At 29.2% G+C, this 288,358-nt stretch overlaps 5 protein-coding genes across 10 annotated transcripts in view; 3 read left to right on the forward strand and 2 right to left on the reverse strand.

Annotated features, from left to right (window-relative positions):
* Window positions 1–6,158: 6,158 nt before the first annotated feature.
* Window positions 6,159–7,955, reverse strand: LOC122859889 (uncharacterized protein DDB_G0290685-like). Its single transcript, XM_044163572.1, has 3 exons — window positions 7,899–7,955; window positions 7,442–7,841; window positions 6,159–7,162 (listed from the first exon to the last, which is right to left on the reverse strand). Exons 1-3 carry the CDS (start codon window positions 7,953–7,955, stop codon window positions 6,159–6,161), a joined length of 1,461 nt encoding a protein of 486 aa, XP_044019507.1.
* A 23,898-nt stretch (window positions 7,956–31,853) lies between these two features.
* On the forward strand, window positions 31,854–34,999 carry LOC122859890. The gene is made up of 4 exons (XM_044163573.1): window positions 31,854–32,076; window positions 32,407–32,901; window positions 32,995–34,471; window positions 34,894–34,999. Exons 1-4 carry the CDS (start codon window positions 31,854–31,856, stop codon window positions 34,997–34,999), a joined length of 2,301 nt encoding a protein of 766 aa, XP_044019508.1.
* Window positions 35,000–46,947: 11,948 nt separating this feature from the next.
* Window positions 46,948–176,437, forward strand: LOC122859575 (Bardet-Biedl syndrome 7 protein homolog). Of its 3 annotated transcripts, XM_044163244.1 has the most exons (7): window positions 46,987–47,190; window positions 106,019–106,339; window positions 106,502–106,719; window positions 107,807–108,072; window positions 117,532–117,718; window positions 133,230–133,972; window positions 175,979–176,295. In XM_044163244.1, exons 1-7 carry the CDS (start codon window positions 47,049–47,051, stop codon window positions 176,118–176,120), a joined length of 2,019 nt encoding a protein of 672 aa, XP_044019179.1. In that variant the 5' UTR covers window positions 46,987–47,048; the 3' UTR covers window positions 176,121–176,295. The 3 variants fall into 3 exon arrangements, with proteins under 3 accessions (XP_044019177.1, XP_044019179.1, XP_044019178.1); XM_044163242.1 differs by having other exon boundaries at window positions 46,948–47,190; window positions 106,019–106,719; XM_044163243.1 differs by having other exon boundaries at window positions 106,019–106,719; window positions 133,233–133,972; window positions 175,979–176,437.
* A 42,388-nt stretch (window positions 176,438–218,825) lies between these two features.
* Window positions 218,826–232,985, reverse strand: LOC122859576 (BTB/POZ domain-containing adapter for CUL3-mediated RhoA degradation protein 3). Of its 2 annotated transcripts, none has more exons than XM_044163246.1 (5): window positions 232,529–232,876; window positions 232,107–232,454; window positions 225,643–225,955; window positions 225,399–225,549; window positions 218,826–225,262 (listed from the first exon to the last, which is right to left on the reverse strand). In XM_044163246.1, exons 2-5 carry the CDS (start codon window positions 232,381–232,383, stop codon window positions 225,059–225,061), a joined length of 945 nt encoding a protein of 314 aa, XP_044019181.1. In that variant the 5' UTR covers window positions 232,384–232,454; window positions 232,529–232,876; the 3' UTR covers window positions 218,826–225,058. The 2 variants fall into 2 exon arrangements, with proteins under 2 accessions (XP_044019181.1, XP_044019180.1); XM_044163245.1 differs by having other exon boundaries at window positions 218,827–225,262; window positions 225,351–225,549; window positions 232,529–232,985.
* Window positions 232,986–284,805: 51,820 nt separating this feature from the next.
* Window positions 284,806–288,358, forward strand: part of LOC122859577 (alpha-tubulin N-acetyltransferase-like) — a 103,076-nt gene continuing 99,523 nt past the window's right edge. The window contains exons 1-2 of one of the 3 annotated variants that reach the window (XM_044163247.1): window positions 284,811–285,015; window positions 285,162–285,271. In XM_044163247.1, coding sequence (XP_044019182.1) covers window positions 285,168–285,271 — 104 coding nt within the window. In that variant the 5' untranslated portion in view covers window positions 284,811–285,015; window positions 285,162–285,167. Of the gene's footprint in view, window positions 285,272–288,358 lie in introns of all 3 variants that reach the window. The other 2 variants (XM_044163248.1, XM_044163250.1) reach the window with 2 other exon arrangements.

The following is a 288,358-nucleotide window of genomic DNA, read 5'->3' on the forward strand; positions in this document are numbered from 1 at the left end:
CAAATAAAGACCAATTAGAAGAAAATAAAAGACACAACAAGATGATGGAAACAATTTCAATGGGTAAAGGGCTGCGTTTGGCACCTTATAAAAGTGGTTTTGGGCTCTACTTGTCTCTAAAGAACTTGAATTGATGTTGCCTCAACGAGCACTAACTGACCGAGATATATTAAAATTTGCTAAACAATTAAATATTCAAAATTTTAGACGAGTTTTTATGCGTAATGATATGCCAAAAAGCGGCTCTTGGAAAAAGGAATCAGGAATTGTTAATTTGGATGATAAAAAAAATGCAGGAACTCATTGGGTTGCATATAAAAAATTGAACAAAAGTTTAGCAATGTATTTTGACAGCTTTGGTAACCTGCAACCACCAAAAGAACTCGTCAGATATCTCGATGTTGGCAACATTAATTATAATTATGAGCGTTATTAAGATTGGGATACTTTTAATTGTGGTCATTTATGTTTAAAATTTTTAACTGAAAAGGTATAAAAGTAGAATGAAAAATAAATTTAGCGTTAGTCTTTTATAAACTTTGGAGATGTTAACGTTGACCTTAACTGGCATATCATCCGTTCTCGAAGCTCAATACTTTCCACCAATACAATTATCAAGTGAAAAAAATTATTCATTAGCTCTTATTTCGTTTCTGTCATCCAACTCAATACCGAATATTGATGAAAATAATTACACAATCGAATTTGCAAGTTTGAATAAGGGTGAAAAAGAGAAAATTATAATTCCTACTGGAAGTTATGAGATTAAAGATCTTGCTGTGATTTTGAAACCGCACGGGATTGAATTAAGTTCTAATAATAATACACTTCATTCACAAATCAAAACAAGTAAACACATTGATTTCACACATCCAAAATCACCAGCACAGTTACTTGGTTTTCAACCACAAATATTTACCCCTAATATAATCATAGGATTATAAATATTGATTGTTTAGCTATAATTACAGCTATAGTAAAACATCTAACGGCCAAGTAAATCGTATACATGTTTTGAAAAAATGACGATAATTCAAAAACTATTCGAGATATCGAAATTGTTTTAGGACATTTTTTTCTCTTTGACGAGTTTTATCGATCGCCATTATTGGTTTTCAGAATTAATCGTTATCTTCATAGCTGTACGATATATAACCGATAAATAGCCGTTTTTTCGATAATTCAACTTGATTTTTAACCACTTTGCGCATGAGTGGGAATTTTTTTCGTATTTTCCCCGTAATCGTGAGGAAATTTCCTATAAGAAACAAGAAAAAACCCGTTGTTTGGGCATATGATCTTGCCTGATTTTAGTAACTTTGTCATGGAAAAAAAATTTTTGTTTAATGAACCCATCGTTATCCCATGATGAAATTTGGAAATTAAGCTATTCTTGTGCTCTAATACTCACAGTAAAAAAATCAGAATTAAAAAAAATGGCGAAATCGTAGTTTACTCTTGTGAAGGAGATGTTTTTTGATTCTGGCTCGGCGGTTAATGATGGTAAAAATATAAAAAAAAATCAGAGGTGCATCTGAGTCTCAAATCTGAGAGGGTGAGGGAAAAAACCCTGTGAGTTGACATGGAATGCCCCATATATATATATATATATATATATATTATGAAGCTCAATCTAAATCTAAACAATTAAAATATGATATATTAATAATAAACAAAAACAATAAGATCATATATATACAATTATATTATATATATATATATATTATTATATGATATTTATATTTTCTATTCTTTCTATATATTTCATTTATCTACTATTCATATGTATCATTTTAATCTTTGTTGCATTTTGAATCTATTACATGATTCGATATTTGAACTTTCTTCTCTACATTTTGAACAATCTTTCCTTGCTACGTGTAAGAAAAGTCCAAAGTCATCTGTTGAATCCAAATCATTTTGTAGAGGATGTTGAGTGCATTTTCTTAATCCTAAAATTGTTGGATTTTTCTTTTGTTTTTCAGATAATTTATCCCAGATTTCATCTATTTGGTGAGAACCAAATTTGATAATTGCCATTATCGGAAGTTCTCTAATTTCAGCTTGAGCTAAATCCGCAATATTATCCATACCACAAAAATGTATTATTGATTTTTTCATATTGGCTTTTGTTGTAAAAGTCTTAATATACCATGACTTTATCCGCTCAACGTTTTCTAGAGAGCATTCATAAGACTCACAGTGTAAATGCATCTGTGAATGTCGTATAGCTGGATGTTCTTCTTCTAATATTTTTATATCTGGGCATCCTAGCTCATTTAAGTTGAAAATTGTTTTTGGATTATTGCGTATAACAAAAGCTAATCACTTTTTTTTATCTTCACCTTGTACGAATAAGTATGAAAATTTTTCAATTTCTTGATTAATAATATTTGCGATTTTGCTATATTCTTCACTACCAAATTCCCAACACATACCATGATAGGTTGATTCACATTTAGAAATAATTTTATTGAATTTATCACTTAATTGAGTTCTTTCACAAGGTGGTTTGAATATTTTAACTATTCGTTTAAGTTTAGAGCTCAATGGTTGAATAGCTAGCTCTTTTAACACGAATAAACCTTGATCTTCCTGAAAACCTTGGAAACCGATAAATGCAGACATTTTTATTTTTTTTTTGAAAAATGATGTACACTCTAAGATGTAGAAAATCGTTTACTACCGCCTCTCACTCGCTGAGAACACCATTTGACTTCATTAGACGTCAATGACGACCAATGACGACAAATGAGTAATCTCAATCTCCGCCGACCTTCATTTCGGCAATTGAAAAATCGTTTACTACCGCCTCTCATGAGAACACCATTTGACTTCATTAGACGTCAATGACGACCAATGACGACAAATGAGTAATCTCAATCTCCGCCGACCTTCATTTCGGCAATTGAAAAATCGTTTACTACCGCCTCTCACTCGCTGAGAACACCATTTGACTTCATTAGACGTCAATGACGACCAATGACGACAAATGAGTAATCTCAATCTCCGCCGACCTTCATTTCGGCAATTGAAAAATCGTTTACTACCGCCTCTCACTCGCTGAGAACACCATTTGACTTCATTAGACGTCAATGACGACCAATGACGACAAATGAGTAATCTCAATCTCCGCCGACCTTCATTTCGGCAATTTTATAATATTTTTCTACAATATTAATTTTAAAGCAAGTTCTTCCTCTTTTTAAATTACTCCCACTATTGAGAAAATCTCTCCCTCTCTACTTGGTTTTAAAATAATTTTTATTTAGAAATAATATAATAAAATAATATTATAAACAATAAATTAAAAAAAATTAATTCCATTTTCCAACAAACGATTTTTTAGAACAAAGTATCACTCACCTCACCCATTTCCATCACAAGTTGCTGCCGTGGTCCTGGGAATAGCGTGCTGGACTTTCACTTTGAACGTCCACCCTTCAAATCTCCCTCTAAACACTTTTTTTATTTTTCAAAAAAAAAAATGGCGGCGCGTCTTCGGCCTTTCACTACCTTCTCCCTCAACCACCCTCACACGCCACCCACCCATGAATATTAGGTGTGCCAGAACTCTTATAACTCCTCTACTCGCAACTCACGGTCTTCAAAAAATTTTGGTGTTACACGTATACAGTTGATATTAAACTGTAAAGGTTCATACCGTTTACGGTCTCGTGGGAGTCGTAGACATTTGCGGGAAAATTGGAAATTAAATCGTGCCTGTGATTCGTAATTTCTTTTTTTTTTTTGTAAAATAATGATTAAAACTAACGTTCGTCCAAAATTTCTATTGTCAATATATTTATAGTCTAAAAAGAAAAAATAGGAAAGTACCTTCTACAATAAATGTGTTTAGTGGAATGTTATGTTCCTCACAGACTTGCTCATATCTCTCCAAAAGTGGTCTTACTCTCGGGGGCATTATAAAATGATTATAATTAACACTTACACTACTAAAAAATAATATTATAAATCCACGAATATTTATTTAATAACTAGTTATCGTTAACTAAGTTAATAAAATCATTATTATTAATTAAACTTATTAAAATTGAATCATAACTGATCTTAGTATACAACAAGCTTTGTATCAGATGAACAGGGTATTATAGTTAGTTGCCATAGAATTTAAAAAAATGAATAAAATAAATAATAAAACGAATAATGATTCTTTATAAATTATAATAAAACAAAGAAAAATTTATTTTGTAAAACATACACAGCATTAAAAAAATAAATGAATAGACCCAAAAGTTTTTGTAGGTAATGGCAACCAGAAAATCACTCAAATACATTAAAACATCTGCAGGTCAACATTTAGATTCATTTACACATAAATATTTTAAATAGCAAAAAACAACAACAATTTTAATGATAATTTCATTGCTGTTGTTATTTATAAATATAAATGAAAAAAAATATTCATAAATAAAAAATAAATAAATTTTTTTTGAGGTTCATCAATACCGCATGAGATATAAACTTTTATGCAGTATGTATCTTTCAGTTGAAGAATAATGTATGAGTATGAACATCAATGTACTTCAAATTATCAATATTTATCAATCGACGACCTTAGGTTAGAAATTGTAATCAGACCATACACGGTCTACTGAAATTGTAGATACAAATTTTTAAAAGTTTAAATATTTAACTGCATACAAATCACAACGTGTACGGTGTATGTCATTGGAGGTTAAACCGTGTGCGGTGTATGTCATTTGATAATAAACCGTGTGCGGTATGAACTGTATACGGTTTACGTGTAATACAAATACGAATTTTTTTATTTTAAATTTTTAACTGCATACGGATCGTACCGTGTTCGGTATGAACTGTATACAAATATTTAACTATGAATTATACCGTGTGTGGTGTATGTCGTCGAAAATTTAATCAGGTCAAAATGCATGGACAAAACCACTTGGATATTTTTATAATTATCCTAGAATATATTAAGGAAAACGTCCTAGACAGTGAAAATAATTTATATACCGCATGTGTGTACGTGTAATACAAATACGAATTTTTTTATTTCAAATTTTTAACTGCATACAAGTCGTGTACACCATTGGAGATTGAACCGTGTGCTGTATGAACTCTATACAGATATTTAAGTATTAATTATACTGTGTGTGGTACAGATGCAAATTTAAATATTCAACTGTATCCGGTTTATTGATTATTCTATCTTATTATTTCAGTGAAGACCATATACTTCAAATTATCAGTATTTATCTGCCTATCAACATTTAGAGATGCACATAAAAAATGTAAATAGTAAAAAACAACATTTTTAAAACATTATCAACATTGAAAAAAAAACGTTTACATCCAACATACGGCAGTGATTCTCGTGCGGTATGATTTTTTCAAAATATGAAATTGATTTAGAATCAATCTTGTTTTAATGATAAAATTCAATTAATATTAATGATCAAATTGACATTGTGAGTCACATCATCAATTTGAATCGAAAAAAATATGCACAATCAAACGAATAAAAAAGTCATATTACTTCGATAGCAAAAAACTTTATTTAACCTTGTCTTTTTATTAAACAGTTGTGTATAGACATGTAATGTAGTTACTACATACTATGCATCTACATGAATTATTACGTAATAATATACTATGTAAATAAAAAAGAAATAATTCTGATATTGCAATAAGTTTTCAGCCTTGCGTTATGTTTATTAATAAATATTAATAAATATTAATATCAATAAATATTATCAATAAATAATATATGTATATTATTTATTATATATTATATTATATATTATATTCATTATTATCATTATTTATTATTATATATTATTATATTTATTATATATTCTATTATATATTATAATTTATTGAATATTAATAAATAATAAATATTAATGTATATGATATATACCGGAAGTATGGAATATTTCAATGATAATTATATGTTTTTTTTCGACAATATATCATTTTAATTATAAAATATAAGTTGAAATTATTGCATGAAATTAATAAACTATAGATAGATTTTATAATTTAAAAAGTGACGATACTCTATTGTTGTGTACAGGTGTTGCAGCTCCAAGTTACTATTTTTCTGAATTGACTTACAGACAGTTTTGTACATTTTCGATGATACTTATGGTGACACTTTTCACATTCAATCGTTAGCAACTCAAGAGGTTTTTATTACATTTATGACAATTATTTGTTTCATTTTCATCTTGTTGATTAGTTTTGAGTATACTGACAATATTTTCAGCACCAGAATTATCTTGCTCTGCTATTTTGTGATTAACAATATAATTTGTACCTGCATCACCATGGTCTTTATGATTTAAACCAGTTACAATACTTTTATTGTTATTATCAGCAGTACTTTCACCACTTTGTTTATCAATTATATCAGTTTGATTTGGTTGATAAGTGTTATTATTTTGTACATCAGTTTCAAGTACAATATTGTCAGTACCAGAATTATCTTGCTCGGACATGATTTGATCAATAAAATAAATTGGATCTGCATCAGCATGATCTGGACAATTTAAATCATTATTGATAATTTCTTCATCGCCAATGCCAATAAATATATCATTTGCATCACCATCGTCATTGTTTAAATCATTCTCAAAATTCTTATTTGTATCAACATAAGCAATTTCATTAGTACGTCCAACTGTCATATCAGTTTTATCTTGTTGAGTTGTATCATCATTTTGTTGATTATTTTTAACTACAATGTCAATATTTTCAGCACCAGAATTATCTTTCTTTTGTATTTTTTCATCTACTCTTTGGTGATTTGTATCTACTCCGACATGATCTTCACGATTTGGACCAGTCTCAGTATTTTGATTTGTATTACTAATAGTATTATTATTTTCATTGGATTCCATGACAGCTTTATTCTTTCTTCTTTTATCTCTATTTTGTTGAATAATATTAAGTATAAAATCTGGTAGTTTTTCAACACTGCTTTGATAATCTATATCTGTATCATTATGGTCCTTATGATTTAAAGCAGTCTTATTATTTTTATTTGTATCAGCAGAAGTACTTATATCGATTTCTTCAGCTTCTATATTGAATTGATTTGATTTATTTTTATCATTGGTTTGTTTATCAATTCCAAATACATCGCTGTTATTTTCAACCACAGAATTATGTGGCTCTGGTATTATTTGATTAACACTTTTACAGTTTGTATCATTATTTTTTTGATTAGTTTCAAGAACATTATCAATATTTTGACCAGATTAATCTTGCTGTTGTACAATTATCTCTTTTTTACCACTTTGTTTGTTTTTTCTTTTTGGTAAATCTAAACCAATCTCCACTGACTCATTTTTTCTCTTTCGTGAATTGATTAGCTCTTGATCTTTTCATGGCCTCAATTAGTTTTTCACAATCCCATTTTCCAATGTATCTAATGAATTCTTCATGATTTCACCAATATTTCTAGTACCAGATGAATTTTCCTCTGTTATCTCATTATCAACACCTTGAAAACTTGGTAGTTTTTCAACACTGCTTTGATAATCCATACCTGTATCTGATTCTGATATTGTTTGATCAGCACTTTGATAATTTGTATTTACATGAACTTGATCTTGACGATTTGAATCAGTCTCGATGACTTGTACAATTTTTTCTGTTTTACCACTTGGTCTGTTTTTTCTATTTGGCAAATCTATATCAATCTCTTCCAAGTTGTTTTTTCTCTTTCGAGTATTGACTTTCTTTTGATCTTTTAATGGCGTCAATGGCTCTTCTACATTTTCACCTCTCCATTGTTCTAACAAAAGCTGTATGCTTGCTAATTTTACATCTACATCAATGTAGATAAAGTACTACATCAAAGTAGTACTTTCAAAATGGTAGTTTAATAAATTCATCATATTTTTTACACATTTGACAGCTTCTTCTACATCTTCTTTATTTTTCGTTCCTAAGAAATTCCACATAATCAATTAATGATATTTTTCAATTATTAGTTTAATTTTTTTTTTTATTGAATAATTTACTTACTTTTTATTGGTTGAAGTATTGAAATACCATGATCATGTAACCCTCTTATAGTCTTGACCTTCAATACATCATTATTGTTGTTTTTTTTATCTTTTTTGATGGCTTTTATATAAATCATAAATGGACAATGACTCCCATTGCTGAAATTTTTATTAATTATTATTAGATAAAAAAAACTAAAAAACATAATTGACTGTAATACGATAAGAAATTGTATTTGAAATTATTGTTTTAATTTTATTATTTAAAATACAATTTGAAATTGCAAGATTTTTCATTGACATATTCAATAAATTTATATATTTAAATTGTAGTTTAATAAATTGAACATTCAACATTTTACTTACTCTACATTTATTTCCTGGCACGTAATCCTAATTTCAGAATAAATCAATGATTCTTTGAATTGTTGATCATTAATTTTATCGACTACCTTGTTATTTTGATGGCATTTTTTCAAGGTTTTTGTTGACTGATAAAACTTATACTGATTATTGTTTTCAGAATTTTCGAACTTTTCAAATTTTTGTTTGTAGTCATCATAAGTTTTAAATTCTTCATCAGCTTCAAACGTATCCATCATAATTTGATTGTGTTAACAAAAACACTAAGACAAACGACGTAGTTTCAATTGTTCTTTTTTTTTTTTTTTTTTCACATGTATTTACATTAGACCGTTTCAAAAAAAAAAAAAAAAATTTTTTCTTCTCTCCCACCCCCTAAAATCTTAGTATTCAACAAGACAAACAATCTACTATTTTCAATTTTTTTTTTTTTTTTTTTAATGTCGCTCATCGACTTTAAATATTTTCCATTTAAAATACATGTAAGCAAAGTGTTTATTTTATACTTTTGTTCATAACTTTATCAATTTTTGAGCTAAAAACTTGGTAATACAACCATTCGAAAGCTTAAAAAAAAAGCTTTGAAATACATATTGAAAAACATTTTTAATCATCTGTTTCGCGGCTAGAAAACTACGTAAACGTTTATTTCTAAACAAACGATAATTTATTTATTCGAAGACCTCTGGGCATTCATATAAAATTAAAAATTCGGCATATAAGATATCGTGTCTAAAGCTTTTTAGTTAAGCTTTTTAAATAATCATCTTGAATTGAAATATATTGATTATTTCGAAAGTTATGATTTTTTGGAACACCCAACCGAAAACAGCATTCATTCGTCCATGAAAAAATTGCACAAATAACATTGTTTTTTTTCAGTGTTTCAAAAAATCATAACTTTTATAATAATCAATATATTTCAATTCAAGATGATTATTTAAAAAGCTTAATGAAAAAGCTTTAGACACTATATTTTATAGGCCGAATTTTTAATTTTATATGAATGCCCAGAGGTCTTCGAATAAATAAATTATCGTTTTTTTAGGAATAAACGTTTATAAAGTTCTCTAGCCACGAAACAGTTGATCAAAAATTTTTTTCAATATGTATTTCAAAGCTTTGAGCTTTCGAATAGTCGCCAAGTCTCTAGCTCAAAAATTGATAAAGTTATGAACAAAAGTATAAAATAAACACTTTGCTTACATGTATAAATGGAAAAATTCAAAGTCGATGAGCGACATTGAAAATAGTAGATGGTTTGTCTTGTTAAATACTAAGATTCTAGGGGGTGGGAGAAAAAAAAAAAGAATTTTTTTTTTTTTTTAAACGGTCTAATTTACATGTATTATGCATATTATTAATTATATGATATTATACTTCAAGTAATATATTGAAACATATGTAGTAAACGAAATATAGTAATTAATGAATACAATATATTTATAATTATATTATTATATATTCATCAAAATTATAACTGAAAGTGTCTGGTAGCAGAATCACAAATATACACAATGTCGTTTCACTTGTTTTGTTTTTTTTTTTTTTCACATGTACTCACAAGTTGGTCCGTTAGCAAAAAAGGCTGATACACAACGTTCGACGTGAAACTAACCAACCTTTTGCAATATCAAAATATGCGATGATTTTGTAAGATATGGGTCATTCAGAGCAGGTTATGTCGACACCATTTGGGGATAACTTGAATCATCAGTTATCATAGTTTTAAAAAACAGCTCAGACATTTTATATTACTCAAGTTGATAAATATAATCAATATAATAATTTCCTTTTTTTTATTTACAAATTTTAATATAAAATAAAATAATTATGTTTTCATTGGTTTTATTGTTAAATGAAACGTTGAGTGTGGTATTCATTGCAATTTAAGTTTTTTCTCCATCTTACAATCTATACAATCAATGTATAATTCATGAAGAAGTATGCGGTATATAATCCAAAGAACGTATGCAGTATATACAGATTATGTGGTTGCCAATAGCTACAAATACTTTAGCATTTGTTTATTTCTTCGATTGTCAATTTCTTTGAGTCTCCACTTTTATAGCATTTATAAATCGTCATCAGTTGCCAACTAGTCATAATAAAGGTTGCAAAAAAAAAAAAGTCGCAAAATGAAAAATTTCTTTTATGTTAAAAAAAATATGGTGAGTAAAATAAACATCAGAGTTTTTAATTTTTTTTTGAATAATGAATAATAAAAGTAAAATAATCGTTTCATTAAAAAAGCTAGTTCGAGCTGATGCCTCCATCTGGGCCAAAAGGAGGTAAATTGAGACTGCCAAAGGCATTTGAAGGTAAATTATTTTTGTTCTATTACTATGAATATTATTCAAGAAAAGCATAAAAAAAAGAAAATTTATGAGTTAATAAAAAATAATGTAAGAGTAATAAAATAATTGATAAGAAAAATGTAGAGAAAAAAATTTTTAGGAGCTTGGTTGATGGAAAAAGTATTGGATACGTTAATCGAGGAAATTACTGAGCCTGATCCTCCTTTCAAGATATTTTGAAAATAAAAGCTGGTAAAATTATAGAATCTAATTTTTTTTCAATTATTTCATTATTATTTTCCTGTTTGAGAAAATTTATATGTATTTTTTTGTTTTTTTTTCAAGACAAAAATGTAGCTATTGAGACGATCAAACTATTGAGACACTGGTGCATAAGCCAACAATATGACGAAATTGGTGATTACCCGGAATATCATCGGCTGAATATAACCAGCAAATAATTCATTTTCATTCATCCAAGACAATATTCCGCATACACTGTCAGTTATAATTTTCTGGTTCTTATACACCGTATGCGTCATGTATGCAGCGATTAAATCAACATTTATATTTTAATCAACGTTTTAATCAGCATACGGCTGTCATTGAAATTCTGAAAACCACCTACGTTGTCATTACACGAATTATATCTATTTGTTCATCTGTATTTCGACATAAATGATTTTATTGTAATTTGTAATAATAAAAAGAATGAAAAATAAAATAAAAAAAAATAATATCGTAATTAACAAACCCCACATATTTTATTATGTATTTTTTTTTTTTCATTATTGAGGTTCAATACACCATACATGTATGACAGTCGTATGCGGTATATAAATTATTTTCAATGTCTAGGACGTTTTCCTTAATAATTTTGAGGATAATTATAAAAATATCCAAGTAGTTTTGTCCATGCATTTTAACCTAATTGAATTTTCGACGACATACACCGCACATGGTACGATTCATATGCAGTCAAAAATTTAAAATAAAAAAATTTATATTTGTATTACACGTAAACCGTATACAGTTTATACCGCACACGGTACAATTCGTATGCAGTTAAAAATGTAAATAAAAAAATTTGTATTTGTATTACACGTAAACTGTATACAGTTCATACCGCACACGGTTTAACCTCCAATGACATACACCGTACACGATGTGATTTGTATGCGGTTCAATATTTAAACTTTCAAAAATTTGTATCTACAATTTTAGTAGACCGTGTACGGTCTGATTACAATTTCTAACCTAAGGTCGTCGATAAAAAAAAAAAAAAAACCGCTCATCTCTGTCCGAATATTCGTATAAAAAATATTGCTGCTCAAAAAATAATAAAAAAAAAAAAAACAATTTCTCCATAGGTACCGTAATTCATTTTATTTATTTTTTAATTTATAAATTATTTCAATTGAAGATTTAGCAATACTTAACTTTTTACAGGACACACAACGACATCTTTCATATTTTCAAGATAAACAAACGAGTAGTTAGAATACGTATGAACGTACCCATCTGACATACCGGCACTATTACACCAGTACACTCACAAATTGAAAGCGCCTCGAAAATTGACCGAACTTTGCGACCCTGGTCATAACCGACCACAGTAGTTTGCGTTGGCTCAACAACCTCCGGAATCCAACTGGTCGTCTTGCACGTTGGTCATTAAAACTCATGCAATATAATTTTGTGATTGTCCATCGTAAAGGTGCTCATCATCATGTACCAGATGCTCTGTCACGTTTACCCGATAGAATTAATTTGGCTCAGGATCCAACAGTCAAAAGACCGTTGGTACAGTAAGAAATTTAGTAAAGTATTGCATTTTCTTCATAACTATCCTGACTGGAAAATTGTGGAGGACCGGTTATATTTTCACAGGCCACAGTCTTTCATCTTGACGGAATGCCAAAACCTCTCCGCTTGGAAATTGGTCTTACCAAAGGAATTGCGGGAAGAAGCAATATCTGAATGTCATTCACCACCTCATCAAGGTCATCTTGGTATAGATAAAACGTATAAGCGTGTTGCTATGCAATATTTTTTGCGAAATATGTTTAGGAAAATTTCTACTTTTATATCACGTTGTGAAACTTGTCAACGAACCAAGTCTGATTTAGCTAAACCTCGTAGTTTCATGGGTAGACGTATTGTGCAAGAAACATGGTCAGTAATAGCTGCTGATATCATAGGACCTCTACCTAGATCAATAGCTAGTTGATCATATCTTCTAGTTATTCAAGACCAGATGACGAAATACGTTGAGCTAGCTGCGTTGCGAGTAGCAACTGGACGTGTTATCCGGGAAAGACTAGAAGATCTGATAATATTCAGACATGGAGTTCGTTAATGAAGAAATTAAGTCCTTGGCTGTGTGGGCAGGAATCAACCTGCAAACGACACCTCCGTATCATCCACAGGCTGATCTAGTGGAACGGGTAAAACGGAGTTTGAAAAATATGCTCCGAGCCTATCTTGATGGTAACCATCGAGACTGGGGTCACTTTTTGCCAGAATTTCGATTCGCATTCAATACTGCTTATCATGATTCGTTGTTAACATCGCCTTCTGCCAAACCTTCTGCTACTTGCTATGAACTATCAGACTTTTCGAGAAGGTCTTAGACCAATCCTCAGTTACAGATCTCAAGCCTTGAATAGCTCCGAATTATTATTTAATCAAACAGAAAAACTACCCGTTATTTTATTTGTTACAGATGAGGGAATTAAGATCGGCAAGGAGGACTAGCAGTGATCCCTCTGTATCACACAGACGCACCAGGTCATCTGGCAGAGACTCAAGCAGACTACTTTTCAAATCAAATAATTTGATAGATTCTGACAGTGATGATTCAGATGTTGGAGAACCACCAAGAAAAATACCTGGTTGGATATAGTAACAGCATCAGTTGACACCGACAGGACTATTGAGTCAATCCTCTTAGATGCATTGAAGCCCTATCAGCAAGAACTTGGTAAAGTTGCCCGTATTAATCCAGACTTGTCAACGGCTTTTTCTTCAGTCTATCAACAGTTGATGACATCTCAGGGTGCAGCAAATACACCACCTGTTGTAACCGTAAATCCAACAACTGTTACAACTGTAAATCTAACAACTACTGTAGCTGTGAATCCAACAATTGTTGATGAGACTATGTTGGATGAATCCGATACGGGCAGTCTGTTAACTGATACTGACTATACTTCAGAAATCTTGGAAAGATGGAGACCAATTTAGCTGCACACACGTTAGATTTCACAGCTGGTAAGGATTCAGACTTCGGGGCGTCATCACTTAAGTCTGTTCCTACTAGGATTGTATCACTCAGTCATAAAACTTTTGACGTTCGGTTGGAAAGGATTGATTCACCATCAAGACCAAAACAAGTTGAGCTGAAAAAGACAGTTATTTAAGTAGCTGAGGTGCCACCACAACGAACGAGAGAAGTAATGCTTGAACCAGTTACACAGCCAGAGGTAATTGAATTGGTTAACCTGGAAGAGTTAGTTATCCAAACAAGTGAGGTATTATCACAACAGTTTGAAGCAAAAACACCTGAACCATTCTCACAGACTGGAAACATTGAATTAACAGACCTGGAAGAACCAGTCACTCGTCCAGCTGCCACCAAACCAAACTTGGGGTCAATTAGTTTGGATGAACCAATTATACAATTGGATATTCCAACTGGAAAAACTGGTGATGACTTATATAATCCAGTTTTTACAGCAGTGGATCCACCACCTGATCTAGCTGGAGGAATTAAGATTAAACCAAGCCTGAAATCGTTCACTCCAATTCCAAGCTCGGATAACAGCTAAAGATCTAAACCAAGCATAAGAAATATTAAGAAGGTAGACTATTAGATTGAATTTGGTATGCCGGAAACAGCTACACAATGCCTACACAAAAAAAGCTTGAGAAAAAAAACTTGAACCAGTACAGGTTTCAAATGAAGAAACAATTGTACCACTAGTAGTTAGAAGACCACAGTCTTCAACACCTGTACCAGAGGCCGATATTAATTATGTCTTAAAGACTGATGTATCAGGAAGTAAGGAAAGTGATGAACAAGTATGAATTAGCTTCATAAAGAAATGAACCTGAAATTACTGATCCTTTGCTTGCTGGTACCTTCATGAGGTGTTTACCACTCTTTAATTCCAGAAGTGAATATCCCTTTTCAGCAACAACTGTATCATCTGCTGAACTAAGGTAAACAACTTATTGGTCGCCTGAAGCCAGCAGACCACCAACAAACAACACGTCTGCTGGGGATGCAAGATCAACAGCTTATTGGTCACCTGAATCCAGTAAACAATCATCAAACAACACCTCTACTGGAAATACCTCATCATTGACTAAGAATAAGCCTAACAGGAGGAAGCTTCACTGTAAGACTTGTAGTTCCTACAGACATGCTACTTTTCAACTCACTAAAGAGAACAAGAAGAACAGCTACTTCTTCAAAAGGTTCAACTGATGAAAGATCTGTTGAGCTTGAAGTTGATCGTCCATAGATAAGATCAACAGCTGTTCAAATTGAAGCCAAGCCAGCAACTGCAACTGCTGGGCGTATATTGCTACGGGTTATGTACCGAGGCAATGGCGAAAAACTAAGGTAGTTTTTATTCCTGAGCCTGGCAGGGCTGACAAAGGGGGGGGGGTATATTCATGGACATAAAGAGGGCGTTTAACAAGAGGGGAGACGCTGGGGGCCATCGTCAATCGAGGAGTGCTATTCTCGCTGCTATGGTGTCTAGTGGTGGATGACCTCTTAGTAGCTCTGAACCACGAGGGTTTTCATGCTCAGGGATATGCGGACGATATAACTATCGTAATACAGACAGGGGATGCAAATACCGCCTGTAGCAGATCTCGAATTGCACTAGGTATAGTGAAAAGGTGGTGTGAAAGGCACAGGGCTACTTGTCAATCCGGAAAAGACGGAACTGGTGATTATCACGAATAAAAGAAAGCTAGAAGGGTGGAAAAATCTAAAGTTCTATGGCAAGGAGATTGTATCCTCAAACTCGGTCAAACATCTGGGTGTTATACTAGATAAAAGACTGAATTGGGGACTGCAAGTAGAAAGAGTTCGAAACAGGGCCGTTATGATGCTATATACGCTCAGAAGGATCTGTGGTAGAAACTGGGGTATCAACCCAAGCATCATGGCCTGAATGTACCAAGTGGTAGTTATACCTGCAGTGGTGCATGGGGCTATTGTTTGGTGGAAGAGAATCAGGCAGGTAGGAGCCAGGAGTCTTCTAGAACAGATCAGAGGCTTAGCGCTGAGAGAAATGACAGGGGCTAGTAAGTCGACCCCCATTTGTGCTATAGGAGCACTATTGGATATGCCTCCGCTAAATCTGATAGTGAGGATAGCAGCACTGAGGGTCGCGAGCAGACTTATGAGAAATAGGCAGTGGGTGAGACGCTTAGGTAATACTGGACACTCATTATTGCTTTCGAGCAGAAAAAGTTAAATTCTGCGGTATTAGCTAGGCAGGACTTTTTGGAAGAAAGATACTGCTTCGAAAAGAAATACAGAGTAAATTATCCGGAACGGGAGAAGTGGATGAAAGAACCGGGTCCGACCTCGGAATGCGATCTCACCTGGTTCACAGATGGATCCAAGACCAAGGAGGGCACTGGGGCAGGAATCTGGCTCCGAGGATCGACCAAGGGCACTAATTTTACTCTGGGCAAAATCTGTACGGTCTTTCAAGCGGAGGTATTCGCGGTGTTAGTATGTGCAGAGATAAACTTAGAACGTGGCTATAGGAACAAGAGGATCTGTATCTGTTCAAATAGTCAAGCAGCGCTGTTGGCAATTTACGCACCAGCAGACAAATCAGCCTTGGTGAGGGATTGCCGGGAAAAATTGAATTTACTGGCATCACGAAACAAGGTCAAACTTTTATGGACATTCGGGAATCCAGGGTCTGAACTGGCTCGTGGAGGTTCAGCATTGAGACTCTATGGGCCGGGACCAGTCGTAGGGATTGCGGATTGCTTTGTTAAGACAGAAATTCGCGACTATCAATACAGGGTACATAATAAATTATAAAGACAGGAGTCCAAGGCGAGGCAAACTCACGATTTTCTAGGTTAACCTGAGCGGAAAGTAGCTAGGCAGCCAGTAAACATGACTAGGTGTCAGCTGAGGCTAGTAGTAGGGCTGGTAACGGGACACTGTAGACTCAGGGCACATCTGAAAAGGATAGGACTAGTACGGGATAACACTTGTCGCAAGTGCGACGAAGGAGTGAAGGAAACAGCGAGTCATGTGCTATGCTATTGCATTGGACTGGTCGAGCTTAGATGTCAATGCTTTAGGAAGCACTTTTGTGAACCCGGAGAGATCATGAAGCTACCAAAGGGCGCGATCGCGGCGTTTGCTGCAAGATCGGGGTTATTGGTGGCTTAAGGGAAATTAGGGTACGGCAAAATAGCGGGTGGTTGAATTGCCTATGCGGGCGCAGCGGTGACCGCACCCTAGTTACATGAAATGATCATACTCAATTATTATAGCCACCAACTTGTCATCATAAAAAATATAAAAAAGAAAATACACAATTTATTACTATTATTTTAATTGTTTCATTGATATCAGGTGAATTATAATTATTGCTAATTAAGAACAATTATTTTAGTATTTAAATAAATTATCTTGTGAATACAATTGTGATCTAATTATCATTTCTTTTTATATTTTCACTTGGATCATGTTCAGTTGAATTGGAGTACGTCGTTGTCCTTTTGGGCAAGATGCTGTATTTGTATTTACACTGTGTGATAATAACTCGAAGATAACAGGTTATTTTTACCAGTTCGATTGTAAAGCAACCAATGGAAATGAATGCAGTTGTTATTTCAACTCGACTTATATAGCCAAACAAACTTTAACTCCCCACAATTCAAATTAAAAATGTGTTATCATTCAGTCTGAAATAAAATGATAATATTTATTATTATTAACAAATCATCTTATAAATAAATTTCGATTCGATAACTTGTTTACTTGTACTTACTATGTTGTTTATTTATTGCTGTTACTTGTTGTTATGACAGTTGCAGATAAGTGGCTACAGTCATGAAGCCAAAATGTCGTGAGAATAACAAAAATTAAATGCACAAAACTTACTGCGTATTTAGGTGATTAATCTTGCGATTATTCATCGAAAATAATTGATTAACATTATTTATACCATTAAAGAAACTCCAATATGAATTGACTGAACTTAATTGAGCAATTATATTCAGTCCTATATGATGTATCAGTATTACAATTTATAAAATAAAAAAGCAATTAGTTATTAATTACTTATTCATTAATTCATAAAAAAATTATTTATTATCAGGGGAATGAATATCCCCTACTCCATGATTTAATTATATCACTCAATATTATTTGAAAGTATCACATAGTTTCAAAAAACACCTGGAATCCAAAACTTGATTCTCCTAATAGGGGCGATATTTTTTACCTCTGACTTTTTTTATATTACCTAATATTATTTGAATGTCTGGCAGGATACTTTACGTTTTTGAAAAAATAAAATTCAATAATACGTGGAACTTAGCAAGATACTTCTTTCGTCCCCTCGGTTGTCTCCTTAATTTCGAGTGAGGCTTAAAAGAATTTCTATTCAACAAAAAAATTAACAATTGTAAAATTATGACGTATGAACACATATTAACCACTGGCATTTGTTTAGTGCATTACTAGACCTGTTGCGGCTTGTCCGAATTCTCCATCGTACTCTGGGCATTGTCATAAGTGTTAGGAAACTCAATAATTATTATATAAACGTCATTTACACTTTTATATATTTCGTTCAAGATTTTTATTACCCATTCATGAAACACATTATTTATTTCAAATTATCTTTTAACGATATTTTATTTATTACATCAAATTTATAATCGAAACATTTTATCTTTAAGATTTAGTCTAACATTCAATAACATTATTGTTGAGAAAAGAAAAATGTATATATGGCTATGTCTACCAATTATGATCAACGGTTCGTGCGTCACTATCTGCAATCACTTTGAATTTTATATATTTTGTAGCTAATATATATCGAGATATATGTCTCTGAATTATTTCAGATTTTTCCTAGCTTTATTTTAGCCACTATTATATAGGGTAGTTCACGATTTTGGAAAAAAATTTTTTTTTTAATTGATTTTATTCAATATTTTTTGCAATAAAAAAATTCAATGATGAATCATTTTTTATGTAAAAAAAAAGGTCAGCTTTTCGAAAAAAATATTTTTTTTTTTTTTTAAACTATTCACTTTTTCTTCTAAAAATCGATTTTTATGGAAGTGCTCATACAGTGATAATTTCGAAAATATTATTTTTGACAAGCTTAGCAAATTTCACGTAATATATGTCTTAATGTCAGTGGGATCTCCATAAAAACTCTCGCAATCATGTAAGAACCAAAAAAAAATCCAAGAAACAATCATTTGAAATCATGATTGTCATGATAAGTTTAATTCAAATATTGCTCATGATAACGAGGCTTAGAATCATGTTCACAGATGTTGTTTTATTGCTGATTCTGACACGCAGAAGCTGATTCGAGCTAACAAAATTCTACTTTTTCTAATAAACGTTAATTTACCGGTTTTTCTACATAAATAAACTGCTTATAAATCATAGTCTACCAATGAGATATCTTATTCTTCCACTAGTTTTCCATACCTTTTAATAAAATATACATAGAAAAAAAAAATTTCACAACCAAGAACAAAACTTTTATAAAATAGAAGTTTTCTCCTTGCAAATAATTTTCTCGAATCATGAACAAAATGTTCTTGACTCGTGAAGAGCACTTGTTATTTTGAAAAAAAAAAAATTTCCTCAATCAAGGCGACTCTGTCATAATCCATGACATGTCCGTCTTGTTCCATAAAACAATTGCTCAAATTTGAGAAGTTATCTTCTTGGATTATGACAAAAACATTCTTGCTTCAAGACAACATTGTCATATTCCAAGACTATTTATCCCATGATTAGAAGTATGCTTCTTGGATTATGACAGAAAGTTTATTGCTTTATGACACTATTCTTTTTTTCATTGTGACAACTGCTCAGACTCAAACCCTTGAACTCTAAGTCTACCTATTCTAAAATAAAAAAAAATAATTTAAGGGAAAATGGCCCACATTGAAGGAAATTATAAACTTCTTTTTTTATTGTTTTTTCAGATAGTTGAAATTATGATGAATCTATTAAAACAAACTCTTAAGTCTCTTACAGATTTAGTTTAAAAGTTATAATGTTTATAAAAAAAAAAAATTTAACGTGGGCTCTTATGAGTAATGAAAATCTTATGAGTAACGAGTAATAAAAAAATGACCCTCCAAAACAGTAGTTATTGCGAAAAAAAAGTGTAGACCGGAATTATATTCTATAGTGTTTTTTTTGAGAACCTAAGTAACTGAAGTTATTGAGAACAGATTGACAGTTTTAGTTTTATCAGTTACTATTTTCTTATTAATAAAAAATAGCAATTAAAAAAAAAACGCTGTTTTTATCATTTTTTTTTTTCTTGTCAACAAAAATATTGCAACTACGCATTGGATAAATTTGATGGTATATTATCGACTGCGTTTTTCAAACGTATGTTCACTCAGACCAAACGTTGCCAAATCGCTATTGTTGTGTGGGTGTGAATTTTTTTGTAATTGTGTGGGTAGAATAAATCAAAAGTTTTCACGTCAGCGACTGCTTTTGAGACAGGCAAAAAATAGACCTTAGGAACGAAACTTTTGGTTGATATGATACGTACCGTTCTCCCTTAATCTTTTATTATGGCGCTTTGAATTTTTATCAAATATTTTTTTCATAACACCATGCAGAGAAAGAAAATATTTTTGCTGATAAATCTTGTGTTCATGGTTAAGTGGGTTGTGGCAGAGAATTAAAATGAGACTATGATTTTCTCAGCAGTTTATTTATGTAGAAAAACTGGTAAATTAACGTTTTTTCAAAAATAGTAGAATGTTATTAGCTTGTATAATAAGCTTCTGCGCATAAGGATCAGCAATAAAGCAACATCTGTGAACATGATTCTAAGCCTCGTTATCATGAGCAATATTTAAATTAAACTTATCATGACAACAATGATTTTGGATGATTTTTTTTTGGTTCTTAGATGATTGCGAGAGTTTCTATTGAGATCCGACTGACATTAAGACATACATATATTACGTAAAATTTGCTAAGCTTTTCGAAAAAAATATTTTTGAAATGATCAATGTATGCGCACTTCCATAAAAATCGATTTTTAGAAAAAAAAGTGAACTCTAAATGGTTTAAAAATGTTTTGAAAAAAAAAAATATTTTTTTTGAAAAGCTGACTTTTTTTCACATAGGAAATGATTTATCATTAAATTTTTTTATTGCAAGAAATATCAATCAAAATTAACTATAAAAAAAATTTTTTTGCAAAATCGTAAATCACCCCATATAATAGTAAGCTACAAAATATATGAAATTCAAAGAGATTGCAGATAGTGACGCACGAACCGTTGATCATAATTGGTACACAAAGCCATATACATATGTATATATGGGGCATTCTTAGTCAAATCACGGGGTCATCTGTCTGATCCATTGCGATTTTATAAAAATGAGATATTTTCGGTTGATTTTGGGCTGAAATTAAGCCTCGAATTTTTTTAGATTTTTTCATCATATTTTCTAGACTCCATCATCTTAAATATCACTAATTTTGGAATTTCTCAAAAGAGACCCTTTTTTTTCCTGAATTTTTTTTTACAGAATATAGTACAATACACGCATTTTGAGCATAGCAAAAATCTGGGCCCAGAAATATAAATATTTTTTTTTTATTTAAAAAATTTTTTTTTTCAGCAAAAAAAGTTTTTGTTTCCCGAAAAAATTAATTTTTTTTCTCAAAATTAATATGATTTTCGAAATATAAGTTTTGAATTTTAAAAAAATTAAATAAAACTAAATTTTTCCTTGGTAACCTTCCAATTTCTGCGTTGTTAGAAATTTTTTTGGCTAAAAAAAAAAAATTTTTTAAATCAAAAAAAAATATTTATATTTCTAGGCTCAGATTTTGATTACACGACATAATAAATTTGACATAATATATCCGACATAGTAAATCCGCTCAAAATAAATCACGGAAAAATAAATCGCGAAAAAATAAATTGAAAAAAAATAAATCTAGACAAAATAAATTTAAATAATATTGAATGCAAAAATAAATAAAATTAAAAAATCTATTAAGAATTCATTAAAATTGTCTTTTAAAATTATAAATCAGTAGATATTTTCGCAATTGGGAGGGCTTCGCCCCCCCCCCAACCCCCCCTGGTGACCTGAAAATCACCTCCTCATTCATGTAACAATTTGTTTTTTTTAAATTCATTTTGTCTAGATTTATTTTTTTTTGATTTATTTTGTCGCAATATGTTTTTTCGTTATTTATTTTATCGCGATTTATTTTTTCCAAATTTGTTTTGTCCGGATTTATTTTGTAAAATTTATTTTGTCATGTTACCCAGATTTTCGCTAGGCTCGAAATGCGTGTATTGTGTACTTTATACTGTAAAAAAAAATTCAAGAAAAAAAAAAGGGTCCCTTTTGAGAATTTCAAAAATTAGTGATATTCAAGATGATGGAGTTTAGAAAAATTGATGAAAAAATCTAAAAAAATTAGAGGCTTAATTTCAACCCAAAATCAACTGAAAATAGCTCATTTTATTGAAATCGCAAGGGGTCAGGCAGATGACCCCGTAATTTGACTAAGAATGCCTCATATATATTTATACCTGAGAACGAAAAAATTTATTCTACTACAATTTGAATTATTTTTTATTTCTACGCTTCAAAGACACTTACATAAAATTTAACTGCTTATGTATTCATTTATGCTGTTCCAAAATATATTTTCAAAAATAATTAAAATAGAGTAAAATTGGATATTATTTCCGAAATTATAATCATGCAAAAAATTCATTCACTTATAAATTCTATATATATCTGTATTTAATTGGATTCTAATTTAATTCCTCCTGGAATGTTGATGCTTTTCTAATAGGTAACGGTGAGGGGCAGAGCTTTGGTACTTTACCTAATTTTTTAATTCTTCTTATTGCCAGATCTGCGGCCTTCCTTTTTGCCGCAATTTTTGTTCAACCTGAACAGCTAGAGCTATATTTCTGCATGTTCACTTGATTAAGTGGAAATATGACGGGATAAGTTACTTTTATTGTGAATATTGGCCTATGATTCGGACCTTCAGATTTTTCTAATTCATATTTTGAAATTGAATTTTTTTTATGACAGTACTTGTTTAAAACTGAAACTGGATTGTATTCTAAATTATTAAAATTTTCATTGTTTTCAGAATATTGTTTTTCATCGCCATTTTTGCTCATCATCTTTATTTTATTCCTTATTACTATACTGGCTTTTTTAATTGCTTTTTCCGTTGTCTTGCCAAGCTTTGTGACTTCAATATTACCCATTATTAATAGACATGCAACTTTTTTGTAACCATCACGCATTGTTCAACCAGTCACCTTCCGTAATCTGATGTTGTTAAATGAGCAGAAATTTTTCAATAATTCCCATCTTGTGTTCTTGTTGTTGTTGTTGTGGTTATTGTTATTCATCTATAATCGAATATTGTTAAATTTTATACGTTTTAGTTTTTGATGTATAATTATATATATTGTAACTGATTTTTCCACCGATAAAGTAGAAGCCTCAGTTACTATGGGATCAACGAGGATTTCTCACCATCCTCCTCTCTTACCGCCAGGAGGGAGCCAGCTGGTGTATAACGGCAACCAACGGACCGTGGGGTAGGTTTCGGGAGCAATGGCCGCCGACGGCCATTTCGGTAGCGACTAGTTCAGTAAGAAAATGGTAGAGGGGCGCGGTCCACCATATTAGTTCCAAAACGTCACTCTGGCACCATTACTAAAATGTATATCGTTTTTAGTATTGACCGGGAGCGTAATAACCTCACCCCGCGGCGGCGGTTATTACCGTGATCATTAACTTTGGTTTAACTTACTCGCACAACCTAAGTCAATACGAGAACGAGGATATTCGTACCTCACAGGCTTTACCAAATATCCTCCTATTGCCTACTCACTCTAGTGCACCAAGTAGCCGAACATAAAGTCCATCCGCAGCCACGCTGGTCTTACGCCGGACCACTCTATGCATCTGACTACTCGATTATAGGTTACCCTGACAGTAAGTAACCACACTAGAGCGAGAGAGCGAGTGATATACAACGTCCTACCTATACAGCATAGCGACATCGTAAATCACCCCCGAGAGCATGCACCACGCATCGGGAGCTTGGTTGGACTCATCAGTGACATCAACTAGTTCCAACCTAGGACCCAGTTGACGTCATCGTCTAAGTCGGCTAACTCCACCAAGGAGTCATGCCAGCTTCACCAATGATATCAACTAGCTCTTCCATAGGAGCATGTCGACATCACCAAGTCACCAGCCAACTCCACCAAGGAGTCAGCTAGCTTCATCGGAGGCCAACCACGGACTGTCACCAGCGATCACCAGTTTTATGGACTCTCTATCCCCACTCCCGTTTGACCCACTCCATACGACCATCTGTGCGCACACCTCGATGCGACTCTCCGGTGGGGGTGTCGAAGTAGGGGATACGAATCTGTCGTAGCCAGGGTAGGAATCCGGATTATCCACTCATGGTGGATGTCTACCAAGTCAACACTGACATTCAGGCGAAAATGGATGTCACTACCGAGGCCACTCACAAACCGGTGGTATTAATTAGCGTCTTAGTCGATAAAACCCCTCAGACCAGACCTCTAATTATTTTCGGGAGCGCGAGATCTGCCAAATCTCGTTACAATATATATACAGTGGTGTTTTCGGGGACTACTTCATATATACAATGGTGGTTTCAAGGACATTTGGTGGTTTTGAGGACGGTCCCCAAAACACCATCTCAGGTAAAGGTGGTTTTGAGGACGGTCCTCAAAACCCCATTTGAAAAATATGCTTTAGTGGTTTTGAGGACTTTTTATTTTACCGGGTATAATTTTTATAAATTGAAATGTGAAGTAGGTAATACGGCCGATTTATCTTCAATTGATTCCATCTTAAACTATAAATAGTAATGATTCGATGAAAAAATTCAATTATTGACCAAAATAAGAATTTTTTCGTGTGTCCCTGAAACCTTCATTCCAAGAACATCATTTATCTATCTAATGGAGGTTTCAAGGACTTTTGGTAAAAAAGCACCATTACTGCGCTAAATGCATTTTTACGATTCAATTCAAACGGCAAACATGTGCTTAGTAAATTTTCAGTATAAAAAAAATATCACTATGCTTTATAATAATATTTAACATAATTATATCTGTTTTAATATTGCACGTTCCTGAAACCACCAAAAACTACCTTTTTTTCAGACAGAGGCAGTTTCGAGGACTTAATTTTTTGAACCCAATTCGATGGTACAGTCGAATTTATGAATTTCGATATGAATTTTCTGGCAATTCTCAATAAGATTTTTTCCTTTTCATGAAATTTATCGTTGGAATTGCAGTCGACTGGATAGAAACTGTTGATTCTACTTCAAACTAAATGTCCCCAAAACCACCATTTTAAGGATTTCATGTCTCCAGTTATTGGCAGTTTTGAAGACATTCTGTAAAAATAGAAAATGCACAGAAATATGCAGAAATAGTGTACTTGTTTTTAAGAATCGAAGTTTTGAGGACATATGCTAAAATTTGAATAATAAAAAGATATTATATTTGTTACGAGTTCTACTAAAGCTTTCTTTGTGTCCACGGAACGTAAAGATTTAGAAATTTCATTGAACCTTTCTGATAATCTCAAACCATACTCAAATCTAAACGGAATTAACGACGTAATTTCAAAACCTCCTCAAAACCACCATACTACGAAATTTTTTTAGTCGTAGAACAGTGGTTTTAAGGACTTGCAGCTTATACCGGAAATTACAAAATAAATCTTTCAAACTTAAAATAAGGGTATTCTTCTACTCTGTAATTTGTTATAGTTTTAATAATTTATTGGACGAATCGAATCATAAGGACGATCACGTAAAATCAAAATATAAGGAAATTCTCCGATGAAAACCACGTTGACTGGAAAGTCAGCCGTTCTGTATTGTTTTAACATGGAAAGTTGAGACAATCTTTTCCGGTTTTCCGGAACCTCAGAAATGATTGATCACCTTGAACCAGTAGCCTGAACCACGGGATATCCCCTTAATTTAGTAGCATTAGAAATTCTTAGATACCTTCGAAAAAAACGGAAAATGAATTCGTTCCGATAGCCATGACGAAAACAATGATTACCAAAATAGGTAATCAAAGAAAGATTGTTTCCTTTCTTACAAGTATTACTGAAACTTTCTTGGTGTCCACGCAACGTGCAGGTTTGGAAATTTCATAGAACCTTTCTGATAATCTCAAACCATACTTGAGTCAAAACGGAATCAACGACGTAATTATAAGACGTCTTCAAAACCACCATACTACGTAAGTTTTTTATTCGTAGAACGGTGGTTTTAAGGACTTGCAGTATAGTAGTTATATAGGGCCGATTTAAGGCCATGGTGAGGGGGTAAAGCTTGGTCAAGGGGGCAGGGGTCGGGGATCAGGGGCTAGGTCGGAGGTAGGGGGGCAGAAATCTCGAAGTTTCTAGAACTTTCGGGATGCATCTAGAAGTTTCTAGAAATTTCTAGAACCTTCAAGAAAATTCTAGAACATTCGAGATTTTCTGCGTAATTCCATATGATAATAATGATAATAAATGTTAGAAAAATAAAAAAATAATAAAAAAATAATAATTTATAAATAATAATGATAAAATAAATGATAATATTCAAATAATAATAATAAAATTAATGATAATTAAATAATAATAAAATAAAGTCAATGATATTTTATAAACGATGATAAAATAATTGATACTTTATAAATAATAGTGAGAGAAAAAATAAAATAACTCATAATATTAATTAAATACGCGCGTTACTATATATTGATAACGCGTGACCTTGCTTCTATAATTCACCTAACGCATTTCCCTCTCTACACTCTAAAGTTTACCCGCGACTATGTAACCCCTCTTTAATACCTTTACACGATCTTCCTCACGGCTGCAGCGCGATTCCCCCGATATATACTATGCGTGACCTTCCCCACAATCAAGCTATACGCGGCCGCTCCCTCCCATGTAACCCCGCGTCAAGAATAGTGTATGGATATGAAAAAAAAAAAAATATATATATAAATAATTTGTGTGATATTAATTCAAAATGTTTTTCTGGATAAATAAATTAAGAGATTGATCTAGAAAACTTTTAAATATATACTGCTGAACAAACTGTTTACTTGATTTTAATTTCGTTAAAAAAAGTCATCAAGTGAAAAGACTATACCCATATTCATTTTAAATATTCTGGACTGAACAATATTTATATGATAAGGTTATTCTGTCAGAAAATAATCAGCCTTCTTACATAACAATTGCGTACTCCAGAATATTTGAAATGAGTATGGCTATAATCTATTTACTTGATGGTTTTTTTCCAATGAAATATGAATCGAGTAAACAGTTTCGTCGCAGCAGTATTTATTTTGTTAGTTTTATCGGATTGATTTTTTTATTTCAGGTGTTATGTGAGACGGCTTTCCTGTTGAAACTTATCAAAAAACCTCCTCACATAACAATCAGAAAAAATCAGTCCAGGGACTTTGAAGTAAATATTATTCAAATTATTGACGCGATGACTTTTTTTCCTAGGAATCCCCTTTCTTTCATGAATATATGTAGGCCTTATAAAAGGTCTACATATATGTCACGCATCATTATAATTTCGACATCAGTGGTTGCCTCGTTATAACTCATAAACTATTAAATAAAAAAAAGAAACATGTCAGGGTAAGTATCAATATATTATATCTTATAAGACAGTGTCATCTTAAAGTAGTATCAGTTATATATTTTTTTAATTATTTTTTGTGGTTGATTAAATATTAGTTATAAGTTTATTATCCATTTTTTTTTTTTTTGAATTTTCAGTGATTGTTTGTAGTTTTATTTATTTTTGTAAACGAAAAAGTGTAACTGTTTTTTTATTTTTTGTGATTGATTATGATATATATCACGATGTTATCGATTGAATAGATACGAGTTATAAGTTTATTTATTTTTTTAATTTTTTTAATGAAAAAGTGTAACTTTTTATTTTGTTTTGTTTTTTTTTTTTTTCATGAAAGAATTGGATAAAAAAAGTGTTAATACTAGTATTTTAATAAAAGAGTGTGAATGGTATCTGGTTTTTATTATCGAAATTATTGAAAAGTGTATTGTCTTAAATTAGCTTCAGTTTTTGAAATATTTTTTTTGTGATTGAATGATTTTAGAAGGAACGGAACTAAATTAAGACTTTGGATAACAAAATTTTTTATTGAAAAATCGTGTTTATTTCAGAGTAATTGTTTTTATAGTTTTTTTTATTTTTTTATTTTTAATGAAAAAGTGTAACTTTTTTTTTTTTTTTTTTTTGCTTTTTTATGAAAAAATTTGATAAAAATGATGTCCATAATCGTATTTTAATAAAATAGCATATATTCATTTATTTATTTTTTTGTGTTTGAATGATATTGATCATTATTAATGTTTTTTTGTTTTTTTTTTCAATAGAATTTTTGATATTTTTAGAAGTACAATTGAATGATTTTATTGTGAATGTATAATTGAATTGTTGTAATATATGATTGAGGTGGGATCAGTTTCACTTTGTTTAAAGTATTTATATATTTATATATTTATATATATATATTTTTTTTTTTTTCAGACTTCAAGTTTCCTATGTGAATGATGAAGATCCAACCGTTAGCGCTTCGATTCCCTCACAATGGTTACATGAAGTCGAGCAATCGACTTTGGTTTTTATTATCAAAATCGCAAAAATAATTACAAAACCAGACAATGGAGTACAAGTTTTATTCGATAATAAAAATGTTCAATGCACAATGGAAAACAACGACATCTGTTTCACTTTGATTGAATAAATATGAAAATTAACAACAATCGATAATAATAATAATAATAATCCATATACAATATTTTTTTTTCGAAAAAAATTTTATCCATTCATGTAATTCATATATATAATCATACTTTTTTAGGGAATTTTAATTTCCTATTGTTTTCGCTTTTCTTCTGGCCCCCCCCCCCCCCACCCACGGTAGACACCCCCCCAAAAAAATTTCTAAGTCCTTTAATCTCAACCATGGTAGACACCCCCTCAAAAAATTTTCTAAGTCCCTTAATCTTAACCAATACGATATATATGGAAAATATAGAAAAGTCACTGAATATAAAGAAAAAAAAAGATAAATATGGGAAAATATCAGTAAATATAAAGGAGAATATAGGAAAATATCAAAGAAAAATCGGTAAATATAAAGGAAAATATAGAAAAGTGACTGAATATAAAGAAAAAAAAGATAAATATGGGAAAATATTAGTAAATATAAAGAAAAATATAGGAAAGTGACTGAAAATAAAGAAAAAAACGATAAATATGGGAAAATATCGGTAAATATAAAGGAAAATATAGAAAAGTGACTGAATATAAAGAAAAAAACGATAAATAAGAGAACATATCAATTATGCCCCCCCCCCCCATAAAAAATTTTCTAAGTCCCTTAATTAATCTAAACAAGATGAATATGGAAAATGAAGGAAAATATAGAAAAATAAAGAATATATAAACGAAAATATAGAAAAATCACTGAATATAAAGAAAAATACGATAATTATAGGAAAATATTAGGAAAATATGAGTAAACAAAAAAGAAAAGTATAGCAAAATATCATAGAAAAATCATATTTAGCAACAAGATTTTTCAACAAAAAGATTTAAAAAAAAATTATTAACATGATAAATTATTAAATATTCAAGTTAAACAAATTATATACGATCACTGGAGGATTAGTGAGAAAAATTGATGAACAATACCCATCAATAAATAATAAAGAAATAATGATACCAGTAGAAGCTAATATAAAATTCGATGACGATGAGGAAAATGAAAATATACCAAAAATTAATTTCGAGATTAAAAAAATACAAGGAATTGTACATCTACCAATTAATTCATTTGCAGGCAAAATAATTTTAGCAAAAAAAAAAAAGAAAACTATTCAATAATAATAATGACATTATTTAGATATCATCGCAATCATAATAGCAATAAATAAAGTGGAATTTATATATGCAATGTCAGGACGGTTATTGAAATGAAGAACAATAACATTAGTAGACGACAGTGATTATGAAGTAAAATAAAATTTGAATAAAAAAAAGTTTGATTAAACTAAACAAAGTTAATAAATTTACCAAAGGAAATATATTTTAGATTGAACTAACTTTATGGAATGAAGAGGCAGAAAATTTCTAGGGAAAAAAGGGTGATGTGATAGCATTAAAGGAATTAAAAATAAATGAATATAAAAAAATTAAAAATATAACGACGACTTCAGCAACAACTAAAACGTTAAATCCTGATTCAACCGAGAGAAAAAAGTAAATAAAATAAATACAATCGAACTCGACAATTTTGTAATAAATATTTAACATTGACAGGCTAAAATCATAGTACAACAAAATGAACAAAAACGGAGAGTTTATAAGGTTAGAAGAAAGCGATTCTGGACATGGAGATGACCCATTAGAAGGAACAAGCAAAATGAATGAAAATTAAATAAATTTTAGTTGTAACAATAATCATTGTAACGATAGAGAATGAAATAAATTTGTAGTTACGAATTTCAATATATATTAAAGAAGAAATTAAAATTCCCCCCGCAGGGAAGGCACAGTTGCTTCAGCAACTGTATGATCATTTTTTAGAAAAGTTTTTCGAATAAACATGCATATATAAAAAAAATAATTCTTTTCGATGATTTATTCAAATCTTTTATTTATGAAAAATATTGTTTTGTTTTCTTTTTTTAGGATGTATAAGTAAGTAAAAATAGAAATCTTTAAATTTTGTTTACTTAATTGTAGATTTATTTTTACTTTTTATAATATAATTTTTTAATATCAATCGCATCAAATATTACTGAATAATTATTTTCTAATTTTTTCAATTTTTCTAATTTCATCTTGAAAAAAAAATATTAATAATTTCTAAAAAAAATTACATTAATGTTTAATTATTTATTTTATTTATATCTTTTTATAACATATTACAGGAGTTTATATTTGATTGTATTTTCATATATATGTTTTTTAAATAGGAATGAACTCATATGTATTATTGAGTGATCCAGTTAGAACACGTAGTGCAAGGTGATTTCCATCTACCAAGTTTTTTAAGCTGCTGAATTCTGATTCGTTTTCGAGAAATACCGGAATCCGGTTTGGTAGAAAAACATCAAATTCTCGATTAATGGTTGCGATGACTTTTACTCCGAATTTTGTATTAGCTTTTCTCAAATTGGTGATTTTGTATTCAGCCCCTGGTGTTAAATCAACCATCTTCTTTAATCGTACATTACCAGGCAGTGATTTGGTTAAGTTTTGATAAATCCATCTTCTATAAGAAAAAAAAATTACGAAATGATAATATAAAGGAAATAATAATAATCAAAAAAGTTTATATTTAATAAATTGATCAAAAAAATATATATATACCTTTGATTTGTTTATCTTAATGAATTCTGTTCGAATGCTTGAATTGATCTGATGCTCCGGTTCTTGATTTCACTCCTTTTATATTGAAAAAAAAGTTCTCGAATGTTTTTGAATATTCTGGAATGTTCTAGTATGTCTTTGAATGTTCTTAAGAGTTTTAGAGATCGCATCAGATTTTTTCATAGTCTGGAATATTCTCAATCTATCGATAAATATCGATCAATCGAACATTCTTGATTTATTTTCCGAATATTTTCGATCTTCCCTGAACATACTCGATTTTTTTTTCCAGAACATTTTCGATCCTTCAAGAAAATTCTTGATCTGTTCGGAACAGTTTTCATTCGAATGGAATATTCTTGTTTTTTCCAGAAGAAAACTTAGTATATATAAAGCTTGAGAAGTGTCTTAGATTGACTAAAATTATGGAGGAAGCATATAAAACTATTCGAACACCAGAACAAATAGAAAGTTGGTTCAAATTTGAAAAAAAAAATATTCGGCTTTTGAATAAAGCATTGAAAATTGGAAAGACAATTGGTGATAAATTAAGAATTCAAACCACGATTTCTCAACTTAGATCATCGAGTGAAAGATTTAAAAGTCAACAAAAACATGGTGCTGGTGTTGGATATATTAAAAAACTAAGTAACAGGGTGAAGTGGCTGGAAGGTGATTCAGCATTTTAGGGACGAATACGATCAGGAGCTATCGTCAATCTTCAACATACTGATATACATTCATTTTTAGAGGATGCTAAAAAGATGACAATTAACCGTTCAAAGAATATTATCAAAAATCATGAAAATTTGAAAGTGAATGGTGATTTAGCTTGTAAATTTAGAATTGTAAAAAATGGTGAATCTATCGATGAGACAAAATATTTCATTACGAAAAATTAAGTGATTCTACCAACTACTGATTTGAGTAATTGGTTCAATGATAAATTGACGAATAAATTTCTCACAAAAATTGAAGATTTTCAAGAAAAAGATTCTGGTTGGACACTTAGAGCAATTATTAATCTAATGGTTAATATTAATCGTTATGAGCCACTGAGAGGTGGTTTATCAACATTTATCGAATTACCAAAGAAAATCCAAGCAAAAAGAGCAGTTGTGAATATAAAAAATAATGATGAGTACTGTTTTTTATATGCAGTCACAGCAGCTCTGTATCCAACTCAATCACACAGTTATCGTATGACGTCATACCCAGATTTTAAGACAATTTTAAAATATGATGGTATTGATTTCCCGATAATATTACGTGACATTCCAAAATTTGAGATTATGAATGATTTATCTATCAATGTTTATGATATTTATGATAAATGTGAAATAGCACCAGTATATTTGAGTAAACATAAATCATCAAAACCCACAATTCATTTACTTATTATGAATAGTGGATTGTCAACTGATGAACCAATATTTCATTTTGCTTGTATACAAAATTTATCACGACTTGTCAGTACACAAATTTCAAAAAATAATCATAAAAAGTGGTTGTGTGATCGTTGTCTCTGTCATTTCAAAATTGAAAATTCGTAGAAAAAACATTTAGCAGATTGTGAAAATAACAATAAAGTGAGAATGATTTTACCAGAAGAAGGTGAAAATATATTAAAATGTAAAAATCATCGATTTGAAGAACCAGCACCATTTGTCATCTATGCAGATCTTGAATGTATTTTAGAACCTGGAAAAAATGATTCAGACAATCATGTACCGCACAGTGCTGCATATTATTTTCATTGTACATATAACAAATCTCTGTCAGAATTTATGATACGACGTGGTCCTGATTGTATAAAGTGGTTTGTCAAAGAACTTAAAAAAAGAACTCAACAAGTAAATGACATTTTGAATAATCCAACGCCGATGAAGCCTCTTACTCGAGAACAAATCATGGATTTTCAAACAGCTCAAATATGTCATATTTGTGAAAAAGAATTTTTACCGACAGACATCAGACACCATGATCACTGCCATTACCGAGGCCATTATCGTGGAGCAGCTCATCCTGGATGTAATGTCAACTATACAGATTCACATACACTACCAGTAGTATTTCATAATCTCTCAGGTTATGACTCACATTTTTTTTTGAAATCTCTAGCAAAGATGTTTGAAGGCTCAATTAGAATTTTACCAATCAACAAAGAAAAATATATATCTTTCACAAAAGAAGTCAAGTATCCATGTTCAAATGAAAGAGGTAACCGACTAGTGAATTTAAGATTTATCGACTCTTATAGATTCATGGCAACTAGTCTTGATAAACTGGCTTCAAACTTGTCTGATGATGATAAAAAAATTACTAAACAATACTGTGAAGACTTTGAAAAATTTCAGCTATTAAAAAGAAAAGAAATATTTCCATATGAATACATTAATAGCTGGAGAAGACTAGAAGATATAAAGTTACCATCAATTAACGAATTCTATTCAAGATTAAGCAAGAGTATCATTTCACATGACGACTATCAACATGCTGAAACAGTTTGGAATAAATTTGAAATTAAAACGCTTGGTGATTATTCAGATTTATATTTACGTACAGATGTTTTGTTATTAGCTGATATTTTTCAAAATTTCCGAAAAAACTGTTTGTCATCATACAACTTGGATCCTCTCTATTGCTATACAATACCAGGATTCTCATGGGATTGTATGCTGAAATGTACTGGTGTAGAATTGGAATTACTAACAGATGCTGAACAACTTTTATTTATCGAGAAAGGAATACGAGGTGGAGTAGCTGTATGTCCGAATCGTTATGCAAAAGCCAACAATCCATACATGGGTAATGAGTATGATACAATCAAAGATGACTCATACCTCATGTACTTTGATGTTGATAATTTATATGGAATGGCAATGTCACAACATTTTCCATACGGTGGCTTTGAATGGGACAATAATCATTGGTCTTTAGAAGACATTTTATCAACACCTGTCGACTCTACTACAGGCTTTATTTATGAAGTCGATCTTGAATATCCTGAAAAATTACATGAACTCCATCAAGATCTTCCATTGTGCTCAGAGCACAAAACACTATCTAATTCTAAACAATGCAAACTGATGACAACTTTTTATTCAAAAGAAAAATATCACGATTCTGTTGAAATTTTTTATAAACATTTCTCAATAATTGTTGTTTATTTTCTTCCGTAACATCTATTGGTTTCATCTTTATTGTTCTGTGTTTTGAATTATTATAATTTTCAAGCAGATGTGGTAAAATTTCTAACCATTTGTAGGATCCTTGATAAGTAAATTTTTCCCACATTCTATTCTTCAGTGTTCTATTGAAGCGTTTAACAATTGATGCTTTGAGATTGCTGTATGTTGAGTACATATGTATCTTATGTTTCTGCATAAGAGCTTCAAATTCCTTGTTGTAAAATTCTTTTCCTTGATCAACATGTAAATTTTTTGGAATACGTCCTTCATCAAGTACAGATTTCATCGCTGCTGTAACATCTTTTCCAGTTTTTGATTTTATTGGTATAGCCCATGCAAATTTTGAAAATATGTCAATAATTGTGAGCAAATATTTATAGTTTCGGTTAACAGACGTATAAGCTTGCATATCAACAAGATCTGCTTGCCAAGTTTCATTCAATCTTTTAATGTCAACACGACGACGAATATAATTCCTTCGAGCAGGTCTGTGTAGTTCATAAGCAACGACTGCTTTTTTATGATCCATTAGAACGATTTTCAAGTATCCTCAGACGATTATCCAAGATTGTCAGTTTTTTTATTATTTTAATCTCCAAATTTCCAATTACAGAGCTCAATGTGTTGAGTGATTTTTCAAAATTTAGTTTGAAATTATCAAAAGCTCTATTCGATGAACTTAATCTGGACTCCAATGTCTGAATGGATTCTATATTTTGAAGTGAAAGACTTTGTGCTGTCTCAAATTCAAGACGATAATTCTTACTGGACTCTTGAAATTGAGACTGAAAAGAATTTCCTATTATATTATTATTATCAACATCATCTCGTAGAGATTTATTTACTTGATATAAAATTCGTGTTTCTTCTTTTATGATTGTCTTAGTAATTTTAACAGATGTTGCATCATTCGATTCTACCGGATCAGTAACATTACACAATCGTTTATTATCTATATTATAATGTCCATCTGATGTTCGTTTGAAACCATCACCTGGAGGACCTCGAACACTTTGTAATGAATTTTTATTCTTCGATTGTCGTCCGAAAATATCAATACTCATCTTGACAGCTTATGAGCAACTGAGCTCAAGCCTCATATGCATATAAATTAATATACAATCCCAGCTTCCCTCAATTCTTCAATTATAGAAATGATTTCATTCGTATGACTGGGATTACCAGCTGCCTGCGAAGCCAATATCAATCGGAGACGATCTACAAGTTCGTTAGGATCATCCCAATGAACGTAGTCAAATTTGTTACTTTTTTTTGTAATCTTATAACGAGGTAACGATGCACCATTTTTTGTTGAGGATTTCATGAATGGTGAAATATATTTTTCATACTTGGTATTTGTTTCTTTTCTCAGTCCACCATTAGGTTTAAAATATCTATACTAAGCATTTGGCAATTTAATAATTTCAATAAAATTTTTTTTATCATCATTATTTATTAATGAGTCATCAACTTTATAATTGAAAAGGAGTTCCAATAAACCCGGCTTTTTTTGATAAGTTTCATCTTCAATGAAGATTTTGTTATTTTCAAATTTAATATTTGAGTTTCCAAACATAAGATTATTATCAAGTTTCCGTACTAGAAATTCTGTTGCTCGATTTTTACTGGCATCGACTTTTTTCATATATTTTTCGCTATTTTTCGAAAAAGAAGTATCTAGTGTAGAAGATGTTTGATCAAGTGACTTTCTTACAGAATCCTCATCAAACTTATCAAACGATTCATAAAAAACATCATTATCATCATCATCTTCCTCTTTTGCTCGTTCTTTTTTCACAACATTATTTTCAAGTTCATTCTTTCCTTCATTTTTTATATCACTTGTTGTTTGATTCACCAATTTTTCTAAAGGTGTAACAATAGGCTTAAATATATCACTTGCATATTTTTCTGAAACGTATTGATTCATTTTTAACATTTTATGTTTACGTCGTATTGCATCGCTAGCTTTTGTAATCTGATACCGATTATTTTTTTCTTTATCGAACATTTCACTCGTCATGTTGATGCTCTCACACTTACTGCATAACTATTTTCATTTTCAAAGTTCTTTTCAATTTATAGTGATAAAACAATCATATCCTTTACGATACCGGCCGTTATTAATTTCACTGTCCTTATCGAATCACTGTCTTATTGAATGTTAAAATTTCGTCTGAAAAGAAAGACAAGGAAAACAGGGAAAAAAACATCATTTGAAAAAATTATAAACCTATCAAAAGAATTTATTAAACCAGGAAAAAATCCTATCAAGTGTGCACTTGAAGGTGCACGTAATGCTATAAAAAAAGCAGGAGGGCGAGAAAGAATTCAAATGCCAAGTATTCTACCATTACCATCAAAAATAGGTGGTTTTTTTACCGTTCATAATGCCACTTTTCGCTGGTTTAAGTGCTGTTGGAGCATTGAGTGGGGATGCTGCTAGTATAAAAAAAGCAATAAATGATGCTAGTGCTGCCAAACGACAATTCGAAGAAAATAAACGTCACAACACAAAAATGGAAACAATTGCATTGGGTAAAGGTTTATATCTTCAACCACATAAAAAAGGAATGGGTTTATTCTTAAAACCAGCAGAAAACATGTAAAGCTACCACATCGAGCACTCACAAATATTGATCTTATAAAATATGCTAAAGCTATGAATATTCCATACTTTAGAGGAGTTTTCATGAGAAATAATTTACCAACTACTAAACCATGGAAATATGAATCAGCCATTATAAATCTTGATGATAAAGATGGCTCTGGTACTCATTGGGTAGCATATAAAAAAAGAAATAATAAAGTCATTTATTTTGATAGCTTTGGAGATTTACAACCACCTAAAGATCTCGTGAAATATCTCGATGTTGGTAGCATTCAATATAATTATCAGCAATTTTAAAATTATGATACAGTAATTTGCGGGCATTTATGTCTAAAATTTTTGACTGGAGAGCTATAAATACGATTACAAACAAAATTTGTTTATCAGTCATGGATGACTCATTTACGTTGACGTTGTCTGGAACATCATCAGTGCTAGAAGCACAGTATTATCCACCAATTGAATTATCATCTGAGAAAAATTATGTTGTCGGACTTGTCGAGTTACTTACTTTTCATTCGATACCTAATATTGATTTACATAACAATAAATTTTATATTGGTTATGAAAGTGAAATTATTTTATATATACCGACAGGAAGTTATGAAATCGAAGACATTGAGAAATACCTTCTGCAAATGGTCTTCATAAGTCTCAAACCAAATAATAGTGAACTGTGTTGTGAAATTAAATGTGATCGTCCGATAAATTTTATTCCTGAAGATTCTATTGGAAGATTATTAGGATTTTCACCTCAAATCTTAGAACCTAATGTAACTCATAAATCTGATTTACCAGTGACAATATTGAAAGTGAATGCTTTACGTGTTGAATGTAATATAACAACAGGTGCATATTTAAATAATCAACAAGTTCATACTATACATGAATTTTTCCCTGGTGTTCCACCAGGATATAAGATCATAGAAGTACCTTCACATGTCATTTATCTACCAGTTGCTGTCCGAGCAATACATCATCTTCAGCTAAAAATTGGAGATCAAGACGGAGATTTAGTAAATTTCCGAGGAGAAGTCATAACAATAAGACTAAAAATGTAGGACTCACAACTCTCATGAAAGGTTATGTATCACTCACACCTAATCAGAAAGCACTATTGGAAAATTCAGGCTGGACTGATTCTGCTATCAGTAATAATGCCCAAATTCTTTGATATATCAATACCATTGAGCTTACTACTTGGATTTGCTGAAGATTATCGTAAAGTGAATACTAATGCAAGACATGAACTCATTCTTACAAGATCAAATACTGATACCAATGCATACCTAAAAACAGCAGCAGCAACGGCAAAAATTGCTATCCAAAAAATAGAATGGGTTGTACCATATATTCAAGTCTCAGATAAAGTAAAAATTCAACTATTAAACTACATATCAAAAGATCCAGCTATTTCACTGAGTTTTCGAGCCTGGGAGCTGTATGATTACCCTCTACTTCCTGCAACTTCAAAACATATATGGAGTGTCAAAACATCAACACAACTCGAGAAACCAAGATATGTGATTGTAGGATTTCAAACTGCACGTAAAAATCAAGCTGATAAAAATGCTGATAAGTCATTTTGATCATTGCAATTTGCTAGATGTGAAATAATTTTCAAATTCACAATCCTATCCATATGGAAATTTGAGTCTTGATATGAGCAAGAATCAATTTGCTCTGCTCTATGATATGTTTACAAATTTTCAATTATCATACTTTGGGAAAGAGAGAGAACCATTATTAACAAAAACGGAATTTTTAAATCAAGCACCACTTGCTGTTATAGACTGTTCTAAACAAAATGAATTTCTTAAAAGTGGACCTGTGGATATACGTTTGGAAATCCAATCAGTCGAACAGTTTCCTGATGATACACCAGCTTACTGTTTAATTTTACATGATCAAATTGTAGAGTACAAACCTATCAGTGGTTCAGTACGAAAATTGGTATAAATAAGAGAGAAAAACGTGAAAATCTCTCATTGATCAATCGTCTTTTGGTGAAACAACACGAAAAATATTTAAAAGCAAAGATAAATCTGCTAAGGAAAATTCAGATAAAACTTGTTGGTTGAATGAAGTACGAAAATTGGTGTAAATAGGAAAGAAAAACGTTAAAATCTCTCTTTAATCAATTGTCTTTTGATAATACAATTTGTTTAAAAGCAAAGATAAATCTGCTAAGGAAAATTCAGATAAAACTTGTTTGTTGAATGAAGAAAAAGAAAAAAAATTCAATGAACCAAAGTCATATAATTGGGGAGAGAAGAAGCCAAATCAATATGAAAATATCAAATATGGAAGACTCAAGCATAATTAAGAATCAAGTTTCTTTCAATTCAACACCTAAAATTCATATGATGTATACATGGTTGTATGCATACAAGGCTGCACGACGTGGAGAATGGGAACAACTTGCTCGTGATCATGAACGTTTCAACTTGAGAATTCAACGATTGAGTGAAATTATCGATCCAATATTGATTAAAAAATGTGAAAAATTTTAAACAATATAAAAATTGAAATTAAAAATTAAAAAAAATTGATGTTTTTATTTAACCTTTATCAAATATATGAATGAGATAGAAAAAAATTTACAACAAAAAAATTATTTGAAAAAAAAGATATATTTATTTTTTCTGTTAAAAAAAATTATTCTTATATTTCATCTTCTATATTTATCTCTTCTTTTTCTTGAATGCGATTTTCTAATTTTTCAGTTTTATCCCACAGCTTGAATAACTCGCTTATAAGTTGTTCAAAGTCAGTACATGGTGATTTATTGAAATATTTTTCAACGAGTTGATGAAGATCTGTGACCCATGGTCGTTGTGTAGACAAAAAAATCAAAGGTGCTTGATTATTGTGACATTTCCCAAAAGCAACGTAAATCTTCATGAAAAGTCTTTAATTCACTGAATTTATCAATGTATGATGCATTTAATGATAAAAATTGTGAAAAAATTGTAGATTCACCCCAGCAATGTACTTCCAATAACCTTAAAAAAAAAAAAAAAATGAATTTTTGAAACCGGATGAAACATATCAATTCAAGATTATCAATTATGGATTTATAAAATATACTTACATCGATGTGTACCAGTGTTTCAAATTCAAAACGTTTTTTACAGCACAGTTTATATGTTTGATTTTTTCATATTCACATTTATGATTTTCATAAATAGGTATTCGTACTGTCTTCAAAGATGGACAACCGTAATCATGAAGATCAATCACTGGTTTTGAATAATCAAGAATATTTTCTAACCACTTTTTCTTTTCTAATCCTTTGACACATATAAACTCAGCCGGTTTTAAAATTTCAGTCATTTTTTTTCATGTTTTTTTAAATGATACATCACCGTCCCCCCACTTCAGACCATGCCAATTTCGTGTCAACTAATTGTTCATCAATTGATATTTCTGTGGTACATCTTTCCATGATCCAGGTGGTTTGAATAGTATATGATTGATTCGTTCATCATGCAAACTTATGCTTGCAAATTCTTTCACAACAAACTGATCAGGTAATTGAAATCCTCGAATGTCAACGATCATTGCCATTTTGATAAAATGTTATGGACAAAAGCGGTTGATCACTGAATTTTTGTTTTTTTAAATGTTTCAAGCACGATAAGTGTCGTAAGACTAATTTTTCAAACGAAAAAACTTGCATATTTATAAGACTCACCCCACCAAAGTAAGTAATCGAGACTATTCTAGAATTTTATTCAAAAATATTCGATATAAAACATTCTAGAATTTTCTCATAAATATTTCTGGTTGTAAATAAATTATTTTGTATGTTAATAAATGACGTTACATTTTAATATATGACATCATATTTTAATAAACTGATACTTCCATGAAACAAAATATTCAATATCACAATTTAATAATCCCATATGAAAAATATTTCCTGGAATATTTCTTATTATTGCCAACTATTTTAAGAAATATGACGTTATAAATAAATAAACATGGCGTCATTGAAGAACATTCTAGAATGCTCGATGACGTCATTTTGGAAGTTTCTAGAAACTTCTAGATGCATCTCGAAAGTTCTAGAAACTTCGAGATTTCTGCCCCCCTACCCCCGACCTAGCCCCTGATCCCCAACCCCTGCCCCCTTGACCAAGCTTCACCCCTTCACCATGGCCTTAAACCGGCCCTATATAACTACTCAGTATACACCGGAAATTATAAAGTAAATCTTTTTCAACTTGAAATAAGGCCAGTCTTCTACACTGTAATTTGTTATAGTTTTAATAATTCATTGGACGAGAGAAATGATTCATACAAATCAACAAAACTAAAGATGTGTGAAACTATGTTTTAGAGATTATGTTTTATACACGCCTATCCCTGGTTATCATTAAAAGATTCAGTTGTCGATGAATGGACTATGGGCAGTGCTGGGTAGATGGTCGATTTTTTAATTTAGTCGTGTAAATTACATGTAACAAACGCAAGAATTGTAAATAATGTAAATAACCTATACTTAACCTTCCCCAAAGCCAAGTAGCATTTCTAATTGTAAACAACATGTAAGTGTCATTGTTTGATATATTGCCCGTTAAGGGATTTATATCTGGTAATGATTTTAGGATAAGTAATTTAAATAATCAACACAATAATAATTTTTGTTTGTTATTGTTTAATTTTGTTAATTGTCGTGTCAATTATTATTTAAATTTTATATTATTATTTAATTTTCTTATCAAATTAATCTAATTTTATTTATTTAACTTGAGAATTTATTAAAGTTGATTTTTTTTGTATGAGCAAGTGACAAGAGAGAGATCCGTAGGCTGCGGGATTGCGAATGCAACTAATACTGAAAAAAGGTCCAGGACGCTAACCAGCTTCTGGGCCTTAGTATATGAAAATTCTGGAAAATTCTAGAAGGCCAAACGACGCTTGTATCACCAAGCGTTGCTTGGACACGACAAAACTTCCAAAATGTTTTTACATGTATTTTATTTTATTCCTCGAAAGACTGGGTCTTTGAGGTCAGCGGCCTAATCCTCATTGTCCTCAAACTGCAACAATTTTCTGATTACAAACGTTGTCAATTTTAGGGATTAGTCGGCATCGACTCGTGCCGTCAGAGGATTAGACACGCTGGCTCAATGTTTGTTGTATTTTAAATTTTATTTTTTATTTTATTTTGCATTTTATTTTATTTTCTCAAAAATGAATTTTACTTTTTTTCTCTCTCTCTCTTCTCACTTACCTCTCTTTCCGACGGAACATACTCCCCCCGTTGAGAGAGTACATGATCAACTCAAATATTGTATTAAAATTTAACTTATTTAATAGTTGATACATGATGATAAAAATATTTTTATTTAATAATTCGATATAATAATTGTTCCGTCGGAAAGAGAGGTAAGCGAGAAGAGAGAGAGAAAGAAAAAGATAAATTTTATTTGAGAAAAAATAAGTTTGAAAATGTAAAGTAAAATAAAAAGTAAAACACACAACACATTGAGCCAGCGGGTCTAATCTTCTGACGGCACGAGCCGATGCCGACTAATCCCTCAAACTGACAACGTTTGCCATTAGAAAAATGTTGCAGTTTGAGGACAATGAGGATTAGTTCGAATCTTTCGAGAAATTAAATAAATATATGTGCATTTTGAAGTTTTGTTAAGCGACGCTTATACAAGCGTCGTTTGGCCTTCTAGAATTTTCCAGATTTTTCATTACTAAGGCCCAGAAGCTGGTTAGCGTCCTGGACCTTTTTTCTAGCATCAGTTGCATTCACAATCCCGTAGCTTACGGAACTCTCTCTTGTCACTTGCTCTTACAAAAAATCTTTGATAAACAAATTAAATAATAATATAAATTTAAATAATAATTTAAAATAATGAAAATTAAAATTAAACGATAAAAAATATAAAAATTATTATTGTGTTAATTATTTAAATTGCATATCCTATATTTCATGACCAGATATAAATCCCTTAACGGGCAATATATCCAACAATAATTATCAGTATAAGTGCGATGTGCTTGTGCACCCATGGCATTCTTTTTAAGTGTACCCGGTTCTGTAAAAAGCTCCGGGAAACCATGGTAAAACCTGGCCAGTACACTATCCTATATTACTAATATATTAATTAAAAACATATAATAATAAATTGAACGTGATTAGATTAATTATGACAATTGACATTGCAAAAAAAAAATAGAAAATACAATTAAATTAAATTTTAGAAAACTGGTAATTTAGAAAAATTGAAAATATAATCATTCTAATTATTAATTAAAATTCAGAAAATTCGAGAATCTCATTGACTGAATTATTGACCTGTGATGTTAGTTTAGAATGTCATGACTCTAGATTAAAATAATTACATAGTAATATGATCAACTGAATTTAGCATATTATACAGAAACATATCCTAATAATTATTATTATTATCATTATATTTATATATATATATATTTTTTTTTTAATTTAATATCTACTGGTTCCAATTCCTCCTGTTACAGATTACATAATAAGAAAGACAAAAATATTGGTAATTATTGGTTTGGAACTGGTGTGACGTCATTGAATGGCAGCGGGCACAGCAATGTGACTGATCTGGTGTAGGTCCCATTGGCCGTCTTCACGACTGCGGTTCTGACCCCTTGGTCAGCTCCTGGATATACCTCGATCACCCGTCCGAGTGGCCAACTAGTACACGGAGCATTTTTCTCCACCAGGAGGACTATTTCGCCAACCTTAATGCTAGCGATGTCCTTAGCCCATTTATGACGTTTCTGTAACTCGTATAAATATTCAATAAGCCATCGAGCCCAGAAATGTTATTTCATCTTGGTAATATGTTCCCAAAATGTCAGTTTATTATTCGGTGTATCAGTGCAATCTTGTTCCGGCAAGTTTCGAATAGGTTCACTGATTAGAATATGTGCGGGTGTAAGGACATTAAGGTCGTTCGGATCAGAGGACATCTGTGTGAGAGGTCTTAAATTTAAAATACTTTCAACCTCAGTGGTGAAGGTGGTGAATACTTCATATGTGAAAAGTGATTCACCTACTACCCGTTTGAGATGATGTTTAAATAATTTGACTGTGGATTCTTACAGTCCCCCTTGATGGGGTGATAATGGTGGAATAAAATTCCATGATATTCTTGGTATGTGTGACGCTCTAAAGTTATACACCAGATGTTGATGCTCATCAGAATTTAGTAAATTATATAATTCTTTAATTGATTTTTCGCACCGATAAAATTAGTACCGTTATCTCAATAAATTTTTAAAGGGGTATCCCCCACGGAAATATTTTATAAAAATTTTGCAAAAATTATATAAAAGTCATTTTATAAAATCACTTTGTAAAATATGTGCAAAAAAATTAAGAAAATTATGTAAAATATTTATAAAATTTTTATAAAAATTTCAATTTTTTTTTTATAAATATTATATAGATAATATATAAAAAATTTGTAAATATTTTATAAATTTTTTGTAAAAATTTCTAAGTTTATTTCGAATATTTTGACTTCCCCTCCCCTTCCCCCCCCCCTCTTTTTTTGTCAAATTTTTATAAAAGAATTTTTCAAAATTTCAGAAAATAATTTAAAAAAAAAAACTTTTCAACTAAGAATCGAACCCAGTCAATCTTGGTGATAAACGAGTGCTTCACCACGATGCCACATATCTTTTGAAAATCTGCAATAAAAATGTACATAAGAATAATACTTTTTCAATTTCAATTACTTTTCAGTTTTGTCCGTACTTTTCCATCGATTTCCATACAAATCTTTATAAGAGTAATCAGAATTTATTTTCCAACATATAAATATATAAGAATCGATGGAAAAGTACGGTTTAAACTGACAAGTAATTGAAATTGAAAAAAGAGTATTCTTATGTACATTTTTATTGCAGATTTCCAAAAGATATGTGGCATCGTGGTAAAGCACTCGCTTATCACCAAGATGGTCTGGGTTCGATTCTTAGTTGAAAAGTTTTTTTTTTTAATTATTTTCTGAAATTTCGAAAAATTCTTTTATAAAAATTTGACAAAAAAAGAGGGGGGGAAGTCAAAATATTCGAAATGAACTTAGAAATTTTTACAAAAAATTTATAAAATATTTACAAATTTTTTATATAATAATGAATTGTTTAACGTGCTATACTTTTTATTAGAAAGTTTCTTGCACGGTGCCTCTCCTTCTTTAAACATTTTCCAACCGTCAATTCCTACAACTCATTTTTGCGACAGGCATGGATGTCGACTTTGTAATGCGTTCAAACTGTACCCGATTCCTATTATAGCCCAGGGAAACCATGAAAAACCTGGGCAGTACAGCCGGCTTGCGCCTACCACTCGATACATGGCGTCGGTGGTTGGGATCGAACTCGAGACTCCTGTCTGAAAGCCCGAACCGTTACCGCAGTGCCATATCGTTGGTCTTACAAATTTTTTATATATTATCTATATAATATTTATAAAAAAAAAATTGAAATTTTTATAAAAATTTTATAAATATTTTACATAATTTTCTTAATTTTTTTGCCCATATTTTACAAAGTGATTTTATAAAATGACTTTTATATAATTTTTGCAAAATTTTTATAAAATATTTCCGTGGGGGATAGAGAAGTATTTTCAAGGCCACGTGAAACTATTAAAACGACCAAAAAAAGCCACACGGCTTATCTTTGAGACTGGAAACCACAGAAAAACGTCTAAAATAAAGCCTCTGATTGTCACAGGTTTTTCATGTGTGCTGGTTATGGCAAATCGGCTGGGTAAGAACTCGTGGTTTGAATAATGTATCTCTTAAAAAACAAGATAAAATAATCGTAATGACTGTAAATGCAATATTAAACTTTAACGATTTAAAGTAGAAAAGTGTGTTTATTTAATCAAATAAATCTTATTGATTATTCCAAAATCCTTAGGGTATGCAAATGAGTTAACGATTTATTAAGTAAATAAAACTTGAGGTGACAATGTTCAACTGGGAAATTCCATCATTCAGAACGACCAGCATTATTTATTGGCAAAAAAAGGGCTCTGAGCCAGACTTGTAACACGAGAGTGGTCTTCTCGTTCCTTCTAAATCTGGCATTACAAGCTCGAAATAAGACTCCTGAAAATGTCGGCTGCCTGGCTCCAACTATTTTCAGCCAACTCTCTCCCATGTTGGGACTTGAAAATCTTCCTCACTCGGGCTGTTGCCTTAAAAAACACGAAATATGAGGCACGTTAAAAATAATAATAATTCGTGTTTTTTTCAATTTTCAAAAATTAATATCTCGGCCGTATGACAATTACTTTGCTTTAGAGTTTAAAATTAACTCAATATAAGAAAAATAAAAGTATTAAACAAACACCAATCAATTATGAGTTGTTTTAATTATCGATATTTTACCTGTCTTACCTGTGGACGGACGACAAAGAAACGGCTTGACAATAGGTGTAACGTGCTTTGGGTATAAAAAACTATCATTTAACGGGTGTTTGTACAAGGCCGTTCTGTGGTGGTTTTTTTCCGACAGCTTACCGTCTATTATGAATAATAATTTTAGAAACTTCATATTGTCTTCTGGTTTTGTTTACAATAAATTTTGTTGTCGGTAATGACGCATATCCAACTATCACACATCCCTACCCTTTCGTACACTCATGTACTGGTTGCTATGGTTTGATTGATCGGCTTTTCGAAATCCAGAACCACAACAAACGTAGTAAATCTTTAGAATACAATACTATCAGAATAAAAAAAATTCACAGTATACGTGGTATTTGGGAAAGAACAATAGCAAGCTTGTATTGTGGAGAAATGTCTCTTGTACTATCTAGGGTTGATTACCTGAGTGTTGGAATAACATCTCGAGGAACAACAAAAGTTTTGCCATCTTTCGATCCCAAAATTTCACAAAAATTTGCTGTTGGAGATCACGATGGAGTTCTACAAGTGTACGGTGCGTAAATAACTTTATAGCAGCTTTAAAGTATCATCTATTAGAGTACAATAAAGAAAAAATTTTTTTATGCTTATTCATTCATTTATTTTTACAATTGTTAAGGCCTGTACCGAATAGCATAGTTTTTTAATCAAGTTCTATGGCATACACTTTGGTCAATGGACATAAAGGTAGGAAATTTGGCAGCATATTTAACATTTTCCGAATAGTTCTGCTAACTTTACAATAGTCTTTTTCAATATAGTTAACATTAAGAAAATACAATAATTCTGCTTGGCGTTGTTGATAAAGTTGTTTATTCATCATGTACACATATAACTGGTACATATATATATATCGATCGGCTGTCAATTATCGAATTGTCAACGAATAAGAAAAGTTATATTTTTATTTATTTTTCCTGTTTCTACTGGTTACTACAGAGGTTATTGAGCTGAAACCTTTCAAAAAAACGATTATAACGCTGCCCTATACACGGAAAGAATTTTCCCCAAAAAAAAAAGTTAAAAATTTTTATAAAATCTGAGGGTAACCCCGAAGTGACGGAACGGGTTACCATCACTCAGATTTTTTGAGTGTATCTTTAAGAAAATCTCGGGGTTACCACTTGAAATCGTTCGGCTCAATCGCATAATATAAGCACTTATTTTTTCTCAGTGGACCCACGGCAGTATCTTGGGGTAATCCTTAGTATTTTTACACTCAGAGAAGGATAAGTTAACAGTTAACATACCAATATGTTTACATTAAACATACAAAAGTTTAATGTTAAGATATATATATTAACAATAAACATAGATATCTTAACTGTTAACATACGTATGTTTATAGTTAACATACGTATCTTTACGCGGCTAAATATTTTGATGCGCCAGTCTACTTCTTGTAATCTTTTTTTTCTGACATTATATTGTGATACTATTCTAATTGTAATATAATATAATATGTACTCGTGTTGTCATAAATTTATTTAAATTTAGTTTTTTTGTAAATTCATTCTTAATTTTACATTCAATTTTCATATTTACATACGTAAATGTCTTCAACTATCAGCCTAACCTTCAAATTGTGTCAATTACAGATATCTTAATAGTTAACATACGCATATTAACTATTAAGATACGTATGTTTAATGTTAATATATATATTAGACCTGTCCAAAAAAAAAGAATTTTTTTTTTTTGTACCCTCCTGAGGTCTAAATTTGTTCTTTATGATGACACAAAAAAAAAAATAAAAAAATTTTTTTTTAGAATTTTTTTTGAGCCTGCTCATCGGGTTTTTGTATTTCCCGTTTGATTAACACGCGCGCGTATGGCTGTATATCTTTGACTTTACATAACTCAGTCAGTTTTAATCCTAGAGAGTTGATGTTAGTCTCATTGTTTAGCTCATGAAAATACCTTCAAATTGTCACTGTACATTTTTTTTGTACTGTTAATAGTTTTGTTTCAAGAAAACCTCAAAAACCATGACTTTATAGGTATATGCAATTTAACTTGTAAACGTATTTTATTATTATTATTAGTAGGATAAGTATTATTATTCGAAAGTATAAAATTGTTGAGCTTGATAAAGAAAAAAATTTTTATGTTAAATAAAATATGTTTAGTAGTTAAATTGCAAATCATGATTTTCAAGCTTTTTTTGAGACGAAAAAAAAAAAACAGTACAAAAAAAATGTACAGTGACAATTTGAAGGTATTTTCATAAGCTACAAAATGAGACTAATATCAACTTTCTAGGATTAAAACTGACTGAGTTATGCAAAGTCAAAGATATACAGCCATACGCGCGCGTGTTAATCAAATGGGAAATACAAAAACCCGATGAGCAGGCTCAAAAAAAATCCTAAAAAAAAAATTTTTTTATTTTTTTTTTGTGTCATCATAAAGAACAAATTTAGACCTTAGGAAGGTACAAAAAAAAAAATTCTTTTTTTTTGGACAGGTCTAATATACAGACTGTCCCATTTTAATTAGATAATGGATTTTTCTTGAAAAATATAGCTCAAATTGAAAAATGATTCAAGTAGAAGTTGTAGGGTTTGGAGGGGGACCCATAAAAAAAAAAAAAAAAAATTCAAAAAATTCAAAATGGCGGAGTTTCAGGTATTAACATAGTTTTTTTAAATGGATACTGTATTTTTTTTTTGCACCAAAATGTTTCTTACTCCAAAACTAACAATTTTTATTTGAAAAATTTTTCGATAAAATCACTTTTTTTTCGGCCCGATTTTATCTGTTGATGGATTTTCCTAAAAAAAAAATGGCTTTGATTTGAAAATGATATTTGGAAAAGTTGTAGCGTTTAAGAAGACAAACACGAAAAAAAAAAAAAATTTGGTAAAAAATTCAAAATGGCGGAGTGAGAAGCATGGATAAAAAAAATGGACTTAGCCAAAAAATTTTATTTAGAAAAAGTGTTCATCTTGATGCGAACAATTTTTTAGTAAAAAAAAATTACACCTAACCTCAAAAAAAAAGATGTTTATCAATGTTTATACTTTAAACTCCGCCATTTTGAACTTTTGAAATTTTTTTTCGTGTTTGTCTTCCTGAACGCTACAACTTTAAATATCATTTTAAATTTGAGCCATATTTTTGAGGAAAATCCATCAACAGACAGGGCCGAAAAAGTGATTTTATCGAAAAACTTTTCGAATAAAAAGTGTTAGTTTTGATGTAAGAAACATTTTGGTGCAAAAAAAAATACAGTTTCCATTAAAAAAAACTATGTTCATACCTAAAACTCCACTTTTTAAAGGTTTGAATTTTTTTGGTTTTTTTTTATGGGTCCCCCTCCAAACCCTACAACTTTTACTTGAATCATTTTTCAATTTGAGCTATAATTTTCAAGAAAAATCCATTATCCAATTAAAATGGGACAGTCTGTATATCTTTGATGTAAACTTATCAGCCACCACCCATTTTAACATGGCATATGTTAACATTAAACAGGATATGTTAACTGTTAACATATCCTTTTCTGTGTATATGTTTTGTCGTTAATCGTAAACAATGACTTTTTCTCAGTAGCCCAAAGGAAATATCTCGGGGTAATCCTTATATTTTTGTGTTTTGTTGTCAATCATGAACAATTACTTTTTCTCAGTGGCCCAACGGAAATATCTCCGTCATCACTGGTGAACAATTACTTTTTCTCAGTGGCCTGGAGTCAAAATCTCGGGGTAATCTTTATATAAACTCAGTTTCAAAGCATTTCTTTGCATGAAAATTAAGGTATGTTAAGGTTGTCTTGTATCGTGATTTAAAAAGATTAAGAAATCAGTATTTTGGTAGAGAAATTAAGGTATATTAGGGTTGTTATGCAATAAATTGTTAGCTGGGGTAATCTTAAGGTAGGTCTAGAAAATCAATTCCACAGCAGTATTTTTGCGAGGAAATTAAGGTATGTTTAGTTTATATCACAACATGATAATTCAATCATTACGAAAATATCATGTAAGCTAAGAAGTTCAGGTATATTAAAGAAGACGCTAAAGCTAGCATCAAAACATTTAAAGACCAGGGATGCATTGAGTGGTTGAAGGGCCCCGTGAACTCAATAAATAAAAAGTCATATAAAAAGAAAAGAAGCAATAAATACAGCAGAGAAAATTAATGAAGGTCTAAAAAACAGCTGAGCCAAGCATTTCAACCCCCTATGTCATGTTCTAGGGGGTAAAATTAAGGTACACAATATATTTATACAAAAAAAATTAATTTCTCCGAAACTACTAGTGGCTATCTCAAAATTTTTTTGCCGTAATTATTATCGATGTAATTCTAACCCCCAAGAAAAATTTCAACTCCCTAGCTCGTGTTTTAGGGGGTGAAATCAAGGTACACAATATATTTATACAAAAAAAATTAATTTCTCCGAAACTACTAGTGGCTACCTCGAAATTTTTGGCTGTACTCATAGATTCGACAAATTGCTTGGTCAGGATAGCATCAGGTTATCTCTATTTTATCCTTAATATGGATAGCCTGATCCAGTCTGGATCAAGACTGAATCAAGAAAAAATTATTTGCATTGCTAGCAATAAGTAAAAAAAAAATGGCGTCTTAGCATTTATTTTACATATTTTATTTTATTAAGGTACCCCTTGGTTTTTTTTAGTTGGCGTTTTCCGTTACAAAAAATAGAAAATTTTTGACACGTTTTGAAATTATGATCATTTTATGGCTTACATACAACAGCATTTAACAAGTTCAATATTACGAAAAAATTCTTGTTATAATTTTTTTTTAAATAAAATTAATTGGAAAAAACTCATTGAGAATGGTGAGTACACTGTAGGGATCTTCGATTCTCGGCGATTTTTTAAGTACTCGAGTAGTGGATCGATTCATATTGAGTACGAGTATCTGATTCTTTTCAGAGCCGAATAATCGATCCACGATTCTTTTTCACCGGATATCGCGAAAAGAATCGGTCTTGTTATTCGCCGTTTTAAAGCGCATTATTCTAGGTTTTATAAACCTAGGCCATCTTTTTTCATTTATTTTGACTCTTTTTTAATATTAAAATTGAAAAAAAAAAAAAAAAATTAAAACGAAACAACGAAGTTATAACCTCAAAATTTAGTTTGTATTTGTATATCGTAATGTTTAATGTTTAACAAGATGTTTAATGACTTTTTTAATTTTTCTGATTTGTCAATTATAAAATATTGGATAATAAATATAAATATAAATTTCAATATAAATATTAATATTATTTAATGAAATTTCATGTTTAATAAATAATAATATTTAACTAATTAATATTAATATTTATAATATTTTCTTTTTTTAACATTATATTTTTCATTCAATTTGATTGGTTTTTTTTTTCTATTAAAATATTGTTTTTATATAAAAAATATTGTATAAAAAAGAAAATAATAAAAAAATAATTATAATAAGACGATTTTTTAATCGATTCTTTATGAATCGAGTACTTTTCTTGACAATATATCGGCTACCCGATTCATACAAAAAAAAAAATCGATTCTTGAAGATCGACTCTTTTTTTAAGAATCGAAGACCCCTAGTACACTGAACCAAAAAAGTCTTTCATAATTCCAAACTTGTGAACAGTATGTCCAATAATTATCTAAGCTATTTATTGAAGATAATTTCAAAACGTGCCACTGATAATTTCCATTTTTTATAACAGAAAGCGCAAATTAATGAAAAACTGAAGGTACCTTAATAAAACAAAAATTTTCATTAAATAGGAAGACGTCGTTTTTTATTTTCACTTATTACTAACAATGCAAATAATCACCCGAGTGGAAATTGAATCCGGCTTGGCCGGATCCTGATCCGAATCGGATCGAGTATGGCTAAGGTAATCCAGATCCGGGTTTCCTGACCCTTTTCGAATCCGTTATGGCTAAGGCTAACCGGATCCGGCTTTCCTTATTCTTTCTTGATCCGAATCGGATCCAGATTGCCAGACTTTAATTGGACTTTATTTTTTTTTTCAAAGTTATCTCCGGGTTCAGTCAGGTTTGGCTAAGACTAACCGGATCCGGTTTACCTGATTTGAAACGGATCCAACTTAGAAGTTTTCGAAAAAAAAAAAAAATTAATTTCAGAATGTCATTTTATTTTTTGATAATATTAAATACATTGTTGCATATATATAGTATTAATCATATCAAGTTTTTCTATTGTAATTTTTAAATAACTTTCTACGCTTGTAAAGGACTTTTGATTTTATCGATTCCATGTACGCCGCCGTGGTCAATAGGATAGAGTTGCCGACTTTGAACAGAATAGCCCAGAGATCGATCCCCGCATTATCCGGAATTTTAGTTTAGTTCAGGTTGAATTGTCTAAGATAGAATTATATTTAATAATGATTGTTGAAAAAAATAATTAAAAAAAGCATATATTTTTTTTTTTAATTCAACATTTTTTTAAAACGAAATTCGGATCCAGTTTATGCATAGAATCGGATCCGGTTTAAATGTATTTTTGGATACATAATTTGGTATCCGATTTAGCTACGGTGTTCTTCTTGTAACTGGTTCCGGTTTGCCGGATCTGATCTGGAGCCTAGCCGGCGTTACATTTTCAGGCTAGCCGGATCCGATTCGGATATGTAATTAGGTAAACCGGATCCGACCTGGATCCGAATCGGACTGAAATTTCCATACGGGCGCATTTAATAATAATTTTCACGTGAGTTGATGTTTCTAGGCACTATAGCCTATTAGTACTAATTTTCGTCGGCTAGTTTCAGCCGCATTATAACCGATTTACAAATTTGAACAAAAAATATAAAAATTCGATCAAATTGCGAAAGAAAGTCCACTACCTTTGCGTGTACGATAATAATCGCAATCAATACAGCTCGTCAAAGAGAAAAAAATGTCTTAAGAAAATTTTCGATATCTCGAATATTTTTCGAATTATGATAATTTAAAAATTTCGATATGTTGATTTTTTATTTTTTAATTTTAATAACGACAATCGATGAAACTCGCCAAGTTGAAAAAAAACCCGAATAGAAATTTCCATGTCTCGAATGGTTATCGAATTATCCATACATATTTCTAAAAATGTATCCGGTTTCAGAAGGGATTGTGAAGGAAAAGATGTAGCTAAGTAAAAAATCTAGCTGAGTAAAAAATATAGCTGGTAAAATTATGTAGATATTGTGTGTTTGTCTAAAAATCTAGCTAAGTAAAAATATAGCTAAGTTAGAAATATAGTCAAGTAAAAAATGATATAACTCGAAAACTATTTAAAATATTGAAATTTTTATGGAGACTTTTTTTTTTTTCTTGACGAGTCTTATCGATTGCACTTATTATTAAAAAAAAAAAAAGAAAATTTTTAGTAACGGATTCGTTCTATTGAAAATTGAGAATTTTCAAAACTCCGGCGAAAGCCCGTGTGGTTCCTCTTGATTATTCCAAATTCATTTTAGTTTCTTTTTTTATTGATAATTTTAAATTATATGATTAAATATTTTTTGTTTTTTTCGCGCTGTTTTTCACCAGTCAAATTATGTACATAAATCAAAATACAGATGAAAAAAATTTGAGGTTATACCACTTGTAATTAATAATTTTATTAGATTCGTTCAAAAAAGAAATCAATACAAATATAAAAAAAAATAAATTGTTCAATTTACTTTTTTTTCAACTAAACAAATCTTTTTTAGAACCATTTTGTTTATTACTTTTATTTATAAAAATTTGTCCATGGTAGTTTTTTTTTTATTTTCAATAACATGATAATTTAAATAACTATTTTATCGATCAAGCAAATTATAAACACAGCAAAGAAAGTTTTACGCATGCGCTTTAAACTCTTTTTTGAAAAAAAAATGTTTAAAATAAAAATCGGTAATTGTTTATATTTTGGATAACTTTTGAACAAATTAACATAAAAAAGTTTTATTGAGCTCAAAAAATTTGATATGAAATTCCTGAGAGCCACCCTGTCTTGATAAAAATCGCTAAAATCACTCCTTCGTTACTATTTTTCAACTGTAACATAGAGGATGATAGTGATTGTTATAAACAATTGCTGATATCTAATTAACAAATGATCAGAGCAAATTTTATCAAGAGAGGGTGGCTCTCGGTATCGAAAAGGCAATTAATTTGAGCTATAAACAAAGCTTGTAAGTTAAAATTTTAAAGAGTTCTGCAAAATATAAAAAAACAGCAATTTTGTGTTTTTGTTTATTAACAATCTTCCAACGACATTAAAAACAATTTTCAACTCGATTATTATAAACTCCGTCATTCTTAATATCCTGGCAAAAAATCGCATCCATGATTTGTTCTTAGTTTTCTTATTATTTGACTTTGAAAATTATACGGTGATCGTTTTTTGTTAATAACAAATTAACTAACAATTGAAATTACTTTTAGTGAGTCCCCGGTTTTAGTATTTTCATAGACAAATAATTTGGTCTTAATACGATTCTTCTAACTTTATTACTTTACAAGATATGATCATTTTAAAAAAAACGTGTATGAATTCAATACTATTATAGGCTTCGCCTACGTAAAAATCAATACATCGAAATTTTTAAATTATCATAATTCGAAAATATTCAAGATATCGAAAATTTTCTTAAGACATTTTTTTCTCTTCGACGAGCTTTATTGATTGCGATTATTAAATTTTGGAATTAATCGTTATTTTAATAACTATACGATATATAACCGATAAATAGCCGTTTTTTGATATTTTAACTCGATTTGTAACCACTTTGCGCACTCGTAGGAATTTTTTCCGTATTTTTCCCGTAATCCTGAGAAAATTTCCTATGAAAAATCAACAAAAAAACATGTTGTCTCGGATATGATAATATCCCCCCAAAAAATATCTTTTAAAAAGCGTGGCAAAAACATAACACGTATGGAATGAGCTCCGCATAGAATAATTTTTATAAAAATATGTTAACAGTTTCAATATGTTAAGAGCTTTCCAACGGCGCGATTCCATTCCGGTTTTTTATTGGTTTTAGGAGAAAGATACACAAAATACTTTGTATTAGTAAAATTAAAAGTTGTAGTTTTATGATAGGAAAAAAAGAAAATTTTTCAACTTTCTCCTCGCTGTTTAATTTTAGGGGAACAAATCAAAGTAATTAGTGTACAAAGCAAAACAAATCAAAAGACTTGTAATGAGTATTTTGTAATTTTTTTACACGACATACGGGAGATACAATCTGGATTCACATGACTCGCAATTTTCGTATATTTTAATGAACAATAAAGTACTACTAACTGCCAATGAGTTTATTTATATGAAAATATAATTTTCACTTACTTGTGCGTGGATGAACAAAGAACTTCTTCTTTCCAGAAGAGAAGTCAGATATTTACCATTACTTGATCCAGCAATTTCTTCACCTGTTTCTTCAGAATTGTCAGATTCCTTATTTATTTTTCTTTTACGTATACGATCTGCAGCAATTATATATGGAAGGAGTGACAAAATAATGGCATCCTTATCATCTGCAAAAATTCAAAAATAACCTTACTGGTGATTTATTTTTGCACAGTTAAAACCGTGCGAAGATTTCATAGTATATAGAAATTTTGACTGTTAAATATTACTACTTGAAACAGATAAAAGTATAAAATGGAATCAAATTATCTTATGGTGTGCTAGTCCTGAAAGATGTTCCAAATTCACGAAATCTTTTTTATCTTTTATTTTATGAGATATTTTTTTCAAAAGATCTTCGAGATAACTTCTTATGATTTCCCATCTTTCGAAAAAAAGCTCACTTTTTCCAGGAAATTCACGTTCAAAATCACTTTGTAACTAAAATAAAAGGAAATCAAATTAAATTGAAAAAAATGCATTAACGGACGACCTTTGGTCTTTTATCAATTGGAAATTGAAAATTTCCAAAACTCCGGTGGGATAGCGCGTTTGGTTACATCATTTTTGGTCCAATATTATTCACCATTATTAGATATGTAATATGTATAAAAATGTATAAAATTGAATAATTAAATTCTTAACCTTACAATTGTTTATAATAAAAAAGATAATGCTTTTATTGTCAATAAAGGTGCCGCCATCTGTCATTCAGTTTTTACACTGATTTGCCTTTGTAATTTGTATGGGGAAAAATAAGGAATTATAGGAAAATCACTAAAATTCCGTACCGCTATCTGCCGCTGAATTTCGACAACTATCAAAAAAATTATCAAATAACCACTATCGCAATTGTTTAGATCTTTATTAATTGATTAACTAATCAATGAAAAGAGCTCGTACTACCGTCAAAAAATTCATTGAAACATTTTCTACAAGTTACCTAGATAAAAATGGTCAAGAAATAACTCTTTTGTGGTTTATTTCATTGTATAAAGCACTTACTCGGTTTTTTTTTGTAAACAATTGCTGATTATAACTAAACTAATTGTTGAAAAAATTCCGAGTTTAGCCTTGATTGTAGATTTTGGCATGTATAATCTATTAAAACTAAAAAAAACATGTAAGATGATTTTTAAAAAAGTTCTGTAATTTCTAAAAAAAAACAGATATTGGTTTTTGTTGAATAATTAAATGAATTCAACAAATAAAAATAAAAACGACCTTTAAAAATATCAATTTCGTTTCGTACTTTATTCTGTCAAATTTTCGCATCCATGATTTTTGCTTAGTTTTCTTAATATTTCCCTTTGAATATTTTTTTAAAATTTTGTTTTGTAATTTATAGTCTTATTATTCATCTCAACAATTTTATTTTTATCAGAGGCTGTGGCTTTTGCTAAAATCTTTCATTTGAGCCTAATATGAACAGTCTATCTTAATTATTATAGAAACTATGAGTGGTCTTTCGTAAAAATAAATAGGAATTTGTTGGTTAATCTTTAAATTCTTCGCCAAAATAGCAACTGGGTCAATAATACTGTGAGATAAGAGCCTTTGACTGGGCACACACTTTTTACGTAGGCAAAGCCGATAGTGTTAAATTCACTTGCGTTTTTTCATCATTACTTTTTGTCTTTGTCGCTGTCATCAAGCATAAAGTAAAATATAAAAGAAAGTAATTTCTAGTTCAATATACACCAACTTAGTTAACTTCAAGATATCAGTTTGTTCTGGCAGTATATAGCTATGAAAATTTTCATATTTGTGACATCTAATGATTTATCCATGTGTAAATTTCATTAGATATAATATGAGAATTAAATTCAAATACTTTGATAACTGAGATTTCAAATCAAGGGTAATAATCAGAATTTCTATAATTTCAGAATTCTGTTGTTTCCGGATTTCATAATTTTCAAGATTTTCATATTAAATAATAAAAAATGCATTAACGGATGACCTTTAGTCTTTTACCAATTGGAAATTGAAAATTTCCTAAACTCCGGTGGGATGGCACGTTTGGGTAAATCATTTTTGGTCCGATACACACAATATGTATAAAATTAAATAATTAAATTCTTAACATTCTTAACCTTACAATTATTTATGATAAAAAAGATAATGCTTTTATTGTCAATAAACAGTGTCTCCATCTGTCATTCATTTTTTACACTCATATATGCTTTTGTATAGGGAACATTAGGGAATTATAGTAAAATCACTAAAATTTCGTGCTGCTATCTGCCGCTGAATTTCGACAACTTTTAAAAGAATTACTAAATAACGACTATCGTAATTGTTTACATCTTTATTAATTAATTAACTAATCAATTGAAAAAGCTCGTACTATCGTCAAAAAATTCATTGAAACATTTTCTACAAGTCACATGGTTAAAAATGCTCAAGAAATGACTCTTTCGTGGTTTATTTCATTGTGTAAAGCACTTACTCAGGTTTTTTTTATAAACAATTGCTGATTATAAGTAAACTAATTGTTAAAAAAATTCCAAGTATAGCCTTGGTTGTAGATTTTGGCATGTATAATCCATTAAAACAAAAAAAAACGTGTAAAATGATTTTTAAAGAAGTTGTGTAAGTTATAAAAAAAACAGATATTGGTTTTTGTTGAATAAATAAATGAATTTAACAAATAAAAATAAAAACGACCTTTAAAAATATCAATTTCGTTCCGTACTTTATTCTGTCAAATTTTCGCATCCATGAATTTTGCTTAGTTTTCTTAATATCTCGCTTTGAATATTTTTGGCAAATTTTCTTTTGTAATTTATAGTTTCATTTTTCATCTCAACAATTTTATTTTTATCAGAGGCTGTGGCTTTTGCTAAAATCTTTCATTTGAGCCTGATATGAACAGTCTATCTTAATTATTATGGAAACTATGAGTTGTCTTCTTAAAAAGTGTACAGAAAGCAATACTAGGTGGGGGCGCTTAGCGCTTATCCCACCTCCGTAAAATAAATACAAAAGCAACAAATAAATAAGTTAATTAATTAATCATTACCAAATCAGCACCAATGACAGAATCTAACACCAAGAACTGTTGGCAATAATCATCTACTGAAATACAATTTGTTTTTGATTTCAACAAATTTTTACGAAAATGAAATGTTGAGTCCCACTTAGCTACAATGTCGATATCAACTGCATCGGGATGTGTCTTGAGCCATTTAATTGCGAACAAGTCATTTTCTGAATAAATTAAAACCAATACTATCCTTGGGAAATCATCGTCTGCTTATCAATGCCTATATATAAGTTTAGTTAAGTTAAGTTACATACCAGTTGGTGTAAAATCGACTACTTCACGAGGACCAATTTTTTTAGCAATCCAGATTTTCGAAAATTAAATTTGATTCCTCCAAAAGCACTGTACAGTGTTCCACCAGGATTTTTGCTTTTTACTGAAGGCCGATAATATAATTTTTGGTCTTCAGTAGCAAATGTTTCAGCTATTTCTGCTGCAAGATTTATAAAACGATCTCTTTTAAACCTGTAAAATTCTAAAAGTAGGTCATACAATATTTCAAGAATTTATTTTCAAAAAAAACTAGTATGTAGAAGTTTTGTTCTCGCAAAAAAAAAAAAAAACATTTAAACAGAGAACAAGTTGCTTTTCATTTACCGAAGTATTTTTATGAGTGACTATATCCCTTTAGTTGAATATAAATGAATATTTCAAAAAATTCAAGATAGAAAATTCAAACTCAATATCTATGAAGTAGCCTTTTAAAGTTGTAACTGGTCTGAAAGGTCTGAAAACTGGGTCTACGACCTTATTTTATTCAAAGAATAAAAATTAAAGAAATAAAAATAAAAAGTTTTCAACTGAATAAAAATTATTTTACAATTTGAAAATTTCTTTCTCAATGAAAAGCACTTATTTATAACTCAAAGCAATTTTTGCTTAAACTCATGACACAATGACTTATATGTTCTTTGTTTAAATAGTTTTTTTTTTTTTTTTTAAAAACAATATTTCTATTAAAAAATTTTTTTTCTGTTAATACGGTCTTCTATTTGAAATTTTATAATCGTAGTTATAAATAACTTGATACTAAGTACTTTAAACTATTTGAACTTTCTAAAAACAAGCTTGATTTCAACTATCCAACTCTCAAGGAAATTCATAAAGTTATTGCAACCTGTATACAAAATCACCGGTGAGCTCATGAATCATCTGCACAGTTTTCGTGCGTTCAAACTTTTATTCATATCTACGACAAAAATTTCAAAATGGCTCTTCATGTATCTGCTGAAAATCACGCAGACATATATAAAAACGCAATTTTTGTCATGTATATCTGTATAATTTCCACTGGACTAACCAAACCTTTGGAAAAAAACTATTCTTTCCCGGGTTCGTTTTCGGTTTATTTTGGTTCAATTAGGGATAACAGTTCTATTTGGGTTTGTTTTGCGCAATTTTCAACTTCAAATAATCTTTATTTTCGGTTATTATAAATAATGAAATATTTACTCTAATTTCTCAAGAAGAACTGGGTTTGGATGATCCTATTCAATTTCGTGTTTCATAATGATACGACTCAATTTTTGTTTTTCTGTATCAATAAAACCTTCTTTGTTTTGGCAATATGATATGATGAGTAACCGACTTTCCATTGTATTTACCAAATATTTGAACAGTCTCTATATAAAAAAAAAATAAATGATAAATAAAATTCTATTAAATAAAAATTTGAATATCATAACGCTATTTGTTGGTTCATAAAGCTACTTCAATAATTTCGAACAACAATGATTATGCGCTTTATGAAATAACGTTGTTCATCGGTATTCTTTATGAAATCTACACATAAGCAAGAAATTTTGTAATAGAACTTTAAATCAGATTACAAAAAATATTCTCGTTGTAATTAACCGATAAAAATTGAATAAAAATCATCGAATCCAATGCAACTGAAACTAGGCACTGTGTGGTAGCTGCCGAAGATAGCAAGAAGCGGCTATAGATGCGCCAATGCTTGCTTTTACAATTAAAATTTCATTTTCTAAACCTCCATGAAAATTTCGACCCCCTAAGCCGTGTTTAGAATGTGAAAATTAAGGTACGCGTTTTTTTTAATACAAAATAATTTTTATCTATACCTATTAGAAAGCATACCTTAATTGTTTCTCCTAGAACACGGCCTATAATGTTGAAATTTCAATGGATGTTTAGAAGAAGATTCAATATAAATATGGATAAAAAATGTCGAGGTAGCTACGTATAGTTTAGAAAATAAAAACTATTCTGTTAAAAGTGCTTAATGAAAGTGCAAAAGGGTCGCGTCGTTCCTCCTTTGCCACCCATTACGACGTAACGTTTAAATTGGAAAAAATAATAAATAAGTGAAAGTTACCGAATACGTGAATAAAAATTCATTTTGACTAGAGTTTTTTAACAAACAGTTCACTGAAAACAAATCATTGAAATAAAAATAATTAAAAATATCAAACAAATGAATAATAATAAGAGTAATAATTGAAGAATTTATTATGAATGGAAAATAATAATATTGTTCAATAAAAATTATTAGTGAAATCGAAATGTTAATTGTAATGTTACTCAGTTGAAAAATTACAAAACGAAAAAACATGAAAAATAATGATAAATAATTACATAGATAAATAAAAGTTGGTGTGAAAATAACATTCTTAGAAAAAATGTTTGTCACATACAAAATAATAGTGATAATAATTAAACTAAAAATGTTGAATGAAAAATATTAATTATACTGTTAGACAACTAAAAAAAATAGCTACAATAGTCAATCGAAAAATAATATCATTAACTATGATATCAAGTGAATGAAATAAAAGTAGAAAGAAATAATGATAATAACGATAGACAAAAAAAATAAAAGTTTATAAATTTTATATATATATATTATATATAATATTTTCTTTTTTTTTTACGGAGGCTAGGAGCCGAAAGGCTCAGCCACAGTATTGGATTTATCCCCCAAAAAAAAAAAACGTTCATAACTTCTAAACTAATTGTCGTAAAGACTTCGGATTTGGCTCAAAACAAGCGGCTCTGGAAATTCTATCGCCCCTAATGAAAAAAAACATTATCTATTCGGCCATTTTTTTTTTTTTTTTCCCAAAAAACGAAAAAAAAAAAAATAGTGTTTTTTTTTTTTTTTTTGCACGAAAAATACTATTCGTACGATAAAAATTCATTTGAAAAAGTTCTAGAATTTTGAAAAACGATTATTTTAAGCCTAATATGAACCCTCTGCGACTACTCTATTTTGAGTTATAGCTTTTGCCGTTTTCATTTTTTAGGCAAACGATAACTCATGATGAATTTTTCAAAAAAATTATAGTTTTCATAAAATAGTGAAAAATAGAATTTTTGAAATATTTTTGTCTCTTTTGTTTTAAAAATAGAAAAAAATTGACTATTGGAATCAGGATAAACTCCTGAAGGGGCGATAGAGTTTTAAAAACCACGTTTTTTGAGCTTGATATGAAGTCATTCTGTTGATTCTAACAGAAGTTATAGCTTGCCTTAACTTGAACGAAAAAAAAAAAAAAAAAATCGATTTTCAGAAAAATAAAAAAAAATGTACTATTATTGTATTGTTACTTTTAAAAACCATTTAAGAGATAAAATTTAACACGGCCCTAGCCGGAGTATTAAAAATTTTTAATTTTCAACGGTAACGCGGGCCACACGCCCCAACAAACGCTACCAGATCTTTTTTTATGTTTGAAAAAGTATTTTATTCGAAAACATATGTTTTTTTTTTTAATAGAAGTAAACTACTGAGCCTACATTTAAAAGCGCAGTAAACTTATCTTACTAAAATCAATGAAATTATATTACAAACATTATCTCAAATTTTTTTTAATTGAAACTTTCGTTAGGTAAATTTTTATCATAAATCGACATGATAATACGTGAAATATATTCGATAAATTTTGATATTCTTGCTCGGAATGAAGTAAGTTGATGCTCAGTAAAATTTTTACGACAATATATTATTTATATTTTTACATATGAAAATTATTCGTTGTTTTTAAACGTTTATAACGTGTACCACATAAAAAGCCGTCCAGTCAAAGATATCTACCCGAGGTAATGTTGTGTATTATTTTAAAATAACATGAGTCGCTTTTATAAAAACGAAAAAAAAACGATATTTCGTAGTAAAACCATTGAAATTTTTTTTTTTTTCTTTAAAGTAACCCTCTATATCGTTTCTTTGGGAGCTCAGAAACACCCGAAAAAAATTTGAGCTCAAAAAACTTTTTTTGGAACTTGCTAATCGCACATTCAGTTTTCCCATTTGAATAACATAGGAAAAGGTTGTGAATATATTTTTCTGAAGGATTATGAAAAAATACAAAAGACGAGGTTGAGATTAAGTGGAAATTCGCCAAAAAAAATTATACGATGAAATCCATAAAAATGAAGTTGTTTCGACTTTGGTTTTCTTATTAAAATGAATAACTCACTCTTTTTTCGACCTAAAATTTTCAAATATGGCTTATTTTTTTGCTTTCAAGCGATCTTCATATTCGTTATTGGCTATAAATACGATTCATATACTACATTAATTTTTAAGTTCATAATTAAAAAAGAAATCTGAATAATGACGAAAAAAAAAAAACAAAATCCATTTAAATAACGAATAAGTTGATTATATTCGTGTTGAAGTAACTATAAAAATAATAACGAAATCAACAACAATGATGGTTTGTAAAAAAAAATTTATTTATTCATTTTTAGTCATTGCTTTTTATTCCAACTGCACGGAGAGAAATCCACAGCAAAAAATGCTGTAGACACTAGAGCAAATTTTGCTGTAGTTTACTGTGGAATTTAGTAGTTGCGATGTGAAGCCACCACGATCGACTTAAATTTCCTACTACACTACAGTAGTAATCAAAACAAAATAAAAATTAAATGAGAACTTATTCGTCTTAGACATCAAAATTAAAATGTAACGTATTTATTTATTTTTCAAAGAATGAACCATTTTATAATTGTCGTTTGTTTCACCGTATTTTCATACATATTCATGAATGAAATAGAAATAGATAAACTACAGTAATATTAAGCATAAAGTATACTATTAACTTAAGACTTCAAATATTCCTGTAAAAATACAGTAAAAATTTAGATAAAATATAGTAATAATTATTATAATAAGTGGGAAATAGTTGCTGAAATGACGTCGGCTATGAAATTTAGTATACTACTACAGTAATTTTTGCTGTGGGTCAAATAATAAGCCCAGGCAGAAATTAGTCTCGGAATTCGACACTAAGCCTCGTTTCGACGTCGAAGACCGAGCTCGATTCTATATACAAATGTTACACGTTTCGACGTCGAAACGAGGTTAAAACGAGGTCGAAAATAAAAATCACCCAAAAAGACTTAAATAATGGATATTATACTAGAAAATCAATATTATTAGTTATATTATACAAAAACATGAAAATAAAAATTATAATAATAATGAATTTATAAGGTTTTCATGATTTTAATTTTTAACCCGATTCGACTTCGATTCGAGCTCGTTTCGACGTCGAAAAGTAACGTTATTCGACGTAGAAACGAGGTTGAATCGAGCTAGAAAATAAAATTCATAAAAAATTATTAAATTTATAATAAAAATAATATTAATAAGATTAATAATAATAATAATGATAATATTATTATGTTATTAATAAATATATAATAATATATTATATTATTAATATATTATCATTATTATTATTATTATTTGCTTAAGAGCTCCTCCTACAATAATAAAATGATATATCAAAACGCTCTTGACTTGCCATTTTTTTTACAATAAATAAGATTTAATATGATTTTTTATTATAGTAGAGGGCGCCTTTATGCTTCTATCTAAAAAATAAATTGTCAGTGGCAAATGAGCGCCTGCAGGGCGCGACAAACGCGACAGATCACCGCATTGATCGTTAATTTTTTATTTTTGTGTTTAAATGTTTTTTTTTTTTTTTTCTTTCGCTGAAATAAGAAACAAATTGAATGTGCCAGATAAGCGCCTAAAGGGTGCGACTAAATCACCATGTAATACTGAGTTTATATTGACCTGCCAATTTTTTTTTCTTTTATAAAGACTCGAGGAAGCCCCTTACAATGATAAAAAAATATATTCAGACGCTCATGACCTACTTATATTTTATATCAATAAAAAAAGCTCGAGAGCGCCCTTTAAAATTAAAAAAAACATATATTAAGACGCTCTTGACTTGCCAATATTTTATATTCATAAATAGAGGCTCAAGAGCGCTCTCTACAGTAATAAAAAAATATATTTAGACCGTCTTGACCTGCCATTTTTTTTTTACATCAAATGAAGGTTTAATATGAATGGTTATTATCGTAGGAGGCGCTCTTGAGCCTCTATTTACGAATTTAAAATATTAGCAGGTCAAGAGCGTCTCAATCTATATTTTTTTTATTGTAGACGGCGAAAAAAAAAGAAAATTTTACGTTTTCCAAGATAAAACTGGTGACAAATTATAAAATGGTTAAAAAACGCCGTTTTCAGAGATACAAATTTCAAAATTGAGTCTTCGAAAAGGGAGTACATATTAGGTTTTTTTAAGCTGATCTTTGCCCCGCTCGGTAGGCATACATTATCGTGCAAGCATGCTCACCAACGAGTTACTAATAAAAACTGTAAAATTTACGTTTTTTGAAGTTTTTTTTACGTTTTAAAAATTCCAAAGAAAAATAGTAGCTAAGGAAAAGATGAAGCTAAGAAAATGAAGGTGCCAAAGGAATTATGTTTTGAGCAACATTAATTTCTTAAGTAGATCTTTTTCTTAGCTACTGCTTTTTCTTGGACATTTTGATTTATTTTAAGCTAAGATATTGAGGTTGCCAAAAAATTATGTTTAGAGGAAAGAATGTTGCTTCAATTATAATTTTTTGGCAACCTCAATTCCTTAGCTACTGCTTTTCCTTGGACATTTTCATTTATTTGAAAAATAAGAATGTCCAAGGAAAAACAGTATCTGAGGAAAGAATGTAGTTGAAAAATTGAGGCTGCCAAAAAATTATGTTTAGAGGAAATAATGTTGCTTAAAATATAATTTTTTGGAAACCTCAATTCCTTAGCTACATCTTTTCCTTAGCTACTGCTTTTCCTTGGACATTTTTATTTTTAAAAAATAAAAAACTATATGTATTTTATTTGTTGAACAAATTAGAAAAACTCTAAAGAAATGCAGTACTTAAGGAAAAGTTATAAAGTCCTCACAAATCTCTATGAATTTTTTAGATATAATTGCCTAAATAAATTGAAATAGTTGCATGAGATGGCTTGGGATTTATTATGAAATTCATGAATCGATTTTTCTGATTTTATCGTCTACTCATTTTAGCTAAATCAACTGAAATAAATTTCAAAATTTCGAATAATCGGTTAGATTTCTATTTTCGAACAATTCAAATCGTTCTATCTTTTTTATATACATTCATGTCTCGATTTATATACCTTAGTACTCAAAAAATCCATTTCCTGGTATTCATCGAAAGTCATTATTAATAAGGACAAAAATTTTCAACCTTTTATAGTAACGGGCGATGGCTTAGAGGGATAGCGCACAAGGTTCAAAACCATAGATATAATATAGGTTTAGGTAGAGTCGTAGGTTCGAATCCTGGTCGAAACAGTTAGGAACAAAAAAAAAATATTAAAAAGAAGGTAACATCCTATATTAGGTCTGTGGTAAACCTAAAATACTTTTTTACTTTTTTAGAAAAGATTTTTTTACCGTTTCAAAAAGATTTTTTTTATCTTTTCAAAAAGTTTTTATTCATCTCTCTACAGCCTTTTTTTCACGTTTCAACATGGTCAATGTCAAAGTTTTTATTTACTATGAAAACTTTAATTTTTATCTTTCTCTATTGTAAATGGTAGCTTATTGGTTTTTAGCTTCCAAAAAGATAATTTCTGCGTTTTCTCATAGTTAATTGCAAAAAACGTAATATTTATCTTTTTTTACGGAGGCTAGAAGCCATAGGCTCAGCCGGAGTATTGTATTTAATAACGAAAAAAAAAAAAACGTTCATAACTTACAAACTAATTGAAGGGAAATCATCGTATTAGGCTTAAATGATGCGTCTTCGAAAACTATATCGCCCGCAATGTCGGTTTTTTCCTCTATCTGCAATAGTTTTTAAACGAAAAATAAAAAACTCTGAAATAAGAAAAAAAATAATTACATATTTAATTTTTTATCTCAGAAACTATTCAAGGCCGAAAAAAAAGCCAAATATCTCATAATGAAGCTTCGTGAGGCCTTTCATTTAAGCCTAGTATGATGTATCCATCTTCATTATCCCGAAAGTTATAACGGTTTTTAACAAATTTAAAAAAATTAGAAATCGAATAACTTGACCAAAAAAAAGAATAAAGACTTCGTATTAGGCTCATTTTTTGCGTCTCAAAAAACTCTATCGCCCGCGTTGTCTGTTTTTTTCTATCTTCAATAGTTTTTGAACAAAAAAAAAAACAATCACATATTTAAATTTTTTTCTCAGAAACTATTCAAGGCCGAAAAAAAGCCAAATATCCCATAATGAAGCTTCGTGAGGCCTTTCATTTAAGCCTAGTATGATGTATCCATCTTCATTATCCCGAAAGTTATAACGGATTTTAACAAATTAAAAAAAATTAGATATTAAATTACTTGACTAAAAATTATAATAAAGACTTCGTATTAGGCTCATATTTTGCGTCTCAAAAAACTTTATCGCCTACATTGTGGGTTTTTCCCTACATCTCCAATAGTTTTTGAAGAAAAAAAAAAAAAAACTTTAAAATAAATGAAAAAAATCAAATATTTGATTTCTTTTCTCAAAAACCATTTAAGGCCAAAAAATAAGCCACATTTCCTACAACAGAGCTTTTTAAGAACTTTCAATTGAGCCTAATACAATGTTTCTATCTTCAGTATCCTGAGAGTTATATTATTTTTAATCAATTTTTCAACAATTCAGAAAAATTAGGCAATGCATAAATCAACGTAAAATTGAAATAGAGAATTCAATTTCACGACAAAAAAAATTTTCAAAAAAAAAATTGACAAAAAAAATCACGACAAAACAAATTTTGACAAAAAAAATCACGATACAAACAATCACAACAAAAAGTAAAAAAAAAAAAATTTAGACAAAAAATATCTAGTGACTGAGTCAAAGATTTGAATGGTTGAATAAAATTGTTTGGCTACAATTACAGCTGAGTAAAAAATCTAGCTGAGAAAAATAATGCAGATATTGATTGTTTGCCTACAATCACAGCTAAGTAGAAAATCTAGCTTTATAAAAATATAGCTAAGTGCAAAATCTAGCTAAGTAAAATGATGTAGATATTGATTGTTTGGCTATTATTGAGGTTAAGTAAAAAATCTACTAGGTGAGTGAAAAATCTAAGGGCTACACATATGAGAAAAATAATTTATATGAAATATTAAATTTATTATTTAGAAAAAAAAAAATTTATTATGACGTAATTTTGTTAAAAAATTTTTTCTGTCATGATTTTTCTTATCGTGTTTTTTTTCGAGTTTTTTTTGGAAATTTTTTTTTGACATGTAACCAAGAATTCGTAACGGGATTTTATTTTGCGTCGCAAAAAACTCTATCGCCCGCATAATCGGTTTTTTTTTGCTATCTCCAATATTTTTTGAGAAAAAAAAACAATAAACATGGAAATTTTCTTTTGAATAATGTTATTATTAATAAACCGTAAAATTTCGTAAAAAACCATAATGTCATTATATCTGAGGAATTAAGACACCCATGGCCCTAGCCGGAGTATGGGAAAATTTTAAATTTCCAACGGGTAACGCGGGCAACACTAATAATAATAATAATAATAATAATAATAATAATAATAATAATAATAATAATAATAATAATAATAATAATAATAATAATAATAATAATAATAATAATAATAATAATAATAATAATAATAATAATAATAATAATAATAATAATAATAATAATAATAATAATAATAATAATAATAATAATAATAATAATAATAATAATAATAATAATAATAATAATAATAATAATAATAATAATAATAATAATAATAATAATAATAATAATAATAATAATAATAATAATAATAATAATAATAATAATAATAATAATAATAATAATAATAATAATAATAATAATAATAATATGTAATAATAATAATAATAATAATAATAATAATAATATAATAATAATAATAACTAATAACTATTCATTAATATAACATATTGGCAGGTCGAGAGCGTCTGAATTTTTTTAAAATTATTGTAGGGGGTGCACTTAAGCCTCTATGAAAGAAAAAAAAAATTGGTAGGTTAGTATAAACTCAGTATCATATGGTATTTCAGTCGCGCCCTTCAGGCGCTCATTTGCCACTGACAATTCATTTTTTAGATAAAAGCATAAAGGCGCCCCCTACTATATTAAAAATCCATATTAAACCTTCATTTATTATAAAAAAAAAAAAATAGCAGGTCCCTTCCTTCGAAGATTCAATTTTGAAATTTGTATCTCTGAAAACGGCGTTTTTTAACCATTTTATAATTTGTCACCAGTTTTATCTTGGAAAACGTAAAATTTACTTTTTTTTTTTCGCCGTCTACAATAAAAAAAATATAGATTGAGACGCTCTTGACCTGCCAATATTTTATATTCGTAAATAGAGGCTCAAGAGTGCCCCCTACAATAATAAATATTTATATTAAACCTTTATTTATTGTAAAAAAAAAATGGCAGGTCAAGACGGTCTAAATATATTTTTTTATTATTGTAGAGGGCGCTCTTGAGCCTCTATTTATGAATATAAAATATTGGCAGGTCAAGAGCGTTTGAATATATTTTTTTATCATTGTAGGGGGCTTCCTCTTCGATAGGCTTTTTGGATTTCCTCCATAACCAATGAAATTTGCCATATCATCAAATGATTTTTTAACTTTGATTTTTTTACCCCATTTAATACGCATTACACGCAATTGACTATAAACTGGTTGTAATTTATCAAAGCATAAAACACGAAATTTCATTATATTTTTATAATTGATTGGATCTTTAGTGTTGATATTTTTAAATTTATCTTTTAATAATAAATTTTTAACATACTTATCTACTTCAGCTGTTATTTTTTTCCTTTTTTCTTGACGTTTAAATTCAGCTGATCTATAACGATGAGTTTTAGATTGATAAGTATAACGTTCTTCAAGTTCTTTATTACCAAGTTGATTACCCAGGTAGAAAACTTCCGTCGGCCCGACTGTCGGCCGACTGAGTGTCCCGACTTATTAAGTCGGAGGAAAGTCGGGATTTCAGTCGGGCCGACGTCGGATATTCTGTTGAATTCCGTTAAAGTAAAAAATTTAGAATATCGGTTGCATTTTCCAAAAGAAACTAAATTGTTGATAGATAGAATATTTATGTTTGTAATTTGTTTCTAATCATTCTAATCATAAATATTTTTCAATAGATTAAGCATAATTTTTTGTTTTACTCGAATTAACATTAAAATGACAGCTTGAGGTTATAGTCGGGATTTTAGACGACATTTATGAGAAAACGGTTCTCATCCAATTACTGTATATCGAAAATACTAAGCCTGCTGTTGTACCGGCAGGCTAGCGACGAGTAATTTTGAATATGCAACTTTAACAATCATGTTCATGTTTGGATCGGTTTGGATTAAAAACAACAAGTTTAATAAATAAAAAAATCGTCTTGAATATTGTATTAGAATATAATTACCGATTGTTTTAACATCTGTATATTGTATTGTTGACTCAGGTATATTACTATTATGATTATTATCATTATCATGTAGGAAATAAGGTAGCTAACCATACTGCTTTTCCTTGGACATTTTTTATTTATTTTATAAATAAAATACATGTAAATCTATTTAACAAAAATAGAAAAGTCCAAGGAAAAGCAGTAGCTAAGGTAAAGATGTGGCTAAGGAATTAATGTTGCCAAAAAATTATGTCTCAAGGAAATAATTCCTTAGTCACATTAATTCCTTAGCTACATCTTTTCCTTAGCTACTGCTTTTCCTTGGACATTTTTATTTTCAAAAAATAAATTTACATGTATTTTATTTATAAAATAAATAAAAAAGGTCAAAGGAAAAGCAGTAGCTAAGGAAAAGATGTGGCTAAGGAATTAATGTTGCCAAAAAATTATGTCTCAAGGAAATAATTCCTTAGTCACATTAATTCCTTAGCTACATCTTTTCCTTAGCTACTGCTTTTCCTTGGACATTTTTATTTATTTTATAAATAAAATACATGTAAATTTATTTTTTAAAAATAAAAATGTCCAGGAAAAGTAAAAAAGCTAAGGAAAATGAATTATGATTCAAGGAAATAATTCCTTAGTCACATTAATTCCTTAGCTACATCTTTTCCTTGGCTACTGCTTTTCCTTGGACATTTTTATTTTCAAAAAATAAATTTACATGTATTTTATTTATAAAATAAATAAAAAAGGTCAAAGGAAAAGCAGTAGCTAAGGAAAAATGTGGCTAAGGAATTAATGTTGCCAATTAATGTTTTAAGGTAATTCAAATATTCCTTAGCTACATCTTTTTTCTTAGCCTGCTTTTCCTGGACATTTTATTTATAAAAATAAATTTACATATTTTATTTATAAAATAAATAAAAATGTCCAAGGAAAAGCAGTAGCTAAGAAAAAGACTAAATTATTATGTTATAAAAATCATGTCTCAAGGAAATAATTCCTTAGTCACATTAATTCCTTAGCTACATCTTTTCCTTAGCTACTGCTTTTCCTTGGACATTTTTATTTATTTTATAAATAAAATACATGTAAATTTATTTTTTAAAAATAGAAAGAAAAAATGAAATGATGTGGCTAAGGAATTAATGTTGCCAAAAAATTATGTCTCAAGGAAATAATTCCTTAGTCACATTAATTCCTTAGCTACATCTTTTCCTTAGCTACTGCTTTTCCTTGGACATTTTTATTTATTTTATAAATAAAATACATGTAAATTTATTTTTTAAAAATAAAAATGTCCAAGGAAAAGCAGTGGCTAAGGAAAAGATGAAGCTAAGGAATTAATGTTGCCAAAAAATTATGTCTCAAGGAAATAATTCCTTAGTCACATTAATTCCTTAGCTACATCTTTTCCTTGGCTACTGCTTTTCCTTGGACATTTTTATTTTCAAAAAATAAATTTACATGTATTTTATTTATAAAATAAATAAAAAAGGTCCAAGGAAAAGCAGTAGCTAAGGAATTAATGTGACTAAGGAATTAATGTTGCCAAAGAATTATGTTTTAAGGAAATAATTCCTTAGTCACATTAATTCCTTAGCTACATCTTTCTCTTAGCCACTGCTTTTCCTTGGACATTTTTATTTTTAAAAAATAAATTTACATGTATTTTATTTATAAAATAAATAAAAATGTCCAAGGAAAAGCAGTAGCTAAGGAAAAGATGTGGCTAAGGAATTAATGTTGCCAAAAAATTATGTCTCAAGGAAATAATTCCTTAGTCACATTAATTCCTTAGCTACATCTTTTCCTTAGCTACTGCTTTTCCTTGGACATTTTTATTTATTTTATAAATAAAATACATGTAAATTTATTTTTTAAAAATAAAAATGTCCAAGGAAAAGCAGTGGCTAAGGAAAAGATGAAGCTAAGGAATTAATGTTGCCAAAAAATTATGTCTCAAGGAAATAATTCCTTAGTCACATTAATTCCTTAGCTACATCTTTTCCTTAGCTACTGCTTTTCCTTGGACATTTTTATTTATTTTATAAATAAAATACATGTGAATTTATTTTTTAAAAACAAAAATGTCCAAGGAAAAGCAGTGGCTAAGGAATTAATGTGGCTAAGGGATTAATGTTGCCAAAAAATTATGTTTCAAGGAAATAATTCCTGAGTCACATTAATTCCTTAGCTACATCTTTTTTTCAGCTACTGCTTTTCCTTGGACTTTTCTATTTTTGTTAAATAAATTTACATGTACTTTATTTATTAAATGAATAAAAATGTTCAAGGAAAAGCAGTATGGTTAGCTACCTTATTTCCTATATGATAATGATAATAATCATAATAGTAATATACCTGAGTCAACAATACAATATACAGATGTTAAAACAATCGGTAATTATATTCTAATACAATATTCAAGACGATTTTTTTATTTATTAAACTTGTTGTTTTTAATCCAAACCGATCCAAACATGAAGATGATTGTTAAAGTTGCATATTCAAAATTACTCGTCGCTTGCCTGCCGGTAAAACAGCAGGCGTAGTATTTCTAGATGCTCTGTATAGCAAAATGTCTCAAGCTGTCGATAAAATTCAGTAAAATTCGGTATGCTTATTTGAAAAATATTCATGATTAGAATGATTAAAACAAATTACAAACATAAATAGTCTCTATCAACAATTTAGTTTCTTTTGTAAAATAAATTGATATTTTTTTAAGGGAATTTAACAGAATATCCGACGTCAGCCCGACTGAAATCCCGACTTTCCTCCGACTTTATTAAGTCGGACGCGACACATATTTTTCTACCTGGGTAATTGAATTTAATATTACACCACCAAATAATAATCTTAAACTAATATCACCAAAAAATAAACGATTATAATTATCAATATTTTTATCAATTGATATTGGATTGTTTGTCAATTTTTTTTTACGTTTACAAAATAATGATACACTTACACCATCAGTTGTCATTGACAAGTTGAAATCACGATTTAATCTGCTATCATTTTTAATTGTAAAGTATTGTTTCCACAATGATTCATCAGTTCTGCTTTTTATCGTTTTTTGTGTTATTTTTTGTTCTGTTTTTTTACCTGCTTGTTTCTCTTATTCTTTTATTGTTTCTTTCTCAAGTGTCAATGCAAATTGTCGTAGTGCTGTTGTTGAATATATGACATGTCTCAAACCAGATTTTAAAACAGGAATTAAAACAAAACTTTTCATTTGTTTTTGTAATTCCAGATAAAATTTTAAAAATTTCAACCAATTTTGTTGAAATTTTGAAAATTTTAAGTTTTTAAATTCATCACGTTTAAATATTTCAACATCTGGTAATATATCTTTTGTAAACAAATTTTTTAACACTTTATAGATTGATATTTCTTTTCTTTTTTCATTGAAAAATTGTGTTTTCTGGTTTTTCAATAATTTTCTTAATCTTTTCGATGAGTCAAAAGATTATTTTTAAAATTAGTAAAAAATGTTACACATTGACCTTCTACAAGACTACTTGAATTACTGGTGTTGTATGTAGGTCCCAATCGTATATTTTGTGGTCTTTCTTTTTTATATTCATCAAATAATTTATTTAATTCTTTAAATTTTTCAGAGTCTTTAGTTGCTTTAAATGGTTTCCAATCACTACGAAGTATATGAAAAACAATATCTAAATGATTAAATTTATCCTTCGATGATATCCAATTAATGAACCATGAATTTGGATGATTAATTGCAAATTCAAAAAATATTGATGATTCTTTTGCCCATTCTGCTATTATACGTACATCATTAATGATTTTATTATAAATTTTTAATTTATTATCATTATCATTTGTTTGACTATCAATACCACAAAATTTTTTCAATGAAAATTGAACTGTATATTCTTCAAGATTTTCTTGACCTATAGATTGAAAGTTTTTTGCACGAGCTGACATATTTGTTCTGTATGATGAAACACATGAAGATGATAATGATGGTGATCTTGAACGTATTGTTGAAGTTACTGGACGTTCAAATGTTTGTGTTTTGGTTGTTGTTGTGGTAATTGTGGTGATGTTGGTGTATTATTTTCCAAAGCTTCAAGATTTTTTTGTTTTTTTTCCATTAATTTTTAATCAAAAGATTCTGGTGAAGATGCCTCTGATACCCATGAAGGAATTGATAGCTGACTAAGTTGTACCGTATCTGGTGCATCTTCAAGATAATACTCCATATTATTATCATTATTTGTATTATCATCAACGTTATCAACAAGAACTTTTATAAAAGAAAAAAAAATTGGCAGGTCAATATAAACTCAGTATTACATGGTGATTTAGTCGTGCCCTTCAGGCGCTCATCTTGCACATTCAATTTGTTTCTTATTTCAGCGAAAGAAAAAGAAAAAAACATTTAAATACAAAAATAAAAAATTAACTTAATTATTAAAATTAATCTTATTTATTGTAAAAAAAAATGGCAGGTCAAAAGCGTTTTAATATATCATTTTTTTATTGTAGGGGCCACTCTTAAGCCAATAATAATAATAATAATAATAATAATAATAATAATAATAATAATAATAATAATAATAATAATAATAATAATAATAATGATAATAATAATAATAATAATAATTTATTAATAATATAATAATTTATTAATAATATAATAATATTATCATTATTATTATTATTAATCTTATTGATATTATCATCATTATAAATTTAATAATTTTCTATGCATTTTATTTTCTAGCTCGATTTAACCTCGTTTCTACGTCGAATAACGTTACTTTCCGACGTCAAAACAAGCTCGAATCGAGGTTGAATCGGGTTAGAAATTAAAATACATAAAAACTTTATAACCTCATCATTATTATGATTTTTATTTTCATTTTCTTGTATAATATAACTAATAATATTGATTTTCTAGTATAATATCCATTATTTAAGTCTTTTTGGGTGATTTTTATTTTCTACCTCGTTTTAACCTCGTTTCGACGTCGAAACGTGTAACATTTCTACATAGAATCGAGCTTGATGCCGACATCGATTCGAGCGTCAAGCTCGGAAAATACACTCGTTTCGACGTCGAAACAAGGTTGGATTTCTACCTGGGAGTAATATCTCCGTGTAGATGGTTTTTTGATTATGGTTCAGTAGATTAAGTACTGCTATTGATGCTGTTCTTTATCTCGTGTGAGACAGTTACTGAACTCTTGCACAAGTTTCACCTTTCTCTCCGCAAAATTATTGACACCTTTCATATTTTGAAATATGTTCGATCATTCGTTGTAATTCGCATCTTGCTCCCAGTCATTAGCGTTTTTCAACAAAAAAAATTTATTCAGACGGATTTTGTTTTTTTTTTCATCATTATTCAGATTTATTTTTTAATTACGATCTGCAAAATTATTGTATTATATGAATTGTATTTATAGCCAATGACAAACAGAAAGATCTCTTGAAAACCTATAAAATAAGCTCTATTTAAAAATTTCAAGTCGAAAAACGAGTGAGTTATTCATCTTAATAGTAAAACCAAAGTCGAAAGAACTTCATTTTTATGGATTTCATCGTATATTTTTTTTTTTTTTTTCGGTGAATTTTTACTTAATCTCAACTTAATCTTATGTAATTTCTTATAATCTTTTAGAAAAGTATATTTACAACCTCGTAGCTATAAAATTCGACAAGTCAATGAGATTTGATTGGACATGATCTTATTTTCCTATGTTATTCAAATGGGAAAACTAAATGTGAGAATATCAAGTTCTAGAAAATTTTTTACGAACTTAAATTTTTCTTGATAGAGTTTTTAATTTAATTTTATTTATTTATTCAATTTTATTTAAATTTATTTTGTCTAGATTTATTTTTTTTCAATTCATTTTTTCGCGATTAATTTTGTCCCGATTTATCTTGTTGCGATTTATTTTTCCGCGATTTATTTGGGCAGATTTATTATGTCGGATATATTATGTCAAATTTATTATGTCATGTAATTTATATAGAAGGTTACTAAAACAAACTAATATACATATGATTAGAGCAAGTAACTTGCCGTACATGGGAAAGTGGTATTGTTTAAAAATTTCAAATTTAAAAGATTATTTGAATTAAAATTGAATGCAATTGATGTGTTCATGTATGTATATCGATATTAGTCGATACTAGAAAGTATGAAATTCTTTTTAATATGTAGAGGTTATATAGTCAAACAAGATGCAATTTTAATATATATTCTTTTTAGAATATAAAAAAGTATTGAGAAGAAAAAAACCTGCATAATATCTGTACAATATTTAAGGATATCAAGAGACTCGGTAGAGTCTCACCTCAATTTTTTAAAAACGCGAGTGAGCTCACAGGGTATAGGTATTTTAAGTCAGTGGTTCGTGACATCATTTTTAATTGGTTTAATATCTTTTTAATTATTTGTTTTGAAAAAATTGATATTATTAGAATTATTGTTATTTATAAGTAGTTATATAGGGCTGGTTTAAGGCCATGGTGAGGGGGTGAAGCTTGGTCAAGGGGGCAGGGGTCGGGGATCGGGGGCTACGTCAGGAGCAGGGGGTAAAAATCTTGAAGTTTCTAGAACTTCCAAAATGACGTCATCGACCATTCTAGAAAGTTCTTCAATGTTTATTTATTTATAACGTCATATTTCTTATAATAACTGGAAATGATAAGAAAGATTCCAGGAAATATTTTTTTATTGAAAGTATGGGATTATTAAATTGTGATGTCATTGAATATTTTGTTTCATGCAAGTATCGGTTTATTAATATAACGTCATATATCAAAATCTAACGTCATTTATTAACGTACAAAATAATTTATTTACAACCAGGAATATTTATAAGAAAATTCCAGAATGTTTTATGTCGGATATTTTTGAATAAAATTCTAGAATAGTCTCGATTACTTACTTTGGTGGGGTGAGTCCTATAAAAATGCAAGTTTTTTCATCTCAAAAATAAGTCTTACGACACTCATCGTGCTTGTAACATTTAAGAAAACTCAGTGATCAACCGCTTGTGTTTATACCATTTTATCAAAATGGCAATGATCGTTGGCCTTCAAGGATTTCAATTACCTGATTAGTTGCTTCTGAAAGAAATCGCAAGCATAAGTTTGCATGATAAACAAATTAATCATATACTCTTCAAACCACCTGGATCATGGAAAGATAGACCACATAAATATCAATTGATAAACAATTGGTTGACAAGAAATTGGCATGGTCTGAAGTCAAAAAAATGACTGAAATTTTAAAACCGGCTGAGTTTTTATGTGTCAAAGGATTGGAAAAGAAAAAGTGGTTAGAAAATATTGATTATTTAAAATCAGTGAGTGATCTTCATGATTACGGTTGTCTGGCTTTGAAGAAAATAGAGATACCTTTTTATGAAAATCAGAAATGTAGATATAAAAAGATTGAACATATAAACTGTGCTGTAAAAAACGTTTTGAATTTGTAACACTGGTACATATCGATGTAAGTATATTTTATAAACCTAAAATATCCTTGAATTAAAATTTTTCATCTGTTTTCAAAATTTGATGTTTTTTTTTAGGTTATTGGAAGTACATTGCTGGGGTGAATCTACAATTTTTTCACGATTTTTTTCATCAAATGCATCATACATTGATAAATTCAGTGAAATAAAGAGTTTTCATGAAGATTTACGTTGCTTTTGAGAAAGTATGGAACTTCTGAAAAAAGATTTTAGTGTTGAAAAACATGAAAAAGTGTTTTTATATAACAATAATCAAGCACCTTTGATTTTTTTGTCTACACAACGACCATGGGTCACAGATCTTCATCAACTCGTCGAAAAATATTTCAATAAATCACCTCATACTGACTTTGAACAACTCATAAGCGAGTTATTCAAGCTCTGGGATAAAACTGAAAAATTAGAACATCGTATTCAAAGGAAAAAAGAGATGAATATAGAAGATGAAATGAAGGAATAATTTTTTTGTAACAAAAAAAGGAAAAAAATAAATATATCTTTTTTCAGTTTATTTTTATTGTAAATTTTTTTTTTTTCACTCCTATTCTTGTTTGGTAGAGGTTAAATAAAAACAGTGTTGCGTACCAAGCTAGTGTTCGTAAAAAAAATTTATTTTATATTGTTAAAAAATTTTCTCACATTTTTTAATCAATATTGGATTGATAATTTTACTCAATCGTTGAATTCTCAAGTTAAAACGTTTATGATCACGAGCAAGCTGGTCCCATTCTCCACGTCGTGCAGCTTTGTATGCATACAACCATGTATACATCATATGAATTTGAGGTGTTGAATTGAAAAAATTTTGATTCTTTATTATCCTTGAGTCTTTCATATTTGTTATTTTCATATTGATTGGGCTTCTTTTTCTCTCCCCAATCATAAGATTTTGGTTCATTATAAACATATACCTATATTCTTTTTTTCCATTCAACAAACAAGTTTTATCTGATTTCTCCTTAGGAGATTTATTTTTGCTTTTCTCTCCTATTTATACTAATTTTCGTACTGAACCACTTATAGGTTCGTACTCTACAATTCGATCATGTAAAATGAAACAGTAAGCTGATGTATCATCAGGAAGCTGTCTGACTGATCCGATTTCCAAACGTATATCCACAGGTCCACTTTTAAGGAATTCATTTTGTTTAGAACAGTCTATAACAGCAAGTGGTGCTCGATTTAAAAATTCTTTTTTTGTTAATAATGGTTCTGGCTTTTTACCAAAGTATAATAATTGGAAATTTGTAAACATATCATAGAGCAGAGCAAATTGATTCTTGCTCATATCAAGACTCAAATTTCCATATGGATAGGATTGTGAATTTGAAAATTATTTCACATCTAGCAAATTGCAATGATCAAAATGACTTATCAGCATTTTTATCAGCTTGATTTTTACGTGCAGTTTGAAATCCTACAATCACATATCTTGGTTTCTCGAGTTGTGTTGATGTTTTGACACTCCATATATGTTTTGAAGTTGCAGGAAGTAGAGGGTAATCATACAGCTCCCAGGCTCGAAAACTCAGTGAAATAGCTGGATCTTTTGATATGTAGTTTAATAGTTGAATTTTTACTTTATCTGAGACTTGAATATATGGTACAACCCATTCTATTTTTTGGATAGCAATTTTTGCCGTTGCTGCTGCTGTTTTTAGGTATGCATTGGTATCAGTATTTGATCTTGTAAGAATGAGTTCATGTCTTGCAATAGTAGTCACTTTACGATAATCTTCAGCAAATCCAAGTCATAAGCTCACTGGTATTGATATATCAAAGTATCCATTGACATTATTGATAGCAGAATCTGTCCAGCCTGAATTTTTCAATAGTGCTTTCTGATTAGGTGTGAGTGTATAGTGTATATACCTTTCATGAAAGTTGTGATTCCTACATTTTTACTACGATCTTCTTCAACAGCATTTATTTCATAGCGGATTTCTTCAAATAAATGAGCAATAGCCATTTTTACTAGACTTGTAGTATTTGCATGTGTAGAGTACTTTTAGATGGTCGTATGCACAGATCTTGATGTTGAATTCCAATTTTTATTTCATCATTATTATTGAAAGATGGCGCTCCATAGGGTTGATGAGCATGGAGTTCATAATGAGCTATAGACTCATCAAAAACAATCGAATTTTGAATATTTAAGATTTCTTCCATGGTATAAATTAAAAAAACAGCACAATTTTACTTCCACTTTATTTGACGTAGTTTGAGATTGAGACAGTCAGAAACTGAACGTTTTGACGTGTTAGCTTTCTGACTGTCTGATGATGGCTGATGGGTTTTTGACATATTGGTTCATTTAGATAACTGTTTCTAACTCTTCTCTTTTGAAAGACAATAACTATTATTTTATACTCTTCACACGTAGTCTTATTGTTATGACTTCTCCTCGAAAATTCACTAAATCTCCGTCTTGATCAACCATTTTTCAGCTGGAGATGTCGTATTGCTCGGATAGCGACTGGTAGATAAATGACATGTGAAGTTACTTCTACGATCTTATATCCTGGTGGAACAGCAGGAAAAAATTCATGTATAGTATGAACTTGTTGGTTATCCAAATATTTACCTGTTGTTATATTACATTCAACACGTATTAACTTTCAATATTGTCACTGGTAAATCTGATTCGTGAATTACGTCAGGTTCCAAAATTTGTGGTGAAAATCCTAGAAGTCTTCCAATAGAATCTTCAGGAATAAAATTTATGAGACGATCACTTTTAATTTCACAACACATCTCACTATTATTCGGCTTGATACTTATGGAAACGATTTGTAGAAGGTATTTTTCGATATCTTCGATATCATAATTTCCTGTCAGTAGAATAACAATTTCATCACCAATATAAAATTGATTGTTATGTAAATCAATATTAGGTATTGAATTAAAAGTAAGTAACTCGACAAGTCCGACAACATAATTTTTCTCATATAATAATTCAATTGGTGGATAATACTGTGCTTCTAGCACGGACGCTGTTCCAAACAACGTCAACGTACACGAGTCATCCATGACTGATGGATGATTAATGTTTATTATCGTATTTATAACTGCCCAGTGAAAAATTGCAAACATAAATGTCCGCATATGACTTGTTACGAGACAGGTTTATTTTTATTAATATGAAATAATTTAATTGAACTTACGGAAACAAAACTAAAAAATTAAATTATGAATGTTATTTTAAATAAACAAGTCAGTGAACAAATGTTTGATTTTACCTAATTTTGTTATTCCCTACAGGGTAACGGGTTAGGAGAGGAAAATGTGTTAGAATTTATAATAATACCTTGATGTTGAATTTGTGTAAATCCAGTATGTATGAGGCGTGTCAATGTGGATGATCGACCTGTAGATGTTGTAGTAATCTGAACTTAACACAACGATATTTCGATAATTCAATGATAATGGAATTTTAGTATAGTGATTGGTTTTAAAATAATTAACATAATTTTTATTTAATTTTGAATATTTAATTAATGATTAAAAAGTATACGTTGAGATTAAAAACAAGAGTGAGTGTTGTGACATTGTTACAGTTTTTATAATCTTGGTTTTGAAAATAATTTGTGGTAGGAATATTGCTTTGACCAATCCTAAAACATTGTTCCCATGATAGTCAGCAAATTCTTTTATATGAAATCTTACAGAATTATATTTTATTTAACTAATTTTTAAAATTAAAAATGAATAAATCGGCAAAAAAATATTCCCGTTGACTGTTGTTGCTATATGATCTTAAATGTTGGTATAAATGATTGTGTTACATCCGGTGAATTTAATTCTAATATTGTAGACTATGCAAATACGTCACAGACTGTATCATAATTTTGAAATTGTTGATAATTATATTCAATGCTACCAACATCGAGATAACTTATAAGATCTGCAGGTAATTGTAAATCTCCAAGGCTATCGAAATAAATGACTTTATTATTCCTTTTTCATATGCTACCCAATGCGTACCAGAGCCATCTTTGTCATCAAGATTCATAATGGCTGATTCATATTTCTATGGTTTGGTAGTTGGTAAATCATTTCTTATGAAAACTCCTCTAAAATATAGAATATTCATAGCTTTAGCATACTTTATAAGATCAATATTTGCTCAATGTGGTAGCTTTACATGTTTTTTGCTGGTTTTAAAAATGAACCCCTTCCTTTTTGATGTGGCTAGAGATATAAACCTGTACTCAATGCAATTGTTTCCATTTTTGTATTTTGATGTTTATTTTCTTCGAATTGTCGTTTGGCAGCATTTATTGCTTTTTTTATACTCGCAGCACCCCCACTCAAGGCTTCAACAGCACTCAAACCAGCGAAAAGTGGCATTATGAATGGTAAAAAACCACCTATTTTTAATGGTAATGGTAGAATACGTGGCATTTGAATTTTTTCTCGCCCTCCTGCTTTTTTTATATTGATGGGATTATTTCCTGGTTTAATAAATTCTTTTGATAGGTTTATAATTTTGATCCAGTATTCATTGGATTAGCTACACCCCAAGCAGCTGTTTTTTCACTCATGGAAGAATCTTTTGCAAGTACACATTTCCAAGCTCTCTCAGCGAAGTCTCTATCAGCTTGATTTCTGACACTGATATCTCGATTTTCAGAATAAGCAATATCGTGCTGTTTACAAGAGGCGTCTAATGAATTTATACCAGGGTTACCTCTAGCTAATCTTTTTGATAATTTAGTACCTGGTCCACAGTATTGATATTCCGGAACGTGAAGTTTAAAAAGAAATTTGTTACTTACAATACTGATGAGACCTTTACCACTTTTTTTAGAACATCTGTGCACAATCATTGTGTTTTCAAGACTAAAACCAAATCTATAAAAACTCGGTATTGATCGGAAAATAGTAAGTTGTGAACCTGAGTTTGCTGAGGAGATCGTAAAATTACCAGTAGTTAATTTTGACGGTGTTGTTCAACAAAGTTCAAGTAAAAAAAATCAAAAACGACATGGTAAACTTTTACCTAATAGTGTGGGAGGAATCTTTTGTGGTCCCTCATATTGTGCTAAAACAAATGCTCTTCTAGCTATTACCTATCCAAATGGGCTACGATTCGAAAATGTAAATGTTTATTCGAAATCTTTGAATCAACCAAAACACCAGTTCTCAGAAAAATTGCTTGAATCTACGAAATGTATTGGGTATTATCTATTCAATGAAAATAAAAGTGTAAGTAAACCTCAATCTGCTCATCCAAATTCAATAATGATTTTTGATGATGTTATGTGTGAAAAACAAAACAATATCTAGGCTTTTTTTGTATGGGACGTCATCAAAATAATGATTGTTTTTATCTTTCTCAAACTTATGTATACGAAAACATTTAGTACGAGATAATGGAAACTTTCTCGTCATTTTCCGACAAGATGAAATAAATTTAAAACATATTTATAATGATCATGTGAATACTGACATATGACGTATTCAATTCCGAAATTTATGTTCAAATTGTTGGGATAGTGATAAGCATGGATTCGTTGTTATCGATAAAGACAGCGAGATAAACAATGGTCGTTACCGTAAAGGATATGACTGTTTTGTTACTATAAATACAAAAACTTCTAAAATAAAAATAGTTATAGAACAAGTCTGAATGCATCAACATGGCAAATCAAATGTTTGATAAAGGAAAAAATAATCTGTATCAGATTACAAAATCTAGCGATGCAATTCGACAGAACCATAAAATGTTAAAAATGGGACAAGACGCTTCTGATAAATATGCAAGTGATATATTCAAGCCCATTATAACACCCTTGGAAAAATTATTAAATCAAACAACAACAACAAGTGATATCAAAAAACAAATTAAAAATGAACTTGAAAATGAGAATGAGAAAAAAGAGCAAACAAAAGAAGAAGAAGATGATTTTAATGAAACGTTTGAAAACTTGGCTAAGAATTCTGCAAGAAAATCACTATCTGATAAAACATCTTCTCCACTCAACACTTCTTTTTTGTTGAATAATGGAAAATATCTAAAAAAAATCAATGATAATAAGGGCCGATCAACAGAATTCCAAGTACAATAGTCTCATGTTTGGAGATTCGAATATTAAATTTAAAAATAACCAAATCTCTGTCGGAGATGAAACTTACCGAGAGACACCAGGCTTATCAGAATTTCTTTTTAATTATGAAGTTAATGATATATTAATAAATAATGATGATGTAGAAAATTTTATAAAAATTATTAAATCAACGAATGCTCAGTATAGATATTTTAAACCTGATTGTGGATTCAGAAAAGACCCAACTGTCAAGTATAAAAAATATATTTCACCATTCATGAAATCCGCAACGAAAACTGGTACATCGTAACCTCGTTACAAAAGGTAACAAAAGTAACAAATTCGACTACGTTCACTGAGGTGATTCCAATGAACTTGTAGATCGTCTCCGATTAATATTGGCATCGCAGGCAGCTGGTAATCCCAGTCATACGAATGAAATCATTTTTATAATTGAAGAATTAAGGAAAGCTGGAATTATCTATCAATTTATATGCATGTGAAGCTTGAGCTCAGTTGCTCAAGATTAGTATTGATATTTTTGGATGACAATCGGAGAATAAAAATTCATAACAAAGTGTTGAAGTTTATAAAAATCTTTTTCAAATTGAGTTGTAGCCTCTTGTCTTTTCTTCGTATTTATATCTATGTATATTTTCAAGCAAGATGACTGTTCAAATTTAAGAACTTGATGAGTTTTTAATAGTTTCATACCGAGTTTTAAATATTGTTTGAGATTTTTATAATGAATAATATATTTTTCTTTTGAATAAAAAGTTGTCATCAGTTTGCATTGTTTAGAATTAGATAGTGTTTTGTGCTCTGAGCACAATGGAAGATCTTGATGGAGTTCATGTAATTCTTCAGGATATTCAAGATCGACTTCATAAATAAAGCCTGTAGTAGAGTCGACAGGTGTTGATAAAATGTCTTCTAAAGACCAATGATTATTGTCCCATTCAAAGCCACCATATGGAAGATGTTGTGACATTGCCATTCCATATAAATTATTGACATCAAAGTACATGAGGTATGAGTCATCTTTGATTGTATCATAGTCATTAACCATGTATGGATTGTTGGCTTTTGCATAACGGTTTGGACATACAGCTACTGCACCTCGTATTCCTTTCTCGAGAGATAAGAGTTGTTCATACAATCCTATGAGAATCCTGGTGTTGTATAGTAATGGAGAGGATCCAAGTTGTATGATGACAAACAGTTTTTTTGGGAATTTTGGAAAATATCAGCTAATAACAAAACATCTGGACGTAAATATAAATCTGAATCATCACCAAGCGTTTTAATTTCAAATTTATTCCAAACTGTTTCAGCATGTTGATAGTAATCATATGAAACGTTACTGTTGCTTAATCTTGAATGAAATTCGTTAATTAATGGTAACTTTATATCCTCCAGTCTTCCCCAGCTATTAATGTATTCATATGGAAATACTCCTTTTCTTTTTAATAGCTGAAATTTTTCAAAGTCTTCACAGTATTGTTTAGTAAAATGAATTGTTTAACGTGCTATACTTCTTATTAGGAAGTTTCTTGCACGGTGCCTCTCCTTCTTTAAACATTTCCCAACCGTCAATTCCTACAACTCATTTTTCGACAGACATGGATGTCGACTTTGTAATGCGTTCAAACTGTACCCGATTTCTATTATAGCCCAGGGAAACCATGAAAAACCTGGGCAGTACAGCCGGCTTGCGCCTACCACTCGTTACATGGCGTCGGTGGTCGGGATCGAACTCGAGAACTCCTGTCTCAAAGTCCGAACCGTTACCGCAGTGCCATATCGTCGGTTTCACAGTATTGTTTAGTAGTTTTTTTATCATCATCAGACAAGTTTGAAGCCAGTTTATCAAGACCAGTTGCCATGAATCTACAGGAGTCGATAAATCTTAAATTCACTAGTCGGCTGCCTCTTTCATTTATACATGGATATTTGACTTCTTTTGTGGAAGATATATATCTTTCTTTGTTGATTGGTAAAATTCTAATTGAGCTCTCAAACATGTTTGCTAGAGGTTTCAAAGAAAAATGTGAGTTATAACCTAAGAGATTATAAAATACTACTGGTAGTGTATGTGAATCTGTATAGTTGACATTATATCCAGGATGATCTGCTCCACGACAATGGCCATTATAATGGCAGTGATCATAATGTTTGATGTCTATCAGTAAAAATTCTTTTTCACACATATGACATATTTGAGCTGTTTGAAAATCCATGATTTGCTTTTGAGTAAGAGGCTCTATCGGCATTGGATTATTCAAAATGTCAACTACTTTATACCAACTTTCTATTTGTTCTGGTGTTCGAATGGATTTATCTGCTTCCTTCATAATTTTAATCAATCTACGACACTGTTCAGAACTCATTTTGTTTCTTTATATTGATACTCACGTTATGAAAAGTAATATGAAACTGAACGTATATACCTCTCAGGCTTCATAATTACTGAGTTTTCTTCTGGAAAAAACGATAATATTCTATTCGAATGAAAACTGTTTCGAACAGATTAAGAATGTTTTTGAAGGATTGAAAATGTTCTGGAAAGAAAATCAAGTATGTTCAAGGACGATCAAAAATATTCAAGAAATAAATCAAGAATGCTCGATTGATCGATATTTATCAATAGATTGAAAATGTTTCTGAAAAAATCTGGAGCCGAAAAAATACGATGTTGCCTATTTCATTTAGGACAGAGTGTATACCGACACATCCAACAAGAAGGTCTGCAACGGAATTATTGTGATCAAGAAGACTCTAGCATTAGAGACGCGAGTCGATTGTTAGTGGCTTTATCGTTTGTGCCACCGAATGATATTGTTAAAGTCTTTCGATCTTTAAAGGAAGAAATGCCAGAAGATTTCTTAGATAGATATCAATATTTTGGGAATACTTATGCCACTGGTGTAGTTCGAAAAGGGCGAGGCAGACCGCGAGATGTACCTCCTCGTTTTAATCCAATTTTGTGGAGCCACTATTATTCAGTGTTACAAGGTACCGCTCGAACAAATAACATTTCTGAAGGATGGCACAATAGATTGCAAGTTGTGATCGGGAAAGATCACCCCAGTTTTTATGCGTTTATAGCAGAATTAAAAAAAGAACAAGCGGATTCCGAAATTATGCTGCGACAACTCCAATTAGGACAGAAAATTAGAAAAGGTCAAGATCCGAAAAGGAAGAAGTTAGAAATACAAATTCGTAACATCGTGTCTAAATATCAAGATTATGTTGATAATGACGATATTTTAACATATATCAAATCTTTAAGTTACAACAATCATATATAAAATAAGAATATAGAGAATAAACGTGATTAGAAATAATTGATTATTTAGAAAATATATTTTAGAAAAAATTGATTTCTTAGGAAACATAATTTCGAAAAAGGAACTTTTAGAAAATATATTTTTTAGAAAAAGATTTTTAGCAAAAATGTACCCCTACCTCGGCGTGTTGTTGTAAATGGACAAAATAATGGTAAGTACACATTTAAACAAATTTTTTTCATTCATTGATGAAAATATTGTTTGTTTTTATTTTATTTTTTTCTATTTTCATACAATTATTGTTGTTCCATTTTCAATAATCAATGATTTTAAAATTTCGATATATCGATTTTTTTTTCCTGATTTTATATTAACGATTGATAAAACTCATCAAGTGGAAAAAAAAGTTCAAAAAAAAATTTTTGATATTCCGAATATTTTTCGGGCTATCGATATTTTTCTGGTATTGGTGGTAATTTGTTTCGTAATTGATAATATAATAGAGCTTAGGAAAAGATGTAGCTAAGTAAAATACTCGACTGGTAAAAATATGTAGGTAATGTTTGTTTGGCTATAATTGAGACTAAGTAAAAAATATAGCTAAGGGAACATTTAGCTAATGAAAAGATGTAGCTGAGGGAAAAATTAAGCTGGTAAAATTATGTAGATATTGTGTGTTTAGCTATCATTGAGACTAAGTAAAAGATCAAGCGGCTAAGTAAAGAAATGAAGCCAAGTAAAAAATCTAGCTAAGGAAAAAATTTAGCTAGGGAAAAGATGTAGCTGAAGGAAAAATTGAGCTGATAAAAATATGTTTGGCTATAACGGAGACTAAGTAAAAAGTCCAGCAGCTAAGTCAAAAATCTATTGGCTTAGTTAAACATCTAGCGGTTAAAAAAAAAAAAAAAAATTGAATATATCGAAATTTTTATTTTGACCTTCTTTTTTACTCGAAGAGTTTTATTAATAGCCATTATTATATTTGCAAAAAAAATATATACAGACTGTCCCATTTTAATTAGATAATGAATTTTTCTCGAAAAATATGGCTCGAATTAAAAAATGATTCGAGTAAAAGTTGTAGGGTTTGGCGGGGGACTTGGAAAAAAAAAAATCAAAAAATTCAAAAAGGCGGAGTTTCAGGTATGAACAAAGTTTTTTCAAATGAATACTATATTTTTTTTATTGTACCAAAATGTTTCTTACATTAAAACTAACACTGTTTACTTGAAAAGTTTTTCGATAAAATCACTTTTTTTCTGCCCAATTTTGTCTGTTGACGGCTTTTTCTCAAAATATATGGCTTAATATTAAAAATGATATTGAGAAAAGTTGTAGCGTTCAGGAAGACAAACACGAGTAAAAAAAAATTTTTTTTAAAAAGTTCAAAATGGCGGAGTTTAAAGTATGAACATCTTTTTTTTGAGGTTAGGTGTAATTTTTTTAAATTGTTTGCATCAAGATTAACACTCTTTCTGAATAAGAATTTTTGGCTAAGTCCATTTTCTTTATCCATGCTTCTCAATCCGCCATTTTTTGAATTTTTTATAAAATTTTTTCAAATCAAAGCCATTTCTTTTTAAGGAAAGTCCACCAACAGATACAATCGGGCTAAAAATAACAGTGATTTTGATAAATATTTTTCAAATAAAAAGTGTTAGTTTTGATGTAAGAAACATTTTGATGCAAAAAAAAAATACAGTATCCATTTAAAAAAACTATGTTTATACCTGAAACTCCGCCATTTTGAATTTTTTGAATATTTTTTTTTTTTTTTTAGGTCACCCTCCAAACCCTACAACTTTTACTTGAATCATTTTTCAATTTGAGCTATATTTTTCAAGAAAAATCCATTATCCAATTAAAATGGGACAGTCTGTATATTGAAATTTATAAATTATTATCTAAATTTTTATCGAAACATTTTTTTCTCCTTGACGAGCTTCATTGATTGATATTAATAAATTTTAGAATTAATCCTTAGATTAGATAATATCCTCTGAACGTGTCGATGTAATAGATTTGTAATTGTTTTATTAATATTTTTTTATTTTTATTTATATTAATACGTCTTCACTCTTATACGCCGTGTAGCATACATTACAGCACCTCGATAGTTCAGTTTCCAAACTATATTCTACAAACACTATCTCGCAATGAGGCAGCCACTGAGGTCGAAATTATAATGATGCGTGACATATATGTAGACCTTTTATAAGGCCTACATATATTCATGAAAGAAACGGGATTCCTAGGAAAAAAAGTCATCACAACAATAATTTGAATAATATTTACTCCAAAGTCCCTGGACTGATTTTTTCTGATTGTTATGTGAGGAGGTTTTTTGATAAGTTTTAACCGGAAAGCCGTCTCACATAACACCTGAAATAAAAAAAATCAATCCGATGAAACTTCAAAATAAATAATGCAGACGAAGATGTTTACTTGATTAATATTTCATTGAAAAAAAACCATCATGTAAATAGATTATAGTCATACTTATTTCAAAAATTCTGGAGTACGCAATTGTTATGTGAGAAGGCTGATTATTATTTTCTGATAAAATAACCTTCTCACATGAATCCCAGGTAGGAGTTCTCGGGCTTGACGACCGTGTCAGGCTTGTGCAAGGGCTGTGTATCAAGCCTTGGTAGCCAAGGCTTGTCTCAGGCCTGGGCCGGTTGATTTTACCCGGCTTTAAACGAGCCTTGGTAACTCAGTCTTGTGTCAAGCCTGTATTTTTTGTTTTTATCCGGTCTTACACGGGCCTTGGTAACTCAGTCTTGTGTCAAGCCTGTGTTTTTTGCTTTTACCCGGTCTTACACGAGCCTTGAAACACAGCCTTGTGTCAAGCTGGTGCCCATTGTTTCACCAAGCCTCACACGAGACTTGACTTGTGCATATATTCAATAAAATAAAAAATAATAGTAATTAGTTGTATAAATGTTATATAAATTTTAAAGAGAAATTATCAGGCTTTGACTATTGTGCCAGGCTTTTGCGAGGACTGTGTATTGAGTCTCAGTAGAGTTTATTCATATAAAAAAGTTTCACTACATCTTACATCAATACCCCGACGGTTAACTTGATAGCGCGTTCGACTTCTTCGTGAGAGACCCTGAATCGATCCCACGTCACCTTCATTTGTTTTCGTTTAATTAATGTCGTTTATTCAAATTGTTCAAATAAAAAAAAAAATAATGTTATAAACATAAACTAACAATAATAGTTTATTTATATTATTTTTTAGTTTTTTTTGTAAGTCTGTGTCAAGCCTGAGACACAGGCTTGTGCCAGGCTTGGAAAACAAGCCTGACACCGGCAAAAACTTAGTGAACATTCCAGGGCTCACCCAGGCTTGACACAAGCCGGGTAGTGAAGCTTGACACGAGCCTCAGAGCCCGACAAACAGGCTTGTCCCAGGCTTGTCCCCGTCGTCACTTCCTACCTGGGATATTGTTTAGTTCAGAATATTTGAAATGAATATGTTTTAATAATTTATATTTAAATTGGTTTATATTTTTTCTAAAATACTTTAAACAACGATTTAATTTATGTACTTTTTAATAGCTTTTTCAACAAACTAGAATATTCCCACACATGGTCAACTAATGCATAGATTTTTTGAGTTAAAATCACGTAACAAATAAAACCATAAACTCAAGTTTCTCTTTGATAATATTATAACATATTTTTTAAAACATTATTTGTCAAGAATTAGAGAAAATCTTACATCTGTCAAACAACTGCACTAACGTATTTTCGATACACAGAATGACCGTAAAATCGACAATAAAAAAGTAAATTTATGAAAACGTCTTGGAATTTCCGGTCGTAAAATCTATATTTTTTGTTTACACATGGTACTTTTATGCCACCCTTTGGACCACACAAGGCCCAATTTTATGTCCAAAAATCCCACCACCTACACATATTTTTTTTAACCTCTCTTGAACTAATTTTTGACCAATTAAAACTAATTTTTTTTAACTAAGTACACACCCATTCTTTGGACTTAACAATTCTCAACAAACTGAGAAATCAGTTGCTCTTCAACACTCGTTTACGTTCCGTCTCTAATTAATATTGATTCGTGTACAACGGGATTTCTTTATACTTACAATATAAAATAGTAGTGTCTGTCCATGACAACACTTTTTAGAGTCAACTCAATACACAATATACCATACAATTAATTATAATTTTAGTGAAATAATAAAGTGAATATATTAATAGAATTTAAGCCACAGTGTTTGGATTTATTTAAAGTGTTATTTCTATTATTTCAATTAACAATCTATCCTCTACATCCTTTGATAGCCCTGTATCAAACATAAGGCTTTACAACCCTTGTGAAATTATCGTGGTATATTTGGATACGTGGTGTGAAACAAAACTTCATTTAAATGTTTATAGAATTGTTTTAAAAGTTTATTGAATTTTAATTTGAAAATTGTCTAAAGTTTATTTAGGGTTGTTCAGAATTGTTCGAATTTTTGTTTGAAAATTGTTTAGAATTGTTTGGGAATTATTTTGAGGTTATTTGATAATTGTTTTTAATTAAAAAGGTTGTTTAAATATTCTGTTTAAAATTGCTTAGGGTTTCTCCAGAATTTGTTTAAATAATATATTTAAGTTATTCTTCGATCGTTTGAATATTTTGCTGAAATTGTATAAAATCTTTTGGGGATTTTATTTTTTAAATTTTAAGATTTCTCCTCATATTTGTTTAGAATTTATTTCAAAATTCGTTTGTAGGTAGACTGTGAATCGTTAAAAATATTGTTTAAAAATTTATTTGAAATTGTTCAAAATTTGGTCGGATATATTTAGTGTTTGTTCTATAATTATTTACTAGTTGTTGAAACATTGTTTGAGTATTGTTCATAAATTGTTTAAAAATTGTTTAAAATTATTCGGTGATTGTTTAAAATCTTCTTTTAAATTATTCTATATCTGCGCAGTCGTCGCACTCAGACGTGCATATTTTGCCTCTCGATTAATCAACAAAATAAATATTAATAAACACCAATAAAATATTATCTCACATAGTAGTGCTTAAATATCGTCCTGGTGTGTCGCTATAATTAATAATTATCAAATATTAAATCTCAACTTATGGAGTGAATGAACCTAGTGCAAATCAAAAAGTGATAACCTAAAAAGTGCAGTTTATGCTAATCTCATGCAATACTATCAGTTTCAAAAACATTCAAATACCACGCAAGTGTAATTGCCAACTTAGTGCAACTTAGTGTCCCGTCAATACATAGCGCTGTAATCTACTTATTACTACCAGGCCTAAAAACATCGTCACCATGCCAACCCCTGATAAACACAGTCAGGATGATGTTGTGACAGATCATATAGCAATTAATGATGACACAATTATTTCAAATGAATCCACTAACGTTGATAACAAAATTGTTGAGAACGATAACCAGACTGGTGAGGATACCTGTCAAAATGACACGTGCAATAAACCAATACTGGAGAACCAAAACATAATTAATTGTATACTATGTCATGCAACATATCATGCCTCCTGCACGAAATACTTCAGGAAGAATACAAAAGGTGGTTTCAAAAACTGCTGTGGGTCTGATGAAATGATATGCAAAACCAGCCAAAAACGTAAACGTCAAAAATCTCCAGATAATGAAATTGATAAAAAACGTAAATTAACAATTGAAGAAGAACTTGATAAAATAAGGGATGAATATGAACAATCATTAGGTATTATATCAAATAAATTTAACACTCAACTTGATGAAATATCAATGAAATTTGACAATACAATAACTGAAATCGACAATAAATTCACTGTAAATAACACAATTGTAAACAACAAATTCTAATCATCACTTGATGCAATCTCACATCGTTTTGACAATACAATCAAATCAATTATCACAGACGTAAATACACGTACAAATGAATTAGATAACAAAATCACCAAAAACAACACAACAATTATTAACAAAATTGAAAAGCTGAGGGCCAACATGAATGATTGTATGAAAACGTTAAATACAAATATGAATACTAATAACATTGACACCAACACTCAAAATAAAGACTGCATAAAAGAAATTCTTGATCGTCAGTCGAGACAAAATAACTTCATCATATTTGGAATGGAGGAAAACAATGAACAAGGTGAGAATAATGACAAGAACATTATCACAGATCTATTATCGACTTTTAAATTAGACACTACTCGTTTCACTACTACTCGTATCAACTCTTCAATAAATGGGTCACCTAGACCACTGAAACTAATATTTTTTGATAAACAACTAAGAGATAAATTTCTCCAGATATTCTTGAAGAATCAACGCCTACCTGGTCTAACAGGATTGTCAATTACACCAGACCGAACATTAATGCAAAGACAAGAGTACAGAGAAGCGAAATTGAAACTAATAAAATTAAGAGAGGAGGAAGCAAAAACAAATGGTACAAAACAATACACAATCAGGGAACATCAAGGGACATTTGTTGTAAAAACAAAAATTACAGCACAGTCAACCCAGCAATACCACGACAGACAATAACACTCATAATATACTACCAAAATGTACGCAGCATCAAATCTAAAATAAACAACATCTACACGTCAACATTATTAAATATACATGATATATATGCACTCACAGAAACTTGGCTTGATACATCTAGACATTCAACTGGATATTTCTGTAATGACACATTCAACGTTTATCGTACTGATCGCAAGGACAACACAAAAAAAACTGGAGGTGGTTGTATGTTGTCTATTAATAAACGTATCATCTCACATGACATTATATTGCCGGACTGGGTAACAGATGGTTGTTCAATGATTGACATAGCTTGTGCTTGGGCAAAATTAAATGGTAATAATTTAATTATATTGATTATATATATACCTCCCTCTTGTCCAAATATTATTTATAATAAACTTCTTGTAAACATATCAGTTTACCTCTCTACTCTAACTGCTGATGAGATAATCATTCTTGGGATTTTAATATACCTCAGTTAATTAACATTAACGTATCTAATTCTTACTGTATCAAATCTCAAATAGTGTCCAACATTATGTCAAGACTTAAATTGACTCAATATAACCACACATACAACATGAAAGGTCACTTGTTGGACTTGGTCCTGGCATCAATGAGCCTGACGAGCATACGCTCCCTGGATCCATTGGTACCAGAGGATTTCTATCATCCTGCACTGGAAATTGAGATGGAGTTGCTTGCGACTGCCTCATCTGCACTGCCTGGTGATATAACATGCTCTAATAAACCTACTAATAACTACGGCACAAATAGTATGGATACTATTGATATTAATGATCCATTGAACAATAATATTAACAAAGAATATAATTTCACAGTATACAACTTTAACAAAGCCAATTACAGTACCAAGTATGTTTATCCTTGATGACCTGATGAAGGCAAACTGGGAGAAGTTGTTCGGTGGACTTGAGGTGGATGATATGATGGAGGTATTTTATAACCAACTGGTGTTGATATTTGACAGACATGTTACCAGATATACTCCAAAGAATACTTCGAGCTCAATTGAAACTCGTTTTCCAAGTTGGTTTTCACGTGAACTTATTAACATGATAAAACATAAAAAAAACTTGAGAAATAGGATAAAAAAGTCAACTTATAAATCATCAAAAACAGCAAATAATATCAAGCTAGTTGACACTAACAAGAAAATAAAGAAAATACTATCATCATGTTATACTGTCAATATTAAAAAAATAGAAAATGAATTAATAACTGAGCCAAAAAAATTCTGGCAACATATTAATAAAAAAAGAAAATTAGACAGGATACCAACTACGTTTAAAATAAACGACATGCTCACAAATGATCCAAACATAATCGTCAATGAATTTAAAAAAACATTTGAACAAGCATATACATCAAATAACAACACCAAACTCTTGACAGATTTAGACTGAATAAATAACAATGTAAATAATCTAACTAAAAATACAACAAATCTAGCAAAAGTAATATTTTCAAGTAACAACATTAACAAGGCATTTAATAAGCAGACATTCAAACACACAGCTGGTACTGATGGTATACCGAGCTTATTCTTGAAGTTGTGCAAACCAGCACTTATTGAGCCAGTTCGTTTGCTGGCACACCAAGCATTATGCACTGGAATCTTTTCAAAGTTAGGTAAACAAGTCAAAGTAATACCAGTCTATAAAAATGGCACCAAATCTAATATCTCTAATTATAGACCAATCTCTATTTTAAATAATTTTTCTAAAATCATTGAAATCTGCTTGCACAATTACATCATGAACCACATTAGACATGAAATAATTGATGAACAGCATGGATTTATCAACAACAAATCCACAGTAACCAACTTGATTACACTGACAAATTTTATTAATGAAGCATTTGACGAACACTGCCAAGCGGACGTTATATATACTGACTTTTCGAAAGCTTTTGATAAACTGGATATTCACTTGTTACTGAACAAGCTGATTGAGCTATGCCTCCCACTGGAAGTGATATTGTTGATTAATTCATACCTGAAAAATAGGGAAAATAAAATACTAATAGGTAACACCTGGTCCAAAGGATATTCACCTGGCTCAGGTGTGCCGCAAGGCTCAAATCTCGGGCCTCTCTTGTTTTTAATATACATCAACAATATCACTCAGCACTTGTCCTGTCGTGTTCTACTATTTGCAGATGATACAAAATTATACGCAAAAATAAAAAAAAACGTTGATGCCATCGAACTACAACGTAACATAGACTTGTTTAGTACTTGGTGTATAAACAATGGTCTGATTTTAAATAAAGGTAAATGTCAAGTAATAACTTACCACAGACTCAAAGTACCAATTATACATAAATACGTAATTAATGATACAGAACTGGCTAGAGTAACGACTATCAAGGATCTGGGTGTTAATTTTGATGCTTCTCTATCATTTAATAATCACGTTAATATTATCTCACACAAAGCTAAAAGCGTACTGGGTTTTATTATGAGAGTGGGTAGGGTTTTTAACAACATGACCACACTGACAACACTTTTTAAAACACTAGTTAGACCAATAATGGAATATGCGTCAATCATATGGGGTCCCATTACACAGAAATACATTGACAAATTGGAAAAAGTTGTTAGACGTTTTATCAGGTGGTTGGAGTGGCTTCTGACTGGTTGTTCACCTCCAAAAGGTTCAATTAACAATATTGTCTATAAAAAATACTCAATACATAAATTGGCAGCATGTGCCATCCTGGGTATAAAAATTTTGAAAGGCATCATACACTGCCCTGATTTGCTTGCTAAGCTTCCAATCCTATTATCCAGTGCAACCAGGCAAAGCACACTGCTGTACTAAGTGACACTAAGATCTACACACTATTTCAAGGCTCCAGTATACATACTTATCGAGACCATCAATGTAATTACATCAAAGCAAAATAGCTATATTGATGTACTCGATAATAATAATAATAATAATTTCAATATAAAAATAAAAGACTTGCTTGAATGAGATGGTGGTCTGGGTGTCATTTGATATTGTTTGTTATCTTTTGTTACATGTAGTAATGAAATTGTAAATAAATAAACAAACTAAATTAAATGAATATAATAATTAAGGGATATCCAGCACAAATCAAAAATACGGATAGAGTCTTGAAATTTTCCAAGTAGCTTAATGAAATAGTAATACACACGCTCAAATTTTATGATAATTTTCTTGTAGCTAATTACTTAGTAATTAATTAATAAAGTAGGCTACTTTTTTGGAGGTTATACATAGGTTCTTATGGAGAGCCCGGTTGAGTTTTTAGAAACCTGGTTAGCCATTTCACGAAAAATACGGCTAGCTTTATCAAAAACTAAGTATAGATAGAGGAAACAATAAGGAAACTTTTGATATAAAAATTAATAGGGCTTTGAGACCTTTTTATTTTACAATAAATAAAAATAAATTTTTGTCTTTGTCTAAATACTTAAGTGGAAGTGAGAAACAAGATTTTCTCCTTTTTTTTTTATCTCGTTCGCACTCATAGAAATATTATGTTTCTAAATTTCATACGCAAGAGGTCTCTAGATATGCGCGGGTAAAACCTTAAAGGGATGGCAAGTTGAATAACAAACATATTTAAGTATGATGGTGTGTGTTGGTGGGTTATGTAAATAAAAGTAAACAGTCTTAAGCATTAATGAGACTAAAATATAGCTTAAAATAAATTAAAAACATGTAAAAATAATCTAAATAAATTGTAAAAAAATTGTACATTATTAAGGCCCCCCTGACTACCATGCTGTGGGCTTACTGAAATGAAATAAATAAATAAATCAATAAATTCATTAATTATTTGTAAACTTTAAACGGGATTGTTTAAAAATTTATTTAAATATTGTTTATAAATTGTTTATAAATTGTTTATAAGTTGTTCTAAAATTTGACTAAATATTGTTTATTAATTGTTTACAAATTTTTTTAAATATTATTTGAAATTAATTAAGAGTTTATTCAGAATTGGTTCAAAAATTGTTAAAAGCTTGTTCGAAAATTTATTGTTATATTATAATTATATGTTTAAAATGTTTAAATATCGTTTATTATTATTTGTAATTGTTTATTTATTAAATTGAATAATTATTTGTAATGTTTTCGTTTAATATTGGTATGTAGGGTTTTATTTCCTAGTCTAGGATTCCTTTCGTATCGACGTCGGTAATGTCGAATACTATAGATCGGATCTGTGATCTACGTCTATATCTAGGATTTTAGGGTATTCAATTTTATTTTTCCTCGTCTAGTCTTGTTGTATTTTTATTTTTCGTGTTTTACTTCTCTGTCTTTACCTGTCAATTATAATTTTTTTACTGTGAATAGTAGAGCACAATATTAGCGCAATTTTTAAATTTCGTCATGGGATAACGATGAGTTCATTATGAAAAAATTTTTTTTCCATGTGAAAATTACTGAAATCAGGCAAGATCATATCCGAGACAACATGTTTTTTTTCTTGTTTCTTATAGGAAATTTTCCCACGATTGCGGGAAAATACGGAAAAAATTCCCACGCATTCGCAAAGTTGTTAAAAATTGAGTTGAAATATCGAAAAAACGACTATTTATCGGTTGAATATCGTGCAGTTATTAAAATAATTATTCATTCTAAAATTCAATAATGGCAATCGATGAAACTCGTCAAGGAGAAAAAAATGTCGTATTGAAAATTTTGATATACCGAATATATTTCGAATTATCGATATTTTTCAAAAACATGTACACGATTTACTCAGCCCCTAGATATTTGACTAGCCTTAGTTATAGCTAAGCAATCAATGTCTATTCGATATATCGAAATTTTTATTACGACATTTTTTTCTCCTTAACGATTTTCATCCATTTTCAGCCATTATTGAATTTAAAAATATTAATTAAAATTATTAATTAAAATATTAATTGAAATTATTTTAATAACTGTACGATATATAACTGATAAATAGTCGTTTTTTCGATATTTCAACTCGATTTTCAACATCTTTGCGCATGCGTGGGAATTTTTTCCGTATTTTCCCGTAATTGTGAAAAAATTTCCTATGAAAAACAAGAAAAAAAACATGTTGTCTGTGATATGATCTTGCCCGATTTTAGTAATTTTCACATGGGAAAAAGAATTTTTCATAATGAACCCATGATGAAATTCGAAAATTGTGCTCATATTGTGCTCTACTATTCACAGTAAAAAAATTATAATATTAAAAAATGGGAAATTCGTAGTTTATTCTTGAGATAAGGGTGTTTTTTGATTATAACGCGGGGGTGTTTGATGGTAAAAATAAGAAAAATATCAGAGGTACAACTGAGTCGATGATGGGCCCAAAAAAAAATATTAGTTTTCAAATCTGAGAGGGTGTGGGAAAAAACCCTGTGAGTTGACATGGAATGCCCCATATGGATATTATATGGATAATTTATATTATTATTTTTCTGTACACACAAGTTGATTGATTTTTTCTTCTGTTATAATAATATTATATATTAATTAATATGGTGAATCATCAATAGAAATGATAATTATAATATAAATACTTATCTTCACCAAATAATCTGTCAAGTCTTGAACTAAAAAATCTGGATTTTGAAGTATGTAAACAAAGCATCTTATTGATTTCCTTAACGACAGAAAATGAAAAAAAAAATGTGGAAGAAAAACTGAGAAAGGAAATTTGTTATTTATTTCATTAAGAAAAGACAAAGAAAGGATAATAAATGACATAAGAGTGACAGAAAAAACAAACAGACCAATCAAATATTCGAATTATCGATGACAAATGTTTATTTTGTATAAGGACTTAAACTGTTCTTTTGTTCTTGATTCCGAGCGCTTCCGTTTAAATTGCATATTTATTCGGTGTCTTGTCAAAACTTGTCTTTTTTTTTTATTTCAAGTCTGCTTTTGATTGTTCTTATTTCCAGTTGCTCTTGTTTATATCGAATTTTTATTCGGTGCCTTGTCAAAACTTGTTTTTTTTTTTTTCATTTCTTTTATTCCTATTAATTTTTTATTTTTGTCATAACTAATATGTGTTTCGATAACTTCTGGGTCTCTTCATTTATTTAGTGATATATGTTCTTGGAAAAATTGTTTCAGAACTTTTTCCGTTCTATGTCATGTATTTTTGTAAATATTTATATTTTTTCTGACATTATTTACTTGAACCTTTTTTCTAAATAATAAACAAGCGTGCAAAAAGACCGAAATCGAAGACAAAATTTTTTTTATCTTTTATTACGCTAGTGGTAGGGAAGTACCCTGCTGGTCACGGGTGTCTTCTGTTCGCTATCCGCATTAGCTAGTTCCACACTCATGTATTACGATAACATTTTGAAATTATTGTAAAACGATTCGATAATTGATATGTTCGAATATAATATTGCTATTATCAATTTATATTTTAATAAATTATAATTTTAATAAAATAATAACAACCACATCCCTGGTAAGAAAAAAAAAAAAAATTCAATCAGTCCGACTTAACGTGTATGAGCATATGTGCTTATATATGTAACGTTGAGCGGCATTAAAAATTTCTACCAGGGATAAGTAAAGCATAAAAATTTAAAAAAAAAATGTCAAATCTACTAATTAATTTTTTTTCACGTTAAATTTTTGAAGTGAAACTTCTTTACGGAGGGTAGCAAAAAAATTCGAGGCCCTGCTAGCGTTACGCGCTCGCGTATACTCTGGCGTTTATTCTGGCGTTTATTCTCGCGTTTACTCCCCCGTATACTTTCTACTATACTCTCTGCTATACATGCACTATATATAGCGTATAAACTCGGAGCGTCAGCTGCTATGTGTGTATGCGTGTGCGACTTTTTGTTTGTTTATTTATTTAAATATTATTAAACAGTTCAACTGAGTTTAATACTTAAATAATTGATTTTTAAAAAAAATTCATTTGAACGTATCAAGCAATAGTTATCTCGCGGGTTTAAAGAATCATTATTATAATAACAATAAAATTATTATAAATATATATAAATGATAATTATAACAACAATAATTTTGATAATATTACCAATTATTCACAATAGTATTGATATTAATAATAATATCTATAATAATAATATTTTGAATATAAATACTAATAATTATCAATATTTATATATGAATGTTATTGTCAATGTTATTATTTATATTATTAATATCACTGATATTATTATAAATCGATAATATTATTGTTATTATTACTAATATTATATTGATATTATTATTATCGATGATATTTTTGAAATTATTATTTTATTTATACTATGGTTATATATGAATAATATTATTATAAATAATAATAATACTCCAATAATATTATGTTAACAATAATATCAATATAATATTAGTAATAATATCGATGGTATCAATTATATTGTCGCATTAAAGAATGAAGTGCCAAAAACGTCAATTTTAAAGGAAAAAGGGCGTAAGTGCAAATTTATAAATTTTCGGGTTATTCATCTAATTTTAATACTTAAAAAAAAGAAAAAATGAGCGTAACAACCTTTGATAAAGGATAAAAGGCGTATGTCCAAGGATTTACGCTTTTTTTCCCGTTATCAAAATAATTTTTGATAAAAGATGAAAGGCATATTTTCAATTTTATTTGAAATTTATTTAATGGCAGGATTTTTTAAATTATTGATTGTATACTGATAATTATACATAATTTATTATCAATACGAAAAACATAAAAATAATTACAAATTTTCATCTTTTATTAAAAATGATTTTGAGAATGGAAAAAAGGCGTAAGTCCCTGAACATACGCACTTTTTTTTTTTCTTTAAGCCTTAAAATTAGATGCAAAACCCGAAAATTTATAAATTTGCACTCACGCCCTTTTTCTTTTAGAAAAAAAAAATTCCTAAAAATGGCACTTACGCCCTTTTTCCATTAATGTGACGATATAAATAATAAAATTTATAATAATAATATTCGAAATATAAATACTAATAATTATTATTAACTAATAATATTTATATTCGAATATTATTGTCAGGATTAATATTATTATTATTATTATTATTATTATTAATATTCAGCGTGACATAAAACTACTCTGAAAGAAGTTTCACTTCCCCCGCGCGTACTTGCAACACGCTAATTTTTTTTTTTTTTTTACTGAGTAGGTTATAAAGTAAGATGCTCCAATTTTATTTGTGATTTTCTTATTGAAATGCATTATTCGATCCAAGCAATTTTGGTTAACTTTCATATTTTTATATATATATTTTTTATAACTATTGTACATGTATATGCATATAACAGTTGAAGATATAGAATAAATAAAATACAGTGAAAGTGTTCGGGTAAGCCATGATTGAATTTTTCAGTATAGTTCAATCGTGATAAATATGATACGCTGAGGCCGCTCTTAGTCCAACGGTCATACAAACATCTTTTTTTTCATCATCACGACCATATTACTTCTTAAAGAAGTCCATGCTAGAGATTCCACAGATGTAAATTTTTTTTATTAGCTGAACCACTACTGGAACGTGAATATGCAAACTAGCTTAATCTTTTCAGGTCAAAAGCATGTAGGGACTTTTTTTTCTATTGTTGGTTTTTTCATCAGTATTTTGTTTTATTTTGATTTTTATTGTAAATGAAATACAAGAAAAACTTAAAAATATATATTGTTTCTTTAAATATAACATAGAGTGTATCGGGTTAGTTCAAAGTTTTTTTCTTCAAATTTGTTTATCTCACAACAATGTTAGTCGTGAGCCGAAGATGTAACAATAATTCGACAGTACGATAAAATTTAGACAGTTCCTTTCTCAAGAATGAAAATAACGATACATGACAAGTTTTTTCTTTCCGAAGCTATATTCAAGATATAAGTAAAAATATGACAAATTTACCAACAGTTTTATGCTACATCATCTATAGTTGACACTCAAAAAAAAAAAAATCTTATAATATAAAAATCTCCTAACCTCAGAAAAAACTATCTTTATACTTTAAACCCCGCCATATTGAACTTTTTTGAATTTTTTTTTTTTTGTATCTTTATTTCTGGACCTTAAAAGAGCAGATTGAGAAGTGAAGTGATAAGTTCACGTACACGTGCTAGATCTGTATAAGTAGCCTGATTATCAGTTCTGGTGGTATCTGCCATATTGTACATCATAATTTTATTTCTTCTTCTATGGCTATCTCCCCATTTAGTCAAATTAAGTTTATTATTATTATTGTTGTCAGATTGATTTAGCTCTAGCTTGTTTACTCTGGTTTTAATTTTAGTAATATCTTTAGTTGTGTTTGTAACTTGCTCATTGCTGAACTATGTTGATCAAAAATACCCACAAGATCAAAATCTAGCTAAACACAAGATGCTTTAAGATCAGTGCCGGAAGTGTTAAACACATCTCTGATATGTTCAAGAGAAGTTTCAAGATGCGATTGTAGCGTCACGACCGTGAGATCGAACTTATTTTTAAAATCAGTAAAAGCAGCAGCAAAAAATTCAAATTTACAAGGATTATATAGATATATATATCCCGAGTAGAAATTCAGTTCAGGATATGATCAAAACTGGATCTGAGATCAAGTTGCCTGATCAAGTTTTGATCAGACTACTTGATCAAGAATTGATCAAAACGTAACGCAAAAATGGATCAAGACTTGATCAAGCTACCTGTTCAAGAATTTATCAAAACGTAAGGCGAAAATGGATCAAGACTTGATCAAGGTAACTGGTCAAGTCTTGATCAAGCTACCTGTTCAAGAATTGATCAAAACGTAACGCAAAAATGGATCAAGGCTTGATTAAGATTTTTGATCAAAAAGTGATCAAGAAACATTATCAAAAAATGATTAAAAACAATTATTTAACAAATCACTTTTTTTTTCTTTTTTTTTTTTTGAATCAGCTATCTACTTATTATTCCTGGGATAGAGATAGATGTGCTGAAATGAAAGACAAAGAATATAATTAAGTAAATTTGCGCAACTAGACGGGATCGAACCTACGAACAACGGATTACTATTCTGAACGCACGCTTTAGCCCGCTCGGCTACCGGACGATCGATGCAATCGATAGTTTTTTAATCCTCATATTCTACATTCACTCACAAGAGGTAAAAAGAAAATGATAGATTCAGAGAAAGATTAATAATTGGAAAAAAAATAATTGTGCAATATAATAAACATTCCTGAATAATTATTTTTGAATATATATTTTAATTAATAAAATACGAAATAATTTTTTTGTATTTATTCGTTAATTCGTAATAAAAAATTATGGATAGGTATTGAAATAAATTATTTAATAGAAGAAATATTATACAGAGCTGTCATCAGCTCTACATTTTAAATATGATGAAACTAAGAAAATGTTGATAATAATTTGACCAGGTTTACTTGTTCAAAATGTGATCAGGATACTTGATGTTGTCTTGAACAGGGAAAATTGTTTTAAAAAAATATTTATCTTAAATCATCTAACTTGATGATTTTACGGACAAGATTTGACCAGACTTACTTGATCAGGATGTGATCAAGGCACTTGATCCTATCTTGAACAGGGAAACTTGTTTTAAAAAAATATTTATTTGAAATCATCCAACTTGATGATTTATTGATCAAGATTTGACCAGACTCACTTGATCAGGATGTGATCAAGACACTTGATCCTATCTTGAACAAGTTAACTTGAAATTGAACGCAAAAAAATATCTTTATCAAATCCTGATCAGGATTCAATCAAGCTTCCTGAAATAAGGTAACTTGATCAATTTTTGATCAGGATCGGATGTCAAATCCGTCGAGCCTGGCTCGATTTCTACTAGGGATTATATCACTTCAAGATTGTGACGAAAGAAATCGTGGAAATGTCAGGGTATTTGAGTATTCAGAAAATTAAAACACATAAAGTCTCGTTGAAGAATTATTACGAAAAATTATTTATTTTTATTTTATTGATTCTAGGCTGCGGTCGCCGCCGGGCCCGCATAGGCACCTAGATCGCCGGTCCATTTTCCCTTCTCCTACTTTTTCTTTTGAGCCTCCATGATGGTCTAACCATCACATACACATTATGTAGCGAGAATATAATGATTATTATTATTATAATAAGAGAACCATATAGCGTGATCATTAGTTTTAGTCCGTCATTGGAAATTCGGGAAGAGTTTCACCAGGACTTAACGTCTGATACCTAGAGAGCCTTTACGAGAGATCCAAACGATGTCAAGAGAACCAGTAGTGAACCAAGAGAGCCATAAAAAAAAAAATTATATCGGTTTAATTTTACATGGTAACACTGTAAAAATAAAAATGTTATTCATCAAATTTCATATAAACAAGTAAACACACAAAATTTACATGGTTCCTTGTAGAAATATACGGGTCCTACGGATATAAATTGTCAATTACCTGCTGAAAATAAGTACGCTCAATATTTACTATCCATAGTATAGAGAAATTACTATAATTTAGATAAATATTCCTAATGACCATGTGATTATCTCAATTTACCAGAGATTTATATTTAGATACACTGTAAATAAATAAGGAAACCCCTGTAAAAATTACGATATTGTTTTTTTTTACATTGTGCCAACGTAAATAAAACCAAAGGCTTTGTATTTTATATACAAAAACCATATAATAATTACCAGGCATGTCACGTCGATCCCAGCTGTCGTGGTTACCCTGTAAATTTCACAAAAAAATTCTCTCCGTGCGGATTCAATGTATTTCAATTATGATTATTTTTCATACAGGTTTCAGAAAAGGAGAGCTCCAACTATCGTTCAAATCTCTTCCTGGTCCGAAAATTGAAAAAGTAATGTTGGGTGGATCGTTGAATTCTTCAAAAGACAAGATTTTCATAGCATATAATAACTCCGTGAAAGGGTTTTCAAGAAAAGGAAAAATGTTTCTTGAATTTGACACGAGTCTGATTGATTCAATCACAGCAATGTATGTTTTGGGACCGAATTTAGCAGCATGTGCACGTGATTTATATCATCGCTATGAAAATTGTAAAGATAGCGATTCTTATTTAGCTGGAGAAATTCTTCATGATGTTGCTTTGATACCAGGTGATAATCAAACGGTATTAGCGATTCTAGCGTGTGGTGATAACGCTATTCGCGTTCTCACTGGCACTAAAAGACCCACAATTCTTCGACTTCCTAGTGTACCTACTGTTCTTAAAGTTTGGACAGAAAGTAATACAGATTCATGTAACCGTATTTTGGTAGGCACAGTAGACGGAAGGATTGGTTTATTGATACTACAAGGGTTGAAAACAATTCGTATTACGTGGATAATAAACTCGCCTGGTTCGGAAATTTCATCGTTGGATACATTTGAGCTTGAAGATGGAATCGATATTTTAGTTGGTCGACAAGACGGTATGGTTGAAGTTTATAATTTTACTGACGATGAAGATACAACACCAATTGTCAGATATTGTTACGTAAGTATATAAAGATTTACTTGACTAATATATATGAAATCCAAATTTCAGCTTATTTCATTTTATATATATACACTAAGAGAATTTTTACGTTAATTTCACGGAATAATACTACTAAACAACGCTCTAAGGTCATTCTGGTGGCTATTCAGTAATTTTGATATAAGCTATATTGATGACTTTCGTGGACTTTACATTGGAACCCCATGACTATTTTTAAGTCCTGCTATATACGACATTGACCTTATGTATAATTAATGTCATTTTCATGGATAATTCCGGTCGAAAGTATATATTCACGCTTTAGCCCAGAAAAAGTCAATATTAAATAGCAATATTGACGGTTGCACGTGAAATCTAATCATTATCACGCATAATATTTTTTTCTACAATGACCGACTATATCTTTCACGGGAAAACTACGTGAAAATAAATAAGAAACTTGAAAACTACGTGATTACCCTGTGAAAATTGATCGCAACATCATAACTCTACAGGGTAAAATAGTATATTATGTATCGAGGGCGAACAGTAGGTGATTAAAGAGATGAACGAAGTACAGGAAAATGAACAGCGAGTGGATTTCTCAGCATATCGGAAGACGACCTGTCAGGCGAGTCTGAGATTCCCTTGAGCTAAGAAAACCACGATCTCTCTTCTCCTGTACTGAGTGAAATCTCTTCATGCAAGTGAAGATTCACCTACTTCGCACGAAACGAATACGCTATTTTTTGTTACATAAATTAAGAAAAATACCTGGAAATAAATTAGCATCGTGAAATACGTACGGCCGTAATGCAGGTCGTCCTTTTTTGTTATTCCTTAGTGCCATTATTCTAGAATGCCGATTCGGCGCCAGCTATCTGAATATAAGTTTCCGCAGTGATGTGAAAAGATTTTACTCATCGATTGTGATAGATGGCAAGCAGTGTTCAAATGTATTGGCTACCCCAAGCGATGTGAAAACATTTCTGCATTTCGTTGGCTATCTCGTTTTCATTATATTGCGTATCGTGGGCAGTAGGATTCCAAGTGTTTTGCATGCTCGTGTTAATAAGAATCGTATTTTATATTTTTATATTTACAGAATGCTGAAGAAAGTATCAGTTCAGTTGTTGGAGGTATAATTGGAGCAGTGGGTTATCCAGAAATTTTGGTGACAACTTATTCCGGTAAAATTTTCGGATTAACAACACGACCACCTGGCTCTTTAGAAATCATGACAAGTATGAAAGTTCTTGATCGCATAAAAATGGAGATTCTAGAGTTGGAGCAAATACTCGCTGAAGAAAGCGAAATCACAGAATTTTCTGGTGATAATTTACTACCTTTGGTCTTGTCTGCTAACTACAGGTATTGAATGATTAATTTAGCCAGTATATTTAGTTTTCAGAAATAAATTAATTTTCAAATCGTCCTGAACTTTACTCAAAAAAACACAAAGTTGAAACGAATAGAGAAGACGGAATCAATTCAGCTTACATTTCAAAAAAATGTTGAGTTCTTGATGGGTTCATGAGTTTTCTGAAAAAAATGTACGAAAAAGAACGATGAATTGGCCAGCCCCATATACGCCTAGAGTCGATCAATATCAGACATTGATTGTAAGAGTGATGAATGTTTAGGCTTCCCGCTTTGACGTCTGATCACCCTAAAGTCTGTTGCACTATGTTACGTACCAGGCTAATTAATTTATATTATCTATGAAATAACAAAAAAAGAAGAATGTTAAACTAGAAAAATACTAATATAATAACTTGAAAATAATATAACTTAATGAGCCTGAAATTTAACTTATTTTTTCAAAATCCTCTTGTTTTGTTATTCCCTACAGGGTAACGGGTTAGGAGAGAATGTGTAATTCTGTAGATTGTACCTTGTTGTTGTGGTTTATCCAAAATCAAATTGTAGAAAGCGTGTCAATCCGGATGGTCGCCTAATGATGTTCATAATTTAGAATAATCCAACCCCGGAGAAAACTCACAGTCAATATTTATGATTTAGGAAGGGTAAAATTTGTAGGAATAATAATTTGTCACAGTTATTTATTGATATTTGAATTCACTGATTATATTATTTATTTATTATGACATTTGAAAATTTAAATGTAATTTTATTTATTTTTAATTTGATTAAAATGATCAATAATTTTTTATTTAAATTCATTAACTTATTATATTGTATTTGATTCCGAAAAAATAAAAAATGATTTCAATTTAGTGAGACGTTAATCAAACAAAAGTTTTCACGAGAGTGACGCTCCTTACAAATTAAAAATTGAAAATTCCCATAAAATTATAAACTAAGGTAGAGATGATAAAAAGTGGGACCATAGTTGAACCAATCATATTTAAGGGTTCCCATGGTAGTCAGCATTTATCATTTGTTTAAACATTTTATTATTAATAATTTATTAAACTCAACGGATACAAAATATCAATTTGCGAAGGTGACTTTAAACTATGGTTTGCAAAAATGATTTTAAATAAAAAAAATATAATATATGAGAAAAAGTAAAATGTTAATTTTGCTAAAAGAATTAAAAATAATTATAAAAAATAAGAAGGAAAACTTTTAATTGCTTACTCGGTATTTCATATCTCTTGAATTTAATAACTTGTTAATTTATTTATTCAATAAATAATTATTTTAATACTAATACGTAACAAATATTCCAAGAATCTTGATCGAATCTTAATCTAGATTGGATCAATTGACCCTCGCTCAAGACCCCTTGCTGTGATCCATGGTTGATTTCACGGAATGTGTGGATAGATTAATGTGCGTGGATAGATCAATCGCGGTTCGATTCGAAGTTTGATAACGGCAGGGGGTCGTGGGTTAATCTAATAGAGGGAGGGGGAGGATGTTTTCATATAATTACTCAGCCCACTCGAATTCCAATTACCGCCATTTTGGATTTTTATAATCACTACTGCATAGTGCCTTTATTATTCCTTTTTTCAAAAAAATTTTGCAGTTCTTAAAACTTCTAATTTTAACGATAAAAGTACGGCAGAAAAGTTTTCTTTTTACATTATTTTAAAAGTTTTAACATGCAATTATTCCATCCTAAAATAAACAAAAATGAAGAAAAGATTGGATTTATACAATGTTCAATCGCTGGAAAAATTTACCAGTCGAAAACTATACTCGAGTGAAGGTGTTCCCTCATTTCACGTCTCATCTTGATTCGAAACGAGTCAGGTCTTCCTATTTCAGGAATTCCAATTTGATTCTGATTGAGATTAAATCAGGATACCTCAACTTATCTTGGATAGGGTCTCCTTAATCCGATTTAAACAAGATGTCATCAGGATCCCTTTACTTATCTTGGATACGGTTGCCTAAACCAATCCTGACCATGCCCCATCAGGATGAGGTATTTCAAAAATTTTATATGGTTTATTAAAGTTTTCTTTTCAGGATATCATCAGGCAAATCTTAATATATCCCGAACACCGTAACCTGATCTAATTCTGACCACAAAAACATCAGGATAAATTGGTCAAATGAATGTATGTTTTTGTTCGTTTACTAAGTTTTTACTTTTATTAAATCATATCAAGAGGCACGGTAGTGCCTCGAGTCAAGTATGAGAGAGAAATATATATGTGTTGATGAGAATATGTGTGAGATGAAATTAACTACTACTATCGTGCTTTATTATACATCAAATATTTTGTCCCCTTCCGTCCCAAATCTTTTAGAAATTTAATTAAAATATGATAGAGTTAAATGAGGATGCTGAGATTTGGTAATGATCCCATAAATCGATGTCAAACTTTTTTTTTAAAAAAAACAGATTTTTTCGTTGCGATTAGATATTCTTAAAGCATAATTGATATTTACGGTCTTTGCGTTTTTATCAAACCGACCAGATATCTTCCGTTCAGTTGGTAAAACTTTACAATTACTTCTCTTCTCTTTCTTACGACCTCTCCTTTTTTTAGTGTTTATATTTTGGCTGCACTGGAGTATGTTATTATTTGTTTGTATTCACGACATAACCTCCAAACTACTTTGACAGCATAAATGAATAAATTGTTTACTTTACAAAAAGATGTGATATCTCAACAAAAAAAAAAAAAAGTGTCAAGTATTCGAAATTGTCACTAATTGTGAGTATATTAATTAAGAGGTGATACCAAAAAGACAAGAAGAAAATATATTTTTGACGAATGTAATTAAGTCTTAACTATTGAAAAAAAAAATTTCAAACTTGACCCCACCTGGTTTTTCTCAAATAAAATTTCAGTATTCAAGACATATATTTTACATCAGGTGGGGTCAAGTTTAAAAACTCTTTTTTCAATAGTTAAGACTTAATTACATTCGTCAAAAATCTATTTTCTTTTTGTCTTTCTGGTATCATCTTAAAAACCATATACTCACCAGTGTTTAATTTCAAAACTCTCGGCTACTTTATAAACTTTGTTTTTTTTTGTTGAGATCATTGTTACTTCAAAAAATTATTCAGGTTGATTTCAAAATGATGTTTACTTTTTATATTTTTTCTCGTCTTTTTTTTCAGATCCATACCTAATTTTGATTTAGCTTTCATTGTATCAGCTATACCACAAATAGCTATTTTTTACCTATGGAAGAGTCTTTTGCAACTAACTGTTTTGAAGCTCTCTTCGTAAGACCTCGATTAGCTTGATTTTTCACATTGATATTATCTTAATTTTTGGAGCACTTTGGTGAATAAAACTAGGCGGGTTATATCATAATGTGACATCATATGCTATCAACTGACAAAAATTACTGTGAATCTTCTGACATATCTGTTTCCCAGAATTCGTCGGAAAACGCCGGAATTTCTAAGGTTATTTGGACTTCGAACAAACTCCGACAAATTTTTTGTAGTAGATTAGTCATAATATGGCATAACTTTTTATGTTATTTTATGGCATTTTATGTCACTTTTTAAAAGATTATATTGTAATCTAGAAAATTTCTGATATTCGTTGGACATAATTATTTACTTTTTTCTCGTTTTCACTTTTTTTAATCAATGACTCAAGAATTAATTATTTGGATGTTTTTATTGTTATAGTTGGTGACGATTTCTTTATAGATAAGATGAATCCGTATCTTATATATAGGAACTAGTTGTGAAATGAGCGCATGCAAATAATTCTGAATAATAACGTACAAGAAGAACTGTAAGAAAAATCCTATCCCTCTGAAAATTTCTCACGTAATAATTAAATGACAATGTCACGTAATTGGAACAGTAACGTGAATCAAAAAAAAAAAAATTTTTCCTAAAAAAGTCGGTATGAAAACGATTTCGCAAAACTTGACAGAATTTGTCATATTTTTTTATATTCTGATATAATTTTTGAATGTTAGAATATGCCATTTTCTAGTAAATGAATTTTTTCGAAATATATCATGTTCTGTCAGACTTTGTTAGATTATGTCATATTATGTCATGTTACGCCATAATCCGTCGAATTATTTTCACCAGAACAATATCATACTATTTACAAGCAGCGTTTGGTAAATTTACGAATGATTGTATTACCAAAAAAAGAAAAAAGAAAAAAATAATTTTGAAAATATAAGTGAAATAAAAAAATAAGAAATCCATTAAAAATTTATATAGTTCAGAGTGATACCGATTTTAGTGGCAAGGTCGTTAATTTACCATTACGAAGGCATCTTTTTAAAAAATTTATCAACAAACGGCGCACGCAGGTGTCTTACGCCATCTATCAATAGTCACTTTACTGCGATCTAAAATACTGTCTGAAGCTAGGTTTTTCGGTATATACACCAATTATTTTCTTGCTGCGGTCTTTAATTTTGTATCAATTAGAGGCACTAGAAGCTCTATATATGGTTATCATCAATGAATATTATTATATTATGAATATTATTCCAACAATAGCTACAAATTTAATATAACTAGTTGATTGGTAAATAATTTTTGTCACACTATGATCTAAAATACTGACTTGGAGTTCGTGGAAGTATTTCAGATCGCATCGAGATTTAACTTTGTATAAATTAGAGGCACTAAAAGCTCTATATATTACTATCATCAATAAATATTATTATTTTATAATTATTTTATAAATATTATTCCAACAATAGCTACAAATTCAATAACTAGTTGATTGATGAATAATTTTTGTCACACTATGATCTGAAATACCGACTGGAGATTCTTGGAAGTATTTCAGATCGCATCGGGAACCAACTTGGTATAAATTAGGGTCACTAAAAGCTCTATATATTACTATTATCAATAAACATTATCATTTCTCAATTATTTTATCAATGTTATTCCAACAATAGCTAGAACTTTATCAACTAGTTGATTGGTGAATAATTTTTGTCACACTATGATCTGAAATACCGACTGGGGATTCGTAGAAGTATTTCAGATCGCATCGAGATTTAACTTTGTATAAATTAGGGGCACTAAAAGCAAACAATAGCTACAAATTCAATAACTAGTTGATTGGTGAATAATATCTGTCACTATGATCTGAAATACTGACTGGGAATTATTGGATTATTTCAGATTATCGAATTACTTTGTATAAATTAGGGGCACTAAAAGCTTTATATATTACTATCATCAATAAATATTATTATTTTATAATTAACTTGGTAAAAAGTACAGACACTAAAAGCTAATACACTATGTATCAATAATATTCTTATAAAATACTGTTATTTATGTATTATGTATTATTATTATTGTATATGTATTATTTCAACAATGATTACAAATACTGACAATTGAATAGTTCAAAATTCGTTGATTGTTTTTTTTCTTTCATAAAATATGGCAACTTCGTAGTAGCACACACACAACAATAAAATATAAAGCAAATCCAAACGTTTTACCGCAATATTTTGAGGCAGTGTTCAGCGTTGGATAGTTTGACGATAATGTCTGACAATGTCATACGTTTAATACTGCCTTGCAGTATCGCAGATCGCAGCAAAGATTCAAAAATATTGGCAAAACAATCCTGCGCAATAACCAGCGTACGCAACTACAGTTATGCCAATGTTAATTTGTTAACTAATGTACTTACAATCTTTAACATGAGTCGTTTCATACAACTATTATTTTGATTAGTAATAATAATGAGAGGCCCTAGAAATCACAGGAAATGATAAAAAACAAGGTATGGTGCAACTAGCATCGCTACGCCATTTTTAAACTTTCGCTGCCATATGACATACTGCTAATCCGATAGAGCAGGTTGACCAATCAATATTCTGGGGCGAATTTATCAGATACAAGACGCCAACTTGGTAAAAACTTCAAATATCGACAAAATCGACAGAAATTTATTTTTTACAAAAAAACGGGGGGCCGGTTTATCATATATTTATATCTTTTTGAATAAGGCACCAAAAAATCCGATAATAGGCTCATTTGAAAGAGGAACCTCGATTTATATACTCAAACTGTTGTTATTTTTTTTTTTCGATTGCTCAATCAAAAGATATAGACTTGACTATGAATCAATGACGTCACACACACGAACTTAAAAGACATATATTCCCGGCAGTCTCTCGTTTTTAAACAACTTTAACGAGAGACCCTACCGGGTTATTTATTTATTTACAATTATTTATTATTATTATTATTATTATTATTATTATTATTATTATTATTATTATGTGTGTTATTAGCGTTTACTATTATTATTATTATTATTAATATTAATATTAGGGCTATGTTATTAAATCTCTTAAATCGTTTTCAAAAGTAACAATACAATAATAGTACATTTTTCTTTATTTTTCTGAAAATCGGTTTTTTTTTTTTCTTTTGTTCAAGTTAAGGCAAGCTATAACTGTTAGAATCAACAGAATGACTTCATATTAGGCTCAAAAAACGTGGTTTTTAAAACTCTATCGCCCTTTAAGGAGTTTATCCTGATTCCAATAGTCAATTTTTTTCTATTTTTAAAACAAAAGAGACAAAAATATTTCAAAAATTCTATTTTTTACTATTTTATGAAAACTATAATTTTTTTTGAAAAAAGTTTCGAGTAAAAGTTGTAGGATTTTACCACACATGCTTTTTAAGTCTTATACAAAATATTCAGGACGATTTTGTCGAAAGTTAGAGCGTTTTTCAGAAATTACTCGAAAACTAGGAATGCAATAACTTTTGATAAAATTGTAGTAGAGACTTCGTATTAGGCTCAAACAACGCGTCTTCTGAAACCCCATCGCCCTTCATGAGAAAGGGCATTATCTGTTTAGTCACTTTTTTTTTTTTTAAAAAAACTAAATTAAAAAACAAAAAAACGGTTTTTTTTTAATTTTTATGAAAAATATGATTCATAGATCAAAATTTTTTTGGAGAGGCGATAGAATTTTCGAATACGCATGTTTTAAGCCTGAAGTCTCTAACACCATTTCATCATGGGTTATCGTTTGCCTAAAAAAAGAAAACGGCACAAGCTATAACTCAAAATAGAGTAGTCACAGAGGTTTCATATTAGGCTTAAAATAATCGTTTTTTAAAATTCTATAACTTATTCAAATGAATTTTTATCGTACGAATAGTATTTTTCGTGCAAAAAAAAAAAAAAAAAACACAATTTTTTTTTTTTTCGTTTTTTGGGAAAAAAAAAATGGCTAAATAGATAATGTTTTTTTTTATTAGGGGCGATAGAATTTCCAGAGCCGCTTCTTTTGAGCCAAATCCGAAGTCTTTACGACAATTAGTTTAGAAGTTATGAACGTTTTTTTTTTTGGGGGGATAAATCCAATACTGCGGCTGAGCCTTTCGCTCCTAGCCTCCGTAAAAGTACCTTTTTCAATACACTATAATGAACATAAAAATTCTAAACATAAATATTTATCAAGAATACTATTTTTCTTTTACTTCATTTAAAAAAGTATAAATAAATTGTATTGTAAAATTATCGTACAATTACAATAATAATTTTCTCTTCCAAACTAACACATCAATGTCTATTTCTCTTTTTTTAAAACATAAAATTAGTCAATATTATAAATAAATTATTATTGTATAATAATTCAATATTATGTTTTGAATTTAGAAAATATTATTTTATATAAACAATAATAATGGGTATATTCATCTTATAAATGAAAAATACTTGCATATACAAGTATATATATGTACAATATGAACTTTACTTCGCCTAACAAATGCAAGTATAACTAATAAATACAAATAAAATACTTGTATATTAATATATACAACGGCACATATATATATAATAATAAATAAATTAAATATATAAATACTCGCATTTAAATTCATCTATACTACAGAACGCCTGATGGTAACGGTTACCAGAAAATGGATTCCTGCCCAGTTCCGTTACCGGATATGACGTCTGTTTTTTCCTTTTATTCCATACCTAACCCGCGCCTAAAGATGTTTACACATCAATAACAGAAAATATTCTATAAGTATTCGAAAAAGACAGTCAGTTGGTAATGTCATTAATTTTTCGGTCATTGTTGAGTCACTTATATAGTTGTGAAATTGACCGTCAAAAAACACACAGTCATAGTTTTCTTAGAAATCGGACGGTCACAATCGTTTACGAATTTCCAGCCCGTCATTTTTTTCTGAAGGACTAAGTGACGTGACCGTCCAATGACAGTCACAAAATCTTTTTTACATCTCTATTTGAGGCTTCTTCTTCTTTGTCAGTCTACAACAAGAAAAAATATTAAGTTGACTCGTTTTCTATCGTATTGCAGAAGTTAACAATAAAAGTCTTCAAAAATTTTCATTTTCAAAAGAAAACTCGGATTATTCACACAAGATCTTAGTAACTTTATTTCTCAAAAATCATTGATTTTTTTCAAACAGTTTTATTTGTCACATGATTCTTCAAAACGTGATCCATAGTCCAGTCGAAAGTTGTCTGAGTTTGCGCACTTGTGGGTAAACTTTAGAAAAAAGTCATAGTTATAGACTAGAAGGTGGGAATTCAATAAGAATAGAGAAAAAATCATTTATTGAATATCTCTAGGTTTTCTTTTTTTCTCCGAGTTTAAGTGACTGTACGCGGAAAAAAAAGAGTTGAATCGCAGAAATGACCTTAAAGTAAATAATCCAAATAGAAAAAGGAATTGACAGCTATCATAAATTTTTTTTACAACAATTATTCTTCAATTTATTAATTTTTCAAAATAAAATCGTAATTTTTTCTCCATTTTCTTCGCGTTTAAGTGACTGTACGCGGAAAAAAAAGAGTTAAATCGCGAGTTAAAAAAAATTTATGATAGGCTGTCAATTCCTTTTTTTATTTGAATTATTTACTTTTAGGTCATTTCCGCGATTTAACTCTTTTTTTTTAATTCTTACACAGATCCCAACTTGATTTTGACGTATTCTATGTGGAATTTCCTCAGCTTTTCAAAAAACATAGTTTCAAAATTTTGAAAAATGGCGCACTTGCCAAAAATTGCATTTTTATAATCAAAATTGAATTTTCAAATACTTTTAGCAGTCCATTGCTAAAAATTTTTTTTCGAAAAGATAAACTTTCACTACATTAAAAACATAGTTGACAATTATTCTATTACACGGAGAGAAATCCGCTGCATAAATTACTGTAGTGGTATCGTAAAAATCATAGCTGACGTCATTAAAGTGACTAATTCCCACTTAATATAATGATTATTATTATTTACACAATGCTTCGACACTTTCTATTCCCAGTACGGCAACTTATTGTTTTAAAAAATCGACGGTAAAATATTAACAGAACAATTGAAAAAATCGAAAAAGTCTTATAGTTAAAGATTCGTCGAACTGAATTTATTAAACTTTTTCAGAATGAACCTTGATAGAGAATCTGCTTCTTACGGACTATCGATTGAACTTGATTCTCCAATTGATAACATTTTAATTCAATCTGATATACCAGTCGAGTTATTGGATGAAAGTAAAAGCTCAGTAATGAGTTTATCAACTTGTGATGCTCACAAGGGGAACTTCGTTTTAGCTACATATCGTTGTCAGGTAATTTTAAATTATTAAATTTTTACATATTTTCTATACACGGAAAGAGATTCCCCTTAATATTCATGTAAAATTTCTAAACGGATTACAAAACATCATTCATGGAGTTCTTAAAGAGATTGCTTCCAATATCTCACGTATATTTTGGAAAAGATACTTTAAAAATTTTACTTTTCTTTTGAGTATGGGATCATCAACTTTATCCACGTAATTTTTACCATAAAGCGACAAGATATTTCTGAAAGATCCCTCGACTGTTTCAATTGCTCCTATAATGTCCTTTATATTAAAAAAAGATCTGGTAACGTTTGTTGGGGCGTGTTGCCCGCGTTACCGTTGAAAATTAAAAATTTTCAATACTCCGGCTAGGGCCGTGATAAATTTTATCTTTTAAATGGTTTTTAAAAGTAACCATACAATAATAGTACATTTTTTTTTATTTTTCTGAAAATCGATTTTTTTTTTTTTTTTTTCGTTCAAGTTAAGGCAAGCTATAACTTCTGTTAGAATCAACGGAATGACTTCATATTAAGCTCAAAAAACGTGGTTTTTGAAACTCTATCGCCCCTTAAGAAGTTTATCCTGATTCCAATAGTCAATTTTTTTCTATTTTTGAAACAAAAGAGACAAAAATATTTCAAAAATTCTATTTTTTACTATTTTATGAAAACTATAATTTTTTTTGAAAAAAGTATCGACTAAAAGTTGTAGGATTTTACCACACATGCTTTTTAAGACTTATGCAAAGTATCTAAGACGATTTTGTCGAAAGTTAGAGCGTTTTTCAGAAATTACTCGAAAACTAGGAATGCAATAACTTTTGATAAAATTGTAGTAGAGACTTCGTATTAAGCTCAAACAACGCGTCTTCTGAAACTCCATCGCCCTTTATAAGAAAGAGCATTATCTGTTCAGTCACTTTTTTTTTTTTTTTTAAAAACTAAATTTAAAAAAAAAAAAAAAACGTTTTTTTTTTAATTTTTATGAAAAATATGATTCATAGATCAAAATTTCTTCGGAGAGGCGATAGAATTTTCGAATACGCATGTTTTAAGCCTAATATGAAGTCTCTCACACCATTTCATCATGAGTTATCGTTTGCCTAAAAATTGAAAACGGCACAAGCTATAACTCAAAATAGAGTAGTCGCAGAGGTTTCATATTAGGCTTAAAATAATCTTTTTTCGAAATTCTATAACTTTTTCAAATGAATTTTTATCGTACGAATAGTATTTTTCGTGCAAAAAAAAAAAAAAAAAACACAATTTTTTTTTTTTTCGTTTTTTGGGGAAAAAAAAAAATGGCCAAATAGATAATGTTTTTTTTTATTAGGGGCGATAGAATTTCCAGAGCTGCTTCTTTTGAGCCAAATCCGAAGTCTTTACGACAATTAGTTTAGCAGTTATGAACGTTTTTTTTTTTTGGGGGATAAATCCAATACTGCGGCTGAGCCTTTCGGCTCCTAGCCTCCGTAATATAAAACAAAACTTTACTGATATTTTTATATTTGCTGGAGAATACAAGGATTTTCGTAAGATTCTCCTGTGAAATTTGAGCTTTTTCCTAGACCAAAATTTCTACCTAACAGAATCCGACAATAAATGTTTACAATGTCTGCATAAACGGATTTTCATTTTAGGTTTTTTTTCTACTTTATTTAATTAATTAATTTGTTTATTTATTGATGTGTAAACATCTTTAGGCACCGGTAGTAGGGTGAGAGTGAAATAAATAAAAATAAAAATGAGCGTCATATCCGGTAATGGAGGCAACACTAACTCCATTATTATACAATCGGGAGTCCATTAATAGAACAGCCAACCGTCAGTAAAGTAGAAGAATTATGGAATGTCGTTTCTATATTTTGACATGGTAAAGATTATATATTGAATATTTGTATCAGCTGATTGTTCTAGCAATTTGATCACGTTGATTTGTACCGTATTAATACTCTTGAAAAATTCGTAATTCATAGTACCTCGAAAAATGAATATTTTTGATCATCTTTTCTTTTATCTTGAAAGAAAAAACGTGAGCTAAATTATACTGATAAAATTGAGTTTCTGAGTGCAAGAAAGACACGAGCGCTTGGAGATCCAAGAAACGTGACGTCTAACTCGTCATAACTTTGTTAATAATTAATGAATCGATTTAAAACTTGTTATATGGTTTTGTTATAGTCTAGCAATACTAAAAGTAACACCAAAATTATTATTTACTAGCCGGTCAGAAAATATGTTTTTGAAGTGAAACTCTTTTTTGGAGGTTTGAGTTTGGAGTTGAAAAAAAAATTCGTCACGAAAATCGGGGACGGAAATCAGGGACGGAAATAGCATGAGCAACGCTATATGAAACGTTGCATGCAACACAGTATAGTGTAGTTTGAGAAAAAGAACAAAAAAAAGGCATGCGCATAATTGAAAAAAAAACTCCAAAAAGAAATTTGAAATAAATAAATTTAATATGACTCAAATAAAATAAGAATTGAATGGTCAAAATTAGTAAAAAAAAAATGAGACAGTTGCTGAAATTCGTGACTACAAATTTATTTCATTCTCTATCGTTACAATGATTACTGTTACAACTAAAATTTATTTAATTTTTTGACACTTTGTTTGTAAAAGACGCCATTACGCACCAATTATAGTGCGTAAAGAAATACTTTTACGCACGATTTTTTAAAAAGAAATCGTGCGTAAAAGTATCTCCTTACGCACTATATTGGCGCAAAATAGCGTCTATATTACAAACCTCGTGTCAAAAAGTATTGTATATGACTCGTACGTGAAGAAGGTGCACAGTAAAAAATAGTTGGTAAAATTAACAAATTCAGTTTGTTAATTTAGGTCCACCAACAAAACGTTTGTTAATTTAACAAACATTTTATTTGTTAAATTAGGTCTACAAATAACTGTTTGTTAATTTTACAAATTTTTGTTTGTAAAATGAAATTTACAAACAGCTGTTTGTTAATTTTACAAATTTTTGTTTGTAAAATGAAATTCACAAACAGCTGTTCGTTAATTTTACAAATTTTTGTTTGTAACATGAAATTTACAAACAGCTGTTTGTTAATTTTACAAATACTTTTTGTTAAATTTTTTTTTTTTTGTACAAGCAAAAAAATAAATGTCTATTCATATATATAATATTTTTTGATACGTAAATTTTATAATTTTTCATATAACCCAACAATGAACACTCTGTACATATGAATATTTATACAATTATTATTTTATTAATTACAAAATTTACAAAAAGTAATCTGTTACAATAACTAATTTTTTATCTATAGACTCGTTTATATTCCAACTTTTTGTATAAGGTAGATTGATAACTTCATGTATACATAATTCAAAAGTGTTTTCTACAATATATCCTAAGCATGATGGTGAAACACCTTCTGTCTTCCAACTTTGACAAATGATATAAAACTTTAAATTATGTGAAAAAATCATAAGGATTTTTCCGAAAGTCGGAAAACTATTAGTATTTGATGTACAAATAAATTTTTGTATTATCAAATGTTCACCTCTAATATCAACACTATTACCTATAGAAATATAATTATTTAAATTTATATTTAACGTTTTGTTAATAATATCACAAAATTCACTTGACTTTAAACTTATTATTTTTGTGTTGTTAATTTGTGGTTCGTCTTCAGAATATAGTTTTCTATCATTCCATGATTGTAGCATACATTTTTGATGACGATTAGCTAGTGTATGTGCTATGTCTTTGAAATTTTTCAACTTGTATACGAAACTTTTTAAAAATCCATTTTTACTTTCGTATCTCATGGTACAATGAATTCTTGGTGGTCCCATTTTATTTATAATCATTGGAAGATGTGTTATCAAATGATCTTTCATTATCAATGATAAATTAAATTCATTAATAATAAGACTATGATGATCTTTAATTAAAACTGTTAGTCTATCTAACATATCATAGCTTATTGTTGGAGCAAAAACAATTTTCATAATTTCTATTAACAATAAAATAACTCTCCATTTTTTTGTAGCCTCATGATTCAATTTCGTTATTTTATCAGTTAAAAGAAGTGGTAAATAAGTTATCAAACAAAACATTTGAGCACCACGCTGACCTACTAAATTTGCGTTTTTATTTAAATCTATTGGGCATGGATGGTTAGATCTATTATGTAAGCCATAATCAAAAGTTGATATTTTATTATTTAAATTTGACAGATCGACAATACCTATCTCGATCAAATACTTAAGTACATATTTTATATCCCGGTGACAAATACCCTCTAAAAAGTCATGGAATATATCAACAATTGAACTATCAACAAAATCATAAAATTTCAACTCTACCCAAAGATTTTTGTTTTTTATACCATAAAAATTAAATGTATCATTATTACAATATTCTAACTGATCATATAATGAGATAAATTCTGATTTAGTTCGCAACAGACTTTCATTTAATGTAACACTTTTTCTAGCTTCTTTTATAGTTATTTTACAAATTCTACAAGAATACGTGGCTACGAAAGATTCATTCATACCTAGTATTTTCGCTCCTCCTAAATTATCAAAACTTATAGATATCAAACTACCTTTCACAAATAAATTAAGTCCTTTTATAAATATACCATCTTTTTCTAAAATTTTTAAATCATTAACTATTACTTTTAAAACTGGATTTATACCAAAACTTTTAATATCAAAATCATAACAGAGGGCAAGTAAATGAATATTTTCTAATTTTGAAAGCATATGTGAAGGAAAATTTAAAATGGAAAAATAAAAAGCACCAATTTTGTGTATAACTGCTTTTGACTCAAAGGGTTGCAAACCTCAAACTCGTCATAATAAATTTGTAGATGAATCGAAATTTTATTTATTTGAAAAAATGTATTATTTTTAAATACACTACCATCTTTGTAACTTCTGTATACGTTTTGTATTTGAGAATTATTATCAGCAAATTTTTTAGTCAAACATTGTTGATGAAATTTATCTTGAAATAAAAACTGAAGTGTATCTAATAAAGGAACATATGAAAAAGTACTTGTAACCAGTACTTCCACGTAAGTATTGGTATCTTTATCGAATTTCTTATCCATTCTTATGCTATGAGTTTTTTTAACTGGTTCAACAATATGTCTTTGAAATATTTTATTTCGATTGTAACTAGTCATTATATTTCCTAAAGCAAATTTAAATTTATTTGATAATTTTGAGCGTTCATTAGAATCTGATGCTGATACTAAATCATCTAACAAGGGTACTAAAATTTCAGACATTTTTGATAAAATTAAATTGATAGAAGTATCAGCTAACCCTAATACATACATACTTCGAACGAAATCAAGAAATTTATCATTTTTAGTTTGTATTTTAATGTCTGTGATATCTCTTTTATTGTGTTTACTACTACTTGATTCTTTACCACTATTACTATCAAAATCATTTTCCAAAATATTATCATTTCTTTTAGTTTCATTAAATGTCTTTAACAATGAATTATTTTGTTTTAATTTACATTTTTCAATATGCTTTCTGAATCCACTGTAAGTGTGATAGATGTTTGTACATCCAAAACAACAACTCAATGTTAATTTTGGCCCCTCAAGTAAATGATGTTGAAATCGCAAATGAGAAAAAAAATTAGTTATAGTATGAGTGTTAAATGTACACTTATAGCACTGATACGCCATTTTTTTATCACAAGGAACCTTAAATAATATTTTCAAATTATAATTATAAAATTTTAACAATTAAAGTTTTTAATATCTTATAATAATATTGACTCAAACTGTATCTCACTCATTTAAGTTTTACAAGTTATTTTTTATACCAAAAAGTACAGTTTCTTTTTAATATTCTAATTTTTTATTTTTTTCTAATAAAAAAGCATTTCTATTTGTTCAATAGAAAGATATAATTTTTTTTTTCATGTGATTTAAAATCTGTGCATTGTAATATTTTACAAAATAATCTTATTGAATTTCTAAAGATTAATTTTGCACTTGCAATTATTTGTTTTTTTTTTTTTTATATTTAGTGTATTTAATTGATTATAATTTTATAATTTTGTTTAACTAATTTTATACTATTTTTAGTATTCAAAATTAACAATTATTCAATGGCTTATTATAATCAGTGTATCAAATGATGAATATATTAAATTAAGTTTTTGGAAATATTATATTATCGTAATATCTTTTTTGTGATAATCAAGTTTATATTAAAATTTCTTAAAAAGTTCCAAACAGTATCATCACTTTCCAAAGATATAAAATAAAATTTTAATCTACTATAAAAATTATTTACTAATTTATAAATTATTAATACATCAAAATAATTCTACAGTTTGTAACGATTCTCGTTGCCTTAAAGGCTAAGCCACATAGACAAGGGTCCGACTCCTCAACTAGCGACACCATCAACATCAAGTCATACTAGCGTAGGGAAAATCCCCCTTTTCTTTTCGGTATTTAAAATAGATTAAAATAATTAGTGAGGAAAAACTCGCTCTCTTGTCTTTGAGACGTCAGACTGACTGGACCTCTGTTTTAACCAGTCGTCTGGCGACGGTGAGTTGGAGGTTATTTTTGTATGTTGGACATGGTGGATCAACCACCATGTGTTACCTTTTGTTTAGCTTTGTTTTTGGATGATCAACTCAAGGCGGATCCTCGAGTTAATTATGATACTTTTGATACATTCGTTTAATAGATTTAGTTTATTAATTAATTAATAATTAATATTTTGTTGGACGCGGTCCCCTTTAGAATAGGATTTTTGAGATAAATATGGATTAGTAATTAGTATTTTGAGTTACGTTGGCTATTTGAGTTACGTTGATAATTGAGTTTGTGTTTGATAAATAAATATAAAGTAAATGAATTAATTGTGTTTCTTTTGTTATTATTTTGGGGTATTTATTAATTATTATTTTCAGGTAAAATTAATTATAACAGCTTTATCCGGCCCTTCTACCAAAACCCACACACTGAGCGACCCTGCGGCTTTCCTCTAGATTGCTTGTTTCGGTTGTTTTATTCATTATTTAATTGTGTAATTGTCCAGGTATGAATGTGTTCTGAGCGCGAGATTGTGTTATGCCTTTTCCGGTTTTAAGGTGATTTGAAAACCCCTGATTTTAATTATTATGTTTTTGGATACGAATTATTATTATTATTATGTTGGATTTATTAGTTCTTTAGCTTGATTTATTAAAAAGGACAATTTACAGGTAAAATGGCGGTAACAAGCGGTCCGAGAAGATAACTGGCAGAAATGTCATGTTACAAGTTCAATTGAAAAGCAAAAAGCTATTGCTGAAATCTAATTACTGTTGATTACTCAAAGATTATTATCATTAATTATTATTTGATTCCAAATTTGTTTTTGAAATATTAATTTTTGTGTAAACTTCCTTGGCACTGGTTGTGGAATTACTTTTTATTTTGAAAAAATAATTTTGAAGAAATGTCCAAAAGTTTTTCAAGTCACTATGAAAATCTACATGAAATACATAATGTGCTTTAAAAAGATAGGTGATTGCTTCGACAACATTAATTGTTTGAAGCAAGATAAATTTGCTATCAATTTCAATATAATATTGATGAATAGCTCGTTTACTTGGGCCAATGGCAATTAATTTTAGCTGAGAACGACCTTGATTTAAAGGCGATTGCAATGGAGTTCCTGACTATCAACAAAAAAAAAAAAAAATTAAAGAAATAAAAACTATACATTGATCTATGAGTTGATGAAAAAAAAATCTTTTTCTTCATCTTATTTTTCATATTTAATATAGATCTTGTATACCTTCTGGAAAAATATCAACTTTGTAACTATGTTTACCAGCTTATCTCTAGATGCTAATTTTTTACCATGTACAGTTGGTGGTATAAGTGCAACAAGTGCAATGAGAGAATTAGAAACTCGATCCCAATCTAAAAAAAAATTTTTATCATTTAAATAACAACTGCTGAAAAAATTATTTTAATTTAATATGTATTAAACTTTACAATACGTACCTAGCAAAATCGAGTTAATTTTCTCGTTAGCAAAAACATGTAAAATTGCGTTTATATACTCAGGATACAAGCTTAAAAATATATCTTGCTCAATGCTTGGATACAATAAGTTGAATTCTACGTTGATCTGTATAGATAAATTCATAAAATAAAAAAAAATCTCAGATGAATGATAAATAATAAAAATAATTACCAGGTCAGGGATATCTAAGAATCTTGGAAAAACCTCAAGAAAACGCTCGTCCAAGTATTTATATCGTCGAAGTTTAAATGTTAATTTGATTTTTTCAATAATTAATTCTTTTTGATCTTTTGTTGCTGTTTGCATGAATTCAATTGCATCATTAACTACTTCACTTTCATCTACTCGTTCTTGTACGATATTATTATTTATTTCATGTTGAGGTACTGCTGTTTTTCTTTTTTGGAACCGTCTACTTGAATTTCCCAAGGCATCAGAAATAAAACCACATCTCGTTTCAGGATCATAAAAATGTTTCTGTTGAATTTGTAAAATAAATATTAATAAAATTAAAAGGTTAAAATTAATTTATTAATAAGTTTAAAAAATTTTTTCATTGAACTCACATAACCAGAATCTAATGAACCAAGCTTTGGGAATACTTCAATAATTGCTTTGGCACACTGAACTTTTTCTTCATTCCAAAGATTTCTCTGAGTTATTTTTTTATGTTTTAAAAGTTCACTTGCCACAATATTGACAACAACTTTTCTACATTTTTTTGTTAAATACCCTAAATCACTGTATGATTCAAATATTTCATCTCCATATGAGTGATTAACAAGAAGTTCTTTCAGTTGCTTGATAAAATAAAAAAATTAGATATTCACTAAAATGAAAAAAAAAAAAAAAAATACAATTCAAATTATTTCTCAACAACTTACTTCAGCTGAAACTACGTCACCAGTTATTTTTTTTATTAATTTTGGCTTTTTTGGTAAAGGCTCTTCGTCATCATTGACATCAATTGCTTCATCTGATGGTACTGGTATAACATCAGCACTTGTGCTACCATCAGCATGCTTTAGTCCATGAGCTTGTATAACATTAGCAACTATATTTTTAGCTGAAAAAACATCACATAGTATTATAATGTCAACAAATAATCAATTTTTTAGTTAATAATTTCAATAAAATAAAAAAGCAAAAAAATCTTACATATATCTAACAAATTGACTATTTTCTGTCTAAGTTTAATTGTCAAGCTATGACCACTTGAACGTATAAAATTACACAATATATCTTTATCAATTAAAACATCATTTAGATCAGTAATCTCAATTTCTTGCTCGCCAGGTAATGCATATATTTCATATACTTTGAAATTTAAAAAAATATATATTAATCAAACAAATTCTTAAGTGAATTAAACAAAGTAAATAAGTAATAAACCTTTGTGAATTATATCAGCATATATAAAATGCTCTGATAGCTGTACCCATTTTTTTTCATTTCCATACTGAACAATAATTTCCATACAGATGACACTTGCTCATTCGAGAATTGATATTGATCAGGAATTCCTTCTAATTCATTCATTTTCATACAATATTACCTGATATTTAACAATTAATTAATTATCAAGTATCTTCGAGAATATTGTAAACAAGCATATATTGTTATCAAGTTATCGATTAAGAATCAATTGAAAATATAAAATAACATTTATAAATAATCTTGAAGGGATTTATAAATCACTTTAAATTCACTTACTTGATGAAGTTATTGAAAACACCAATTATTTATTTATTATAATTATCATTTAATAATTATTTATTTGTTGTTGAAGAAAAAAACTGCTTCACGTGTTGTCTAAGATCAGCTGCTTCTAAAAACACATCGTCCGACTAAATCCGACCGTATGCAAGATGGCTGTATTCGTGTGCACTCGTGTTCATAATTTTGGGCATGCGTATTCCACGCAATAGTTACAAGCGGGAGATTTTTTCAAATATTCTACTTATTTTTACATTAAATCTTCATTTATATGCTTCGAGCCAATTTAACACAAAAAAATTTGTAAAATTAACAAACGGAGTTTGTAAAAACATTTTACAAATTTTTTATTTGTAAAATTAACAAACGCAGTTGGTAAAAACATTTTACAAATTTTTTGTTTGTAAAATTAACAAACAGAGTTTGTAAAATTAACAAACGGAGTTTGTAAAAATATTTTACAAATTTTTTGTTTGTAAAATTAACAAATAAAATTTGTAAAAAGATTTTACAAATTTTTTTTTGTTAAATTAACAAACAAAAATTTGACAAACGACTAAAGTCTACAAATTACAAACGAATTACCAATTTTTTTTTACTGTGTGATCCTCCACGACTTTGAAAGTGTCGTACTCGTCACCAGGTCGTTTTCAACTCCTGGTGACTCGTATTGACACCTTCAAAATCGTGCAAGAATCACCTACTTCTCGTACTAGTTATATAATATACCATTCATTCGTTTTGCTTGTTCCTTCTAATGGGTCATCTTCATGTCCGGAATCGCTTTCTTCTAACTTTTTAAATTCTTTGTTTTTACTCATTTGGTTGTACCATGATTTTAGACTGTCAATGTCAAATATTTATTTATGAAATGGTCGAATTCGATTTTATTTATTTGATTTACTTTTTTCCCTCGGTTAAATCAGGATTTAACGTTTTAGTTGTTGTTGAAGTCATATTATAATTTTTTTTTTGCCAAAATAATTTTACCTGCAAATGAATTAATTGGTAGATGTATAATTTCTTTTCCTATAATTATCGTTTTGTAAAAATTATTCTAAGTTCTTTAGACAATTAAAATTCGTCGAGGCAAAGTGCCAAAGCTAATAGAGCTGGAAGGGCGGTGTCCTGGTCGACTAACAACCCAAGAGTGAACGATCGAACATCCCTCGGAATCCTCATCGATGCACAAATCCATAAGGGTGAGAGGGCATCGTTCGGGGATGTTCGGTTTTCCTTGGTTCATTTTCCATTTTCCTTATGTTGCTTGTTATTGGTCGGCCTATATGGTCTGACTTTAATTTATTATTTAATATTATTCCTAATTAGTGGAAAATTATATAAGTGGGATCGACAGAATCCTTATAATTTTAGGATTTTATCGGTATCATTCATTTCATTAATGTATTATTAATCATTTCTTTGCAAATAAGCATTGTTGCCAACTGACCTTACGGTCAGTGTTACATTTTATTCGAGGGTGCAATGACTCTTAATCCTTCCAATGCAATACACTTGTCATGCGTTAGATGGAGTTAGGATTGCCAAAATACACCCTGATATTATATATTTTATTAATTAAAAAAAAAGAAAAAGTTCAGGCGTTTAACCACCGGACATTACAATATTTACTGTTATTTTCTATATTTATCGTACTTTTTTTTATATTCAGTAATTTTTCCTTGATATTTTCCTATAATTTTCTATATTTTCCTCTATATTCATCGATATCTTCCTGATATTTTCCTATAATTATCGTATTTTTCTTTATATTCGGTGATTATTTCTCTATATTTACTAATATTTTCTATATTTATTGTATTGAGATTAAGGGACTTAAAAAATTTCGTAGGGGGGGGGGGTGTCTACCACGGTTGGGGGGTCCAGAAGAAAAGCGAAAACAATAGGAAATTAAACTTCCCTAAAAATAATAATAAAACAACTAAAAATAATAAAATAAAATAATTAAACTTGATTTAATAAAAAATAAAACAGTACAACCCAGGTAGGAAGTGACGAGGGGCACAAGCCTGGGACAAGCCTGATTACCCGGCTCTCGGGCCTGTGTCAGGCTTGAGACACTAGCCTGTGTCAAGTCTGGAATGTTCACGATGTATTTGCTGGTGTCGGACTAGTGTATCGGGCTTGACACAGGCTTGTGTTCCCAGGCTCGACACAGTCGTGTGTTCCCAGGCTTGACACCGGCTTGCGAAAAAAATTATAAAAAAATATAAATAAACAATTATTATTAATTTATTAAGTTGACATTATTTTTTACGCGATACAATTTGAATTAACGATAATTATATGAACGAAAATAAACGACGTAACGGGGGATCGATCCTAGGTCACTCACGTAGAACTCCAATGCTCTATCAAGTCAACCACCGGGGTATTAATGAAAGAGTCAGTCAAAATTTTTTATATAAATGAATTTATTTGAGAGTCAATTCACAGTCCTTGTAAAAGCCTGGCACGATAGTCAAAACCTAATAATTGTTATTTAAAATTTCTATTTACAATTTATAGATCTAATTAATATAATTTTTTTTTTTTTAATTGAATATATGCACAAGTCAAGTCCCGTGTGAGGCTTGGTAAAACGGGCTTGACACAAGTCTCGTGTGAGGCCGGCGAAAACAAAAAACACAGGCTTGACACAGGCTTGGATTATTGAGGCCTGTGTGAGGCCGGTTAAAAACAACGGAGACAGTCTTGTGTCAAGCCTGTGTTAACGAGGCTCGTGTGAGACCGGGGAAAACAAAAAAAACAGGCTTGACACAGGCTTGGTTTATTGAGGCCTGTGTGAGGCCGGTTAAAAACAACGGGGACAGTCTTGTGTCAAGCCTGTGCTCCCAAGGCTTGATACACGACCCTCACACAAGCCTGGCACGGTTGTTCAAGCCCGAGAACTCCTACCTGGGAAGTCAAATCATAAAAAACAAAAAATTAATTGAATTAATAATCAATATATAAAATTAAATTAAATTGAAAGTAATAATCAATGACAACTGACAAACAATGGAAAACACGATTTAAAAAAAAAACAAAAAAAAACCGTACACATTAATTATTACTTTCTAGGTAAAAGATATATAAAGTTTTCAATGCTTACTTAATCTTTATTAATCGAGTATTATCTATATATTGTTTTTATATTTATCATGCGATAGCAGAATAACAACACTGAACAACACGAAATAAATGAATAATCATTCGAAAACACACAGCCACATATAAATAGCATACACATACATAAACTATTCACCATACTTTTTATTTTTTGCATCCAATAGCACTAGAATTAGGGCCCTGTATTATCGATGATTTAAGATTTACACATTATTTTGGAAATTCACACACTGTTTATTAGTCTCAAAGAACGTGTGTATTTCTTGATCTACACACTGATTCCTATTATGTCAGAACCGTCATCTTTATGAACTGAAATCGATGCGGATGGGGGGTATTTTTCTTAATAGTGTAACCAAAAAAATTACAGGAAAATCCTGATGCTCTATTAGCTTCAAAATCGTTTCTGAACGGCAATATCGTTCTAGGCAACAATAATTTATAACAAAAAAATATATAATAATACAAAATTTTATACTCATTTTTTATTATTGTATAATTTAAAATAATATAAAAAAATTACATATCACAAAGAATATCTTGAATTCCTGACATAATTACCGCATTATTTTAATATATAAATTTTACTAGTTAATATAAAATGAACAATATTATGAATACCGACCGTAATATGAATAGTCAATACCAACAGAAAAATCAATGAAAGAAACTTATAGTTTAATGACCGCAATCACTCCAAAAGAAGTTTCACTTCCCCCGCGCGTACTCGCAACACGCATGATTTTTTTGAACTTGAAGATAAAATAGTGTCGATAAAATTTTAGAATTTAAAAACTTGTCAGTGGCCACATTGTTCATTTATATATTAAGAAATTTTTCTCAAATTTTTAAATTTTTTAATTGACTAGTATTTACAGTGACTAAAGACAGCGCGTACGTTTGCTACGGGCTTACGGTCGCAGTGGCAGCTCACAATTTGTTAATTAATTAATAACTTGGGTAATTATTGCTTAAAAAATTTAAAAATTTGAGAAAAACATCTTAATACATAGATGAACAATGTGGCCACTGAAAAGTTTTTAAATTTCGAAATTTTCTCGACCCTTTTTTATCTCCCGAGATGAAATTTTTCGCCTCTGAACTCTATCTAAGTCTCTGGCCAGTATTTAAATCCTCTCTATCACTCTCTAGCAATATCTGAAGGATCTCTCACTATCTCTACGACAATTGTGAGAGACGAATCATCTCTGAACAAGAGATAGATACTTTAAAAAAAAGCAGACTCTCTGTTCCAGAGACGAATCATCTCTGAGCGAGAGATAGATACTTTAAAAAAAAGCAGACTCTCTGTTCCAGAGACGAATCATCTCTGAGCGAGAGATCCTAACTTTAAAAAAAAAGAGCGTCTCTATCCCAGAGACGAATCGTCTCTGAACGAGAGATAGGTACTTTAAAAAAAAGCAGTATCTCTATTTCAGAGACGAATCATCTCTGAACGAGAGATCAAAATTCAAATAAACAAATTCACTCTGTATTAACAATATATCTGCTGTGGTTGAGTGGGTAGTGTCTCAGGTTGTAACCAGTAGGTCCCGGGTTCGAGTCCAGATCGGGTCAAAAATTTTCGTTTAAATATTATCGGTAGTAACATCACAACGTAATATTATTCAAATTACAGTACGCGTATAAAATTCCCTATATCGTCAGAGTTCGTTCTTAAAAAGGCTTCAGTTGTAAATAGTTTTTTTTTTTTTGCAGTTTTTTACTGGTTTGATAAAGATAAATAATTGCCTTAATTAGTAATAATAATTGATTTAATTAGTAATAATACGAGAATTTATAAATCAATACTATCAATACTAGCTAGATATAGCTTGTAGAGTCTCTGTACACTCTCTGACAGGGAAACACATTAGAGAGTCTCTCTACACTCTCTGAGCGAGAGATGAAATCAACACTCTCTGAATTATCTCTATGGAGGCACTCACAGAGACTATTTTCAGAGAGAAATAGATTTCTCTCTCGTTCAGAGGCTTGAAAATTTTATCTCGGGCTTAAAGTTCAAAAAAAAACATATTTTCTGACCGGCATTACGCAATAAATTAATAAAATAAAACAATACAAGTAAATAATAATTTTGATGTTACTTTTAGTATTGCTAGACTATAACAAAACCATATAACAAGTTTTAAATCGAATCATTAATTATAAACAAAGTTATGACGAGTTAGACCTGAAAAAATAATGTTTTTTTCGAAAAAAAAATTATTAAACTTTAGTTTTTAATTGATTAAATAATTATAACTGAATATCATTTGTTTGAAAAAAATATGTCTTTTTTGATTCTCCACATAGAGATATTTTTTTTTCTTTTTTAAAATCTTTTTGAAATTTTCTTAAATTTAACGCGAACAACGTCGCGTTTCTTGGATCTCCAATCTTGCTGATGAATATTATATAAATTTTCTACAAGACAATCACGGGAAAGGTTCACACAGGTGTGTTTTTGTTATTATTTTGGATTGTTATTATTTAGATTGGACTAACAGGCCAAAGATGTTTACACATAAATAAAATAATTCAACCGTTTGTCTAACGGCTTATATAACTTTCATTTATTTATTCATTTATCTATTATATTTATTTTTTATATGTAGCAGATAAATACAAATCGTATCGAAACTCGATTTCGAACAATTGAAGGACAATCTGGAGCTTTTCAAATATATGTAACAACTCAAACACCTCCAAAAGCATGTCGAAAAATTCGTATACCTATTCATGCATTGTCACTCCATGCACGCCTTTCTACAGAGACTGATACAAGTGCCAGATATTCTCCTGATCTTTTTAATAAGCTAGAACTTAATGGTAATTTCTCAGTTTCTGAAATGCATGCGTGGCTATCATTGGCTCTTCCTGATATCCCGGAGCGTCCGAATTTACAAGATGGTGAAGCAACTTTAAAATATATTTCAACTTTTACCGGAACTGTACTTATATGTAAATACAAAAAAGGAAATACAGTGGTTTTGAGTGAAAATATCAAAAGTATTATTATAATGAAAGATCTATTGACGAGGGAAGGAACTAAAAGAAAAATAAAATTAGATATTTTTTGTGATTTGGCTGAAAAAAGTATAGCAAGAGTTTTAGAGCTTATTTTACCAAGATTTGAAGCTGCTCATATTTTAACAGAAAAATTGAAAATATTAGAAGCTTTGCAAGAGATGGAAATGAAAATAAATTCTGAAAATTTGAGCTCAGAGTATCAGGAATTATTGAAAGAAGAAGATGTCTTAAAACTTCAAATGATCAAGTACCCAAAGATCCTTGCTAGACTTTATGAAACCGTGATAGATTTATTTGTTTATTGGGATAAAGGAGAAGCTTCAAAAAGGTAATTCAAATTTAAATGACTTTAATGACGATAAAGAAAAACGTTGGTGTTTGAATCGGTTGGACCTTGGTAAGAGTCACTGTAGTTTCGTGATCAGGGAGACATCATTTGACTTCATTAGACATCAATGACGACAAATGACGACTCAACCTCCGCCGTCCATCAATTCGGCAATTGTAAAATCGTTTACTACCGCATTTCACTCGCTGAGACATCATTATTCTGATTCAATGAACATGTTTTTTTTTTGATCGTATTTTATTTTTGACATAATTTGATGAGATTAACGTCTTGATCGAAGAAAACTTTTTATTTTAAGACGTTAACGATGACGTCTTTGAAACAACATTTCTTCGTTCAGAAAAAACACTTTATGTTACAAGGGCGGTGGGAATAATGTGTGAATTTCCAAAGCGCAAGAGGGGTAGTGCGCTTTTTAGAAATTCACACATTATTACCACTGACCCTAGTAACATAAAATATGGTTCGTTACATGTGCCCAATCAGAGAGCCCGCTCACAACTCATTTGGAGGGGAAACACTCGCCAAGGCTCGTGCTTGCCCCTCCAAATTCGTTGAGAGCACACTCTCTGAGTGGGCACTTGTAACGAAATATACTATTCTGAATTGAATTAAAAATATATTGTTTTGACTACATAACTATGTCTTGATTCATAATGAAACTTTTACGGTCCAAGAAGAACGGTTTCCGAAAATAAGTAATATAACTTATTAAATAACTGGACAGTTAACTTTCGCATTAACTTGACAGGCTTGAAAGATGAATGTCTAAAATCTCTATTGCGCATGATAAAATAGTATAGTAATTGGCGTTTCTGCTCATATATTTACTATATATACTTCTATATATGCAATATATTTTTACATCTTTTTATACATATATATATCGTTGAATATTAAATTGGGTTTTCGGGGTCACGTGCTCCACCATAATTTTTTTCCAAACTTTTCTGAACTTTTTCGGCTAATGAACAACTGAACCAAGAATTCAAGCAAAGTTAATTTTTTGCATTTTCATTACTTAGGCCGTTTCTGTGTTTTCTTATTACAAGACCTGTCTTTGAAAAAAACCTTTCTACAAGAGCATTTGATGCACAAATAGCCAAAAAGTCTCTTGCCATTTTTGCAAGCCGTGGATAAGTATTTTGGTTTGATTTCCACCATAACAAAATCTCTTGATCTTCTCTAATACGATCCTGTTTCAAATAGTCATCAAGTTCATTTTCCCAAAATAGGCTTTTTTTTGTTTTAGTTACGTAAAAACCACTCGATAAAGGATCAGCATCTGCACTGTCATCAAAATTAGGTTTTTCAGTAATTTCCAGACATTGATCTAAATCTTGCTGCTCAGTTTCATGAATATTTACAATATATTCTGTTTTCAGAATGTGTTTAAAAATTTTAAAGGATTCGTCTTTCATTTCTCTGCCCCAAGTTGTACAGTCAATTGCTTCAAGCTTGTGCCTAGGATCTAGGATTAACACCGCACAGTATATCCAATTTGATTTTTAATAATGCTTCATTAATTTAGCTTGACAATCTTCAAACGCTTTGATAATTGTCTCATTCTCGTCTTCATTATGTTTGAGATCTTTGCATATTTTTTCTATTCGATCAAATAAAAGATTAATACCAACAACGACTGATGGAAGTGTAGCATATTGGTCACCACCAAGTTTTTTTGTTAATTGTTTAAAACCAATTAAATATCTTTTTAGCAGTTTTAATAATCTCCATTCTTCTTCTGTTATTATAAGATGATTAAATGATTTAATTTCTTCAGCAAATTTAAAAAGAGATTTTTTTATAGTCAGACCAACTTTTATTAACTCCTATGAACTATTCCATCTTGTTGAAACATCGAGTGGTAAATTGCTATAATCCTCTTTGAAATCAGTAGTGTACCTAATAGAGTTCTGGATCAGAGGGAGGTCGAAAAAAGGTAGATCGGCGAGGGGACAGGGGACTGCAACTCGGTCGGTAAAACAGAGATGGTAAAAAAATTTTTCATTTGAATTCTCAGTTGTCGGTAATGCAGAGATGGTAAAGAAATTTATCATTCTCAATGACCCCGGGTCGGTAATACAGATTTGACCGGGAAAATTATATTTTGTCATTTTAAAGAGCAATTTCTCATGTCCCATGTCGTATGTTCCCAATTCGTATGTTCTCAAGTCTCATGTCCTGTCTCATTAAATAACAAGAAAACATTCCTTCGAGCCGGGTTCGAACAAACGACCGATGGATAACTTTTTAAATTGTTTATAACAATATACAATTACAGTCCAGTGCTCTACCAACTGAGCTATCGAAGGTTATTTGTAGGACTTCTCACGTTTCATGTCCCATACATAAATATTTTTAAAATACAATTTTGCAAAAAAATTAGCTGACTCTTGATACGTGGAATTTTCAAATATAAACGAATAAAATGCTGTCGTAGTATTTAATTGTTTATGATAAAAAATAAGTATTAATTGCAAAAAATTAATATGCACGTGACAATTTGCTGACTCTAAATACGTGTCATTTGAATAAGTACTCCTTCTACTATTCTATTGTATTTATCCCTATATAAACGAGAAGTTTTTCTGAAATTTCATCATTCGAATATCAAGACTGTAAGGAAAGGTGAGAAAGCAATTTAATAATATACATATATACATTGATAATTAGTATTATATTTTATACATATTTATTTGCTTGAAATTAAAATGTTTGTAGAAAAACAGCATTCAATAGAAATGGAACAACAACTAAATAATGTTGCTAAAATGGAGAGCAAATTGGATGTCAAAAAAATGTCTGAGTTGGAGGTTAGTAGAGAGTACAAAGTAACAGCTCTACAGAAGATTCATAATGAATACAATGGAGTTATGGCTACATTAAATGATAAAGTTAATGTCTTTTTACCCAGCAGAATCGCCAAGTTTATGAAAAATAATGATTATTTTACAAAAATCGAGAAAGCAGCGATCGATGGATGCTTGGATCTTTTTTTTTGGGAGGAAAATACAACAAATGTGAGTTCATTTTCTCATAAAACGAAAAAAATTAGAAAAAGTTTGTGAGCTCTTCTTCAAATGTAATTATTATTATCTAGACAAAAAAAATGATTATAATATAAAACTGATAAACACCAAGACTAAGCGTCTTTCAAAAAATTGTAAATTATTGAAAGATTTGACAAAAGATGTTTACTATGCTGTGACAAAAATTCAAAGTTCCTGTGGAAAAAAGTCTGGTCCAAGACTATCAGTCGAAATAAATAATAAATATACTGTTTTCTTACCGAAAAATAATGCTGAATATTATTTTTATAATAAAAAAAAGTTCCTTGAATTAGAGGATGTTATTAAAAGAAGAGTTTTAACATTACAATGTATTGGAGAAAATAATCAAGTTGTATTATTAGAAAATTGGCCTAAGCCTATACACACAATATTCAATAAATACATTACATTTGAAAAAATTTATTTTGTTATAATTTTTTATTAAAAAATTATTATACCTATATACATTGTAAATATAATTATTCATAATTCTGATTCACTTTCCCATGTATCATGTTCAGAATCGAAACCTAACCATCTTACAAGTACTTTATTTTTACGTTTTTTTTTAATTTTTTCAACAAGATATATATCTGGATAGCGTACTGGACTCAGTTCTTCTTGATAAAAACATCCTTCAACATTGTTATCTTGATAGTCAGCAAGCTTGCAAGTTATCGGTATTGTATTCAATACTTTTATGATTGTGAAAACTTCAGTTGTCCAATTGGGAGTGTAGCCTTTTTCGAAAATTTTTTTATATTTACTTATTCGCACTTTATCACCAATTTTAAATTTTCTTTTCAACTTTGATGTGACACAAAACATTGGATTTTGGTTATGATATATTTCCCTTAATATATCCTTTTCATTGTTTTTAGTTACATTTTTTGGTTTCATTTTTATAGTTCTGTGCTTTGTATTATTATAATTTCTAATCAATTCAGGAAGTATAGTCAACCATTTATAACTGCCTTGGAATGTAAATCTTTCCCACATTTGATTTTTCAGGGTTCTATTAAACCTTTCGACTATACTTGCTTTTAAAGTACTATATGTTGAGTACATATTTATATTATATTTTTTCATGAGATTCTTAAATTCACTGTTGTAAAATTCTTTGCCTTGATCGACATGTAAATGTTTTTTTGGATATCGACCTTTCAGGAAAACAGATTTCATCGCTGCAGTAACATCTTTTGCACTTTTTGTCTCGTACAGCAAATGCATATTTGGTAAAATTATCAATTATTGTAAGTATAAACTTGTAATTTTCATTTACGGAAGCATATGCACTCATGTCGACAAGATCACATTGCCATGTTTCATCGAGAGCTCTAATGTCAACATGTCTACGTTAATAATATCTGCGAGCAGGCTTGTGTAGCTCATGTGCCACAACGCTTCTCAAATAGTTAGTGTCTTCTTTTTTATTATTTTTTTTTGTTTTATTCATTTTTATTTTTGATTTTCTAAACGTACACCCAAATTTTCTGTCAAATAGTGAGATATACTTGCAACTTCTGTACTCAGCTCATCGATGACGTGATTTTTCAACACTTTTTTGCAATGTGTCCACTTTGATTGTCAGTTTACTAATGACTTCAGTGATATATTTTTGACTATCTTCTTGCATTATTCTAAGTAGGTTATTAGTTTCATTTCTAATTAGAATCAGTGCTACTTTTTTTGAGACAGCATCATTCATGTCTTGAGCATCGGCAATGTGACATAATTTTTTTTCTGCAATGTCACAATTTCCGTCTTCTGTAAATTTGAAACCTTCTCCAGGTGGTCCTCTTATTGTATCGCCATCACTTTTTCCTCTGATAAAATATTTTCGTTTATTTGATAATTGACGTCCAAATATATATACACTAGACATTATTCCACTCCAATGTCCTTTTAGAGACTGTACATTAAAGACTGAATGAACATATATATTAACAAATAATACCAGCTTCTCTTAAAGACCAACGATATGGCACTGCGGTAACGGTTCGGACTTTGAGACAGAAGGTCTCGAGTTCGATCCCGACCACCGACGCCATGTATCGAGTGGTAGGCGCAAGCCAGCTGTACTGCCCAGGTTTTTCATGGTTTCCCTGGGCTATAATAGGAATCGGGTACAGTTTGAACGCATTACAAAGTCGACATCCATGTCTGTCGCAAAAATGAGTTGTAGGAATTGACGGTTGGAAAATGTTTAAAGAAGGAGAGGCACCATGCAAGAAACTTCCTAATAAGAAGTATAGCACGTTAAACAATTCATTTTTTTACCAGCTTCTCTTAATTCTTCAATAATTGAAAGAATTTCATTAGCGTGACTATTATTGCCAGCTTTTTCTGAAGCTACAAGTAATTGAAGACGATTGACAAGCTCATTGGGATCATCCCAATATATATAATTTGTATTATTTATTTTCTTATTTTTTTGTAGTGTTTCGTATTTTGGTAATACAAGTGCTGAACCTTTTTTGCTCTCTACTTTTTGTTTTCTCAAAGACTTGACAAACAGTGATACATAATTTTTATATTTTTGTGTCCTGTTTGTCAGAAATGCACCATCAGGTTTGAAATTTTTACGATGTGCATTTGTTAATTTTATAATTTCAATAAAAATTTCTCGATCAACTTTCCGAATAATAGATGCATCAGGTGTTTGTTGAAATAATAACTCCAAGAGACCTTGAGTAGCCGGATAAATTTTATCTTTCACATAAATATGATGATTTTTTATTTCAATCATTGAATTACCAGACAATAATTTATTGTTTTTTAATTTTTGAATGGTGTACATTGTATTTTGAGCCTTGTCATGAGAATTTATTGATTTTTGCCTTTCAAGGTGCTTCTTTATCATCCAAATTTTTTTTTTTTCTCCGTTATATCTTCGTCTGTGTCATCATCATCAGCATCACTAACATTATTCTTATGAAAAGTTAACGGATCAATATCAATTTTTTCGTCATTATTTGTCAATATTGATTTTTCGTCTTCTCCTTCTGTCTCGTATTCTTCTTCTTCTGTCGTGTATTCTTCTTCTTTTCTTTAAGCATTATTTTTTTTTTCTGCTTGATTTTTACTGGAACTAGGTGCTGGTTTTTGTTTTGATACATCTGCTAGCATTTTTTTCAAAGGCTCAGTTATAGGTCCTAACACCTCACTTGTTATTCTTTCATTTTCAACTCGACCATATTTAATTAATTTATGTTTACGTCTTATAGAGTCACTTGCTTTTTCAATTTCATGTAATAATGATTTTTCAGCATGTAAGTTTGTATGCTTCATGATAGATAATGATGCTGTTGACAGTTCACAGTACACAATCCTACTGTCTTTTATTTTGGAATTTTTACTATATATCGTATAATATTACTCTAAATTATCTGATATTTTTTTTAGATAGTAGATGTACCAGTGGTGGTAGCAGAGGGAGAAACTGTATTTTCAGTAGAATCGTTTGTAATGTTTATATAACAATCAAAACCTCTCCTGTATCGGCCATTATTAATGTCACTATCTTTGTCAATCACAAGGAATCCATATTTATCTTTATTCCAACATGTCGAGCATATATTGCGGAATTTTACAAATTCCATGTCAGTATTCACATGATCATTGTATATACGCTTTAAATTTCTTTCATCTTGACGAAAAAGTACAAAAAAATTGGCATTATCTCTCACCAAATGTTTGGGTATGTGAGCATAGGTCTGAGATAAATAAAAACTATCAACTGCTTGATGTCTACCCATACAAAAAAATGCTCGAACATTATCTTGTTTTTCTGTAGATATATCATCGAAAATCATCAGTGAATTTGGTCTAGCCTCTTCAGGTTGAATAACTTTCTCATGTTCATTGAATGGAAAATAACCAATTTCTTCAACATTATTAATAATTTTTTCGAGAAATTTGTACTTTGGCTGATTAAGCGATTTGGAATACACATAAACATTCTCAAATCTTAATCCATTTGGGTGAATTATTATTGCAAAAAGAGCGTTTGTTTTGCCAGAATTTGAAGGTCCACAAAATACACCTCTCACACTATTCAGTAATAAACTTCCATGTCTTTTTTCAGATGGTTTTTTTGGAGCAGTTTTTTGCACAATTTGATCAAAATTGATGACTGGCAACTTTAATGGTTGTTCTTGAAATTCCATGTTTCTTTTTTTACAACTGAACAAGCTGCTAGCTTAATCTGTACTAACGTAAAAACATATAAATACTCGGGATTTTATTGAATGCAATTAGTTCTTCAAAGACAATGATTGAGCATCAACGTGCAAAAAAAAAAAAATAAAAAAAAAAGATAAAAAAAAAAAAGAAAGGGATCTGTTGAACAGTATCATCAATAGCCTGCCATTTGAATTACACGTTCCACAGTATAATTATAAGTAAAATTATAATTCCACAGTTAAAGCTCGATAAAAGATTAGCTCGTGGTGATCGCGGTGTTAATCCATTGGATGAACATTGTCGTGAGCATCATATAAATTACTCAAAAAATCCTGACAATCTCGAAGAACGACATAAAGCTGATAAAATACTTGCCGATAAAGCTTGGCAACGTGTATTTGTCACTGCCAATGAATTTGAAAACGAAACTTAGTATGGGTTTAAATAGAAGCCAAAAGAATAAAAAAATTCATCATAAAATTAAGAAAATACAAACAACTGAAAAGAATGATAAAAAAGATAAAATCATCCCAAAACAAAAATATAAAAAGTATTTAACAAGTCTCAACAGGATTATAGATATATCAAAACAATCTATAAAGCCTGGAATCACTGATCCAATAAAGACGGTTCTGGAAAGTGCACGTGTTGCTGTCAAAAAAGTTGGTGGAAAAAAAAAAATTCGTTTACCACGAATTTTACCTCTTCCATTGAATAAAGACAATAACAGTGATGGTAGTATACTACCATTTTTAATACCACTATTTGCTGGATTAAGTGCATCTGGTGCTATGACGGGTGGTGCAGCAACAATTTCAAAGACAATAAATGTTGTACATGCAGCAAAAAAATTACTACGAGAAAATCAACGTCATAATAAGAAAATGGAATTAATTGTATTGGGCAAAAGATTATTTTTATCTCCTTATAAAAAAGGACTAGGTCTCTTTTTAAACCCAGCAAAAAATGTAAATAAGGAAAAAAACTTGTAATGCTACCACATCGAGCTCTCACAAATATTGATATCATCAAATACGCCAAAGCTTTTAAAATTCCTTATTTCCGAGGAGTTTTCATGAGAAATGGTTTACCAATAACTGGTCCTCGTAAAAATGAATCAGCAATTGTAAATCTTGATGATAAAGATGGTGCTGGTACACATTGGGTTGCATACAAAAACCGGCTCAATGATGTCATTTATTTCGATAGCTTTGGTGATTTGAAGCCTCCACAAGAACTGATTAATTATCTCGGTGTTGGTAGCATTAAATATAATTATGAAAAATATCAAAATAATAATAAAATTGTTTGCGGTCATCTATGTCTCAAATTTCTGGCTGGCAAGAGACTATAAATAATCATGACACATGCTAAAATAATCATTAGTCATGGATGATTCATTTACGTTGACATTGTCGGGCAGGTCATCGACTCTTGAAACACAATTCTTCCCGCCGATTGAGTTGTCAGCAAATAAAAATTACGTTGCTGGGCTTGTCGAGTTTACAACATTTAATTCTATACCGAATATTGACGTTGGTAACAATAAAGTCTACATTGAAGGTTGTAAACTGATTACAATTCCAACAGGAAGTTATGAAATTACGGATATTGAAAGTTATATCCAAAAAGCAATATGTCAGAATGACGTTACTATAAGTATTAAACCAAATAACAATGAACTACATAGTGAAGTTAAATGTAACAAACGTATTCATTTTGAAATAGAAGACTCGATTGGAAGATTGTTGGGCTTTACAAAACGAATCGTAGAAGCTGATATTCTACATAAATCTGACTTGCCTGTTGCCATATTAAAGGTCAATACACTCCAAATTCAGTGTATCATAACAACTGGTGCATATATGAATCAGCACAAAGTTCACACAATACATGAATTTTTCCCAGTTGTGCCTCCTGGATATAAGATTGTTGAAGTACCATCTCATGTCATTTATCTGCCAGTCACAGTGCAAGCAATACATCAATTGCAATTATCCACTTATTGTCATAGATTGTTCAAAGCAAAATGAATTTTTGAAATCTGGACCAGTAGATATTCGACTCGAATTTGAATCAACAACACAATTTCCAGCTCAAACATCAGCTTATTGTTTGATTTTACATGATCGAATTGTTGAATATAATCCAATTAGTGGTTCAGTACGCAAGCTCGTTTAATATATGCCTGTAAACTTACCAATCCTATATTTATAATAATAATAATATGTAAAAGAAAAAAAAAAATAAATAAATCAAATAATGTTCTATGAAAAAAGAATTGTTGTATATATTATTTTCTCCTTACTGAAAATCAAAAATTATTGTTATAATAAATGAACCAACAATGTATGTTAAAAATTTTTTTTTCATTTATTTTCATTTTGACATAATGTACAATCTTTTATCATGGGTGATGGCCCGTCAAATTCATCTGATTTTTCGTCTTGATGATGATAATGTTCAATGCAACGTTTATATTGAAGAAAATCTTTTTTTGTTTTAAATCTTTCTGGCAATTTGTCCCAAACAGCATCAATTGAGTTTGGTGTAAGCAGAAAAATATATCTCTCTGGTAAATTTGCAATATCTTCTGTTGCCATTTTTTCCAGACTCTCAAGATGACAAAATAGCTGAGTCGATTTTTTCAATGATGAAACTGATCCCCAGGTAGTTCGGAACCATGCTCTCAATTTTTGTACATTATCCAATGCACAAGTAAGAGTCCATAAATTGAGATGATAACTCAGATGGTGAACATAGTTTTTTTGACATACCTTAGTTGGTAGTTTGCCATGCGCTGGACAATCCATATCAATCAAATCAATAATAGTTTTATCGTCTTTTAAAATATTTTTTTTCTCATGACCTTTTACATATACGTAAATTGAAGACTCAAGGCTATCATTTATAATTTTTCCATGTTCAGCATAATCAACATCTCCTGAGTTCCATAACAGTCCATGATGATTGTTTGTTAACCAATTATTTGTCAGTTTGCAAGCAGATGATAATGTACTCATGGCACATGGAGGCTTGAATACTACCGACTTGATATCATCTTCTTGATTTAAATTTGCTATTGCAAATTCTTTCACAATAAAACTTTGATCAGTATCATAAAATCCTTGAACATCAACAATATATTCAACCATCATGACTGAAATCTTATTTAAGACTGAAATATTTTTTTTCTTTGGTACTCATATACAAAAGAGTAAAGACGCGCGCACTTTGGTATTAAATTTATAATTTTGTTTATAGAAATAGTTTTAAAAAAATAAAACGTCAGCACTTTCTACTTCAAATTCAACGAAATATAAACAATATAACTCGCTCAACTTAGTATCATATTTCCATTTTTGTTTATAAAATAATTTAGAAAATAAAACGTCAGCACTTTAAATCAAACAAAAGATGTTCTTACTTTGCATTTTTATATATATTATAAAAACAAAACATAAATTTACAATTAATGTCGCTAAAAAGCCTCAATTTTTAAATACCTGTCTATTTATCACACCTTTAATAATCAAAAGACGTGAAATATCCAAAAAAATATCAGAATATTGAAGTATAAAGTTGAATAATTTGCTGGATAAAAAAAAACTAAAAAAAAAATTAGGCGCTGCAGTTTTTATTATTATATTATTATTATACCATGTATCGAAAAAGCGCCTAATTTTTTAGTTTTTTATCCAGCAAATTATTCAACTTTATACTTCAATATTCTGACATTTTTGGATATTTCACGTCTGATTATTATGTGATAAATAGACAGGTATTTAAAATTGAGGCTTTTAGCGACATTAATTGTAAATTTATGTTTTGTTTTTATTTCACTTATTTTGTTTAAATTAATAATAAATTATATTTGTAATTCGTCTACTTTAAATTGACCGTGAATACCATAATAAATAATAATCGAATACTAATTTTCTGGAATATAAAAATTTAAACGTGTATGTATACTATATATGTACGCTTTAAATATAAAAAGGAAAAACAAATTCTGCTATATCATCAATGATAAATAACTAATACATGCGGCTGCATACACACATATATGCATGTAAAAAAAAATTCAGGAGTAGGGATAGGCGCGGGGTATGCGCAACGTATCCGAAGAAATTAGACATTTCAGCTTGAAAATTTATTTTTTAGTAAGATTTAATACCTGGCTTTTACTGACTCTTATATCTTTTTTATTATTTGTTGGAAAAAATCGAGAGTAGGCTCATTGGAAAGAGAGGCATCGATATATATAATGAAACTGTTTTTATTTTTTTTTTTTTAACAAATAATTAGAACGACATTTGATAAATTAAAAACGACGACGTCACGGACCACTGACTTAAAATACTTATACCCGGTAAAGAGTCTCGCTTTTTAAAAATTGAGGCGAGACTCTACCGAGTCTCTTGATAACTATTATTTATAATAAATATATTCTTTATTTATGATTATTCGGGGTCATAGCCCCAAGGTAAGGTATCAGTTACACCGTTTTGATCAAGAGCTCGTTTCTCATCAGCCCAGCTGAGTGCAACTTTACTTTGTACAATTGTTCTTACTTGATGATTTTTACTTCTGATTAAATGTTGATTTTTTTTCAATATTTGATGATTCAAAAGGCAGGACATATAATTATTAAAATTTATGTCTTTCAAAACCGAACCTTTTACACCTTTTGCTTTTTTGTAAGTTTTATCATCATCAATGTTCATGACTTTATAACTATACAATTTGGCTCTCAAGCCAGCAAACTCAGTCATAATTTTACCATTATTTTCGTCTTTCATATGACCAATAACTTTTTTGTTGACTCTTGGCATGTTATAAATATTATTTGGTGGATAATCTGATGTGTCAAATCTTTCTAAATTTTCCTTCATTTTTTCATAAATATCAGGAACTTTGAAATTTAAAATGAGTGAATCAGTATCCATATAAAGTGCTTTGGCTTCATCATCTTTGAATTTTTTTTTAATATAATTGTAGTAAAAATCATAAAACCGAATTTTTGATAGATCTAATATTGTAAACCCTGAATAAATTGGTTTATTAAAAATTATTTTACCTCTTGACATTTCAATAATTGCAATGTCATCTTTGTAAATTGAACAACTGTGAAAATTTGGTTTCGCTATCAATGATTTTGCTCCGTAGCGACCTTCCCATTTTGTCACCTATTTCACATCTTTTTCCTTTCGCACATTTTGCCTTGTTTTTCCATATACACTGTTGTTCATTAATTTGAAAAAAATTTTACCAAAATCAGTGGTTGCTTGCTGACGCATACCAGTATTAAGATCTATATATTTTTTCAGCTATGAGCTTTGTTTATATTTTAATACTCGATGAATTTTGTTCCACTTCATGCCAAGCCCCAAATATAGTTTTAAATTTCTATAGTGTATCACATAATTTTTCTTGTCATGGAGAGTTGTCATTAGTTTTGATTGTTTTGAATCTGGTGCTGTAAAATGTTCTGGACATAATGGTAAATCTTTGTGGTAATGATGCAAATTTTTTGGATATTCTAAATCAACCTCTAATATATATCCAATTTCAGCTTCATCAGATATATTTGTCACATCAATATTTAAATTGTCTTCCCATTGGAAATCTCCATAAGGCAAATATTGACTCATGCCAGCACCATATAAATTATTTACATCAAAATACATGATGTATGATTCTTCTTCTTCTGGATTGTATTTATCACCCATATATCGGTTGTTGGCTTTTGCGTATCGGTTCATACATTGTGCAACACCACCTCGAATCCCTTTCTCAATGAAAAGATGCACTGCTGGGTCTGTCAAAAGTTCAAGTTCCACACCTGTATACTTTAACATTGCATCAAATGCTAGACCTGGTGCAGTTAAATAATGAAGTGCATCTAGACTGTATGTTGATAAACAGCTCAAACAAAAATTTTCAAAAATATCAGCCAACAACAGCAAATCAGTTTTCAAATATAAATCAGAATATTCACCTAATGTATTTATTTGAAATTTTTCCCAAATATTTTTGGCATGTTCATAGTCTGCATCTGAGATGTTAGCATTATTTTATTTTGAGAAAAATTCTTTTTTTGGTAGTAGAGTTGTCTCAGCTAATTTTTCCCATGAGTCAATATATTCGTATGGAAATATTCCTTTTCTACACAATAAATCAAAGTATTCACTATTGCATTCACTACGTGTTATAATTTTTTGATCATTGCTCAAATCAGATGATAATCTATCAATACTACTAGACATAAATCTAAATGAGTCAATGAATCTTAAACTTACAACAGTATTATCCACTTTTTTTTGTAAATGAAATGTATTTTTCTTTGTTTATTGGTAGTATATGTATGCGACCATCGAATGCCTTGCAAAGTTCTTGTATTAAAAAGTGTGAGTCGTATCCCGATAAATTGTGCATAACGACAGGTATGTTGTGAGACTTTTTATAGTTGATATTGCATCTAGCATGAGCTGGACCTCGATATGATCCGCTGAAATGATCGTGATAATTTTCTTTAATAATGGATCGAAAAAATGTTCATTAAACCACTCATCCAGGTCTGTTGTTGGAAGTATAACAGCATTTTTTGTAATAAAAGATTTGAGTTCTCTCACTTCTGTATCATCTTTTAAAACTTCATATTCACAATGTAAACATGAATTGATCTTGAGATTAATTTTTTTTTTCAAAAAAGCTTTTAGTTTTTTGCTGACAACAGTTTGAGCATCTCTCAAAAAATTTTCAATTCCTATATGATAAAGATTTGTTACACTTTCAGTTATGATATTTCCTTTAAAAATATTCTCCAAGTTATTCCATTTTACTCTGTCATGCAGTGTTGGTTCATCATGATGAGTGCTCATGCCAGCACCATGATGTAATTTTTTTCCTCTTTTTACTTGCAGCTTTTCAATTATTGTTGTAAGTCTAACAACTACTAATTGGATTCTTTTTTTTGCACCGACTGAATCAGCTGAATTTTTCAAAAATTTATTCAATAGTTTTACATTTACACTACCCCATTTGATCCATCGATCGATATTTTCAATAGTATTTGCAGATGAATAACCCGCACTTAAAATGTTAACAAGCTTCTCACACCTTACGATAGAATACATTTTTAAATATATAATTTTTTTAATAATCAGGAGGAAGTAGTTGCCGCGAGATCAACTGACCACTGACTAATGAAAGATGAATAATTTACCGTGCAATCAACATAAAATATATTTAATAAATAAAAAGAACAATACATTTGTCTTGAAAAGAAAAATAAAAATGTGCAAAGTAAGGAAAAAATAAAAAGCGATGCATGATTGAGACAATGAATCTACAATGACCGCGCGTGCTTGCCGTACATCATGGATCATGTTTCGATGCCCCGTTCAAATCATTGTCTTCACGTTGGACGTGATTTATATTATTTTAGAAAAATAAAAAATATAGTTGATTTTACTTTTTTGATGACTCTGCATTTTTTTATCTTTGAATACATTCTACGAGAATCATTTTTTTATAATTTCATGTTGAATTGATATTCAAGTTAAAAAACTGAATGATGACGTCAGCTTACAATCCTATGATAGTATTGAAAAACGAATGAATAATAATAAAAAATTAATATTTCGAGTAAATTTATTGCTGACAAGAAAAAATTTCCAGAAGTCAATCCAAAATGGAGAATGTTTTTGGAAAATTTCCAAAAATTATTTTAAAATTTCTGAAAAAATTTTATTGCATATTTGGTTGACTCCCGAAACTTGGAAAATTTTCTTTATCATCAGTCGGTAAAGTAGGAATCTTCATTACCGACCGCGATGAAAGTTTCATGTGTCATCCGAAAATACAATAAAATTTTTTTTAATTTTCATTTTAATTCCTAGTTACAGCAACATCTAATTCAAAAATATATATGTATAATGTATATAGGACATGAGACATGGGACTTGAGACTTGAGCTATGCCCCAGGACATGGGACACGATACATCGCATGTTAAAATAACAAAATTTATTTTTTTCCCGGTCAAGTCTGTAATACCGACACAAGACAGTTGGGAATTTACACCATCAAATGGTATATGGGACATAAAACATGAGACATAAGGCATGAGACATGAGAAATCTTACGTTAAAATGACAAAATTTTTCCAAATCTGTATTACCGACCCAGGGTAAGAATGACAAGTTTCTTTACCATCTCTGCATTATCAACAACTGGGAATTCAAATGAAAAATTTCTTTACCATCTCTGTTTTACTGACCGAGTTGCAGTCGCCTGTCCCCTCGCCGATCTACTTTTTTTCGACCACCCTCTGATCCAGAACTCTATTAGGTACACTACTGAAATCATTGCAAAACGTTTCCAGGCTCATTCGCTGTCTTTCAGACATTTTTAATTTTTTGCTTAATTCTTGTAATTTAATAATTAGAGGAATTTTCATTCCTTTTTATAATTTTTCTATTTGAGATATTTTACGCTCACATTTTTCTATAAGAAAATTTCCTTCATCATCAAAGTCATCTAAATCATCTTCTATATCTTTATCAATAATTTTTAAAGCCTTCATATGTCTTGAACTCCCAAATTTAATATATAACAGTAGCAGTAAAAATGCTGATTTTCACAACTGAACTTAATATTTCTTTTATTCATTTCTATTTCAAGCTCACTTAAAAATTTATCGTTGACAGAAGCATTATCAAGTGTAATTCCGTTAATTTTATTTTCTAACCCAGCATTTATCATGGTTGTGAGGAATAAATTAGCAATGTCTTTTCCAGCATGAGCCCCATTGCTTGGAATAAAATCAATTGCAAGAGATTGCATTTTCCAATCACTATCAATAAAATGACCTGTTATACCATAATATGACTTGGTTATAACTGACGTCCAGCCATCTACAGTGAATGAAATTTTTGATTGATTGTTTTTTAAGATATCCATTACAATTTCGCGGCAGCGATTATACGTAATTTGTGTTACCTCTGTTAAAGCAGTCCTTTTTAAATAATGAAACTGAGGATTAAGAGCAGTAAAAAATTCCCGGGTCACATCGTCATCAAAAAACCAAAATGGCAAGTTTATAATTGTTATAAATTTTACTAATAACAATTTGAAACCCTCTTGCGTAAGCGTCTGTAAAAATTACCAAAAAACAACAAATTAAATTTATTCTCAAATTAATTTTTCCTTCGCTTCATTTTTTTCTTAGACGATTTGCCAATAATATTTTAATTAATGTAGAGCGTGTTATGAGAAATAAATAAATGAATAATTGAAAAAAATATAAAAATCCAATGAAAAAAAAATAAAAATTTCCAAAATAAATAAACACTGCATTCTTATAATTTTGATGTGTAAACATCTTTAGGCGCGGGTTGGGTATGGAGTACAAGGAAAAAAAATAGAGTTTAGACGTCAGATCCAGTAACGGATCTGGGCAGCAATCCATTTTCTGTCAGTCTACATTGCGCCTTGCAGCGCCATGGAAATCGGTCGATAACCGTTACCATCAGGCGTTCTGTAGTATAGATGAATTCAAATGCGAGTCTTTATATATTTAATTTATTTATTCCTATATATATAATACATATACTCTTATAATGAAATTCCGCTAGAACGAATGAACCAAAAACGATTTTAATCAAATGTATATATAGCTAATTCTACTTTTCTATATTAAAATTATTGTCCGTTTAATTGATATAACCGAATAATAATCTATGTATATTATTCTACAACCTCTTTCTGTTTTCAGATTCAATCAGCTAAGCCGATCAATAGGTTTCTGAAGTTGTATTTTTATTGTCTAATCATATATTCATTTGTTCTATATTTTTCGCAATGTATTTTCTCCGTTCAAATATATTGACCATTATGGAGTTTCTAAAATTTAATAAAACCCTAGTGATTGCAATACTGCTTTTATTTGAACTTTTTCATTTTTACAAAATAAATCTACATGTTTTTTATTTATTAAATAAATACAAATCCTAAGGAAAAGCAGATTTGTACATTAATATCCCTGAATTTTAAAACATGACGACCTAGTACATATTGATCCCCAACGTAATTCATAAATTATAATAAATTATAATTGTTATAATAAACTATAAAAAAACAAAAATTAAAAAAAAACAACAATAATAACATTTATGTATGTATTTTGACAACATATTTTGAGGTTATGTCTATTAATTGTAATAAAATCCAATGGTGTCGCCATCTCGTGCCATAAAAGTAAGTAAAACAGGGCCCTATTTATCGATTAATTTTCGAAAAACGGCTTGCGGATGAATTAGGATTTTCAGTATTTCGTTTTAATAAAAAATGCAAATCTGAGCATTGTAAAAATCAACTGTTACATAATTATGATAGAATAATCACTAGGGTTTCATTAAATTTTAGAAACTCTATAATGGTCAATATATTTGAACGGAGAAAATACATTGCGAAAAATATAGAACAAATGAATATATGATTAGACAATAAAAATACAACTTCGGAAACCTATTGATCGGCTTAGCTGATCGAATATTGTCTAATCATATATTCATTTGTTCTATATTTTTCGCAATGTATTTTCTCCGTTCAAATATATTGACCATTATAGAGTTTCTAAAATTTAATAAAACCCTAGTGATTATTCTATCATAATTATGTAACAGTTGATTTTTACAATGCTCAGATTTGCATTTTTTATTAAAACGAAATACTGAAAATCCTAATTCATCCGCAAGCCGTTTTTTGAAAATTAATCGATAAATAGGGCCCTGTTTTACTTACTTTTATGGCACGAGATGGCGACACCATTGGAATTTATTACAATTAATAGACATAACCTTAAAATATGTTGTCAAAATACATACATAAATGTTATTATTGTTGTTTTTTTTTAATTTTTGTTTTTTTATAGTTTATTATAACAATTATAATTCATTATAATTTATGAATTACGTTGGGGATCAATATGTACTAGGTCGTCATGTTTTAAAATTCAGGGATATTAATGTACAAATCTGCTTTTCCTTGGGATTTTTATTTATTTAATAAATAAAAAACATGTAGATTTATTTTGTAAAAATGAAAAAGTTCAAAGAAAAGCAGTATTGCTGAGGAAAATATAGAGTTAAGTAAATACTGTTGCTTAAAACATAATTTCACTGGCAAAAATTAATTCCTAAGACTATACATCTTTTCCTTGGAATGTTTATACATTCAATAAATAAAATACATATAATTTTATTTTTAAAAAATAAAAAATGTCTGAGGGAAAGCGGTAGCTAAGGAAAAAATGGAGCTGAGGAATTAATGTTGTCAAAGAAATTATGTTTCAAGTAGCATTAATTCCTCAGCTACTGCTCTTCCTTGGACATTTTTGGAAAAAAAAAAAAAATGACATGTAATCAAAAAAAACCAAGGACAAGCAGGAGCTAAGAGAAAGATGTGACTAAGGAATTACGGTGGCCAGAAAAATAATGTTTTAAGCAACATTGATTCCTTAGCAACATCTTTTCCTTAGATATACTGCTTGTCCTTGGGACTTTTGATTTATTGAATAGATAAAAAACATGTAATTTTATTGATTAAATGAATAAAAATATCCAAGGAAAAGCAGTAACTAAAGGAGAGATGTAGCTGAGAAGTTGAGGTTGCCTAAGAATTATGTTTGAAGAAAATAATGTTGCTAAAAATATAATTCTTTGGCAACCTCAATTCCTTAGCTACATCTTTTTCTTAGCTACTGCTTTTCTTCGGACATTTTTTTTTATTTTATAAATAAAATACATGTAGATTTAGTTTTTGAAAATGCAAATGTCCAAGGAAAAGCAGTAGCTAAGAAATTGAGGTTGCCAAAGAATTTTGTTTGAAGAAAATAATGTTGCTTAAAATATAATTCTTTGGCAACCTCAATTCCTTAGCTACATCTTTTTCCTAGCTACTGCTTTTTCTTGGACATTATCATTTATTCTATAATGCGGCCTGCAGCGCCATGTCTTAATCCTCGGGAATCGGAAAACACCGTAAATGAAAAAGTCTTTCTGACATAGTATTGCGATTTTATCTATTGTGAGCTACAACAAGTCGCCGCCGTAATGTTTTAGCCGACTAGCGGATCTTTCCAAATTCTAAAGTGTAAGCTTCGTAAATGAACTTTTCTTAAGTTGGGCCGAACTTTTAAAAATAGAAATTACTAATCAACATTTATAATTATCATTCATAAATTATATTAGGAAGAATTCAGAAATTTCGAATCTTGTTGTTTGTATTGAATTGAAAATGATGAATATTTTTTTGCCTTTTACTGAATTCTACTAAAAAAAGATTATGTTTCATGTGAGTTGATAATATTTACTAAAAATATTATTAGATAAAAATATAATTTTTTTTTGTTCATATATTTGGAAAATATATGATATTATCACACTAAACTTTTGATTCTCTTAATACGAGTTTGTGATAAAAGCGAATTTTATTCTACAACTTTTTATCATTTTAATAAATATTGATAACAAATTAAATGCCACTTAATAACCAATAATAAAATGGAATTCTGAATTTGCACTTAGCAACCAAATAGATACATGTCCGCAAATATTGTTTCAATAAAGATAATATTTTATTTCTACACCAATTTTCGAAAATAAAAAGATGTTATTTTTGTGCACAATCAAAGAAAATTAATCTGAAATAACAATTCAATATGAATGCTATGGAACTTTTTAAGCATCGTATAATTGTGCCTTAGGCCTATTCTATTGTTACACCAATTTCATAGCCGTACGACACTGAAAATCATCTGCCACTCTGAGTCGTTAAATTTTTCAATCTTCAGAATAAACATTCATCAAAAGTGAAAATGATATAATCAGATTATTGACCGCTTGTGTACATGTAACGTTATTACAACTATGTAAATAATGGTTTTTAATTGAACGATTCGCTACAAAATCCAAAATGTGAAAATCCTGATTCATCCGCCGTATAATTTATCACCAAAAAAATATCGTCGGTAAGACAGAAATTTTTGGCGTACAGTTTTTCTACAACCACTGTTAGATATTATCATTCATAGTCTTAAATTGTGAATAAAAAATTTTGGATGTTATGAAGAATAACAAACAAATAAATTGTGCTGTCATTTATTGTCAGCTATCAAAAGTGTATGATCAAACTCCATCAAAAACTACACTGCAGATTACTTTCATTGATCCTTGGACATTTGTATTTTAAAAAAATAAATTTACATGTATTTTATTTATTTTATTTATAAAATAAAAAAAAAAGATCAAGGAAAAGCAGAAGCTAAGGAAAAAATGTAGCTGAGGAATTGAGGTTGCCAAAGAATTGGATTTTTAGCAACATTATTTTCTTCAAATATAATTCTTTTGCAACCTCAATTCCTTAGCTATATCTTTTCCTTAGCTACTGCTTTTCCTTGGGCATTTGTATTTTTAAAAAATAAATTTACATGTATTTTATTTATGAGAAAAAGATGTAGCTAAAGAATTGAGGTTGCCAAAGAATTATATTTTTAACATTATTTTCTTCAAACATAATTCTTACAAATAAAATACAAATTAATTAATTTTTTAAAAATAAAAATGTCCAAGGAAAAGCAGTAGCTAGGAAAAAGATGTAGCTAAGGAAATGAGGTTGCCAAAGAATTATATTTTTAGTAACTTTATTTCAACCTCAATTCCTTAGCTACATCTTTTCCTTAGCTACTGCTTTTCCTTGGACATTTGTATTTCTAAAAAATCAATTTTCATGTATTTTATTTATAAAATAAAAGAAAATGTCCAAAGAAAAGCAGTAGCTAAGAAAAAGATGTAGCTAAGGAATTGGGGTTGCCAAAGAATTATAGTTTTAGCAACATTATTTTCTTCAAACAAAATTCTTTGGCAATCTCAATTTCTTAGCTACTGCTTTTCCTTGGACATTCGCATTTTCAAAAAATAAATCTACATGTATTTTATTTATAAAATAAAAAAAAATGTCCAAAGAAAAGCAGTAGCTAAGGAAAAAATGTAGCTAAGGAATTGAAGTTGCCAAAGAATAATATTTTTAGCAACATTATTTTCTCCAAACATAATTCTTTGGCAACCTCAATTCCTTAGCTACTGCTTTTCCTTGGACATTTGCATTTAAAAAAAATAAATCTACATGTATTTTATTTATAAAATAAAAAAAATATCCAAAGAAAAGCAGTAGCTAAGGAAAAAATGTAGCTAAAAAATTGAGGTTGCCAAAGAATTATATTTTCAGCATTATTATTTTCTTCAAACATAATTCTTAAGCAACCTCAATTCCTTAGCTACAACTTCTCCTTAGCTACTGCTTTTCCTTGGACATTTGTATTTTTAAAAAATAAATTCACATGTATTTTATTTATAAAATAAATGAAAATGTCCAAGGAAAAGCAGTAGCTAAGAAAAAGATGTAGCTAAGGAATTGAAGTTGCCAAAGAATTATATTTTTAGCAACATTATTATCTTCAAACATAATTCTTAGGCAGCCTCAATTCCTTAGCTACATCTCTCCCTTAGCTACTGCTTTTTCTTGGATATTTTTATTCATTTAATCAATAAAATTACATGTTTTTTATCTATTCAATAAATCAAAAATCCCAAGGGCAAGCAGTATATCTAAGGAAAAGATGTTGCTAAGGAATCAATAATGCTTAAAACATTATCTTTCTGGCCACCGTTATTCCTTAGTCACATCTTTCTCTTAGCTACTGCTGGTCCTTGGTATTTTTGATTACATGTCATTTTTTTTTTTTTTTCCAAAAATGTCCAAGGAAGAGCAGTAGCTGAGAAATTAATGCTACTTGAAACATAATTTCTTTGGCAACATTAATTCCTTAGCTCCATTTTTTCCTTAGCTACCACTTTCCCTCAGACATTTTTTATTTTTTCAAAATAAAATTATATGTATTTTATTTATTGAATGTATAAACATTCCAAGGAAAAGATGTATAGTCTTAGGAATTAATTTTTGCCAGTGAAATTATGTTTTAAGCAACAGTATTTACTTAGCTCTATCTTTTCCTTAGCAATACTGCTTTTATTTGAACTTTTTCATTTTTACAAAATAAATCTACATGTTTTTTATTTATTAAATAAATACAAATCCTAAGGAAAAGCAGATTTGTACATTAATATCCCTGAATTTTAAAACATGACGACCTAGTACATATTGATCCCCAACGTAATTCATAAATTATCATAAATTATAATTGTTATAATAAACTATAAAAAAACAAAAATTAAAAAAAAACAACAATAATAACATTTATGTATGTATTTTGACAACATATTTTGAGGTTATGTCTATTAATTGTAATAAATTCCAATGGTGTCGCCATCTCGTGCCATAAAAGTAAGTAAAACAGGGCCCTATTTATCGATTAATTTTCGAAAAACGGCTTGCGGATGAATTAGGATTTTCAGTATTTCGTTTTAATAAAAAATGCAAATCTGAGCATTGTAAAAATCAACTGTTACATAATTATGATAGAATAATCACTAGGGTTTCATTAAATTTTAGAAACTCTATAATGGTCAATATATATGAACGGAGAAAATACATTGCGAAAAATATAGAACAAATGAATATATGATTAGACAATAAAAATACAACTTCGGAAACCTATTAATCGGCTAAGCTGATCGAATCTGAAAACAGAAAGAGGTTGTAAAATATAATACATAGATTATTATTCGGTTATATCAATCGAACGGACAATAATTTTAATATAGAAAAGTAGAATTAGCTATATATACATTTGATTAAAATCGTTTTTGGTTCATTCGTTCTCGCGGAATTTCATTATAAGAGTATATGTATATAGATAAACCAATTTTTTTACGAGAGATTTTACTGTTGAATATTTTTTGTCTGTAATCTATTTCTACATATAAATATAAGATGGATTATTTTTCAGACGATGAATCGACACAAACTCATAGACACAAACTCGTAAAATATTACTAGTGATTTTTATCGTATTCGGTATAATTATCAGTCATTTTACAAAGTTTTGCTTTCATATTAAAAGATTCCAAAAAAAGATTAATATACTATTTTTTATTGTTATATTTTTATATATGTACTTAATAAATTATTTTTGAAAAAAAAAAACCAGAAACTTAGAAAAAATAACGAAGTTCCCCCGCCGGGAATCGAACCCGGGTCTTTTGCTTTCCGGGCAAACGCTTTGACCACTAGACCACAGGGCTTCTTATTTTTTCTGAGTTTCATCAATTTAACTCCGACGTCCTTCTCTGCGTCAATTCATTTTTTAAAAAAAAAAAAAAAAAAAAAAAAAAGTTTTTTGAAAAAAACCAGAAACTTAGAAAAAATAACAAAGTTCCCCCGCCGGGAATCGAACCCGGGTCTTTTGCTTTCCGGGCAAACGCCTTGACCACTAGACCACAGGGCTTCTTATTTTTTCTAAGTTTCATCAAGTTAACTCCGACGTCCTTCTATGCGTCAATTCATTTTTTTATTATAGTATTATGTATATCTATACAATAAAAAGACGTGACCGTGGAAACGCACACTAAGAAAAAAAACTTCTGACATTTAGAAATAAATTTCTTGGCAAAAAAATTTTTAAAGGGAGAAATAATTTTTTTTTTATAAACTATTATAATTGTTTTGTAAGGAGAAAGAAAAAAGTCTTGAAATAATCGAAGTTTGTTTATTTCATATCATCTCCGGCTTTGCTCTGGTTTCGCTCTGTCCCAGGTAGAAAAATATGTGTCGCGCCCGACTTAATAAAGTCGGAGGAAAGTCGGGATTTCAGTCGGGCCGACGTCGGATATTCTGTTAAATTCCCTTAAAGTAAAAAATTTAGAATATCGATTGCATTTTTCAAAAGAAACTAAATTGTTGATAGATAGACTATTTATATTTGTAATTTGTTTTTAATCATTCTAATCATAAATATTTTTTAATAGATTGAGCATAATTTTTTGTTTTACTCGAATTAATATCAAAATGACAGCTTGAGGTTATAGTCGAGATTTTAGACGACATTTATGAGAAAACGGTTCTCATCCAATTACTGTATATCGAAAATACTAAGCCTGCTGTTTTACCGGCAGACTAGCGACAAGTAATTTTTAATATGCAACTTTAACAATCATGTTCATGTTTGGATTAAAAACAACAAGTTTAATAAATAAAAAAATCGTCTTGAATATTGTATTAGAATATGATTACCGACTGTTTTAACATCTGTATATTGTATTGTTGACTCAGGTATATTATCATTATGATTATTATCATTATCATGTAGGAAATAAGGTAGCTAACCATACTGCTTTTCCTTGAACATTTTTATTCATTTAATAAATAAAGTACATGTAAATTTATTTAACAAAAATAGAAAAGTCCAAGGAAAAGCAGTAGCTAAGGAAAAGATGTAGCTAAGGAATTAATGTGACTCAGGAAGTAATGTTGCTAAAAGATTATGTTTCAAGGAAATAATTCCTGAGTCACATTAATTCCTTAACTACATCTTTTCTTAGCTACTGTTTTTCTTTGGTCATTTTTTATTTATTTTGTACATAAAATACATTTAATTTTTTTTTTTTTTAAATACAAATGTCCAAGGAAAAGCAGTAGCTAAGGAATTAATGTGGCTAAGGAATTAATGTTGCCAAAAAATTATCTTACAAGGAAATAATCCCTTAGTCACAATATCTTTAGTTGTTATTTTTCTTATTACTGCTTTTCTTGGACATTTGTATTTTTATAAAATAAATTTACATGTATTTCATTTATAAAATAAATAAAAAATGTCCAAGGAAAAGCAGTAGCTAAGGAAAAGATGTAGCTAAGGAATTAATGTGACTCAGAAATTAATGTTGCCAAAAAATTATGTTTCAAGGAAATAATTCCTGAGTCACATTAATTCCTTAGCTACATCTTTTCCTTAGCTACTGCTTTTTCTTGGACATTTGTATTTTTAAAAAATGAATTTACATGTATTTTATTTATAAAATAAATAAAAAATGTCCAAGGAAAAGCAGTAGCTAAGGAATTAATGTGGCTAAGGAATTAATGTTGCCAAAAAATTATCTTACAAGGAAATAATCCCTTAGTCACAATAATTCCCTAGCTACATCTTTTCCTTAGCTACTGCTTTTTCTTGGACATTTGTATTTTTATAAAATAAATTTACATGTATTTCATTTATAAAATAAATAAAAAATGTCCAAGGAAAAGCAGTAGCTAAGGAAAAGATGTAGCTAAGGAATTAATGTGACTCAGAAATTAATGTTGCCAAAAAATTATGTTTCAAGGAAATAATTCCTGAGTCACATTAATTCCTTAGCTACATCTTTTCCTTAGCTACTGCTTTTTCTTGGACATTTGTATTTTTAAAAAATGAATTTACATGTATTTTATTTATAAAATAAATAAAAAATGTCCAAGGAAAAGCAGTAGCTAAGGAAAAGATGTAGCTAAGGAATTAATGTGACTCAGGAATTAATGTTGCCAAAAAATTATGTTTCAAGGAAATAATTCCTGAGTCACATTAATTCCTTAGCTACATCTTTTCCTTAGCTACTGTTTTTCCTTGGTCATTTTCTATTTATTTTATAAATAAAATACATGTAAATTTATTTTTAAAAATACAAATGTCCAAGAAAAAGCAGTAGCTAAGAAAAAGATGTAGCTAAGGAAGGATAGTTGCCAAAAATTATATTTTAAGCGACATTATTTCCTTAAAAACAATTTTTGGCAACCTTAATTTAGCTATCTTTTTCTTATTACTGCTTTTCCTTGGACATTTTTATTTTTATTAAATAAATTTACATGTACCTTATTTATTAAATGAATAAAAATGTTCAAGGAAAAGCAGTATGGTTAGCTACCTTATTTCCTACATGATAATGATAATAATCATAATGATAATATACCTGAGTCAACAATACAATATACAGATGTTAAAACAATTGGTAATTATATTTTAATACAATATTCAAGACGATTTTTTTATTTATTAAACTTGTTGTTTCTAATCCAAACCGATCCAAACATGAACATGATTGTCAAAGTTGCATATTTAAAATTACTCGTCGCTAGTCTGCCGGTACAACAGCAGGCTTAGTATTTTCGATATACAGTCATTGGATGAGAACCGTTTTCTCATAAATGTCGTCTAAAATCTCGACTATAACCTCAAGCTGTCATTTTAATGTTAATTCGAGTAAAACAAAAAATTATGCTTAATCTATTGAAAAATATTTATGATTAGAATGATTAAAAACAAATTACAAACATAAATAGTCTATCTATCAACAATTTAGTTTCTTTGGGAAAATGCAATCGATATTCTAAATTTTTTACTTTAAGGGAATTTAACAGAATATCCGACGTCGGCCCAACTGAAATCCCGACTTTTCTCCGACTTAATAAGTCGGGACACTCAGCCGGCCGACAGTCGGGCCGACGGAAGTTTTCTACCTGGGCGTCTTTGGCGACAAAAGCGATATCGTTTTCCTCTGGCTTCTCTCTTACCATTTTCGCCAGAGTGATCAAAAACCCCAAGAAAATCCTGGAAGAAATCAAGACCATTAAGTACTAAACGTGTACGACAATATCGTAATAGACAACGTTAAAAAAAATTACAGGAAAACCCTTATGCTCTATTAGCTTCAACATTTTCACCTGTTTCAAGCACTCAACGTTTACGGCAAATCAGCAATACCGTGCTACACAACGTGAAAAAAAAATTACAGGAAAATTCCAATGCCATGTTAGCCCTAACACCTACCATTTTATCAATTACTAAACGTTCACAGTGATATCCTTCTAGACAACGATAGTTTATAACAAAAAAATTTATATCAAATAGTTAATAAAATGAACAATAATATGAATACCGATCGTAATATAAATCAATCAGAAAAATCAATAAAAGAAACTTATAGAGTCATAACCGCAATCACTCCAAAAGAAGTTTCACTTCTCTCATGCCTACTCGCAACACGAATAATTTTTTTTTTATAAATATTATCATTTATAAAATTATTGTTATTATTATTATTCATACTATAAATATATATAAACGATGATAATTATAACAACAATAATTTTGATAATATTATCAGCTATTTACAATAGTATTGATAATAATAATAATAATATCTATAATAATATATTAAATATAAATACTAATTATTATCAATATTTATATATGAATTGTATTGTCAATATTATATTATGATTCTTATCATTATTATGAGTATTATATCGATATTATTATTATTATTATTATTGATATTGATATTTTTATTAATACAGTTGATAACTTTGTTATTATTACTAATATTATATTGATATTATTATTATCGATGATATTTTTGAAATCATTGTTATTTTATTCCTACTATGGTTATCTATACAACAGTGCCGTAACAAGGGGTGGGCAAGAGGGGCAACTGCCCAGGGCGCAGTGTAATGCACGGAGAAAAAAATACTGTAGATATTACAGCATAAAAAGTTTATTTTACATTTTTTTTCTGTAGTTTTAGGTATGATACCGAAAAAATGTAAAATTTACATTTATAATAATAAATGACATCTTGATGTCCTAATGCCGATGAAAAATGTAAAATTTACAGAGAACAAAAGGTTAAATTCATGTTCCGACGCGTTCAAGTTCTGTTACTCCGAAAAAATGTAAAATTTACATTTTTTATATGTGAAGTTTGTGTTACTCTGATAATATGTAAAAATTACAGTTTTTAAATGTTCATAAAGCAAAATATAATCGAGACAATAGCACGCGATGTTTTTTCTTTTTTATTTTGTTTTTTTTTTTTTCTGTAAGACTACTGGCACCGGCCTAGAATCGAACCCCTACACCCTAAACGCTTCCTAATTCTACGTATTCCTAACACCGTGCTTTAACCGACTTAACCACGAACGCAACTTGACAAGACATGAATTTTTATTTTACTTGGATGATTATTATGCTTAAAGATTACATATATAGCTTTTATATTGTTATAAATTGAGATAATTATAGCAAATGCGTTAGTACTTCATAAATATGACAATACAATGTATTTAGTTTCATCATTATCTTATACATTTGCCAGTATTAATTTTATTTGTTATGGTAAATGTATTTTAAAAAAAAATGAAACTAAATAAATTGTGTTGTAGGCTCAGCTAATCCATCAGCCACTTACCAAATAGGGTTCAACAATTCTATCAGCAATGAATTTATTAAAACATTCACTTATATAAAATCTTATATATGTATCTTCAATAGACTTCGATAATATCATAGATGAATTTTTCAGCGACAACGCCAGAAGACAAAGACCGTTTTGGTTTTGTAATGATTCATTCTTCATCTATATCACTTTTAAAATATTTTGTCTTTAATATTATTATTCACAACAATTTTTATGTAAAAAAAAAAAAATAATTTTAATATATTCTGGCGGTTTTGCTTGTTATATTTATTATTGTTAAATACACCTAACAAATGATGTCTTTTTTATATATTATATCAATAAAAATAGAGCGCAAAATATAATTTTGCCCACGGCGCAAAAATTCCTTGTTACGGCACTTTGAAAATAAATAATAAATTAATTCGTCAACGGTGGAAAAAAAAATTATTATTTAAACTCTACAAAACGATGTGATATCATAACAAAAAAAAAACCAAGAAGTGTCAGGTATTTGAAATCGTTTAGCTATTTTATTGTTTTAATACAAAAAGATGTGGTACCAAAAAAAGTCAAGAATCAATATATTTTTAATGCATATAATGAAGTCTTAACTGTTCACAAAATTTCAAACTTGACCCCACCTTTTTTCCCAATGTGAATTTTATATTTATATATAATATATATTGAACCAGTTAGGGTCAAGTTTAAAATTTTGTCAACAGATAAGACTTAATTATATGCATTAAAAATATGTTTAATTCTTGACTTTTTTTGGTACCGCATCAATTCAAAACAATATTGATTTTTTTTATGTGAAATATTTGTTAATTAAAATAACTTTAGAATTGAATCAAAGCTACAAACGATACGAAAATTTGCTAAAATTGAATCACGTATACCTCAATTTGAAAGATAAGTCATTCAATTTAAAGCAACAAGCGTTCAAGTTGAGAGAAAATTTGCTAAACTGGAATCGATATTTCCTCTATATATATCATTATTTACTCAACTTAAACATGTTTTTGTCTCATCATCTCCTGGGTTTTTTTTCGATTAAACAGTATATTTTATCGAGAATTAAAATTAGAAATATTGCATTATTTTATAATGTTGGTTTTCGGTTCACCAGGATGTAGAATCTGGGGTTTTTTTTATCAGATCGGACGTATAATTAATACTTAAATTAAATTGATTGTGTAATAAATCAACCAGTATAAAGTTTTATTTATTATGCATTGATAATTGATAGAGATGTAAGACAAGTTTGGCAAATATAATCCAAAGATCTAATAATGCCGTGATATGCAGAATGAGTGAAAAAAGGTTCTGAATTACAATTATTCAAATGATCTCTTTGTAAATTCAAAATCTTATTTAAGTTGTTTAATGTCAATATTAGGGATCATAGATTGACAGAAAGAACATACAATTACATGTTCGGATAATGACATGTTTAATTTCCCTTTTTCACATATGAATCAAACAAAATCATTACGTACCCTGGTAGAAATAATCTCTCCGGATTTTTCTGGATTTTTCCGGACTTACTCCAAATTTCTTCGGACTCAATCCGGATTTCTCTGGATTTTCTACGTAATTGAGACTTCCGGAGATATTCACGGAGTAATCTCCAGACTATTTCTATAATATCTCCGGATTCTTTCCAGAATTTTGACTTAAAAAAACAAACACAAAAAAATGAAAAAATTAATAAGAAAAAGTAGAAATAAGAGTTTACATACAAAGAATAAAAAAGAAATTTTTTCTGAAAAAATCCGGAGAAAACCCGAAAAAACTCCGGAATAATATCTTCGGAAGTCTCAATTGCGTAGAAAATCCGGAGAAATCCGGAGATAGTCCGGAGATATTCGGAGAAAATCCGGAGAAATCATGAGAAATCCGGAAATATCCAAGAATAAAATTAAACTATAAATTCTTTGAAAATAATTTACCATTTATTTATTTTATTTATTTATTTATTTTCAATTGTGTATACCAATTATGTATCTTAACTTTTCTTGAATCACAAATCTTGCTTGGCAACATAAAATCAACAACATTATGAAAAAAAACAATTGAAAGCTGAAAGTTTATTTTGAATTACTTACATTCAGGTCTATTTGGAAATATGAACATAATGAATTTTTTTCAAAATGAGTAGATTCAAGTTTTGATCGAATTTAAATAAAATATATCTATTATTGAAAGTCGTATCGCAACATGTCTAATTTAAAGGAAAGAAATTATTAATAAATGTTGAAAACAATAATAAAAATATTATAAAAAACAAACTTTGAAAATTTGGCGATTCATGATGTGTATAAAACGTCAATTATGTATCCTAATCTTTCTTAATTTATAAACTTTCCTTGGCAACGAAATTCAACGACATTAAAAAAAAAAACAAAAAAAATTCAAAGAGAAAAAAAAAACAAAAAACAATTGAACGTTGAAATTAAAATTTATTCAAAACAAATTATAATGGAACACCCGAACATAAATTGACGTTAGCAACATATTTGCTCTCTCTTATAATTACCGATGACAATTTTATATTTCAGTCAAGAAGAAAGTTTCAACTTTTTTTCGAGTAACTTACATTCAGGTCTATTTGGAAATATGAACATAATAAATTTTTTGTCGTTGATGTTCAGAATTTACGATAATAAAAAATAGAAAATATTTCCTGATGTACTAAGAGTGTTAAAAAAAAGCTGAATACTTTGGTTTACTGGAAAATATGATCGCTGTTGATAAGATGAATAGAATGTTTTTCGATTTACAAAAAATTTTGAAAATTTCCAACATTTTAATGGAGGTTATTAAGTTGACATATTTTTTCTTTCTTATAATTACCGATGACAATCGATATTTTTATAATGAGACAGTTACAACTATTTTTCGGGTTATATACATTCAGGTCTATTTGGAAATATGAACATAATAAATGTTTTTTCCTTGACGTTCAGATTTTACGCAATTTTTGAGATTTCATTTGAGGTTATCGAATTGTCATATTTTGACTCTCTTATAATTACCGATGACAAACGTTATTTTTATAATGCGAACAATTCCAACTATTTTGTGAATAACGTACATTTAGGTCTATTTGGCAATATGGACATAATAAATCTTTTTCCGTTGATGTTCAGAATTTACGATAATAAAAAATTGAAAATATTTCCTGATGTACTAAGGTTGTTTAAAAAAACCTGATTACTTTGGTTTATTGGAAAATATGATCTCTCTTATAATTACCGATGACAATCGTTATTTTTATAATGTGAGGGTTACAACTATATTTCGAGTTACGTACATTTAGGTTTATTTGGAAATATGAACATAATAAATGATTTTTCCTTGATGTTCAGAATCTATGATAATAAAAACTTAAAAATATTCTCTGATGTTCCAAGTTCAAAAAAAGGTGAATTGGATATTAGAATAATTACATCTATTGGAAAATATTTTTTTGAGAAAATTTTTATTGATTTAATAATTTTATTCTTATTTGAAGTAAGCTGTATGTTTCAAAAAAAAAGACAATCATTTGAATTGCATAAAATTATCTCTTATAACTGACATGTCATTTTACAAATAAGTGATTAATATGCATATAATATAATAATAATATAATATGCATGCCGAAAAGAAAACAAAATATTGGAAGAAAAACATTATTAGGAAAAAGATTAAAAAGATTCAAAGATCCACATGATTAAATTCGAGAAGATGTACAAACATTAACGTTAGATACAATTCATAAACAGAAAAGTGAACGTACACAACGAAGACATTTTAAAATGAAAAAAAAATTCGAAATTAAAGCTTTCAATTATAGTCATGTAGTTCAGTAGTTGCGGTAAAGTATAAATTAAAATATATACACAAAGGTAGCCAACGATATGGCACTGCGGTTAAGGTTCGAGCTTTGTGACAGGGAGGTCACGGGTTCGAACCCGACCACCGATGCCATGTATCGAATGATAGGCGCAAGCCGGCTGTACTGCCCAGGTTTTTCATGGTTTCCCTGGGCTATAATAGAAATCGGGTACAATTTGAACGCATTACGAAAGTCGACATCCATGACTGTCGCAAAATGAGTTGTAAGGAGTTGACGGTTGGAAATACAGAAAGCAAGACGTGAGGCACACCGTGTTAAAAACTTCTTCATGAAAAAGAAGTGTAGCACGTTAAATACGACTCATTTACATTATATACACAAAGGGAGTGATCAAGCTATTTATTCAATAGAAAATAAAAATAAAAATGAAATTAACGAATATCAATCAGGAAGATATATAAGTAGCAATGAGGCAGTTTGGCTGATACTAGGTTTCAAAATACATGATCGATATCCAAATATTCAACATTTACACGTTCATCTCGAAAATGGTCAACGTGTTTATTTTTCAAATCGAAATATAGAAGAAAAAGTTGAAAAACCACCTGAAACCTGGTGGATCCACCAAGTGATAACGAGTCTTTGAATATATTTTTATATTATACTAAGTGGTAAAAATACATGTCTGATACAAAAACTGTCCAATTGTATTTGTGTAAGAATTTTTGTTTTTTTTATTTTCAATAGCCTAATCGATATGGGATTAATATATTACTAACCATAACCGTAACCAGCCCCAACGGTATTAATATTTGAAACTTACCTGTATATATTTTGTTATACAATATAATATTTGTATGTATTCTATATGTATATTATATATATTGGTATATATATTTGTATACTTTATACATGTATACGTATGAAATGTTTTTTTCGTTTAATTATTTGTGTTTCTGTTGCTAAGAAGAAAAATAACGATAATAAAAAAAAAAAAGATAGTCAAGTTCCCCAAGGTGCACCCTAAGTGTTCCATAGGATTTTTTATTTTTTTTCTTGCTGTTTACGAAAATATTATAAAAAAAAAAAGTTTGTGACAATACATATCGTTGAATAAAAAAAAAAATAAACGACCGAAAAATTTGAAAAAAATATCGTAGATTCTACAGATGAAGCGTCGTCGATTAAAACATTGCCGGAATCGATCGGTCAATATTTGGAATTGGGCCATGTCCAAAAATGGGCATATTAAATATAATAAGGCCCAAAAAGTAAAAAAAAATATCATGTCCGTTTTTGGAAAAAAAAAAACCTAAATTTGTTTTAACATTGACTAATTCGGTTCAGCGGTTCAAAAAATATTGTAAAAAAACAGTTTGTGACACTACATCCCGTGTAGGAATTGCCAAGACTCACAACACGGCCATGCATTGGCCCATCAATGGCACCCAATGATTGGTAGCCAGGCATGGGCCATTCATGGTTCATCATTGGCAAACAACTGGCCCATTCTTGTACTGCCAATTCATGGTTCCGATTCATGGCCGAGCCTTGGCTGACTCTTAGATGGCCAATGATTGCCAACCATGCATCGGCCGAGCCTTGGCTGATTCTTAAATGGCCGATAATTGGCAACAATACATGGGCCAAGCCTGGCTGATACATTAACGGCCATTCGTTGGTTGCCGATCATCGGCCAAGCCTTGATGGACGTTCAATGGCCGTTGCTTGGTTGCCAATCATTGGCCGATCTCTGGCTGATACATCAATGGCCATTGCTTGGTTGCCGATCATCGGCCAAGTCTTGGTAGACTTTTAATGGCCATTGCTTGTTTGCCAATCATTGGCCGATCTCTGGCTGATACATCAATGGCCATTGCTTAGTTGCCGATCATCGGCCAAGTCTTGGTAGACTTTTAATGGCCATTGCTTGGTTGCCGATCATCGGCCTAGTCTTGGTAGACTTTTAATGGCCATTGCTTGTTTGCCAATCATTGGCCAACCTCTGGCTGATACATTAATGGCCATTGCTTGGTAACCGATCATCGGCCAAGTCTTGGTAGACTTTTAATGGCCGTTGCTTGTTTGCCATTCATCGGCCAATCTTTGGCTCATACATTAATGGCCGTTGCTTGTCTGCCATTCATCGGCCAATCTTTTTAATCCTTAAATGGCCAACGCATGGTTGCCATCACTGGCCAAGCTTCGGCTGACTCTTGGGCGGCCAAGAGTTGGTCTTTTGTTGATTTGATTCAAATCAAAAATTTATTTATGACTTTCGTTATAGCCGCCGTGGCCGAGTGGTAATGCTTCAGGATATCGCACAGGAAGACCCGAGTTCAAGTCCAGGTAGAATCAAATCTCAATAGTGTTTAATGATAATTTCTTCAATTGATTATTAATAGCTTGTATAATAAAAGCCCGATTGTTAAATAATAAATAATAAAAAAAAAAAAAAATATAAAAATATATATATTTTTTTTCAATGGAATTAATAAATGGGCCATACTTGGTTTACTCTTGGGAACATCATTGGGCCATTCATGGCAGCCGATATTAAATTACCGTAACGCTCCAGGAAGGCGCATTAATGGCCCATTAATGGCAAGCCAATAATGGCTGATGGTTGGTCTACTCTTGGCTTACCCTTGGTATATCAATGGGCCATTAACGGGCCATTAATGGGCCAATCTTGGCGAACATTATTGGGCCATTAATGGCAGCTGATATTAAATTACCGTAACGCTCCAGGCTTGGCGCATTAAAGGCCCATTAATGTTTGCCGATTATTGGCCGATGTTCGCCGAGTATCGGCCGATGCTTGGCCGTGTTGTGTTCTCCTACACGGGATATCGTTGAATAAAAAAAAAAAATAAACGACTGAAAATTTGAAAAAAATATCGTAGAGTCTACAGATGAAGCGTCGTCGATTAAAACATTGCCGGAATCGATCGGTCAATATTTGGAATTGGGCCATGTGCAAAAATAGGCATATTAAATTTAATAAGGCCCCAAAATTGGAAATAAATATGACCATTGCTTTTGGCCAATCTCGAATTAACAAAACATCACAGAAAAGCGCAAACATAAGTGTCCTACGGAACACTAAAAAGAATAAAACATATTGACATAAGCATTACCCGGCACGGTAGTGTAGTAGAAGTATGAGAAAAAAAAAGAAAGTAGAGAAACGAGATAACTACCGTGCCTAATATACACGGCATAGAGCTAACCCTAACCCTCCAATTTCCTGGGAATTTATTTTAAAATATGATTGATGAGATGAAAATATTTTGTCTTCTGATCATCCTATTGAATCAATATTAAACTTTTTTTAGCTGCCCCTTACCCGGAAGGGGCAGCTTCACCATCATAAACTCTTGCCAGTTGGCTTTTACATTATTTCATTAAAAACGAAAGTTATATCCTTTTATTCAAGTTGGAATATGACTATGGAATCTAGTTTTTTCTAGTTACAACTCGTCATCTTATAAATATATCGATATTTTTAATTTTTAATAATCGATGTCTCGAAAATGGATAGAGATATTGAATTTTTATCATCACTATTGTTTTTCTCCGTAAAAAATCTTACTAGAATCATTATTAATATTGATTTCTTTAAAATTTATAATTATTTAAAAATATCAAATCAATGAAAAAATAGTAATATATTCCGATATATTTTACCTTCAAAGCTCAGTATCTCGAAAACTGTTGAAGGTACGATATTTCTGTTTGAACCACAATATTTCTCGTTAAAAATACTAAGAAAATCGATTTCAAAATTTTTTTTTTTTTACTAAACTATTTATCTACTAAAAAAATGACGAAAAGAAAAATTCAATATCATGTTTCTTCGATACCTCAAAAAGTATTCGAGATATCGAAGTTCTGTTGCGACCAGAATTTTTTGCTTGCAATGACGTTCTAATATTACTCATAAAATCTTGTCTCTATGAATATCGTAATCTTGCTAAGAATCCCGAAATCAAAAATAGAAAAAGCTTTTGCGGCACGGGTTAATGTTGAGTAAAAATTCTGAAAATTTGAGAGAATTTTTTTTTATATATTTCTAACCAAATGAGGGGGTGAGAGTGATCAAATTCCACCATAGCCTTTTTAAGGACCACTCTAGTGCCTATATATTATCGGCATAGAGCTAACCCTAACCTTCCAATTCCTTGGGAATTTATTTTAAAATATGATTAATCAGATAAAAATATTTTGTCTTCTGATCATCCTATTAAATCAATATCAAACTTTTCAATAAAAAAAAAACATATTTTTTAGATGTATACTTTTTTTTAAACTTCAAAATCAATTTCAGAAATTGCGTTTTTCTTGATATTTCTTTCAAGAGTTAGGGCGCTCTAACAAACATTAGAAATCAAAATTAAATCGAAGCAATATGGCTTCCAAGTCCAGAGCAATTTGACAACATTATAAAATAAAATTGAGCAAGAATAGTAAAATGATGTGAAAGAACCTTTATATCAGGACAGTATTCAATATCGGAACGATGATGCGCGCGCTATAAGTTGTTGGGATTATTGCAGTTCCAGAAATTATGTTTTTCCTGAAATTTCTCTCGAAAGTTAGGGCATTCTGACAAACATTATGAAATGAAATCAAATCGAAGCGACACATCTGCTCCAGGTCCAGAGCGATTCATAATAAAAATAAAACTGAGCAAGAATAGTAAATGGTGTAAAAAAACTTTTAGGTATATTTACAGTATTCAATATCGCATCGATGGCGCGAATTGAATGATGATTTTTTAAGCTGCTTGAAGCTATAATTCCAAGTCACATGCTGTTGTTATTGTTTATTTTTCTTTTCATCAAGTTTAATGAGTTTTTTTTTTTTTATTAAGTTATATGTAAAAGGATTTATTTCTGAATATCTAAATCAGCTGCCAGGAGCATCTGTCTATAGAGCAAAAAAGCTATCATATTTTTAAATACTATATTTGACTTGTTCATCTTTTTGTGGTGTAAAACTATTTGGTAAGTTTGAGTAACAAATATTAATAAAAATAAAATGTCAGATAAAGTGAATAATATTTAAAACAATGATAACCAAGACATCATTATTAACGAATCTCTCAACGGTAAAATTAATATATCACATGTTAATTTTGATGACAATGAAAGATGGTTGCTGTCATTGAGTGACAGAATATCATCAAATGTCGAAGATCTTCAAGCTTGGTTAAGAAAAAATTTATCAGTAAGTTCACTTAATGATTTGGCAAATGATACAACAAAAACAATTGATATAAGAACTTTGACGAGACCGAAAAAAATGGAAGAATGAGTTTGGAATTAATAATGGTAATAACATTACCAATGAGTAATAATGTTTGGAAATTAAATTATCAACAATGATCATCAATAAGAATAAATAATGGAAATGATAATAGAAATCAAAAAGACAAAGAACATGTGTCAGCAATGTTGAGACCATGAGTGTCAGGCACGTTATTAATATTATCGTCATTATCAAATGGTCAAAAAAGTCTTGTTGCATTTTTAAATATGTCACAATCAATTTGTATTAATTCTTCTATCAATTTAACACCTGATTTTGAGGTTGCAACAATTATGAACACATCAAGACCATTTTTTTTTAGATGCATCAACAACAGATATTGATAAAATTAATGAAAACGAAATTAACAATAATAAATTTACAATGGATTGAAATATTCACAATGACATTGGTGATTGTTCAGCAATGGCTGTTTAACAAATTCTAACTGAATCAATGATGCAAATAAGTATGTTTAGTGATATTTCTGGACGTAATCCATCTTCAAAAGATTATTTGGATAATTCGAATGGTAAAATTGACTAGTTTTCACAATAATACTCTTACTAATAAAAATAATACTTTTATGTCTAAATCGTTAAATGTATTGGACAAAAAAAAATAATAATACTTTTACTGAATCATTAAGTGTTTTTAATGGTAAAAATTTGAGACTTTAACTTCATTTATAAAAACAAATTATGCCACATTCACTGAACTAGTTGATGTTTTATCAACAAAATATAACAAAATTGTTGATACATGTTCATCAAATAATATGTCAATTGAAAATAATGAGAAATTCACGGAATTATTAGATAGTTTGTCAAAAAAAAAAAAATAATAATAATGAAACATTTACATCAAGTGAATTAAAAAGTGCATTATCAACACCATCAGTTAGAAAATCATTAATTGGTAATGCTACATATGATACTGATTTGCCCCATTATTGAAACTATGCATTGTAACAACAGATTCAGACTCATATTATTATTTAGAAGAAAATTAAAACATTAATGACAGTACCCTGGTGAAAAAAATCTGGCAGATTCTGGTAGATTCTGTCAGCCAAATATTCGGCTTTCGAAAGTCTGCCAGATTCTGTCAGGTATTGCCAGTCAAATACTCGACTTTCAACAGTCTGCCAGATTCTGTCAGATTCTTCCAGATTCTGTCAGATTTTTTCAGCCAAATACTCGACCTTAACAGTCTGCTGGATTCTGCCAGATTCTTACAGATTTTGTCAGCCACATATTCGACTTCCAACAGCATGCCAGATTCTGCCAGATTCTGTCAGTTCAATTGATAAATATTGTTTTTTTTTCAATAAATTGATTTTTTTGAATTAATACAACTGATTAGGAGACATCAAGTCGTCATCGAACAATTAGTATGTTATAATTTATTCTTTCATAGCTCATTTATCATTATTTTACGTTAGTTGTTATTCAACGATTCTCACATGTGCTCAGGTCAGAGTTAATTCAGATATATAGGAACTGAAATTATGATACTTATAAAAATTTATAAAAACATATTCAAGTTTAAAAAAAAAAATGCAACGCTTCGAGATTGAAGTTTCTTGATACCTTACCGTGATGTTTGTAATAACCACAATAATTCGTCCAGAATTTTTTTTTTTATTCTTTAAAATTTTTTCGTAAAAGTAGTCTGGCAGATTATTACAGATTTAGACCGGTTTTTGGAACAACTGCCAGATTCTGTCAGATTCTTACAGATTTAGACCGGTTTTTGGAACAACTGCCAGATTCTGCCAGTTTTTTTTCACCAGGGTATTCATTTACAACTATCTCCAAACTCAACATTCAACTGTCCTAAAAATCGAGATGATGATGATTGTGATGATAAAGATACGACATTTAGATTTTCCAAATGTTACATCAATAAATCGTTGACATTTGGTCTACATTTTATTAGAAAATTGGAATAATTATTGACTGACAATTAAAAAAATAAGGTAAACTTAAAAATTAAAATTAATCAATAATGAATTAATTCAACTATAATTAATTGTATATATAAACGCAACAAAAAAAAAAAAACTTATTGAACTTTGATGGAAAAAAAAATAAACGAATAGAACATGTGACTTTGTGCATTCGGCTTACTAGCACCATTACTGGTGATAATATGCACTGGCTTGCTCCGATTGCTCTATTCCACGAGCTTTAATAGCTGCCTATGCTAAAAGCTAATACACCTTTCTTATGAAACTCTAGAGCTATGAAAATAAATAATAAATTAATTCGTCAACGGTGGAAAAAAAATTGATTATTATTTAAACTTTACAAAACGATGTGATATCATAACAAAAAAAAAACCAAGTTTTTTTACAAAAAGAAGTGTCAAGTATTTGAAATCGTTTAGCTATTTTATTGTTTTAATACAAAAAGATGTGGTACCAAAAAAAGTCAAGAATTCAATTTATTTTTAATGCATATAATCAAGTCTTAACTGTTCACAAAATTTCAAACTTGACCCCACCTGCTTCAATATATATAATATATAAATGACATTTAAATTGGGAAAAAAAGGTAGGGTCAAGTTTAAATTTTTGTCAACAGTTGAGACTTAATTATATGCATTAAAAATATATTGAATTCTTGACTTTTTTTGGTACCACATCTTTTTCTATTAAAACAATGAAATAGCTAAACGATTTCGAATACTTGACGCTTCTTTTTGTAAAAAAAACTAGGTTTTTTGTTTTGTTATAATAATGAAATATTGCCGCTAATTGATAATTAATATTGAATTGAATTAACAGGAATAAAAATCTTGCTATTATTATGCAATCAAATTCAAATGCTAATGATATTAAAACATAAATAAAACATAAATATGATATATGGTCTAAATGATCAATTGAAAAATTGAAAAAAATAATTGACATATTAATTATTAAATTAAAGTGTACATGTTAAAGATAATTCTAACAACATTTTTGTTGTGTCATTAGTTTATCGTAATATTCTATTTGAACGAATAATAACCCCAGCAATAACATCAATCGATGATTTCCTTTTACTTGATGATAAATGGCTATAACGAAGAGTTGTTTTAGAAAAAGTGTTTGAGATTGTTTATTTGTTTGATGTTTACATGCGTGAATTATTTGTTATGAATCATGATTTATATTATTACAATCATATAATTAGTATGGCTTTTGTTGTTGTTTAGTTGTTCTATAGCTGTCATTAAGAAACCGAATGGAATTGTATTTATATCTTCCAGGCTTGAACATGTCTGATTATAGAAGGGAGAAAAAGGACTCAGTATTTCCTGAACATTTGGGAACAATTCGAGAGATATTCTTTAAGTAAAAGATATATTTTTTGTTTTTTAATTATAATTATAATCGTCCAATATAAACATATATTATTTTTTTTTTTGTCAGTTGAAGATAGAAACAACAGCTAATTTTTATATTTGCTGATAGGAGGTAGTAGTGTGTTCTTTTTGTCGGAGAAAATTACTTACAATTAATTTTTTCGATATAAAAAATAAAAATAAATGAAATATCACTAATAAGTGATGTTAATTGTCAATCCATTACAAAATAAATATTTATATGAATTTATACTCTGTGTTAATTTTTTAAATTATGATTTCTTTTTCATTAAACCCTAATATTACAACGAATCAATAAATTTAAGAATTTTCATTATAGTTATTAATGAATAAATGAACAAATTAGGTAACTTGAATAGGAACCGAAAAAGACCAATAGTTTAAAATATATTAATGCAACGAGGGATTCTTCAATCACTTTTTGTTAAAATGACTAAAGAAGTTTCACTTCCCTGTGCGTACAATAACACACCAGTTTTTTTTTTCTTCATAATCCATTGGAAAACATTAAGTTAAAAAAAATGTTAACTATAGAACAATTTAATAACCAAATGAGGCGGAAATATAAATCAACCTTCCAATATAAGAAATTGTTAACGAAATCTCGTTTTCTACGTTTAATTTTATTATATTTTGAATATCTATTACAATATGCAAAATAATGAAGTATCTATTTTTTGGATATACTCTATATATACTCGATATATACCCATCCTGTATTTCAACGTATACATGTTTATGTGTACCATATATAAATCTTTTATTTATTGTAGCATGAATATTTCTTCATGTTTTTAAAATAATATATTCCCAGTTTGCAATAATTTGAAAATATTTTGAAATTTCGCCTTTTAACATTTTGCTTTACATTTTTTACTCTTATGCTTTAATAATTTATTTGTTATTCAATAGTTTTTTTTTGCTTTTTTAGAGTGCAGTTTTAGTCAAAAAAAAAAAAAAAAAAAAATTATTTGTATTTTTAGATTGACGATTGAAACGACGATGAAAAAACTAGAAAGAGCTCTTCAATCAAGAAATCTTCTAAGTTTAAATCTTGTGATATTAGGAAAAGAAGAAAATTCAACAAGTTCAACACCGATAGTTTACCATTGCACGAAAGATTGAAAGATCCGAACTTCAGTTTGACAACAACGTGAGACCGGGTGAGAATCGTCTTATAAAAAGTAACGTGTGAAAACGGTCGTCATGGAGCTAGCTACTCGGCATCTTTCTTTTTCTGGAAAATAATAGAAATTTCGAGCAACAGATTTTAATTTTAATGAATTTGAATTTTTCGTATCCTGAACTAAATTATAATAATTTCATCTTTTAAAAATAATGTTGAGAAACATAAATTTCATGTATACTTGGCGAATTAAAACATCAGGATTTTTTTTTTTCATTATATTCGATATATAATAAAATAATCCAAATATTCGAAATCTGTGTTATTTACTTCAAATATGAATTTAAAATATGATTAATCGACATTACACTGAGAGAAATTTTAACTAAAAATTACAAACGTATAAGAAAAAATTACAAAGCGAATAGTAAAAACTGCGTTCCTCCGATTATTTGTAAGAATTATTCGTACATTGATAAATAATTTTTACAATAAAGTTATGTAAAAAATTTGGCCATTGACTATATACAATACTAAGCCATAAATTTTACATAATTTTATTGTAATTTTTCTTTAAAAAAAATGACTAAATTCACGATACTCTCAAGTAAATTCTAGCAGACTGAGAATTTACGCACTACCGGTTTTAGAATTTACTATATTTTATTATAAATTTTATTTAAAAGTTGGACATTTTTTGTGCTAAGTTCGGCAGTTTGTGCTAGATTCACGGAGAACGGCAAGCAACATTTTTTCTTTTCTGTTTACACGCTCAAAACTCGAAAACTAATTGATAAATAGAAAAAATTCATTCTTGATAAATTGTTTAGAAATAAATTACCAACAATAAACCTCGCTTAACCCCATACCTAGCTTCAACAGATAAGGCTGTAGGAATGCTTGAAATTACATGACAATTCAATCATTTGTTCAATCAGTCGGCCATCTTTGTATTATTTCGCCCCACAACCAGAATTTTTAACAAAGCGATATAGTAAAAAATATTTAAGTCTATGCTAACTTTTATATGTGTACATGATAAATTTTATTTTATATTGTTGCGTGACAGGTTTAATTTTATTTTTTTATAATAAAATAAACAAGTCAGTAGACAATATTTTAAAGTCCTCTATTTAGTTATTCCCAACCGGGTAACAGGATTAGAGGTAAATGTGCGTAGTTTATTTTTAAAGATGTTAGAGGTGAATATCAAAAAGGTTTTTTTTTTTTAGGGCGTTGTCAATCTGGATGGTCGACCTTGTAGATGGAAAATGTCTTGATGATAATCACTTGATAATAAAAATGGCGTAAATGTTAATTAATTTAACAACACAAATTAAAGTAAAACTATTTATTTATTGTATAAATTACATGATTTAAAATATATGCCGAAAGAAAGGTAGATGTTACCTTTATAATTAGTTATTCACGAGAGCAATTGTTTCCGAAAATACGTAGGTTTTTATAGAACTCGTAACAATAATATTTTGTGGTAGGAATATCTTTTGACCAATAATTATAAACGGTTCTCATAATAATCAGCAATTAATTATTGCTGACTTTATTTAGCTTTGGTTCAACGGACTTAAAATATTGTATGTTTCAGCAAAATGAAAAGAAAAGAATTTATTAATTTACAATTTGACAAAATGTTGAAATATTAATTTATATTTGAAATATCGAATTACATTGTGAAAATCGTAATTGCAAAAGCGAGTACGTCACAATATATTAGAATATTGATTAAATTGTTCAGTATTTTTTATTCGAACTTATAATATTTTTTATCGTTTCCACAAAACATGTATGTGCTTTATTTTAATTAACTCATAAGTCATTATCTAGGGGGTTAATCGAAAAAAGTAATTCTTTATAAATTGTTTAGAATTGAATTCTCAATAATTAACTCCGCTCAACCCCATGTCTATCTGCAATAGATAACGATGTACAGAGACTTGAAGTAACATAACAATTTTTTGACATTGTGTGACATTTTACATAATTTTATTGTAAAATGTCATCTCTCGCGGCCAATCCCAGAAATAAAACAAAAATTACAAAGCAGTATAGTAATTTCTATTCAACATGGGTTTTAATTTTTAGTTAAAATTTCTCTCAGTGTATAATACTGTGAGTAAAAAAGAAAAAATTATTCAAACGATTTTTATAATTAAAAAAAAAAAAAGAAAATAACAATAAATGTCTAATAAACGTGGCAAATAAATCAACCACATTATCATGAACTTCGTATCACGAGACAGAAAAAATGTATATAATAATAATATCATGAATGGAAATTGAAAGTTAATAATAGAATTCACATTGTAAGGAATTGCAAGGATAATAATAGAAATAAAAAATCAACTAAAACATTTAAATATAAGAAAAAACATGATAAATATTAATCCAGACTGGAAATAGATATTGAAAATTTGCAATTTTCGGCCGAACACGAGTAGGGAAACAAGGCCGGTTCTATATCATCCCTTAATTAATCATCCCTTAATTAAAATTCGTAAAAAAAAATAAAATAAAATAAAAAAATAAAAAATAAAGGGTAGTTTTTAGAGGGTGTAGATAAGATGTTGAGGATTGAGGGATGTGTGTGTAGTTGAGATTGGGGGATGAGGGTTGAGAGTATGGAGATTAAAAATGGGGGGACGGGAGTCGGGAGTCTTGAGACGGGGACCGGATGTCGTTGACTCATGTATGATGAAAGAGCTTGTTTATATAAATATATAAAAAAAAATTTATGGCTATTTCTTAGAAAAAAATTTGAAATAAAAGCATGCGTCATTAACAAAAAATTTAGATGTAAGTGGGGCAACATAATAATATCAAGTTTTACGTATATGTGTTGTAGGAGTAGAAGGGTAAAGAGTAAAAAATTTTCAGCTATAATTGTTTCTAAAATTTTATTTCTTTCTTAGAAATAAATTGTTATGATAAATCCAATATTTTTTTCTCAGGTCATAAATCTAAACTGTTTTGTTTATTTAAAAAAATAAAAAATGTCACTAATAAATATACTTGCTGATCGATAGGCATACGCCCATGTATACATCACGTGTACGGTAGTGATAGTAAACGATACATGCATCTTTTGAATAATATTGATTGCAGAATTTTTTGATTAGTTTTCTCAATATCTTCTGGACATTCGAGTTTGAAATATTTTATTTTTGATTTTTAAATGTTTTCTTTTGGTTTTATTTTATTTTTATTATCCACTTGTTTATTATTTTTTTATTAAAAATTGTAGTTAATATTTCGGTCGATGATCTCCTACTGAGCCATATTTTCCTTGCTTTACATAACCATAATATGGCTCAAAACCTCGCAATGATTTAGATATTTCAAAATAATTTTTCCTCGATTCTTTTTCAACTTTTGATTCGTATTGCATTCCACTTGAACGCGAGGAGCTATTACCACTTGTATTTTTATCCATTATTTTTGAAGAAAAACGTTTTTTTAATTATTTTTCTTTTCTTGACCAAGCAGAAAAAAATTTAGAATCTTTAGATTTCGGTTCGTTGTATTGTTGTTTTTTTCTTTCTTCTTTTTCAGCTTTTGTCTCTTTGATCAAAGGAGTTTTATCAGAATATTCGTCAGTAGATTTATTTTTTTTTAAACATTTCGATGTTTACTCCATAAAAGTTAAAGATTGAATGGAAGATTTTGAGTTTGGGATTAAATTTAAACTAATTTTCTGACGGAGCCACTGATTGGATTGTACTCAACAATGCGATCATGTAATATTAAACAATTAGCCGATGTTTCAGCGGGAAACTGTTCGAATGATTCGAATTCAAGTCGTATATCAACCGGTTCAGATTTTAAAAATTCATTTTGTTTTGAACAATCAATTACAATAAGAGGAGCCTGATCTATGTATTCTTTTTTTGTTAATAATGGTTCTGACTCTTTTCCATAATACGAAACTTGAAATTGAGCAAACATGTCATATAATAAAGCATACTGGTTTTGTGTTATGTTAATATTAAGATTACCATATGGATATGATTGAGAATTCAAGAAAAGTTTAATATCTCTCATTTTACAATGACCTTTTTGGCTGGCATCTTTATTTGCAACATTTTTTCGTGCTGTTTGAAAACCAACGATGACGTATCGTGGTTTTTTCAAGTTGTGTTGATGTTTTAACACTCCAAATATGCTTTGTTGTTGCTGGTAGCAAAGGATAATCATACAGTTCCCAAGTACGAAAACTCATTGCTATAGATAGATCTTTTGCAATAAAATTAAGCAATTGAATTTGTTTGTCTGACACTCGTATATATGGCACTATCCACTCAATCTTTTCCAAACTAATTTTTACGTTTTCGGCAACAGCGTCAGCAACAGTTGTCTGTTTATATGCGTTTGTATCTGTATTCGATCTTACAATAATAAGTTCATGCTTTGCATTAATAATTATTTTACGATAATCTTCAGCGAAACCTAATAATATACTAAATGGAATTGATATATTAAAATTTCCTTCATTATCAAATATTTTTTCATCGTTTATCCAGCCTGCATTTTCAAGAAATGCTTTTTGATTAGGTTTAAATGATACATATCCTTTCATTACAGTTGTAAGGCCAACATTTTTACTACGATCAACTTCCCTGCCATTGATTTTATAACGAATTTCTTTAAACATATGAGCGATTGACATTTTAACAAGAGAAGTTGTAGCAGCAACAGCAGTTCCATTACTTTTTGTCAAATTTCCTGTAATATGCAGTGAACTTTTACTTGGTAATAAACACAAGTCTTGATTTTGAACTCCAATTCTTATTTCATCACTATTATTAAATTTCGATGCGCCATATGGCAGATGAGTGTGAAGCTCATAATGAGCGACTAATTCATCAAATATTATAGGTTTTTGAATATTTAAGATTTTTTCCATAGTCGAAAGCAAAGAAAACAAGAAAATTGTATAACTACTTTTTCTTTTTTAGTTTTAAACCGAGATTTTTCAGAAACCGAATGTTCTGACGTGTTATCACTTTCAGAGGTCTTTGAAGACTGCTTGACTTTTGGCATGTCAATTGATTTTTATAACTCTGTCCATAAACTTTTCTAGTGAAAACGATTCCCATTATTATAGACGCTTTACATGCAAACATATTGTTATAGTTTCTCCTCGAAAATTCACTAAGTCTCCGTCTTGATCAACAATTTTTAATTGAATATTGTGTATTGCTTGTACGGTGATTAGAAGATAAATGACATGCGATGGCACTTCTATAATCTTATATCCTTTTGGAACACAAGGAAAAAATTCATGAATCGTGTGAACTGGTCGATCATTCATGTAAGCACCTGTCGTTATATAACATTCAATACGCAAAGCATTGACTTTTATGATGGTAACAGTCAAATCTGATTTATGCACAACGTTTGGCGTTAATATTTGTGATGAAAATCCGAGCAATCGACCTATAGTATTATTTTCTTGGAAATTTATAAAATTATCACATAATATTTCACAACATAATTCATTTGTACTAGCTTTGATACTCAGAGAAATTTCTGGTAATTTTTTCTTTCTATAGTTTCTTCAATCTTTCTAGTCTTCAATATCTTCAATTTCATAACTGCCAGTAGGTATTGTAATTATATAATCACCCACATGAAATTTATTATTGTATTCATCAATAATTGGTATTGAATTAAATGTTAACAATTCAACAAGTCCCATAACATAATTTTTATCTTGAGATAATTCTATTGGTGGAAAATATTGAGCCTCTAGAATAGAGGAGGCTCCAGACAGTGTTAGCGTGAACGAATCACTCATGACTAATATTGAAACTGTATGTACATATGTATTTATAATTTTCCAGATAAAAATTTTAAACATAGATGACCACATATAACTGTATCATATTTTTGATAATTTTTATAATTATATTTAATGCTACCAACACCGAGATATTTTTTAAGTTCTTCAGGAGGGCCTAAGTCTCCAAAACTATCAAAATAAATAACTTGATCATTTTTTTTTTTACATGCAACAGTGTGTACCAGGACCATCTTTATCATCAAGATTGATTATTGATGACTCATTCTTCCTAGGACCTGATTTAGGTAAATCATTTCTTATAAATACACCTCGAAAATATGGAATTTTTAAAATTTTTGCATATTTGATGAGATCAATATCAGTCAACGCTCGATGTGGTAGCTTTACATGTTTTTTGATGGCTTTAAAAATAAACCGAATCCTTTTTTATGAGGCTGCAAAAACATACCATTTCCCAAAGTAATTGATTCCATTTTTGTATTATGACGTTTATATTCTTCAAGTCTACTTTTTGCAGCATTTTCCTCATTGATAGTTTTTACTATTGTAGCAGCTCCACCTGATAAAGCACCCACTGCACTAAGACCAGCAAAAATAGGCATTAAAAACGGTAAAAATCCTCCAATTTTTGCTTGTAATGGTAAAACACGAGGCAACCGAATATTTTTTTTGCCGCCACATTTTTTTACAGCATCACGTGCTCCCTTTATAATTGATTTGATAGGATCACCTCCAGGCTGAGTAAGTTTTTTCGTTAAATTGATAATTTTTGTTAATGATATCGAAGGTCCTTTTTTCTTTTTTAATTTTCTAGTTTCTTTTTCTTTCAATGTCATACCCATTTTTACTTTTGCTTTCATAGCGTTTGTTATTCCCCAAGCTGCTGCTTTTTCAGCAATAGAAGAGTCGTTAGCTAGAACACGTTGCAAAGCTTTTTCAGCAAGTTCTCTGTCAGCCTGATGTCTAGCGACTAAATTATCTGTATTTTTTTCGTATTGTATATCGTGTTCTTTACACGATTCGTCCAGCGGATTTATTCCCCGATCACCTCGTTCTAATCTTTTTGCTAATTTAGTACCAGGCCCACAATAATTGTATTTTGGGATATGTAACTCAAAAGGAAGTTTATTGATGATTTTATTTACAATACCTTTTCCTCTTTTTTTTCGACGTCTGTGCTCAATCATAGTTTTAATGTAACTGATGCAAACGATTAGAAGAGCATGTATTTATATCAAAACGATTCAGTAATAATCAGGACTTGCTCCAACGTACACAATGCAATTTAATAAACAAAACAAAAAATTATCAGTAACCAATTTTGATGAACTTATTCAACAGAGTAGCGAAAGAAAAGAAAAAAGGCATGGTGAATTACTACCAAACACTGTTCGAGGAATATTTTGTGGTCCTAGCGGTATAGGAAAAACGAACGTATTATTTGCAATGATCACGCATGAAAATGGTTTAAGATTCGAAACAGTGCCGTAACAAGGGGTGGGCAAGAGGGGCAACTGCCCAGGGCGCAGTGTAATGGGAGGCGCACTTAGAGGCGCGTTACGAGAAAAAAAATATTTTCTTTTAAACAATTAAAAAAAAAAAATTATATTTTCAGGAAATAAATTGACGACTGTCATTTATAATCATTCGGATATTACATAAACATGATTGACTTTCTAAATTTGAAGATAATCATCCTTATAATTGTTATTTTTCGACACTCGTCTTAAAACAATATTCAAAATGCAAAATAAAACGTAAAATAAAAAATACTCAATAATTTCGATTGAAATTTTTTTTTTGTTTCATCTGACAACGGCCAAGACACGATCCTCTATATTCTAAAATTCTACCTAATTTTACCTATTACTAACATCGTATTTTAACCGACTTAATCACGAACGCAAGTTAAAATAATGGACCGATTTTTATTCTACTTGTATTGACTATATGCTAAAGGTTTGCCTATCATTTTTTTATTGACATAAATTAAGATGATTATGGCAAATGGCTGAGAAATTAATTCAGATTACGAATTTATTTATTTGGTCACATTCTTTTCTTATCAACATTTCCCACAATTGATTACTGAAAAAGCTGTTGGCAAATGTTGCTAAGGAAAGAATGTAACCAAATAAAATGATTTATAATCTAGATTAATTCCACAGCCATTTGACACAATAATTTTGATTTGATATATAAAATAATGCTGGGGAAATAATCTAGATTATAAATTAATTTATTTGGTTACATCCTTTCCTTAGAAACCTTTGCCATAATTAATTAATCAAAAAGCTATTGGCAACTGTTGCTAAGGAATTGATGTAACCAAATAAATCATTTCATAATCGAGATTAATTTCTCTGCAATATTTTTTATAATAGAATAAAATCATTGAGCCAAATTGATTGTATCTTCAATAGACTTCGATAATATCATAGATGAATTTTTCAGTGACAACGCCAGAAGACAAAAACCGTTTTGGTTTTGTAATGATTCATTCTTCATCTATATCACTTTTAAAATATTTTGTCTTTAATATTATTATTCACAACAATTTTTATGTAAAAAAAAAAAAATAATTTTAATATATTCTGGCGGTTTTGCTTGTTATATTTATTATTGTTAAATACACCTAACAAATGATGTCTTTTTTATATATTATATCAATAAAAATAGGGCGCAAAATATAATTTTGCCCACGGCGCAAAAATTCCTTGTTACGGCACTTTGAAAATAAATAATAAATTAATTCGTCAACGGTGGAAAAAAAAATTATTATTTAAACTCTACAAAACGATGTGATATCATAACAAAAAAAAAACCAAGAAGTGTCAGGTATTTGAAATCGTTTAGCTATTTTATTGTTTTAATACAAAGATAGGTAAAAAGTCAAGAATCAATATATTTTTAATGCATATAATTGTTCAACTGTTCTTCAAACTTGACCCCACCTTTTTTCCCAATGTGAATTTTATATTTATATATAATATATATTGAACCAGTTAGGGTCAAGTTTAAAATTTTGTCAACAGATAAGACTTAATTATATGCATTAAAAATATGTTTAATTCTTGACTTTTTTTGGTACCGCATCAATTCAAAACAATATTGATTTTTTTTATGTGAAATATTTGTTAATTAAAATAACTTTAGAATTGAATCAAAGCTACAAACGATACGAAAATTTGCTAAAATTGAATCACGTATACCTCAATTTGAAAGATAAGTCATTCAATTTAAAGCAACAAGCGTTCAAGTTGAGAGAAAATTTGCTAAACTGGAATCGATATTTCCTCTATATATATCATTATTTACTCAACTTAAACATGTTTTTGTCTCAACTTAAATATTTTTTGTCTCAACTTAAATTAATTGATAACTAAAAGTTGAAATAATACAATTTTTAGACAAAAAAATAAAAAATTATTATTTTTTTATATTTTTTTTTTTTTTTTTGCGAACTATATTGTATTGTAAAAACAATTACACTACTCAACTATCAACCTAACCTTTAAATTACAGATATCTTGGATATCTTAATAGTTAACATACGCATATTAACTATGAAGAAACGTATGTTTAATGTTAATATATCATATCTTCAATGGAAACCTATCATCTACCACTGATATAAACATTGCATATGTTAATATAAACAGGATATGTTAACCGTTAACATATCCTTCTCTGTGTGCAACTAGAAATTTAAATCTGAGGAAAAAGTATTGAAAATTTATTTACTGTTATACAGACTATCCCATTTTAATTGGATAATGGATTTTTCTCGAAAAATATGGCTCAAATTAAACAATGATTTTAGTAAAAGTTGTAGGGTTTGGCGGGGGACTTGGAAAAAAAAAAAAAAAAATAAAAAAATTCAAAATGGCGGAGTTTCAGGTATGAACAAAGTTTTTTTAAATGGATACTATATTTTTTCTTTGTACCAAAATGTTTCTTACATCAAAACTAACACTTTTTACTTGAAAAGTTTTTCGATAAAATCACTTTTTCTCGGTCCAATTTTGTCTGTTGATTGATTTTCCTCAAAAAATATGGCTCAAATTTGAAAATAATATTTAAAAAAGTTGTAGCGTACAGGAAGACAAACACGAAAAAAAAAAAAAAAATTTTTAAAAGTTCAAAATGGCGGAATTTAAAGCATGAACATCTTTTTTTTTAAGTTAAGTGTAATTTTTTTTTACTAAAAAATTGTTTGCATCAAGATTAACACTTTTCCTGAATAAAATTTTTTGGCTAAGTCTATTTTTTTTATCCATGCTTCTCACTCCGCTATTTTGAATTTTTTACCAAATTTTTTTTTTTTTCCGTGTTTGTCTTCCTAAACGCTACAACTTTTCCAAATATCATTTTCAAATCAAAGCCATTTTTTTTTGAGGAAAATCCATTAACAGATAAAATCGGGCCGAAAAAACAGTGATTTTATCGAAAAATTTTTTAAATAAAATAAGTGTTAGTTTTGATGTAAGAAACATTTTAGTGCAAAAAAAAAATACAGTATCCATTTGAAAAAACTATGTTAATACATGAAACTCCGCCATTTTGAGATTTTTTTTTTTTTATTTTTTTTTCTAGGTCCCCCTCCAAACCCTAAAATTTTTACTTGAATCATTTTTCAATTTGAGCTATATTTTTCAAGAAAAATCCATTATCCATCTAAAGTGGGACCGTCTGTATGTTATTTTATATTTTTGATTAACAATAGTTAAGGTTGCTTACAAAGGACATGGTCGTACTAATATTAAGGCTTGGAGGACCTGTATTATCTACGTCCCCCCTCTTTAAAATTTTGTTACGCTTTTGCCATAAAAATTGTAGTGTATGTAAAAACAGATAGGCACCAATACTATTTCAGCAAGCAACATGGAAATCGTGAGACACTGTATTATTGCGTGCGCATATCGTGTATCTCTCTCGCGTTAAATGAATATTTTAAAATTATTTCAAATTAACTAATTAACTTATCATTTATTTAATCAATAGTTGTGCTAGCTTTCGACGTAAACTAGCACAACTTTTTTGTTTATTATGCGATAACAATCAAGTAAGACCCTTAATTATGAGTTTTTTATTCGCTAATTATGTGTGTATAAAAAAAAATAAATTCATAATAATTTATCAATAATTATTTTAGCTTTTAGCTTGAGCTAGCCAAATTTCTTAATTTCTTAAGCGATTTTAATCAAGTGAGACCTTTATTTATCAGCTATTTACGGGCTGATTATGTGTGTAAAAAAAAAAAATTATTATAAATAAATTTTGTTTTTACACACATAATTAGCTTGAAAATGGCTTATAATTTAGGGCCTTAATTGATTAGTATCGAATAATGAATTAAAAAGTTTACGTCAGAAGCTACACTTTTGATTAAAAAAAAAAATCATTATAAATGAATTTTTTTTTGTACACACATAATTAGCACGTAAATAGCTCAAAATTTAGGGCCTCACTCCATTAGAATTATATGATTGATGGAAAAGTTGTGCTAGCTTACGTCAAAAGCTTGCATAGTTATTAATAAAAAAAAAAAAAATGTTATAAAAAAGTTTTTTTTTTTTAAAACACATAATAAGCTCGTAAAGAGCTTGTAATTTTGAGTCTTACTCGATCATAATGACATGATTAATAGAAAAGTTGTGCTAGCTTACGTTGAAAGCTAGCATTATTATTAATAAAAAAAAAAAAATTAATATTAATAAATCTTTCTTTTACACACATAATTAGCACATAAATAGCTTGTAATTTCAGGTCTCACTAGATCAGGCTCACATAATGAATAAAAAAGTTGTGCCAGCTTACGTTGAACTTTTAATAGAAAAAAAAAAAAATTTCAGTTACATACCTAATTAGCTCATAAGAAGCTCATAATCTAGGGCCTAACTCGATCGAAATCGCATAATAAATAAAAAAGTTGTGCTAGCTGGTCTTGAAAGCTAGCATAACTTTTAATAAAAAAAAAACAAAAAAGCTCAGAAATCGCGGTTTGCACTCAAAAATAGCTCATAATCAGCTCATAATTACTGATAAGGTCTGGTTGTGCCATTATGCCTGTGCCAGCTTCATATAGCTCCATTTTTTTTAGTACCTATCTCTAATATTATTTAATTGAGACTTTAATTAATTACTTTTTATTTGTGTATATTTTTCAGGGAATTATTATTTATAATTTTTTTACTATTGATATATATGTATATTGTTACGTCTTGGTATCAATATAATAAATAAATAAATAAATTAAATATTTAGTAAATTCAAGGGCATATAAAATACCTAGTAAGCAATTGAATTTTTTCCTTTTTATTTTTTAAATTATTTTTATTCATTTTAGCAATATCAACATTTTACCTTTTCTCTCACAATATTATATTTTTTATTTTAAAATCATTTTTGCAAACCGTAGTTCAAAGTCACCTTCACAACTTGATATTTTGTATCCGTTAAATTTACTAAATTGTTATAAATAAATTTTTAAATAAATGATAAATGCTGACTATCGTAGGACAGGTAAAATATAATTGGTCAAGATATTCCCACTTTTATTCATCCCTTCTTTATTTTATTAATTGTTATGGGAATTTTAATTGTTATAATTTAGGAAGCTTCACTCTTGCGACAACTTTCGTTCTATCCAAATCAAAAATTACCAAATAAATTTTAATAAATCGAATTAAACAAAAAAATAAAATCAAATTAAAAATTGCTTTTTATAAAATATAAAATCAATTAAATATTTTAATAATTAATAAAATGAATAAATACCAGTGAAGTTAAAACTTAAAACAATTGCTAGTGACAAATTATTATTTCCTAAATTATTTGACCTTTTCTAATCCTATATAAAAATTATTAACTGTGACATTTCTCCGGGGTGTTGTTTTCTGTGCTTCAAGTTTATTTTACCGTTTGGATTATTCGAGACTACCAACATCAAAAGGTGACCATCCAGATTGACACGCTCTCAACAATATTGGTTTCGGATTATTCTAACATTAAGGTACATCTACAATCATACACATTCCCTCCTAACCCGTTACCCTGTAAGGAATAACAAAACAAGAGAATTCTATAAAAACAAGTTAAATATCGAAATTAAATTTATTATTTCTATATTTTCCTCTATATTTAACGGTATTTTTCATATTCATCGTATTTCGATTAAAGGACTTAGAAAATTTTCGGGGGGGGGGGTCTACCATGGTTGGGAGGGGTCCAGATGAAAAGAGAAAACAATAGGAAATTAAAATTCCCTAAAAACAATAAATATGGGAAAATATCGGTAAATATAAAGAAAAAATCGTTAAATATGAAGAAAAATCCAATAATTATAGGAAAATATCAGAGAAATATCAGTAAATTTCAAGAAAAACTCCCTAAATATGAAGAAAAAATCACTGAATATAAAGAAAAATCCAATCATTATGGAAAAATACCAGGGAAATACCAGTAAATGGAAAGGTAAACTTACTGAATATAATGAAAAAAACAATAAATATGGGAAGATATCAGTAAGTATAAAGAAAAAATCGCTGAATATAAAGAAAAATCCGATAATTATGAAAAAATATCAGGGAAATATTGGTAAATATCAAGAAAAACTTACTAAATATAAAGAAAAATACGATAAATATGAAAAAAATTAGTAAATATGAAGGAAAAATCACTGAATATAAAGAAAAATACAATATATATGAGAAAATCTCAGTAAATATGAAGGAAAATGTAGAAAAAAACCGGAAAATATCAAAGAAAAATCAGTGAATATAACGAAAACCACGATAAATATACGAACATATCACTTAAGTTCTCCCCGCTCCCTTCCCAACCATAGAAGATATCTCAGAAATTTTCTAAGTCCTTTAATTAATTAATCTCAACACGATGGAATAGGAAAATATCGGGGAAATATCAGTAGAAATAAAGAAAAATATAGAAAAATGTAAGAAAATATCATGGAAAAATCACTGAATATAAAGAAAAATATGATAAATATGGAAAAAATATGAAAGAAAAACCACTGAATATATAAAAAAATATACGATTTCAATTATGTTACCCCCTTCTAATATTCGAATGAAAATCTAAGAGTATCCATCAAATAAATCACAAACAAAAATAAAAATGGAATATATAATATAACTCAGATTGAACTAACTATATGGAATAAAGAGGCAGAAAATTTCGAGGAAAAAAAGGGTGACGTAATAGCATTGAAGGAATTAAAAATGAATGAATAAAAAAAAATTAAAGATATAACGACGACTTCAACAACAACTATAACGTTAAATCCTGATTCAACTGAGAGAAAAAAGGAAATAAAATAAATAAAATTGAATTCGAGGATTTTATAAATAACTACTAAACATTGACATGCCAAATTCATGGTACAACGAAATAAATAAAAAAGAATTTAAAAAGTTAGAAGAAAGCGATTCCGGATATGAAAATGACCCATTGGAAAGAACGAACAAAATGAATGAATAATTTTCAGTTGTAACAGTAATCATTGTAACAATAGAGAATAAAATAAATTTGTAATCACGAATTTCAATATAGAAATCAAAATTCCCCCCGCAGGGCAGGCACAGTTGCTTCAGCAACTGTATTATCATTTTTTTGTTATTTCATTGATAATATAAATTAATTAACTTGGTACGTAACAAAATTGGTGTCAGAAGTGGGATTTCTGTAATGTGTAACGTAGATTTTTAACCTCAGTGCAGAATCAATTTTTTTTTAGTTAAAAAATATTTTGGGTACACTATAAACTTACATAAATATATCACCTTCAGTAGCTCAGTTGGCAGAAGCAATGGACTGTAATTGGTTTGATTTAAATATAATAGATATCCAGAGGTCGCTGGTTCGAATCCGGCTCGAAGGAATTTTTTTTTCTTTTGTTTTAAAAGAAATGTTAATAAAATTAAAAAAAAAATTTGTCCCAATGGTGTTTTGAACCTAGAAAGTTAAGATTGCGATGCTAAAACCTGATTAGTCACACCATTGAGACAAATTACAAAAACCATAAGAATAATTTTGCTATTTTTATAAAAAATTTTTTTTTGAGCATGCGCAAGAGCATATTTTGGGTACACTATAAACTTACATAAATTTTTTTTTTACATGAAGAAAATAAAAAAATATATATATATATATTTATAAATTTGTTAATTTTATACTTCGTCGCAGGAGTCACTAATTTGTTTTATGATTATCAATAAATATGTGTCTTTTATATTTTTTCTTTTTAGATGAACATACAAAGTAGAATTTTATATTTAATTGCGTCAAATTTTATATGCATTAATTTTCAAAATATTTTATTGAATTGGAATTTTTTTTCTCTATCATTTCTTTCGTCCGTCGAAAATAATTCTTAGCGAAAAATGTCATTATATAGGTCGGAAACGGGATTGCCGATCTCTCATATTTATGAAGAGATAGACCTACACGCTGAAGCAATGAGGGGGAGAAAAGTAGATGCGGAAAATTCAAAAACAACAATTACTAAGCTACAAATATGCGCGAATGATTTTACTCAAATTATTAATAATCTTGAAGAAATCGATTTAAAAAAAAATATTGATGGGGTTGAATATAGTAATACTAAAGAAACTATAGAAAAATTTAAACAATATTTAGAATGTGGAGATCAAATGGTGAATATTACTGGTAAATTGAAAGTCGCGTTTGATCGTTCAATTTTTAATAATAATATTTTATACAATGAAAATTTAAATTTGACAAAAAAAAGGTGTGGTGAGAAAAAGAGAGTGATTGAATTAATTCAAGAAAATGAAATTTTAAGAGATAGAAACAGTACTTTCAGTGAGGAAAAGAATGAGTGTCGTCAGCAACTTGAGAGATTAGAGAATGACCGTGAAACATTCAATTTTTATATGTCAAGTGAGAAAGAGAATGTTTTGAGTGAGACAATTAATCAGCTGCAACGTGAAAACGAGGCCTTGACAAAAAAATCTCAAGTCAATCGCGAGTACGTTATTTCCCTTATGAAAAATTTTAATCAACAGAGTAAAGATAATTTTAATCCAAATTTTTTCAGTGATAACAATGACAATCATGTAAATTCCACTTTAAAAACCGAACGTCCAAATTCACAATTAAATAGATCTTTATATTCTTTAATTAATCATTAAAATTCAGAACTAAAATATCTGGAAAAACTAGTTTAATTTTTGCATCGTAACCATGGTAAATAACAAAACAATCGACTAAAAAAATTCAGAATTTTTTATTTTACTTTAATCAAACTATTGACGTGTAAACATCTCGAAAAATATCTGGGGAAAAAGTTTAGCTAATCCTATTTAAAAAAATCACTTCATTTCAGCTAACTTCACACTGAAAGGTTTTTATTTTGTTATTATTTTTTTTGTTTATTGTGAAATTAGCTGGAATAGAGTGATTTTTTAATTTTTTTTTTTTTTTTGATTTGTTATTTTCTATTTTCTCAATTGATCAAATTAAATTTATTTCTTGATGATCTTTATTTAGTATTTTACACAACGAACAAAAGAAAAAAACAAAGGTTTTTTCTACAAAAAATAGTCAAGTGTTCGAAATTGTCACTAAACTATGTAGTTTTAAGTATATTAATTTAGATATGACACTAAAAATTCAAGAAAGAAATACATATTTTTGACGCATGTCTAAACTATTAAAAAATTTAAACTTGACTCCACCAGGTTTTTCCTAAATAAGATTTTAGTATTTAAGATATATGTATATGTTACATCAGGTGCGGTAAAGTTTAAATTTTTTTTTTTTTTACGTAAAGTAGTCCGTATGAGGCTTAGAATACTCGAAGCAACACGTATGGGCCTGAAAAACATAAACGCAATACGTAAGTAGTATAGTTCTGGACCACGAATAAATTGAATCGGTGTTTTGATAACAGCGGGTGGTCTCGCGGATTTAATTCGTGGTCTGAGCGGCTAGTGGTGTCATTCGGTGGTGGGGATTTATTTTGTCGCCATCTTGGATTTTCTGTCATAGAGGCCATTTTGAATTTGGGCTCGTTGCGCCCTCTCGTTGTTATTTTTATTATTAATATTATTTTTTTTTATTTTTGCAAAAAATTTTTCCCAAGCGAGATTTGAACCTGGGTCTCCAGCTTGGGAATCCATTACCTTACCTTCTTGACCAAAGAGTCATTACACTTTTGTGGTGTATGTAATTTGAATTTACGTTGTTGCTATTTGAATTGTTCATAAAAATTTGAAAAATAATCAAATAATATTATTAACAAATATATCACCTTCAGTAGCTCAGTTGGCAGAAGCAATGGACTGTAATTGGTTTGATTTAAATATAATAGATATCCAGAGGTCGCTGGTTCGAATCCGGCTCGAAGGAATTTTTTTTTCTTTTGTTTTAAAAGAAATGTTAATAAAATTAAAAAAAAAATTTGTCCCAATGGTGTTTTGAACCTAGAAAGTTAAGATTGCGATGCTAAAACCTGATTAGTCACACCATTGAGACAAATTACAAAAACCATAAGAATAATTTTGCTATTTTTATAAAAAATTTTTTTTTGAGCATGCGCAAGAGCATATTTTGGGTACACTATAAACTTACATAAATTTTTTTTTTACATGAAGAAAATAAAAAAATATATATATATATATTTATAAATTTGTTAATTTTATACTTCGTCGCAGGAGTCACTAATTTGTTTTATGATTATCAATAAATATGTGTCTTTTTTATTTTTTCTTTTTAGATGAACATACAAAGTAGAATTTTATATTTAATTGCGTCAAATTTTATATGCATTAATTTTCAAAATATTTTATTGAATTGGAATTTTTTTTCTCTATCATTTCTTTCGTCCGTCGAAAATAATTTTAGCGAAAATGTCATTATATAGGTCGGAAACGGGATTGCCGATCTCATATTTATGAAGAGATAGACCTACACGCTGAAGCAATGAGGGGAGAAAAGTAGATGCGGAAAATTCAAAAAACAACAATTACTACAAATATGCGCGAATGATTTTACTCAAATTATTAATAATCTTGAAGAAATCGATTTAAAAAATATTGATGGGGTTGAATATAGTAATACTAAAGAAACTATAGAAAAATTTTAAACAATATTTAGAATGTGGAGATCAAATGGTGAATATTACTGGTAAATTGAAAGTCGCGTTTGATCGTTCAATTTTTAATAATAATATTTTATACAATGAAAATTTAAATTTGACAAAAAAAAAGGTGTGGTGAGAAAAGAGAGTGATTGAATTAATTCAAGAAAATGAAATTTTAAGAGATAGAAACAGTACTTTCAGTGAGGAAAAGAATGAGTGTCGTCAGCAACTTGAGAGATTAGAGAATGACCGTGAAACATTCAATTTTTATATGTCAAGTGAGAAAGAGAATGTTTTGAGTGAGACAATTAATCAGCTGCAACGTGAAAACGAGGCCTTGACAAAAAAATCTCAAGTCAATCGCGAGTACGTTATTTCCCTTATGAAAAATTTTAATCAACAGAGTAAAGATAATTTTAATCCAAATTTTTTCAGTGATAACAATGACAATCATGTAAATTCCACTTTAAAAACCGAACGTCCAAATTCACAATTAAATAGATCTTTATATTCTTTAATTAATCATTAAAATTCAGAACTAAAAACAGTCGAGCCAGTTGAAACGATTACAGTCGGTAAATGTTCTTTACGAGACGCCCTTGACGTAATTCCTAATTATGACGGCAAAACAAATTCTAATCGAGGATTTATTAGTAGTTGTCGGTCGGCCTTGAAACTTTTAGATCCACAATGGACACAAGTTTTTATGCTTTCTATTAAAAATAAAATGACAGATCCTAAAATCAGTCTAATTGCTAATACAGAATTTTTATCTCTTGATGAGCTAGAAGTATTGCTCCGTACAGTTACATACACGGGAAAAAGTTTTGAGTCACTTTGGAATGAGTTATCTATTGTATTAATGAATGACAATGAAAATGTGGATGAATATGGAAGTGGAGTATTAATATTGTATAATGATTTGATTGATTGTAATGAGGGTAACAATGATGGTTTTGGAACAATGAGTATATTTGTTATTGAGTAAAAAACTATTCTTCAATTTATAAAAGGATTGTTGCCTGAGGTATGTTTGAGAGTTGAATGTAAAAATATGGATACTACAGATTTTTTGAAAGTGTGAAATAATACTAAAAAAATTTATAATAAATATATTGACAGTTTAAAGCTTAGAAAATTGAAAGAAGCTATAAAACCGTGCAAGCAAATAAAATCGAGAACCCGTCGGAAGTAATCACTGAATCAAATAATAATTTTTCTCGGAATTTTTCAAATCAAAAATATAATAATTTTTCAAGAAATAATAATAATAATTTTAATAACAATTTTGGGAATTATGAACTGAACGAAACCATTGTTTCAAGGCAAAATATTAATTTAAATACGCAAAAAAATTCAAATGTAAATTCACCCAAGATCTTTGGTTCGAATCCAGTCGAGAACAATAATAATAATAATAATAATAATATGCCATACTATAATTCCTATAAAAATTCAACAAATGATTATTTACAAGAATCTTACAATAATGATTATGATTTTTATAATTTTAATAATTCTTATGCACTAATAAATGATTCGGTTAATAATAGAAATTTAAATAATAATGTTGATAATGATAATGGCTTTACGTCATATGATATTAGTCAAGATGAAAAAGATTATAATAAAACAAATAATAATTTAGTTTGTAGTTTTTGCCAAGAACCGGAGCATGATATGAATAATTGTTTTGCATTACAAAATGCTCAGAGAAAATGTCTTGGACGTCAAGCTCAAAAAAACAGGGATGGGCCGGTGGACCAAGAGGGAGGAACACAAGCATGGCCAATACCTCAATCTGATCAACTGATACAGTCAAATCAATTTTAAAATCAGAAATAAATAAAATATTAAATTCTATTACTAAAATTGAAAATAAAGAATTGAATAAATTTGAAAATATAAATGATATAATAAATCCAATACCATCAACGTCGAAAAATACTGTCGATAATTATTATGAACCTATCGTGCGACCTGAAAAAGTAAACTTTAATACTAAACTTGATAATAATGAAAATAAAAATGATAATATTGATAAAATAAAAAGAGTAAATTTTATAGACAAAATATATGTATCGGATGACTCATCGAACAATAATAATAAAATTAAAATAAATAAAAATGAAGATTTAAATATTGCTACGCGAAGTATAAATATTACTATTGCAAAAGAAGTTAACAAAAAAATTAAATTTATTGAAGACACTAATAATAAACGTAATCGATCAAAGATTTTCCGCGATAAAGACGAAATATTTTTGTTTAATGAAAAAATGCTAGAAAAATCGAGAAAAATACTCGAGGAAACTAGAAAAAATATTGACAATGAAATGTATAATTTGATTATAAGTGATAATAAAAATGATGATGATCTAAATAATGAAAATAATAATGAGTCTGATAATGACGAAAATTTCATTGATGATAATTTTAATGAAGATATTGAGTTGAAGAAGAATGAAACTAGTTGTTTAAGTAACCAAGAAAAAAATAGTAATGTAAGAAATAACGAAGTAACTGTCAAAAATAATAATAATATATGCGTATACGCGAATAAAACGAGAAACATGTTAATCATGATTACGTTGATAAAAAAAGTTCTAATAATGATAAAAATAATTTTGAAGTTAATAATAAAGAAATAAATTGCAAAGATAGTAATAATAATATTGAGAGTGTAACAAAAAAAAAATGTGTGTGTTATTGTACGCACAGGGGAGTGAAAATTCTTCAGAAATTTTAACAAAGAGCGATTGAAGGATTCTTAGTTGCATTATTATACTTCAAACTAGCGGTCTTTTTCGGTTCCCTTTCAAGTCAACTAATTCGTTCATTTATTCATTATTAATTATGAATCTCAAAAAATATCTGGAAAAACTAGTTTAATTTTTGCATCGTAACCATTGTAAATAACAAAACAATCGACTAAAAAAATTCAGAATTTTTTATTTTACTTTAATCAAACTATTGACGTATAAACATCTCGAAAAATATCTGGGGAAAAAGTTTAGCTAATCCTATTTAAAAAAATCACTTCATTTCAGCTAACTTCACACTGAAAGGTTTTTATTTTGTTATTATTTTTTTTGTTTATTGTGAAATTAGCTGGAATAGAGTGATTTTTTAATTTTTTTTTTTTTTTTGATTTGTTATTTTCTATTTTCTCAATTGGTCAAATTAAATTTATTTCTTGATGATCTTTATTTAGTATTTTACACAACGAAAAAAAGAAAAAAACAAAGTTTTTTTCTACAAAAAATAGGCAAGTGTTCGAAATTGTCACTATACTATGTAGTTGTAAGTATATTAATTTAGATATGACACTAAAAATTCAAGAAAGAAATATATATTTTTGACGCATGTAATTAAGTCTAAACTATTAAAAAAATTTAAACTTGACCCCACCACGTTTTTCCTAAACAAGATTTTAGTATTTAAGATATATGTATATGTTACATCAGGTGCGGTAAAGTTTAAATTTTTTTTTTTTTTACGTAAAGTAGTCCGTATGAGGCTTAGAATACTCGAAGCAACACGTATGGGCCTGAAAAACATAAACGCAATACGTAAGTAGTATAGTTATACGGGTTCTGGACCACGAATAAATTGAATCGGTGTTTTGATAACAGCGGGTGGTCTCGCGGATTTAATTCGTGGTCTGAGCGGCTAGTGGTGTCATTCGGTGGTGGGGATTTATTTTGTCGCCATCTTGGATTTTCTGTCATAGAGGCCATTTTGAATTTGGGCTCGTTGCGCCCTCTCGTTGTTATTTTTATTATTAATATTATTTTTTTTTATTTTTGCAAAAAATTTTTCCCAAGCGAGATTTGAACCTGGGTCTCCAGCTTGGGAATCCATTACCTTACCTTCTTGACCAAAGAGTCATTACACTTTTGTGGTGTATGTAATTTGAATTTACGTTGTTGCTATTTGAATTGTTCATAAAAATTTGAAAAATAATCAAATAATATTATTAACAAATATATCACCTTCAGTAGCTCAGTTGGCAGAAGCAATGGACTGTAATTGGTTTGATTTAAATATAATAGATATCCAGAGGTCGCTGGTTCGAATCCGGCTCGAAGGAATTTTTTTTTCTTTTGTTTTAAAAGAAATGTTAATAAAATTAAAAAAAAAATTTGTCCCAATGGTGTTTTGAACCTAGAAAGTTAAGATTGCGATGCTAAAACCTGATTAGTCACACCATTGAGACAAATTACAAAAACCATAAGAATAATTTTGCTATTTTTATAAAAAATTTTTTTTTGAGCATGCGCAAGAGCATGCGTACTAAAGCTAATTTAATGGTTTTAAGTGTGGGGGTAATTTTATCAGTGGAGGGAGTAGTCATGAAATCTATAAGAGAAAAGTGATTCAAGAAATATATTGTTAGTTGATTTGAAACAGACGTTAACACATAACCTCCACGTCAAAAAAAAAAAAAAAATGTCTGCATTTATTGATTTCCAAGGTTTTCAAGAACGTAAAGGGTTATTTGTTGTAAAAGAGCTAGTTATTCAACCACTTAACTCTAGAAATTTACCAATAATAAAGATATTCAAGCCACCTTGTGAACGATCAAGTTTAACTGAACAATATCAAGCAACTGTTTTGAAATGTGAACAAAATTATCATGGAATAGCTTGGGAAGAAGGTGGAGAAAAATATGATGAAGTTTCAACAGTAATAAACGAAGCACTAGTTGGAAAATTTGACTACATATTCGTGAAAGGTGAAGAAAGAAAAAATTGGTTAACATTTATTTTACGTTTCAATCCAATGACAATTTTCAACTTGGATGACTTGGGTTGTCCAGATATAAAAACTCTAGAAGAAGAGCATCCAGCAATAAGACATAATAACTCACACTCTTTATGTAGTTCATACAAATGTGCATATGAAAACGCGCAGAGATTCAAAGGATGGTACATGAAAAAATTTTCAACGATATCAAACATGAGAAAATCAATTATACATTTTTGCGCTGTTGAAAATATAATGGAGTTGACAAAAAAAGATATTGCTGCACTTCCAGCGATTGCTATAATAAAATTTGCAACACATCAGATTGATGAACTGTGGGAAAAATTATCCGATCAACAACGCTCAAATCCAGCAATTTTAAAATTTAAAAGATGTAAAATTCATCCAATTCAAAATCAATGCAATGGCGATGAGGTTGGATTATTTTATTATGTTCTTGTTAAAGATTGTCTGAAATGTAAAGAATTAAACACTAATGATTTTTTAAAATAAATAATTATCTAAACCTGAATTTTTTTGAGTTAAAATTTTTTTAGAGGTTAAGTTAAGAACTCGTTCAATGTATAAACAGGAAAAAACCTGTTAAAACATGTTTTCTAGATAAAATTAAATTGTTGAAAAAATATTGATGGTCTTTATATTGTAATAAACTTCTTCTGAGAAAAAAACTTTTAAATATTGAAGAGAAAAGGAATTAATAGTAAATTCTAAGAAAATGTAACCTACAATTTTTTTTTTTTTTTTTTTCTGAAAAATAGTATGGAAGATTAATGAAGTCCTTCCGAGAAAAAAAACTTTCGAATATTAAATACAAAAGAAGTCAATATTATATTCCAAGAAAACATAACCTGAATTTTGTTGGATATTATACAAAAACTGCTACATAATCACATTTAAATAAGAAAAAAACAAGTTTAAACACGATTTTCCGAATAAAATTGGATTTGTAAAAGAGATTAAAATATTTAAGCCATAGGAATTTACATTTGTATGAAAAATGAATGACTTTCTTCTGAGAAATAACTTTCAAATATTTAACAAAAGAACAAATGTTAATGGTTAGATTCTAAGAAAAACCTAACCTCGACTTGCCCCTCTCTAAATAATTTCAACGAATCATAATGTTTTTCTCCCTTCCTTCGATAACTCTGATCCAATAGAAAAGACAAAATTTTCTATGTTTTTTGGTGGGAGAACTATGATCTGAGTATATATTCTTGCTCACATCGAAGAAGCATCAGAATTCGTTTTCTTCATCAAGTGTAACCAGCTACAAGCCACCAGTCAATATTAAAATATGTAAGTTTTTTTCTTCATTTAAATAATTTTATAATACATTGTTTATTTTATTTTATTCTATTATTTAATAAATATGCATATTCTAGATTAATAATTAAATAAAAAAAGGAATAAAACAAAAAAATGGCATTTTCAAAAGCAAAACGACTACAAAAAACAAAACAACGCATACCTTTAAAAGATTTAAAAAAAAATGTAATATATAAAATTACTGGTGTAAGAAGATACCCGGATGCAAAGTATGGTCCAGCAGTCACTGTTGAGTTGGGGAACTACTCATATGCATATTTACCAAAGAGGTTTGCTGAGCATTTCAATAACGATGATGTCGAATATAAGGAATTAGAAGATACTATGAAGGCTGGAAGACTAACTATGACTTGCAGCGGTGAAAATAATCAAGAAATAATACTAGATGATTCTGTAAATGATTTTGAGGGATTCGATGATGAAATGGAATAATAAATACAATAATAAAATTAATACTTTGTTCGTTAATTGTTTTTTTATTTATTTAACCAAAAACATTATTTTTACTTGTAATTATTCTTATTTATGTTACATTATGTACTGAACCACTTATTGGTTTATATTCTATTATTTTATCGTGTAGAAACAAGCAGTATGCTGACGTTCCTTCAAGAAAGTTTTCTTTTGATTCAAATTCTAAGCGTACATCTACAGCACCAGTCTTTAAAAACTCATTCTGTTTACTACAATCTATAACAATCAATGGAAATTTTGTAATAAAAGTATTTTTTGACATTAAATCTATCTTTGAGCCGTAGTAAGACTCTGCAAAATTAGCATACATATCATATAATAAAGAAAATTGATTTTTTTCAATATCAAGATTCAAATTTCCATAGGGGAAAATTTGCGAATTAAGATATAATTAAACATTTGTTATTTTACAATGATCAAATTGTGTTACATCTTTTAACCAATTATTTTTTCTATTTGATTGAAAACCAAGAATCACATAACGTGGCTTTTCTAGTTGAGTTGCAGTTTTCACTGTCCATATATGATGGGTTGTTTGTGGCAGCAATGGGTACTCATATAAATCCCAAGATCTAAATCCAATAGATATGACAGGATCTTTTTGTATATATTTCATAATATCAATTTTATTTCTATTTGATAACATTACATATGGTACAAGCCATTCAATTTTTGTAATTTTTAAGTTGAATTCTGGCATATCACCATCCATCACAGCATCTTGTACAATTGCATTAGTATCCGAACGTGAACGTATCATAATAAGTTCATGTTTAGCATTGACAATTATTTTTTGATAATCTTCAGCAAAGCCAAAAATCATTTTTAATGGAACACATATATCGAAATATCCATCATCATTTTCTAATTTTATAGTATCATTATTTATCCATTCTGCATTTTCATAATTTAATTGTGAACTTAATGATAAATGATTTTTTATTGTTGATGTTATACCAACATTCTTTGATTTATCAACTAGAACTCCATTCAATTCATAGCGCATTTCATCAAATAAAAAACACATAGCATTATTGGCAAGCTTCAAAACAGAAAAATCAACAGGAGCGTTACCTGCATTATTTCCATTGTTGACAACAGCATGTGTATGGGTAAATTTTCCACTGATATGAATATAGCTTTTCGAAGGCAAAACAAACAAATCTTGATTTTGTATTGATATTCTTATTTCATCACTATTATCGAAACTGGTTGATCCAAATGACTGATGAGCATATAGCTCATAGTTGGATATTACATTGTTAAATTGAACTGGTGTGTTAATATCTAGAATACTTTCCTCACTCATTTTGACGTGTAAAACAATTGAGACAAGTTATATTTATCCAATTAAAGTTCCAAAGTTTTTTTTTACTTTTAGACCTAGACTTTGCAGATAATTTATATTCTGAGGTGTCAACTTCTTGACTGCTCGATTCAGACTGACTGGAGGTGTCCATGATGTGCTGCTTTTAAACGAAGCCCCACGTTTTATAGCTCGTGAATTAAAGCAAATTCCCATTCCTATGATTTTATGTGTAACGTAATAGTTATTGTTTCACCACGGAAATTTACTAATTTTCCGTTTTGATCAACAATTTTTAACTGTAAATGATCAATGTTTTTAACAGTAATTGGTAAATAAATTGGATTTGCTGGTACTTCAATTATTTTATAACCAGGTGGTACAGCAGGAAAAAAATTATATATTGTATGAACTTTTTGCTGATTCACGTATGCTCCTGTTGTAATGTTGCACTCAATTCTTAATGAATTAACTTTTAAAATATTAATTGGGTGATCTGATTCATGTATTTCATTAGCTTTTAATACTTTAGGTTCAAATCCTAGTAAATCCGCTGGTGATTTTGATTCGTTAAAATTAATGTCTTGATCACTTTTGATATATGAACGTAGTGTATTTTTATTATACGTAATATTGATGTAATTTTCTTTTAAGTAAGCAGCAAGATCAGCTATCTCATAACTTCCAGTCGGTATTTCAATTATTTCATCACTATTCAAAAATGAAATTATATTATTATCACGATCTATATTTGGTAATGAATTGAATGATAAAAACGAAATAAGTGCTAAAGAATAATTTTTTTCACTTGATAATTGTATTGGTGGAAAATAATCAGTTTCTAAGACTGAAGATTTACCGGTTAAAGTTAATGTAAAAGTATCATTCATTGTCAAGGTTGATAAATAATTGATTGTAAAAATTTTTTTTCTTATGCTTTTATAGTTTCCCCGTGAGAAATGCAAGACATAAATGTCCGCAATTATATGTATTCCTATCTTGATAACGTTTATAATTATAATTGATGCTACCAACATTGAGATAACTGACGAGATCTTTTGGTGGTTGCAAGTTGCCAAAACTATCAAAGTATAATGCAGAATTTTTATTGAGTCTTTTATATGCAACCCAATGTGTTCCAGGATTTTTTTTATCATCTAAATTAATGATTCCACACTCTTGTTCCCATGGTCCATCTTTTGGCATATCATTTCGCATAAAAACTCCGTGGAAATTAGTAATTTTTAATTGTTTAGCAAATAATAATAAATCACCGTCAGTTAAAGCTCTCTGTGGTAGCATCAGTTGAAGTTTTTTGGAGAAAGGTAAAGTCCCATTCCACTTTTATGCGGTGTTAAATAAAGCCCTTTTCCTATGGCAATCGACTCCATCATTTTATTATGTCTCACATTCTCATTCAATTGTTCTTTACTTGACTTTACTGCATTGATTGCTTTAACAACACCAGATGCTCCACCAACTAATCCTCCTAATGCTGATATAGCTGAGAAAATTGGAATCAAAAGCGGTAAAGCACCACCAATATGTTTAGCAACTGGTAATACTCTGGGTACAGTAATTGCTTTTTTACCACCACTCGTTTTGATAGCTGCTTTCGCTCCTTTTAATGCTGATTGAATTGCAGTAGTTGAATTATTTAATCCTTTCATTGCTTGTTTTGCTGCTTGTACAATTTTTGAAAATGATATTTTTTTTTTCTTGATTTTCTTCTTTTTATTAGTGCTTTTTTTATTTTTTATTAATTTTCTACCAGTCTTCTTGTTCGTTTTTTTATTTTTTAGCGAAGACATTTGTTTTCTTTTTATACATTTCTTTTTTTTCTCCTCAACACAACCCATACCAAATTTTGATTTTATTTTCATTGCTCCAGTTACAAATGTAGCTGCTGCTCTCTCACTTAAACTTGCGTCCTTGGAAAAAATACGTTTGGCTGCTTCACGAGCTAAAATATCATCAGCTGCGTTTCTTGCCTTAATATCGTTACGATTCTTCGAATATGCAATATCGTGATTTTTACAGGCTACGTCCAGAGGATTAATTCCTGGATCACCTCTTGCTAAACGTTTTTCTAACTTGGTACCTGGTCCGCAATATGAATAACCAGGCAGATGAAGTTCAAATGGCATTTTATTTATTATTTTATTGAGTATTCCCGTGCCTCGTCGTTTTTTTATTTTTTTTCTTTTGTGATGTATGCTCAATCATAGTTTATAAAAGACTGATTTGCTGTGGTATAAAACAGATGAATTTATATCATTTGTGCTCAGTACTCATCACGATGGAATATCAGAAACAAGCTCTCAAATTACCAGTTATCAACTTTGATTTGATTACGTTAAAAAGTGGTGATGGTTTCAAAGAAAAACGTCACGGTGATCTACTACCAAATACAATAAGATGTGCAATTATTGGAGGAAGTAATTGTGGTAAAACAAACGCTTTAATGAGTTTAATTGTTGATCCAAATGGCTTACGATTTGCAAATATTTACATTTATAGTAAATCATTATACCAACCAAAATATTATATTTAAAAATTAAAAATTACTTGAACCACTTGAAGAAATAAATTATTATAAATTTTCCGATAATGATCAAGTAGTACCAGTTGACGAAGCGAAACCGAATTCATTGTTTATATTTGATGATGTTGCGACTGAAAAGCAGGATCATATTAAAGCTTTTTTTTGCATGGGAAGACATAAAGCTGTTGATTCGTTTTATTTATGTCAATCATACGCACGGATCCCTAAACATTTGATACGTGATAATATTAATTTTTTAATTGTTTTCCCACAAGATGATACAAATCTAAAACATATACATCACGATCATGTTAACATTGACATGGACTACAGTAAATTTCGTCAAATGTGTGTGGATTGTTGGAAAGAAAAATATTTCTTTTTGTGTAATGTAAAGATAGAGATATAGATAAAGGAAGGTATAGAAAAAATTTTGACTGCTTTATAACTATAAATAACAAAACAATTTGTTAAATTTTATTAGTTAATTGTAAAATCTTGAAGGGACAACATGCCTCTTTGTGAACAAGAACTAGTTGATGAAACAAGATTATTAAGTGAAATTGAAAAAGTACAAAATGTTATTCGTAAAAAATATAAATTGTTAAAATTAGACAAAGAAAATATATCAGAAACTGCGAATGAATATTTAAAACCAGTTGTTACACCGCTTAACAAATTAGCAGCACAAATACCAACAACCATTAAATCATCAACTTCCGAATGAAAAAAATACAAATTATGAGGACAATAATTCAATTTATGAGTCCAATAATAGTACTTCAGATATTGATGATACAATATATGATCAAGAACCTGAATATGATACTGCTAATGAAGGTGACATAACATTTGTGAGAGATGAATCAAATAATGATTTAATAAATGAATACTTGAAAAAAATCAATAGTATACAGTGGGATAAAGATTACGGAATAAGACTAGTTAAATCAGACTACAAGATCGGTAATGCTAAAGTATTATTTAATGATGATAAAATAAATATTTTTGATACATCATACGAGATAACACCTGGATTAATGGAATTATTATTCATGAAGTCACCAAATAAAAGAATCATCACTGATATTGATGAAAAAAATTATAGTGAAATTATTCATAACACAAATGCACATCATCGATATCATAGATCAAATATGCCAATAAAAAATCTAGCATCTCAAAAATATATTGATTTTATTGCATCACCTGAAAGTAATAATGAGCGTTATGGTACTGGATTATTACCGACAGCTATGAGAGTTGCCAAAGATATCTCATCAACAGTGAATTATGTATATTGGGATAATCCGAATGAGCTTGTTGATCGTTTACGATTATTAATTGCATCGAGAGCAGCTGGTAATCCAAATCACGATAATGAAATCATCTCAATTATCGAAGAGTTAAGAGAAAGAGGATTGATATATTAATATAAAAAAAAAAATAAAAAAAACAGTCAGTAGTCATCAGTTAAAGAATTATGACAGACTATAAAAAAGATGTTGTGCGTGAATTACATGCTCCAGCAAGAAAAAATTTTTTACGTCGTAAAGTTGATATCAGAGACAAAGATGAAACATGGCAAGCAGATCTTGTCGAAATGATTGAATATTCAAGTGTAAACTCTGGATTTAAATATATTTTAACAGTTATCGACATTTTTTCAAAATCCAGTTGGGCTGTAGGACTCAAAAATAAAACTGGAAAAGAAGTATCATCAGCGATGGAATCAATATTTAAAAAAGGGAGAATTTGCAAAAATCTCCATGTGGATCAAGGAACCGAGTTTTATAATTCTACATTTAAATCAATGCTAAAAAAATATAATGTTCATATGTACTCAACATTTACTCATTTAAAGGCATCAATAGTTGAAAGATTCAATAGGACCATTAAAAACAAAATGTATTTCGAATTTAGCATGCAAGGGAATTATAAATGGTTAAAGCTATTACCAAAGTTAATTGAGAAATATAATAATACTAAACACAGAACTATTAAAATGAAACCAATAGAAGTTGATGGTAAAAAAATTTCAATTTTGAAAAGAACAGTGTACAAAAGTTTGAATTATTGTTATATCAAACCTAAATTCAAGTTGAATGATCATGTTAGAATAAGTAAATACAAGCATGTTTTTGAAAAAAATTACATTCCAAACTGGACAAATGAAATATTTAAAATTGTAAAGGTTAATAAAACATCTCCTGTCAGATATAACCTTGAAGACTATCAAAAAAATCCAATAAATGGTTGTTTTTATCAACCAGAGTTACAAAAAGTTCGACACAAAGATATTTATTTGATAGAAAAAATTTTAAAAAGAAGGGGTAATGAAGTGTATGTAAAATATTTGGGATTTGATAACACGCATAATCAATGGTTAAATAAATCAGCATTATAAAAAAATTCTATATTTTGTGTTTGTTTATTTTAATATTAATATATACTACCAACTAAAAAAAGTCTGATATCACTAGCAAATCTAGGGAATTTACATTCCAAACTATTTTACTTATTATACTTAGTATACATATTATATGTATTATACGTATTATTTGACAGGGCGGACATGTTATGCTGCAGACTAATTCACAGAGCATTACAATTTAGGGCTTTTTTCTTCCACTAGCGGCGCTTGTGAAGCTTTTGTATGTGAAATCTATATAAAAAAATTTTACAAGCGCCATCAGCGGCAAAAAAAAGTCTCTAAATTTGGACTGCTGAAAATAAACGTATTAGACATATTATACATATTATTTGACAGGATAAAAATATAAGTCTGAAAATAAGATTTAGTGAAAAAAATTTCATTTATTTACAAAGAAACCAGTTTTAATCGTTTTATACAAATTTCGTTTTGAAAATACTACTACTAAAGTACTAAGACACATTTGTTGATTATACTTATAACCCCACGGTAATGTGTCTGTTTCTCCTGCTTTTAAGCGACGTTTGTCATCTGCCCAACTTAATGCAATTTTTTCAGTATTTTTGGTATAAATGTCATGTTTTTTTGATCTAATCGTATTTTGTTTTTTTGAAAGAATAACATGATCTTCAAGACAATTTTTATAATCTTCAAACGTAATTTGTCGAAGGGTTGATCTTTTGACACCTTTAGCTCGTTTATGAACGCCATCTGTTGAAGAGTTATTTTCTTTATCTACTATATATGTATATAATTTACTTCGTAGACCAATAAATTCTTTCATTATTTTTCCATTGTTTTCATCTTTCATAATGCCAATAACTTTTTTATTTTTGAGCGGAATCCCATATATATTATTTTCAGGATAATCTGAAGTATCAAATTTTGCTGTGTTCTTACGAATTAATTCATAAGGATTATTACCAAAAATATAATATATTGCTGAATCAGTGTCTCCATATAAATATTTGACCTTATCACCATATTCTTTTTTCATAAAATTATAATGAAAATCATACATAAAAGTTTTAGAAATTTCCAATATTGAAAAACCAATATATATTGGCTTGTCAAACATTATCCATTGTGGTTTCATCTCAATTATAACGAAATCTTCAACAATTAATGCACTATGGAAATTTGGTTTGGAAATTAATGATCTAGCTCCCCCTCTGCTGCCATATTTCGATACTATTTTTATTTGTTTTCTATTTCGTACTGTTTCTAGTGTTTTTCCATATATCGCATTGATAAATAATTTACGAAGATCTTTTTCAAATGCAGTACGAGCTTGTTTTCTTAACTCTGTATTTAATTCAATGTATGGTTTGAGCCATTGTTTTTGCTCAAATTTCAAAACTCTATGAATTTTTATTAATTTCATTCCCAATGAAATATATTGTTTTAAATTACGATAGTGTATAACATATTTTTCTTTTAAGTTCAAAGTCGCTAATAATTTTTCTGTTTTACTAGTTTTTAGCGGTGGTTTCTCACGAACCGGTGCTAACGGAAAATCTTTATGATGATGATGTAAATATGAAGGATATTCTAAATCTACTTCAAGAATATAACCAATCTTTGAGTCGTCAGAAATTGAATCGAGGATCGCTGGGTCAAAATTACTTTCCCATTTAAAGTTATGTATTGGGAAACGCACAATTCACCACGACGTCTGGTGGTAATTTTCTGGAATCTATTTCATACACCCATTCATATGTGGTATACACAGTATATATGCTAAATTAATAAACGAATAATATTTTTACAAAATGTTTAAAAGGTCTGGTACAAAATTTTCCGCAAAATTGATTTAAAAAAATAAAAAACAAGACTTTACGTTTCTGGGTGCAACAGTAATTCCAGGAGAAATAGAGATCTGAGTTTCTATGCATTTTCGAGGTTAGACAAACAACAACCTGTCAAAGTAAAATCACATTTTGATAATATATCAAGTGGCAAACACATGATACTCATCACTTGAATCAATTTTTACACCAATACTCATGTATGTTCCGCATATATAATACGATTTTCTTCAAAGGGAATTTCGTGAAATTCGTTTCGTGCCCACGAAAGTATATACTCAATAGTTAATAACATTTTTTTAATAAACAATAAAATTCAATGTTAATGGGATATACTTGGGTGTGTGTATTTAGTTTCTTTTTTTGTCGACTGCTTACAGCGATTGGCCACGCCCACAGTGCGTTTCCCAATAGGAAGACTTTCCATCATTGCAGCTCCATACATATTGTTTAAATCAAAGTACATTAAAAATGACTCTTCTTCTTCAGGATCATACTCGTTGCCCATAAATCGGTTATTTGCTTTTCCATAACGATTTGAGCACTGAGATAACCCACCACGTATGCCTTGCTCAATAAAAAACATCATTTCTGGATCAGTTAGTAATTCTAATTCAATCTGTGTATATCGTAACATGGCGCTGAAACTCAACCCTGGGAGTGTATAGTAGTGCGCAGGATCCAGTTTATATGTTTGTAAATAATCGGTTCTGAAACTCTCGAATATGTCTGCTAACAGAGCGACATCTGTCTGCAAATATAAATCTGAATACTCTCCCAATGATTTTATATGAAACGTTTGCCAAACATTATGCGCATGCTCATATGCTTCATCTGAAATATCTTCTTCATTAAGTTGTGAATAAAAGTGATTCTTAGATGGCAGTGTTGTTTCATCAAATTTTTCCCAACTATCAACATAGTCATAGGGGAACACTCCTTTTTTTGTTATCAATTTGAATTCTTCTTCACTTTTACAAAAACTTTTTGTTATATCTTTTTTAGCATTATCTAAATTTTTTGACAATGAATCAATGGAACTGGCCAAAAAACAATATGAGTCGATGAATCTTAACTTAATTCTTGTTCCGTCAACCCACTTAGTAAAAGAAATGTAACTTTCTTTATTTAAAGCTAATAAATCAATTCTGCCTGGAAATTTATTCTGGAGACGTTTAATAATATGATGACCGTCATATGTGCGCAAAGAATGAAATACCACAGGAATTGTACATGAGTCCTGATAATTGATATTGCATGACGCATGCGCAGAACCTCTGTATGTTCCGCTGATCTGACAGTGGTCACGACATCTAACGTCATCAATCACGTAAGTTTTCTCGCAAATATGACATTTAGTTTCATTCAAAAATTTCTGTTCTTCATCATATGTCAAAGACAATGGTTTGATGTCTTCTATTATTTTATCAACAGTAAAGGCTATATTTTTTAGCTCTTCCAAAAACCAATCAATACAATCTGAACTACGTTTAAGCTCAAACTTTGTCAGTGAATTATCGTAGCTACATTTTAAATAATATGCAATACTGCTGGGAATATGCTTTTGATAACTATGTGTTTTTTGTTTTTCTAATCCATTTGTATCATCAATTTTTTCTAGAATACTTTCACTGTCAGCATATACTATAAATGGTACATTCAATTGATGTTTATAATTTTTAAACTTTGAAATTTTATTTTTTTGAGATGGTAATGACATTGCTTCGCTGCTTTTCTTGTTACATTGCACTGAATGATTTATTTGTGCTTTTTTTGTATGAAAATAACACAAACAACGATCACAAATTATTTTTTTTCCTTTCGTACCAGAAATTTGCGTGGAAACTAACCTTGAAAGATTTCTGATCCATGCGAAATGATATAAAGATAAATCAATCTGTGATTTTAGATTGATATTATCTTCAAATAATTCATTATCATCATCATCATCAGATTCATCAGTAGAATCAACTCGTTCAATCATTAACAAATGAATTGTATTTTTATCTGATTTATTTTTACTAATATAAAAAGGAACTATCCTTTTTGATCTTCGCTTGAATCCTTTTTTTTTTTGGTTATGATCGGATTCATTATTTTCATCATCATCAATATTAAGATCGGATTCAATTCCGTATATATTAACTTTCAGGTTATTCATTTTTTCAAATTGAGGAATTTGTTTCCATGATAAGGGGAAATTTAGTCCAGCCAAATTTAAATTTTTTAAATATGGCTGATATGTGCTAACCCTGTTGGCATGTTCTTTAACATTGTACAATCCAGCTAATACAGACCAAACGAAGCACATATTGTCTAAATTTTGAATATTAACAACAGAGCGTGTATTTATAATCCACTGTGGAAGATCAATGTATGATGAATTTCCTCCCTGCAGTGGAATATATTCATTAATTTGTACTTCCAAATGAATAATCTCTTTCAATGTCCAACCAGAGCCTTTATCTTCCATATTTTCTAAATCAGTTTTCAATATTTCAAAGTTTTCAGAAAATTGACTGTCAAGATCTGTTGACTGCAAAATCGTTATACTACCATCACTAAAATATTTAGTGACAGTTTGAATAACATCATCTTTTATCATCTCAAAATTAGCAGCTAATACTGTATTAATTTTAAGTGAATTTTTTTCATGTAAATGTGCACTTACCTTCTGAATAAGAAGACCTTTTGCATCATCTAGAAAAGTAGTGACATCTTTGTGATTTATATTAATGATTGCAGCAGTTGACATACGGTTATTAAACACATTTTCTTGTTCAACCTACTGAATTCTTGGCCTCTGTGACTGAATTGATTGACTACCAACTGCGTTTGATCTTGCACCTGCACCACGTCTTTGATGGTTTTCAATTTTTATTAAAATTCTTGTTAATATGATAACCGTTGTTTGTGTCAATTTTCGATGTGCACTTGGCAAATCCCGAAGCTGAGAATTGAAGTTGGAAATTTCCCGTCTAATATCAATAATTGTTGACTGAATTTCTGATTGATCGTTATTTATTTCAATTGATCGTAGGATTTTATTATATTTTTCTCGTAGAATCGTATGTGTCGTTCGTCTATCTATTTTTTCTCCGTTAAAATTATGCTTTTATTGTCAACTGTGTGAAATAAAAAAATGTAAACATTAAAAAAAAAAAAATTTCTTTGTAAAAGTTAGGTTAAGAAAAAAGAAATGTCAAATTACACTCAACTAACCTGTTGTTTATTCGTAGAGTGCTAGAAGCAGAATGCCTGGAAAAAAACTTGACATCTAGAAAAAAAAATATAATCGAGGGGAGAAAATATTCCGAGAAAATATTCAAAATCCTGCGAAACATAAATTATTCTAGAGTTTTCATTGGCTATAAGTGCGCACCTGTTGATCAGCAGAGGAAAATTTGACCAATCAGATCATTACACATCGGTAACACAGATTCCTCACATAAATTGTGGCCTTTTTTACGTTGCGTTAGTTTATCACATTTTTTTACATACTATGTATATTACATGTATTTTACATGTATCTTACATAGATCAATGGATGGGTAGACTTGCTAGTTTGAGCCTGCTCTCACTCAAATTACAAAGTTAATCAACCAATCAGAAACTGGTAGCAAACTTCGCAACATACATAGAAACTTATCTAGTATTCTTTGGTCTTTCAGATTTTCGAATCAAGAATTTTTTAATTTTATTAACATTTTTTTATAAAACAAAAGAAAAAAAAATTCTTTCGAGCCGGATTCGAACCAGTGACCTCTGGATATCTCTTATATTTAAATCAAACCAATTACAGTCCATTGCTTCTGCCAGCTAAGCTACCGAAGGTAATATATTTGTTAATAATATTATTTAATTATTTTTTAAATTTTTATAAACAATTCAAATACCAACAACGTAAATTCGAATTACATAGACAGCAAAAGTGTAATGACTCTTTGGTCAAGACGGTAAGGTAATGGATTCCCAAGCTGGAGACCCGGGTTCAAATCTCGCTTGGGAAAAATTTTTTGCAAAAATAAAAAAAATAATATTAATAATAAAAATAACAACGAGAGGGCGCAACGATCCCAAATTCAAAATGGCCTCTATGACAGAAAATCCAAGATGGCGACAAAATAAATCCCCACCACCGAATGACACCACTAGCCGCTCAGACCACGAATTTAATCCGCGAGACCACCCACTGTTATCAAAACACCGATTAAATTTATTCGTGGTCAAGAACCCGTATAACTATACTACTTACGTATGGCGCTGGAAAAAATTAATAAATAAATCATACGATTTAATTTGAGTTGAAATGGACAGCCTGGTTCTAAATGACGATATATTTTATCCTCAATAAAACCATTTCCTTGCCGAAATGTAAAGAATTTTTGAAATTGACGTTTTTGTAATTCAGCAAGTGTAACACGTCTAATACTACGTAATCAGCTCATCTTTATTTTGTGAACACTTTCTTTTATAAAGTGTTAATAATTTACGTATTTTTTTTCAACAGATATTGGTGTTGTTGATATAATTTTTTAGCTCAAGAAGTGGTGAACTCAGATCACGGAATGAACCTATAAGTTTTTCAATCAATCCACGTAATCTTGGCAATCAATATGGATCTGATGGATAATAACCAGCTAATATATTTTTCCAATGCTGCACGATATTTTTGATGTAAAGCATTAAGTTTTTTTGGTATTGCTAATACCAAATCCATCACTAATGATATTGGTGATGGAAATTGTCCAGTATATTCTTGTGCTTGTGTACATTGTTTTCTCATCATATTTAACTTATTGATTAATTTTTTTTCAATTTATCTTTCATTAATTATGATAAATAATTATTTCCAACCGAATCTATAATGTTTTAATTAAAATAATTCACAGTAAAAGAGAAGTATTGCTCACCTGTATATTTGTCTGATGTTCAATGAGATAATTCGATCTATCGTAGTCAAGAAAATAAACAGTTAATAGAAAAAAACAAAAGATAAATATATAAATAAATCAATTAATTAATTATAATTGACTACCTCCATTGCGTTACTTTCGTTGCACCCATCTTTTGTTTTTTTTTTTAACTACCCATTCTAAAGAAGTTTCACTTCAATAATTAAACCGTATGAAAAAACCAATGACGTGTTAAATGAAACTAATTTAAATGAAATTAATCAAAATAATAAAAAAAATGAAATGAAAAATAATGTGAGTTCGAAGAAATTAGATATTGAAGCGAATGATTCCGAAGATGACCTAATGAAAAATCAGGGATATGATAAAAAATTGAACTCAGATATAATGAAGTCTAAAACCAAAGTTATTGACAAACGTAAATCGAAAATTAATATTGTAGAAAAATTTAGAGGGTAGCTTAGACCGGATAGGGCGAGACTAAAATCGAACCTAGAATATTATAATCCTGACAAAAGCTCGTTGAAAGAAAATTGCTAATAATTAATACACGAAAAAAAAATATATAAAAAAAATATAAATGAAATAAAAAAATAATTAACAAATAAAATTTAAAAGCAAAAAAATCACTAATTGTCGGAACAAATGTTCCTAACAAAATTAAAATTTAATTTTTCATATATGGGGCATTCTGAGTCAATTCAGCTAGTCATCTGCCTGACCCTCTCGGATTGAGTTGAAAAATTTTTGGCTTTTTATGCAGCCTGAATTTTTTCGGAAATTTTATGACGTATTTTAGCCGGTAAAGTAGAGTGTTTTAATGTTAATTCTCTTCTTTCATAAAAAAAGCCCCAATTTAAATACATGAAATTTTTTCCATAAAATAAGGTACTCAATCCACGTGTGTTCGATTAAAAATTAGAGTGGGCCGAGACGTTTATATGTTTTTTTTTTTTTTTTTCAAAATTTTTTGAAAAAAAAAAAAAAAATTAAATTTTTAAATACAAAAAAATAAAACAAAATTAAAACATATCTTGGTAAAATTTCATTTTCGGCATATTTTAAAACTTAAAAGTGGAAAATTTCAATTTTTAACGAAATGTTCGTGAAATTTTCCACTTTTAAGTTTCAAAATATGCCGAAAATGAAATTTTACCAAGATATGTTTTAATTTTGTTTTATTTTTTTGAAAAAAAAAAAAAAAAAAAAAATTCGAAAAATCCAAAATGGCGGGGTTTCCGGTATAAATATAGTTTTTTTAAATAGATACTGCATTTTTTTTTGCACGAAAATGTTTTCTACATCAAAACTAACACTTTTTATTTGAAAAATTTTTCGATAAAATTACTTTTTTTTCGGGCCGACTTTATCTGTTTATGGATTTTCCTAAAAATATGGCTTTAATTAAAAAATGACATATAGAAAAGTTGTAGCGCCCAGAAAGACGAAAAGGAGAAAAAAAAAAAATTCCGAAAAAAAAATCAAAATGGCGGAGTTAGAAGCATAAACAAAGTTTTGAAAAAAAAAACGATTTTTCCGGAAAATTTTAATGAGAAAAAGTGTTAGCCTTGATGTAAACAAGTTTTTAATAAAGAAAAATTACACCTAACCACGAAAAAATAAAGGTTCATACCGGAAACTCTGCCATTTTTACATTAAAAATTTTTTTGAAGTGAAACTTCTTTACGGAGGGTAGCAAAAAAATTCGAGGCCCTGCTAGCGTTACGCGCTCGCGTATACTCTGGCGTTTACTCTCGCGTTTACTCTCTCGTATACTCTCTTGTAGACGTTCTCTCGTATACTTTCTGCTATACTCTCTGCTATACGCTCGGTCGCAAGCGGATAAAGAGAGGAGAATTACATAGAGAGAAGGGAAGCCGGCAAGCATTATACATGCACTATATATAGTGTATAAACTTGGAGCGTCAGCTGCTATGTGTGTATGCGTGTGCGACTTTTTGTTTGTTTATTTATTTAAATATTATTAAACAGTTCAACTGAGTTTAATACTTAAATAATTGATTTTTAAAAAAAATTCATTTGAACGTATCAAGCAATAGTTATCTAGCGGGTTTAAAGAATCATTATTATAATAACAATAAAATTATTATAAATATATATAAATGATAATTATAACAACAATAATTTTGATAATATTTTGAATATCAATACTAATAATTATCGATATTTATATATGAATGTTATTGTCAATATTATTATTCATATTATTAATATCACTGATATTATTATAAATCGATAATATTATTGTTATTATTACTAATATTATATTGATATTATTATTATCGATAATATTTTTGAAATTATTATTTCATTTATACTATGGTTATATATGAATATCATTATTATAAATAATAATAACTCCAATAATATTATGATTAACAATAATATCAATATAATATTAGTAATAATATCGATAGTATCAATTATATCGTCGCATTAAAGAATGAAGGGCGTAAGTGCCAAAAACGTCAATTTTAAAGAAAAAAAAAGGAAAAAGGGCGTAAGTGCAAATTTATAAATTTTCGGGTTTTTCATCTAATTTTAATACTTAAAAAAAAGCGAAAATGGGCGTAACAACCTTTGATAAAGGATAAAGAGCGTATGTCCAAGGATTTACGCATTTTTTCCCGTTATCAAAATAATTTTTGATAAAAGATGAAGGGCATACTTTCAATTTTATTTGAAATTCATTTAATGGCAGGATTTTTTAAATTATTGATTGTTTACTGATAATTATACATAATTTATTATCAATAAGAAAAACATAAAAATAATTACAAATCTTCATCTTTTATTAAAAACGATTTTGAGAATGGAAGAAAGGCGTGAGTCCCTGAACATACGCACTTTTTTTTCTTCTTTAAGCCTTAAAATTGGATGCAAAGCCCGAAAATTTATAAATTCGCACTCACGCCCTTTTTCTTTTAGAAAAAAAAAAATTCCTAAAAATGGCACTTACGCCCTTTTTCTATTAATGTGACGATATAAATAATAAATATTATAATAATAATATTCGAAATATAAATACTAATAATTATTATTAACTAATAATATTTATATTTGAATATTATTGTCAGTATTAATATTATTATTATTATTATTATTATTATTATTATTATTATTATTATTATTAATATTCAGCGTGACATTACTCTGAAAGAAGTTTCACTTCCCCCGCGCGTACTCGCAACACGCTTATTTTTTTTTTTTTGTTTTTGTCTTTTTGAGCGCTACAACTTTTCTAAATAACATTTTTTAATTAAAGCCAAATTTTTCCAGGAAAATCCATAAACAGAGAAAATCGGGCAGAAAAAAAAGTGATTTTATCAAAAAATTTTTCAAATAAAAAGTGTTAGTTTTGATGTAGAAAACGTTTTTGTGCAAAAAAAAAAATGCATTATCCATTTAAAAAAACTATGTTTGAACCGGAAACTCCGCCATTTTGGATTCTTCGAAATTTTTTTTTTTTTTTTTTTTCTTCGTTTCCCTCCAAACTTTACAACTCTTACTTGAAACATTTTACAATTTAAGCTTTATTTTTTGAAAAAAATCCATTAATAAATTAAAATGGGACACTCTGTATATGAATTGTTACTTTTTTTTACACAAAAGAAATACACAAATAATACATCGAAATAAATACATACACACATAAAAAATATTTTTTTTTTTATTTATTGGGAAATACTAAAATGAAAAACATAACGATAAATTAATTTTTTTTGAATAACAAAATTGTGCAATTATGATAAAAGTAAAATGAATTAAAATCGAATACTATTTTTTTAAATTTAAATCTGATATTGAATTTTTTTTAAAATAGAAAAATATATAAAAAAAAATTAAAGGGTAACAATCCTGATCCTTATCTTCTTTACACCTAAAATGAATAAATAAAGTGCAGATCACGGGGAGTCGCGAATTGTCAAGAGCCGAAAGATTTTATTGTGTTATAAATGGGAACACCGTAATATTGCATCTAATGCAATGATAGCTGTCAGAAAATTAAAGAGAGAGTAATGAAAGAAGAAAACAATATCAAGCGAACATGCATCAGAAAAGAAATTGAGAGGAGTTCATCAAGCAAGCCGCGTCAATGGAAGAAGGAGAGGAGAAACAATGCAATCAGGTTACAGTGGTAACAGATTACAATACAAGGACATCGTTCACACCATCGAATGATTTAAACTTCGTCACCGTGGAGTACATCGAAGAGGAAGAATAAAATGAGTTATATTTGATAATTTTTGAAATCTTTTTTAATTTTTTTATTTTAAATAATATAAATTTTAGATATGGGAAAATTAAATGAAACGTTTTTTTCACTTTTAAGGGAAAAATGATAATATTTTAATTAAATTGAATTTCATCATTACATTTTACTATGAAAAAAATAAATTTAATGCAAAAAAATATTAAATTTCACTAAAACGAACGGTAGAATTTTACGAAAATATTATAAAATTTTTTAAGAAAAGAATACATAAAAAAATAATATAAAAATTCGTTAAAACAAAAAAAATTAAATTTTACTTTTAACTTTTAATTACAACTTTTAATATTTTAAAAGAGGGGAATATTCAATAATTACCAAAAAAATAATATTTCAATCAATTTATAAATTTAAAAAAAAATGTTACTTAAATATTAAAAAAAAAAAACAAACAAACAAAAAATATTTTCAGCTTAATTTGTAAATTTCTTCTGCGCGTCGAGAATTTTGGTGGTCAATTAATTCCGTGTGGGCGGCTAATTTACTAATGAATAATTCAATTTGAAATCAAAATAATAAATAACAATAATAATAATCAAAATATAAACAAAAAATAATATCAAAAAAATATAACAATAAAATTCATTCTACATCAATGAAAAACCTTGGATAAATAAAATATATAATAATAATTAATAGATTACAGAAATTAAAAATAAAAAAAAATACTTTTTTTTAACAAGAAACAAAAAAATCAACAAATTCAATATTAATAGATTGTTTTTTTTATTATTAAAATAAAATTAAAATCGAGGTAAGATAGGAGAATGGAAAATCAACAATATCACACTGAAATGAAACTGGAATCAAATAAAATGTAGGTCACGCTTGACTCGCATGGAGTAATTCTAGCCGTCGATTGTCCGTTAGAGGTCTCGAATAGGACGTTGAAAATTTTTTTTTGGATTAAATTAATTTTTTTTTGGGATTTAATATTTATAATTTTAAGTAAACAAAATGTAACAATAATGGTTGCCGCTCTTTATCCCGAATCAAACTCCCCGAATGGCTTTTTTTCCGAATGACCTCCGTCCTGAATGACCTTTTTCCAGAATACATTTTGCCCGAATGCATTTTTCCCGAACTATAAATCCCGAATATCATTTTTCCCGAATAACCTTTTTCCCGAGTATTTTTTTTCCCGAATAAATTTTTTTCAAGTGTATTATTTTATTTACGAGATCACTGGGCGCGCTTCGCGCGCCTGTTTTTCTTATAAACATGAGAAGATAGTTTTTTAAAAAATATTATCACAATCATACTTTCTCTTGATGTCATCATTCATTGAGCTATTTTGTAAAAATAGTAAATCACATTTATGTTTCAATTATTTTCATTGTTATTTAGTAATAATTTAAAAAAAAAAAACAACACTCTGTTCACACGAATAAAAGACAATTTTTAAAAAAGATAGAGTTTAAACAAATTCGTACAGCCACTGTTGAAGCAAAACTCATTTCTTTATGACATTTTTGTGGATGTTTAGTTCGAATATTTTTTATTTTACTATTCAGTTTTTCATGGCTGAGTATTTTTGATAACTTAATCATTCACGTTACGAAAAGAGCAAACTATAATTATGTTTTCTTATGTCTTTTAAAAAACCCTTCTCATAATTTACCCATAAAACTTTATTCATCAAGGTCTCGATCACTTTATTTTCGATTCTTTTATTTCTGTGATGCAATTCCCAATTAATTAATTAAACATTCACTTCAAAATTACTCATGTTCATAATAAAATATTTCTAAATAGAATTTTCCCGAAATCATGATTCCTATATTCAAAAAACACCTCATGAAAAAAACTACAGGAAAAAAAAAATGCAAATTTTATAAATTAATATGGTTAAGCTTGTGTTTTATTGTTTTAAATTGTAAATTTCATATTAAAAAAATATAAAAACACGTCTCCGTTTTTTCATTTTATTAATAAATAATTTTCACTTGATTTTGTCCTTAGATTCTTCTTTTCCTCCGTAAAATATTAATTATACAATTTTTTTATGATAAATTTTACTTTTCATTTTTGTCCGTGCAGTACTTCTATCCTAAAAAATTTTAAAATCAATTTTGACTCTTTTTTATATTTGCTATAACTTGTACACGAAATACGACGTTTCCTGCTTCAAGTCATGTACATAAAACATATATTTCTGAATAGAATTTTTGTGAAACTATGAATCTGAGACTTCAAACTCACCCTCAATAAAAATATCGACTTGTAGATAAAATAAATTCAAAAAGTGGCTAATATTTCGTTTTTCTTGAGCCATTTGTCAAATCATAAACTAAAGATCTGAAAAATCATGCGCCTATTTTAAAATCTTCTTTTTCAATTATTTTTCATTAATGTTGATTATTAATTTTCAAAAAAATTTCGACATTATATTTTCACGAATAACATATAATTTATAAAACAATGAAATTTCCGGCAACCTTTGTCGAAAAGAAATCCATTTTTTTGTAACATTTTTTTGCTTACTTCAAACATTTTCCATTTTACTATTCCGTTTTCAGGGGTATGTATATTTTTGATTAATTAATCATTCATTCACACAGAGTGAATTATTATGTTCTTAAATATTTAAAAAAAAAAAATTCTTCTTTATAAATATGATCCCGAGTGGAAATCTGGTCAGGCTAGCCTGATTTGACTTCAAGTCTTGATTGAGACTTGATCAATGTTCCCTTAACACACGCCTGATCGAAATTTGATCAATATTTGATCAAGATGCTTGATTAAGGATAACTCGATCAAGATTGGATCAAGGAACCCTTAACTCATCCTTATTAAGGCCAGCCTGATCAAAAATTGATCAAGGAAACCTCAACTTATCCTTAATAAGGGCAGCCTGATCAAGAATTGATCGAGACAACCTTAACTTATCCTTAATAAGGCCAGCCTGATCAAGAATTGATGAAGAAAACCTTAACTTCTCTTTATTAAGGCCAGTCTGATCAAAGAACTTCTTCAAAAAAATTCCCTAGCTTAGATACATGAAAATCTTGTGAGACTAATAAATATTTTCCAATGAAATTTTAGTGAGATCATGACTAATATCAAGACAACACCAACATATTATTACCTTTAAAGTTTCGAATCCTCATTTTATTTGTTTCAATTTCTTTTCATTACATAATTCACCACAACTTCTAAACAAAGTGTGACATTACTCATTTTCAAAAATTATTTATAAGATGTGAAAGAAGAAATTATAAAAATAAACACCTATGCCATTAATCATATCAACATGACCAGTTCCTCCAATAAATTATAACAGTCATATATTTATCAATAGTTATACTGAAATAATCAGTTTTTTTACTCAAAGAGACATGTATATATATGTATATATATATATTCTACTTTTTTGTCAAAATAGAATGATTACATTTTCAATTGTCAATAAAATTGTGAATAAAATGATTCCCTTTTTTTTTTTTCTTGTTTCTAAATAGAATGTATGTGGATATTATATAGATACATACTTTTATTTTCTTGTACATAAGCCTATTCATTTTTCCATCAACATATTAATAAAGTTATATATAAATCAGTTCATTTATCATCAATAAAAACAGTTATTATAATTTAAAGACTATTTTTTGTTCAAGCGATCTGTCAAATCTTGATTTGAAAATATATAAACAAATAAATTTATTGATTACCTTAACGACGGGAAAAAAAAAAAAATGTGAGTGACTGAGAAAGAAAATTTGTTTATTTATTTCATTAACAACCGACAAAGACAGAATGACAAATGACATGAGAATGACAAAGAAAACCAAATAACCAATCAAATCTTAGGAAGATCGATGACAACTGTCCTTTTTATATAAGGAATATCTCTTTATTTATTAGATTACAATATTATGTGCGATAGCTTTTAAAAATTCTAACTCTTGGAACGATTCATAACCAGCCACAAGGGACATTATTCTTTCCTGGAAATCTATCCATTTTCTTTTCGGCATAGCCCGGACTTTTCTTCCCAGACTCAGCTCTGCTATCATTATTTCTGCGTCAGCTTGTTCTTTTTGAAATTCACCAAGTGCAGAATACAAGTCAGGATCGTGTTTTCCAACAACAAGTTGAAAGCGATTATGCCACCCCTCGCTTATATTATTTGTTCTATGAGAACCAGACAAAGCCGCTTCATGCTGGTTCCACACAGATGGTGGATAACGGGGATTAATTCCTTTTTTTCTTCCTCGCGCTGTTACCCCAAGACCATAGGTCTTTTCAAAATATTCAAAAATCGGCAACAGCTCCTCAGGAGCATCTTCCTCCAGCAGAGAAAAAATGCGAGGAACATCTTCTTCCGGTACAAAAGCTAGTCCTAGCATCATGTGAGTATAGACTTTGATTGAACGATTATCTGGGTCATTGTATGCTACTTGAAGTCCAGCGGATTGAATCTGTCGATATACTGACTGACCAAGATGGAAAAAGCAACAGCTGAGAGGATAGTTTGGAAAAACTTCTTCACATGAATTTATAATTGCTTTTTCAAAGTCTGTCATGATCTTAGGCTGACCGCAATCAATTCTGTACTCATTGAAAGATAGATGTTGTGTGTTTGGCTACAATTAAAGCTAAGGAAAAAATGTAGCTAAGTAAAAACTCTAGCTGAGGAAAAGATGTAGCTGAAGGAAAAATTGAGCTGGTAAAATTATGTAGATATTGTGTTTTTGACTATAATTGAAGCTAAGTAAAAAATCTAGCTTATTATTAATTAAAAAGTAAAAACTATTCTGAATCCCTTTTTTATACTTTTATTGGACTTGGCAAAACTAGCCAAAACTTGAGAGCTAAAAATGAATCTACCTGAGAACAGTAGAATATCATAAACTGAGATAAGCCGTGACTCTCACCGCTGGTTTTCCTGTTTACTTAACCCTCAAAATCCTGAACACTGATACTCGACAATAATTATGAAGTTCTTCGTAGTATAAAATTGCAAAAAAATAAGTTTTTTTTTGTCACAAGTAACAATGCAGATATCAAATCAATGGATCAATGGCTGCGTCAATTCAATCCGGAAAGTCACTTTCGAATTGTCACAAAAACAATAACATGATTACAAAAATCACACTGTAACGTTTTTATTGCTTATATCTATTGCCACTAGATATTTAACGTAGGCGTAAGCCTACTAGTATTGTTTTTTGTACGACCAAATGAAAAAATAATCATATCTCAAAAAGTAAAGTAGATAGAAAGTTCGTACTAGCACCAAATTGAACCTTCGAAAAATTACTATAACCAAGGATATGATAAAAGTTTGCGTAATTTTTTATTAATTTATTATTAACAAAAGAAGATTGTTGATAAATTTTTTAGACGAATTATTAAGAAAACTAAAAACAAATCATGGATGCGATTTTTTGCCAGAATACTTAAAATTAAAAAATCTATTTATTTGAGAAATAACAATTTTTTTACGATTGTTAGAAATTTGTTAATTAACGAAAAATCTAATTTAACATTTTTTTAGATTTCGTATAACTCTTAAAAAATTGAACTTAAAAACTTCAATTTAGTCTCAAATTGTTAGTTTTTCGAATACCGAGAGCCACACTCTCTCGATAAAAATCGCTCCGAGCTCAAATTAATAAGCTATTAACAATTGTTTATAACAATAAGTACTATGCACTATCTTATAATGAAAAAATAACCATGAAGGATTGATTTTAACAGTTTGTTTGTAAATAGTGTGGCTCTCAGAAATTTGATAAAGAACTTTTTGAGCTTTATAAAATTTTTCTACGTTGATTTGTTCAAAAGTTATTCAATGCCTAAACAATTGTTGTCAATTCGGTTTTTCATATTTTTTAGAACGACTCGCGTTTATGCTGCAAACCTTCTTTACCTTGCTCGCTCGATCGGTAAAATCGGTATTTATGTTGATAAATAATTTTTAAAAAAAAATATTGAGGGTTGACACTTTAAATTTTGTTGTTTAAAGAATAAAAAAAAAACTATCAACTATTTTTTTTCTGTCACTGTATTTTAATACTCAATTTCTCTTTTTTATTAAAACTTTTTATAATTTTGCCGTTTTTAAATTAAAAAAAAAACAAAAAAAAAGTATAAATTGAATGTTTTTCCATAAATAAAGTGTTATTAATATAAAATTTGATAAATCTAATAAATATTTGATCTCAGAGCAGTAGGGACCACAAAGGCTTTTGCCGAAATTTTGAAAGTTTCCAATTTTCAACCGGGAACGAATTCGTTATCAAAATTTTTTGGGATTTCTTTTTAATTTAATCTTAATGACATAAAAGAAATTCCTTTGTAACCACTTTGATATTTCTTTACGATTCTCGTGAATAATTATATTTCTAATGATTTTTGTAAAATTTTACAGAGACAAATATACTTTTAATATAATAATTGCGAAGACAGCGTCTTGATCGACGTTGTTTTGACTCATAAGTTTGTGAAATAACGAAAAAAAAAAACCACCCATATGCAAAAGAAGAATTCCTCAAAAAAGTTGAAATACTATCAAATTCGTTGAAAACTACAAATATACTGAAGTAACAGAAGGAAATGATAGGCTGATATTGATAGTCTTAAATTTGTGAACATTTTTAACAATGTTTTATTGTACCGATCACTTTTTTTTCCTTTATTTGATCTATTAAGTCAATAATAGATATAATTTTCATGAATATGTGTAATTTTTGCACAAGTATTTTTCGTTTAGAATTTGACATGACAATCAATTTTTCTAATACTTTGGCACAAAACACAATTTCAAGTACTTGTATTTGTCACTGCATAATGAAATAAACAGCTTAGAAACTCATTCATTCTCTTCTTTTCAATTATTAATTATTTTTAAATAGTAGTATTATCTATCATAACTGATTTTTTACAAACAAAACAAGGTTAAGGTTTACGTTAAAATTTTCTTAGTTAGAAATTAGTTGGTATCTACTGTAGCAACGTCAGAGAGTGATCGGATCGCTTCCTACATTTATGACAGACAAACTATTCCCACGCAGAATCTTGCAGCTAGAACTTCCATGAAAAATCGGGCATGTGGACACATCGCCTGAAGAAGGCACGGTCTATAATGTGCCTATTTTATCCCCGATATCAATTAGTATTTAGTTTATTTGTACGAAGCCGAGTGAGCCCAGTGCGTTCACCTTCTTCTTCGTCAGATGTGCACGGTGGACCATTACCAACTGCTCCTCTCGATGATGTTGCCTGCATTAAGTCTTGGTCTGGTCCATTTCTATTTTCGTATAACAAAATATTCAACGTTTCTTCGTAAATCCGGGCCTCAGGAAATTCAACCTTTTCAATAATAAAATTACTTTTGTTAAATAATTTGAATTAATATAACTTTTGTTATAGATTTTATCATCTTAATTGAATAAATTACTTTTGTGTGTTTTTTATCAGTTGTATAAACAATAGAATGACAACATACTTCAGATATTTTTCTACCATGTCCATAAAATGACCAACAACATATTTCAATTGACCACAAAACATCTTTAATAAACAAAATTCTTCCATTGAACCTCAATGCCATTTTGTCAAACAATTCAATATTTTTTAATAAATTATCATCTGATGTGCTGAAAAAGAGATGACAGAAAAAACGAAACATTAGTATTTTTCTAACTTTCTAAAAAATCTATTGAAAATTATTTTTAAATTAGTATCTCTACCTTGTGTATGAATATTTATTGTTATGCCTATTAAGCAGAAGTTTAACAATGGGTTTCGACGTACTGCTGATTAATAATTGTTCTTCACTTTGTGATGTTATAAGAGCAACCCTGCATATCGGTTTGGCATCTCTTTGTTTTCTTCGTAGTGCCTCAGCACAAGATTCTGTTAATTCATTAATACAATAATACTTCGATTCAGCCGATAATTCGAGTAATTCATTCGTATTTTCTGGTAATGCAACTGTACCATCTCTAAGAAAATTTAATACAGTGCCAAAATGCTTGCCACAACGATCAATCAATACCCAACCTGTAATTATTATCAAAACGTAATATAATAAAGTAGACATTAGTTCTTCGATAAGTTCTGTTTATTCGAGGTATAGTGTGGTATGAAACATTCTAAAATGTGTGTACAAAAAATTCTTCCATCTTCATTATTTTTTTATGGAAAAAAAAATTTTTTTTTTAATTCAGAAAAATATAAAAACTTTGAAATTTTTCAGAATTTCAAAATTTTTCTAAATTAAACAAAAAAGGGTGGTATCAGCACTAAGGAGTAGGGGAAAATCTAAAAAAAAAATTCTAGCTGTATTTTTTGTTGCGTTACCGTGAAAAAAAAAAAAAATCAAAAAAATCCGAGGGGTCGAGGAAAAATTAACAGTTTCATATTTATTCATCAATTTAACATCATAATTGAATTTAATTGAAAAAAAATTCTTTGTATTTTCTTTAAATTTACAATTAATCATTACATCTGCACTTTTTTTTATCACGATTTGCACCAATCAACCTCATAATTATTATGAATTAAAAAAAAATTGTCAGAATAAATTGTATTGTTACATTGGATAAATTATTCATTATTTATCAATTTATGAATTTGATTAAAAATTATAAATTCATCAATAAATATTGAATGCAATTAATTAAACCTCAAAATTAATATCAATCAAGTGGTTTGTAGTTTGACACATTTTTTTGACAATTGACGATAACAAAATAAGGAGATAAATCGCGAATAAAAACAGTTATTACCAACGTAACAGAAAAAATCGAGATTATATATAATTTGAAAAATAACAAAAGGAAAGAGATTATAATGAAAAAGAAAGTATAAAGTCAACTGCCCTGGCGAAATGACATTTTTAATTTTTTCCAATTTTCTGCGATTTTAAAAAATCAGAGAAAATTGGAAAAAATCGGAAATAGACGGAGATAATCGGAATGAATACTTTTTCGCTTTACTTCGATTTTTCTTTGAAATTTTACTTCAACAATATCAGAGTGAAGCGAAGTACGAACTATAGGAGAAATACGAGCTATAATGCGGAGAAAAACGGATAAAATTGGAGATATATCGACGAAAAATTTTACTTTTCAGACAAGAGGATAAGCCTTCTCCTACACTGTAAAAATTTTTAGTTGAAATTAAGACAAAAATTTCTGCAGAATAGAAATTTTTGTCTAGGAAAAAAAAACGTTTGAAAGAAACAAAAAGCGGTTTGATTGAAGAAAAAAATATGTCTTCTTGAAAACGAAAAAAATCCTCAACTTTATATTTTTTAGGTTCAATTCGAGTATCAGAAACATCAAATACAGTAAAAATAAATTTATTTCAAACGACTAATATCCTTCATTTGAAATAATTGCAGGAATTGAATTAATTTTTTTTTTTCTTATTTAATAAATAAATGATTTGGTTCTATTCAAAACAAAATTGTCTAAATTTTAGACAATATTGCGTCTTGCTTCATACCATAATAGACTTCGTTTTCAACAAAAGTGTCTAATTTTTAGACACTGTTTCGTCTTGATTTATAAAAGACTTGGTTTGCTTCAAAACAAAAGTGTCTAAATTTTAGACAATATTACGTCTTGCTTTATAACAAATTTGATTTTTATTAAAACGAAATTGTCTAAATTTTAGACACTATTGCGTCTTGCTTTATAACATGTTTGGTTTCATTGTCAAGAAAATTGTCTAAATTTTAGACAATGTCGTCTTGCTTCATAAATGATTTGGTTTAATTCAAAACAAAATTGTGTAAATTTTAGACACTTTTTGTCTTGATGTAGATACTTGTACGCCTTGATTTATGAATAAAGTCCCTCAATTTTATATACAATTTGTCTTCTTACATGCAATAATATTCTTTGAATAAAAATAATAACATTCTTTTTTCATTGACACATATTGCCTCGAATCAATACTTAATTTTTTTTTTTCAAGACTTCATTTTCTAAATTAAAAGCAATAATAGAATAACTCAAGACGTAAAAAGATATTTTAAAAGTTTTATAATGAAAAAAAAAAAAAAAATTATATTTTGTATTGTTAATTAGTCTTTATTATATTGATGTCTATTTATATGCCTACCTATCATGGAAAACCTAAACCTATTTTTTTGTCTTAACCGGGAACCGAACCTACTATCTTCTAATTTCTAAACGCATATCTTAGCCCGCGCGGCCATCGCATGATTATAATTTCAATGTGATTTTTGTAAACTTAAAGTACACGTTGGCTAACATAGAATAAATTTGCAAAGTCTTGTAATAAAAAAAATATTTAATTATATTTTATTGAACAAATTTTAAATTCTTGAAGGAACAAAATGTTAGGTGTCTCAATTTAAATTTATAAATTCGTTTAATTTATAAATTTGTTTCATTATAAAGAATTACCCATGTCTAAATATTTATAATTGATCATAAATGAATAGTTCTTTCAATAAAACAAATAAAGAATTACCACTACCGTAGACATTGGAACCAAAATGATTTTGGAACGCGCCCCTGGACCATTTATACGTTTCAGTAAGATAGCAAAAACATGGTAGCTGAAAAAAAAAATTATACAACTAAAAAATCGATTTTTTTTTTTTCAAAAAAACCTTGACATCGATTTATGGGATTTTACAAAGTGAATTTTTTTAATCTCTAAACAATCTATTTTATACTTGAAGCTGGAAAATTGGCAGGGCAAGGGGTCAAAATTTCACAAACATATCGTTACCATATGTACCGAATCTCAAATCAGGACATTTTGTGTAGCAACCTCCTCCCCCCTCCCTCATGCAATTTATTTGATTGTCAGCTATTAAGGTTGATTCCGAATATCTGAATTATTGATAGACTTTCGATTTTTTTGGCTTATTTTCTAAATGAAATAATTATCTATATTGTGAATTTTTTTGAATTTTTTCTTGTTTGCTTTTTTCGAGATATTTACTGTCAAAGTTGACAACTTTAACACACAAGGTATACGCGTTACCTCATGTTTTTATACGAATAACTTTTTTTTGTGTTGATTCAAAACTGTACATTTACTATCAAATTGTAGCCCTGGACAAGACAAAATTTTGATAATTATTTCAATTTTTTCTTCTTTTTCATTTAATAAATATATTTAACTTTTAAACTATTAAACTTTGCTACCCAGGTAGGAATCGCCCAGCCGTAACGATTGTAACAAGCTTGGTACAAGCTTGATTTCCAACCCTCGTGTCCCAAGTTTGTGTCGAGCTTGTTACGATGGTCTGACCCTAGGCTCACACAAAGCCTTGGAAATCAGTCTTGTGTCAAGATTGGATTTTAAGTTTAAAACAAGCTTGGATTACAAGTTTGTGTCAAGATTGGATTACAAGTTTGTGTCAACATTGGATTTTAAGTTTGACACAAGCTTGGTATACCAAGCGTAAACATGACATTTATTTCGATTCATCAGGCATTATAATTGTGTCAAGCCTGTACTTTTTTATTTTACCCGGCCTCATACGAGCGTTGTGTCAAGCTCGTTTTATCAAGCTTGACACGAGACTTGACTTGTGCATATATTCAATTAAAAAAAAAAAAGTTATAATATTTAGATCCACATATAGAGTGTAAATAGAAATTTCAAATAGCAATTATTAGGTTTTGAGTATCGTGCTAATCTGTTACAAGGACTGTGTATTAAGTCTTGAATATATCTTTGATTCATATCAAAATTTTTTGTGAGTCTGTTATAAATACCCCGGTGGTTGACGTGATAGAGCATCGGATTTCCACGTGAGAGACCTAGGATCGATCCCCCAGTACGCCGTTTATTTTCGCTCAAATTATTATCGTTAATTCAACTTGGGTCGTGTAAATAATAATAATGTCAAAAATAATAAATTAATAATAATAATAATTTATATTTATTTATAATTTTTTTTGCAAGACTGTGTCAAGCTTGGATTCAAAGCTTGTGTCAAGCTTGGATTCGAAGCTTGTGTCAAGCTTGGATTCGAAGCTTGACACAAGCAAATACATGGTTATCATTCCAGGCTCTTACCAAGCTTGACACAAGCTTGTCCCAATCGTCGATTCCTACCTGGGCAGATGCGCAGCACACTGACATGAACACAAGCATGGTTTTGGCGTACGACGTAAACTTTGTTTGCTAGTGTGTTGCCGCGCACACACATACTACTAAAGAACTTGGTTTTTTCATCAGTGGCGCCACAAAAATTTCAGGACACGGGAATAAAAAATAGCGTTATTAATATACGGGCCCTTCGTGGCATAAATATTGGTACGGCGATGGGACTTGGAATCAACCTTAATGATTATAATAGTTTCAAAAATTTTATGCCCCTGATTTTTACTTTTTTTTATATTGAATGAATATATTGATAAAAATTAATATCTAATAAAATTAAATGATAAAACAATGCAATGACGATATTTTTTATCACTTAGAATAAACATAGAAAAAATATACACGTAGAAAGAATCAAGAAAAACGATGGTTTCGTAATTTATTTTTTAAACCTTCATATGAGATTAATTGAGGAAAAAAAAATATTAAACTAAATACTGACCAATCCGCATATGGTAAGCTTACACACATATTTTTTTGATACTTTCTTTTTCTTGGTTAAAATAAGATCGATTATGCACAAAAGATTTAAGAATAACAAAAAAAAATATATGTGTGTAAGCTTACCATATGCGGATTTGTCAGTATTTAGTTTAATTTTTTTTTTTCCTCAATTAATCTCATATGAAGGTTTAAAAAATCCTCAATTGTCGTTTTCCCTGGATCTTATTTTTTTGATACTTTCTTTTTCTTGGTTAAAATCAGATCGATTATGCACAAAAGATTTAAGAATAACAAAAAAAAATATAAGATCCAGGGAAAACGACAATGACCAGAGAAGCCTCAGAAACCAACAGTCAAACCATGAACTGGCGTAGAAACTATCTTTTTTATGAAGGGGTATTGCTATTACCGATAGAAAACATTCATCTGTAAGAAAAAAAAAAAATATCGAAGTTCTATTATCATTTATAAATACTAAGACTAATTGAATTTTTCGATATGTGATTTACCAAATAAGATATGTAAGATCATAAAATAAATCAATTGACGTTGTTCCAATACTATAAGCAATTTATAAACAATCAAAATGTAATCTGAATAACCAATGATGCTTTTCTATTTTATACTAAAAAGGTTCGCAGTCATAAAGGCTTAGTTGCAGTATTGAAATCATCACCAGAAAATAAAGTATAACTTAGTTACAACTTATGAAATAATTGTCCTGGAGAGTTCGTTTGAGGCCTCAAAGACGAGTCTCTTATGAGCATTCCGTTTGTCATAACTTTCCGGCTCTGATAAAACCATTTATCAGAAAAAAAATAAAACCTAGAAACTTTTTTTCCGACGAGTAATGATGACATTTTCGACCATGCTACGGGTGTAGACTCACGGCAAGCTGACTTTCGCTTGTAAACTTGGCCGACGTATCTCTAAAGCTAGTAAATAAAAGCTAGTATGATCATAATTTTGAGACTAATTTTTTATTGTTGAATAATATTTTCATAACGTTGAATCTAGTATCTGAAAAAAAAATTTTTTTCCATAAAAAAATGATGAAGATGAAAAAATTTTCTCAATTAAAAAAACAATATACGGAATCGTGGTCCCACTTTAATTTTACGGAAAATACGTTGACCTTATCTCAGAAATCTTTCAGAAGTAAAATTTTTCATTCAAAGAAAAAGGGTGGTATCATCACCAAGGAGTAGAGGGAAAATTTCGAAAAAAATTCCAGCCGTATTTTTTGTTGAGTTACCTTGAAAAACAAACACATCAAAAAAATCCGAGGAGTCAAGAGAAAATGCTCTAACATTGCACTTGGAATATATTTATATATATATATATATATATATATATATATAAATGTAATATCAAAATGTCAGCCAACTACTGCACCTTTGTAACTGATTACCTTTCCATATAATTTGGGGATGGAAAGCACAAATCGATTCGGTTTTTCTATTCTTTCAATATTCCTAAATTGATATTTAAGGAAAAAAACACAAACATGACAAGTTTACAAAATTTTAACAATTAATATATGGCTAAGATTCCGAGGTTTTTATGTGCTTATAATTATATGTTTCATTTAGCGTCATGTTAAAAATACCTTCTGAATCTGTCTGCACATCCATTCGTCCAGAAAACATAGCACGGAGCATTGTTTCATACTTTCTGAGTGTACTAATTGTTGTATAATGAAGAGAACCACCAACATTGAGCTTGACATACTCAGATGGATATTTAATCACCGGATGATGATCACCTGACATGCTTGGAGTACTTAGGAGAAGAGTTGGTGCAGAAGTCGACGTCAATGTTGGTGACGACGTTTCTGACAGCGATGATAGTGATGGCTCAATTTTGTCAGCCGTCAAAATCAACATCCAGATATAATCGAAACAACGTCGATCAAGACGCTGTCCTCGCAATTATTATATTAAAAGTATATTTATATCTGTAAAATTTTACAAAAATCATTAGAAATATAATCATTTCCGAGAATCGTAAATAAATATCAAAGTTGTTTACTTTTATGTCATTAAGATTCAATTAAAAAGAAATCCTATAAAATATCTAGTGGCAATAGATATAAGCAATAAAAACGTTACAGTGTGATTTTTATAATCGTGTTATTGTTTTTGTGACAATTTGAATGTGGCTTTCCGGATTGAATTGACGCAGCCGTTGATGCATTAATTTGATATCTGCATTGTTACTAATGACAAAAAAAACTTATTTTTTTGCAATTTTATACTACGAAGAACTTCATAATTATTGTCAAGTATCAGTGTTCAGGATTTTGAAGGTTAAGTAAACAGGAAAACTTATCGATGCACGTATGTAAGTTTCAAGAAGACTAGAAAATGAGAAGATAAAACATTTGTTTTCAAGGTACACTGGTGTATCATACAGCATCGATACATCTCCATTATCATACGCCATGTATCATTAGAGTTCGAAAAACTACCAACTGCAGCGCTGACATCAGCCCTTGACCAAAAAAAAGACAGAACAAAATATTCTTATTCACTCCAATTCACTCTAGCCTGTACAATTATGTTTAAATATCTTCTTGGACCATTCAGGTGCATGCAGTTCAATTGAGTTTAATTATTAATGTAAATTTATTGATTAAAATATCCAATAACATCTTATTTATTTATATTTTTTAATAAATTTAAAGGTCATCTTATTACTCAAGTTGTTCGAGGAATGTCATTTCTTGCAAAATCTTTTTATAATTTTTTTGAGTTGAAACAAAAAATTCTAATTTCAACGTGCTTTCAATTACACCTCTTTCAACAGTTAAATAGATAAATGAATCAATTAAATACTATACAAAAGTTTTCTTTAAATAAACTAATTCCTAGTCTAAACTAATTCTACAGCGAAATTTTCTATAATGAATTAAAATAATTGTAGCCATGCGGCTGAAGAACTAATTTAGACTACAAATTTTTTTATTTAGTTCCATCCATTCCTCAGATACATTTGCTAATTGTTTTTTTATTAATTATTTATAGCAAATGTTGCTAAGAAAAGAATGTAACCGAATAAATTAATGCGCAGTCTGAATTAATTTTTCAGCCATTTCCCACAATAATTTTAATTTATTATAGAAAATATTACTACGAAATTAATCTAAACTGTTAATTAATTTATTTACGGCTTTATTTTTTTCTTAGATACATTTGCCATAATAAGTTAATTAAAAAACTATTTGCCAATGTTGCTGAGAAAAAGATGTCACCAAATACATTTATTTATAATCTAAATTAACTCCACAGCCATTTTAAAATCATTGTGTCAAACGGCTGTGGAGTCAATTTAGATTATAAATCAATTTATTTGGTCACATCCTTTCCTTAACTATTTCTGCTATAATTAATTTATTAAAAATCTATCAAGCGATTAAAAACAAATTGACAGCTGTTTCTAGTTCTAACTTTGTGTTTACCTTTCAGAAAATTAATTTTAGACAACCAGATTAGACACAAAAACAATAGACTTCACACACAAGTTCTAAAAAATCAATTAATTTATCAACTAATTACATTTATTTCATTGAAAGAATAATATTTGCAATTAAAATAAACCAAAACTGACATCAACAGTATTTGCATTACAAACATCACAAAAAAAGTAAACAAGCAGTAAATAACACGTGATATTTCGTTCGAGCCCGATCTCAGCGCCTTCATTTACTCCGAAATGTCGGCTTCAGTAAAAAACCAAAGCTTACACTCTTTATTCACCTCCATGACTGTATTATACTGTATCCAGCGCCCGCAATCCAATTCACAGGGCAAATTTTTTACAATTTAGAGCTTTTTTTAACCGGTGATGGCGCTTGTAAAATTTTTTTTATATAGATTTCACATACAAAAGCTTCACAAGCGCCACCAGCGGAGGAAAAAAGCCCTAAATTGTAATGCCCTGTGAATACGTGTGCAGTTTCACCATGTGGCGGTCATATAGCGACATAAGTTATTGAATACATAAAGACCAGTGATGGGTAATTCGACATTTTTCGGGGTATCATACAATCATACGTATGACACGTATCATACATATGATACTACATAAAGTGTAGAATAGAGTGGGTATAAGCTTATACTCACTCAAGTGTATGATAGTTGAAAGTGCCCTCTTTTTTTATAAAATGAACTTATGGAGGTGAATAAGGAGTGTAACCTTTGGGTGCATTCCTTTAATAAAAATTTTTTTTTCGTTTTGCAATTTCGCCCTGTAATACCGGCCAAAATTTTATAGGAAAAAGCTGTTTCTTGTAGTGGCAGTACAGGCACATGACATTATTTTTTTTGGCTTCTAATTATTAGATGGATAACTGTTCAATGTTAATATCAAACTGAAATAAATGAAAAATTGACTTGTTGTGATTGTTTGTTATTGTCACATAGCTCGTACCACACATTATCGTAAACTGTAAAGCCTGGAATATTGCATAGAGAAATTTATCACTTTTGTCGTTGTTTCTGTTTTTAGTTTTTAGTCGGTATTACAGGGCGAAATTGCAAAACGAAAAAAAAATTTTTATTAAAGGAATGCACCCTTTGCTTTTTTACTGAGGCCGTCATTTCGGAGTAAATGAGGGCGCTGGGATCGGACTCGAACGACAGTATCACGTGTAAGCGTGTAATCTTTTATTTACTGTTTGTTCACTTTTTGTGTTGTTTGTAGTGCAAATACTGTTGACAGATTTAATCAACTTTAATTACAAATATTATACAATAAATGAATTGAATTTAATTAATTGATAGATTAATTGTTTTTTTTTTAAAACTTGTGTGTTGAGTCTCTTTTTTTTGTCTAATTTGTGTGTCTGAAAATAAATTTTTCAAAATTAAACACAAGGTTAGAACTAGAAACAGCTGTCAATTTGTTTTTAATCGCTTAACAGATTTTTATTAAATTAATTAAAGCAGAAATACTTAAGGAAAGGATGTGACCAAATCAATCGATTTATTATCTAAATTAACTCCACAGCCGTTTGACACAATGATTTTAAAATGGCTAAAGTGAATAAGAATATTTCGTTCTATCTCTCTTTTTGGTCAAGGGCTGATGTCAGCGCTGCAGTTGGTAGTTTTTCGAACTGACTTACTCCGAAATTTAGGCTTCAGGGACAGCCTATGCTTTAACACAGTAAAAAAGCAAAGTTTACACTCCTTATTCACCTCCATGAATCCAGTATAATCCTTAGCGTCAACCATGGAGGTGAATAAGGAGTGTAAGCTTTGCTTTTTTACTGTGTTAAAGCATAGGCTGTCACTGAAGCCTAAATTTCGGAGTAAGTCAGTTCAAAAAACTACCAGCTGCAGCGCTGACATTGACCCTTGACCAAAAAGAGAGATAGAACAAAATATTCTTATTCACTCTAGCCTGTACAATTATGTTTAAATATCTTCTTGGACCATTCAGGTGCATGCAGTAAACAAAAGATTACACCAGATTACACGTGATACTGTCGTTCGAGTCCGATACCAGCGCCCTCATTTACTCCGAAATGTCGGCTTCAGTAAAAAAGCAAAGCTTACACTCCTTATTCACCTCCATGGCGTCAACCAGTATTGGGTAGGTATGATACAGTACACACTGTACAATACACATACACACATACACTGCATCATACAGTATGATACATCTTTATTTTAATACGCCATGTATCATACATTAAAAGCGTCTCGACAATTTAGGGTGCGAACTCCTGGGACCGCTAAAGTTAGCGGCAATATGGCCGATTTCAATATGGAGGCCAATATGGCTGCTGTTTTCAATATGGCGATGGTAAATTCCGTGGTTAAAGCACTTTTTTGTTGACTTCCGTGACTCTGATTCTACTGTTCAACTGAGTTGAACAATAAAAATTAGATTCACGGAAGTCGACAAAAAGTGCTCAAATCACGGAATTTACAAACCGCGCATGCTCTGATGCACCGCCATAAGGTGCTTTCTTTTGTGTATTTATTTTTTTTCACTTTCATGCACATGATCATGCACATGCGCCTGTTATGCAAACTTGTTGAGAGAACAGTGGCGTCAAGCAAATAATTTTTCAAAAATAAGAATTAAAACACGGCTGATCTAGCACCTCATGTCCTACGCTGTTGTAAACTGACTTTTTGCTGACTGCGCATTCAATTGCGCATGCGCGAAAATAAACAGGAAAAAAAATAAACACCCAAAAGAAAGCACCTATCAAGAAGACTAGAGACCAGGAGAGTAAACTTCGGTGGTGGGGGTAGATTTTGATGGGACCATATACGTCGGGATCCAGCTAGAGCCACTTTACCTTACCAAACAGAAATTCGGCTAATTGATCGGTCTTTTCCGGGCTTTCCGAACTTGAAATAATCAAATATGTGGATTTTGTAGTAGTGTGTCTGTCAAAATAATACAACATAACCCAACGACAACTGACAGTCTCAATCAACAATTTTTCTCTCGTGGTTTAGTTGATTATTTATAAATTAAATATTACAAAAAAAAACTCAGGGGGAAGGCTTGTTACATCAGGAAATACTATAATTTATACTAAAAGCCAAAGCGATTTAACTCTTCTTAGCTGTGTTGTTTACCCTGATTTGAAAGTAAAAATAACTCATGGTAGAAAGTTTATTGATTGGATAAAATTTAGACCTTTAAAATCAACAAGTGATGTTCAGAAAATTATAAATATTCTTGATAAAATATCACTATGTTAAGATACAAATATGAGCTTTATGATTACATATTATTCGATAGCTTTCAATTGTAAATAATACGTCAAATGAAATTTCACAAATTCAATTGTATATTAATTTAATTTTTAAATACACACAAATGTATGACATTTGCTTATAATTTTTAAATATAAAATATTTGATTTTAATTAATAATATTAAATTAATAGCAAAGTGAGCTTTAATTATTTACTACTTTTTTACTGTTTTTTTTTTTGATGATATTTAGAACTTTACATACACCACTTCAAATTGTAAACACACATATTATTCATATTATTATTTCAAGTTCGGAAAGCCCGGAAAAGACCGATCAATTAGCCGAATTTCTGTCTGGTAAAGTAAAGTGGCTCTAGCTGGATCCCGACGTATATGGTCCCACCCCCACCACCGAAGTTTACTCTCCTGGTCTCTAGTCTTCTTGGCACCTATATTAAAAACAGCAGCCATATTGAAATCGGCCATATTGCCGCTAACTTTAGCCGTCCCATGAGTTCGCACCGGTGGTGGACAGTTGGCCGAGAGGGTATGGAATATCTGACCTTGGAAATTTTTTTTCAATACCTGGCGATTTGCCTGAATTTGCTATGGAAATTAAAAAATTTGCCTGATAATTGTTTAATTGTTATTAATTATTGAAAGTGAGTGTGGAAGAGAGTGTAGCCGAAAAAAAAATTCTAATTAATTATTGCAAGTTTTTTTATCGTTAATTTGTAGAGTTTGATTTGCTGGATCCGAATTTTATTGTCTCGTTATTTGCCTGATGATAATTAATTAACTACAATAATAATAAAAAGCTAAAAAATTATTAACCAAACAGAGTGAGTGCGCATGCGCATACTTAATCAGCTGTCATATTATTATTATTATTATGACATATTTTATATACTTGCAATACTGCTCCGTTTTGTATTTTCTTTCTTGTAGAAGAAATTAATAATTTTAATTTAGAAAAATTATAGTTTTTTTTCAACTCCAATTAATTTTATACATGAATCGAATTTATACTATTTAGTAAAATATTGTGTTGAAGCATTAATGCTATTTATAAATATCATTGCTTTATTTCTTAAATCATAAATTTTGTACATTTTTTTTTTGTTTATGTTTTTATATAAATAACTCCATGTGGCAAAACTTCAGTTGTATCTGATACGTTTTTCATCATTGCTGGTTGAGAATTACATTTTTGCCAATATGATTTCGAATAATTCATCCTACGACAATATGCAATGAAATGACTCTGTTGCTGCACGTAATGAATTACTCCAGCTAATCTGTAAAAGAAAACCAATCAATTGTTATAACAGTCTAAGTGTATTGTTCCTTTATTATTTAAATATGTGAATAACAATATTATTGATACCTGTATAATCCATCTACTTGAAGAGTTACTGGGAAATCTTTCAACATACAGTGTAAACCTTCTTGAAAATTCTTGCTAGACCTTACATCCAATTCAATGAAAATTTGACGATTACTTTGTACTTTTTCATTTAATATAGTGCCAGTACAATTTTTTTGAGTACATTTACGACCTTTTTGCTGAGCAAAAGTGAATTTTGTAAGTCATTGAATGGTTGATCAGAGTTGGTTAAATATTTCCAATCACATTCAATATATATGGATGAAGGAGCTTGTTTTATTGTCTTTGATTTACTACAGGTGTAGCTAATCGATAAGCTTGGCAAGTTGGAACAAAGATTGTTCCAGTAATTTGTAATCCATGTTTCTCCATTCATATAATGTATTCTTGACTGTGGTACAGATACATCTCTTTTTGACTCAAAAAATTGAGATAATATTTTTGCTCTTTGTAATAAAACTGCTACAGTATTACCATGAAGAGTAAAACTTTTTACAAATTGAAGTATTGTTTCTGAAGAATTTATTACATATTCCCAGTAACTATCATCATCCAAGACGGCACTGTGAAGAACTTGTACAATTGAATCAAACCCACATGTGTTTTGAACAAATAAAAGCATACCAGATAATTTAACGTGTGATGATATGTTGCCATTAGATAATAGATATTGTTTCTTAACTCGAGGTTTTTTTAGATTTTGTGTGACTTGAATTTCAGGACATGGGCGAAAATATAAACCAGGCTTACTTTTTGTCTTTTTCAATTTATAAATTTTTTTTTTCTTTGGAATGCTGGTTCCATCAATTTCTAAATTATTTCTAGAATAACTATGATCTAAGTTGACTAGCGAGATATTTGAAGAAATATTTGTAGAAATATTTGAAGAAATATTAAAAATATGGTTTTGATTACAGCTAACATCTTCATTTATCATAGTTGAATGTTTAATTGGTAAGCCTATACTTGAATTAATGTCATTAACCCCTGATGGTACAGGTGTTGAATTGACGACATCATTTATTCTATTGTCGTGAAAGAAATCTGAATCTATAGTAGAGTATTCCAAATTAACATCATCATATGGCCCAAATCCATGAATATCGTTATTTACACGACCCTTCCATGTTTCATAAACTAACTTATTAGATTTATTCAGAACATCCAGTGATAAATCGATTGACTGTGTAATATTATCTTGATATATAGAATTGGAAAAAGCAACACCGTTGTTGATTTCATCAGATTTTTCCATCAAATTGTCCACTATTGTATCGCCTGTTGGAATTTTCTTTCTCATTTTTTTGATGATATAATCTTGAACTTTTGCACCCATTACAATATCAGCTCCTTCACAATCACGTATATGAACTCTCAAAAATTTTTCAACAGTCATTGGTCTTTTATATGGTTTCAGAAGCAAATTTTTTAAATAAGAAAAATAGCCTTCTCCGTATGACGAAGAAGCATGTTCAATTTTGAATGGTGTCATGACACCAGTCCACAATGGAAATTCATTTGCTAAAGTCTCAAAGCTGTCCATAAATAATTTAAAATAATAAGCATTTAGTTTTGTTCCCTCTTTAATAGTAACCATTGCACTTGTTTGTAATTTTAAAATCCATTTTTTAGTAGTTGTTTCATCAGTCAATTGTGAATTAATTACTTCAGGAGGTTGACATCGATCATCATCTACAATTGTATCCCCTAATTCTTCAATTAAATCACAGTATACTTTTCTATTGCCAATGTAGTCCATGAGTTTATTGTATGCTTGTTGTACAGTTTTGATTCCAGGAAGAAGTGATATGTTGACAACTGAATCTTCATACTGTTGCAGACTTATTACACAAAGAAGAAGATACAATTCTTGAAACTTGATAATATCATTGCAGTCAATCATCAGAGCAACTATTCGAACATAAGTATTTTTGAGAAACTTTCCTCTTTCATCTTTGAAGCATTTCCATTTTGTAACAAAGTGTATAACGTGTGCAACATCAACTTTCATGATAGAGTTAATTTTTTTTGGAATTGGTAATCTCTTGTTATTTTTTAAAAGCCAGTCCAAGCATAAATCAATGTAATTGGTCAAGTGCATACTATTATAAGTATCACAAAGTGCAAGTAACAAAGCTCGACCATAATCACAAACTGTGAGTTTTGGTATTGGTGCATTAAGTAAATGATGCCAATATTTTAACCAGTGTGCAATAAATACATTATTATGTTGTGTACTCAACATTTGATACACAGGATAGGTTTGATTACCCCAGTGAATAGTAACAACGTACAAAAAAATATGGCCACATTTCTTGCCACCAGGTTCTATTAATTCTTCACAAAAAACACCTGAAGCATCAACACATATTTCACTTTCTTTTTCTAATTTGCAGTACTCTTGAAAAAGAGTGAGTTGTCGTGGTGTGCTATAAAAAGTATAAAATGGTAAACCAACTTCTCGAATTGTTTTGTTGAAGTCTGGTGAGAAACGAAGAGCTGCAATTTTTTCGAACATGGATATTTTTTGGGAAGAATCAATTCCTAGCTCTCGATCCAGTACTTCTTTTTTGGCATGTCGCAAAACATCCGGATTTGGAATAAATGGAGATTCAACACCTCCTTCTGGCATCAAAGTTCTAGCCACTTGACGTCGATAGGGTATAATAGCTTTGCCTTGTAATGATTTGCCATGTTTTTCTCTTTCACTGCCATTACAAGGACGCTTCACTTGTTCATGAAACAATTCACCTCTCGTATCTCGAGTATAAAAATTAATAACTGGAGGATCATCACCAGGATCATCTTTAATGATAATAATAAATGTGTTGTTACAAGTTGTTTTCTCTTTACAATGACCTTCACATTTTATGAAAAACTGTTTGTTTAGTGAGTTACTCACGTAATGATGATCGACGACGAAAGCACATGGCAATTTGTATAGCAACCAAAATGATTCAAGCAAAATGTTGGCCCAAACTTTTTTTTTTAATGTTCTTTTTTCAGAATTACTTTGGTTCGGTTGAGGTTTAATAATATTCCATTCTGATTGATTCAAAACATAACTAAACAAAGAATGATCTTTTTCTTTAAATAAATTATCTGAGCAGTATGGAAGGTCTGAAACTTCTCTGCTCTTCTATCTTTTTTAACATGGTTGTAAATTGTATCAGGTTTCCATTCAGCATCATCAGTAGCTAAAGCTTTGCTGAACGTTTTCCATATTGGATCTTTCCATGGAGGAACACACGTTGCAAAATGTTGAATATTATCAATTAAAAATTTAACAACGACTTCTGATGAAAATCTTGCTTTACGACCCATTACTAAATTGTTTAGTTGTGAATCAAATGAGGCTTATAAATTTTCTTGTTCATCTTAATTCACCTGTTGAAATGAAATATAAATAAATATTAAAAAATAATAAAATAAATTAATTTTATCTTATACTGCATATATTAAAAAAAATAATAATAATTATAACCACAATAATGTGAATTTCTTCTACTTTCAACAATTAAAAATTTGATGTTTTTTTGTTAGTGATTTTGACAATATTTATGTATTGTTATTCAAACAATAGTCAACAGATATTAAAAGTTATTAATTCGTTTAAAAGTTTTTACCAATGACAATATGAACTACATAGGAATATAAGTTGTTAAACTGTTTACAATTATTTACTGAGAATTAAATAAACCAGTCAACATTAATCAGATGATATAAACAATATGTATATTTTCTTTTGTTTTATTAAAAACGAACGGTAAAGCCCGTACGATATTTACAAATTCTACTTTACCGACTTTGATATTTTTTTTTTTTCAATGCTAACTCAATCAACAACATTAACGAGTAAAATAAATAAATCATTTGTGTTAATTTTTATCAATCGATTTTTTTACCTGGGTAATATCCTTGAAATGGTGGTTATATTTCTTTTCACATTTTATATAAAAAAATATCTTTATCGACATCAAGTGCTGGGATATACTCGATCACATAAAAGCTCATCTTTACCAATAACAACTCGTTGAAGTGCTACACAATCGTGGTCCAGGACCTCGATGACTTCCAGTAAATCCATCAGCACTGGATAAATATTACTAAAATAATTTTTGTTATATTGATTATTATAAATATCATTTTGTTTTGTATTTATTATACATTCAATAGACTAATGAGTATATTTCACCAATGTTGAAAACCACATGGCAGTGTTGAAGCTGCTCTGTCAAAAAGTGCTGTTAATCTCCAAACTCGTGTTGGCTCGCGACCAATCTGAAATGAATATACTCGAGCATATTATTATATGAAAATTGTAAGATTGATTATTTTAATTTAATAGAGTCATTATTACCTGAACTAAAATTTTAGCTGAATGAGTAACAATCCCTATTATCATACCAATGGACTCGTCTAGATAACTGTTTTTCAACTTTTTTACTTCGGCTTCATTCATCATAAACACTTTCTTCTTACTCATTACCAATTTATTTATAAATAACATCTTTTTTTTAGAACACATTATTTACACTTTCCTTTGTTATAATTTTATATACTTTTCAAGAGTTTGTTTAATTTAAAGTGCACGTTTTATTTATCGTCTTAGTTGAAATCAGAGTACTGCAGAGTACTAAATGCTTAACAAGCATAATAAGTAAGACAGGTGCAAAGTATTGAGCGAAATACCGACGAAAAATAGAAATTGGTTGTTCACAATGCCATATACTTAGAGAAACTTTATTGATAACTTTATAATGTCATTTAGCTAGACTTTATTTAATTTGTTTCATAACTAGCTTGGCTTGAGAACTAAAAAGTAAAAACCGTAATCTTTACAAAACGGAGCAGTATTGCAAGCAGTGTTGGGTAAATGGTCGATTTTTGGGTTTAATACTTTCATACCGGTATGAAAGTATTAAACCGGTATAATACCGGTATGAAAGTATGAAAGTATGAAACTCAGGAACGCCCCCTATGGCATCAAAATTGTCTACCATACCAGCATAAAACTCTCGAATGTCAAATTTTTTGTTAATATATTAATAGATGTATTACAGAATAAACAAATAATATGAACAATATTTGATTATAAAAACAACAACAGTAATGTATTTTAATTTATTTGAACAGATAATAAGCTATTGACAAATGGCTAAGAAACGGATGTAGCTTCCCTGTTAATTTCTAAAGAATTAATTCAGCCAGTACATATTCCTTAGCTACCATTTTTCCTATTTTTTATTATAATTTAAATAAATAAATGGTCATAGGAAAAATGGTAGCTATGAAAGGAAGTTGTCACACAGACCATACGAAATTAATTTTGCCAAAGAAAATAACATGCAGGCAACATCCTTTCCTTAGCTACCGTTTTTTTCTATGACCATTTATTTATTTAAATAAATAAAAAGCTATAGGGAAAATGGTAGCTAAGGAAAGGAAGTTGTCACATGTTAATTTTTACGAAATTAATTTTGCCAGAGAAATTAACATGCAGGCAACATCCTTTCCTTGGATAATATTTTTCCCATAGCTCTTTATTTATTTAAATAAATAAATGGTCATAAGAAAAATGGTAGCTAAGGAAAGGAAGTTGTCACATATGTTAATTATTACATGAAATTATTTCTGTTGCAGGCAACATCCTTTCCTCAGCTACCATTTTTCCTATGACCATTTTTTTATTTAAATAAATAAAGAGCTATGGGAAAAATATTATCCAAGGAAAGGATGTTGCCTGCATGTTAATTTCTCTGTCAAAATTAATTTCGTATATAACATAGATTGGTCCCTTTCTTACTACTATTTTTTCCTTATAGCTTTTTATTTGTTTAAATTAATAAAAAGCTATGGGAAAAGTATTAGCTACGGAAAGGATGTTGCCTGCATATTAATTTCTTTGGCTAAATTAATATTTTATGAATTAACATGTAAACAACATCCTGTCCATATAGACATTTTTCCAATAGGTTTTTACATAAATAAAAAAGTAAAAAACTATGGAAAAAATAACTAAGGAAGGGTGTTGCCACATATTGATTTATGAAGAATTAATTGAGCCAAAGAAATTAACAGGTAAGCCTCATCCTTTCCTTAGACATTTGTCAATAGTTTTTAATATATTCAATAAATTTATTACTACTGACAAAAGTCTGAGAAAAGGATGAAGATTATTACTATTATGCTATAATTAAAGGAATGATATTCTTAAATTTAAATTATGAGCAATTCAAAATGGTGTGTGACGTAATATACGAAAAATTCCTACAGATAGCGCTACTAACGTGGTATGAAAGTATGAAACCTCCGCGGTATAATACCGGTATTATACCGAGGTTTACGACCGGTATGATACCGCGGTATTATACAAACCCAACACTGATTGCAAGTATATAAAATATGTCATAATAATAATAATAATATGACAGCTGATTAAGTATGCGCATGCGCACTCACTCTGTTTGGTTAATAATTTTTTAGCTTTTTATTATTATTGTAGTTAATTAATTATCATCAGGCAAATAACGAGACAATAAAATTCGGATCCAGCAAATCAAACTCTACAAATTAACGATAAAAAAACTTGCAATAATTAATTAGAATTTTTTTTTCGGCTACACTCTCTTCCACACTCACTTCCAATAATTAATAACAATTAAACAATTATCAGGCAAATTTTTTAATTTCCATAGCAAATTCAGGCAAATCGCCAGGTATTGAAAAAAAATTTCCAAGGTCAGATATTCCATACCCTCTCGGCCAACTGTCCACCACCGTTCGCACCCTTACTTTTTAAACTCTTTTACTGACACCATTTTGCCTACCCGCCATTGTAAACATATTTGGCGCTTATAAAAACAATATGCCAACATAATATGTAATTTCACGAATTTATTAATGTTGATTAGCCACAACCAACGACTAATGTTTGTGTATATTTTATCCAAATAATCTCGAAAAAAAATAATAAAAAAATGAGATAGCAGACCATTACATGATATGTGCAGGAGGGTTTTGACAGGTTTTAAGGAACATCATGAAATGCCAGGAAAAAAGATAGTTTCCCTGGAAAAAATGAAAAGATCTTCTTATATATAAAAATATATCTTTAGATATAATTATATATCGTTTTATATCTTTAAATCTCATTCAAATTAAAACTTTCTAGAAGTTTTATGTCGGGATATCTTTACAGATGTATACACATATCTTGATATATGATGTAATGTCCGAATATCTTCTGATATATTTACAAATATCTGGAATAATATAAAAAGATCTCCTCATATATGAAAATATATCTTTAGATCTCAACTTAATTAAAATTTGACCATTCGTTGAAGAAAAACTGGCCAGCTCTTTTCAAGCCATTGATCGGCCAAATCTTGGTAAACGATTTGGTGGCAGAGACTGGAAACAAATGATTAAGCCAAGGCATGGCTCATTAAGGGCCAGCCGGCTATTGATTCATTCATCGGCCGAGCCTCGGTTAATTATTGGGGGGGGGGGCAGGACTTGGAATATACAATTAAGCAAAGAGTTGGCACATTAAAGACTGCAGCCAACCTGTGACTGGCCATTTGTCGGCCGAGTGTTGATTGTTTTACCAAGACTGATTAGTTTTTAATCTTTTAACATACTAGTGTTGTTGACGGCCGCAAGCGGCCGTTTTCGTTGATCAACTGTCAATGATATGACAAAAAACAATTAATGAAATTTTTTATACAAAAAAAAAAAGGATTCAAAATAATTTGTGTTACCGGTATAAGACTTAGTAAATTTTAACTCGAGAAAAACGAAAAAAAAAAAAAAAATTACTTAAAAATGATCATATACAGATGCATGCCTTTTACATTGAATATTTTGTACTACTAAAATCAGAATTTGATCCTAAATAACAATAACAAATTGTAAATTTAAATTCTGGAGTAAACTATTTTTTTTTGAATAATCTTAAAGTACGAATTCTGCTTTTATTGATTCAAATGAGCTCACGGCTTTCTTTTCGAGAAAAAGAATTATTAATACAAATTAACCTACGACTTTTCTTCTAAGAAAATAAACAAATCATTTGATAATATTTTTTTTCGAGGTGCCATGTAATTGTTAATAAACAATTGTATGACACCTCCAAAAAATAATCCTTTACAAATAATTATTTTTTTATATTTGAAGAAAAAAACGTGGGCTTATAATAGCAGAGTGGGAAAAAATATAAAAAATTGTTTATTAATGATCCCATGTCACCTCGAACAGCTGTTAATATTTATTAATAAATATTGTTGAATAATTTTATTTTTCATTTTTGAAAAGAAAGTCGTGAGCTTAATCTAAACCAATAAATGCAGATTGCAGGGTTCATACTTCAATAATGATTTGAAAAAAAAAATTGGTTACTTCAAAATTTTAGTTAACAAATTAACAAAATTTTGTTATTGTTAATTATGTACAAATTTCGATTTCATTAATACAGCAAAAATATAAAACAAAAAAATAAATATTTAAAGTGATTTTCTTTTTTTTTTTTTGTGAGTGTGTGAGTATGTAAATGACGACCAATGAAATGACTGGAAGCAGCGTTATTCATCAACTTTTTATAAAAGGATATATAAATATATTAAGAGCCGTTGTTATGTAGTTGATATTGAAAGTTTTTTGTTCAATAATTGTATGAAATTGTATATAATTATTATATACTGTACATATAACAGTTACTTATTTTTTTTTTTACATAACGAAAATTTCAAAAAAAAAAAAAGATCTGGTAACGTTTGTTGGGGCATGTGGCTCGCTTTACCGTTGAAAATGAAAAATTTTCAATACACCGGCTAGGGCCGTGTTAAATTTTATTTATTTCAATGATTTTGAACAGTAACAATATAATATTAGTCAATTTTTTTCGATCTTCGAAATAAAAATGACAAAAATTCTATTTTTTATTATTTTATGAAAACTATATATAATTATAATTTATTTTGAAAAAAGTTTTAAATAAAAATTGAAGAATTTTACCACGCACTATTTTTAAATCTTGTACAAAGTATACTTCATTATCTATGACGATTTTCGCAAAAGTTAGGGCGTTTTTTAAAAAACTAGACAAGCATTAACTTTTGAGAAAATTGTAATACCCAGGTAGGATCCCACAAGGGTGAACGGCCGTGCCAGGCTTGTTACAAGCTTGTGTTTCCTAGCCTTGGTGGACTAGAATGTGCCTAGCTTGGCACAGAGAAATTTTCCAGTCATTGCACAAGACTTGTTAATCTAGGCTTGTACCAAGCCTGTGTCGATTGTTATTTCCAAGCCTCACACAAGGTCAAAAATTCCAAGCTCGTGTCAAGCTTGTATTTACAGTCATTGCACAAGACTTGTTTTTCCAGGCTTGTACCAAGCCTGTGACAATCGTTAATTCCAAGCCTTACACAAGGTTAAAAATTCCAAGCTCGTATCAAGCCTGTATTTACAGTCATTGCACAAGACTTGCTAGTCCAGGCTTGTACCAAGTCTGTGTCAATCGGTAATTCCAAGCCTTTACATGGTTGAAATTTCCAAGATTGTGTCGAGCCTGTATTTACAGTCATTGCACTAGACTTGTTAGTCCAGGCTTGTAACAAGCATGTGTCAATCGTTAATCCCAAGCCTCACACAAGGTTAAAAATTCCAAGCTCGTGTCAAGCCTGTATTTACAGTCATTGCACAAGACTTGTTAGTCCAGGCTTGTACCAAGCCTGTGTTAATCGTTAGTTCCAAGCCTCACACAAGATTAAAAATTTCAAGGTTGTGTCAAGCCTGTTTTTCCAGTCACTAGACAAGCCTTGTTAATCCAGGCTCGACACAAGACAGTCCCTTTGATTTTTCCCGCCCTCACACGAGCCTCGTAATACAGCCTTGTTTCAAGCTGGTGCCCATTGTTTCACCAAGCCTGACACGAGACTTGACTTATGCATATATTTAACTCAAAAAAAAAAAAATTATAGTAGTTAGATATATAAATTTAATATAAATTTCAAATAAAAATTATCAGGCTTTGACTATTGTGTGAGGCATTCGCAAGGACTGTGTGTTTAGTCTCAATAGAATTTATTTGTATAAAAAATTTTGACGACCACTTTTATCAATACCCCGATGGTCGACATGATAGTGCATTGGACTTCCACGTGAGAGGCCCTGGATCGATCCCGCGTCGCGTCCCTAGTTTTTCGTTTAATTATTATCGTTTATTAGAATTGTCTGAATTAAAAAATAACAATGTCGGAATTATTAAATTAACAATAATAATAGATTAACCATAATAATTTATTTATATTTTTTTAAAAATTGTTTTTGGAACCTTGAGTCAAGCCCGAGGCACAAGCCTTGGCACAAGGCTGAAATACAAGTCTTGACACGAGGCTGGGACACGAGCCTTGGCACAAGGCTTGTCATCAAGCTTGTAACATAGGCACATTTCCAATCACTTAACAACCTTGGCACAAGCTTGTAGCACAAGCTAGACACAAGCATGTGAGCCTTGTGCACAAGCTTGTGCCAGGCCTGGCACAATCGTTTACTCCTACCTGGGAAGGAGTTATAGATTTTTGAAAAATGATCATTTTAAACGTAATTAGTTATTTTGGTGAGTTCCAACTAGAAGATACCGTGTTCAAGTCCTGGTGATGTCAATTATTTATGGTGTACTTTTCGGTCAATAATAATCGAATAAATCATTACAAATATATAAATAATAAAAATGAATTGTTTTAAACAATTAAAGATAGTATTTTTTTCGAATAAATTTTTCTCCTGATGGTATATCTAAATATATTATGATATATCTAAATATACTATGATATCTAAATATATTATGATATATTAAAATATATTATGATATATCTGAATATATTGTGATATATCCAAATATATGATGATATCTTCTTTGATATTAAAAGATAGCGCCATAATCGATATATTTAGTTATTTCTCGATATGTTTTGAGATCAAGATAGCAAGTTGATTAGTTTGCAAAAATAAAATAATAAATACGAGATTACAATCACAGATAATTTAACATCACTCAATATCACAAATATATTTCCATGAGGAACGCATTTAATTAATCTGGGAAACGTATTTGAAAAGTTGACATTATAATATATTCTCCATATTGTACGAAAGCCCTGTCCGGCCATTCTAAAAATTGAACATGGTACAGAAAGCGGGGTAAGGAACAGTAACTTTAAGGCAGGTTTACAAAATAAATCTTTAACATTTTCATGTAAACACGAAATATAACCTATTGTTATTGTTTATATGTTTTGAATGTCACCTGTACATTTCTAATATTATTTTTTAAAATAGACAAAATTAATTGATTGAATAGATAAAAATAAATAAACTAAAATCTACAGGTCACAGGAGCTTTAATATCAACAGAATTAAGTAAGATGTACAATATAAAATAATATAGGTACTCAATGTTTTTATTATAAATAAATAACGACTTGCTGATATTTTATTTACTCATTTTATGTTTTTTTTTTTCTCTTTAGAACAATCACGATAAAACCTCAGAAATTTTTGCTAATTTATTATTATAAAAGAAGAAATTGGTAATATATTATTTCTAGTTGAACAAATGGTAATTGAATAATTTTTTTACATTATCATAAAAAAACCCTGTTAATTATGAAAACAATTTTTGTTTATTTTATTACAGTGTATGTTGTGGAGTTGGTATTTGACTGATGATACATAGTTTTATATTATTGGAGAAGTTAATTCAGTCGTTGCAACAAATCATTTATAATTTCAGCATTTACAGTTGTTACTTTGGTAATAAGTTCATGGATAATAACTGGTTACATTATTGCGTTGATAAAGAATCACATGCCAAGTTCGGATAATCTTCTTGCATTATATGAGAAAACTAATAACAAGCCATAGACAGGACTTAGACCGTATTTTACTGGAATGTCTGTTGGTTATTTTCTCTTTAAAACTGACTGTAAAGTTATGTCGAAGGTACTAAATAAAATAAATCAACGAATATATAATTCTTGATGATTATAAATTTTTTTTCTGTAAATGTTATAGCTACAGTTTTCATTGGTTGGTTATTTTTTATAAGTTGTTTATTGAGCTTATAGTCTTTATGAGGCTGAACCGTCACCAATATAACTTCCCTAGCGGATGGCTCGACTCTCCAATGTAGCATTCAGTCGACAGCGATTTGACAGCCATTTGACAGCATATATAAAACGTAATTCACAAGCACCAGATACTCAAAAGGAGTTGGAAAAATATGAAATAAATATAAGATTATAATGACAATAACTTAAACTGAATGAAACCTTGACTAGTACATGTATTTAATATTAAATGAGAGTTTGAATTATACAAGGTAGAGAGGTTAGATTGACATGATTCGCATATCTACTGGAGTCGGAAAGCTGTCGAGCCTCAGACCATTCATCGGTAATTGACTCGGTAATTATTACCGAGATATTTTGTCACTAAATCGACAGGCTTTCGACACCGAATTGAGAGGTATCTAATTTATTGATTTTTCATTGTTTTAAATTGTTTAAACATTATAATGGACTTTATTAATGATAGATTTGTATTTTTCTATAAAAAAATTAATAGAAAATGTAAAAAAACTTGTAAAAATTTAAACAAAAAAAAATTTTTTTTGTTTATAATTTTTAAATCAATTGTTAATAACAATTGCATGTAGATAACAAAATAAAACAGTATAATTAAGCATTTAAAGATTAAACAATCGCAAAAATAACTTTTTTCCAATTTTATAGCGCTATATACCTATTGACTCTTTCTCGACACCGTTTCGATCGCGTTTTGACAGCTTTTCGACCGCCTTTCGACAGGCTTTCGACACTGAATTGAGAGGTGTCTAGTTTATTTATTTTTCATTGTTTTTAATTGTTTAAACATCATAAAGGACTGTATTAATGATAAATTTGCATTTTTTTCATAAAAAAATTAGTAGAATATACCTCTAAAGAAACTTGTAAAAATTTAAACAAAAAAAAGCGTTATAAAATTGAAAAAATAGTATATTGTGATACTAGGGGGTAAAGTAGTGTTTGATAAAATTCTGCTTAACTCCCTAATCTCACATATATTTTTCCTCACGTGGGCATTTTTCGTCTACTTTTTTAAACGCGTTTGTTGTGGTAAAGTGAATTATTATCTCACTTTTCGCTGTACACGTCTTTTTCACTTTAACCGACACTTCCGGTAAAATGGATTTTACGGTAAAATGAAAGTTACGCACGGTAAAGTGAAAAAGACGTGTGGAGCGGAGAGTGAGATCATAGTTCACTTTACCACCGCAAACGCGTGGAAAAAAGTAGTAAAAAAAATGCCTCAGTGAGGAAAAGTTATTTTTGCGATTGTTTAATTTTTAAATGCTTAATTATACTGTTTTATTTTGTTTTTTACATGCAATTGTTATGAACAGTTAATTTAAAAATTATAAACAAAAAAAAAATTTTTTTGTTTAAATTTTTACAAGTTTTTTTATACAGACTTTCCCATTTTAATTTATCAATGAATTTTTTTCGAAAAATATGGCTCAAATTGTAAAGTGTTCCAAGTAAAAGTTGTAGGGTTTGGAGGGGGGCATAGAAAAAAAAAAAAAAAATTCGAAAAATCCAAAATGGCGGAGTTTCCGGTATAAACATAGTTTTTTTAAATGGATATTGCATTTTTTTTCTGCACCAAAACGTTTTCTACATCAAAACTAACACTTTTTACTTGATAAATTTTTCGATAAAATCACTTTTTTTTTTGGGCCGATTTTATCTGTTTAAGGATTTTTCTAAAAAAATATGGCTTTAATTCGAAAATGATATTTAGAAAAGTTGTAGCATTTAGAAAGACCAACACGAACAAAAAAAAAGAATTTTAAAAAGAATTCAAAATGGCGGAGTTAGAAGCATGAACAAAGTTTTGAAAAAAAAATTGATTTTTCCGGAAAATTTTATTTAGAAAAAGTGTTAATCTTGATGTAAACAATTTTTTAATAAAAAAAAATTACACTTAACCTCGAAAAAAAAAATGTTCATATCGGAAACTCTGCCATTTTGGGATTAAAATAGTTTTTTTTTTTTTTTATCGTTTTTTTTTTTCTGAGCGCTATAACTTTTCTAAATATCATTTTTCAATTAAAGCCACATTTTTTTGGGAAAATCCATAAACAGATAAAATCGGGCCAAAAAAAAGTGATTTCATCAAAAAATTTTTCAAGTAAAAAATGTTAGTTTTGATGTAGAAAACGTTTAAGTGCAAAAAAAAAATGCAGTATCCATTTAAAAAAACTATGTTTATACCGGAAACTCCGCGATGAATGGTCTGAGGCTCGACAGCTTTCCGACTCCAGTAGATATGCGAATCATGTCAATCTAATCTCTCTACCTTGTATAATTCAAACTCTTATTTAATATTAAATACATGTACTAGTCAAGGTTTCATTCAGTTTAAGTTATTGTCATTATAATCTTATATTTATTTCATATTTTTCCAACTCCTTTTGAGTATCCGGTGCTTGTGAATTACGTTTTATATATGCTGTCAAATGGCTGTCAAATCGCTGTCGACTGAATGCTACATTGGAGAGTCAAATCCCGATCGAATAGGTGTCGACGCATCCGCTAGGGTTCTGCATCATTGGGTCACAGTGCATCTAGTTGTGCATAGTACTGGTATATAATACTGGTTTAAAATATAAAAAAAACAACATTTAATATAATTATTTTTGTTTTAATCAACAGGAGGGGTCAATAACATTTTGCCAGCTCTAATTTTATATCCATTTAGCAGAGTAGCATACTGTGCTTATTTTGTACATCCACGTATATAGTCATCTAAATTTAATTCACATTCAATGTCTTTCAATTTCAACTGATTAAACTAATGGTAACTGGAATTTTTAAATGTGTTGTTGACATTGTCTCAGCTTTTGAATGATAAAATCTAATAAAAAGAATAACACATGTAAATTTCATTTATACCCTGGTAGAAATAATCTCTCCAGATTTTCTCCGGATTTCTTTTGATTTAATTGAATATTGTCAAATAAAAAAATTATTCAAACTAAATATGTCTGACTGATAATCCTGATTTTAATTTGACACTATTTATGGAATTTGTCAACAATAACAATGATAAATATCTGGATTTGAACTACTTTTTTTACAACATTGGTTCACCAGGCTACATAATTATCTGAGGTTGATGTTATAAATTATTGAACAATTCATGAATAAATTATAAAATATATCAGACATTATTATTGACCATGGTTTCTTCTTTTAATAATCAATCAGCAAAAATATCCAAGGTTTCATCGTGATTGTTCTGGAGAAGAAAAAAAAACAGTGAAGAAAATATCAGCAAGTCATTATTTATTTATGATAAACATTGAATAATGAATATTATTTTATATTGCCCTACATAATTCTGTTGACCTCTAGATTTTTGTTTATTAATTTTAATCAAGTTAATAAATAAATTTTATCTATATTTTATTAAATAATAACAAGAATATGAGGTTAGTTGTACTGACATATAAACAATAACAATACGTTATATTTTGTGTTTACATGATTAAAGATTTATTTTGTAAACCTGCCTTAAAGTTACTGCCCCTTACCCCGCCTTCTGCAATATTTTAGAATGGCCGGACCGGGCTTCCCTAATATTGGCATAGGTTCATATATTCCAGGGGTGCTATTCTTGGTCCCGTATTGCGGGAGTTATTGTGGGCGGAAATGACCCTGCCAGTACTGTCACTACAAGAAACAGCTTTTTCCGATAAAATTTTGGTCGGTATTACAGGGCGAAATTGCAGAGCGAAAAAAAAAATTTTATTAAAGGAATGCACCCCCGGTGTTTACATTTTTTTTTTTTTTTTTTATTCAGTTTGAATGAATCATTACATTATTTTGCTACTTACAATAATTCATACAGAAGTGAGTATTAAAAAAAATTTTGTTAACGCATTCGTTCCCGGTTGAAAATTGAAAATTTTCAAAACTTCGGCGAAAGCCTTTGTGGTTCCTACAGCTCTGAGATCAAAAACATTCAATTTATACTTTTTTTTTAAATTTAAAAACGCCAAAATTATAAAAAGTTTTACTAAGAAAGAGAAATTAAGTATCAAAATATAGTGAAAGAAAAAAAATTGTTTATAGTTTTGATTTTATTCTTTAAACAACAATATTTAAAGTGTCAAACCTCAATATTTTTTTTTTTTTCAAATTATGTAACAACATAAATACCGATTTTACCGATCGAGCGAGCAAGGTAAAGAAGGTTTGCAGCATAAACGCGAGTCGTTCTTAAAAAATATGAAAAACCGAATTGACAATAATTGTTTAGTTATTGCATAAATTTTGAACAAATCAACGTAGAAAAATTTTATAAAGCTCAAAAAATTCTTAATTAAATTTCTAAGAGCCACACTGTTTTCATAGAAATTGTAAAAGCAATCCTTCATGGTTATTTTTTCATTATAAGATAGTGCGTAGTACTTATTGTTATAAACAATTGTTGCTAACTCATTAATTCGAGCTCGAAGCGATTTTTATCAAGAGAGTGTGGCTCTCGGTATTCGAAAAACCAACAATTTAAGACAAAATTGAAGTTTTTAAGTTCAATTTTTCAAAAGTTACACGAAATCTAAAAAAACGTTAAATTTGTTTTTTCGTTAATTAACAAATTTCTAACAATAGTGAAAAAAGTTTTATTCCTTAATTAGATAAATTTTTTAATGCCAAGTATTCTGGCAAAAAATCGCATCCATGATTTGTTTTTAGTTTTCTTAATAATCCGTCTTAAAAATTTACCAATAACCTTCTTTTGTTAATAATAAAGTGATAAACAATTAAGTAACTTTTTATCATATCCTTGATTATAGTATTTTTTCTAAGGTTTAATTTGGTCCTAGTACGAACTTTCTATCTACTTTACTTTAGGAGATATAAACGTTTTTTCATTTGGTCGTACAAACAACAATACTAGTAGGCTTACGCCTACGTAAAATATCGTTCACAAATTACTGCTGAATTTGGTGGTAAAAAATTAATTGTAAAAAATACAACAGATGGTACAATCAAATTGACTGGAAATAATGTTGACTTATTTATTGCAAATTCAATAAAATTTTATTTAGCTGGTAATAAATTGAAATATTCTGATAGTTTTTATTCAAGTCAAATGATTCAGTGGATGGATTTTGCTGATAATGAATTATGGCCATTAATTTGTGCTAGCTTTAATAAAACCAATAAAAAAACAACAAAGTAAAATGAGTTGGCTAACAAAAATTTGCTTGATACGATCAAACTGCTGAACAATATTTTCCCGACTGAAAATGTAACGCCGGGTAGGCTCCGGATCAGATCCGGTGAACTGGATCTGGTTACAATAAGGACACCGTGGCTAAATCGGATACCAAATTATGTATCCGAAATTACATTTAAATCAGATCCGATTTAGCATCCAAAACGGATCCGATTTTACATCCAAATCGGATCCGATTTTATGCTTAAACTGAATCCGAATTTATATTTAAACCAGACCCAAATTTTGATTTAAAAAAAAAATATATATTTGCTTTTTTCAACTATTTCTTTTAACAATCGATTGCATATCATTATTAACAATATTTTTATCTTAGAAAATTCAACTTAAACTAAATTAAAATTCCTGATTTTGCGGGGATCGATCTCTGGGCTATTCTGTTCAAAGTCGGCAACTCTATCCTATTGACCACGGCGGCGTACATAGAATCGATGAAATCAAAAGTCCTTTACAAGTGTAGAAAGTTATTTCAAAATTACAGTAGAAAAACTTGATATGATTAATACTATATATATTATATATGCAACAATGAATTTATTATTATCAAAAAATAAAATGACATTCTGAAATTAATTTTTTTTTTTTTTTTCAAATACTTCTAAGTTGGATCCGTTTCAAATCAGGAAAACCGGATCCGGTTAGCCTCAGCCAAACCTGACCGAACCCGGAGATAACTTTGAAAAAAAAAATAAAGTCCGATTAAAGTCCGGCAACCTGGATCCGATTCGGATCAGGAAAGAGTAAGGAAAGCCGGATCCGGTTAGCCTTAGCCATAACGGATCCGAAAGGGGTCAGGAAACCCGGATTCGGATTACCTTAGCCATACTGGATCTGATTCAGATCAGGATCCGGCCAAGCCGGATTCAATTTCCACTCGGGTTGCTAAATCAAACTTATTTTGTTGGTGAGAAAATGACACTTGCTGATGTAGCTATTTTTACAACAATGATAATAATTTACGAACCATCACTTGATTCATTTGACAGAATAAAAATATACAATCTGTCAAGATGGTTTATTACTCTCCCTGGCAGAACTGGCGTGATCGCTTTTGTCGCCAAAGCTAGAGCAAAACCAGAGCAAAGCCAGAGATAATGAATACAAAATATTAACGATATCAAACGTGAATTTGGGCTTTATATAGATATATTATTTAAATTAAATTATTATTTGACTTATTTTTAGCAATAATATTGGTGTAGAGAGATGAATATAAGTATAACAAGTAATGTAAAAGTTGACAGATTTTGACGTTTTGAGGTTGACTTGAATCGGCTAAACACAAAAATCCCTAGCGTAAAGCAATAGTCAATCCAGACCTTTTCCAGAGTGAAGCCAGACTTGTAAAAAAGACATTTATTTATAACAATAACACTAACTATTAATAAACAATATTAAATTAATAAATTTTAATGATTTTTAGAGACTTTTTTTATTATTATACACATCAATCTCTAGCAATACAAAAGCCAGAAGAAAGCCAGAGTAAGGCCAGAGTAAAACCATGGTTTGCAGACTTGTAAAAAAGACATTTATTTATTTTTTATTTTCACGCGAAAAACTAATTATAATAATAAAAAAGTCTTTAAAAATTATTAAAATTTATTAATTTAATATTGTTTATTAATAGTTAGTGCTATTGTTATAAATTAATGTCTTTTTTACAAGTCTGGCATGACTCTGGTTTTCCTCTGGCTTTTGTATTTCCAGAGATTGATGTGTTTTTTTTTTTTTGACTGAGGGTGCGAACTCACGACACGCAAAAGTTTGCGTTTTTACATGGCTGCCATAATTCTAAACATGGCGCCTCCGTGATTTAATCCACCTGCTCGACAATGTCGAGCGGCTAAATTCACACGCGCGTTTAAATCACTCGAAATTACTATATATTACCAAAATATCACTGAAAAATGTAGTTGGGTGTAATGTGTGTGTAGTGTATCTAGTGTTCAAAGCTTGGATCACGGAGGCACCATGTTCAAAATTACGGCAGCCATGTTTAGAATTATGGCAGCCATGTAAAAACGCAAACAGAAAATGGATTCCTGCCCAGATCCGTTACCGGATCTGACGTCTAAACTCTATGTTTTTTCCTTTTACTCTAACCCAACCCGCGCCTAAAGATGTTTAGAGTGAAACCGTCAGAAGAAGTTCACGAGGTATGTTATGCGCATGCGCGAATATTGACGCACACAGAGACAAATTGTATGCCTGTGTGTACAAGAATTGTGAGTGGGGGAATGAAGCTGTTCACACAGATATACAACTTGCCCCTGTGTGCTTCCATTTTCGCGCATGTGCATATGGTTTCTCATGAACTTCTTCTGACGGTTTCACTCTACACATCAAAAAGTCTCTAAAAATCATTAAAATTTATTAATTTAATATTGTTTATTAATAGTTAGTGCTATTGTTATAAATAAATGTCTTTTTTACAAGTCTGGCTTTACTCTGGCTTTCCTCTGGCTTTTGTATTGCTAGAGATTGATGTGTTTTTTTTGTTTTTTTCAAGCGAAAAATTAATTATAATAATAAAAAAGTCTCTAAAAATCATTAAAATTTATTAATTTAATATTGTTTATTAATAGTTAGTGCTATTGTTATAAATAAATGTCTTTTTTACAAGTCTGGCTTAACTCTGGAAAAGGTCTGGATTTACTATTGCTTTACGCTAGGGATTTTTGTGTTTAGCCGATTCAAGTCAACCTCAAAACGTCAAAATCTGTCAACTTTTACATTACTTGTTTTCCTTATATTCATCTCTCTACATCAATATTATTACTAAAAATAAGTCAAATAATAATTTAATTTAAATAATATATCTATATAAAGCCCAAATTCACGTTAAATATCGTTAATATTCTGTATTTATTATCTCTGGCTTTGCTCTGGTTTTGCTCTGGCTTTGGCGACAAAAGCGATATCGTTTTCTTCTGGCTTAGCTCTCACCATTTCCACCAGGGCTTGTTAATCAACCAGAAATTAATTCAATTATTGAAAATTTATGCAAATGAAACTATGTCTTAATTATACATTTGTATAAATTTTAATATTTTCGAATAGTGATAAATAATATAAATTTTTAAATCATTATTTTGTAAATTTGCTATTTTATCATTTTTTTTTCAATTCAATATCATAAATGACTTAAATTTCTTGCAATAACTTTTTAATATTATTACCCGATTTTGCTGCGATATTAGTTGCCAACTTTTTCTTTAATTTTTATGAATTTTCCGGCAACAATTAATTATTCTTCTAATTGAAAATAACTTCTGCTCCAGGAAGGTCCATTTCATTTGCAATAATTAATGATGGTCTTTCATTCAATGCTGGGCTAAGCTGTTGAATTCCATTTTTTAATAAACTCAATTGTACCCATGATTCATCTACACAATGAATAAGCATATCTTTCAGCAGGTTTAAAAAATGTTATTCCAAGACCACGATTTTTGTGTGAATCCTCGATAAGACCAGGAACATCAGCAACTATAAAAATACCATCAAGTACATATAAAAATGAATTATCAAAATATTCAAATAATATATATTTTATTTACCAGCAATTCGTTCATTATCATCATAAAAAACCATTCTTAAATAAGGTTTAAGAGTTGTAAATGGATAAGAAGCGCAATTTTTAGTCTTTCTCGAGTGATTGATCTTAGTAGTGTAGTACTTTTCCAGCATTTGGCAGACCAATTTATTGACAATAAAATTGATTGATTTATAAAAAAAAAACGTGGTTTCCATTAAGGCTAAAATATTTCAATTTACTGATTTGTTCTTAATCCAAATCAGCCAAGACATTACCATCAATGTCTCTTACAATTGTACTTACTAGTACTTCAATAACAGCATAATTTGGATTTTACTAAAACAATCTTTGCTCTGTCCAGCTATATCATCTTCAGCTTTTATTAAATTCATTACATGACTGAGATCAGTAACATTTTCCAATACCTTCAAATATGAAAATGTTTTTTACGTAGGTGTAAGCCTACTAGTATTGTTTTTTGTACGACCAAATGAAAAAATAATCTATCTCCAAAAGTAAAGTAGATAGAAAGTTCGTACTAGCACCAAATTAAACCTTCGAAAAATTACTATAACCAAGGATATGATAGAAGTTTGCGTAATTTTTTATTAATTTATTATTAACAAAAAAAGAATGTTGTTAAATTTTTAATAGACGAATTATTAAGAAAACTAAAAACAAATCATGGATGCGATTTTTTGCCAGAATACTTGAAATTAAAAAATCTATTCAATTGAGAAATAACAATTTTTTTACGATTGTTAGAAATTAGTTAATTAACGAAAACGTTTTAACGTTTTTTTTTAGATTTCGTATAACTCTTGAAAAATTGAACTTAAAAACTTCAATTTAGTCTCAAATTGTTAGTTTTTTGAATACCGAGAGCCACACTCTCTTGATAAAAATCGCTCCGAGCTCAAATTAATGAGCTATTAACAATTGTTTATAACAATAAGTACTATGCACTATCTTATAATGAAAAAAAAACCATGAAGGATTGATTTTAACAGTTTGTTTGTAAATAGTGTGGCTCTCAGAAATTTAATAAAGAACTTTTTGAGCTTCATAAAATTTTTCTACGTTGATTTGTTCAAAAGTTATTCACTCAGGTAGAAATTCTCGGTCAGTACTCGAAATAATACCTCGGGGAAACCTCGGGTATAAAACTCGGCCCGAGGTCGGGGCGTTACGCTTCCCGAGTTAAAATCGAGATTGTAAAAACAAAAAAATTAGTATTATATGAATGCAGAGAATTTTTATAGTCAAACACAATAATCCTGAGTTTCTTTATAATTTATTTAATCTCAACAATTCATAAAAATGGAATTATGAATTATGTTTACTTTTATTTTATTATTTTAAACCTAAATTGACAGATCAAAAAATTTTTAACGTAATATTTCATGAAATTGAACCCTAATTTTACGAAAAAAAAAAAGTCACTTATATCAATATAGCTATTTGTCATTTTAAAAAATTAAAAAGTTATGGGAAAAATTTTCTATGGAATGGAAGTTGCCGAATAATAATTTCCTTTGAGAATTTAATTTTTTTTAAATTGACATTTGGCAACTTCCATTCCATAGAACATTTTTCCCATAGCTTTTTAATTTTTTAAAATGACAAATAGCTATGGGAAAAATGTTCTATGGAATAGAAGTTGTCGAATGTTAATTTTTTAAAATAATTAATTTCTTAAAGGAAATTATTATTTGGCAACTTCCATTCCTTAGAACATTTTTCCATAGCTTTTTAATTTTTGAAAATGACAAAAATCTATCGAAAAAATGTTCTATGGAATGGAAATTGCCAAATGTCAATTTAAAAAAAATTAAATTCTCAAAGAAAATTATTATTCAAGTGTCAAAATGAAATATTTGCAGCTGTCGGTGAAGTCACTCATTGGACGATACCAATCTAGTGACTTTTTTTTTTTTCGTAAAATTACGGTTTATTTTCATGAAATATTATGTTAAAAATGTTTTGATCTGTCAATTTAGGTTTAAAATAATAAAATAAAAGTAAATATAAGTCATAATTATATTTTTATATATTGTTTAGATTGAATAAATTATAAAAAAACTTAGGACTATTCTGTTTGACTATAAAAATTCTCTGCATTCATAGAATACTCATTTTTTAGTTTTTTACAATCTCGATTTTAACTCGGGAAACGTAACGCCCCGACCTCGAGCCGAGGTTTGTACCCGAGGTTTGTACCCGAGGTTTGTACCCGAGGTTTGTACCCGAGGTTTCTCCGAGCTTCAAAGTCAGGTGTTACCTCGGATCGAGGTCGGGCCGACCGTATTTTTCTACCTGGGCAATGCCTGAACAATTATTGTCAATTCGGTTTTTCATATTTTTGAGAACGACTCGCGTTTATGCTGCAAACCTTCTTTACCTTGCTCGCTCGATCTGTAAAATCGGTATTTATGTTGATACATAATTTAAAAAAAAAAATATTGAGGGTTGATAGTTTAAATTTTGTTGTTTAAAGAATAAAAAAAAAACTATCAACTATTTATTTTCTGTCACTATATTTTAATACTTAATTTCTCTTCTTCATTAAAACTTTTTATAATTTTGGCGTTTTTAAATTAAAAAAAAATCTGGTAACGTTTGTTGGGGCGTGTGGCCCGCGTTACCCGTTGAAAATTAAAAATTTTCAATACTCCGGCTAGGGCCATTGTTGTTTTTATTGCTTAGATATAATTTAATTGTTAAGTAACGATAACATTAAGTAGGGGAAAGCGGGGCAAAATGGAACACTTGAGGAAAAAATATAAATCGATGTATGACAATAGTATTTTCCGATTAGTTTTTCTCACTTATTAATAAAAAAAACATAAATAATTTTTAAAAATTAAAAAAAAAATTATTTTTATAAATTTTCTTTATTGTTGTTTAATAAAATGTGATATTAATCACAAAAAATAATTTTTTTTTATTTCTCTTCATGTATAATTACGAACAATTGCTTTTAAAGCAATTTATCACCATTTTTCTCGACGAACAAAAAAAAACGTATAAAAAATAATTTTCTTTGTTCTTAAAAAAAATGCTCAAAAAATTTTCAAAAAATTTTTTTTTTTATTGCATCTATTTTCTTCCGGCTTTTTTAATCGAAGAGTGACGAAAAAATGAAAAAAAATATGAGTCAAAATATTTTTTTGGGTGTTCCATTGTGCCCCGCCGTTCCATTGTGCCCCGCTTTCCCCTATATTTAAAAGAAAGATACCCAAGTGGAAAAAATATATCTATTGGAAATGTGAAATATATTTATTTTATATTTAGAATAAATTTAGAAAAAATATGAATTAAATTTAAAATATATACAGTTTTGGACATACTAAAATTAAATTTAGAAAAAATTTAGAAAAGATTTAGAAAAAATATAAACTAAATTTAAAATATATACAGTTTTGAACATACGAAAATTAAATTAAAAAAAAATTTACAAAAAATAAAAAAAAATCAAGAAAAAATTTAGAAAAAGCTTAATTTTAGTATGTCCAAACTTGAACATTTTCTGAATTTAATTTATATTTGTTCTAAATCTTTTCTAAATTTTTTCTAAATTTACTTTTAGTATGTCCAAAACTGTATATCCATTAAATTCAATTTATATTTCCATTAAATATAAATTAAATATATTTTTTCCACTTGGGTATTTTAATTTTAGTTAAATATTTAGATGATCATTAAAACGAAATTTACCGTAAGATAGATCATATACTAAAATAAAAAAGGGATTTCATTTTTCATGGTTCCAGATATGTTCAATTAATTGATCAATAAAAATTATAAACATTTAATTATATTTAGAGATGCCGCGATAATCGATAATATCGCGACAAGGCGATACGATAATGACGACAACGATACGATATTTGACTGACGATAACCGATAAAATTATCGTGTCATCGCGATAATGTCGGAAAAAATATACATTTAAATCAAAGCAATATTTTCATATTGTTAAACTCCAGAAAATATTAAATTAAAGAAAAAATAGATTACTGCAACATATAATATTAGATACATATTAATCTAACAATATGAAAGTAATATAAATTATAATAATATGATAACTAATAATAATTTTATATAAATTATATAAACCGTTGTTGCATGTGTTATAATATTTTTTTTTAAATTTGGTTTTCAAGTTTTTTTTCAATATTATTTGCCAATGAACTTTTAAACCATGAATTTAAACATAATAAATTTTGACTATAATAATTTTTACTTAGATAATTCATGTAATTTACTTATTGTCCTTAAGATAATTCTTCCTGCTTTTATAATGTTTTTGTATGCAAAAAATATTTTAAAATTTCCCTGTAAATTATACTCAAACAAAAAAATTATCGTCGATCATGTCGATAATACCCGATACGATACGACAACACCTATGACGATACGATAATAAGACGACACGATAATCCGATTTTTGTCGAATTTTTAGACGACACGATACGATAACGACAATCATCTTTCGCGACACGATACGATAATCAGCCAATTATCGTATCGTATCGTATCGCGGCATCTCTCATTTATATTTTCTTTTATTTTTACAAATATTTCAATCGTTTTTTTATAATTTTACAATTAATTTCGGATTTATAATAAAAAATACAACTCTTTAATAATATTAGGATACAAAGATATTTTACTAACAATTATTTGAATTTCTTATAAAATATATTACAATAAGTAGTAATAAAATATCTTCGTTTCCTAAGGTGACTGTATTTTTCATTTTAATTTTTAGATTCAAAAAAAGGTTAAATAATTTATTCCAAACTTTTGCATTTAAAAATTTATTCTGATTATAGAAAAGAAACAAAGAAGGTGTAACTAATCGTTTCGATATTATAAGTACACATTGGTAAGAATCAGCTTACATATAATAATTCAATGTATCTGAATATTACTGAATATAATCGATGCATATTTTTTGAGTATTGCTTTCAGAGTGGATTTTATTCTGCCCAAGTGAAAAAAATATGTTTATTTTATATTTAGAAAAAATTTAGAAAAAATATGAATTAAATTTAAAATATATACAGTTTTGGACATACTAAAATTAAATTTAGAAAAAATTCAGAAAAAATTTAGAAAAGATTTAGAAAAAATATAAACTAAATTTAAAATATATACAGTTTTGAACATACGAAAATTAAATTTAAAAAAAATTTACAAAAAATAAAAAAAAAATTAAGAAAAAATTTAGAAAAAGTTTAATTTTAGTATGTCCAAACTTGAACATATTCTAAATTTAATTTATATTTGTTCTAAATTTTTTCTAAATTAACTTTTAGTATGTCCAAAACTGTATATCCATAAAATTTAATTTATATTTCCATTAAATATAAATTAAATATATTTTTTCCACTTGGGTGGTTTCAATTTTTTGAAATCTACCTTCGATTAGTAATTTCATAAATAATTTTCTCGATGCTTGTTGACTGAACAATATTTTTTTGCATAATATGTTTGTCTGTGTTATAATTTTTTTCACATTCCTGTTTTGTTCAGAGATTCCATAGATAATTTTGTGAATGTTTGTTGACCGAAAAGCTTTTTGTATTTATGTTTTTATATCATAATTTTCATGGAAATTTTTTATTTTATTAAAAGACTTGTCATGAATAACTTCTCAATGCTTGTTGATCCCAATCGATAATTTCTTTAAAATCTACCTTCAATTTTTTAAAATCTACCTTCGATTAGTAATTTCATAAATAATTTTCTCGATGCTCGTTGACTGAATACTATTTTTCTGTATAATATGTTTGTCTGTGTTATAATTTTTTTCACATTCCTGTTTTGTTCAGAGATTCTATAGATAACTTTGTGAATGTTTGTTGACCGAAAAGCTTTTGTATTTATGTTTTATATCATAATTTTTGGAAATTTTTTATTTTATTAAAAGACTTGTCATTAATAACTTCTTCAATGCTTGTTGATTCCAATCGATAATTTTTTTAATTCAGTTTTACATTTCATAAATTTAACTGTGATATATTCTCAACTTTCTCGTGAAAAAACTTGGTGATGGATAAAAACATTTTTAAAACTGAGTGTTATTCGAATTACTCCATCTTTCAAGTATTATGTAAAGACCATATTGCTGATATCGTGATCAATAGTATTTTACAAATATTCTAATTTCTTGGTAGTTATTGTCTTGTGGCATGATGTAAATTTTCAAGTGTTGATATATGTAAGACAGATTACCATGTTATGAACTTAAAAATAAAAAAACAATTAATTACCTTAATGGTTTCAAAAATTGCATAATTAATATTATTTTTTAGAGTCTTTTTACGAATCAATAAATTTTAAAAAATACAGTCACCTAATCTTTTATTCTAGGTCAATATTGCAATTTTTTTTTTACTAACTCAATAAAATTTCTAAAATAAAACAAAAAATATGGTTATTTTGGAATTATTCTATAATTAATAAAAAACAAATATATAGTTCTGAATATAATTTAAATAATTGAATCTAAAAAAAAAAATACATAGTTATACGAGTTACAATTAATAAAAAACTGAACATTTGTAGATATTTTTAAACTATAAACCAAAAATACATGTTCGATTTAGAAAAAAAATAATAATAAAAATTCATCAAAGAATATTAAAGAAAAAAAAAAAATTGACCGTGAAACGACGAACAAGCAATACCAATGGTAAAAAATGAAAATAACCATGGATGTTATTGAGCCTGCAGTCCAATTCAGGGCATTACAATTTGGAGCTTTTTCCTTCCACTGGCAGAGCTTGTGAAGCTTTCGTATGTAAAATCTATATAAAAAAAATTTGACAAGCGCCATTACCGGCAAAAAAAAGCCCTAAATTGTAAAAAATTTTCCCTGTGAATTGGACTGCTGATATACTACTGTCCGTTTGTACGATTTAATCTAAGACCAATTATTACTAGATCTAAATTATCACTAGCTATACACAGTCGATAAAGAAGATTTTTTTCAAGGTTTTTCTTTTTCCTCGATATTTTTTACAACCGACAAAGAATAAAAAAAAACGGGCAAAAGAGGTTTTCTAAACTTTTTTTGGAGCCTTATAAACATTTTATTTCAACTCTATGATGACCTTTTTTTGTCCGTTTTTCGATTTTTCGGCGAGCCATAACTTTGTTATAATCAAGATAGGGAGTTCGTATTAGGCTCAAATTATGTGCCTTAAAAAATCTAGTGACGGCATTATGGGTTTTTTTCTCGATAACGGTTTTCGAGCAAAAAATTAAATATCCGAATTTTTGTCAAATTTTAAAGTTTTTTTCAAAAACTATTATAGATAGAGGAAAAACCCATTATGCGGGCGATAGAGTTTTTCAGACGCATAAAATAAGCCTTATACGAAGTCTCTCTTTGATTTTGCGTTGAGTTATTCATTGCGCCGTTTTTCAGTTTTTTCGGCGAGCCATAACTTTGTTATAATTAAGATAGGAGTTCGTATTAGGCTTAAATTATGCGCCTCGAAAAATCTAGTGACGGCATGAAATTTTTTTCTTAATAACGGTTTTCGAGAAAAAAATTAAATTTTAGAATTTTTTTTTAAAATTTTATAGTTTTTTTTTTTTTTCTCAAAAACTATTTCAAATGGAAAAGAATTTCGCAAAGCGGGCGATAGAGTTTTCTGAGACACATAAATTGAGCCTAATACGAAGTCTCTACTATGATTTTGCGTCGAGTTATTTATTGCGCAATTTTTATAACTAGTAAAATTTTCACATAAAAACGTATGTACTATTTTAAGTTACGTAATTAATAATTTAAAAATAATGAAATATAAAACAGAAAAGATTTACGAACAAAAAACCTCTGGTGATGAATACTCTCCGATGGATAGTTTAGACACCACAAATTTTTAAGTAAGAAAAAAAATTTTTTCAAAATTTACATTTTAATTTTTTGACTAAAAACTATTATCAATAGAGCAAAAAACCTATTACGCGGGCGATAGAGTTTTTTAATGCGCTTTTTTTGAGCCTAGTACGAAGTCTTTCGGTTACTTAGTTCGTAAGTTATGAGCTTTTTTTTTTTTTCGCCGATGAATTCAAGACTGCGGCTGAGCCTATGGCTCCTAGCCTCCGTAAAAAAAAAACGAAAAAAAAGGATAAATTTAATGTTTTTCCATAAATAAAGTGTTATTCATATAAAATTTAATGAATCTAACAAATATTTGATCTCAGAGCTGTAGGGACCACAAAGGGTTTTGCCGAAGTTTTGAAATTTTTCAATTTTCAACCGGGAACGAATTCGTTACCAAAATTTTTAAACTTATTTTTTAACTAGTAAATTATTACTTTTAAATTGTAGCTTATTTATACTTCAAAAATAACATGACCACCATCTGGTCCAGCTTTTCCATTTATAAAAAGTTGAAGAAAACTTATTATACCATCATCACTTTTTCCACCACATACTCGAGCCGGAAACAATGATAATTTTTGTTTTATTAACTATAAAACTTGTATGTTTATTAGGGAATTTTAATTTCCTATTGTTTTCGCTTTTCAGCTGGCCCCCCCCCCCCCCAACCATGGTAGACCCCCCCCCGAAAATATTCTAAGTCCCTTAATTAATTTAAATACGATAAATTTGGTAACTATAAAGAAAAATCACTGAATATAAAGAAAAATACGATAAATATGAGAAATTTTAAAAGGAAAATCACTGAATATAAAGAAAAACACGATAAATATGGGAAAATATCACGTAAATATGAAGGAAAATATACGAAAATTTCATAGGAAGATTACTAAATCTAAAGTAAAATACGATATAAATGAAAAATTTAAAGGAAAAATCACTGAATATAAAGAAAAACACGATAAATATGGGAACATATAAATTATTTATGAGAAATTTTAAAGAAAAAATCATTGAATATAAAGAAAAATACGATAAAAATGGGAAAATACATAAAAATACGATAAATATTGGAAAATATCACATAAATATCAGTAAATATAAAAGAAAATATACGAAAATTTCATGGGAAGATCACTAAATATAAAGACAAATACGATAAATATGAGAAATTTTAAAAGGAAAAATCACTAAACATAAAGAAAAACACGATAAATATGGGAACATATACCCTTTCCTCCCCTACTCTCTACACTTCTTCACCCTCCCTTCCCTGAAAATATTTATTTAAAAAAAAAAAAAGAATAAAAGATGACCAAAATAAAAAATATATATTTCAGATTGAATTAAATATGTGGAATGAAGAGGCAGAAAGTTTTGAGGGAAAAAAGGGTGACGTGATACGCTGAAAGAATTGAAAATAAATGAATATAAAAAGATTAAAAACTTAACAACGACTTTGACAACGACAAAAACACTAAATTCTAATTCAACAGAGGGAAAAAAGTAAAGTAAAAGAAATAAAATATAATATGGAAATTTATAAATAGATTCTAAACATTCACAGAGTAAAATCATGGTACAACAAAATAAATAAAAACAAAGAATTTAAAAAGGTAGAAGAAAGCGATTCCGGAAATGAAGATGACCCATTAGAAGGAACAAGCAAAATAAACGAAAATTAAATAAACTTTACGCATTATAACAATAAAAAATAAATATTTCTATTCACGAATCATTTTTATTCATTACCTCAATTTTCAATAGACTAAAAATTGAAATTAAAATTCCCCCCGAAGGGAAGGCACAGTTGCTTCAGCAACTGTAATATTGATTTTTTTTTTTATTTTTTAGATTTTTTTTTATTATTACAAACCATTGTTTTTTAAATAATCAGTTGTTACGTACCAGGCTAATTAATTTGTATTATTTATGAAATAACAAAAAAAAAAGAAAGAATGTTAAACAACAAAAATAATAATATAATAATTTAGCAATAATACAAATTAATGAGCCTGATATTTAACGTAATTTTTATAACCTACAGGGTAACGGGTTAGGAGGGAATGTGTAATTTTTGTAGATTCTACCTTGTTGTTGTGGTTTATCCAAAATTAAAGTATAGAGAGCGTGTCAATCCGGATGGTCGCCTGATGATGTTGATAATTTAGAATAACCCAATAGGTAACACAACTCGTAGCACAGAAAAATAACACCCCGGAAAATTTCACAGTCAATGTTAGGATTTAGGAAGGGTAAAATTTGTAGGAATAATTATTTGTCACAGTTATTTAATTGAGTTTTAATGCACTGATAATATTATTTATTTGTTATTAATTTCTTTAAATGAATTAAATTTATTTTATTTATATTTTTATCAATTAAAATGATCAATAATTTTTAATATAAATTTATGAAATTTTACTAAGTATTTAATTCAATTAGAATAATTTTAAATTTAGTTAGATGTTGGCCGAATAAAAGTTATCACGAGAGTGACGCTCCTTAAAATTAAAAATAAAATTATTCCCATAAAAATTTAATTGTTAAGTAGGGATGAAAAGTGGTGCCATTTCTTGCACCAATGAAATACAATGGTTCCCATAGTAGTCAGCATATTCTAATTGTTTAAACATTTAATAAATAATAATTTAGCAACTTCAACGGATGTGGCATCTTGCGTTGCAGAGGTGACTTTGAAAACTGCTTACCAAAATTTATATAAAAAATATAAAAATAAATTGTTTTATAAAAATGCAAAATATGAGTTTTTATTCCGTGTGAAAATGAAAATAAATAATTTATTATAAAAAAAGAAAAATTTTATTGCTTGTTCGGCATCTTGCATCTATTGAATTTATTAAATTATTATTTATTATTGGTTATTAATTCTAACTTATACCAAGACGTAACACAGTATTTTCAATCGCAGTATTATTTATTGGTGTTGTTTCATACACGTAGACTAGTCTCATAAAAGAAAAAATATAAATATCATTATTATTTCCTTCTAATGTTTGACAGTTAAAAACAGTACATTTTTGTACAGTTTTTCCTCCAAAAAAAAAATCAGTGGTGTTATATCCTAGTTGACGTTATAAATTCGTAAAATATAAAGGAAAAGGAAACATAAATTATCAACTTAAGGGATTACCATCACCAATCCAAAACGCAGATACAGCTTTGAAGTTTTTTAAGTAGATTAATGAAATAATAATACATACGCTCAAATTTTTTGATAATTTTCTTGTAGCTAATTACTTCGTAATTAATTACTAAAGTAGGCTACTTTTTTGGAGGTTATACATAGGTTCTTATGGAAAGTCCGGTTTAGTTTTTAGAAACCTTGTTAGCCATTTTATGGAAAACGCAGATAGCTTTATCAAAAACTAAAAATAGATAGAGGAAACAATAAGGAAACTTTTGATATAAAAATTAATAGGGCTTTGAGACCTTTTTATTTTACAATAAATAAAAATAAATTTTTGTCTTTGTCTAAATACTTAAGTGGAAGTGAGAAACAAGATATTCTCTTTCTTTTTCATCTCGTTCGCACTCATAGAAATATTATGTTTCTAAATGCCCTCCGCAAGAGGCCTCTAGATATGCGTGGGTAACACCTTAAATAACGACACAAGATGTTTCTTTTCTCACGAGATATTAGATTTCATCAAAATTCAAGAAACTAAAATACAAACATTTAATAAGACCCAAAACCACACAGCTGTATGCACTTAAAAAGTAATAAAATGGAATTCAAACTAAAGGGACTTTTCCCAAACTATTTTACCGGATACATAAAACTTTTACGACTTTCTTGGACTTTCTCGACTAGCCCTTTTGTCTCCTACTCTGAGGAAATACGAGTATAATTACACCCCGAAAAACTAAGACAGTCAGTTGTCGTTAGGGACCGGGAACCGAAACATAGCCATGTAGTTATTAGCACGTTAGAGTCAGGTCTTCTGACTTAAAATCTTTGTAATTACTTATCAGACACATTGTAACTCGACAGAACATACAAACACTTTATAAACCACGTTAGAATTAAACACTACAATTTGTAATATCTACTGTCAACCATCAATTCACACTGAAAAAACGGTGCCGCTGGCGCAACGGTACTTGACGCTACGGCAACGGAACTAACGTCCGTTGCTAGCCAGCTCCGTTGTCGCAACTGAACTAACGTAGAAGAATCTAAGGTACGTTGCGACAACTTACAAGGTCCGCTGTCGCAGCGGACCTCGAGTCCTTCTCGTCAGTTCAGCCCGATTCACGGTTTATAGTACCGGTGGATTGACTGACCCAACCGTATACGTTGTATATTTAAATAATGAGCCACTTAATACATAATTTTATAATTCAATGGAGTTTAAAAATATAATTAATACACAAATAATGGTTTTAAAGAAATAGAATCTTATAAGAAAAACTACTTGTCTATTTTTTTAAAACCATTATTTCTTGGATTTCTTTAAAAAGTTAGGGCACTCTGACGAACTTTATAGAACGAAATTTTATATCAAAGCATTACGGCTTCCAAGTTCAAAGCAATTCGACAACCTTATAAAATAAAATTGAGCAATAATAGTAGAATGGTGTGAAAGAGCCTTTATTTATATCAGTACAGTATTCAATGTCGCATCGATCGTGCTACAGTATTCAATATCGCAGCGTTGGTGCGCGCACCATATGTCGTTGGGATATGGGCACGAATCCTGATCATCAGGTGTACTAATGTACTAGTATCAAGAGGCACGGTAGTGCCTCGCGTCAAGTATGAGAAAAAAAAAGAAAGTGGAGGAACGAGATAACTACCGTGCCTATATATTATCGGCATAGAGTTAACCCCAACCCTCCACTTTCTTGAGAATTTATTTTAAAATATGATTGATGAGATGAAGATATTTTGTCTTCTGATCATCCTATTGAATCAATATATAACTTTTTAATAAAAAAAAAACCGATTTTTTAGATGTAAACTCTTTTTTTAAAGTTTGAAGACAATTTCAGAAATTGCGTTTTTCTTGATATTTCTTTAAAATCTTACCACACTCTGACAAAAATTCTAAACCCAAATCAGATCAAAGCATTATGGCTTCCAAGTCCAGAGCATGGAGGTGCATAAGGAGGGTAATCTCTCGAATTTCACTGAAGCTCACAGGATGGAGCAAGTCAGTACGTTTTTCTGCCGGTGATGACGCTAGTGGGACGAGTGCCCAAAGTCACATGTTGTTTTTGTTTATATTTTTTTTTTTTTGTGTGGCTCAGTTAGAGTATTCTTTTCTGTAAAAAAATAATTCAACTCAATAATACATTATTTATTTAACAAATAAAATTAAAGCAATTTATTTTAATAAACCAAACACCAAGGACAAGCAGTGTCTAAGAAAAAGACACTAAGGAATTAATGTTGCTTACCATATAATTTCTTTATAGTCACATCTATTCTTTAGCTTCATCTTTTTTTTTAGCTACTGTTTTCATTTGGTATTTTTTTTATGATAATGAATTACTTTAATGTTAAATAAATAATTTATTCAAAAGATCATCCCAAATAAATTCTATTTCAATTACATGTGATGCAAATGTTGACATAAAAAATAATAATAGTCCAATTGAAGTATTGAAAAAAAAACCAAAAATGTTTATGATGACATTAATGGATATGAACCAGAAAAACCAAGTTTTTTAGAGGAATTATTTTATAAATTATTTATAATTTAGTAAACAAATAAAATTATAGCAATATATCTTAATAAAAAAAATACCAAGGGCAAGCAGTGGACAAGGAAAAAATGGAGTTATGAAATTAATGCTGCTTATCCAATAATTTTTCTGGCTGCATTAATTCCTTTGCTTGATTTTTTCTTTGGCCACTGTTTGTCCTTGGAATTTTTCTCATTTATTTAACAAATGAAATTGAATTAATACATTATAATAAATTAAAATACCAAGAACAAGCAGTGGCCAAAGAAAGAATGTAGCTATAAGGAATTAATGTGGCTTATACCACATAATTCCTTTTGCTGCATTAATTTCTTAGCTTCATCTTTTCTTTAGCCTCCTGCTTGTGCTTGGTATTTTTTTTTATTGAAATACCAGCAATATCAGTTACTTATGATTATCAAATATTAAATTTAATGTTTTTAATTCATCATGATTTTTTATAAACTTAATTTTGTCTTATCTAGCATAAATAAATAAAAATGTACACGTTCTCTTTTTTCAATCTGTAAACAATGATATTTATTAATTATTTATTTATATTATTATTAAAATAATTGTGATATAAATTATCTCACAACAATCCTAAAAGAGATCCATCAACATGATTTTTCCATCACCAACAGCACCATACAAATACTAACCCTTTGGTGGTTTTTTTGTCTTTTTTCTTTACCAAATAATTCCTCTAAAAAACTTGGTTTTTCTGGTTCATATCCATTAATGTCATCATAAACATTTTTGGTTTTTTTTTCAATACTTCAATTGGACTATTATTATTTTTTATGTCAACATTTGCATCACATGTAATTGAAATAGAATTTATTTGGAATGATCTTTTTAATAAAAAATTATTTATTTAACATTAAAGTAATTCATTATCATAAAAAAAATACCAAATGAAAACAGTAGCTAAAAAAAAAGATGAAGCTAAAGAATAGATGTGACTATAAAAAAATTATATGGTAAGCAACATTAATTCCTTAGTGTCTTTTTCTTAGACACTGCTTGTCCTTGGTGTTTGGTTTATTAAAATAAATTGCTTTAATTTTATTTGTTAAATAAATAATGTATTATTGAGTTGAATTATTTTTTTACAGAAAAGAATACTCTAACTGAGCCACACAAAAAAAAAAAAATATAAACAAAAACAACATGTGACTTTGGGCACTCGTCCCACTAGCGTCATCACCGGCAGAATAACGTACTGACTTGCTCCATTCCGTGAGCTTCAACAGCTCCCTATGCCAATACACAGTGTGACGTCACAGATTACCCTCCTTGTTAAACTCCATGGTCCAGAGCTATTCGACAACATTATAAAATAAAATTGAGCAAGAATAGTAGAATGGTGTGAAAGAACCTTTATATCAGGAGAGTATTCAATATCGCATTAATAAAAATAAAATGTCAGATAAAGTGAATAATATTTAAAACAATGATGACCAAGACATCATTATCAACGAATCTCTCAATGGTAAAATTAATATATCACATGTTAATTTTGATGACAATGAAAGATGGTTGCTGTCAGCCCAGTTAAAAAAATCTCATAGAAACCGCGAAAAAGGGTCAAATACACATCAAATGCTCATAGATATTATTATTCTATAAGCATTTGATGTGTAAAATTGACTGCATTAAATGGATTCTATGAGCCCTAAACTAGGAAGTGAAGTAAACAAAAAGAATCATCCAAATGTAGAAGAGCTTCAAGCTTGGTGAAGGAAAGATTTATCAGTAAGTTCACATAATGATTTGTAAAATGATACAAAAAAAACAATTGATAAAAGAACTTTACGAGACCGAAAAAAATGGAAGAATGAGTTCAGGTAATAGTGGATATAACATTACCAACAAGTAATGATGTTTAGAAATTAAATTATCAACAAGAATCATCAACAAAAATAAATAATGAAAATGATAATAAAAATCAAAAATACAAAGAACATGTGTCAGCAAATATGTTGAGACCATCAGTGTCAGGCACGTTATTTATATCATTGTCATTATCAAATGGTCAAGAAAGTCTTGATGCGTTTTGAAATATGTCACAATCAAATGGTATCAATTCGTTTATCAATTAAACGACTAATTTTAAAGATGCAACAATTATGAACACATCAAGACCATTTTTTTTTAGAAACATTAACAACAGATATTGATAAAATTAATGAAAACGAAATTAACAATAATAAATTTACAATGGATTGAAATATTCACAATGACATTGGTGATTGTTTAGCTATCGCTGTTTCACAAATTTTAACTGAATCACTGATGCAAATAAGTATGTTTAGTGATGTTTCTGAAAGTAATCTATCTTCAAAAGATTATTTGGATAATTCAAATGGTAAAATTGACGATAGTTTTCACAGTAAAACTCTTACTATAATACAAATATTACTTTTACGTCTAATTCGTTAAATGTATAGGGCAAAAAAAAAAAATAACAGATTCAGACTCATATTATTATTTAGAAGGAAATCGAAACATTATTGACAGTATTCATTATAAACTATCTTCAAACTCAACATTCAACTGTCCTAAAAATCAAGATGATGATGATTGTGATGATAAAAATACGAAATTTAGATTTTCCAGATGTTACATCAATAAATCGTTAACATTCCCTGGTGGAAATATTTCTCCGAATTTTTCGGAATTTCTCCGTGATTACTCCGAATTTCTCCACGGTTACTCCGAATTTATCCGCGATTACTCCGAATTTCTCCCAAATTGACCCATGCGGAAAAATGAGTGAAAAAATTTTTCTCCTCCTCGTTGAGTTCGGAAGGATTTTTCCGCGGAGAAATATTTCCGAAGGTTCCCTTACCCAAGTTGATTCGGAGAAACGGCGAAAAAATTTCTCCTCATCGTTGATTTTAGAAAAAATTTGTCAGCAGTCAAATTCTTTTTTCACACGGTTGGAGAAATGGCGGAAAAATTTCTCCACCCTTTCTCTAACTTTCTCCACCATTTGTTTAATTTTTTTCTAACTTTTTTAATTTTCAATTTTGACAAAAAAAAATGACTAATTATTACTTGTTACATAACGCAAAGCATAATGATGTTTATTTTTTTTGAAAAAAATAAAAATTAGAAGATACTTTTTTCCAAAAAAGTTGATATACCTGAGGTACTGGGTCTACAAAACTCCCATGATCGTTTCATCGAATTAATAAATGTGGGGGAATGGGTGGAAAAATTTCTTCTCGTCGCTGATTTCGGAAGAATTTCTCTGTGGTAAAACTTTTTTTTACACGTTTTTTTATCGCGGAGAAATATTTCCGAACGTTTCTCCACCCAAGTCGATTCGGAGAAAATTCGTAAAAAACTTCTCCGCGGTGAAATTATTTTTTTCGCATGTTTTTCCGCGTATTGTCATCGTGGAAAAATATTTCCGAACGTTTCTCCACCCAAGTCGATTCGGAGAAAGTTCAGAAAGAAAATTTGATATTTTTCTCCACTCATTTCTTCACACAACTTGGGAAGAATTAGGATCAATCGCGGAGAAATTCGGAGTATATGCGGAGAAATTTGGAGTAATTGCGGAGGATTCAGGAGAAATCGCGGAAAAATATTTTCACCAAGGTTTAGCCTACATTTTAACAAAAAATTGAAATAATTATGAATTGACAATTAAAAAAATAATTTAAGCTTAAAAATTAAAAACATAATTTTTTTTGCATTTGTAATTCCTCAGCTCCATCCTTTCCTTAGCTACTGCTTTTTCTTGGTATTTCATTTATTTATTTGACAAATAAAATTAATACAACTTAAGGAAAAGATGGAGCTAAGAAATGAATGTTAACGTATTTTATTCAATAATAAAAAATCATAACAAAAAAACAAACCTAGTTTTTTTTACAAAAAGAAGTGTCAAGTATTCGAAATCGTTTAGCTATTTTATTGTTTTAATACAAAAAGATGTGGTAGAAAAAAAGTGAAGAATTCAATATATTTTTAATGCATATAATGAAGTCTTACTGTTGACAAAAATTTAAACTTGACCCCACCTTTTTTTCCCAATTTAAATATCATTTATATATTATATATATTGAACCAGGTGCATGAATCTTGACTTTTACGACAGTTGAATGTTGAGTTTGGAGATATTTGTAAATGAATACTGTCATTAATGTTTTGATTTTCTTCTAAATAATAATACGAGTCTGAATCTGTTGTTACAATGCATAGTTTAAATGATGGGGCAAATCAGTATCATATGTAGCATTAGCAATTAATTATTTTCTTCATCTTTCGACAGCATTTCAACCGCCTTTCGACAGGCTTTCGACACCAAATTGATAGGTGTCTAATTTATTTTTTTTTCATTGTTTTTAATTGTTTAAACATAATGATGGACTTTAATAATGATAGATTTGTATTTTTTTTTTTTCCAAAACTAATAGAAAATATAAAATAACTTGTAAAAATTATAAACGAAAAATTTTTTTTTTTCAATTTTTACAAGTTTTTTTACGTTTTCCATTAATTTTTTTATAGAAAAATACAAATCTATCATTAATAAAGTCCATTATAATGTTTGAACAATTTAAAACAATGAAAAATGAATAAATTAGACACCTCTCAATTCGGTGTCGAAAGCCTCTCGGTTGCGGTCATGTCGGCTGCGATCAAAACGGTGTCGAGACAGAGTCAATGGGTATATAGCGCTATAAAATTTAAAAAAAGTTATTTTCGCGATTGTTTGATCGTTAACCCGAGTAGAAACTTGTTGAGGATAGCCTGAACACTGATCCAGGCCTGATCAGGATATCGTAAGGCTATCCCTATTCAAGTAACTCTATCACATCCTGATCAAGCCTGGATCATCTTTTCCTTAATAGGGTTAGCCTGATCCAGTCCGGATCAGGACTTGATCAAGATAAAAGTATTAAATTAATTTAATTTTTGAATAATTTCATCTTGATCAAGTCCTGATCCAGACTGGATCAGGCTATCCCTATTAAAGATAGAGTAGGAATGGCCTGATCAAGATAGCATCCGTCTATCTCTATTACATCCTTAGAGAGATAGCCTGATCCATTCTGGATCAGAACTCGATCAAGGTAAAAATATTCAATTTATTTTTTTTTCAAATAATTTTTTCTTGATCAAGATTTGATCCAGAATGGATCAGGCTATCCCTGATAAGGATAGAGTAAGGCTAGCTGGATGCAAAATGGATAAAGAAACAAGTATCAAATTTATTTCTTCAAATTTTACAAATTGCCTGATCAGGATAGCATCAGGCTATCTGTATTTTATCCTTAATAGGGATAGCCTGATCCATTTTGGATCAAAACTGGATCAAGAAAAGAATATTGAATTTATTTTTTTTTCAAATAATTTTTTCTTGATCCAGTCTTGTTCCAGAATGGATCAGGCTATCCCTATTAAGGATAAAATAGAGATGGCCTGATGCTATCCTGACCAGGCAATTTGTAGAACCTATGAGGACAAAAAAGTAGTACGAATTATCGAATGCCTCAATGGCCGAGCGTGTCAAGTACTAGCGTTGTAATCCCGTGTCGAAGGGTTTGAACCCCGGTCGTAGCAATAATTAGTTAGGTAAATTATCAGTTAGGTCAGTTTGTAATGATAAAGTTTATCCGTATTCTGTTAAGCGTTAGTTTTCAAATTAAAAAAAAAAATAAATTTGAAATTAGTAATTTTTTTTTTTATTTTTGAATAAATCATGTATCCTGATCCAGTTTCGATACGGAATCTGGATCCATTATGGATCATGTATCTTTATCACAGCCTGATCAGGTATCCTGATCCATTCTGGATCCGAACCTTACAAAAAAGCGTTACATCCTGATCAGGTTCAGATCCAGTATCTGGATCCATTATGGATCATGTATCTTTACTACAGCCTGATCAGGTATCCTGATCCATTCTGGATCCAGATTGGATTTGAAATCAGGGAAGCCTGATCAGGGCTTGATCCGAACCTGACCTGAATTTCTACTCGGGAAATTAAACACCTCTCAATTCGGTGTCGAAAGCCTGTCCAAAGGCGGTCGAAATGCTGTCGAAACGTGATCGAAACGGTATCGAAACAGAGTCAATAGGTATATAGCGCTATAAAATTTTTAAAAAATTATTTTTGCGATTGTTCACTCTTTAAATGCTTAATTATACAGTTTTATTTTGTTTTTTACATGCAATTGTTATCAACAATTAATTTAAAAATTATAAACAAAAAAAAAATTTTTTTGTTTAAATTTTTACAAGTTTTTTTATTTATTCTATTGATTTTTTTATAAAAAAAATTCAAATTTATTATTAATAAAGTCCATTATGATGTTTAAACAATTAAAAACAATGAAAAATGAATAAATTAGACACCTCTCAATTCGGTGTCGAAAGCCTGTCGAAAGGCGGTCGAAATGCTGTCGAGACAGAGTCAATAAGTATATAGCGTTATAAAATTGAAAAAAAGTTATTTTTGAGATTGTTTAATCTTTAAATGCTTAATTTTACTGTTTTTTTTTTTTTTTTATAAGCAATTGTTATTAACAATTAATTTAAAATTTATAAACAAAAAAAAAATTTTTTTGTTTAAATTTTTACAAGTTTTTTTATTTATTCTATTAATTTTTTAATGAAAAATATGCAAATTCTCATTAAAAAAGTCCATTATGATGTTTAAACAATTAAAAAGAATGAAAAATGAATAAATTAGACACCTTTCAATTCGGTGTCGAAAGCCTGTCGATTTAGTGACAAAATATCTCGGTAATAATGACCGAGTCAATTACCGATGAATGGTCTGAGGCTCGACAGCTTTCCGACTCCAGTAGATATGCGAATCATGTCAATCTAACCTCTCTACCGTGTATAATTTAATCTCTTATTTAATATTAAATACATGTACTAGTCAAGGTTTCATTTAGTTTAAGTTATTGTCAGTATAATCTAATATTTATTTCATATTTTTCCAACTCATTTTGAGTATCCGGTGCTCGTGAATTACGTTTCATATATGCTGTCGAATGGCTGTCAAATCGCTGTCGACTGAGTGCGACATTGGAGAGTCGAGCCATCCGCTAGGAATCACAATTAACATGTGATAGATCAATTATACAATCGAAAAAATCGTTGATAATGATGTCTTGGGCATCATTGTTCTAAATATTATTCATTTTATCTGACATTCTATTATCATTAATATTTATTACTCAAAACTACAAAATAGTTGTTCATCAACCATCACAAAAAGATGAACAAGTCAAAAGTATTAAAAAATATGTTAGCCTTTTTTGCTCTATAAACAGATGCTCCTGCAGCTGATTCAGGTATTCAAAATTAAATACTTTTTCATATATAAAATAAAAAAAAAAAAACTCATTAAACCTGATTAAATGAAAAATAAACAATAACAACATGTGACTTGAAAAGATAGCTAAAAGTATCATTATTAAATTCGCGCCATCGATACGATATTGAATACTGTAAATATACCTAAAGGTTTTTTCGCACCATTTACTACACGGAGAGAAAAATATATGAAATTTTCATATACAGTATATGAAAGTTGCACCAAATCTGCTGGTATATGAGAATTTCATATACTGCATATGAGAATTTCATATACTGCATATGGAAAATTCTATTAGTACAATATATATCAAAAAACAATTAATTTTTTAAATTTAAATTATATAGGATGGTATAAATTCATTTAATTTTTTTTCATTTGTCTACCATTTTTTATAATTTGTTAAATAACTATTAAATTATAATTTTATTACAAATATTTCAATAAATAGAATAGAAATACGAACATGAATACCTTCTTTATCTAACCTTTCTAATTTCATTAATAATTTGGTCAAAATTATAATTATATACCATACTTCTAGTATTTTTGTCTAATAAATGAAATAACGTTAAAAAAGAAAAATGTTTCTTAATTTGTACTGTAACTCTTTTAGGCAAACAAGCTATTTTGAAAATGAACAGCACACCATTTCAATATAGTTCTATACGATCCTAGTGGATTAATTGTTTTTAATAATCGTCGTATGATATATACAATAAAATTGGATTTGCTTTTTATTGAATTTCATTTCAATTCCACAAAAGAACCTTGTACAAAATTAGAAATAATATTTTCAGTGATGTTTTCAGTTAATTTAATGTTTTAATGCTTTTGCAAAAAAGTCTGGTATTTCAAAAAATCTTTGAAGCGTTTCACTTATTGAAATAACATTGTGCAGTAACTGGGCATTCGAAATGATTATATCATTCTCTTTGTCAAATTATATCTCTCACCCAGGTAGAGAATGGATTCCTGTACAATTAAAGTATCAAGATTTTAAAATATTTAAAAGCTCGCTGCTCAGTTTTAAATTTGCTCAAAAATAATCATAACTTGTAAAATATCATCATGCGATTAATAATTATTTGAAGCATTAAATTTGTTGACTTTCTTAAATTAGCAGGTGTGTAAACCATTAACTACAAGTTTTATCAATTAATTCAAATCATCGATAAGTTCAGTGACCTTGACTCGAGGTGGCAATTAATATCATATAATTTAGCAACAAAAAGAGTTATTTCTTCTTTTAAATTTGATTGATGATAATTAATACACCATTAGCTTTTCTCTGTCATTAAATTTTTTCAGTATCTTCACTATTATTCATTTCCATACAAAATCATTCGTATCTAGATAATACGAATTAATAGAAGCTAGAATTAAAATTTTCAGTCTCTTTTAAAACACTTAAGCTAGTATTTTTCTCAAAATGAAAATTAATATGATGTTTTTGAAACGTCCTAAATAATTTAATCCACAATCATTGTGTATAAACTCGATGACAAGTTTTTCTTAACATTTGAAAAGTTTCTTCATTGTCATGTATAATATTTGTATGTTTTAAAAGCTTTTAAAATTTATTTTAAAATACTTTATCCAAAAATATAATAAAAAGTTCAACTGAATTTTTAATGATTAAAAAAATATGATAATAATAATTTTAAAGCGATAATATTTGAGTTTTAATAGAGTTTCAATTAGGCTGTATAAGGAATTATTTAACAAAAAAAATACAATTAATATATTATATAAATAGTTAAACAATAGAAACAATAACAAACATGGGTTTGAAAGGGAAAATAAAATATTTATAAAAAAAAAAAAAAATAAACAATTTTAGTGATGATTAATTCTTTTAAAAAAAAATATTATGTAAAATTTTAAACAACTTAATCTTCTGAAATTGAAACAATATCAGAAAACAAAGCAAAAACGAAATATGATGAAAAATTTTTATTCAATGACTAGAATTCATAGTTAAAAAAAAATTATTATAAATTTAAAAAAAGAAGGATGTGAATATAATTTTCCTTCAGTCAATTCAAACTTATATATACTAGCCTAGAAAAAATTGATTAGAAAAAAATTTTAGAATTAATTATATAAAAAAGATCAACCAAAAAATAAATTAAATAAAATATAGAAATTGTTTTTAAATTTAAGATGTAATTTTATAGAATGTTTTACACACCGAGCTAAAATAATAATAGTGATAATAAAATTAATAATCAAAATGTTTTCTGCTCGAATAAGAAAACAATAAAAAATATAATATTAAAAAAAAACAAAATAAATTTTTTAGATACTTCAAGTTTCGAAATAATTATCATATATATTATTGCTTATAATTTTTTTATTTTAATTTTGATAATTTTGTTAATAATTATTAATTAATAAAAAAAAAAAAATTATTTATTGATAATGTGTGAATATTCTTACTCAGTTTTGGACATGATTTTTAATTACAGATTTGTTTTTTTTCTTTTTTTTTTAAATTAATTAAAAAAAAAAAATGAGAAAAAAAAGGGAAAAAAAAAAATATGAAAATCTCGACGCACATATCAAAACGAAAAAAAAAAAAAAATATATATTGGCTTTTAGTAGAATGGCTAGTTTTGTGAGAAATTTTATAAACTCATTCACCTTAAGACTTCGATAATGACGTCAAAGATAGTACTATAATATTCCTTATTATAATTATAATTAACAATTTTGATTATTAATTATTGGTGAAAGCAATTGACTGTACTTTGACGAGTCATTTACAATATTTAGGTTTCAAACATAAAAACAATTAAAAAGAAAGCAGTATAAATTTTAGTTTCAACTCCAATTTATCCATTGCAAAAAGCTTGGGTACTTCTTGAAAGAGGCATATTTGAAATCTGTTCTCCTTTAAAATATTTATTGATCAATCCATTTAAAAACACCTCGGTGACATATCCCGTATAGATTAAGAGAAAAACTTTTGTAAAGAGAATTGTATATTTTCCGTCTATTTTGCTATTCTAGTCAATATGACTTATTTCTGAAAATATGGAATTATATCTTGTCATAATGTGTTAGTAACTAGTCCATTACTATTTGAAAACATATTAGACTTAGTTTAGCTGTTACATGAGTTGTGATTCTATTGAAATATTTGTAATAAAAATTATAATTTAATAGTTATTGAACAAATAATAAAAATAGTAGACAAATGAAAAAAAATTCAATAAATTTAGACCATCCCAAAATAATTTAAATTTGAAAAATTAATTGTTTTCCTAATATATATTGTACTAATAGAATTTTTCATATGCAGTATATGAAAAAATTCATTATACCTGCTATATGAAATTCTCGTATACTGCATATGAAATACTTTCTATACAGTATATGAATTTTTCATGTACTAGATTTGAGCTGAAAAATTCAAAGTATATGATTTTTTCATATGCTAGTATACGAAATTTTCATATACTATATATGAAATTCTCATATACGAGCAGATTTGGTGCAACTTTCATATACTGTATATGAAAATTTTATATATTTTTCTCTCCGTGTATGCTTGCTCAATTTTATTTTAATTGTGTTGTCGAATTGCTCTGGACCTGTAAGCTATATTGTTTTGTATTGCTTTGATTTGATTTCTTTTTATAACGTTTGTCAGATTGCCCTAAGTTTTAAAAGAAATTTCAAGAAAAACGCAATTTCTGAAACTGTAATAATCCCAACAAAATATGGCACGCACACCATCGATGCGATATTGAATACTGTACTGATATAATGGTTCTTTCACACCATTCTACTATTCTTGCTCAATTTTATTTTATAATGTTATCGAATTGCTCTGGACCTCGAAGACATATTGCTTTGATTTAATTTTGGTTTCTAATGTTTGTCAGAGTGCCCTGAGTTTTTAAGGAAATATCAAGAAAAAACGCAATTTCTGAAAATGATTTTGAAGTTTAAAAAAAAAATATACATCTAAAAAATCCGGTTTTTTTTTATTAAAAAGCTTGATATTGATTCAATGAAATGATTAGAAGACATAATATTTTTATCTCATCAATCATATTTTAAAATAAATTCCCAAGGAATTAGAGGGTTAGCTCTATGCCGATAATATATAGGCACGGTAGTTATTCTCGTTTCTCCCACTTTTTTTTTTTCTCATACTTGACGCGAGGCACTACCGTGCCTCTTGATAAATACATTTTTATTTTTTAAAAAGAAATTACATGTATATGCAGCACCGCTATATTATACGTTTTTTCCGGTTTTATCCGTATAATACACGTATTATACGAAATACGTATTTTAAAAATCCAAAAGAGCCCAACACTGCTCATCAGCTCATGGCTATCCTACTACCTACCTAACACGAATACATGCCTTGCAAGTGGAAAACGTTAAAGTCACGACTGCAAACTCATTGATCCAGCTGTGTAGATTTTACGTATCGAGATCACAGTTTATAATTTATATTGGACCTAGGATAGTATCCCTGGTGAAAATCGACGTCATATATTTGGTTTGTCATTTTTATTAGTGCGAATATTTCAAACTTTCTGCAATAGTATCTCTCATTATATGTACTACTATAAAACAAAAACTATTTCGATAGTTATAAAAATGGTGTTTATTGTATATTTGTATCGTGAACAATCTTGATATCAGGTCATAATGGATTTCAAATTTGATGTCAACAAACTTTTCGTGAAAGAGCTAAACAAGATAACGCACACACTAATTCCTACGGACTTCACGAGTAACCCGCAAGAGCTGAGGTTAGTGAAAGCATCATATTGATCAACGCCAAATACACTTGTACAAATATACTTGTAAGGCTTGTAAGATGGCGTATTTCAGATGGTTGGGAATGGGTTGAGCACAAATATTTATCTATCAATTATCTGTTGCAAAATCTTGGCATTTGTGTGAATTGTTAGTGTGTTGGTTTTGAATGTCAGGCTGGTTCAAGAAGGATAGAGATTTTATATTTACTGAATCGGGTATCAGGTATACCTCTAGTAGAAATAATGATAGCAAAACAACAGTCATTTTTGTACGCTTTTATAAGGTAAAGAGTAGCCATGGAGGTGAATTTCCCCAACTTAGCTTTAAACCTCATTCAAAGGAGGTAGATCAGTTAAATCACATGGCATGTAGACGGGACTACTAACAAGAGAAAGGCATTCACGTATCTAACCAGAACGTACGTCTTAGACCTGCAAACTGAAGAGTTATAGTATCCAGCTGGACTAAGCTCCTTAAACATGTTTTTATTAATTAATTTAATTAGGTCGCATCATCCCTTCTTTCTTCTTATTGTCTTCACTATGGCTTTTGCTCCCCCACGAAATGGATATATCCAAATGGCGTATATCCGGGTTATATCCTAAAAAATTCTGGATAAAATAATAGTAACGCACTCTTGTAGCAACACCTGTGACTATTGTGTGCACAAAATCACACAAAATCCAGAAACAGAGCATATTAAGGTTTCAGTAAATTATACACCAAGCAAACTGTCACAGATATCAGTTGATCATAAATTATAAATTTACGTTTTATAATGTAACATTGAATAAAAAAAAAATTAATAAATAAATAGAAGTATATAATAATAAAGTATTATGTTAGAATATTTGAGTTTTCGATATTATTACTACTGTAGACATTACTTGGTGCGAAGAAACATAAATGTTGTCGTCGATTTGATATTTGAGATATAATATTTGGAAAAACTGCTACAAGAGCACGTTACTCTTTGATTCTTTATGACATTTTTAGGATATCCTGGATATATCTTGGATATATCCTGGATATACGCCATTTGGATATATCCAGGATATATATTTTTTCGTGGGAGCTGCTTCTCAGTTTTTGCCAAGCACCTGAAAAAATGCCTGACCCAGCCCGTTCAAAGGTCTCATGCTCAGTTTAGGATAGTTGCGTGAACCTAGCAACCCACTTTATCGTAAAAACTTCTAGTAACGTTTATTTTAAAGGTTATATTGTAGTAATTTGTAGTGTAAAAGGTTTGATTTGTAGTTCAAAAATTAAGGGTGGAGAAAGGGTTAAAAGGTACTTTCTTCAAAAGTTGACTTGGAGCGATGAAATTAGGGCCAATACGTTCGTTGGAATTTGTAGTAATTTGTAGTCCAAAAATTGAGGGTGGAGAAAGAGTTAAAATGTACTTTCGTAAAAAATTAAAGAAAAATAGTAATAAATACATCAAATAGCTTTCTCAGGCTAGGAACATCCTAGCTAATTTGTAGTGAAGAAATTAGAATTTGTATTTGGACCGTTTGTCCGGAAAAATTAATTCTCGCATGTAATACCTCAAAGAAATATTGCGAAACTTTTTCATTGATAGAACAAAATCTAATCTAAAATATCGAATAGGTACGGGAACATCTTAGCTAATTTGTAGTGAAGGAATTAGAATTTTTAGTTAGACCGTTTTTCCGAAAAAATTATTTCTCTCATAACATACCTTAATAAAATATTGCGTAACTTTTGTATTTATAGACCAAAATTCAAACTAAAATATCAGATAGATACAGAAACATCCTAGCTAATTTGTAGTGAAGAAATTAGAATTTGTATTTGGACCGTTTGTCCGGAAAAATTAATTCTCGCATGTAATACCTCAAAGAAATATTGCGAAACTTTTTCATTGATAGAACAAAATCTAATCTAAAATATCGAATAGGTACGGGAACATCTTAGCTAATTTGTAGTGAAGAAATTAGAATTTGTAGTTGAACCGTTTTTCCGGAAAAATTTATTCTCTTATATAATATCTTCATGAAATATTGCCTAATTTCTTTATTTATAGACCGAAATTATAAGTAAAATATCAGATAGATATAGAAACATTCTAGCTAATTTGTAGTGAAGAAATAAGAATTTGTAGTTAAACCGTTTCTCCGGAAAGATTAATTCTCTCGTATAATACCTTAATGAAATATTGCGTAACCAGAACTAGGATTTTTCTGTATCTATCTGATATTGTAGTAATAATTTTGGTCTATAAATATAAAAGTTACGAAATATTTTATTAAGGTATTATATGAGAAAATAATTTTTTCGGAAAAACGGTCTAACTAAAAATTCTAGTTCCTTCACTACAAATTAGCTAAGATGTTCCCGTACCTATTCGATATTTTCGATTAGATTTTGTTCTATCAATGAAAAAGTTTCACAATATTTCTTTAAGGTATTACATGCGAGAATTAATTTTTCCGGACAAACGGTCCAAATACAAATTCTTATCTCTTCACTACAAATTAGCTAGGATGTTTCTTTATCTATCTGATATTTTAATTATAATTTCGGTCTGTAAATAAAGAAGTTTCGCAATATTTTATTAAGGTTATATATGAGAGAATTAATTTTTCCGGACAAACGGTTCAACTACAAATTCTAATTTTTTCACTACAAATTAGCTAGGATGTTCTCGTATCTATACGATATTTTCGTTTGAATTTTGGTCTATAAATAAAAAAGTTATTAAGATTTTAATATTTTGGAGTAAAAAAAAAAATTTTTTCGACTTTTTTGACGCTTTTTTTTTTTGGGAAACTGGTTTAGTAAAAATTTACTTATATTCTTCACGAGTTTTTCTTCATCTATTATACTTGTATTTCCTTTTTTTATTATAAACAAGAAAGTGTTACGTACCAGGCTAATTAATTTATATTTTCTATGAAATAACAAAAAAAAAGAAGAATACTCAACTAGAAAAATAATATTATAGTAATTTGAAAATAATACAAATTAATGAGCCTGATATTTAACTTATTTTTATAAAATCCTCCTATTTTGTTATTCCTTACAGGGTAACGGCTTAGGAGGGAATGTGTATG

Source organism: Aphidius gifuensis, linkage group LG6, assembly GCF_014905175.1.
Source record: "Aphidius gifuensis isolate YNYX2018 linkage group LG6, ASM1490517v1, whole genome shotgun sequence".
Lineage (NCBI taxonomy): Eukaryota > Metazoa > Arthropoda > Insecta > Hymenoptera > Braconidae > Aphidius > Aphidius gifuensis.

Excerpts from the sequence above, each read along its gene's own strand:
- LOC122859889 (XM_044163572.1), bottom strand. The coding sequence starts at position 7,955 with ATGTGGAATTTCTTAGGAACGAAAAATAAAGAAGATGTAGAAGAAGCT. Across the intron at positions 7,842-7,898 it reads TAGAAGAAGCTGTCAAATGT|TACTTTATCTACATTGATGT; the intron begins GTAAAAAATATG and ends ACTTTGATGTAG. Across the intron at positions 7,163-7,441 it reads ATCTGGTACTAGAAATATTG|AGCCACATAATTCTGTGGTT; the intron begins GTGAAATCATGA and ends AAATAATACCAG.
- LOC122859890 (XM_044163573.1), top strand. The coding sequence starts at position 31,854 with ATGGAGGAAGCATATAAAACTATTCGAACACCAGAACAAATAGAAAGT. Across the intron at positions 32,077-32,406 it reads TGGATATATTAAAAAACTAA|ATTTTCAAGAAAAAGATTCT; the intron begins GTAACAGGGTGA and ends CAAAAATTGAAG. Across the intron at positions 34,472-34,893 it reads CTCCATCAAGATCTTCCATT|TACAGATTTCATCGCTGCTG; the intron begins GTGCTCAGAGCA and ends TCCTTCATCAAG.
- LOC122859575 (XM_044163242.1), top strand. The coding sequence starts at position 47,049 with ATGTCTCTTGTACTATCTAGGGTTGATTACCTGAGTGTTGGAATAACA. Across the intron at positions 106,720-107,806 it reads CAATTGTCAGATATTGTTAC|AATGCTGAAGAAAGTATCAG; the intron begins GTAAGTATATAA and ends TTATATTTACAG. Across the intron at positions 108,073-117,531 it reads GTCTTGTCTGCTAACTACAG|AATGAACCTTGATAGAGAAT; the intron begins GTATTGAATGAT and ends AAACTTTTTCAG.
- LOC122859576 (XM_044163245.1), bottom strand. The coding sequence starts at position 232,383 with ATGTTGATTTTGACGGCTGACAAAATTGAGCCATCACTATCATCGCTG. Across the intron at positions 225,956-232,106 it reads TGTGCAGACAGATTCAGAAG|GTTGGGTATTGATTGATCGT; the intron begins GTATTTTTAACA and ends TAATAATTACAG. Across the intron at positions 225,263-225,350 it reads CTGATAAAAAACACACAAAA|GTTGAATTTCCTGAGGCCCG; the intron begins GTAATTTATTCA and ends ATTATTGAAAAG.